The 288,358-nt window shown below is 39.9% G+C and overlaps 10 protein-coding genes across 21 annotated transcripts in view; 6 read left to right on the top strand and 4 right to left on the bottom strand.

Moving 5' to 3' along the window:
- hspa9 (heat shock protein 9) overlaps nt 1–5,775 on the bottom strand; it is a 23,873-nt gene extending 18,098 nt beyond the window's left edge. The window contains exons 1-3 of the mRNA XM_079838773.1: nt 5,491–5,775; nt 2,658–2,716; nt 2,491–2,578 (exon numbers count right to left, since the gene is read on the bottom strand). Coding sequence (XP_079694899.1) covers nt 2,491–2,578; nt 2,658–2,716; nt 5,491–5,574 — 231 coding nt within the window. The 5' untranslated portion in view covers nt 5,575–5,775. The remainder of the gene's footprint in view (nt 1–2,490; nt 2,579–2,657; nt 2,717–5,490) is intronic.
- Nucleotides 5,776–12,700: 6,925 nt separating this feature from the next.
- myot (myotilin) lies at nt 12,701–72,885 on the top strand. 7 transcript variants are annotated; one of them, XM_079838996.1, is made up of 17 exons: nt 12,714–12,858; nt 17,061–17,113; nt 23,297–23,444; nt 23,590–23,646; nt 23,718–23,859; nt 27,871–27,894; nt 27,999–28,118; nt 29,870–30,029; nt 38,460–39,206; nt 39,423–39,567; nt 41,424–41,528; nt 50,252–50,289; nt 50,905–51,037; nt 63,253–63,460; nt 64,671–64,836; nt 69,546–69,679; nt 69,831–72,885. In XM_079838996.1, exons 2-17 carry the CDS (start codon nt 17,106–17,108, stop codon nt 69,959–69,961), a joined length of 2,466 nt encoding a protein of 821 aa, XP_079695122.1. In that variant the 5' UTR covers nt 12,714–12,858; nt 17,061–17,105; the 3' UTR covers nt 69,962–72,885. The 7 variants fall into 7 exon arrangements, with proteins under 7 accessions (XP_079695127.1, XP_079695128.1, XP_079695122.1 ...); XM_079839000.1 differs by having other exon boundaries at nt 12,716–12,858; nt 41,427–41,528; XM_079838997.1 differs by having other exon boundaries at nt 12,716–12,958.
- Nucleotides 70,918–99,763, bottom strand: hdac3 (histone deacetylase 3). The gene is made up of 15 exons (XM_079839008.1): nt 99,567–99,763; nt 94,397–94,479; nt 92,685–92,827; nt 91,205–91,286; nt 87,345–87,401; nt 87,169–87,224; nt 86,692–86,825; nt 86,113–86,193; nt 85,778–85,851; nt 81,347–81,411; nt 81,163–81,252; nt 79,008–79,066; nt 77,880–77,959; nt 75,943–76,100; nt 70,918–71,346 (listed from the first exon to the last, which is right to left on the bottom strand). The coding sequence occupies exons 1-15, from the start codon at nt 99,619–99,621 to the stop codon at nt 71,277–71,279; spliced, it is 1,287 nt and encodes a 428-aa protein (XP_079695134.1). The 5' UTR covers nt 99,622–99,763; the 3' UTR covers nt 70,918–71,276.
- A 10,432-nt stretch (nt 99,764–110,195) lies between these two features.
- On the top strand, nt 110,196–117,928 carry LOC307139753 (tudor and KH domain-containing protein-like). Its single transcript, XM_079838847.1, has 5 exons — nt 110,196–110,567; nt 113,999–114,126; nt 114,506–114,651; nt 116,752–116,834; nt 116,919–117,928. The coding sequence occupies exons 1-5, from the start codon at nt 110,465–110,467 to the stop codon at nt 116,987–116,989; spliced, it is 531 nt and encodes a 176-aa protein (XP_079694973.1). The 5' UTR covers nt 110,196–110,464; the 3' UTR covers nt 116,990–117,928.
- Nucleotides 117,929–127,105: 9,177 nt separating this feature from the next.
- gjb1b (gap junction protein beta 1b) lies at nt 127,106–130,467 on the top strand. The gene has a single exon (XM_079838545.1). The coding sequence runs from the start codon at nt 127,256–127,258 to the stop codon at nt 128,069–128,071; it is 816 nt and encodes a 271-aa protein (XP_079694671.1). The 5' UTR covers nt 127,106–127,255; the 3' UTR covers nt 128,072–130,467.
- An 8,992-nt stretch (nt 130,468–139,459) lies between these two features.
- Nucleotides 139,460–158,920, bottom strand: rraga (Ras-related GTP binding A). The gene is made up of 11 exons (XM_079838164.1): nt 158,849–158,920; nt 156,900–156,991; nt 154,760–154,859; nt 152,074–152,140; nt 151,753–151,975; nt 147,524–147,619; nt 147,288–147,410; nt 145,684–145,775; nt 145,488–145,603; nt 141,458–141,579; nt 139,460–140,404 (listed from the first exon to the last, which is right to left on the bottom strand). The coding sequence occupies exons 2-10, from the start codon at nt 156,924–156,926 to the stop codon at nt 141,476–141,478; spliced, it is 948 nt and encodes a 315-aa protein (XP_079694290.1). The 5' UTR covers nt 156,927–156,991; nt 158,849–158,920; the 3' UTR covers nt 139,460–140,404; nt 141,458–141,475.
- A 5,795-nt stretch (nt 158,921–164,715) lies between these two features.
- On the top strand, nt 164,716–202,804 carry hdx (highly divergent homeobox). Of its 5 annotated transcripts, XM_079838448.1 has the most exons (12): nt 164,726–164,844; nt 168,935–169,160; nt 179,106–179,252; nt 184,340–185,287; nt 190,579–190,632; nt 190,747–190,893; nt 195,874–196,066; nt 198,887–198,966; nt 199,046–199,132; nt 199,301–199,339; nt 202,289–202,411; nt 202,495–202,803. In XM_079838448.1, the coding sequence occupies exons 2-12, from the start codon at nt 169,125–169,127 to the stop codon at nt 202,642–202,644; spliced, it is 2,004 nt and encodes a 667-aa protein (XP_079694574.1). In that variant the 5' UTR covers nt 164,726–164,844; nt 168,935–169,124; the 3' UTR covers nt 202,645–202,803. The 5 variants fall into 5 exon arrangements, with proteins under 5 accessions (XP_079694578.1, XP_079694574.1, XP_079694576.1 ...); XM_079838450.1 differs by lacking the exon at nt 199,301–199,339 and having other exon boundaries at nt 190,753–190,893; nt 202,495–202,804; XM_079838449.1 differs by lacking the exon at nt 199,301–199,339.
- Nucleotides 202,805–213,521: 10,717 nt separating this feature from the next.
- Nucleotides 213,522–261,315, top strand: rps6kal (ribosomal protein S6 kinase a, like). The gene is made up of 22 exons (XM_079839004.1): nt 213,522–213,742; nt 222,036–222,092; nt 222,199–222,315; nt 232,404–232,485; nt 232,578–232,658; nt 234,314–234,393; nt 237,570–237,676; nt 237,967–238,004; nt 240,515–240,657; nt 242,440–242,510; nt 243,281–243,369; nt 243,473–243,537; nt 247,384–247,486; nt 247,600–247,724; nt 249,000–249,122; nt 249,238–249,327; nt 249,414–249,572; nt 254,006–254,167; nt 254,252–254,328; nt 255,553–255,670; nt 259,999–260,139; nt 260,217–261,315. The coding sequence occupies exons 1-22, from the start codon at nt 213,677–213,679 to the stop codon at nt 260,343–260,345; spliced, it is 2,223 nt and encodes a 740-aa protein (XP_079695130.1). The 5' UTR covers nt 213,522–213,676; the 3' UTR covers nt 260,346–261,315.
- A 3,231-nt stretch (nt 261,316–264,546) lies between these two features.
- LOC307139863 (calnexin) lies at nt 264,547–285,266 on the top strand. Its single transcript, XM_079838993.1, has 12 exons — nt 264,547–264,866; nt 265,002–265,072; nt 269,012–269,070; nt 269,309–269,450; nt 269,535–269,616; nt 270,758–270,950; nt 271,085–271,170; nt 271,302–271,463; nt 280,424–280,543; nt 280,622–280,721; nt 280,799–280,877; nt 283,200–285,266. The coding sequence occupies exons 1-11, from the start codon at nt 264,804–264,806 to the stop codon at nt 280,873–280,875; spliced, it is 1,155 nt and encodes a 384-aa protein (XP_079695119.1). The 5' UTR covers nt 264,547–264,803; the 3' UTR covers nt 280,876–280,877; nt 283,200–285,266.
- A 2,401-nt stretch (nt 285,267–287,667) lies between these two features.
- sybl1 (synaptobrevin-like 1) overlaps nt 287,668–288,358 on the bottom strand; it is a 14,832-nt gene continuing 14,141 nt past the window's right edge. For both annotated transcript variants that reach the window (XM_079838994.1, XM_079838995.1), the window contains exon 9: nt 287,668–288,358. This exon is cut by the window's right edge and continues 866 nt beyond it. The gene's annotated coding sequence lies outside the window, so the exon portion shown is untranslated.

Raw genomic sequence — 288,358 nt, 5'->3', positions numbered from 1 at the left:
CTCAGAAACTAAGTTGACTTTTTCATAACTCATTGAGATATTTGTTCGCGTTAAAGCTCTTAATTTTGTTAAATATTTCAAGACTTTTTATTTTATTTTAATTTGCATCTCAAAGATGTTTAGATATTTGTATTGGAAGACAGGACAACAATACTGAGGAAGAGGCATTTATGTATTTCGCAATGCATGCAACATTTAATGCCTTGATTATGAATTTAAGACTTTCTGCTCTAATTTAAGTCTCTTTTATGGTCGTAATTTATGCAAGGGTAAATTTAGGACCTTTTTAAGAGAGAAACCCTAATTCATTGGGATCTTTCTTCCAAAACCCCTAATGCTAACTGTCAGAAAAGTATTCATTCATTAGGTTCATTCACCGAAACGCTTAAAATATTTATTCAAAAGCACTGTTGAATCATCTTAATGTCATGATTATGTTTTGCCCAATGGCAATTCTTGGGGCAGATGTATTTTATAAGCTTTGTGCATTGAGCATCACTGATCCTTGAGTCCTGTGACAAAACAAGTTGAAAAAATTAATGCGTTAGGGAATTAATCTGGATTCATCTTTTCAACATGTTCAGACGCCAGTGAGCAAGGTTATTTTTTGCCTATCAATATGGGCCAACACCATCAGACAGAAGAAGTGTTTCAGTTATGGGTTATGTGCAATTAATCTCAAGAGAGAAATGGTGCCATTTTTAAAAAACTACAGACATGTTAAGTTGTTTGTCCCATATTAAACATACCGTAAAACTTCAAATAACAGCCCGGGCTTCTATTTACCCACATCACCGAACTGCACCGGCTTGTATTTGAAACAGGCGTCTATAAGAGACAGGCCTTTAATTTAGTGTTGAGATGTTCAAGCATGACGGTAGGAGGTTACCACATTATATTACGTTTTATTTATAATTAATTTGAATGTGTTTAACAAATCATTTAATGTAAGAAATTAGGGTTGTGCCGATGGACGATATCATCGTGATGCCACGCCCCCGTTGCGAGTCTGTGAGTGCGACACACACTAATCCTCTTCTATAGTTATAGTTAAACTAAACTTAGCAGGGATTGCTCTGTAAATTAATTTGAGAATGTAACTAATGCATACATGCTATTTTAAATACTGTAGTCTATGCCAGATATATAGCCTACATTTTGAAATCATTTGAGGCTGAAACATCCATAAGCATGCGTGTTTATTTGAGCACTTCCGTCAGTGAAACAACACAGCCTATTCAACATTTAAACGATTTTCAGTAAATAATGGTTACCTAAAGAATATAAGAAAATTAAATATTAGTTAGAAAAATATTTGATTCATACTATTTCCCCGCAAAGACGTAGCCTACTCTGCGCTTTGAGAGGAATGTGACAAAAGCTGGATAGACACCTTTCAAATACATCTTCGTGTTTTCTCCTGATGTTGCAAGGCAACACTTGTTGTAAAATGTCTGAAGAGCGGATTTTATCTTCCACAAGGTCAAGACATTTAGGCAATGTTTGATTATTCACAGCCAGAGAAAACAAAACTAAAATCACCGCGGCCTGTGTGTGAAATGCGCTATTCAAATAAACCAAACTTGACGCGCATTACCAAGTTTAATAACAAGAACAAACTGTGTTAAATAAAGTTAAGTAAAAAGGTATTCGTCCTACAGTTTTTTATTGTACTTTACCACAGTAAAGGATGTGAATAGTTATAATAGACTTCATTATAAGCAAACGAAAGGAAGAAACGTTTATAACGTTAATCCCCTGCGAAAATGGCGACGTCCCCCCCGCTTCCATCAGAAGCTGCTGTCAGGCCACATACCTAAGAATAACATCCCGAAGCTAATGAAATATATCTCCTCCTTCTCCCTCGCACACACAAACACACGCGCACGTCTGCGCGCAAGCATTAAAGGAATTTTTCAGCCGCTCCGTATCCAGCTTTACCCACGCTTGAAATTTGACAACTGTCAGCTTAAATGTCAAATTATACTTTTCTCCATGGTGGTATTAAGAGAATTAAGAAAAACTGAAGACTGAAAGTTCGTTATCCTCTTTGTTATGTTGCCATAGTGATGAGTCGTTCATGAACGGTTCCGTCTGTCACGTGAAATATAATCAAAACATTGAACAGACGATCTGACGGGTTTGAGAAGATCAAATACAGCCCGATACTAAAAAACAGACCCGGCGTCTATTTGAGACCGGCCTTTATTTACCCAAACCTGTCGTCGCACCAGGCGTTTAAAAGAGACAGGCGTCTATTTGGGACTCGGCTATTATTTGAAGTTTTACGGTATGTATATATTTAGGATAAGGTTAACATTAAGCGTCCGGGTGCAAAAAGAGATCATTGAACCAACAAACTTTTGTTAACCAGGCCTAATCTTCAACCACTAAATTAACACATTAAGCCAGGATTAGGCCCTAGTCAAATTAGGACATTAAAGTGCATTAGAAATAAACATTACTGGAGTGCATCATGTTAGATCTCACCTTTGCTTGTTTTCCCTCCATCACAGCCACGCAGGAGTTTGTGGTGCCCAGGTCAATACCAATGACAGCTCCTCGGATCGCCTCCGAACTGAAAAACATCAGCATATCAGACACACTCGCTCATGGACCTTCATTGTCTATGACAGAACAGTGCATATGATACTCACGCATATTGACGTCTGGCTGCAGTCTGGAGAGTTTGTTGAGCCAATCCATTCCAACAGGCCTAGCAAAAATGAGACAAGTTTCACATGAATATAAAAATACAAAATAAGGGGGGAAATTACTAAATGAAATGCTGTGCAGCGTGCAGTGGGTGCTAAAAGAGAGAGATATACAGAAGTACTAAATTATTTGAAAGGTCTGACCATGTGGTCAAGCTGAAGCAAAGAGAATCACGTGGATTACAATCATTTGCCATAATGGCAATATTAGCCCACTTCAAAAACTCAGTCAGTGTACAGTGGCAAGAAAAACTATGTGAACCCCTTGCAGAATTTGTGAATAATTTAAACAAAATGGATGTTATTTTTTTTTTATTTAGTGCTTTCCTGATTAAGATATTTTACAAAAACGATATTGACAATCCACAAGACATTTATTCTAATGCTGCGTTCACACCAAACGTGAATAGAGCGTCAGGAGCGAGTGATTTCAATGTTAAGTCAATGGAAAGGTGCATTGACGCACATCTGGAGGTCCTGCGGCGCGATAGATGCATTTCGTGCGGCGCGATAGATGCATTTCGTGCGGCGCGATAGATGCATTTCGTGCGGCGCGATAGATGCATTTCGTGCGGCGCGATTCCGCCTCATTCACGTGTCCAGTCCGCGAATTGAGTGTCTTGCGCCGGAGTTGAAAAATCTGAACTTTGCCGTCAATTCACGCCGCGTTGACCAATCAGGAGCCTGCTTGCTGCTGTCGCGTGGTAAAATGACGTGAGGAGAAACCCTGCATAATTAAAAAATACTACCATTGTGTCACAAAAGGTCAGTGTGTTTTCAGGTGAGAATGTAGTTGTTTAAAGCTCAAATCTGTGGTTTATTTATAAAGAGAGCGCAGCGCCTATTTTAAAAAATTCTCTTGTGTTTTTGGAGTTGTGAGATCCAGTGGATCAGCGGTGCTCATTAACCCCGGCGCGAGCAGCCTTTCCTCGGCCAGTCCTTCTGCCGTCTGCCGCTGGCTCTGATGGCCTGTAGTGGTTAAACATGAGGTGATTCGTCTCGTGTAGATCTAACAGGCGATCTTTGGTGTCATGAATCTATCATTTGTTGTCTGCCAAATCGTTTTGCCTGAGGGCAAAGAGAAGTCTAATAACTATTTTTTAGCATATTTAAATAAACATGCAGTGAAGATAATGGAGTTGCCTGGACCACATTTGTGTGACTATTAATGTTTAATATATATTCTTTTATTGAAAATAGGGCCTTGAACACGCGTCTATTTCGCTTCAAACGCTCGATTTATACACTGTGGACGTGCAAATGGATTCAAAATGTTCAAGCGTCCAACTAGACGCGGTAGACGTGATTTTGACGTTCTATTCGCGTTTGGTGTGAACGCAGCATTATGACCCAGTTCAAGTTTATGAACCCTTGATTCTCAACACGGTCACTTCTTGATGATCCACGGCTGGCTGGCTGAGTGTGTGTGTGTGTGTGTGTGATGGTGGTTCATGAGTCTCTTGTTTGTTCTGAGCAGTTAAACTGACCAACGTTCTTCAGAAAAACCCTCAAACTCTTCAGTTTTCCAGCATCTTCTGCATATTTGAGCCCTCTCCAGCAGTGACTGTGTGTTTCTGAGATCCATCTTTTCACACTGAGGACGATTGAGGGACTCAAACACAACTATTAAAGAAGCTTCACACATTCACTGATGCTCCAGAAGGAAAACGACATATTAAGAGCCGGGGGTGAAAACTTTTGAACAGGATGAAGATGTCTAAATGTTTCTTACTTTGTTTATACATTACAAAAATGTAGTCCTGACTCCTGCCCTTTGGAAGCAACAGATGATGCTAACAAGTTCCCGGGAAGACAAATTAAGTACAAAGTTTGTTATGAGCTTCAGTGAATGTGTGAAGCTTCTTTTAATAGTTGTGTTTGAGTCCCTGAATCGTCCTCAGAGTGAAAAGATGGATCTCAGAAACACACAGTCACTGCTGGAGAGGGCTCAAATATGCAGAAGATGCTGGAAAACTGAAGAGTTTGAGGGTTTTTCTGAAGAACGTTGGTCAGTTTAACTGCTCAGAACAAACAAGAGACTCATGAACCACCATCACAAAAACCATCAGGGAACGACAAAGTATTAACAATCAATTATTCATACATTTTTGATGGGGGTCATTTCTATAAATTCAGCTTTTTTTGTCTTGTGGACTCTATGTAAACGATCTTACTCAGGACAGCACTTAATAAAGAAAATAACGTGCATTTTGTATGATTCCTCTTATTTTGTGTACAATTATTCGCATTTTCTGCAAACTTACTTTTTCTCGCCACTGTATATCATTTCTGATCAGGCAGATGAAGCTCGAGATGCTTCAGGGACACTTCATGAAGGTCATTCCCTCTTCCTCAACTCCACACACACCAAATGAATGACCTCCACTGCTGTTTAATAACTATACACTGTCTAGATTACATAAATCATGTCTCTTAAATAAAGCACTTACATAATACAGGCTAGTCACGTGCACATTTGGGTTTTGCTAAATGCTAGGGGCAAATGATTAGCTTAAAGCTCCTCTCACTCGTGTTTTGTGACTTTGACAGGTTGTATATGATGCCTATTGCTATTCCTACTCACTTCAGGCACATGTCAACGGATCCTGATAGTTACCAAACCCACTTCACTGCAAACTACAAGGCAAACTAGCCGCTAACAAACATGTCGGCTCGATATTAGGAGATGTGGCTGAATCACACACCCTCCTGGGGGAAATGAGCCTGCCTGACAGCACTCTTAAGGGCACTCGGTAGTGGTGCAGAAGTCACTCACCTTCTTGATGAGCCCGGACACACTGCTGGAGGCTTTCTGGGAGCACGACACATTTCTCGCCGCTGTTCTCGCCGCAGACAACATCTTTGACGTGTTTTTAATAGCTAATATAAATAAACGCTGAGTAACAGGTCTGTGCGAAGCCGGTGAATGTCAGATAAACGCGCTCCGGTGGGTCACTCTCAGGGCCGGTACTTCTGTCACGCTCCTGGTGAAGTCTCACTGACGTTCTTCTAGAATTATCCAACACCACATGGCGATCAGGAGGACCCCATGGCTGGCCGCGGAGCGCCTGAGCAGAATACGACACTGGGCTTTAAACTAAAATAGCTCTGTTGTTTAATGCGATTATCCGAAGTGTGTTGTATGGAACTGTCGACGGAAATTATATTAATCTCAGCCAAAAATACGATTAAATCAGTATTGAACGGCAAACTACACAAGGCACATACGTGGACATCAAAAGCTGCAATCCTGAAGGTCAAACCCTCAAACCACATCTTTCGTAGTCATTACATCATTTACTTTTATGAAATATTATTATTACTACTACATTCTGCCAGGCTTCTCAATGCATCTGTCAAACATTGTATTTGGGTGTTTTATTTATACACAAAAAAAATAATTCTTATTTAAATATTTTCCTAAAGCACATTTTGGCTCTTTACGTAATTTTTTTTTGTTTTTGTTTACTATTATAGTTTTTATGTGATATTTTGTATTGTTCTTTATGGTTGTACCACTGTATACGCTACACTCAAAAAAATTCTGGGTTAAAAGCAACCCAAGTTAGGTTGAAAATGGACAAACCCAGTGATTGGGTTATTTTAACCCAGTGGTTGGGTTAATTGTTTGCATAATGTGCTGGGCAGTTTTATTTAACACAACTATTATTTAAAAATGACTAAATGGCTGGCTTAAAATTAACCAAAAAGATTTTGGAAATTAAAAATCAGACACTAATTAGGTGGCAACAATAATCAAAAGGTAAACATTTATTAATAAGCAATTTAATAAATGTCTATTGTTTTATTATTATTCATTAACTTGAACTGTCTGGGTTCATTTTAAGAAAGCAATACAAGACAAAATTATTGAGTTAAATAAAACGAACCCAACCGCTGGGTTAAAACAACCCAGTCGCTGTGTTTGTCCATTTTCAACCCAATTTGGGTTGTTTTCAACCCAGCATTTTTAGTGTACTGTTCATGTGCTCTGCAATAATACACAATTATTTTATTGTTAATATTATTATTAGTTTATAATTTTACAAATTGCTCATTTTTGTATCTGTTTGATTATCTGTATAATTACATACTGAAATACCATTGTCATTATTATATTAGACACGTTTCACATTCATTGGAGTAGATTTATGAACCATATTTTCAGTTTTTCTTAAAAATAAAAAAAAAGGAAATTATATAGATACTGTTTTGAGGCCCTTTATGATTTTTCTAAGATTATTTAGTGTGTTTGTGGTGTCCGGTTTCCTCAGAAAAGTAGTATTGCACTTGATTATTTGCATGGATGTATGAGAATGAATGATCCACTGACACGGTGACATAATTCTGTGAGGAGACAAAGTTTAGCCCAAAGCCATCTATCCCGATTCATTTCCTCAGTTGCTCTCTCCTGCGGGCTATTTCTGCTCAGGCATCAGATCTGTGTGGCTTTATGTGACACTGCGTCCAGACAACATTCAGAGGCTTGACCTTCTACATCCAGCCATCATCACTGGAGGAAGGATATCATCTGGCACACACTTCACATAACACGTGGTTTCACACTGCACATCCAGTCTCTGACAGTAGGTGGCGCTCATGGAAAAGCAGAAATACTAGAGTGAGCCATGAACACGAGCCACTTCTGTTCTAACATCCTTTTATTGTCTTTTTTTATTCAAAGAACAATTACATATAATGTATTAAGAAATAATATAACAATACAAATAAAAACATATAACAATTTACAATAAATAAAATAGTTGCCAGGGTGAAGTCAATATAAAAATGCAGAGCAAAAACAGAAAATACATCCAAATATACATTAAAAATTTCAAATAAATGTATTATAAAGTTTGAAGCAAGCTTTCAAAGTTCTTAAAGCTTTCTTATTCAGAGTCTCTGATCCTGTCAACATATTTCAGTCAACAAAATCAAACAATTTGGTTTCTTATTGGTAAATTAAATGTACACTTATGAATGTGAAATTTGGTTAATAATAGGCTATAGTTAAATTAATTAAGTAATGTTCTTCTTGATCAGAATAGCCAGTAAAGCCACAGAGTACATTTCCCAGAGTGAAAGAGGTCTTGAACATTGAATATTATCGTTGATGTATTTTTGAATACTTTTATTGTCATTGTCATCACGACTGAAAGAAAGGAAGTAGCTTATTATTTACAACAGCCATTCAGATTTTTTTTTATGAATAAACATTCGCTATGGTGTTTATCAAACAATACCAAATACTTAACGACGCCTTTTGTTTCAAACACTTGTTTAGTAGCTAACGTTAGGCTTATAGCTATCGCATTTATAGCTATAATATCGCATTTGAAGATGTTCTCTGTCTAAAAGTTATCCTAGTTTCAGTGAAAATGACATACATTATAAAGCAAGTGTGAGAAGAGTTTTCATGTTATTACATTTTAACAAAAATGTACTTTGTACCAAAGGGGTGTTTGTTTCCCCACAGGGTGCGGTAAAATGCTCCGTCACTCTGACAAAAACAATTTGCATTTACACCAAAATCAGAGTACAAGCAGTTTTTACCTTAAAATTAAAAAGACAAGCTAAAACAGTGGATAAATATGATTATTGGTTATTAATGAACCATGCTGAAACTCAGCCTATTTGAAAAATATTGTTAGCCGATGCTAACTAGCTAGCTGATGCTAACTTGAGGTCATTTAAAAAAATAAAGTCCAAATATTTTTATTTTATTCAACCACCTAGTTAGATTGCATACATTACAACAAGGGATGTGATGTTCAGACCATGGTAACTACTGCTACAGTAAATTATGAAAGTGAGAAGCAATGCCCCCTGGGGGCGTTTTACCCCACAGACTAGGTTTTAAAAAATGTAATTCTAAAAAATATAATACAATTTTCCTTAAATACAAGCTTTAAAACAACTTTTCTTACCGTGAAATTCTCTCAGGTAGGTCGTAAGCTTCACAATTAATGGGTCATTCTTCATTTGTGGTGGCGATGTCCCTCGACTTTACAACAGTTGAAATAAACTTTGAATACCAAATCAATTATAAAATGTTTGCATGTTTGTATTCTGTAGGATTAACACAATTTGTGCATTATTAATAGTAACATTTTTGTTTTAAAATTCATATTTAATTGAGTTAATATCTGAAATGTCTTTCCTTCAGAGCCATTTCATCTTATAATGTAATGTTTTGTACTGTAAATTGGTTTTTAATCTTTTAGAATAAAGACAATAAAGATAGCACAGACCATTTTGTCCTGCCTTTCGATGTATATCCAAATAAATAAAATAAATTGAAATGATCAATGAGTCCTTAAAGTAATTTATTAGCCTATAAAGTTGCATATCTCTGCTCATTTTAGAACAAACCAAAACTTTACTTCAAATATTGGTAACAGCATAGACATAAGTGGTTGTTCCACCAGTGCAATGTCTCCTGGAGACTGAGGGACCAGCTGAAAGCTCAGATTCAGAGGCTCAGAGGTGGATGGGGCTGTGGTGCTGGAGAAAGATGTTGGGGTGCTCTTCGCTCTGCTTAATATGAGGCGCCACGTAGGATTTAAATCATACTTCGCTTATCAATACATACATAACACACGTGCATATACACCTATAAATTACTCGCATATACATGTATACTATTGGATGTTCAAAATACATATATGAAATACACGTGCACACTAATATGAAATCCACACCAATACATATTATGTTAGTAATGAATGCATGCACACTCGTGAATAACTTGCATATAAATCCTACGTGGCGCCTCATAATATTGGGTTGAATTAGGCGCATGGTGTGTAGTATAAACGTCAGAGATGTAGTATGACACTGCATACTTATGAATAATTATTCATAATTTGTTCAAGCATCCAGAATTATAGCCACGTTAATAACGTTTGTAAGAAACCAAACCATTAGTAAATCCGTCAAGATTTCAGCGAGATAAGAGTATTTGTGTTCAGATCACTCGCCTTACAACAGGCACCACAGAGCCCGCCAGAAAGCTTGCCTGTCACAAGATGGCCGCCGGTGACGTTAGAGACTCCGCAAGACATCTAGCCTTTCAAGAGAGGACCAAGCCTGGACTTTATGTAGTTGTTTTAGTCTAAGCTGCAGTCGTCCATAATGGGCTGCCGATTTACTTACATTTCAATGTTTGTTTATTTTGGAATTTAAATTTGTTGAATGTTTGCCAGTTCCCGCCTCCTTCTTTCCTGAGCCTTTAAACCTTGCTACACCAGCGTATAATTTGGTCCATAAATGTCCAATGTCATGATGAATTTGCAGCAGAATTCAATCTGAAATATGTAGATCCTTGGCCAATATTACCAGAACAATCTCTTTCACTTCTGGGTCACAAGAAGTTATTACACCTACATCAGTTGGATCCATTGGCCACAACTCCTGTGGTCGAACAAGAAATTGAGGACCAAAAATATACATCTATTGCCTATATATATATATATCCAAAAAAAAAAATTCCAAGAATGAATCCACCTTTAAACCTCTGGATTATTGGATGAATTCACATTCCTCCATTGTGTGACTTCAGAAATCTTTTGAATTTGAGCAACTCTGTTTGTTACAAAGCATTTCTAATCTTGAAGTCTCATTTCGAATGTATTTAGGCACAGAGACAACAGTCTGTCCAAAAAACAGAATCCTGAAATTGCATCTTCAGGTCCTTCTTCTACAACAATGTTATTTTTATTATTATTTTTTTATTTTATTTAACTTTTATTTATTTTTTAAATGTATTAAGTTCATTATTTATGATGATAATCATTATAAGTAAATAATACATAGACATTTAAAGGCTGTATGCTGTTTAAAAGTAAACATTGTTTATAAAAAAAGTAATAAAACATTTAAAAATAATCAGCCATAGGCATAAGTATTATTATTAATAGAGACATATTATTATTACATAGAGACGTAGCTAAATCTACTGTATGCTACAACAGTAGCCTAATATATTGCCAATTAAAAAAAATTTAAACAGAACTTTTATTCTGACGGGTTGCCGTGAACACTTTTCAGTGTTTGTGTTCATGATATGACAGTTTTCTCAAATGAAAGGTCAAATTCTCATGAAGTGGTGGTTTATGCGTTCGTGTCCTCATATAGTGACACACGGCAGAGACGACAAAGACAGCGAGGGAGTGTCAAGTGTGTGTGTGTGTTTGCACGCGCACTCCCGCGCATACACAGAAACGCAGAACATGCAGGAGTAATATTTAAATAATATTTTGCAATTTAATATTCACAGACACTAGTATATATTCGGCCCTGCGCTTAGATAAACACAGAAGCGACTGAACGCAGCTGCGAGTACCGAATATACTCGGGAGTCGGTGCTACAGAAATGCTGGTATCGTCACATTTTTATAATTTCAGTACCGACTTGGTACCGAAGTACTGGTACTTGTGACATCCCTAGTGCCAAGTGTAAAGTTTGGTGGAGGGGGGTTATGGTGTGGGGTTGTTTTTCAGGGGTTGGTGAAACTGCTGCAGTCAAACCGCTGAATCGACTCACTGATTCATAACGCTCCGAAGTTTGATGATGCCGTGTTTTGAAATCGTCATCACTATATAAGTCGTTATTTAGGTTTTTTTTGCGCACAAAAACTATTCTCGCCGCTTCATAAAGTTATTGTAGAACCACTGTAGTGAGATGGACTTTGTAACGACGTCTTTAATGCCTTTTAAGGGTCTTGAGAGTGAACCGTGCATTGTGCCAATGGAGGCCTTTCAGAGCCATCAGATTTCAACTAAAATATCTTCACTTGTGTTCTGAAGATGAACGGAGGTCTGACGGGTGTCCAACGACATGAGGGTAAGAAATTAATGACAGAATTTAAATTTTTGGGTGAACTAACCCTTTAATGCTTCAGGATACCAAGACATTTTTGACAATTTCATGCACCCAACTTTGTGGGAACAGTTTAGGGACGGCCCCTTCCTGTTCCAGCATGACTGTGCACCAGTGCACAAAGCGTCGCTCCATAAAGACATGGATGAACGAGTTTTGTGTGGAGGAACTGGACTGGCCTGCACAGAGTCCTGACCTCAACCTGATAGAACACCTGTGGGATGAATTAGAGCGGAGACTGAGAGCCAGGCCTTCTCGTCCAACATCAGTGCCTGACCTCACAAATGCGCTTCTAGAAGAATGGTCAATAAACACACCCCTAAACCTTGAGGAAATCCTTCCCAGAAGAGTTGAAGCTGTTAAAGCTGCAAAGGGCCAACTTCATTTTAAACCCTACGGATTAAGAATGGGATGTCATTACAGTTCATGAGCATGTAAAGGCAGGCGTCCTAAAATTTTGACTATATAGTGTATTATAGATTTATAAACTCCTTGATTTATCTGCACAATAAACTATAGGAAAAAATTGATATACATCTCATGACGGACATGTTTTTGCAGGTCTTAATAAAATGATATTTAATAACAGTAGTCATAATAAGCATAAATTCCTCATCGGATCCTCTGCAAACTTCAACAGTTGCTTGGACCGATTCATTCGGTTCTTCTTGAGTTGTGCGTCTTGCGTCCTGATCGTTCAAGAATCGAACATCACTAATGCACATGAGTACATTTTTCCCTCCTGTGAAAGGATATATTGATGTACAGGGGTATGAACGATTGGAACACACCAGAGAGTTCAGGTCAAATGCCAAAAAGAGGATCTCATATGATATCATATGATATTTTCTTTCATGATTGGTGATAGTGGTAAGTAATCAACCTTACCAATCCCCCTAGAGGAGGGCTGGACAATGATTAATAGAAGAGCTTCTTGCATATGTTATTTCTATCCCTGAGGCCGAGTGCATGAGTGTGGTCTATATTTGACACTGAAGTGTTTGGTTCACCCGTTTACTGTGGAGTCAGCTGTGTCAGATGGACAGACTGTAACGTGAGATGAGATCTGAACGCACTTCCTCACTTTACTCTGCACCTTATACCTACCCAGACAACCTGCAGTCAAGCGAGTGAATCTCTTTACCAAGAGCCCAGTCTAGTGCCTGTCTCCATTTCTTTTACCGGGTAGAAGACATCCTTTCGAAGAGGGGGGTGAGAAAGATTTGCTGTGCACTCTCTTTGAGAGGGGAAGAGGGCAACAAGGTGGGTTTTGTCTTCTTAACGTCCTTTAGCCTTGGTTTTGTGAGCCCACTGGAATTTTCACTAACAGGATACACCGGCACGTCTCCAGCTCGTGAAACAGGTACACTGGCGAGACACACGCAGAGAAAGGCTTTTTCTTAACTTGAGAGGTGGCTAATTAGTTGCTTTGACAGAATGGAGATTTGTTGTATTCAGACATACATGTTGATTTGCTCATGTTTGACAGACAGAAATGTTGTGCAAAAACTATATCTGGCTTTGGTGCTGATGCTGAAAAATATGTTCAACGGTGCTACATTTAAACTCCATTGCACTCTTCAAAAAGCTATCCAGATGATTTTGTGAGGAAATATTCCAGTTGGTTACTAAACAGACAAAGTGCATTAGAATGCAATCTTTGATAGGGCTGCATATGTTTGATCAACCAAAAGGGGAAAAAAAGATGTCATATTTTTTGTATTATCCCATCAGGACAGTTCAATTACCATTACATTTTCAGTGATTCTTCTTTCTGTATGGGATCTGGAGTCTCTATTTTGGTTCTTTGGTGTTTCATTTTAGGTCCTCCAATAGCATATTAGCTTGTGTGTGCTTAAAGGGATAGTTCACCCAAAAATGATTTTTTTATGTTTATCTGCTTACCCCCAGGGCATCCAAGATATAGGTGTGTTTGTTTCTTCAGTAGAACACAAATGAAGATTTTTAACTCCAACCGTTGTAGTGTGATAGTCGTATAATGCATGTCATGAGTATGAGAGCAATGAGAGTAAAAACACAGAAATATGAATCCTTATTAAACCTGCGGCTCGTGCGAGAAACCAAAAAGTATTTGTTATTTTTTTACCTCTTATCAGACAAATGTCATCTAGTATTCCCAGCTCCATAACTTCCGGAGAATAAGGTCAAAATACTGCCGCGATCAAAGATATATGTACGTAGATGCCTCATTCGACCGATCCGCGCAGGCACTAATGAGGAATCTATGTATATATCTATGATCGTGCCGGTATTTTGCATGTATTTTGACCTTATTTGCCGGAAGTGATGGCGCGGGGACGGCTGATGCAGAGCCATAGAATTAAAAAAAAAAGAAAAATTTAAATATGGATATTTTTCTTACACAAATGCATCAATTCGCTTCAGAAGGCCTTTATTAACACCCCGGAGCCGCGTGGAGCACGTTATTTGACAGACAGATGCATTTTTTATGGACTTCAACAACTATTACTGCTATTATAATGCTTGGATTAGCCAGAACATTTTTAATTAATATAACTCAGATTTTATTCGTCTGAAAGAAGAATGTCATATACACCTCGGATGACTTGAGGGTGAGTAAATCATGGGCTAATTTTTATTTTTGGGTGAACTATCCCTTTAATGGCACTGGTACGTAGATGGTTTTCAAAATAACCTCTAAAAAGTTCTTTATGGGATTTTCCCCCTATGATATCATTTTGTAATTGTAACTGGAACCTTTACTTTTAAGGTGTACTCACTATACAATCACACTCACAAGGTGATTTGTGGAAATAATGATAATTATTACAGGATAATTAGTATACTTGGAAACTGACACAGGTGGATTTCTAGTTCGCAGCATGCTTTGCTTTGAGTACATTTTGAAATGAAGTGCTATTTAATGTGTTTAAAAGAGTTTCTGTTGTTCATTGTGGTGAAGAGGAAAGCTTGTGGTTAGGCTCTGGGTGGCTACATTCAATTTAATTCACATTTATTTGTATTACGCTTTTCACAATACATATCGTTTCAAAGCATTTTTACAGAAAATGCATTACAATTTTTTGTAATCCGTTATCAGAGGAGACTTTGTCCAAGTTTCAGAAATGCATGCACATACACAAACACGCAGTTAGCTAACATCATGCATTAATTTTAGCATTGGTGCATGTTGATTCAGAGTTTGCGTCATCGCAGGAGTTGGTCTCTTCACAGGTGTTGGTCATCTGAAGTCTAGATGGCGTAATCTCTGGTTACCTCAGGATGGGCGTCCCGAGATGTGCTTTTGATCTGATATAACTGGAGTGCAAGGTTATGAGATGCATTATGAGAATGTTTGGGTAAAGAGATGGGTCTTTAATCTAGATTTAAACTGGGAGAGTGAGTCTGAGCCCCGAACATTATCAGGAAGTCTATTCCATAGTTTAGGAGCCAAATGTGAAAACGCTCTCCCTCCTTTAGTGGACTTAGATATCCTAGGTGTTACCAGAAGCCCTGAGTTTAGTGATCTTAAAGAGCGAGGATTGTAACGCTATAGAATACATAAAATATAAAGATGTTGCACTCAAAGAGCCATAACTGTACTAATGACATTTTTTTTTACTTGTTTATTACATTTACTTGGTTTTTACAACTCATCTTAAGCACAAGCTCACCTCTTCACCACCATGGTTAAAAAATGTATAAACTCTTTTAAATGTCTAAAATAACATTGTTTTTAAAGCTAAACGAACGCCCATCACCATAACTGAACTTCAGTTCCGGAGGCTTCCTAAAGCTCAGTGATTGGACACTGTAAAGACGGTAATGATGACGTTGATTTGACCATATCAATCCGAGCACGAGTCTGATGATGAAACATTGAAGAACTAGATATTCAACCTGAACCTCCATCACAAGAACGACTGGAGCAGGAGTTACTCAGTTCATTATGAGATGTTGCAGCTGTAATTCCTCACCATCAGCATTAACAAGTGTGTGTCCATCAACAAACCCATGTGTGTGTTTCTAATTTATTGCAGTGCATATGCAGGAACTGTATCAATAGCAATGCATACACTCTAAAATAACCCAAGTTGGGTTGAAAATGGACTAACCCAGCAATTGGGTTGTTTTAAGCAAACATTTAACCCAACAGCTGGGTTAAAACAACCCAAATGCTGGGTTAAAACAACCCAATTGCTGGGTTATTTTTAACCCGGCATTTTTTTGAGTGGACGTTAGCCGAGCACTAACAGTGCATACATTACATTAAATAGAAAATATACGTCAATAATTATTCATACTTACAGGTTGTGATTCTGAGGAGCAGCTGTTCCAAATAAACTGAGTACTGACCCATCTTTCAAGAGCAAGTGTTTTGCGAATCCCGCGTTTAACTCTGAGATTTGAGAAGCAGTCGTCAGTAAAATTACGTGTTTAAGGGCGGGACAAATTGTTCGCGGGCGGACAGCGTACAACATATGCGGGCATTATGCAAATGTGCTTTCTAATGACGTATAACCGTAACGCTCTGAGATTCGAATCGCAAAAGACTCGTTTAGGCGTTCAGAGACGATTCTTTCTTCTAGGAGACAATAACTTTATTTGTCATGCATCAACTTTGCAGAACGCTTACATTCACAGACAGATACACACTGCATGAAAGGGAATGTTTGAAAAACCATCATAGGGGCACTTTAAACTCTGACAACTCATTAAACTCACACAACTCACACAACTCTGCATAAGGCACCAATTTGACCAGCAACAGCAATGAACATCAAGAGTGAATTATGTTCAGAGAATACTCTCAGAATATGTCAAATTAAATTGGTGTGATCTCATTAAATTTAGATACATTTTACACATTAGTACCCTAGTTTATGTTCAAATCAATCTATTCAACAGTGTGGAAATGTTGTAGACCAACAAGCTATTTATTTATTTATTTTTTAGTCAGATGGCACTTTCAAATCCAAACCTGGGGGAAAGATTTATCCTACACCATGTGTTTCTAAATGCAACACAGAAGGCACAACAAAATTAGCCCAGGAGCTGCTCAGGTTTCGTTGAGCACCAGTGAAAGGACAGCACCGGGGTTACGCTCATAGCATTGCTATGATAAAGTCAACGATATGTTTACAAAACTCGCTCAAGTACACTTAAACCAGAAGACATCGAGGGGGCAGAAAATAGAGATTTTTTTGAGTGGTGCTCATTTGCAACTTTACTGTAACTTGACCACTTCTAGTTTTGTTTCTGATGCTTGCCAGCTCTACTGCCACAGGTTATGTATTGGATGTGTGTTAAAGCTGACGTGTGAGATTTCTCAAGAACATATTACAACTTCCAACAGTAGTGCACAATGTAATCGTGCATTAAGACAAAAATCTTCCTTCCATCAAATATATTTAAACAAATAAACATAATAATCCCTTCATGCCCTGCTTAACTCAGTCTTTCTCTTTTCTTGAATCCTCAAGTGTCTCCTACTGGGCTCATCAACGCGCGCTGGAGATACTGGAAACATGGCACAGTAAGAGACGGACAGAAAGATGGATGCTGTTTAAAGAAATGGTTTACTCAAAAAATGACAACTCTGTCTATATTTACTCACCCTCAAAACCGGAGTGACTTACTTTCTTCTGTGGACTATCATTTAAAAAGTATGAAAACTGTGCCGGTTACTTTTTTTTTATGCAGTTACATTGAACAGGAATTAAAGCTTTCATTGCACCAGAAGTAGTTCAAGCCTTAAAGGGGTCATGTTTCCTGTGATGCACTTAAAATGTCGGTATGATTTTTACATCAAAAATGGTCATAATTTAGAAATAAAAGGCATTTTTCCTTGTCGGGATATCACCAGACCAAGCTGGATTTAATATTGAACACTGGGCTGGGGAGTCTGCTCTGTACTTTCTACTGCACAAGAGGCGTGATCAACGGGCATAGTTCAAATGACTGTACGCAATTCACCTTTCGCCGCAAGTTTGATTGACAGTCGATCTGACCAATCACATCGCCGAATCTGCCGTTTTGTCCGACAAAGCAGTCAGGAGAGTTAGTAGATTAACGTCGGTGGACTTGAACTTGGAGAAACGGTGTGTACTGACGTCTTGTTGAAACAACATTTCTTTTAGAGTTTATTCATGTTTATTTCATGCTTATCAATGAACTAGAAGGAAGAGAGGATTGGTTCAGGAGCAGCTTTAACTGAGGCGCTACAGCGATTACGACACATTAAAGAGCCACAAAACGCTATTAATTGTTTACATTTATTTTTAAAAAATTACAATTTCAAAGTTGAGACTTTGTTTCATATCAAAAGTAACTCGCTCTGTCCTGTCTGTCGGCGTGTTGTCAGTGTCCTCTTTGGCTTGTAGGACATAGCAACAGTGACTAAAGGGGGCGGGTCTTTGCGAACGGTCAATTGGATAGTCGTTCAACCAATCAGACCACAAGAGGCGGGATCAACGGGAAATGACCCGTCGCTTCTCTATCCGTCATCGCGTTAAACCCGCCAATAGCGAGCCAGGTGGATAAGCCAGTCTGTGATTGGTTCCCGCAAAAGTGTGACAAAAGCAGTAGAAATGAATGTACAGGTTTCCAGCCTGAGCTGCAGGGAGAAATCAAATCGCCAATTTACCCAGTCTACATTTTTCCTGCCCTGATTTGATCTATGGCATTATAAACTCACCTAAAGGATTATTAGGAACACCTGTTAAATTTCTCATTAATACAATTATCTAATCAACCAATCACATGGCAGTTGCTTCAATGCATTTAGGGGTGTGGTCCTGGTCAAGACAATCTCCTGAACTCCAAACTGAATGTCAGAATGGGAAAGAAAGGTGATTTAAGCAATTTTGAGCGTGGCACTGTTATTGGTGCCAGACGGGCCGGTCTGAGTATTTCACAATCTGCTCAGTTACTGGGATTTTCACACACAACCATTTCTAGGGTTTACAAAGAATGGTGTGAAAAGGGAAAAACATCCAGTCTGCGGCAGTCCTGTGGGCGAAAATGCCTTGTTGATGCTAGAGGTCAGAGGAGAATGGGCCGACTGATTCAAGCTGATAGAAGAGCAACTTTGACTGAAATAACCACTCGTTGCAACCGAGGTATGCAGCAAAGCATTTGTGAAGCCACAACACGCACAACCTTGAGGCGGATGGGCTACAACAGCAGAAGACCCCACCGGGTACCACTCATCTCCACTACAAATAGGAAAAAGAGGCTACAATTTGCACAAGCTCACCAAAATTGGACAGTTTAAGACTGGAAAAATGTTGCCTGGTCTGATGAGTCTCGATTTCTGTTGAGACATTCAGATGGTAGAGTCAGAATTTGGCGTAAACAGAATGAGAACATGGATCCATCATGCCTTGTTACCACTGTGCAGGCTGGTGGTGGTGGTGTAATGGTGTGGGGGATGTTTTCTTGGCACACTTTAGGCCCCTTAGTGCCAATTGGGCATCGTTTAAATGCCACGGCCTACCTGAGCATTGTTTCTGACCATGTCCATCCCTTTATGACCACCATGTCCTCATCCTCTGATGGCTACTTCCAGCAGGATATTGCACCGTCACAAAGCTCGAATCATTTCAAATTGGTTTCTTGAACATGAGAATGAGTTCACTGGACTAAAATGGCCCCCACAGTCACCAGATCTCAACCCAATAGAGCATCTTTGGGATGTGGTGGAACGGGAGCTTCGTGCCCTGGATGTGCATCCCACAAATCTCCATCAACTGCAAGATGCTCTCCTATCAATATGGGCCAACATTTCTAAAGAATGCTTTCAGCACCTTGTTGAATCAATGCCACGTAGAATTAAGGCAGTTCTGAAGGCGAAAGGGGGTCAAACACAGTATTAGTATGTGTTCCTAATAATCCTTTAGGTGAGTGTATATAGATGGTGGCATGACAGGTTGCAGTGATGAGCACTGAAGCCGATCACAGACATGTTGAGCTCATGAATGCTTTCATCATATCTAACAGTGCAAACACAATGTGAATAACAGATTTGTTGATTATAATGAGAGTTTTGGTGCGAGTTCAGAACTCAGTCGCTGATAAACTCGTGCTGTTTGATTGACAGCTCCAGCGATTACCATGGGAGTTTTCTTTAATCGCTTTCTATATGTAATCACAGTTTAAATAGCAGATTATCTTCATCCTACAAGGAGAAACAATGTGAAGTTGAGCGTTTAGTCACTGGTTTGATTTACTGACACACAGACAGAACATCTGACTGTACATGAATCATATCAGAAATCACTGGTCTCAGATCAGGCGTTAGAATGAACACGGTTACTCACATGTTGTGGCATTACTGTCGAGTCCATATCATAAAACTGTGTTTGCAAAGCCTACGCGGAAATTGATCGACTGATTGACCAAAGAATCCACAGTGAAATGTACCGAATACAAATAAATTATGCATCCTGTATCGTTTTTCACTCCTCGTCATCTCACTAACACACCAGTGGGCGGAGCCAAAGCTGCAATGATGAAGTAGGCGTTAATCTTCTTCTGCAGAGTCGTTCTCTGGGCTTGGTAACAATAAAAGCTGTTTTTGGACTAACAAGTATTCAGTTTTGAAACTTGCAGGACATGTTTATAGTATGACGACCTCTTATATGTCAAAATTAGATTTTACAGTTCATGACCCCTTTAAATTTGAGTGTCTCTCACATTCACATATATTTTTATGGTGTTTGTTTTTATTGCTTTGAAAAAAAGTGACCAGCACAGTTTCAGTTATAGACCAGAACTTTAACAGTGCACATGAATGACATGTAAATGTGTCGGTGCTCACAGTGCATCGTCATATATTATACTTTTGATTACAATTAATTCTGAAGATTTCTTCATCGTAAAGCTTTAGTGGTTATATGTGCATTTTCTAAAATTTTTATAGACACTCTAAAAAATGCTGGGTTAAAAATGGACAAACCCAGCGATTGGGTTGTTTTAACCATGATTGGGTTGTTTAAGCAAATATTTAACCTAATCACTGGGTTAAAACAACCCATTCACTGGGTGAACACAACCCAATCACTGGGTTAAAACAACCCATTCACTGGGTGAACACAACCCAATCACTGGGTTAAAACAACCCATTCACTGGGTGAACACAACCCTATCGCTGGGTTAAAACAACCCATTCACTGGGTGAACACAACCCAATCACTGGGTTAAAACAACCCATTCACTGGGTGAACACAACCCTATCGCTGGGTTAAAACAACCCATTCACTGGGTGAACACAACCCAATCGCTGGGTTAAAACAACCCATTCACTGGGTGAACACAACCCAATCACTGGGTTAAAACAACCCATTCACTGGATGAACACAACCCAATCGCTGGGTTGAAACAACCCATTCACTGGGTGAACACAACCCAATCACTGGGTTAAAACAACCCATTCACTGGATGAACACAACCCAATCGCTGGGTTGAAACAACCCATTCACTGGGTGAACACAACCCAATCACTGGGTTAAAATAATCCATTCACTGGGTGAACACAACCCAATCGCTGAGTTAAAACAACCCATTCACTGGGTGAACACAACCCAATCGCTAAGTTAAAACAACCCATTCACTGGGTGAACACAACCCAATCGCCCCAATCGCTGGGTTAAAACAACCCATTCACTGGGTGAACACAACCCAATCGCTAAGTTAAAACAACCCATTCACTGGGTGAACACAACCCAATCGCTGAGTTAAAACAACCCATTCACTGGGTGAACACAACCCAATCGCTAAGTTAAAACAACCCATTCACTGGGTGAACACAACCCAATCGCCCCAATCGCTGGGTGAACACAACCCAATCGCTGGGTTAAAACAACCCATTCACTGGGTGAACACAACCCAATCACTGGGTTAAAACAACCCATTCACTGGATGAACACAACCCAATCGCTGGGTTGAAACAACCCATTCACTGGGTGAACACAACCCAATTGCCCCAATCACTGGGTTAAAACAACCCATTCACTGGATGAACACAACCCAATCGCTGGGTTGAAACAACCCATTCACTGGGTGAACACAACCCAATCGCCCCAATCGCTGGGTTAAAACAACCCATTCACTGGGTGAACACAACCCAATCACTGGGTTAAAATAACCCATTCACTGGGTGAACACAACCCAATCGCTGGGTTAAAACAACCCATTCACTGGGTGAACTCAACCCATTCACTGGGTTAAAATAACCCATTCACTGGGTGAACACAACCCAATCGCTGGGTTAAAACAACCCATTCACTGGGTGAACACAACCCAATCGCCGGGTTGAAACAACCCATTCACTGGGTGAACACAACCCAATCGCTGGGTTAAAACAACCCATTCACTGGGTGAACACAACCCAATCGCTGAGTTAAAACAACCCATTCACTGGGTGAACACAACCCAATCGCCCCAATCGCTGGGTTAAAACAACCCATTCACTGGGTGAACATAACCCAATCACTGGGTTAAAACAACCCATTCACTGGATGAACACAACCCAATCGCTGGGTTGAAACAACCCATTCACTGGGTGAACACAACCCAATCGCTGGGTTAAAACAACCCAATCACTGGGTTAAAACAACCCATTCACTGGGTGAACACAACCCAATCACCCCAATCGCTGGGTTAAAACAACCCATTCACTGGGTGAACACAACCCAATCGCTGGGTTAAAACAACCCATTCACAACACATTCACTGGGTGAACACAACCCAATCGCTGGGTTAAAACAACCCATTCACTGGGTGAACACAACCCAATCGCCGGGTTGAAACAACCCATTCACTGGGTGAACACAACCCAATCGCTGGGTTAAAACAACCCATTCACTGGGTGAACACAACCCAATCGCTGGGTTAAAACAACCCATTCACTGGGTGAACACAACCCAATCGCCGGGTTGAAACAACCCATTCACTGGGTGAACACAACCCAATCGCTGGGTTAAAACAACCCATTCACTGGGTGAACACAACCCAATCGCTGAGTTAAAACAACCCATTCACTGGGTGAACACAACCCAATCGCCCCAATCGCTGGGTTAAAACAACCCATTCACTGGGTGAACACAACCCAATCACTGGGTTAAAACAACCCATTCACTGGGTGAACTCAACCCATTCACTGGGTTAAAATAACCCATTCACTGGGTGAACACAACCCAATCGCTGGGTTAAAACAACCCATTCACTGGGTGAACACAACCCAATCGCCGGGTTGAAACAACCCATTCACTGGGTGAACACAACCCAATCGCTGGGTTAAAACAACCCATTCACTGGGTGAACACAACCCAATCGCTGAGTTAAAACAACCCATTCACTGGGTGAACACAACCCAATCGCCCCAATCGCTGGGTTAAAACAACCCATTCACTGGGTGAACATAACCCAATCACTGGGTTAAAACAACCCATTCACTGGGTGAACACAACCCAATCACTGGGTTAAAACAACCCATTCACTGGGTGAACTCAACCCAATCACTGGGTTAAAATAACCCATTCACTGGGTGAACACAACCCAATCGCTGGGTTAAAACAACCCAATTGCTGGGTTTGTCCATTTTCAACCCAACTTGGGTTGTTTTTAACCCAGCATGTTTTAGAGTGTACCTATGGTAATATAACATTGTTTTATACTTGTTTTGTCATAAACTTTAAGACGTTATTTCCTGTTTCAGGGTTCCGAAAAAAACATCAACCATGTCCCTGACCATATCCTCATGTTCCCGTGAAACATCCTCCTCCTCTTCATCCTCATCTTCCTCTACAGTGCTTCAGCAGAGACACTCCACTTTAGTACAGCCTCTCTGCATTAGTCCTCAACTGGTAAGAACAGAAGGATAGAGAAGGTGATTTCTGGCTTTTAGAGGTCATCAGAGTTGCTGAAGGGACTTGCACTGGGGGGGAACTCAATACATTTGATGAACTAGATTTGATCTGTTGGTTGATCTGCGTTTTTGTCACGGTTCAGGTTCAGAACTCAAATCAGGGTTCAGGAAATGCTGGAGTTGCTCCAACATATGTCAAGGTAATAAACAATAGCATGCAGCTGCAGTTGTGTGGATGAGCAGAAGCTCTGACGCGGGTGTGTGTCGACAGCGGCTGCATGACGTGAGCACGGTGAAGGGGCAGCTGGTGGTGCTGGAGTGCAGGATCAGAGGAACTCCTCCACTGCAGATCTCCTGGTTCAGAGAGAACGAGCAGATCCTGGACTCGGCAGACTTCCGTATTCTGAGAAAGAGTGAGTGGAAGATGCAGATCTCTGGTGTTTGACCCAACCCTTGTGCGTCCTCGTGGACATTTTTGGATCATTTTGCCTGTGTTAATGCTCACTGCATACATTTTGGCACACGTGTGTATTTTTATTGGAATTTTCCTATTTTACCCTTATTTCCTTTAAAGGGTTAGTTCACACAAAAATGAAAATTCTGTCATTAATTACTTACCCTCATGTAGTTGGACACCCGTAAGACCTCCGTTCATCTTCAGAACACAAATGAAGATATTTTAGTTGAAATCTGATGGCTCTGAAAGACCTCCATTGGCACAATGGCACGGTTCACTCTCAAGACCCTTAAAAGGCACTAAAGACGTCGTTACAAAGTCCATCTCACTACAGTGGTTCTACAATAACTTTATGAATCGGCGACAATAGTTTTTGTGCGCAAAAAAAACTCTAAATAACGACTTATATAGTGATGGCGATTTCAAAACACGGCCTCATGCCTCGAAGCGTTATGAATCAGTGAGTCGAATAATGATTCGGATCGCGTGTCAAACCGCCAAACTGCTGAAATTTGGCGATTCAAACCACTGAATCGACTCACTGATTCATAACGCTTCGAAGCTTCATGATGCCTTGTTTTGAAATCGGTCATCACTATATAAGTCGTTATTTAGGGTTTTTTTGTGCACAAAAACTATTGTCGCCGATTCATAAAGTTATTTTAGAACCACTGTAGTGAGATGGACTTTGTAACGACGTCTTTAGTGCCTTTTAAGGGTCTTGAGAGTGAACCGTGCCATTGTGTCAATGGAGGCCTTTCAGAGCCATCAGATTTCAACTAAAATATCTTCATTTCTGTTCCGAAGATGAACGGAGGTCTGACGGGTGTCCAACTACATGAGGGTAAGAAATTAATGACAGAATTTTTGGGTGAACTAACCCTTTAATACATATAGTCTGGGTACACAAATTAGCGATTACCCTCAGGACCTTAAGGACAAAAATGTCCCTATTGAAACCCATTAAAACTGCAATGTTTAATCCCAGGGCCATTTAACCCTAAAATGATGCATTCTTTGTTAATAGGCTTTCATTCTGTTGTCAAAATGTAAAATTTTTACTGTGTTTTACCAGATAGCGCTATTTTCTCAGGTTTGGCCTATAAAGCAAATACTTGCTTTATTCCTGTTTTTCTGCTTCTGCATATTATAGGGTCAATTGGATAAATGATGCAGCTATAACTGTGTGGGTGTGTGTTGGTGTGGATGTCAGTGTGGTTTGTATGTGTGTACAAAAAATTGTGTGTGTGTGTGTGTGTGTAATGGACATTTTTGTCCTTTTCAGTTTTGCCTGTGTTGATGTCAACTACACACACTTTGGCACAAGTGTGTATTTTTATTGGAATTTTACTATTTCACCCTCATGTCCTTTAATAAATCTATTTTACACTAGTAACACAAAATAGTTTCTCTCAGGACCTCAAGGACAAAAGTGTCCCCATTAAAGCTGCACTATGTGAGATTTTTGCAGTAAATATCCATAAACCACTAGGCCAGTGTTATATATTTTGTTCAGTTGAATACTTACAATATCCCAAATGTTTCCAACTATTTGTAAATCGTGAGAAATTGCTCTTTTGCCTGAGGAACCGGGACGTGTGAGGGAGTCGCCTGTCGATGACATCATATCTGCGTTCCCCTCGGTTTCCGGTTTTATTCTGCAGAAACGCTTTACTCTCACTGCAGTGTGAACAAGTGTCATAGCAGCCGCTGAGAGAACACACAGAGTAACGTCATCACATCATTAACACACTCAGATGTGTCTAATATGATAAACAGAGCTGCGTTACCTCATACTCATGACCGGAGAAGAGGAAGTGGTGCCGGCGACTGTGTCATAATAAAAGTCCCGCTGCTCGCGAGGCGTGTGTTGCGTTCATCTTATCAACAATCGCTCCAGCGGTTCCTCAGCTCCACAACACTCGGCCCTGCTTCTGCTTCACACCACAGTAACGTTAATAATAGGGTGACCACCCGTCCCGCTTTGCGTTGTACCGCACAGCATTTTCACCCCTTGTCCCGCACGTCACATATTGAGAAAATGTCCCGCATTTTCATCAGTCTGTTGGTTTTTAATGCTCATATTAAGAAAACATGCATGTGTTCTTTTGCCTTTTTAAGAAAGCATTTCATTTATTCTTTTTGCGGCATAATTTTTCACCTAGACATATTTAACAGCGCTTCGTCAGACGTAACATCCCGCCTTTCACAAATACAACAACAGCCGTTTTTAAAATCCTATCCAATGGTTGAAAAGAAAGGAGTAAACACGGTCACTAGTAGGTTGTGACGGCTGTCAATCAAAATGTGGAGCGGCTGCGGATTCGTTCCATGTAGAAAACGAATGAATAATTCGGTAAATTGGTTATATTCTTAATATATAATATAATATATATAAGACTGTCAATGAACTAATTTATGAACTAACAATGAACATAAGTGATGTTGAATTTAAATGACATGTAAAATGTTACATTGTGATGTAATGGTGTTTTCTGGAAGGGACTAAAGAACAAAGTATTTTTATCATCTGAAAGGCAGAATACATATGTTTTTATTAAGTTAGATAGACATTGTGTAACAGTTTCAGGTTATGTTTTAGTGTCGGTAACATGTCCCACATTGTCCCACACAAACTTAGTAATTGTCCCACATTTGGTTTGTTTGATGGTGGTCACCCTAGTTAATAATCACATCAACATGATTTCTGCCCGAGTCCTATCCCGATTCTTTCCCACCGGCTGTGAGGTGAAGACCACATGTCCCAAGATTCTGCGCTCAAACGTGGCGTCATCAAACTACGCCTTTGTTTTGAACAGGCGACCTCTAGCGTGGGGAAAAGTTACATAGTGCACCTTTAAAACTGCAATTTTTAATCCCAGGGCAATTTAACTATAAAAGGAAGCAGTCTTTGTTAATAGGCGTTCATTCAAATTAATTAACTAGTAACTACTTTTATTACCAGATGGTGCCATTTTCACAGGTTTGGTCTATAAAGAGTGTGTTGGTATGGATGTCAGAGTGTGGTGTGTATGTGTGTAATAAAACAATGTGTGTGTGTGTGTGTGTGTGTGTGTGTGTGTGTGTGTGTGTGTGTGTGTGTGTGTGTGTGTGTGTGTGTGTGTGTGTGTGTGTGTGTGTGTGTGTGTGTGTGTGTGTGTGTGTGTGTGTGTGTGTGTGTGGTATTTGAGAAATAAAAACTCTACTGCAAATCACAAATCACTGTATGCACCAGTGGAGTTTTACTGGCATCTAAGGGGGAAAGTTTGGTACTTTGCCCAAACAAACTTTTACTGAACGCTTTTTTTTTTTTTTTTTTTTGATGTTCACCTCAACTTTGAAACACAACTTGTCTAGATTTATGGCTTTGATTTTATAGCAGTTTTGAGTTCAACATGTTTTATTAAATACATATTTTATATAAAATAACTTAAACCTCTATACATTTTTGTTTCACTTTGGTAACTTTGGTAAATGTGTTACTTCTTTACAATGAGACAAATTCAAATCTGTGCTCCGAAGCTTCACATTTTTATGAATGCTTTTTTGGACATGGACATTTTTTTCCTCCTCAGAGTAACTTTTTTTCTTTTTAACTGATGCACAAGGGTTAAATGAATAGTTCACCCCAAAATGAAAATGCAATTAAAGTTATCTTTACACAGCTCTTTTGAACAATAACAGATCATAGTGACCATGTCTGTGAAGCTATAAAAAGGAAAAAAGCACCATAAAAGTAATTCATATGACTTTTGTGAGATATTCCAAATGATAGCTTTGTGAGAAGACCAAAATTTGAGTCGTTTCTTTTGCATTCACCATTCAAAAATACCAACATATACTGTAGGTTTGGATTTTCAAGAAATGTCATTTTAGTGTGAACTATTGCTTTAAATTGGCATAACTCATCTTCTGTACAAGTCAATAAACTAAAACTGTTTCTTACTTTATTTGTGCCCTTGTCAAGAGGCAAGTTCAGCTTCTGTTCCTGGTGAGTAGACATGCATCTCAAATGCATGGTGACTTTTGAGAGATGAACAAACATACAGTATTTGTCAAATATTAGGCTTTTGACTCTTGTCTGTTTTATTGCAGAGGAATTGTGCACCCTAGTGATCACAGAGGCTTATCCAGAAGATTCTGGAATATTTAAATGCACAGCGTCGAATCAGTTTGGAACAGCATCATGCAGTGCAATGCTTGACGTATATACAGGTATGCATGCTTACAAATACATCTAAAAATGTATGTATAATTATAAAACAAAGCATGTTTGAATTTAAGTGGCACTGAAATCTACTTTCTGATTCGGTCCAGTAACATACCGGTTTTATACACTCACCTAAAGGATTATTAGGAACACACACTAATACTGTGTTTGACCCCCTTTCGCCTTCAGAACTGCCTTAATTCTACGTGGCATTGATTCAACAAGGTGCTGAAAGCATTCTTTAGAAATGTTGCCCATATTGATAGGAGAGCATCTTGCAGTTGATGGAGATTTGTGGGATGCACATCCAGGGCACGAAGCTCCCGTTCCACCACATCCCAAAGATGCTCTATTGGGTTGAGATCTGGTGACTGTGGGGGCCATTTTAGTTCAGTGAACTCATTGTCATGTTCAAGAAACCAATTTGAAATGATTGGAGCTTTGTGACCTGGTGCATTATCCTGCTGGAAGTAGCCATCAGAGGATGGGGACATGGTGCTCATAAAGGGATGGACATGGTCAGAAACAATGCTCAGGTAGGCTGTGGCATTTAAACGATGCCCAATTGGCACTAAGGGGCCTAAAGTGTGCCAAGAAAACATCCCCCACACCATTACACCACCACCACCAGCCTGCACAGTGGTAACAAGGCATGATGGATCCATGTTCTCATTCTGTTTACGACAAATTCTGACTCTACCATCCGAATGTCTCAGAAAACAGAAATCGAGACTCATCAGACCAGGCAACATTTTTCCAGTCTTAAACTGTCCAATTTTGGTGAGCTTGTGCAAATTGTAGCCTCTTTTTCCTATTTGTAGTGGAGATGAGTGGTACCCGGTGGGGTCTTCTGCTGTTGTAGCCCATCCGCCTCAAGGTTGTGCGTGTTGTGGCTTCACAAATGCTTTGCTGCATACCTCGGTTGTAACGAGTGGTTATTTCAGTCAAAGTTGCTCTTCTATCAGCTTGAATCAGTCGGCCCATTCTCCTCTGACCTCTAGCATCAACAAGGCATTTTCGCCCACAGGACTGCCGCAGACTGGATGTTTTTCCCTTTTCACACCATTCTTTGTAAACCCTAGAAATGGTTGTGCGTGAAAATCCCAGTAACTGAGCAGATTGTGAAATACTCAGACCGGCCCGTCTGGCACCAACAACCATGCCACACTCAAAATTGCTTAAATCACCTTTCTTTCCCATTCTGACATTCAGTTTGGAGTTCAGGAGATTGTCTTGACCAGGACCACACCCCTAAATGCATTGAAGCAACTGCCATGTGATTGGTTGATTAGATAATTGCATTAATAAGAAATTGAACAGGTGTTCCTAATAATCCTTTAGGTGAGTGTAGGTACCACATTGGCACTGGGTTTCGGCACCCAACCCTTCATATGAGCTCCTTCAGTACTATCAGCAGCTATCGCGTTCTCCAGAGCTCATTTGCCCTCCTCCATCCCCAGCTCCTCCTCTCGTCCAGTCAGGATTTGCTATTCAGAATCATTCCCCTTGAATCAGACTAAATTCCCGAACTATTTTGATTAATGACATTAATGATATCTGCCATACATTATGTTGGTTCTGTTCTGGGGTTATTGCTGCTCTCCCTGCTCTTATCCATGCTAGGCTTCATGGATGCGAAGGGAGTTGTTCTTGCCCAGAACAGAACCATACCGCCAATCCAAACTGCATGCTAATAGTCAATCAATCATCTTTGACGATAGTGGTCCTGACAGAAATATAATTCTGTTCTTTCAAGACCTAGAAGAGGTTTTTGAAGATGAGGATGAGCCTTCCTCTCTAAGCTCAGCTGGACTAGAGCAAGATCAAAACCATCCCTTGTTACTACAAGACACACTTATTCCTCCTCCGGAATGGCCTGACAGCTCTGAGGAAGAGACCGCCACCCCTGCAGTACGGTAAGATGTGTTCCAGCATGTGAGGCATTGCTAAACTTTTAAGATGTAACCTTCATTAATACAGCGCTTTTTACAATACAGATTGTTTCAAAGCAGCTTTACAGTGATAATCATCATATGCGCAAATCATGTATGATATCCCACGAACGTGAACTGTTTTCGGTGAAAGTGCCTTCAAAGTTTTTGCACCTTTTTCCTGGTATAAATTGGAGAAATCTGAGTGTCTACTGACAATGACACAGTTTAAAACTATGATAAAGGACTATTTGAGTACTAAATGCACATGTGATGTTACTGAGCGCTGCTGGTATGTTGAGATGATGTTAAATTGCTAAATGTCTTCGGTTAATTGTGTGTATATGTATTTTTTTCTGCTGTCTTGGCCAGGACTCCCTTGAAAAAAGGATTTTGAATCTCTCAATGGGATCATTTCCTGGTAAAATAAAGGATAATGAAATTAAATGAATGAAATGATAACAGGAAATTAATGGAAGAGAGATTGTTTTAGCGGTACATCAGCTCTAGAAGAAAGTCATTGTCCAGCTTAAAGGATTAGTTCACTTCAAAATGAAAATGTCCTGATAATTTACTCGCCCCAATGCCATCCAAGATGTTCATGTCTTTCTTTCTTCAGTCGAAAAGAAATTACTTTGTTGAGGAAAACATTCCAGGATTTTTCTCCACATAATGGACTTCAATGATAACCAATGGTTGAAGGTCCAAATCAATGCAGTTTCAAAGGAAGGGCTTCAGAGTCTCTGCACGATCCCAGACGAGGAATAGGGTCTGATCTAGACAAACCATCGGCCATTTTCAAATAGGGTCCTTAAAAGCAAAAGCAGATCTACAGAGGAGAAACTGCGTTGCATTGAAGATTCAAGAAGGAGCCGTTTGGGGATAGTGACGATGATATTTGCACAGTGCACAACGAAATGGTTAGTTTCCCTGTGACCACATGTCAAGTCACTGCGTTGTCAGTTAGATTCAGGGGCAACGTGCAATGTGATGAGATACACGATCAAAGTAAAGGTGGCACCACAGCGACCGCTTCACCCCAGTAATGTCAGACTTGGACTGTAGTCAGGCGCTGGACTCCATGGGTGTTTTTGACACCGAATGTGTGGTCCAAGGAAAGAGATACCAACTGTCACTTGAGATAGTAGAGACAAGTCAAAGTTCACTCCTCTCAGGCTCTACTTGTGAACATCTTGGCCTGATGAAGTTCACAATCCTAGATGACGTGCTCAAAATGGAGCATGAACAGTCTGAGCTGAGCCTCTGTAGCGGTTGAGGTAGGCAAAGAAGCAGACAGAGAAGAAGATCCATGAGCAGATTCAGAGGTGGGACCAAGGCATTTGCTTTACTTTCAATTTGGTTACTAAACCTTGAGTAAAATTCAACAACACTGTGTGTCCCTTAATTTGTTATGACCCATGGCTCCAAAAGGCCGAAACAAAGGAAGGGACACACACTGTTGTCGAATTTAACTCAAGGTTTATCAACAAACCCATCGTCCAGATAGACTTGGTCGGTGTCGTGTCATAGCTGGGGGTGGAGTCGGCGTGGGGGAAAACAGTCCATTCCCCCACAATGTAAATGCATGGGGTTAAGCCAGTTTAGCCGGTTTCGAATCACTTTTGCCGCTCGACAAAGTAAGATATATAGAATAACTGAGCCGTATTGGGTCAGATTGTCCGTACAGAATCTGTGACTGATAAACGACCCAACACAATGGCCAGGTGTCATTTTCTCATCAAAACACTCCAGGCTGCTCCGCCGACCCCCAAACAGGTGTGACATGCCAACTTCATAAATCACCCAGTCTTTCCATGAAGACGTTCATTCAGTGTTCCTCAATTTAATGGATTAAAAGTATGTATTACATACCATTTTAAAATTATCATAAAACGTGTCTTGTGCTATGAAATTGAAATAGACCATGAAATTGAGTTGACATGTCATTGTCACAATATTATTATAATTACTGACAATAGCGACGTTTTTTTATTTACTTTTTTATAGCAACCGTCTTCATCAAAACACTGGGTGATTTATGAAGCAGCCGAGCTATATATCGTGTAATATTTGTGGGAGCAGCTGCATTTTGACGGGAAAATGTACAAGTGTCGTGCATATAATGTGAGTATCAGCTTGAAGCACAAGCATGAGCCCAGCCCTTCCCATCATGAAATAAAGAAAACTTTTGAATGTTTTGTACATTAATAACCTCACGCATTATGTGGATATGTGATCGCTCATCGTGAAAAACTGCTTTAACGATAATTTGAGTCCTGTGACAAGTATGACTTTATTGCGTTTTGTACAACAAACTTTTGCCATTGCAATTAATGAAATCTCTTTTTTTAATCCGTACAATAATACCAGCATCATATAGTGCACATGTTTAATTGTAATGGACGTATTGAACAGGCTTTCGGAATTGATAAACGGCTCTGTCTGTTTATTCGGCAGTATAAAACTTCAGATCAGTGTTTTTTAACTTACTACACTCTAAAAAGTTGAATTGAAAATGGACTAACCCAGCAATTGGGTTGTTTTAACCCAGTGGTTGGGCTAAATGTTTGCTTAAAACAACCCATTCGCTGGGTTAAAACAACACAATTGCTGGGTTGGTCCATTTTCAACCCAACTTGGGTTATTTTTAACCCAGCATTTTTTAGAGTGTAGCGGTGCAGAACGCCATGTGGCAACTTTTCGGGACTGCACCAAGCAAAAATAAATCGTAATCATTACAAAGAGTAAAGTTAAAGCGTCTAATAAGGTCTACGTGCGTTCATTGTAATGGCTTGTTTTCCACCACGGCATATGGCAGATATGACGATGTGTGGACGTTCCCAGTAATGCCGACCAAGTCTAGGAGCTTCACTCACGAAAGTGAAAATGCCCTTATCGGTCGTATCGCAGTGCCCCCAGAATGCGATTTCTACCAAGGGGGAAACGCCTGGTCCTTCCAGAGTCTCGTACATTTCCTTTGTACATAGAGTCTGGCCGCTCTCCATTGACAAGCGTTAACTTCCTTGAAGGCGGGAACTCTGCTGAAGTTTAAAACTATTGGATCTGCCCAGAGCCACTCTGGATCTGCCATAACCAATCGCTAACGTTTGGTCGTGAACTAGTGCACGACATCAACGTCATCGTTTTCAGCCACTCCCTCTGTTCGCTGATTGGACCGGTTAAAATTTGACCGGAGAAATATACCGTAATCCCAGACAGAGTACTGAAATAAAAGGAAAATTGAGCGGAAGTACGTAGGAGGGCGGAGCCAGGCTAGGGGGAACCCAACCCAAAGTCAAAATCTGCATAACATCACTCAAAAGAGTTTTTGTTCAAACTTCAGAACTAATCTAAACACTTGAGAATCCTTCCATTATAACCAACAAAGTATAAACATGATCAATAAGAGATTCTTTGCACAGCATAAACAGCTTAATGGATTATAATGGGAGTCGTCGTAGGAGTGCAGCTTTGTGTACCTCGCGTTATAATTGACAGCTTCAGTGATATATAATGACAGTGATCTTTGCTCACTTTCTGTATATTATATATCTTGTGCTGCTAACTACACATTGCAAAGTTGACAACTGTATTTAATGTCTGTTGTAATGTAACGTATGTTGGTTTCTTTTTGTTTTGGTTTGATTCCGTTCTGTTCACGATCCTCGATGGTTTTTATGGTTACTGATTATCTTACATTGTCTCTAGTTCTGTTGATTAGCCTCCTTGTGTATTTAAAGGATTAGTTCACCTGATGATTTACTCACCCCCATCTCATCCAAGATATTCATGTCTTTCTTTCTTCAGTCGAACATTTTTTTAGTTTTTGAGGAAAACATTTCAGGATTTTTCTCCACATAATGGACTTCAATGGGAACCAACGGTTGAAGGTCCAAATCAATGCAGTTTCAAATGAAGGGCTTCAGAGGCTCTGCACCATCCCAGACGAGGAATAGGGTCTGATCTAGACAAACCATCGACTATTTTCAAGAAAAAAATTCTACATTTTATATACTTTTTAACCTAAATTGCTCATCTTGCGCTGCTCTGCGCCATGGATTGCGCAATCACGTCGGAAAGGTCACGCTAGCCGTAGGCGGAAGCGCCGCCCCAAGCGAACGTGCGAAGACTAATACAAACACCCTTTACCAAAAAACACTCCATCTTCAACTTCAAAATCATTGACATCGTTGTTTAACCTTTTTATGCTAAAGGATGTTTGCATTAGTCTTCACACGAGTGCTTCATAAACACAGAGGCGTCCTTCTGCCTACGTCTAGCGTCAGTCCGTGGTGTCGCAGAGCAGCACAAGATGAGCAATTTAGGTTAAAAAGTATATAAATGTAGATTTTTTTCTTGAAAATAGTCGATGGTTTGTCTAGATAAGACCCTATTCCTCGGCTGGGATCGTGCAGAGCCTCTGATACCCCTTTTCCACCAGCACCGGGTGCTTGTTCAGAGCTAGTGCCGGTTTGGAGTTGGTTCGACTGACGAGCCTTCAATCGAGCCGCTATTAGCTCGGTTAGCTGCCATTTAAAAAATGGCGGTCACAAGTTTGTGTTGGTCTTGTTGGTCATGGTAACCCAGCCCCGGACACAAGCGGTTCTTATTTCTAGAGCAGCAATGTTTTGGTGCTACTTTAGAACCACTTTTCCTGGTTCAGAGCTGGTGCTTTGGGTGTCGAAAGACAAAGAACCGATTTTTAAACGAAAAACCAGCACTCAAACTGCCTTGGTGGAAAAGGGGTATGAAGCCCTTCCTTTGAAACTGCATTGATTTGGACCTTCAGCCGCTGGTTGCCATTAAAGTCCATTATGTGGAGAAAAATCCTGAAATGTTTTCCTCCAAAAAACGTAATTTCTTTTCGACTGAAGAAAGAAAGACATGAACATCTTGGATGAGATGAGGGTGAGTAAATCATCAGGACATTTTCATTTTGAAGTGAACTGATCCTTTAAGCCTTTAGTTTTCAGTAGTTCTTGTCTAGTGTTAACGTTGTTATAGCTTGGTTTTTCCTGGTGTTCATTAAAAGTCAGTTGGATTGTCTTCTTGCGTCTCTCTTAGATTACTGCAGCTAACCCTAACACTTCACAACAAGAATCAATCAAGTGAACAGATTTGCTCTTCAGATGTAGTATTCTGTGCCTATGTAATCTCCGTGTGTTGAATGGGTGGTTGCTCAGGAATGGAGGGGGCGTGTGTCTGCTGCTCGCATAGTTTTCTATAGATAAACAGCCTAACAGTATCTCATTGAGTGAACAGATGCCAAAGAATCACACTACACCTTTAAAACCAACTTTACTGGCTAGCAGAATCGTTTGAAAGAGCAGGTAAGCACAAGATTTCTCATCTTTGATGGTCAGAATGAACAGAAAATCAATATATCTCTTATAACAACTTGATTTTTCAATGTCAATGTAATAATTCTGTTAACACATAACCAGTCCTTATTTTGCCTTCCTTTTTCAATAGATGCAATTAAAGTCTTCTTTGCTTTATAAACTTGTCAGTTTGACCCCTAAAGGTCATACAATATGATGACTTCATCGCTGAAGCTTTTTGACCTTTAACTCGTTGCTGTGTGTTTGTCATGGGATGCACTATTTTAACATATTTTACGTAGTAAAAAGTACGTCGTTTTTTCCATGTACAAGGCTTGAATTTTGATGCAAATACCTAATTTTACAAAATGTAAAGATGTAAACATTTTAGATTCATACTTATTTCTTCACTAATAAAACAAGTAAATTATTTAATTCATTTTCGAATGTACTAACGTTTTGGACGGTATCCACAATGAAACACTTTCACATCAGAATTGCACAGCTAACGTTAAAACATTTTGTCCCGTTCCTGTTTTATTTAATAAATATTTCGCTTGAATATTATTATACCTTTAAATCATTGCTTGGAAATAAAATAATATAAACGTGCTTTAATATTGAGTGATTTCACCATCTCGAATGCATCCATTGTTCTACAGTATTGAACTGTAACTGAGACGTGAATGTCATTTGTGCACTTAGACCCTTATTCACAATGACCTCCAAACAGGGTAACAGAGTGCCAGTGTGGCTGTAAATGAACTGCACCTGCCCCGTCCATCAGCCGCTGCCTCATGACACTTTTTTTAGCCGCATGGCTTCCTCGCAGAGACACGCCAGCACCAGCAGTATACAATGTTATGCATCATTTTCCTGTTTATCACTGTAAAGCTGCTTTGAAACAATCTGCATTGTATAAAGCGCTGTATAAATAAAGGTGACTTGACTTAAAAGGGGTAAAAAAGACTATAAAATGTATATACAAATTATATATTTTTACTTTAGGTTAAAGTCGGCATGAAATTTGAAATCCCTGTTGTGACGTATCCGAGTGAAATGGCTTCTAGAACAAGAAAAAAATGTAGGGCGGGGCTTGATTGGATGGTTGTGATTTGCTATTGGTCAATCTCATGTGAGTGACAGGTTGTCCCGCCCTTTTTGATTAACGATTATGAGAGCACATTAATTATGAATTATGAAAAAAAATCATGATTTGCATGGATAAATAATTTATAATAAATACTGCTATATCCAATAAAAAAATGTTTAATAAAGAATTGTCAGTTTTGATTTCATGATTACTTTCATGGCTACAGACATTTTACGATGGCTCGCTTATGTATATGCAGCAATTATTATTATTATCCTTAACTTTTAAACATGGCAGTCAAGCCAGCATTTAAGGTTTGTCTTGACGAACATAACTTTTTCTTGTAAAATCACATTTATTTGGCCTATTTGAATTACTCTGAATGGGGTTTATGAGCCCAAACTTCTGTATCCTGTAAAACAGGTTGCATCGCTTCCGGTTCAGGTCTTTCATATGTGTTTAAAGAGCCACTTTACTCAAGATACCTTCAAAAGAGCAAACATAACCCATGTCCATTGTATATGGAGATTGATATCTAATCTTTAATTTTTAATCTTCTTTAAATCGAATAAAATGGCAACGATAAAAAGAACTAGCCAGGTTAGCTGATTACCTTAAAAGTCCATTGATATCGCCATACTGCTGTTAAAGGGACAGTTCACCCAAAAGTGACAATTTTCTTTCTTCTGTTGAACACAAAATAAGATATTTTGAAGAATGTGACAGTTGATGGACCCCATTGACTTCCATGGTAGGAAAAAATACTGTTTGGTTACCGACATTATTCAAAATATCTTCTTTTGTGTTCAGAAGAAAGAAACTCATAAAGGTTTGGAACAACTTGAGGGTGAGTAAATGATGAGACTTTTCATTTTTGGGTGAACTATCCCTTTAACGCTTTCTCCGACAAGCAGATGCAATGAGCCCTGTTTTCCTGTTCGTCATGTGACATTTCAATTCATTTTAAAGCTACTAATTCTAATTCAGTTATTGTTCCTGTCTTTCTATCGGAGACCAGAAAGTAACAATTAAGGGTGCGTTCACACTTCGTAGTTCGGTTCGCTTGGTCCGGACCAAAAATAAAAACCTTTAGCCCTGCTTGGTGTTCACATTGGCATTTTTATCACCGAACCTAAAGGCTTAGGGATATCTTCACAACCTGATGGTTGGCTTTTATGACGCATTGCCTATTTTGAGACAGAACTTACCGAACATATAAAACAATCCTGTGTGCTGGGTTAAATGCGCTCGTTGTATGTGCGTAGCCTACATGACGGTATTTTGACCGGCTAAGAACTCATGAAGAGCTTATAAAATGTGTAAAGGAGTCAAAACAGCGTCAAGAATCACTCCGTCACACACACAAACACAGATCTGCTGCGAGGAGACTCGGTTCTGACGCCTGTACCACACTCTAATGGGCAAACACGCGACTATGACGAGTAAAAAACAGCTATGCTTGAGCATTCTGCCCTTTTTAGGGTCTCAACTTCCTGTTTTTGGTTCGTTGACATGTCTTTGCGTTCATATTTCATTCGAAACACACCAGAGTTCATTCGGAAGCGGATCAATACCCATCTTTTCAGTGATTGGTGCGCATCAGGGTTCAGATGGCAGCGTTCACACTTCTTCAAATGAACGCACTAACAGAGCAATCGCACCAGGATTCGTTTTAATCCAACCAAACATGCCAAGTGTGAACACGCCCTAAACCTCACTCACTTCCTATCGACTGATGCTAGAGACCGCAATCCTTCTCTACTGTAGTTCCTTCTCTACTGAGCTACTGATATTCTGGGCTTCACTGTTTACACTCTTATTTGTAGTCACCACATGGCAACACCATTCATTTACATAGAGTTAAACCATACTAAACTTTGCTATACCGAGGTCTCAGTCGCTCATGTCACTTTTGTTTGAATTAGGTCTCTTGGCTGCATCAGTGTGTGTGTCCATTGTTGAAACCTGAGTAACCTAAGCCAAATATTTCATTCCAAACAGGGTGCTGGAGTCTGACATCAAAAAGGTGACGTCTCTTGCGGACATAGAGAGCAAACAGAGTTCTGCCAGTCAGGTGACTGAAGCTACACAGCTCTCCTCAATGATCAAACTTGATCCTCCAGCGAAGGGGGTTAAAAACAGTGTTCCACATCCATTCCTTCCCACCAGCAAGCTGAGTAAACCAGTGGAGCCCAGGGCCAGTGCCATGAATGTGGCTGACCTGCCCACCTTCTCGCCATCACTTTACCCCCCCAGTGCCTTTAATTATGAGCGTCCTCGTCATTTCATTCAGTCCATGCCCAGTTTTCACACACCTGACAGTGAGATCAGCAAGCCGAACGACTTCAGCAGCCCAGCTTCAACTGCTCCACCGCCGCCGATGAGCCCTCCTCAGCCTACAGCCACTCGCACATCAATGTGCTCCAGCATGACTTTGATTCCTAAAGCACGGGCTGCTCCAAACAGTGAGAATCTGTCGCCAGCAGCTTTCCTATCATCCGTCCTGCCTTCACTGCCGAGCTCCCAGGCAAAATGCATTTCCGTACCTCAATCGTCCTCTCCCAGGCTCTCCCCTAGATCACACAGCCCATCGCCAAAGCCCCAAGAACGACCTCTGCCTGCTTTAAGTCAGTCACTGAATCACGCTCCTTCAACTGTCCTGCCTCGGATATCTCCAGATTCCCTGAAAACACCTGCTCCACCTCAACAGCCCCCGCCTGTCTCTCAGATTACCTACACGCCCAACATGTAAGTGTGATATCAATGAAACTCTTAAATGCATTTCAAAGTGTGCTCAGATATGCCAAAATTCAGATTACAGTTCTCCTCCTGTACTTCCAATCTTATCCGAGTGGTGTTATCCACATACAATTTGTAGCTCTCTGTCAAAATTTGTTTTTATTTTACCTAAAGGGTTTTAAGAGAACTCCACAGTCATCCCAATTTCCCATGTTTTTTTTATAGCTTGCCAAAGCCGATCTTGAAGAAGACTGTTTCCCGACCAGCGTCCCGTGCCACAGATGAAGACATTCAGGGCTCAAAAGATGCTCTTATCCAAGACCTTGAAAAGAAGCTACGAAACAAAGTTCCTCAACAAAGGAACAGTCAGGTATCTAAAGATTTTCCCCGAGTTCCTGATCTGTCTATTGGTGATAAAAGTGCTCCACTGAAAATCTAAGTATTAGGCCCAATCTCAAATCTATTTTATTCCCCTTCGCCTACCCCAGGGGTGTCCAAACTCAGTCCTGGAGGGCCACTGTCCTGCAGTGTTTAGCTCTAGCTTGCCTCAACACACCTGCCTAGAAGTTTCTAGTATCCCTAATCCCTAATCCCTAAAACTCTGCAGGACCGTGGCCCTCCAGGATCAGGATTGGACACCCCTGACCTACCCCTTGCCCCTTGAAACAGAAGCCCCGTTTCCACCGAAATTACCTGGAACAATTTGTACCAGGAACTTTTTTTACAGGAACTTTTTTTTCCCCAGACCTGCTACTGTCTGCGTTTCCACTGCGGTCTAAAGTACCGTGAAGATTAGACAAATTAGTCCAGAGATGTGGGACTGCGCGCGGCTGCTCCTCCCAGTCAGAGACGGACAATAAGATGGACAATAATCATTTTTGTGCGATACTGTCTGCAACAATAACAAGTATGGAGGAGATGCAAGCAGCGCTGCTTTTGCTGGTTATGTATTGGTTTACTAAAGAGATTAACAAAACGGCTGAAAAGAGACGAGCACTGATACTAAACAGTATTCTGAAAGCTCGTAAAGCTTGATTTAAAATAAGACAACGGATGTTATTATCAGCTATTACGGACATTGACCGTGAGATTGCTGAGACAAACGCGTGCCATCGGACAGAAAGAGCAAGATTGATATTTACTGAACGCAGAACGAACCTAGCAAAAGACTTTTAAAAAGGCAGGTTGAAATAAAATGCTGCGTGAGCTCAAACGATCAGCATTTTCAGCGCCCAAGTCCCACCCTCGAAAGTTCCTGAACTACTACCTTGGGAGCAGGGACTCTCGGAGGGGGAAATATTTCCCTGGAACTTCATTTAGACCATGATCCCTGCGGTCGAAACACACAGAGTACCAGCCCAAAGTTCCTAGTTCCTGGGGAAAGTTCTTGCGGTGGAAACGCGGCTAGAGTGGCAAGGCGTAGGGGTAAAAACATTCCCCTAAGACATGGGACACCACTACTACACCATTACACGTCATCATACCCCGTTTCTTTTATTAGTGTCCTGTAACATTTAACCAGTATGAACAGCAGTGAAGTGCGTAAACTATAACAGAAATCAGGCGCGAGAACGTTTAACAAATTACTCACTCCCAACGTTGTTTTGCGCTGTATTTGGACTTAATAAAACGGCGCTCGTTTTCAGTTCAAAAACATCATCTTAGTTTCCTAAGATGATACAGAATGATACAGAACATACAACACTGGCGAAGCCGCTTTTCCATCGGGCCAAACTGTTCTCTTGTTCTCTTGTTGATCCGAGCCGGCCGGTACGGAAATGCTTTCGTTTTCTACTGTGGTGCTGCGTTAACGGAGCTCTTTGCAATGTAATACAAACGAGGCAGTTGTTGCCTTACAGACGCAAGACTTTACAGACGATACATGATATAAATATCGACTGCAATTTTTTTTAACTGTATTGTTAATTTATTAATTATTAGTTCACATCACTCAAATGGTGTGTTTAGCAAGCTACAGAGAAACCGAGTGGCAACATCACTACATGCATTCTAGCAGCACGGTAGTCGGTGTATGCAGGGAAATTCATTCATGTGGTCCCGAAAAATCTTCGTTTGAAGGGCTATCTGGCCCTTCCCCTTACCCCTACGACTTCAGCCAAAAGAGAATCGAGACACCCCTACCCCTTCACGTGAACGCGCAAAACGAAGGGGAAGGGCTAAGGGGTAGAAATGGGATTGGGCCTAAGTGAATGTTTTTCCCCACAGCAGAAGATGTCTTATGAGGAGCGGATGGCTAGAAGATTGTTGGGTGCAGATAATGCTGCCTCAGTATTTGATTTTGAAAACTCCTTCAGTTCAGAGGCTGAACAGGTATTGTCGTTTTCAGTTATTTGATGTTTAATGTAATTGCTAAATACCAAGTCTCTGTGCAAGCCGAGATGACTGCTCTATGGCTATATTCACAAAGAATCATGTTTGTATCACTAAAAACTGTGTTCACTGATTAGGAAAGAGATTGACCACCACATAATATAACCAAAGAGACGCCCTCAAATCTTCAAGTCTTTTTAGTTAATTTGATATGTTCTTTATGAATGGACTTGCAACTTTACAGCTATTTTTTCTTTCAATCTGTCATTGAGTATATTATGCACACTCATAATGATGTATCATAATGTAACTTTACCTCAACGAATGCGATTAAGCTCATAATCATAGTAACCATAAACTAAGTAAACTAAGTAGCGTACAACGATTTTAATTGATCACATTATTACCATTCTGATCAAAGTACGAATGTGCGCGGAAGTACGTGGATGCTGTGTTTTGTTCACACAACTTCACGAGTGAACTTGTGACATTATTCTGAAGTTTTCCCTCAGAATCACTGAACTCAACTCAACTCACTGCGCAGTCCCTGCTCCTCATCTTCATCCAGAGACGGTGTGAAAAACCTGACGGCAGTGTAGACAACCCCATGGCATTGTTATGTTCAACACGGCGCCGAATACTATCCAACACCTCTATAGAAATGTGTTCTGCATTTGATGAAAGTAGATTAAAAACTTTGGCCAGTAATACTGAGTTTATCATTTGGGGTATGCAAATGATGGTAGTAAGAATAACCACACTTACAATTATTCATTTAGCAGACGCTGTTATCCAAAGCAACTAATGCCGAGTTCACACTGCCAGATTTTTGCCCTGATTTTGACTCGCCGACAGGTTTTGCAAAATCGCTGATAAATGCCCAAAATCATTGGCAAATCGGTGCTTGTTCACGTGAGTGACAATCACACAGTATGAATTTTCAAAGACACAATCTGAGAGACAAGAGAGCAAGATACAGGGCAGCGGGAGGTTCAGGGAGGAGTTATAGACCAGAATATCAGTATTTGAATAGATATATTTATAATTATATCAAACAGAAACACAGCACAAACATTTGCTTGACCAGTCACAACAACAGCACATTGCAAAATCATTTATTTACCTCCAACTCTATTTGCAGAACACAATCTTTACTCCCTGCGTCTCCCCAACCATTTCCTCCTCCATAATCTTTTTAGTTGTTCTCCTTTTGGCTTTAAATCAACGCACAGACAATTTAGATTGCAAGCTTTCTGCAGTCTATAATTTTTAATAACAATTCCAGTCTCGTGTTAGACTGGGTAAACCCAGCCCGATCTGCCGGTGATTTGATTTCGCCCTGCAGCTCAGGCTGGAAACCTGTTTCTATCCTGCTTCTGTAACAAATTTGTGGCAACCAATCACCATCCATCCATCCATCCATCTTCTTCCGCTTATCCGGGGCCGGGTCGCGGGGGCAGCAGTCTAAGCAGAGATGCCCAGACTTCCCTCTCCCTAGACACTTCCTCCAGCTCTTCCGGGGGGACACCGAGGCGTTCCAAGGCCAGCCGGGAGACATAGTCCCTCCAGCGTGTCCTTGGTCTTCCCCGGGGCCTCCTCCCGGTTGGACATGCCCGAAACACCTTCCCGGGAAGGCGTTCAGGAGGCATCCGGAACAGATGCCCGAGCCACCTCAGCTGTCCCCTCTCGATGTGGAGGAGCAGCGGCTCTACTCCGAGTTCCTCCCGAGTGACTGAGCTTCTCACCCTATCTCTAAGGGAGCGCCCAGCCACCCTGCGGAGAAAGCTCATTTCGGCCGCCTGTATCCGGGATCTTGTCCTTTCGGTCATGACCCAAAGCTCATGACCATAGGTGAGAGTAGGAACGTAGATTGACCGGTAAATCGAGAGCTTCGCCTTACGGCTTAGCTCTTTCTTCACCACGACAGACCGGTACATCGACCGCATTACTGCAGAAGCTGCACCGATCCGTCTGTCAATCTCCCGTTCCATCCTCCCCTCACTCGTGAACAAGACCCCTAGATACTTGAACTCCTCCACTTGGGGCAGGAACTCTCCACCAACCTGAAGTGGGCAAGCCACCCTTTTCCGACTGAGGACCATGGCCTCGGATTTGGAGGTGCTGATCCCCATCCCAGCCGCTTCACACTCGGCTGCAAACCGTCCCAGTGCATGCTGAAGGTCCTGGTTAGAAGGGGCCAACACGACAACGTCATCCGCAAAGAGCAGAGACGAAACCGTGTGGTCCCCAAACCTGACACCCTCCGGCCCTTGGCTGCGCCTAGAAATTCTGTCCATAAAAATTATGAACAGAACCGGCGACAAAGGGCAGCCCTGCCGGAGTCCAACATGCACCGGGAACAAGTCTGACTTACTGCCGGCAATGCGGACCAAACTCCTGCTTCGGTCATACAGGGACCGGACAGCCCTCAGCAAAGGACCCCGGACCCCATATTCCCCCAGCACCCTCCACAGGACGCCGCGAGGGACACAGTCGAATGCCTTCTCCAAATCCACAAAACAAATGTGGACTGGTTGGGCAAACTCCCATGAACCCTCCAGCACCCTGTAGAGGGTATAGAGCTGGTCCAGTGTTCCACGACCAGGACGAAAACCACACTGTTCCTCCTGAATCCGAGGTTCCACTATCGGCCGAATTCTCCTCTCCAGTACCCTGGCATAGACTTTCCCGGGGAGGCTGAGAAGTGTGATCCCCCTATAGTTGGAACACACCCTCCGGTCCCCCTTTTTAAAAAGAGGAACCACCACCCCGGTCTGCCATCCCAGAGGCACTGTCCCCGACCGCCACGCGATGCTGCAGAGGCGTGTCAGCCAAGACAGCCCCACAACATCCAGAGACTTGAGGTACTCAGGGCGGATCTCATCCACCCCCGGTGCCTTGCCACCGAGGAGTTTCTTGACCACCTCGGTGACTTCAGCTTGGGTGATGGACGAGTCCTCCTCTGAGCCCCCAGCCTCTGCTTCCTCAATGGAAGACATGACGGCGGGATTGAGGAGATCCTCGAAGTATTCCTTCCACCGTCCGACAACATCCCCAGTTGAGGTCAACAGCCGCCCATCGCCACTGTAAACAGCGTTGGTAGGGCACTGCTTCCCCCTCCTGAGGCGCCGGACGGTTTGCCAGAATCTCTTCGAGGCCAGCCGATAGTCCTTTTCCATGGCCTCACCGAACTCCTCCCAGGCCCGAGTTTTTGCCTCCACAACCACCCGGGCTGCAGTCCGTTTAGCCTGCTGGTACCTGTCAGCTGCCTCAGGAGTCCCACAAGCCAGCCAGGCCCGATAGGACTCCTTCTTCAGCTTGACGGCATCCCTTACTTCCGGTGTCCACCACCGGGTTCGGGGATTGCCGCCTCGACAGGCACCGGAGACCTTGCGTCCACAGCTCCGAGCAGCCGCTTTGACAATGGAGGTGGAGAACGTGGTCCACTCGGACTCAATATCTCCAGCCTCCCTCGGGATCTGGTCGAAGCTCTGCCGGAGGCAGGAGTTGAAGATCTCTCTGACAGGAGACTCGGCCAAACGTTCCCAGCAGACCCTCACAGTACGTTTGGGTCTACCGAGTCTATCCAGCTTCCTCCCCCGCCATCGGATCCAACTCACCACCAGGTGGTGATCAGTTGACAGCTCCGCCCCTCTCTTCACCCGAGTGTCCAAGACATACGGCCGCAGGTCAGATGAAACGACCACGAAGTCGATCATTGACCTACGACCTAGGGTGTCCTGGTGCCATGTGCACTGATGGACACCCTTATGCTTGAACATGGTGTTCGTTATGGACAAACTGTAACTAGCACAGAAGTCCAATAACTGAACACCACTCGGGTTCAGATCAGGGGGGCCGTTCCTCCCAATCACGCCCCTCCAGGTTTCACTGTCATTGCCCACGTGGGCGTTGAAGTCCCCCAGTAGAACGACGGAGTCCCCAGTCGGAGCACTCTCCAGCACCCCTCCCAGGGACACCAAGAAGGTCGGGTACTCTGCACTGCTGTTTGGCCCATAGGCACACACAACAGTGAGAGACCTATCCCCGAGCCGAAGCCGCAGGGAAACGACCCTCTCGTTCACCGGGGTAAACTCCAACACATGGCGGCAGAGCTGGGGGGCTATAAGCAAACCCACACCAGCCCGCCGCCTCTCACCATGGGCAACTCCAGAGTGGTGAAGAGTCCATCCCCTCTCGAGAAGTGTGGTTCCAGAGCCCAAGCCGTGCGTGGAGGTGATTCCGACTATCTCTAGTCGGAACCTCTCAACCTCACGCACAAGCTCAGGCTCTTTCCCCGCCAGCGAGGTGACATTCCATGTCCCAAGAGCTAGTTTCCGTGTCCAGGGATCGGATCGTCTAGGCCCCCGCCTTCGACTGCTGCCCGATTCGCTTTGCACCGGCCCCTTACGGTCCCTCCCGTGAGTGGTGGGCCCACGGGAAGGTGTCCCCACGTCGCTCCTTTGGGCTGAGCCCGGCCGGACCCCGTGGGGGAAGGCCCGGCCACCAGGCGCTCGCATACGAGCCCCAACCCCAGGCCTGGCTCCAGGGTGGGGCCCCGGCTGCGCCATACCGGGCGACGTCACGGTCCTCCTTTTTTTTGGCATCATAAGGGTTTTTGAACTGCTCTTAGTCTGACTCGTCACCAACCAATCACAAAACAGCTTATCCACCTGGCGCGCTATTGTTGGGTTTAACACAATGACGGATAGAGAAGCAATATATCGTTGGTCTGAATGGTTGAAGGACTATCCAATTGCGTACATAGTCATTTGAACTATGCCCGTTGATCACGCCTCTTGTGCCGTAGAAAAAACAGAGCAGACTCCCCAGACCAATGTTCAATCTTAAAAGATTGAGCTTGGTCTGGTGATAGCCAGACAAGTCTCGCGTAAGAACTCCCGTCTGACCCACACGTTGTTTCCTTCTCACTTCTCGCGTGTGTTTGGTTGTGAAGCGTAGTTTGCGTACGGGACAGAGCTGTCTGTGATTCTTCCTCTTGTACAGTCATCCAGTGTGAAACCTCCTGTGGCCGATCCATCGGTCAGTGTGTAAACAGCAGTGACTGAATGCTACCCCAGATAGTCATGCAGTGTGAAAAGAGCAGTGATCCGACAAGTTTGAAAATCGTGCAGTCTGAACTTGGCATTTCAAATTTGGAGAGCAATAAAAGCAATCAAACCAACAATAGGGCAACAATATGCAAGTTCTGCTACTAGTCCCAGTTACTCTAGTACAGTATACAAAGCAAGGTTTTTTTTTTTTTTTTAAATAGATAGGCCTATAGAATAGTACGTGTTAGTATTAATTGGTCAAGGGTTGACGAGAAAATGCGTCTTCAGTAGCTTCTTGAAAATGGCTTAAGACTCAGCAGCTCGGGTTGAGTTGGGCAGGTCTTCCACCTGCTTGGCACAGTCATGGTAAAGGTCTGAAAGTGATTTTATGCCTCTTTGAGATGATGGCGCTGTTCACTTGCAGAATGCAAGGTTCTAGAGGGCACGTAGGTCTGAAGTAAAGAGTTTAGGCATTAGGCAAACATCCATGCCTTGGATTTGATGCGAGTGACAATTGGCAACCGGTGCAATTTTATGAGGAGAGGTGTGACGTGCACTCTCTTCAGTCTCATTAAAGACCACTCTTGACCATTCTGGATCAGTTGCAGAGGTTTGACAGTGCATGCTGGAAGGCCTGCCAAGAGTGCATTACAATAGTCAAATCTGGATAGAACAAGAGCTTGGACAAGGAGTTGTGTAGCTCCGATAGGAAGGGCCTGATCTTATAAGGCAAATCTGCAAGCCTGTGCAGTTCTAGCAATGAGATCTGTGAAGTTCAACTGATCATCAATCACAACTCAAGGTTTCTGGCTGTCCTAAACTGTTGATACTGGTCCTCTTTTGATTTGTCATTTTGGTCCATATCCTGCTTGCCATGGTCCATAATGTTTGAACGAAACTACAACAGTGTGCGGCTAGAGTCGACGTTATGCAGTTACCCACGCCATGATTTCTCCGGCAGTAAAAGCGGAAACCGAGAGTAACGCGGATATTACGACTCCCTCACACGTCCCGGTTCTTTGGTTAAAATCGCAATTTTCTCACGATTTACAAATAGTTGGACACATTTGAGATATTGTAAGTACTCAACTGAACAAAATATATAACACTGGCCTATCTTTACTCAAAGTAGTAAGAACGACAGACAATCTGCATTAATAGACTCAGTTTTAGGTGATCAGCAGAAGTATTTCAGTAAGACAGTAATAACATGAGTTAGCTGGAAACTTACACAATATAACACACAAAACTATGTAACACCAGGTAGAAAATATATACATCAATAATTATTCATATTTACCAGTTGTGATTCTGAGGAGCTGGTCCAAATAAACTGAGTACTGACCCATCTTTCAAGAGCAAGTGCTTTGCGAATCCCGCATTGAACTCTGAGATTTGAGAAGCAGTCGTCAGTAAAATGGCGTGTTTGAGGGACAAGTTGTTCGCGGGTGGACGATGTACAACATAGGCGGGCATTATGCAAATGTTGTATCGCCGTAATGCAGTGGGATTCGAATGACAGACGACTCGTTTATGCGGTTCAGAGATGATTCTTTCTTTTGGAAGACAATAATATATTGTGCATTTTCGACAACTTTGCAGAACGTTTACAATCACAAACAGCTACACACTGCATGAAAGGGAATATTTGAAAACCAAAGTAGGGGCACTTTAAAGGGTCATGAAACCCCCTGTTTCAGCAGCCGTCATTTCTCACCACAGTTTTGAAAAATGCTATAAAAGTGGGCGTGGTTAAGCTGCGAAGTGGAGACAACACAGTTTTATGAGCCGTTTGATCGGTTAATGGGCCGTAAAGAGCGGTTACACTCACAGTGTGGTTGAATCGCGTATGTTTCGAAGACTCAGGATCTACTGAAGAGAACGTATGCGACACATAAACTCAAAAAAACAAAATGACGCAAATAAACACACAGCATGTGTTGATTGACAGGCGCTTCAAAGAGTTAGATCACATTCAGTAAGTGAGCGAAGCATTAAAGGGTTAGTTCACCCAAAAATGAAAATTCTGTCATTAATTACTCACCCTCATGTCGTTGGACACCCGTAAGACCTCCGTTCATCTTCAGAACACAAATGAAGATATTTTAGTTGAAAGCTGATGCTGAGAAAGGCTTCAGATAGGCCTCCATTGGCATTCAGTACATTTACACTCCCAAGACCCATAAAAGGCACTTAAAAAGTCATTACAAAGTCCATCTCACCACAGTGACTCTACAATAATTTTACGATGCGACGACAATAGTTTTTGTGCGCAAGAAAAATCAAAATAACACCTTTATCCAACTTGTTCTCGTCTTCCGTGTGTGTCTCCACGACGAATGCCCGAGAATATGACGCAGATCCGGCGTTCGGGAATCCATGAAATGCACACTTTAGCCCCATTTTGAGAACTACGCCGAGACCTAAAGCACGATCAATGTAGAATTCAACAGCTTAGACACGCGCGTCTTTCTCGCGCATGCGTCGTGGAGACACACACGGAAGACAAGAACAAGTTGGATAAAGGTGTTATTTTGATTTTTTTTTTGGGCACAAAAACTATTGTCGTCGCATCGTAAAATTATTGTAGAGTCACTGTGGTGAGATGGACTTTGTAACGATGTTTTAAGTGCCTTTTATGGGTCTTGGGAGTGTAAATGTACTGAATGCCAATGGAGGCCTGTCTGAAGCCTTTCTCAGCATCAGCTTTCAACTAAAATATCTTCATTTGTGTTCTGAATATGAACGGAGGTCTGACGGGTGTCGAACGACATGAGGGTGAGTAATTAATGACAGAATTTTCATTTTTGGGTGAACTAACCCTTTAATGCATCGCTCACTTACTGAATGTGATCTAACTCTTTGAAGCGCCTGTCAATCAACACATGCTGTTGTGTTAAGCAAGTCGTCTTCTCATAGGATAAGAACACTCAGACTCATGAATAATTAAGTGAGGCCTCTTCTCATAGGATAAGGACACGCAGACTCATGAATAATTAAGTGGGGCCTCTTCTCATAGGATAAGAACACTCAGACTCATGAATAATTAAGTGAGGCCTCTTCTCATAGGATAAGGACACTCAGACTCATGAATAATTAAGTGGGGCCTCTTCTCATAGGATAAGGAGATGCAGACTCATGAATAATTATGAGACACCGATTCTGTGACGTTGATACAAAGATGAATTTAAACCCGGAAGTTGAATATAGCGCCATTTTTTTTTTTAATTAACTCGTTTTCTGCAACAATCAAAATGAATGGATTGTAACATTGACTTCTATGAGGCTCAACACTCAACACCTCAGTTAAAATCTCAGAAATTTTGGTTTAGGGTTTCATGACCCTTTAAGTAATGCCACAGTAAAGCTTAAACCCCTGGTACTTAAGAGTGGCGGTTCATGCAGCTATGCTTTATTGCCCATTTGTTTCCATCACTCTAGTTGTCTTTAACAGGAATTTACAAAGCCAGAGCAAATAGATAACAGCCTCTCCGTGGGCCTAAATTAGCATGTGTACAATCCATGTGCTTATCGGCTATCCTTTTCATCATGATGCTATTATTATACCACATGTGAACATACACTACAAGGCATCAATTCCCTTAGTTTATCTGTCTATCTTATTTTTAATGTTATTCAAATCTATTATTATATGCACTATTCTAACAGCCAGGCTCTCCAGAAGATCACCACCCTGGAGGAATATGGTAAATTCCATTTTGCATTAGGAGTTTGTGACCTAACAGTTCTGACACCTGAATGAACACTGGCTGATATTTGTGAATGCATTAAATATTGAATGACGGTAACACTTGATGGTTCCCCTTTGAACATTCGGTTGACTATAAGTAACGTTGCACCTACAAATCAACTAACTCTCATTAGTGTATTAGTAGAATGTCTGCATAATATCTGCTAACACTTTATTTTGATGCTCCCCAACAGACATACTATAAGTAACTTGGCAATTTATTCTACTAACCGTCTACTAATACTCAAATGAGAATGAGTTGACATGTAGGATGTAGCAGAATGTCTAAAGGGGACTATTAAAATAAAGTGTAACCTGAATGAGTTTTCTGGCACACATTGGTACTTGTTGTAAGTGATCGTCTAATGCTCTGAACCCTGCCTGTGTTACTGTGCTAATGTTGTTTTTCTGGATAAACTTAACTTTTCAATGTGTCTTTTAAAATTTAAGAAGGCTTTATACAAGCTATGGGCCTAAAAAAGTTCATAAATAAGAATGGTATTTGTATTGTCCTTGCTCAACTTATTGATTTAGTATTTCTAATCCATAATTTCCACCTTTTCTTGTGCAGGTCCAGAAGAAATCGCTCTGGAGACGGGACCGAGGCCTCGACCACACAAGAGAAGTGTTTTGCTCCTCGTTTTATTCAAGTGCCGCAAGATCTTACTGTTGAAGAGGGACGATTCTGCAGGATTGATTTTAAGGTAGGGATGAAACGGTTACCGGTTTGACGATAAACCATGATGAAAAAATCCAGACGTTTAGTTTTGCAGTAAATACTGTTCAGCATCTATCTGATGGCAAAGATAGATGCAAAGATTTTTACAAAACTACAATTGTAAAGAAATCTTTCGGTGCGTTCACGCCATGTTAGTTACCGTAATAAGATTTCAACTTGTAAAAATTGTTAACGTCCTCTTAAAGCTCGTAATTACATATTGTAAGACGGGAATGTTTTGAGGTCTCCTACTTGTACCACCTGGCCACTGAAGATTCATTAAGGTGTTGATAGTGTTGCCCTGGTGCGGACTGGGACAAGATTTTAGGCCAGGAAATCGCACACTCATCTAGGCCATTCCATACACCCACAACAAATTTTGAAACCACAGACAACCCTATTTTTTGTATGGCCATCACCATCCAATGACCCATCAAAACAAGCCCAATGACCCATCAAAAATAGCTCAATGACCCTTCAAAACTAGCCCAATGACCCTTCAAAACTAGCCCAATGACCCTTCAAAACTAGCCCAATGACCCTTCAAAACTAGCCCAATGACCCATCAAAAATAGCTCAATGACCCATCAAAAATAGCTCAAAAGTAGTCCAATGACCCTTCAAAACTAGACCAAAACTAGCCCAATGACCCTTCAAAACTAGTCCAATGACCCTTCAAATCTAGACCAAAACTAGCCCAATGTCCCTTCAAAACTAGCCCAATGACCCTTCAAAACTAGGCCAAAACTAGCCCAATGACCCGTCAAAACTAACCCAATGACCCTTCAAAACTAGCCCAATGACCCATCAAAACTAGCCCAATGACCCTTCAAAACTAGGCCAAAACTAGCCCAATGACCCTTCAAAAATAGCCCAATGACCCTTCAAAACTAGCCCAATGACCCTTCAAAACTAGCCAAATGACCCTTCAAAACTAGTCCAATGACCCTTTAAAACTAGACCAAAACTAGCCCAATGAACCATCAAAACTAGCCCAATGACCCTTCAAAACTAGGCCAAAACTAGCCCAATGACCCTTCAAAATAAGCCAAATGACCCATCAAAAATAGCCCAAAACTAGCTCAATGACACATCAAAACTAGCCTAATGGCAATGACCCTTCAAAAGTAGCCCAAAACTAGCCCAATGACCCATCAAAACTAGCCCAATGACCCTTCAAAACTAGCCCAATGACCCATCAAAACTAGCCCAATAACCCTTCAAAACTAGTCCAATGACCCTTCAAAACTAGCCCAATAACCCTTCAAAACTAGACCAATGACCCTTCAAAACTAGCCCAATGACCCTTCAAAACTAGCCCAATAACCCTTCAAAACTAGTCCAATGACCCTTCAAAACTAGACCAAAACTAGCCCAATGACCCATCAAAACTAGCCCAATGACCCTTCAAAACTAGACCAAAACTAGCCCAATGACCCATCAAAACTAGCCCAATGACCCTTCAAAACTAGCCCAATGACCCTTCAAAACTAGTCCAATGACCCTTCAAAACTAGCCCAATGACCCTTCAAAACTAGACCAAAACTAGCCCAATGACCCTTCAAAACTAGCCCAATGACCCTTCAAAACTAGACCAAAACTAGCCCAATGACCCATCAAAACTAGCCCAATGACCCTTCAAAACTAGCCCAATGACCCATCAAAACTAGTCCAATGACCCTTCAAAACTAGACCAATGACCCTTCAAAACTAGCCCAATGACCCTTCAAAACTAGCCCAATGACCCTTCAAAACTAGACCAAAACTAGCCCAATGACCCTTCAAAACTAGTCCAATGACCCTTCAAAACTAGCCCAATGACCCTTCAAAACTAGCCCAATGACCCTTCAAAACTAGACCAAAACTAGCCCAATGACCCATCAAAACTAGACCAAAACTAGCCCAATGACCCATCAAAACTAGACCAAAACTAGCCCAATGACCCTTCAAAATAAGCCCAATGACCCTTCAAAACTAGACCAAAACTAGCCCAATGACCCATCAAAACTAGCCCAATGACCCTTCAAAACTAGCCCAATGACCCTTCAAAACTAGACCAAAACTAGCCCAATGACCCATCAAAACTAGCCCAATGACCCTTCAAAACTAGCCCAATGACCCATCAAAACTAGTCCAATGACCCTTCAAAACTAGACCAATGACCCTTCAAAACTAGCCCAATGACCCTTCAAAACTAGCCCAATGACCCTTCAAAACTAGACCAAAACTAGCCCAATGACCCTTCAAAACTAGTCCAATGACCCTTCAAAACTAGCCCAATGACCCTTCAAAACTAGCCCAATGACCCTTCAAAACTAGCCCAATGACCCTTCAAAACTAGACCAAAACTAGCCCAATGACCCATCAAAACTAGACCAAAACTAGCCCAATGACCCTTCAAAATAAGCCCAATGACCCTTCAAAACTAGCCCAATGACCCTTCAAAACTAGCCCAATGACCCATCAAAACTAGACCAAAACTAGCCCAATGACCCATCAAAACTAGCCCAATGACCCTTCAAAACTAGCCCAATGACCCTTCAAAACTAGCCCAATGACCCATCAAAACTAGCCCAATGACCCTTCAAAACTAGCCCAATGACCCTTCAAAACTAGCCCAATGACCCATCAAAACTAGACCAAAACTAGCCCAATGACCCATCAAAACTAGACCAAAACTAGCCCAATGACCCATCAAAACTAGACCAAAACTAGCCCAATGACCCTTCAAAATAAGCCCAATGACCCTTCAAAACTAGACCAAAACTAGCCCAATGACCCATCAAAACTAGCCCAATGACCCTTCAAAACTAGCCCAATGACCCTTCAAAACTAGACCAAAACTAGCCCAATGACCCATCAAAACTAGCCCAATGACCCTTCAAAACTAGCCCAATGACCCATCAAAACTAGTCCAATGACCCTTCAAAACTAGACCAATGACCCTTCAAAACTAGCCCAATGACCCTTCAAAACTAGCCCAATGACCCTTCAAAACTAGCCCAATGACCCTTCAAAACTAGACCAAAACTAGCCCAATGACCCTTCAAAATAAGCCCAATGACCCTTCAAAACTAGCCCAATGACCCTTCAAAACTAGCCCAATGACCCATCAAAACTAGACCAAAACTAGCCCAATGACCCATCAAAACTAGCCCAATGACCCTTCAAAACTAGCCCAATGACCCTTCAAAACTAGCCCAATGACCCATCAAAACTAGCCCAATGACCCTTCAAAACTAGCCCAATGACCCTTCAAAACTAGCCCAATGACCCATCAAAACTAAACCAAAACTAGCCCAATGACCCATCAAAACTAGACCAAAACTAGCCCAATGACCCATCAAAACTAGACCAAAACTAGCCCAATGACCCTTCAAAACTAGCCCAATGACCCTTCAAAACTAGTCCAATGACCCTTCAAAACTAGCCCAATGACCCTTCAAAACTAGCCCAATGACCCTTCAAAACTAGCCCAATGACCCTTCAAAACTAGCCCAATGACCCTTCAAAACTAGACCAAAACTAGCCCAATGACCCATCAAAACTAGACCAAAACTAGCCCAATGACCCTTCAAAATAAGCCCAATGACCCTTCAAAACTAGCCCAATACCCCTTCAAAACTAGCCCAATGACCCATCAAAACTAGACCAAAACTAGCCCAATGACCCATCAAAACTAGCCCAATGACCCTTCAAAACTAGCCCAATGACCCTTCAAAACTAGCCCAATGACCCTTCAAAACTAGCCCAATGACCCTTCAAAACTAGCCCAATGACCCATCAAAACTAGACCAAAACTAGCCCAATGACCCATCAAAACTAGACAAAAACTAGCCCAATGACCCATCAAAACTAGACCAAAACTAGCCCAATGACCCTTCAAAATAAGCCCAATGACCCTTCAAAACTAGACCAAAACTAGCCCAATGACCCATCAAAACTAGCCCAATGACCCTTCAAAACTAGCCCAATGACCCTTCAAAACTAGACCAAAACTAGCCCAATGACCCATCAAAACTAGCCCAATGACCCTTCAAAACTAGCCCAATGACCCATCAAAACTAGTCCAATGACCCTTCAAAACTAGACCAATGACCCTTCAAAACTAGCCCAATGACCCTTCAAAACTAGCCCAATGACCCTTCAAAACTAGCCCAATGACCCTTCAAAACTAGACCAAAACTAGCCCAATGACCCTTCAAAATAAGCCCAATGACCCTTCAAAACTAGCCCAATGACCCTTCAAAACTAGCCCAATGACCCATCAAAACTAGACCAAAACTAGCCCAATGACCCATCAAAACTAGCCCAATGACCCTTCAAAACTAGCCCAATGACCCTTCAAAACTAGCCCAATGACCCATCAAAACTAGCCCAATGACCCTTCAAAACTAGCCCAATGACCCTTCAAAACTAGCCCAATGACCCATCAAAACTAAACCAAAACTAGCCCAATGACCCATCAAAACTAGACCAAAACTAGCCCAATGACCCATCAAAACTAGACCAAAACTAGCCCAATGACCCTTCAAAATAAGCCCAATGACCCTTCAAAACTAGACCAAAACTAGCCCAATGACCCATCAAAACTAGCCCAATGACCCTTCAAAACTAGCCCAATGACCCTTCAAAACTAGACCAAAACTAGCCCAATGACCCATCAAAACTAGCCCAATGACCCTTCAAAACTAGCCCAATGACCCATCAAAACTAGTCCAATGACCCTTCAAAACTAGCCCAATGACCCTTCAAAACTAGCCCAATGACCCTTCAAAACTAGCCCAATGACCCTTCAAAACTAGACCAAAACTAGCCCAATGACCCATCAAAACTAGACCAAAACTAGCCCAATGACCCTTCAAAATAAGCCCAATGACCCTTCAAAACTAGCCCAATGACCCTTCAAAACTAGCCCAATGACCCTTCAAAACTAGACCAAAACTAGCCCAATGACCCTTCAAAACTAGCCCAATGACCCTTCAAAACTAGTCCAATGACCCTTCAAAACTAGCCCAATGACCCTTCAAAACTAGCCCAATGACCCTTCAAAACTAGCCCAATGACCCTTCAAAACTAGACCAAAACTAGCCCAATAACCCATCAAAACTAGACCAAAACTAGCCCAATGACCCTTCAAAATAAGCCCAATGACCCTTCAAAACTAGCCCAATGACCCTTCAAAACTAGCCCAATGACCCTTCAAAACTAGACCAAAACTAGCCCAATGACCCATCAAAACTAGACCAAAACTAGCCCAATGACCCTTCAAAATAAGCCCAATGACCCTTCAAAACTAGCCCAATGACCCTTCAAAACTAGCCCAATGACCCATCAAAACTAGACCAAAACTAGCCCAATGACCCATCAAAACTAGCCCAATGACCCTTCAAAACTAGCCCAATGACCCTTCAAAACTAGCCCAATGACCCATCAAAACTAGCCCAATGACCCTTCAAAACTAGCCCAATGACCCTTCAAAACTAGCCCAATGACCCATCAAAACTAGACCAAAACTAGCCCAATGACCCATCAAAACTAGACCAAAACTAGCCCAATGACCCTTCAAAATAAGCCCAATGACCCTTCAAAACTAGCCCAATGACCCTTCAAAACTAGCCCAATGACCCTTCAAAACTAGACCAAAACTAGCCCAATGACCCTTCAAAACTAGCCCAATGACCCTTCAAAACTAGTCCAATGACCCTTCAAAACTAGTCCAATGACCCTTCAAAACTAGCCCAATGACCCTTCAAAACTAGCCCAATGACCCTTCAAAACTAGCCCAATGACCCTTCAAAACTAGCCCAATGACCCTTCAAAACTAGACCAAAACTAGCCCAATAACCCATCAAAACTAGACCAAAACTAGCCCAATGACCCTTCAAAATAAGCCCAATGACCCTTCAAAACTAGCCCAATGACCCTTCAAAACTAGCCCAATGACCCTTCAAAACTAGACCAAAACTAGCCCAATGACCCATCAAAACTAGACCAAAACTAGCCCAATGACCCTTCAAAATAAGCCCAATGACCCTTCAAAACTAGCCCAATGACCCTTCAAAACTAGCCCAATGACCCATCAAAACTAGACCAAAACTAGCCCAATGACCCATCAAAACTAGCCCAATGACCCTTCAAAACTAGCCCAATGACCCTTCAAAACTAGCCCAATGACCCATCAAAACTAGCCCAATGACCCTTCAAAACTAGCCCAATGACCCTTCAAAACTAGCCCAATGACCCATCAAAACTAGACCAAAACTAGCCCAATGACCCATCAAAACTAGACCAAAACTAGCCCAATGACCCATCAAAACTAGCCCAATGACCCTTCAAAACTAGCCCAATGACCCTTCAAAACTAGCCCAATGACCCTTCAAAACTAGCCCAATGACCCATCAAAACTAGACCAAAACTAGCCCAATGACCCTTCAAAATAAGCCCAATGACCCTTCAAAACTAGCCCAATGACCCTTCAAAACTAGCCCAATGACCCTTCAAAACTAGACCAAAACTAGCCCAATGACCCTTCAAAACTAGCCCAATGACCCTTCAAAACTAGTCCAATGACCCTTCAAAACTAGCCCAATGACCCTTCAAAACTAGCCCAATGACCCTTCAAAACTAGCCCAATGACCCTTCAAAACTAGACCAAAACTAGCCCAATAACCCATCAAAACTAGACCAAAACTAGCCCAATGACCCTTCAAAATAAGCCCAATGACCCTTCAAAACTAGCCCAATGACCCTTCAAAACTAGCCCAATGACCCTTCAAAACTAGACCAAAACTAGCCCAATGACCCATCAAAACTAGACCAAAACTAGCCCAATGACCCTTCAAAATAAGCCCAATGACCCTTCAAAACTAGCCCAATGACCCTTCAAAACTAGCCCAATGACCCATCAAAACTAGACCAAAACTAGCCCAATGACCCATCAAAACTAGCCCAATGACCCTTCAAAACTAGCCCAATGACCCTTCAAAACTAGCCCAATGACCCATCAAAACTAGCCCAATGACCCTTCAAAACTAGCCCAATGACCCTTCAAAACTAGCCCAATGACCCATCAAAACTAGACCAAAACTAGCCCAATGACCCATCAAAACTAGACCAAAACTAGCCCAATGACCCTTCAAAATAAGCCCAATGACCCTTCAAAACTAGCCCAATGACCCTTCAAAACTAGCCCAATGACCCTTCAAAACTAGACCAAAACTAGCCCAATGACCCTTCAAAACTAGCCCAATGACCCTTCAAAACTAGTCCAATGACCCTTCAAAACTAGTCCAATGACCCTTCAAAACTAGCCCAATGACCCTTCAAAACTAGCCCAATGACCCTTCAAAACTAGCCCAATGACCCTTCAAAACTAGCCCAATGACCCTTCAAAACTAGACCAAAACTAGCCCAATAACCCATCAAAACTAGACCAAAACTAGCCCAATGACCCTTCAAAATAAGCCCAATGACCCTTCAAAACTAGCCCAATGACCCTTCAAAACTAGCCCAATGACCCTTCAAAACTAGACCAAAACTAGCCCAATGACCCATCAAAACTAGACCAAAACTAGCCCAATGACCCTTCAAAATAAGCCCAATGACCCTTCAAAACTAGCCCAATGACCCTTCAAAACTAGCCCAATGACCCATCAAAACTAGACCAAAACTAGCCCAATGACCCATCAAAACTAGCCCAATGACCCTTCAAAACTAGCCCAATGACCCTTCAAAACTAGCCCAATGACCCATCAAAACTAGCCCAATGACCCTTCAAAACTAGCCCAATGACCCTTCAAAACTAGCCCAATGACCCATCAAAACTAGACCAAAACTAGCCCAATGACCCATCAAAACTAGACCAAAACTAGCCCAATGACCCTTCAAAATAAGCCCAATGACCCTTCAAAACTAGCCCAATGACCCTTCAAAACTAGCCCAATGACCCATCAAAACTAGACCAAAACTAGCCCAATGACCCATCAAAACTAGCCCAATGACCCTTCAAAACTAGCCCAATGACCCTTCAAAACTAGACCAAAACTAGCCCAATGACCCATCAAAACTAGCCCAATGACCCTTCAAAACTAGCCCAATGACCCATCAAAACTAGTCCAATGACCCTTCAAAACTAGACCAATGACCCTTCAAAACTAGCCCAATGACCCTTCAAAACTAGCCCAATGACCCTTCAAAACTAGACCAAAACTAGCCCAATGACCCTTCAAAATAAGCCCAATGACCCTTCAAAACTAGCCCAATGACCCTTCAAAACTAGCCCAATGACCCATCAAAACTAGACCAAAACTAGCCCAATGACCCATCAAAACTAGCCCAATGACCCTTCAAAACTAGCCCAATGACCCTTCAAAACTAGCCCAATGACCCATCAAAACTAGCCCAATGACCCTTCAAAACTAGCCCAATGACCCTTCAAAACTAGCCCAATGACCCATCAAAACTAGACCAAAACTAGCCCAATGACCCATCAAAACTAGACCAAAACTAGCCCAATGACCCTTCAAAATAAGCCCAATGACCCTTCAAAACTAGCCCAATGACCCTTCAAAACTAGCCCAATGACCCATCAAAACTAGACCAAAACTAGCCCAATGACCCTTCAAAATAAGCCCAATGACCCTTCAAAACTAGCCCAATGACCCTTCAAAACTAGCCCAATGACCCTTCAAAACTAGACCAAAACTAGCCCAATGACCCTTCAAAACTAGCCCAATGACCCTTCAAAACTAGTCCAATGACCCTTCAAAACTAGCCCAATGACCCTTCAAAACTAGCCCAATGACCCTTCAAAACTAGACCAAAACTAGCCCAATAACCCATCAAAACTAGACCAAAACTAGCCCAATGACCCTTCAAAATAAGCCCAATGACCCTTCAAAACTAGCCCAATGACCCTTCAAAACTAGCCCAATGACCCTTCAAAACTAGACCAAAACTAGCCCAATGACCCATCAAAACTAGACCAAAACTAGCCCAATGACCCTTCAAAATAAGCCCAATGACCCTTCAAAACTAGCCCAATGACCCTTCAAAACTAGCCCAATGACCCATCAAAACTAGACCAAAACTAGCCCAATGACCCATCAAAACTAGCCCAATGACCCTTCAAAACTAGCCCAATGACCCTTCAAAACTAGCCCAATGACCCATCAAAACTAGCCCAATGACCCTTCAAAACTAGCCCAATGACCCTTCAAAACTAGCCCAATGACCCATCAAAACTAGACCAAAACTAGCCCAATGACCCATCAAAACTAGACCAAAACTAGCCCAATGACCCTTCAAAATAAGCCCAATGACCCTTCAAAACTAGCCCAATGACCCTTCAAAACTAGCCCAATGACCCTTCAAAACTAGACCAAAACTAGCCCAATGACCCTTCAAAACTAGCCCAATGACCCTTCAAAACTAGTCCAATGACCCTTCAAAACTAGTCCAATGACCCTTCAAAACTAGCCCAATGACCCTTCAAAACTAGCCCAATGACCCTTCAAAACTAGCCCAATGACCCTTCAAAACTAGCCCAATGACCCTTCAAAACTAGACCAAAACTAGCCCAATAACCCATCAAAACTAGAGCAAAACTAGCCCAATGACCCTTCAAAATAAGCCCAATGACCCTTCAAAACTAGCCCAATGACCCTTCAAAACTAGCCCAATGACCCTTCAAAACTAGACCAAAACTAGCCCAATGACCCATCAAAACTAGACCAAAACTAGCCCAATGACCCTTCAAAATAAGCCCAATGACCCTTCAAAACTAGCCCAATGACCCTTCAAAACTAGCCCAATGACCCATCAAAACTAGACCAAAACTAGCCCAATGACCCATCAAAACTAGCCCAATGACCCTTCAAAACTAGCCCAATGACCCTTCAAAACTAGCCCAATGACCCATCAAAACTAGCCCAATGACCCTTCAAAACTAGCCCAATGACCCTTCAAAACTAGCCCAATGACCCATCAAAACTAGACCAAAACTAGCCCAATGACCCATCAAAACTAGACCAAAACTAGCCCAATGACCCTTCAAAATAAGCCCAATGACCCTTCAAAACTAGCCCAATGACCCTTCAAAACTAGCCCAATGACCCATCAAAACTAGACCAAAACTAGCCCAATGACCCATCAAAACTAGCCCAATGACCCTTCAAAACTAGCCCAATGACCCTTCAAAACTAGACCAAAACTAGCCCAATGACCCATCAAAACTAGCCCAATGACCCTTCAAAACTAGCCCAATGACCCATCAAAACTAGTCCAATGACCCTTCAAAACTAGACCAATGACCCTTCAAAACTAGCCCAATGACCCTTCAAAACTAGCCCAATGACCCTTCAAAACTAGACCAAAACTAGCCCAATGACCCTTCAAAATAAGCCCAATGACCCTTCAAAACTAGCCCAATGACCCTTCAAAACTAGCCCAATGACCCATCAAAACTAGACCAAAACTAGCCCAATGACCCATCAAAACTAGCCCAATGACCCTTCAAAACTAGCCCAATGACCCTTCAAAACTAGCCCAATGACCCATCAAAACTAGCCCAATGACCCTTCAAAACTAGCCCAATGACCCTTCAAAACTAGCCCAATGACCCATCAAAACTAGACCAAAACTAGCCCAATGACCCATCAAAACTAGACCAAAACTAGCCCAATGACCCTTCAAAATAAGCCCAATGACCCTTCAAAACTAGACCAAAACTAGCCCAATGACCCATCAAAACTAGCCCAATGACCCTTCAAAACTAGCCCAATGACCCTTCAAAACTAGACCAAAACTAGCCCAATGACCCATCAAAACTAGCCCAATGACCCTTCAAAACTAGCCCAATGACACATCAAAACTAGTCCAATGACCCTTCAAAACTAGCCCAATGACCCTTCAAAACTAGCCCAATGACCCTTCAAAACTAGCCCAATGACCCTTCAAAACTAGCCCAATGACCCATCAAAACTAGACCAAAACTAGCCCAATGACCCATCAAAACTAGACCAAAACTAGCCCAATGACCCATCAAAACTAGACCAAAACTAGCCCAATGACCCTTCAAAACTAGACCAAAACTAGCCCAATGACCCTTCAAAACTAGCCCAATGACCCTTCAAAATAAGCCCAATGACCCTTCAAAACTAGCCCAATGACCCTTCAAAACTAGCCCAATGACCCATCAAAACTAGACCAAAACTAGCCCAATGACCCTTCAAAATAAGCCCAATGACCCTTCAAAACTAGCCCAATGACCCTTCAAAACTAGCCCAATGACCCTTCAAAACTAGCCCAATGACCCTTCAAAACTAGACCAAAACTAGCCCAATAACCCTTCAAAACTAGCCCAATGACCCTTCAAAACTAGTCCAATGACCCTTCAAAACTAGCCCAATGACCCTTCAAAACTAGCCCAATGACCCTTCAAAACTAGCCCAATGACCCTTCAAAACTAGCCCAATGACCCTTCAAAACTAGACCAAAACTAGCCCAATGACCCATCAAAACTAGATCAAAACTAGCCCAATGACCCATCAAAACTAGATCAAAACTAGCCCAATGACCCTTCAAAACTAGCCCAATGACCCATCAAAACTAGCCCAATGACCCATCAAAACTAGTCCAATGACCCTTCAAAACTAGCCCAATGACCCTTCAAAACTAGCCCAATGACCCATCAAAACTAGCCCAATGACCCTTCAAAACTAGCCCAATGACCCATCAAAACTAGCCCAATGACCCATCAAAACTAGCCCAATGACCCTTCAAAACTAGCCCAATGACCCATCAAAACTAGCCCAATGACCCTTCAAAACTAGCCCAATGACCCATCAAAACTAGCCCAATGACCCATCAAAACTAGTCCAATGACCCTTCAAAACTAGCCCAATGACCCTTCAAAACTAGCCCAATGACCCTTCAAAACTAGCCCAATGACCCATCAAAACTAGCCCAATGACCCTTCAAAACTAGCCCAATGACCCATCAAAACTAGCCCAATGACCCTTCAAAACTAGACCAAAACTAGCCCAATGACCCTTCAAAACTAGACCAAAACTAGCCCAATGACCCATCAAAACTAGCCCAAAACCAGCTCAATGGCCCATTTATTTATTATTGAATATATTTATTGAAAGACATCTTGAAAGGCATTTGCACACTAACATGAAGCTTTCCCCCCTGCAGGTTATAGGTTTGCCCACCCCAGATATTTCTTGGTATCTGGATGGGAAACCCATCCGACCTGATGATTACCATAAGATGCTGGTGTGTGAGAAGAGTGTCCACTCCTTCATCATTGAGATCGTGACCATTCATCACGCAGGTGTATATGAGTGTGTAGCTAAGAACCGAGCTGGACAGAGCCACTTCTCCCTGCGCTTGGATGTGATTGGTGAGCAGTGCTTCATACCTGCAGAAGATCAAGAGTTTCTGTGTAGTGTGTGTTTTCTGTAGAAATACAGTGCCTTGAGAAAGTATTCTATTTTTTTAACCTTATGCTAAAATGCTTTATTTCACATAAATTTGCACTTGACTCCCAAATCTGTTTTTTTTTTTTTTTGCTTTGTCATTATGGGTTATATGAAGTGGAGATTGATGTAAGACAATAATGGTTATTATTTTACTGCTTTGTGGCTGAATTATTGATTTTATTTAAAACATTTGCAAACACTTTCTCTGTGTTAGTCACACTTGTTCATATAGTGTGTATATATACAGATCAGGCATAACATTATGACCACCTTCATAATATTGTTTGATCCGACCACACGTATCAATGCATCAATGAGCAGCCCATGACCCTGTGGCCGGTTCTCCACTGTTCCTTCCTTGGAGCACTTTTGACAGATCCTGACCACTGCAGACCGGGAAAACCCCACAAGAGCTGCAGTTTTGGAGATGCTCTGACCCAGTCGTCTAGCCATCACAATCTGGCCCTCGTCAAACTCACTCAAATCCTTACGCTTGCTCATTTTTCCTGCTTCTAACACATCAACTTTGAGGACAAAATGTCCACTTGCTGCCTAATATATCCCACTTACAGGTGCCGTGAGCAAGAGATAATCAGTGTTATTCATAATGTTATGCCTGATCTGTGTATATGTGTGTGTGTGTGTGTGTGTGTTTTTGTGAGAGGGGGTGTCTATTTTACTTTTGAAGGGTGTCACCCCATCATTGATGTGCACTTTTTTCTGCACAGTGGCTGATTTGTAGTTTGTACCACCAAAAGATTCTCTGAGTTTTCACATTTTTCCTATTTATTTCCTATATCTGTAATGTTTTACATTGAAGGAGTCCAGTGTGATTTTTTTCTCTCTACCCTTTATTATCATGCCCATGATTTTGTTGTGTTCACATAGCTAATGCGACAAAAGTCACCACGTTTCATCCGATGAAGCAAAAAAATAATAATTTCAAAACAAAATGTTTCAGACATTTTTAACCGAAGTGGCCCAGAAGGTACATGGTGATTTGTTTAATTCCAAAATGGCGGATTGTGTGAATAACTGGCCCTGTCTCTCAGATGCCTACCCTACCGCAGTCACATTAGTGACATTACGATGACTCTAAAATAAATGTAACCGCTCACTGTATCTCCTCAGCTCACGAACAGTTGTGTCCTCCCACATTTGTGGTGAAGATGAGGAACTCTCGAGCTCTGGAGGGGGACGCCGTCAGGTTAGAGTGTAAGGTGACCGCGTCTCCAACCCCTCAGCTGTACTGGAAGAAGGACAAGGAAATGCTGCGGATTGACCCTATGAGAATGAGGTCAGTGTCACTTGTTTCATTTCCCTTAGTTCCTGTTTCCCTGTAGCCTGGCGTGGCCATACTCAATTCTAGTCAGAATATGAGTCTGGTACCGCTCCATTGAGCTTTGATTATGGGGCGTGTTTCAACCGAGCCAGGAAAGACCTCAATTGGATAGACCCACAACCAATCAGAGCAACGGAGCGACGCGTAACGTTAGTTGTCAAATGTCAACAGAACTCAACTGCACTGTGTTGCCAAGTCCGTGTTTTTCTCCATGTCCGCGGGTTGAAGCGACCCCAATTATGTGATTATATAAACCCAGGAATGCGAATTTTAGCAGGCAACCTTGCCAAAATAACATATTTTGCCAACCAAACGCCATTTTTTTCTGGAGAACACCCCGGAAAGTTATTGTTTTGGGCTATAGTTTTGAGTAGCAATTGTGCGCGACATTGCAAAAACACTTGGCAACCCTGTCTGCACGCACGCTGGATTAAGTAACGTTACAAGAAAAAGATGAGTGTAAACGATCTTTGCCAGTAATAAAATAATTTAAGGATACACAGACTACTTACCAACACGATCATCGTTTCTGAGAGAACTAGTGAAGGTGAATGCATATACGAACAAGTTCTCCGTTTAGGATAAGAGCAAATTCAACCCAAGAGCCTTCGATGACGTGGATGATTACGTTACTGTTGATCATCTGTCCATCATCGTCTAAAGCCCGCCCTGACAATTTCATTGGTCCGAACAGTTTCTGTTCGGGCATAATTCCTCCTCTATGGAGCGAGTCCAGACCGAATTGCCCGAGCAAAAAAAATTGTGGGCGGGGCTAAATTCGGCTGGCATCCAGGCTAGTTTCCCTGCTCTGTTTAGTTTGCTTTCCTTTGTTTTTGATTGTCCCTGTTTGTTCCTATGGTTACATAACATCACCCCAAAAAGACAATTCTGTCATCATTTACTCTCGATGTTGTTCCAAACCTGTATAAGTTTCTTTCTTCGGTTGGACACAAAAGAAGATATTTTGAAGAACGTCAGTAACCAAACAGTTGGAAGTCAATGGTGCCACTACATGTTACAGTCTGACAGTTTTATACACTTGAATGACTATTTTGTTCCATTTTTGTGTGCTTTTGGGACAACGGCTTAAAGAAAACATGCACACGAAAAATTAAAAAGAGGATTTCATCATATACTCTCACCTGCAAGTCATTCTACACCTTTATGACTTTCTTTCATCTGTGGAACACAATTGTTATTTTAGGTATTTAACTGTTACATATGTCCTATTTCCCATACAAATACAAACCAAAAGCACCATAAATGAAGTCCATCTGACTTTGTATGAGGAACAGGACAACATTTAAATCAGTATTCACCAGCAATCTTCCGTCCTCCGCTGCTCTCAAATCTCACTCGCATTCACATCCATTCAAAAGTCACAGCACAACTTTGGCCCTGTTTACACCTGGTATTAAGATTTGGTCGATCGGATCACAAGTGGACGACGCTAAATACAGGTGACAACGGGGTTTAAAATGTTTTGCGCTTGTCCTCTTTTGACCACTAACATTTTTTAGATGCTCATGTGGTCAAATCATAGATAAATATGGACGTCGTGTCCGTGACGTTACCCACAGGATTCTGAAGAGTAAAGTAGGGTCGAGCTGGGCGTCGCCATCTTGTCAGCGCGTCACTCCCGGATAACAGAAAATGGGCAAAGAGGCGGGACGTGGGCGGAGCTGAAGTGATGACTAACAGACAGCAGATAAACGGCAATCCACCTGTCACTCAAAGTGGCCACACCCTTAATTATGCAGCACTTTAAGGCTTTATATAATGTAAACGAATGAGTTATAAAATAATTCACCCCCCTCACAGTTGTCATGAAGGGCAAAATTAGCCGTATAGACCAAAACCACAATGTGTCCCAGACTGTAAACGTGTGTTCTTCTGCTGTAAAGTTGGGCATTTTAACATGAGCTCAATGAGATTCTGCTCCTTCTGGAGTCTGTCTCTAGTGGCCAGTCCATGAATTGCAGTTTAAGTCACTTCTGTATTGGCTTCAAGAGAAACTGGGGGAGGTGCCGCTTGGGTCAAATGCACACGAACAGCCACTAAAAGACGTCTACTCTCCGCCGACTGACCTAACGTGTAAACATTATGGGATGCGCGCTATCCAGACGGGATTTAAACTTTATTGGCTGGAGAAGAAAGTTTGGTTTGTGATTGGTACGTTTTTCATCTTCAATGTTCTCTCACCGTTCCTGATTTCTAACACACACTCACAGCGTTCGGCTGGTCTTGCGTCTATCAGAGCAGAAATTAAAGCTGATGCTCTCCGTAGGTTTTCCCGTCATCTCCGATCACATTCATATGTAAATTGCGTGAACTTATTTCATCTGAAAAAGCCCATACATCAACCCTCTCCTCAAAGAAATCAGGACAGAAGTGGTTGAAAGTGGACAAAAGAGACGGATTAAAACACCAGGTGTAAACGGGAATGTGTCTCCCTCGTCTGCTTGTGATCCGATCGACCAAAACGCATCTTAATACCAGCTGTAAACAGGGCCTTAATGTCAGTAACTGACACGTCTTGTCCTGTTCACACCGGGACAATTTTCGCACGTGTTTATCACCGACGTTTAACGCCTCGGGACTAAACAATGGGCGCCAATGTGAGTGTTCACACCGACGCGCAAAACGGCAGGCGTAAAAGCGTCATTTAAAAAAAAAAAACGTAAAAAACTGGCCGACCAATGAGATCGGCGCTTTTGTTCACGTGCCTGGGGCTGCTGAAGTGACGGTAAAACACCACTTGGTGGCGCTCAAGCACAAAATCGGTCTTGCCACGCACACATTGATACGACGAAGATGTAGTAAGTAGACAAAGAAGAAGATGAGCTGCTAATGCTGCTTGCCAGTTAGTAAAAAGTGTGTGAATGGTTTTTGCAAGCACGTAAATACTGTCTCTCTTCTTCTTCTGTGTGACAAGCGAGTGTCAGAAGCGCAAAGTGCCGCAGCACCACCTTGTGTACCGGGAGCGCATCTACTGAATGTGCACGTTCACTCGGCGCATCGCCAGTGAAAATCGCTTGGGAGTGAACACTCAAGACACGCCGAAAAACGTCACGAAAAACACTGGCGATAAGCGCGCGACATTGGTCCCGTTGTGTACAGGCCTTTAGAGCTCGACAGCACTGTCTCCATTCACCTACACTGAAAGATCCTCAATACATGCAGGCAAAATTACTTATTTTATGTTCCACAAAAGAAAGTCATATTTTGGAATGACATGAGGATTCTCTTTACGAAATTGTTTGTTGCCAGACTTTAGACTACAAATATATAATGGCACCAGATCACTCCATAATCAAGAGGCCAGCTAGTAGTCGCTGTGCGAGTCAACCTCACTCCTCTGATCTCAAGAGACGCTCTAGTGACTGACGCTAGAGCTTGTAGCCTTTAGCCTCCTTGTTAGAGCGTCCGACTCTCATACCGGCGTATTCGAGTTCGAGTCCCGCTTAAAGCGGGCGGTTCGAACAGGAGGGGTTATATTGGTGCCGTGACCCGGATGGGAGTGAGGTTTAGGGGGGTGAGTGTAACAGAGGCCAGCTAGTAGTCGCTGTATGAGTAAACCTCACTCCTCTGATCTCAAAAGATGCTCTAGTGACTGACGCTAGAGTTCACAGCCTTTAGCCTCCTTGTTAGAGGGTCCGACTCTCATGCCGGCGGACCCGGGTTCGAGACCCACTTGGAGCGGGAGGTACGAACAGGAGGGGTTACATTGGTGCCGTGACCCGGATGAGAGTGAGCTCAAAGTTGCTGTGCAAGTAACAGTGGCGTAGCAAGTATGCAAAATAAATTGTACAGGCCCACCTTTGAAAATGAGCGCTCCGCCGAAGCTAGACGTGGTGTTCTCAACAATCAAAAAACTGGTTAGATCTTGAACTGTTGTCATCCCAGAGATTTGTCTTTGAAAGGCTGCACGGAATGCAATCAATTGTTGTGGAAGGGCTGGAGACAAGTCTTTGTTATATCTCTCCACTAATCTCGGTTCCCTTTAGTTTATCGCGTTCTTCTCCTCAGTTGCAAGTATAGCTTGTACCACTCTGAACAAATCGGCAACTGATCGCAAAGCTGAAAATCGCAGACTCCGCTGGAAAATTATGATGTCTAGCTGCTATAAACTTTCACAATGTGTTTTATCGTTTTTTGGCGCAGCGATGCAGCGTCATATATTAAAATGACAGAGTACCTAGTTCTACTGCAGTCGCGGGATGCAAAAAAATAATAAACGCACACAAGAAATGATGGAGAAATTAGACATTACGGAGAAACAAGAAATTACTACACATGGCATGAATACAAATATATATTTATTATTAATTCCCTCGTTTTATTTAAAAGTTCCCCATGGGCGGGCCCCCTATTGGCCCGGGCCCATATGCACGTGCATACCCTGCATGCCCAGACGCTACGCCACTGGAGAGTAAACCTCACTCCTCTGATCTCAAGAGATGCTCTAGCGACTGACACTAGAGGTTTCAGCCTTTAGCCTGCTTGTTAGAGCGTCCGACTCTCATGCCGGCGGACCCGGGTTCGAGCCCCGCTTGGAGCGGGTGGTTCAAACAGGAGGTGTTACATTTACAGTAAATGATAGTGTTTAGATGAAAGCTTCATTAGCGTCGTCTCCGTTGACATTTGCATGTTTGGTGTGTCAGTCTTTCTCAGGACAGTTCAGGAAAGCAGTGCCTGGTCATCGATCCAGTGATAAAGTCTGACGCAGGATGGTACACTGTATCCGCCATTAATGAAGCGGGCATGTCCACATGTAATGCCAGGCTGGATGTGTCAGGTAAGTGCACTTACTCCATTCACTTTTCTCCCTTTTATATGTTGAGACATAAGTTTGTGAGTGAATATTTAGCTTTTTTTCTGAGCTTTTGCTTGTATTATTATCTGTATTTGTATCTCAGCCCTAAATAGCCGTGCGTGTTTTCTTCTAGCTCGACTGAACAAGACTGCCCCTCCTGCCAGGTCAATGAAGGGCCTTCCCATCGTAAGCCAGTTCTCCACACTGAGCACCGAGCCCCGTCCTCGCCACACCGCCCCCTTATACGAGAGTGAAGAACTGTAGACACTCCTCAGACTCGTGCCGCTGGTCATCTGACATTATGCAGTATATTTCTGTGTAAACGAGTGTAGTTGCTCCTGTTATCAGTCAACTTCACTTCAGCCAGTGCCTCTTATGTTTTCCCAAGGAATGATTGGAAGAAGCGTACTATTCCAGTGGAATCAATAGCCTCAGCACACGACTTCACTAGATCTCATGGTTTGCTTGTTTGGAAATGGATGACCAGTTTCACTTATGATCCCCCTAAACAAGGAGACATGCATCTGTGTTCTTTTCTGTTTTACATGAGTTAGAAGAATGCTTGATTTCTTTATGCAACAGCTGTAATTGTGTGTTGATGATGTCTCTCGACTGTACGCTGAATATAGTATGTGTGCGGCGTTGACCTAGCCTGGACCTTCCAGACTCTCGTACATTTCATTTGTGGAGAGAGTCTGGCCGCTCTCCATTGACAAGCGTTACCTTCCTTGAAGGCGGGAACTCTGCTGAAGTTTAAAACTATTGGATCTGCCATAACCAATCGCTAACGTTTGGTTGTGACGTAGGTCATCTTAAACTAGCGCACGACATCAACGTCGTCATTCTCAGCCACTCCCTCTGTTCGCCGATTGGACCGGTTAAAATTTGACCGGAGAAATATACCGTAATCTGAAGGAAAATGAAAATTGAGCGGAAGTATGTAGGAGGGCGGAGCCAGGCTAGCGTTAACGTACACTTTGATATGTTTTGAAAAGGATATTTGTTGAAATTTTTGCTACTAGAACAAAGGATTTGGTAACAGTCCAGAACACCGATATATAATTTGTGTTATACATGATGTGACATGAACATTTGAGTGGACTTATACTATAAATTATCTCTGAGGTGTTTGTTTTTTTTAATGACTGTCACAAAAATCAAGGATCTAGCACACGTATGGACATTTCTTTGCAGATTAAGACGTTAGAACGGCTCTTTTTCCAACAGATTTATTACAGAAACGTCCTATAAACAAATTATGAAAAAGCCAAGGCGAAAATATTCTGTTAATCATAACCACTTGGATATTAGGCATACAATACAATGGCATCATTCATCACATGATTTCTGATCCTTTTCAATACGATTGTAGCACACAGGGCTCTTTTATAGCTAAACTTTGATAAAAAGGAAATACTGTTGTGACAATAAAAAGTTCTACACAGGGCAAACTACACAGTTACAGTGCTCGTAAAGAAAAAACTGTTCAAATTGGCTTTCTCACACACACATCACAATGCAGTTAAGTACTATAGATATGGCAAGGAATGGACACCTTCATAGCTAAAGACCCAGATCTTCAGATCTCCACATCACTTTCTTTATCATTATCATGGTCGCCATCATAAAATTCATTCGCAGCTTCAGGCCTGTGAGGAAACAAGACGTAGTTGGTCAGGATATTCAATATGCAGTCAAGCAGCTCATTTAAAATTAGCAGTTTATCTGTATGTGTTTGGGTAAAATGTTGGTTTTATTTGATACTACCAAATTTCTATTTGTAATTTAGAGCATTTATTTATCACACACATACAGCATCTCACACACAGAGAAACATTCAGTAGCGCAGAAATGTGCTGTCAACACTTTTCAATGATTTCTCAATAAAATAGATTAGAAACTTATTCTAGCATATATTTCTTATGAACTAAAACAGCTTCACTATTAGTAGAGAGGTGGAATTAATTCACACGCAATCGCTCTCTCACTACTGCATTCATATAAATATAATCTTTACTGTAACTTCATCTGTATCTGATTTAGAATGAGCAATCATAAAGGTTTCTTGAGCAGCAAATCAGCATTAGAATGATTTCTGAAGGGTCATGTGACACTGAAAAGTGGTTATTTTAAATTGCAACAATATTTCACAATATTACTGTATTTCTTTACTGTATTTTTGTTCAAATAAATGCAGCCGTGGCCAGCAGAAGAGACGTCTTTCAAAAACATTAAGAAACCCTGAAGACTTTAGAACAGGGGTGTCCAATCCTGCTCCTGGAGGACCACTGTCCTGCAGAGTTTATGGTGCGTTCAAGTCATGTCGTAAAGATCGTATTCACAAGTTGAATGCACTTGAACCCCACCACGAAGTCGTAAATACCAGTGGGAAGTTGGGGATTTTCTGTAAGCCCCGATCTGTACGAGTTCGGAGCGTGTCAGTGAGAAACATGGCGGAATCAATGGATGCAACGTCTGTAGTTGAATATAACGGGTTTATCAGTGACCAATGTTCCCTCGAATTTCTTTTCTCGCCAACCAAAACTTCTCTCTATTGGGCGGACATTTTGGTCACCTGAGCAAAAACATTCTTTACCTGTACAGTGCATGAAAACACACAAAGTGATTTCATCATGCAGTTATAACTTTTAACTTGAATGTGCCGTTTCTATTTTATTTAACCCTTGATGTAACTTAGTGATATATTAAATAAAAAAAGTTAATTCATAAGTCACTAAATTAAGCACATTTTACAGTGCTGTTAACTGTAGTCTTCTTTACCAAGAAATGGAGCTTGAGTGATCGAATGGAATTCAAGCGTAGTTCAGGCAGACCACTGATCGCTAAAAGATGTCAGCTGACGCTCAGCTGATTTGTTACTCCACCTACTCTAATCAACTATAGTATTTAAGCTCATTCAAACTCATGTTCCTCAGTCTGTCGCACAGACATTTACACCCACCCCTTCACCTCCTAGTATCTTTATTATCGAGTATTGGATTCTGTGTAGAACTCTATTGTTATCATTGTATCTCTTTCTGTAAATACGTGCTAAGAAACTTTTGGTTATTATGAAGGCTGGGGATTATGTTTCAGGGATGTATCTCAAGCTGTCTTGTATGGCAGCTCGAGCATCTTTGAGCCTAAGCCTTTCGCCAAATCAAAGATTGTCAATAAATTTCATTCTCAAAAGTGGTCCTGACTGAAATACTATTAAAATCTCCGCCAGGACAGTTCAATTCTTTATAATAATATAATATGAAAAAAATTAAGCAGTAACACTGAGATGGTTCTTACTGTGTTTTTGTTCAGTCATTTATTGGTGACAGGCAGCGTTAAACAATCAAAATTAAATGTGTGTTTATTGCTTATGAATTTCCAAGATTTTCTAAATCAGGGGTTTTCAAACGTTTTAATGGCAAGGATCCCTAAACAATCTCCTTGTGAGATAAATTCTTTATTAGGCTTACAATATAATATAATTTAAATAGCCTATAATATAATATAAAAACTCATTTAAGTATACAGTACACTCACCTAAAGGATTATTAGGAACACACACTAATACTGTGTTTGACCCCCTTTCGCCTTCAGAACTGCCTTAATTCTACGTGGCATTGATTCAACAAGTTGCTGAAAGCATTCTTTAGAAATGTTGGCCCATATTGATAGGATAGCATCTTGCAGTTGATGGAGATTTGTGGGATGCACATCCAGGGCACGAAGCTCCCGTTCCACCACATCCCAAAGATGCTCTATTGGGTTGAGATCTGGTGACTGTGGGGGCCATTTTAGTTCAGTGAACTCATTGTCATGTTCAAGAAACCAATTTGAAATGATTGGAGCTTTGTGACGGTGCATTATCCTGCTGGAAGTAGCCATCAGAGGATGGGGACATGGTGGTCATAAAGGGATGGACATGGTCAGAAACAATGCTCAGGTAGGCCGTGGCATTTAAACAATGCCCAATTGGCACTAAGGGGCCTAAAGTGTGGCAAGAAAACATCCCCCACACCATTACACCACCACCACCAGCCTGCACAGTGGTAACAAGGCATGATGGATCCATGTTCTCATTCTGTTTACGCCAAATTCTGACTCTACCATCTGAATGTCTCAACAGAAATCCAGACTCATCAGACCAGGCAACATTTTTCCAGTCTTCAACTGTCCAATTTTGGTGAGCTTGTGCAAATTGTAGCCTCTTTTTCCTGTTTGTAGTGGAGATGAGTGGTACCCGGTGGGGTCTTCTGCTGTTGTAGCCCATCCGCCTCAAGGTTGTGCGTGTTGTGGCTTCACAAATGCTTTGCTGCATACCTCGGTTGTAACGAGTGGTTATTTCAGTCAAAGTTGCTCTTCTATCAGCTTGAATCAGTCGGCCCATTCTCCTCTGACCTCTAGCATCAACAAGGCATTTTCTCCCACAGGACTGCCGCAGACTGGATGTTTTTCCCTTTTCACATCATTCTTTGTAAACCCTAGAAATGGTTGTGTGTGAAAATCCCAGTAACTGAGCAGATTGGGAAATACTCAGACCGGCCCGTCTGGCACCAACAACCATGCCACGCTCAAAATTGCTTAAATCACCTTTCTTTCCCATTCTGACATTCAGTTTGGAGTTCAGGAGATTGTCTTGACCAGGACCACACCCCTAAATGCATTGAAGCAACTGCCATGTGATTGGTTGATTAGATAATTGCATTAATGAGAAATTGAACAGGTGTTCCTAAATATCCTTTAGGTGAGTGTATATTATATCAGTTTAAATGATTCAATTTGTAAAAAAAAAAAAAAAAAAACTAACTGAAGTAATCAAATAGATCTAATAGCTAAATATGTTCAAGGGAACGTGAACTCTTTCATGGTTATCTAAACATCCCTGAAACCCAAACCACACACACATCTATTTAAACTGATGTGTGTTACTGAGGTGTTTAGAGTTTGCACGCTACACTTGTGGTGGGTGTAACTGTAAATGTGTGTTTTGTTACCATCATCTGTTATTTCCAGCACTTAATCAAGACTCTCTTCTTTAAAACATGATGAGGTTTTATTTCACATGTCTTTGCGTTTCTTGTTGCCTCCAATATTGAGCTATTGATTTGGACCGCAAACACGACTCACTGCTCACACGCCACATAATTCACTCTATGAAACCAGTAAACCGCATTCACCGGTTCTAACACGATAGCAATGTTAACTCTACAGCGGTTGAAGAGAGGACTGCAATTATTTCTCATTTAAACTACAATCAAATGGATTTCTCCCCACGTTTCGCGTCAGTGTCTGTTGTCTTCGCGGCATTTTATTCTTTCTGATGCCGCGCGCAGCTTAGAGGGAACATTGGCAGTGACACTGTCAGACTTTGTAATTTCCAACAAAGTAGCTAGCCTTTCAATACAACAATTAGCCATATACATAACGATACAGTTTACAGTGGCTTCATAGATGAATTAAAAACATTAGATGCGCATTCTTTGTTCTTCATTTTCTATAAGCAGAGTTAACAAACCGTGCTGTATTTTCGTGAAATTCATTAAAAGAAGGCACACCGCCATCTTGCGCCAACCAAAGAGACTTGAACGCACAAGATTGCCTTACATACAAACATCCCAGGAGTTCGGAAATAATTTTGATACCCAAATTCCTGAGACGGGCGTGCCATAAACTTTAAACATGGTGGTGGGGAGAACTACTGCTGTTGCTGGTGTGATTTAATTAGTTTTTTCCCTAAAACAGCTAGGTCGTCTTGTCTTGACATTAATGTAGAGCATATTTACATACACGAGTAATCATTTGAAGCGTATTGTATGTTTGATACACAGCGAAAATAGCCTGCATTTGACTGAAATTACAGAACCGGAAGAATGCGAACTATCTGGAATGTTTATATGGTTGTTAGTGAATCTGACACTACATATAATGTTGGTTTTTGATAAGATTTTCCCCATAAATAGGCAAGAATAAACCTGGTGTCCTCCATGATTCCTGTTCATTCCGACAACAACGCACTTGAATGCAACAAGCTCGTAATCACGACTCCTAAAGTGGAATTAGGAAATTTCTGACAGCACGTGAACGCACCATTAGCTCTAACCCCAATTAAAAACACCTGAACCAGCTTATCAAGGTCTTACTAGGGACACTACAAACCTCTAGCTAGAGCTAAACTCTGCAGGACCGAGTTTGGACACCCCTGCTTTATGAGGTTAGTGTTCAGTCACTGGTTACAGCGTTATAATCACCTAGAGAAGTTGTCTTCTGATCCTCTCTCATCAGGGTCGGCCTCATCCGGACGCTCATAGCTCAGCAAATCAGAGGGAACGTCATGGATCTGAACACTTGGTGCGTGATTCAACATCTTCAAGTTCTCAAACACAGTTTGACGAATCTGCTCCAAATACTACAAAAAGAGGAGAAGTGCTGGTTAGTGGCCGCACTGCTGAAGACGGCATCCACCAATGAAATGTTTACTTGACACTCCACCTGAGGTTTCAAACAAATGCTCTAACCTTAAAGGGGGGGTGAAATGCTGTTTCATGCATACTGATCTTTTTGCACTGTTAAAGACTTGGATTCCCATGCTAAACATGGACACAGTTTCAAAAGCTAAGGTGGACGTTTGATGGGAGTATTTCTTTGCCAAAATTAGTACTTCCTGTTAGTCATAAGTTTCGGAAAGTTTTTTTCGATCATGGGTCCGCTTGACGTCAACAGGGCGGAATTTCCTTGTTTGGGCCGTACGGACAATTCTACCGGAAGCGCGAGAGAGAGAGAGAGAGCGAGAGCGAGAGCGTGAAAGCAATAGGCTACGCCCATCAAAGCGCTGGCTCGTAGCCAAATAACCCCGCGTTAAGGCAAAAGTGGATGGAATTTGCTTTTCCGGATTTTCAAATCGCCTAATACTGAAGGATGGAGCGGTCCCAACGATAAAGGTCCCAACGTTGGAACCGCAGGCAGTGAGTAAGACTGCTTCAAATGTCTGTTTTTGCCTATGCCCATCAAGTAGCCCAAACATGACCACGTATTGATCAATGGAGCATGCGATGTATAGTGTGTACATTTGTTTAGCTGGCCACTATATGTGTATGTTTGTGTATTGTAAAAGCACTCCAAACAACAATACACAAAGAGTGGGGAAATATGTTGAACTAAATAAGCGCGGTTCTTCATTCAAATGCGCTACTATTCCATGTCTTTCTATGTAAACACTAGCCTGACGCGCAAAACCAGTCCGCTTACTACAAATCATGTCTACACAAACCACGCGTAAACACACACACACGATATAATTAAAGTATAAATGTGTAAATAACACAAGCCGCTAAGCATATTATATAGTTAGTGTAACTTATACCACATAGAGATGTCCTGCTCTAGTCGTTTTTGCTGCTGCTCCTGTTCAACTTCAGCCTCTGGGTCTGATTCCGGATCATAGATGTATGGCTGTATCCGATTAAAAGCCATTTTTTATGTTGAATAAAGTTTTTCCCCGCTTTTAGGGATGACGCAGCTTTCAGACGCACTCAACACAGTAACAGCTGCGCGCGCTCGACATTCTTTAGCTCCGCCCACACGATACGCCCCCAGCCGCACGGCTTTTTTCGGAAAGACTCGGAACAGCGCATCTTTCTTTTATAATTATAATAAAAATAAAGACTTTTCGGAGATATGCAGGATGCAATGCTACTCTGTACTCAAGATTGACATGAGACTGACTGAAACTGAGTGTTTTCCCCCCCCCTTTAATAAATACCTGTGTATTAAATCAGAAATGGTAATCATTTTAATTTACAAACTCCATTTGGGAAAATCTGTCCTGGAAAATATTCAGAAGCCAGATTTATGTAAAACACCTACAGTTCTTCAGACGTAAACTTGTGGAAATGCGTACGTTTCGCATTACTGTAATTTTTAAAAAATGCACATGAATTTGACAATGGCTTAGTATTTGATTTTTTGCTTTATTGACAGCATGATTTGAGATCTTCCAAAGAGCATCTTGTGATGTATCTGAATCCAAAACATTTTGAATTGATCTTACATTATTTATTGGTTTTATATAAAGTTTCTGTATGTGGTTTGAGACCTTTATACCCAACTGTATGTCAAGACAAATGTAAATGTAAAGAATTATTTGTGGACACAAACAAACAATATTTGTGAGGAAAATAATGCATACTTGTCTAGAGTTTTGGTTTTCTATCCTTGTGCTGACATCTGGGTGAAGTGTGAAGTCTGGAGCAAAATATTCAAAGTATTCTGTGCAGAGGACAAATACAGAGATGAGAAAACAACAACAACAACAAACAAAAGTAATATGGGGGCATTTTAAAAGCAGTGCATTGTAATCTAGATCAGGGGTTCTCAAAGTAGGGTCCGCGACCAATAGCATGGGGGTCAGTGAAATGTTTATTTTATCATCTGAAACATGCTGCGACTTATATTCCAAAGTGACTTATTTAAAGGAATAGTTCACCCAAAATTTTTTAATTCTATCACCACTCACCCTCATGTAGTTCAAAACCAAATCTGCATGACGCACGAGAACAAACCTCATTGGTTCTTGCTGAAGCTCAAATGTGATGCGTAACATGAGAACGAACCTCATTGGTTCTCACACGGCAAAGAGGCGGGACGTGGGCGGAGCTGAGGAGGCGTGATGACTAACAGACAGCAGACAAACGGCAATCCACCTGTCACTCAAAGTGGCCACGCCCTTAATTATGCAGAACTTTAAGGCTTTATATAATGTAGATGAATGAGTTATAAAATAATTCACCCCCCTCACAGTTGTCATGAAGGGCAAAATTAGCCGTATAGACCAAAACCACAATGTGTCCCAGACTGTAAACGTGTGTTCTTCTGCTGTAAAGTTGGGCATTTTAACATGAGCTCAATGAGATTCTGCTCCTTCTGGAGTCTGTCTCTAGTGGCCAGTCGATGATTTGCAGTTTAAGTCACTTCCGTATTGGCTTCAAGAGAAACTGCGGGAGGTGCAGCTTGAGCAAAATGTACACACTTAAAGGTTTTGTAATTCTCATGCCTGTGAGGCAAGCATATGCTTCATGTTTCAATGCTCATTTTTGTGACATGCTCCAGAAAAGAGTGTTAACAGAGATGGCAGAAAGTTCATCCTGTTTGTTTTCTTTATTTTATTTACTTTGGGTTTAAACACTGTTATAATTATGAGGGGTCCTGTTAAGTTTGAGAACCCCTTCCCTAGAGGACACGAACTCATGCAATCACAGGATAATACAGGATAATAAAGAAAGACGTCTCTCCTCATGTGACACAGATGTTGTCTTACCACTATATGGCAGTTCATCACTTATGGACTCGTCAACTAGCAAGGATGTTTCAAATGTCCTAAAAATGAAAGCTATGATGCATTAATGAAAATATCAGAAAGAAAACAGTCAAAGACAGCAAATATATTATACACTCAGAGATTAAAGGGGTCATACTGTTTGAGTTAAAAAGCTTTATGTACTATGAAATCTAGGGCTATCAATACACAAAACACACAAAAAAAGAATTTGCTGCCATCGATGCAACATCAAATTTTTACTATAAATATTTTCTCTACAACACCAATCGCTGCTGTGACTGACTGGAATACTTCATTGTTTTTTTTTCCACAACCATGTCTTGTCGTTAAAGTAGTGCATAATTACAAATATGAATAAACATTTGAAGCGCATTACATTTTATACACAGTGAAAATAGCCTGCATTTGACCAAAATCGAGATAGCGTTGGGAATGTTTATGGTTGTTAATGAATGGGACGCTAAATATAATTTTGGCAAAAAGATTTTTGGAATAAATAAGCGAGAATTAACCTGTTTGTCCTGCATGATATCTGTTGTTTCCGACACTTGAACGCATCAAGCTCGAATCCCAACTTCAGAAGTGGGAAGTAGGACATTTCCGATAGCATGTGAAGGCAGCATTACTGTGAACGGAGCCGCTCTGAGACGTGCATGGCATATATTGATTGAATTTAATAGCAGCCTATGAGAATTCACTGTTTTTAAATGGTTTTAATATATCGTGCAGCTTTAGAAAATTGTCTAATAACACACTTCATGGACTCTCGTCCCCGGCGGTTGTGGAGCTGCTGGTTACTTTACACAGGCAAACTGTAATAGAGGATATTTTTTAAATAGAGTGAGCTAATTTAATCAAGGAATCGTGACAGCTCGAATATATTTATATTAATATATTTGCCTCAATAACCTAATGAAAGCACACTTTAAATTAAACAACTCAACTTCCTTCTCAGTCCAAAAAAAGCATTTAAAAGGCACAATGTGTGAGATTTTTGGATTAAAATATCCAAAAACCACTAGAACAATGTTATATATTTTGTTGACTTGTGTACTTGCATTATCCCAAATGTTTAAAAGGTGGGGTAAGTGGTATTTCAAAACAGCTTTAAAAACATGTCTCGGGCCGTGGACCAAAACAAACTTATAGCCAATCAGCAGTAAGGGGCGTGTCTACTAATGAGGGGTGAAGAGAGTGCTCAGTGCACGTCATTATTCAAAAAGACACGACACAGGACGGACATTAGCCGAGCGACGACAGAAAGAGAGAGATGGCAGATAAAATACATGTGGAAGATCAGATCAGCTTTCCAGCGCTGGAGAGAACTCAAGGAGCGAAGGCCGATGTTGCTTTATTTCTTCACTATAGGCGACTAACATTGATTTTGTTTCACAGAACTAATATATGTTGGCTTTTGCTTGAATATGCTCATGTGTCATGTTCGCTTGCTTGTCCATTTGCGATCGTATTGTTGTTCACTTCAGCGATGATAAAGATCCGTTCACTTCCACATCGTATAAGCCTGGAGCGTCTAAACCTCCTCACACTGTCTGTTTCAAGCTTCAGCTCCCAAAGTGTGTCCGAAAAGTAAGATAATAACCTCCTAATTTATGTTTGTTTGCTTTGTTTCCTCTTTCCGTGATCAATATAACCCTCTAATCTGGTCATAATTGTAATATGTTCATTATTTGGACTGTCATGCTCGTGCTGTCGAGTTGTTCATGAGGACTGTGTTTGTGTTTTTGGGATGTAAGGGATGACTTTTGACTGAACATTCGACCTGGACACAGCAGATTCAAAATAGGAGCGTGTTTGTTTTGGTGATTTGAAATCAACATCGGTTACCAGAAAGCGCTTACCCCACCTTTAAATCCAGAGAAATAAGCAATTTTAACCAGGACACGGACCATGTCCTGTGCGTCGCCTATCAAATGACTACAATATGTCGCCTATAAAAATGACTACTTTTCTAATTACTGAATCTTCTAAATTACTAATTTCGCCCACTATTGCTCGCCACATTTTAAAGATGCAGCAGAATACATTGTAAGTGGACCTCAGAGAGACAGAGAGAGACAATATGACCCCTTTAAAGTTGTTAAATGTAGATGAAATAATGAAAAGATGAACACACCAACATCTAGCAACGTTTCGCACCGTGTAGCCTCCTCCACCCAGCACAAGCAGTGGGATTTTGAAGCTCTTCACAAACTCCACACACTCTCTACAAATACAAGTGTTTTACATGAAATTATCAAGTAGCTTTACGTTCAAGGATTCGAAATACTGTGTGTATTTCAAGAAAAGATGTCTCTTACCCATGGCCTCGTATGCTGAGATTGAAGCATCCTAATCGATCACATCCCAAAGAATCTGCTCCACACTGCAGACCAAACCAGAGAAATGAGCAACAAATGATGTTTCATTAACAAAGTTCGGGAGGAAATTATCTATCCAATCATCATGTCATTCCAACCAGCTGTCAGCAATCAGTAATCAACATGTCTAAGCAATCAGCACAAGTGGAGGATCGCATAAATACCCAGTCAACTCAACAATGTTCATTGACAGGTTTTCAGCATCCCTCCACTCACGTCTTCCTCACACTCACCTGGTTACTTTCCTAACCAGAGATACGGGTTTGGGCCAAATACCGAGCTCAGGGCCCTCTCCTCGGACAGCACACCAAATATGCATACCATTTATTCTATCGGACTTATTTGTATGTGTGAACTCGTGAAATAGGGGGTGTGACGAGATCTCGTGCCACAAGATTAAAATGTGACAAGTTTTCTCGCCGAGTGAAAAGCTGTCTCGCAAAATCGCCATGACGGAGTGTGAGGGTGAAATTAACAGAATATGCCACCGCTATGTTTACATTACATCCCCCACTGTCGTTTGCTTTAGAAATAAAAAACATTTAAAGTCGGCATGAAACGGAAGTTGAGATCGTATTGTGACGTATATCCGAGTGAAACGGCTTCTGAAATGAGAAAAAATGTAGGGCGAGGCTTGATTTCGTCCTTCGGGAATTGATTGGATCGTTGGAAGTTGGGCGTTGCTAACAAAATGGAGGCAGATTTGAAGTTTGCACTCAGTTGTGGAGAAAAACTCAATCTATCTCTTAAATAAATGTATTTTCTCTCTAAATGTTTTCTACATATATTACTGAGCATATTTCCTCACTTTCGCTGGTTTATGCAACAGATTTGCTACAGATAACCCCGCCCTCGCGCCATAGCACATGACCAGGAGAGAAGAGAGGTCGTTTCGATGGGGGAGGGAAAGTTAACATATTTGATTAAAGATTAATAATGAAGTGCACAGATAAATCAGTTATAGTAATCACTACCATATTAAATATACAAATACGAATTGTAAAATTTGATTTCATGCTGCCTTTAATTCAGTTTGAAAACAGTCTCTTCAATTGTAAACGTCTGAGCTGCAGGAATCACAGTTCACTGATCATGTGACGAGAGTAAGGTGAGATGATTGACAGGACCATGGTGGAAGATGTGTGTGCAACAGAGCCTGATAGAGCGTCTGATAAATGTCTCATCTTGTAGAATACTCCATACACAGAGTATGTGCGATCGCGAATCTAAAGCGAAAGTAAATGTGATCTCCCTGATTTGCGCAAATTAGGTTCCATACAATAGCCTGATTCCCAATATTAAAGCTATATTAGGCTTGGCTGTGTGTAGTTGTGACCACCTCTGAGCTCCGTTCTGGTCTCTATTTGCACTTTGAATGTTGAGAGAGTACTTTGATTATGGTTACACTTATTGTTTGCATTTAAGAAGACTAAGAAAAAACGTATTTTTGTTATTTATACAGTTTTTATTTCCATGTTCAATTTTTAGAAAGGAGTTGAAATAGGAGGTCACACACACACACACAGCCTCAAGGCCTGTACACACCGGGACGAATATCGCACGCACTTATCGCCAGCGTTTTTCGTGACGTTTTTTGGCGCGTCTTGAGTGTTCACACCCAAGCGATTTTCACTAGCGATGCGCCGTAGATGGCGCTCCCGGTACACAAGGTGGTGCTGCGGCACTTTACGCTTCTGACACTCGCTTGTCACACAGAAGAAGAAGAGAGACAGTATTTACGTGCTTGCAAAAACCATAGACATATTATGTCTATGGCCAAAATCATTCACACACTTTTTGCTAACTGGCAAGCAGCATTAGCAGCTCATCATCTTCTTTGTCTACTTACTACTTCTTCGCCGTATCAATATGTGCTCGGCAAAACCGATTTTGTGCTTGAGCGCCACCAAGTCGTGTTTTACTGTCACTTCAGCAGCTCCAGCCACGTGAACAAAAGCGCCGATCTCATTGGTCGGCCAGTTTTTAACACGCCGCGTCAAAATAAAATGAACCCGAGGCGTTTTTTTTTTTTAATGACGCTTTTACGCCTGGCTTTGTGCACACTCACATTGGCGCCCTTTGTTTAGTCACGAGGCGTTAAACGCCAGCGACAAACGCGTGCGAAAATCATCCCGGTGTGAACAGGCCCTCAGTCAGAACTTCTGGAAGCTCATAATTCATGTACCATAACTGTACATGCACACCACCGCAGACCACAGCGTCAAAATTCACTCTGGCTGCCCTGCCAACTACACTGTAGAAAGATTTGTGGACGCGCTAATGTAGATCGAATGCTTGGTCTTTTTTTTACTTTATTTAAAGGGGCTGCAAAGCAAACAATCATGTTGATCGGCATTTGTGCTGACTGACCACAAGTAGTATATGAGTTAACCTCATGAAATCATTTAAATGTGAAAGTACAAAAAAAAAGAAAGCTCGATGGAAAGAACTTTATAGAACTCAATTATAGTTACATGTTTGCTAACGAAATAAACCAATTAAAAGCCATTTGTGTGGTGTGGCTTTTGAGTTCATGGATAGGTTTATAGGAGACGTTTACTAGTCGTGGTCTTTAATTAACATTAACATTAATTTGGGTGCAGCCAACATTACAATAACTGTCCTGGTCGAAAATGTTGCCTATAAATAGTGTTGCGCGCCTTCTTATCAAACCGCCACAGCAATGATCAAACTGTCCTCCATTTTGCTTGGGAACTAATGTGGTCTGAACCAAAGGTTACAGCACTGCGTAGTATCATCTCAAGCGGAGGACTGACTGGTTGCTGTCGAACCGTGTCAAAGCTCATTACCATAAAGTTGAACTGATTTCAACTCTTTTCGATGCCCAAATCGTCCGAGATGCGCCACTCTCGCCGGAACTCGCGGCCACTTTGATGCTCTCGCCGGCGGCGGTGTAAACGCACAGTAAAGATTGAAGAGACTTGTGTGAAATCACCCAGCAGAGAAGCTAGTCAGGTGAGATTGTTTGTTACAGTGCTTGTATATTGTTGTTTTTCAATGCATTTTATAATTCATACTCAGAAAGTAGAACTGAAATGACATTCATTACAAGATGATTAGTTAAAGCATTTCAAATGCACCTGCAGACTATTTTTCCAGTCATGAAGATTTTATCATTTAGGATTTCTTAAAAATACTGTGCAAAAATCTCATCTGGTCTCATTCTCGTGAGCCAAGCGTCTCATCACACCCCTAGCTAGGGTTGGGTACTGGTACCTATATAACCGGTATGTAACCGGACCGAATCAGAACGCAGATTTCGGTGCCACTAAAATTCAAACGTGCTTTCGCGCTTTGGCTGGCGCCGAGCCAAAGAGACACACACTCAGCGTTCGTCACATATCACAACTATTCAGTGTTTTCAACCACATCATGTTTATTTTAGGTTCCAGACATTTAAATGCACATGCGTACTAGCAAAACATACACACTGATGTCTATGGAAGCGGCAATAACAATCCTTTCAGATATAATTTGACTGTTTTATTTATATCAGATACACATTATATAGTAACTGTATAGTTTAATCTACTCTTCTCCCACTTCACCGCTGACTTACTTTCATGTGTTTCGTGAGACGAGGATGAATTTACGTGATGTAAATCCCGACAGATCCGATTCTCTGAGGCGCAAACTAACATGGCGGAGCCCATCATGCATTATAGATCAACTAACATGATCATTATAAAGGATTTTAAATGACAAAACACATTCACTCGCACATATTTTAAAATCAGAATATCAGATAGTTCATGACATAGTTAACAAGTTTGTGAATATTTTGAATAAGGAAAAACTAAATAAAACCAATATAGCTCTCACAGCACTATTGCGGCTGATGTGTGTCACGTGAGAAGCATGGCGCGTCTCCATAGAAACAATAAGGCAATGGGTTATAAAATATTGAGCCAGAGAATATGGTCATATTTCAAAATATAGCAGACCAAGAATACAGACTACTGCTGTTACTACTGTAACTGTTATTAGTGTTAAATTAGGCCTGTTGTAGTTGGGTTAGGTGGCTCAGGTTTTACTGTGAATTTGTTCAGTAAATTAGTTTTGTATCTGTTTATATTTATATATTTAAATATACTGTAAACATAATAAATTGTTCAATTTAAAGAAAAAAATTGTCAATAAAAAGCCATTCTTTAATGTCATCCACTGTCGTTTTGTGGCTCTTTTTTTTTTTTTTAAGTATCGGTTCAGGCACCGTTTAGGCACCGGTCCCATTTTAAAAGTATCGGTTTGGCACCGGTATCGTAAAAAACCCAAACGATACCCAACCCTACCCCTAGCAACAACAGACACAACACAATATCATGATTGACTGAGACATCGTGCTCTCACCTGAAGAACGATACAGGTCGGCTGATAGAAGTCCACCACCTGCTTGATAACTGGCTGAAACAGCTGTCTATAGCCTGAGAACATATAAGCAAAAACCGCTCAAATCATCTTGCTCCATGATTGCATAAAATCCATATTAGGTTGAGTAACTAGTGTCACCTTTCTTTACTATCTGCCCTAAACAGTAGTTTCTTTATTCATTCTGGTTGAATATATGATATTTTTGTCCATATATCACCCAGTGAAACAGCAGTCTATGGCTTTGCTATTACAAATATATGATCTGCACTTTATTTCAGACTCAAATATTAATATTAGTCCATAAATCAACTCACTCTGGTCATCAATGCCATCTCGCAGTGGGACATTGAGGCAGTAGTAGCGGCCGCTCTCAGCCCCTACCTCATACATATCACCTAAAAACAACAACAAAAACAGTATATTATCATGCTCCTCTTTCAAACATGAATTCATGTTTCCATATGAATGTGCTATTAACAGCGAAAACCAGGGCTCTGAACCGGTTCAAGACATGAAAACAAACAACATTTTAACATGAACAAACACAAGCGGAATCAAGTTTAATCGTTCTGAACAAAAACACACTTATTTGAAATTAGCATTAACCGGTTAATAACATTATTTTATCGTTCTGTTTAATATTTTAATTTAACAGTCAACCAATCATGAAGTCAAACAGCACGGCTTATGTAAAAAATTTGTATTAACCGGTATTTTTCCCTAATCAAACCGTTTTGAGAACGGTAATGGTTACATAAGGAATGCATGAAAAGTTAAAATACGGATTGTGCTCGGAGTGAACCGATTGAGTTTTTCCCGCTTTTAAGCCCTGGGCAAAGCAACATGGACGACGCTTTATAGATGTCTTGTTTCAGAAAGTAAGAACAACATACCAGTTCCTGGGAAAAAGTAGTTCCCATATTTGTGGAAGGATACAGTCATGACCCTGTCTGTGAGATAAAATGCTTCCTGTACACCATCACCATGATGAATATCAATGTCAATGTAGAGCACACGAGGATGATACCTATCAGAGACAGAAACAGTACAGATGGGTAGAGATACGTTGTGGCCCATATGTTCATTCTATACTCTATAGCTAATTTAATCATTATGGATGCAGCTTTTACAATGTCATATTAAAAGTGTCATTTCTACACCACTAACATCACAATAATAAAATTGCTGTTGTTAAACAGGTTTCAGACACTGGTCAAACAAACAGGTACTTCCAGCCCAAACGTATGCCATTGGTTGAGCCAATGTTATCATGTCTGCCCTATTCGCTACATCAAATAAAAGAAAGTGCAAAACATCAGGAGTGTCTAGTTATTTGGGGTGATGTCACTTCCTCTCCATCTCTCACTTACTTCAGGAGTTCAAGAATACTGATGACAATGTCATTCACGTAGCAAAATCCAGACGCCTGAAAACAGAAAATAAACTCATGTGGCGAGGCCTTTATAAAAACATGATGTGCTTCCTAGTTGCAGGTAACTATGTTTTCCCTTCATCTTTGTATTAATTCGGGAAAAGAAATCCTTACCTCAAACTTTTTTGCATGATGTAAACCTCCAGCCCAGTTTATGGCAATGTCACATATCTGCGCAATGAACAAATTAATTGGTCTTCAATGAAGAAATTCAAAGAATTCAAGATCTGTACAAAATTCTCTTATTTTTTGTTACTTTTTAAAGTAATAGTACTCTTTTTAAATGTAGAATACAGGGTAGGGATGTCACAATACCAAAATTAGTCGGTAACAATACCATAAAAAAATTATGAAAAAAAAAAGATTTTGGTACCACAACACAAAATGTACAAAATTAAAGAATTAACTATTTAATACAAAAATAAATTTAAATTCTAGTTCATTATTTATGATGATAATCATTATAACTAAATAATACATATACATTTAAAGGCTGTATGCTGTTTTAAAGTAAACATTGTGTATAAAAAAGATCAAGTGAAAAATTATTAACCATCTAGGCATAATTATTATTATTAGTAGAGACGTATTATTATTACATAGAGACGTAGCTAAATCTACTGTTGGCTACAACAGTAGCCTAATATATTCTGTCAATTTATTCACGTTAAACAGAACTTTTATTTTGACGGGTTGCCGTGAACACCTTTGAGTGTCTGTGTTCATGATATGACAGTTTTCTCAAATGAAGAATTCTCATGACATGGCGGTTTATGCGTTCGTGTCCTCATATAGTGACACATGGCAGAGACAAAAAAAAGACAGCGAGCGAGTGTCACACACGTGTGTGTGGGAGAGGCAGAACATGCAGGAGTAATATTTCAACAGTATTTTGCAGTTTAATATTCACAGACACTAGTATATATTCGGCCCTGCGCTTAGATAAACACAGAAGCGACTGAACGCAGCTGCGGGTACCGAATATACTCGGGAGTCGGTGCTACAGAAATGCTGGTATCGTCAATTTTTTTTTAATATTTCAGAACCGTCTTGGTACAGAAGTACCGGTACTTGTGACATCCCTAATACAGGGTATTTGCAGGGTTATGAAATCAAATTAAAGGATTTTTAAAGGGTTAGTTCAACCAAAAAAACCTTTAAGACCTTCGTTCATCTTCAGAACATAAATGAAGATATTTTTGATCAGGGCTCTGAACTGGTTCAAGAAACGAAAAGGAAACGAACTAAATTTTAAGAGGAACAAAAACGAAATCAATTTGAATCGTTCTGAACAGAAACGTTAATTTGAAATGACCATTAACCGGTTAATAACGTTATTTTATCGTTCTCTTTAATATTTTTATTTGGCAGTGACCAATCATGAATTGAGTAGTACAGCATGTGACGTTGACGGATCAAACGTGAGTGAAAAGTACATTTCTTTCCCCACTGAGGTCTACAATGAAAGCGCAGGTATTGATGGACATTCTTTTCGTATGTTTAAATAAGTACGGACTTTAAGCTCAAATAAACTAATTGAGGCTAGTTTGTGGATTCCGTTTAAGTCTATCCAAGTAGGTTACTAGCATCTATCAAACATTTTTCCTATAGTCTTTCAGATTGCCAATACAGGACAGGTCAATGTTTTCTATATAGACGGTTGATGCTTGTATTAAATTGTATGTTATATTGCATTAAATGATCAAGCTTTATTAGCTGACTGAATTTGATTATGTGATGCAAGGACGTGTTGCGCAGTGTTTGCTTTGAAATTACCAGTTGACAGTGCATTAAAAGAGCAATGGTTATCCAGTTTATTTATTCTTTATTCATGCAATTTTTAAAACAAGTTAAAAAAAAAGTTATGTACAAAGAATGTTATCACTCTTCTGAAAAGAATTAGGCATAAGAGGCCACTTTCGATTGTCTAACGCTCCATTAAAACAGGTCAATATTTGTCGCGCTGTTTATGCTTTGTAATTAATGTATGTATTTCTGTTGTGGTTTTAAAAATGTTATGAAATAAATAGGGCTGTCAAAAGTACTCTGTTAATTATTATTTATATATAAATACACACACATTCATGTATATATTTAAGAAATATTTGCATGTATATACTGTATATACATTTATATAATCTATAATATATATAAATATAAATGTTTTATATATAAAAATAATATTTTTTTCTTAAATATATACATGCTTGTGTGTATATTTATATATAAATAATAATTAACAGAGTACACACACATATATTATGTAAACACAAACTTTTATTTTGGATGCGATTAATCGCGATTATCTTTTGACAGCCCTAGAAATAAATATCCAAGTTTAATTATCATGCGTTATATTATTATTGAGTGAAAATAAGTCTTTATTTATACATATTTTTTTTAAGTATAGGCTAAATTAAAATAACGTTATTAACCGGTATTTTTTCAAATCAAACTGTTTCCGAAACAGTAATGTTTAATGTGGAACGCAAAAACGGAAACCCAAAAATATCGATTCTGCTCGGAGTGAACCGATTTATATTTTTTTCCGTTTTCAAGCCCTGTTTTTTAAGAAATGCGAGAGCTCTCGGACCCCTCCTTAGACAGTTAAAATCGTCCAATGTTCAACCTTAAAGGGTTAGTTCACCCAAAAATGAAAATTCTGTCATTAATTACTCACCCTCATGTCGTTCGACACCCGTCAGACCTCCGTTCATATTCGGAACACAAATGAAGATATTTTAGTTGAAAGCTGATGCTGAGAAAGGCTTCAGATAGGCCTCCATTGGCATTCAGTACATTGACACTCCCAAGATCCATGAAAGGCTCTTAAAACGTCGTTACAAAGTCCATCTCACCACAGTGACTCTACAATAATTTTACGATGCGACGACAATAGTTTTTGTGCGCAAAAAAAAATCAAAATAACACCTTTATCCAACTTGTTCTTGTCTTCCGTGTGTGTCTCCACGACGCATGCGCGAGAATATGACGCAGATCCGGCGTTCGGACACATGACCCGGAAGCGATTTGTTTACGAGCAGAGGAAGACGCGCGTGTCTAAGCTGTTGAATTCTACATTGATCGTGCTTTAGGTCTCGGCGTAGTTCTCAAAATGGGGCTAAAGTGTGTATTTCATGGATTCCCGAACGCCGGCGCTACGTCATATTCTCGCGCATGCGTCGTGGAGGCACACACGGAAGACAAGAACAAGTTGGTTAAAGTCGTTATTTAGATTTTTTTTTTGCGCAGAAAAACTATTGTCGTCGCATCGTAAACTTATTGTAGAGTCACTGTGGTGAGATGGACTTTGTAACGACGTTTTAAGTGCCTTTTATGGATCTTGGAAGTGTCAATGTACTGAATGCCAATGGAGGCCTATCTGAAGCCTTTCTCAGCATCAGCTTTCAACTAAAATATCTTCATTTGTGTTCTGAAGATGAACGGAGGTCTTACGGGTGTCCAACGACATGAGGGTGAGTAATTAATGACAGAATTTTCATTTTTGGGTGAACTAACCCTTTAATGTTATGAAGACACATGAATACTTTTTGTGCGCTAAAAACGAACAAAAATGACGACTTTATTCAACTATTTCCTCTCGTCTGTGTCAGTCTCCTACGCTTTTCACATAGTAAAGCCAGTGCAGACCTTCCGGGTTTTACATCAGAGAACCGGCTCATGTTGAACCACAGGAGTCAAATGGACTATTTTATCGATGTCTTTACTGCCTTTCTGCAATGACGTTGCTGCCTATGGAGGGGTCTTGCAGATTTGGAACGACATGAGGATGAGTAAATCATTTTTGAGTGAATTAACCCTTTAAATCCCTTCCATCTTTGAAACATTGCTGATCAATCCTACCTTAGCGAAGCAACTGTTGCATCTATAGACTTTAAATTATTTCTTGTAAGGTGAAAATAAATAAATCCAATGTACAATGCATGTGTAAGGGCAACGTTTCCCCATCTGACCTTGTGGTTTAGCTGAGTTGCTCCTTGCAAAGAGGCACCTGTGTATCTCGAACAAAACTCAAACAGACCAGGAAAGACAGGACTAAGAGCAAAAAAGGACAAATTATTAGAAAAGTCTTATTTATTAAACATTTAAGAGCAAAAATATATTAAAGCAAGCAGTATATAGAAAAATTTTAATGAACACAGTGCTGTTACAGTACTCTGAAACATGCAGCGCATCAGACTATACATTTATATAATTACATCACAACCGTTGTGATTTGATAATTAAGACTAGTTACAGTTCTTATCACTCGACGTCTGTGATTTCCTCTACCGATTCGACGGGACTAACATCTCTGTGTTTATTACAGAAGTGGGAGTGTGTGTTTTCTAGACGTGGGTGTTACAGAAGGTAATGTGCTGTGCTTGCGAGCATCATGTATGACTTATTAGGGATGTTAACCGATGACCTTTTGACCGATGGTTGACCGTCTCAACGTTAACCGATCAAAGTTGTCGGTTAAAAAAAATCTCTAAATTAGGCTATTATAGACAGTGGACTAAACGCTACTACAGTTAGCCATCTCATTCCAAAATCTTTTTGTGTGAAGTGAACAAATCCCTCACACTCAATTTTTCATAACTCGCCTGTTTGTACTTAATAAACCACTTAATAAACCAATAAAAACATTTTTATCGTGTTGCAGTCTATTAGACAACATTCCGCATAAAATGGGCTTACATTTGGAAATATATTACATCTACATTTCAGTGGTAACACATAAGGTGTTGATCATCATCTTTCTTTATTATTGTTAGCACTACCTCAAACTAAAGCAGCGTCTCTTCGGAGCTGTCATTTTCTTAAATGAGTCGCGGCAATGTTTCAAATGAGCTTCTAACGCTAAACAAATGCCTTTATTTTAAACGCGATTACCTTGTACCCAAACCATTTCGAAACTAAGGAGCCATTTGTCCTCCGATTACAAACAAGCTCCTTGTTCGCCGGGACAGTGTGTGTGTGAGTGTGTGTGTGAGAGCGGGAGGCAGAGCGGCAGAGAGATGCCACAGAGTTGCGAAATTGCAGGCGCGGCTCGCGGCTGTTATTTCAAATAGCGCAGCATATTTTAAACTAATCGGTTAACCGGTTTCAACCGGCTAATGAGGCTCGGTGGTCGGTCAAGAAAATGTTTAGTTTTCGCCATCCCTATGACTTATATGTATATAACTTATATATTTATTATTTGTTAGCTCGTGCAATGCTGTCAGAACCAATCCGTGCAGGAAATAAATGTTTTTGAAAACTTAATATTTTACAGTTTATTTAGTGCACTTTCAATCATAACCAGCAATCCCTCATCCAAACCCATTTTTTTTCTCAGATTTACACAATTCACGTGGGTCATACTTTTCACGGCGGAAAATACGAAAGTCCATGTAAATACGGATACATCACATCCCTGAGATATCTCTATATATACATAAGGACACTCACCAGTCATCTCCTACGTTGAAGGCGTTGAGACTCTTGGTGAAGCCCTGCATGTTGTTCGGACTGACTTTCTGCAGGAAGTCGATGTAATCTTCCGAGTGGAACCGGCACATGTCATGCTGGGACGCCTTGTATGGTTTGAAAACCTGTACAGAGAGATTTGCTCATGAGAATCACTTCTTGTCAGAGAAATATGATTGGTCATAAGAAGCAGGGCTCCAGACTAACTTTTTTCACTAGGAGCACAGTGGACCCCAACTGAAAATTTTAGGGGCACAACCAGAAAATTTAGGGGCGCACACCGTAAATCAACATGCTAACCAAATCTACTAATATCCACTGTATTACTAATAGGGGTATCGTTAAGGTTTTGACAGTATTACTACGTTTACCGATACTGCTTATCGATCCGGTACTCTCACAGTATTCTTATCGGTTCTTTTTATTATACTTTATTTTATTTAATGAAAAAGAAAAAGCATAATTAAGAACATAATTAACATGGCTTTATAATCTGAAAAGTAAAATATCTATATCAAAAGAAACCGCAAAGTTTGAACAAAAATATAAACAAACATCTATGTGTAAATGGACCAGTGTGCAGGCATTCGGAAGATCTGCTAACATTATTATTACAGTAAAGAACAAACCTACAAAGAAATCTAATAAAGTAATGAAATGTAAAATAACACTGCATAGTTTTCACTGTATAAATTGATAGATTAATGCTTATAAAAGCTAAGGTTATTAATTCAAGAGATGTGAATATTTTCTTTGTCTTTTGTTTGATTCGTATTAATGGCTCAATCGTCAGCAGGTTTATTAGACACTGCCCCTTTAAGACCGAACGCAGAACTAATAATATCATATTCTCCTATTTCTCCAAACTATTTACGCCCATTTAAGATATAAACTGTTAAACTACTCTCCAATCCGGTCATTTTGACAGGCTAATTGTTGTTTATTTGATGGTTTAGACGCGCACACGAAGCCTAAAATATTAAGTGCAAGTTGGTCCATTTCGCAGCACACACACATAAGCCGCCTTGAAGTTGGAAACAGCGTCTCTTGCGCGGATTATTGTGCATTTAATAGCTCTTTATTATCAAACACATCCCACAGTTTAGCTACAGTAGAGACTGCAGTTTACAACAATCACTGAATCTGACGTTAAGTTTAGGTTTAGGGAGAAATGACAGCGCAGCTGTGAAGGGAAGGATGAGCTCGACAGAACACAGCTATATATTTAACCTCATATCTTCTTTTTATAATTCTTGGAAGCCGAAATCGAAAATAAAATTAGATTAACATCACAGCACATCCCTAAAGTTTAAGCAGAATAAACTTTTGTGTAGTTCTCTTGGCCATCGTCACTCATTAAGCTGACTGTGGTGTTGTGTTCGCTGGAGCTCCACACGTGAGAGAGCTCGCTCGCTTTCTCTCTCTTCTGGATTGTGAATAGCAAAAATGCATCACGGACAAATGGTTAAATATTATCTCATATAGAAACGGCTGGCAAAGATAGAATTTGCCAGATATAACGTCTATCAATTATTAGTAAGTGTATTTTCTTAATTTCTCCAGTGACGACAGGCAAATGTACTGGTTGCACATGTGCGACTGGATGTAAAATTCAGTCGCACTCTCTCAAATTTTAGTCGCAAAATGCGACCATTTGGTCGCAGACTGGAGCCCTGAGAAGGGCTGAATCATACCATCATCTTCTTGTATAGCCCATAATGCAGCACAAGACTGTGTGTGAGAGACAGTCGGTGAGGTTTCATTGGGTGTCCTGCGCCTGGAATAAAAAAAGCAGAGGGGAGAACAATAAAACAAAAGTCTTTTCTATAGTTCAACGCATGTTCTGCCCCTAAATATCCCATTCATAGCTGATGCTGTTGCTTATTACGATTTGTGTTCACACTTGTCTTTTTGGTGTCTTTTACATCAAAATAAATAACAAAGTACTTACTATGTTGATGTTGTATTGCAAAACCCTGCTATTGAGGTGGGATACGGGTAAGGTTAGGGACAGGTTCGGTGTCATGGGTAGGTTTAAGGGGTAAAGGAAGATCAACCGTGTAACTGGGCTAAAGACAATACGTCCCCATTTGAGTCTGCATCATAATACATTTGCAAACGTGATTTCTACATAGAAAACCGATTAAATGCAAGTCAAGTGTCTACTTCAATGTTTCAAATAACTTTTGTTCAAATAAATTGTCAAAATATGGGTGAAATAATGTTCCAAACTGCTAGATTGTCAGCGTAATGGTCCGCTCTTTGATTTCACCATTACATCTTTAAGTGAATACCATAGTAAAAAATATATTTATGGTCTTAGCATGCTCAGATAAGTGTTGGCTGTGATATATTAAAAGGACTATGCCTTAATGTTTTTCTTTTAAATAAATAATTAGGGGACTTTTGTCCCGAATACGCAGTTTGTTAGAGATCCTTTAGTGTAACAGGATCAAGAAGCCATTTTGAAATCATATAAAAAAATGTAGTTGCATTGTACTTACTCAAATAAGTACAGATTAATATTAATTAACTACATGTACTTACTATAGAGTTACGGTTTGGTTTAGGGTTAGTTATTATGCATCAATTACTGTTATTACTAAGTACATGTAGTAACGTCTAACTACGTCACCTTAAAATAAAGTGGGTTACAATTTATTTTAATGTGTCATTGTTACAGTGTAATTATATGTTTAAGTACTGAGTAATATTGATTAACTACATGTATTTACTATAGGGTTAGTTACTTGTAATTATGCATAATTTACTGTTATTAAGTACATGTAACATATGTAACAAGGACACTGTAAAATAAAGTGTTACCAAAACTGCTATCAGCAATTATTTTATATACAAAATAAATCTTCTAAGGAATATTATTAAAATGAATTTAATCATACAGACTAATACGAAAAACATTGTATTAATGGGAACAATGACAATACCAATTTTGACAAAACGTCTGAGTAACAAACCATGATCATTCAGTGATATATTTATGCAAAAATTAAATAATATACTTATTCTCAGCTGTACTTAATTAACATATTTAAAAGAACATGTGATCCTACTAAACTGAATTAGATTTTAAATGATTTTCACTTTGCTTACAAAAACTTCTAGATGACAAATGGATGGTTTGAAGGATATCAGCAAAGAATAAACTTTAATACAATTAATTAGTATTCAGGGACTGCACTTGTATATTTTAACGTCTTTAAATTATTGTTTTTCTAAATATGCCTAGCACGATTTTTCAAACAATAAATAGCGTTTTGGCGGTAATATGTGTTGAAAAACAGAGCTCTCTCGCTGTGTCAATACATTTGAATGGCTTGATACACAACAGCTCCACTTCAGGTGTGTGTGTCAGTGTTAATTTTGACAGCATATTTTGATTTAGTTTTAGTCATAGTCTTTTGACTAAAATGCCATTTAGTTTTAGTCATATTTTAGTCACCTGAATTGTTTTCAGTTTTAGTCTAGTTTTAGTCGACTAAATCTACAGTAGTTTTAGTCTCCTAAAATCTAATGAGTTTAGTTAAATTGTAATACATTAAGCATTTAAGCCTTACATAACCGACTGTCACTTGAACTTACATTTTGACATAATTTTGTTTTTGACATTAAAAATACACGAAAGAGCTCAATTCACTTTTTTGTTTGTTTTTAAAAACATTTATATAGTTTTCATAACTTTGTATTTCTGTTTTAGTTAGTATATCATGTTAAGCTAAAGCTTCAAATAAGTTTGTTTATTTATTTTTTTAATTTCAGTTAACATTTATTACATTTTAAGTAACGATGATTTTTTTAAGTGAACTATTATAACCCTGATACTTTATTAAATATGTGTCAAATACTGGTCTTTCCTCCTGACTATGAATTAAATGGGAATTAAATTAAATACAGTTTATTGTGTAAGCAAAAACGAATATATAACGCGTGACTTTTAATTATAAACCAGCTGGAAATACACCAGGACTTTTATTTTGAAATCTCGCCTTACAGATTGCAGTTGCAGGAGCTCATTCAAGTTCAGGAGATAAAATATGCATTATTACAACCGTTTAAAACACATTATTATATAAACATCGTAAAGTAAACACTGTCATTATTCATCAGCATTAGTTCATAAACAATAGCCTGTCATAAATGTGTGTTATTGATTGATTGAGCCGCTCTGGAGCGCTGGATTGGGGTGTGTGTTTTCCACCACGTTCAACTCAAATGTGCGCATCTGTTACACAGGACATCAGTTCTGACTGGATTTCTTCCCCAATCGTCCCTCTCTAACATTTTCGTCTCGTTTTTATTTGTTGACGAAAATGACAGTTGATTTTCCTCATAGTTTTTGTCATCTAACACTAGTTTTTATTTAGTTATCGTCTCGTTTTCGTCAGTGAAAATTATGACGAAAATTATTCGTCAACGAAATTAACACTGGTTTGCAGCAAGTTTTGGTAAACAGTACAGCATAGTGTGCATTGATTATTACGTCGACCATACAGGATCGTTTTATAATGGAGAGTGATGGAGATGCAACATTGTTAACATTAATTTTAATGTTTTTTGTTGTATTTAGCCCTCAGGTATTCCTTACTAATTGGTCACACTCATACTCATTGATGGTCAAATATGACCAAACACCTTAACTATTTTTCACTTGAATAAATGTTCGATATTTTAGTTCAATAATATTTATTGAATATTTTGAGATATTTTGGTACTAAATACTATTTGTGCAATAATTATGGTCCATTAAAGGTGGGGTAGGTAAGAATGATCTAAAACACTTTTGTCCAAATTTGTTTAAACTTTCTTTATATGTCAATACATAATTAAAATGTAAGTACTCTGAAAAAGAGAGTATAAAAATCGTGTGACTCTAGACTTTTTAATCTGCAATAAACACCGCTCATTATTTTCGTTCGGGCCGAATCAAGTGATTGGCTTGGGCGACTGTCACTCTCTCTCGTTACCATGGCTACCGCCGCTTTTGCTCCAGGATCCGCCCACATGCGCGCACCAGTGTTGCCGAGTCGGGCTACTTCAAACACTGTTGCCGCGGCTGTTTTTCATGTCCGCGGGTTGAAGCGACTCCAATAATGTGATATTTTGCCCCGGGATTTGCGAATTTTAGCAGGCAGCCCTACCAAAAAGACACATATTTTACCCCCCTAACGCGATTTTTACCGGAGAAACACGATTGGGCTTGTTTTGGGCTAGTTTTGAGTAGCAATTGGGCAGATTTTGTTGTGAAAACCTGGCAACCCTGGCGCACCCGTTTGATTTGAGGAGTTCACGAGGCTGTATTTCTGCAGGACAGGTAATCTTTCATTTTGATTATACATTTTGTTGGTTTATGTTTTCATGAAGCATGTCTCACTAGCACACGTAGCTGCCTAATATAGCTAACATAACATTACTTAGCATAAAGTTACAATGTTATACACCTAGCGAGCCATTAGTAGAGATGATAAATACTCAATATGCTTAGCTCAAGTTGATCGCTGTCGTGTTGAATTTCGCAAAATGTAACTTTAGATAACAAAATGCATGTGTAAAAGCTAGTACACCGCATCCAGGAAATTTTTTTAGAACTAAGTTAGCGTTAGCTACTACCCTCTGTCTAAACTCTTCTACCATGTTCACCGGGAACTTTACTTGCACGTTTATTTCCGCCTTTGGTTTGTTTTTATATTCTCTACCAATGTTTACTGATGTTTTTATCTTGTATCTGTGTGTGTTGTAGACACTGTGTTGTGTGTGTATTTTGAACTTTACCAGTATCGGTATTCTAGCTTGAGAGTGAGTACTAAAAGACATCTTATTTGTTTATATTCATAATGATAAAGTTAGATTTTTTATTACATGTGATTCTGACATGATGTACATGCACTTCTTCTCCGCTCGTCTCGGGTAAATAATGCGTCTTTCAGCTGAGCGTTCATGTGTTTTGGGGGCGTGGCTTTGGAAAGAGCCCAGAAGGGAGAAGGTGGAGTGAATGGAAATAATGAGCTGTCTTTAAAACAGTCGTGAGAGGTCTACAGACACTCAATTTTTAAACTTTCTTTTTCAGAGTACTTACATTTTAATTATGTATTGATATATAAAGAAAGTTTAAACAAATTTGGAAAACATTTTTTTAACCAAATCTTACCTACCCTACCTTTAATGACCACTTATAATATTTTTCTTCTAATATTTGTATTATTTATATTACAATTAGTTTAGTAATTAAGGTTAAACTAGAGAATTCTTATTCAAATAGGCAAATTAGAGTCATTTTGTGGCTCGAAAAATAATAATTTCCATTTGTAATGCCATTACCCACTGGTGCCTTTATGGCTCTTTAATCAATATACATGCATCTCATCTAGTTGCTCAAAAAAGTATTGCAGTTTTGCATTTGAATAAATATTTAGATATGGTCAACACTAGATTTCTTTAAATGTGAAATTTTAAAATGTTAACAACGTACATATCCTTATTTCCTTATATGTACAGCAGGCTATGAATTGATACTGAAATCGAAATCGATATACCGTCGTATACCGTCAGCCCCACCCACAAGAAAAGAAAATCTCACTCGAACCTGATCTTAAAAGTTGGCCACCCTGTATCAGTGAATGAACTACAGACGCTCAATGTGTTTTAATTCAAACTCAAGATGACAATAAAGGCTTTTTTTGGGTTCCTAGTGTGTAAATATATAGCCTGATGTTCGGACATACCATTCTAAGATAAATCTCTCAAACGCCTGTCAGTTACAGAAGTAAACAGTAAACATTTGCAGTGTGCTGATCATTGATTAGCCACATCTGCTAACTCACACACTCTCACACAGATTAATCTTACCATAGTGAAAATTCCCCACGTCTGGGTCGTAGAAATACGCCGTTCGGATCGACATTTCGTCCTAGAGTCAGAATAAAAGGGTAGTTTCTGGCACAATGAAAGAATAAGGTTTATTGTATTTACTTTCTGCACATCACAGCCGCCATTTTCATTTACACAACCGGAAGCACTCACTTCGTCTTCATCGCGGCTTCTGCTGCTATGAGGAGATTATGACGCACAGCGCCACCTGACAACTAGTGAAGCAAATACACATTTCAATTCGATTAATAATAATAAAATGAAGGGTCAACAGGCTAGAATGGTCCAGTTAATCCAAACCCAGTTCAAAAACGTATGTCTCACCCTTTGATATAACATATTTAGGCTACTTGAAGTTCTCCTGAGACTTAAAGTCAACATTTCTATATTTCTAACAACATATGTTCATGGTTCTCCGGTGTAATGCTTACATGCCATGCAGGTAAATAAAATATTTCATATAAATATTTAAAATATATCAATTTTTACAATATCGTTTTCCACTATATTCTGATTTTATTCTATTTTTCATTTTATTGATTTATAGATCTGCAAGATTTAGTCCCAAAAATATATTGTGACTATTTATTTTGTATATATATTATATATTTAATATATAATATATTTTGTAATATATTGCGGTTGCTGTTTGATAAACATTTAAAGGCACAATAAGTAAGATTTTTTGGATTCAAATATCCAAAAGCCACTAGAACAGTGTTATATATTTCATTGACTTGTGTACTTATATTATCCCTTATGTTTTCCAAGAATGTTTAAATCCAGAGAAATAAGCAATTTTAGCCAGGACACAGGTCGCCTATCAATGACATCATACCCGCGTTACCCTCGATTTCTAGTTTTATTTTGTAGAAACCATGGAAATATGAAAGACACTTTAATATATGATGTGTCTTATTAGAAGAGAGCGCACGAAGAGTGTGAAGTGAATACATCCATGGACAGAAAACAAATCATTGTTATAGAGCTCAACACAGTCAGCCTTATTGTTTAAATCTGGTGTTTAGTTTTACCGCCTAATATCGATCTCTCGCTGCAGTGTGAACAAGTGTCTCATAGTCGCCGCCGAGCGAACACACAGAGTAGCATTATAACACAACTCTCAACACACTCAAATATATGTAATATGATAAACAGCGCTGCGTTCCCCCACACACACATGAGCGGGAGAAGAGGAAGCAGCAGAATAAAAGCTCCGCCAAATCAAGACGTCATCAAGCTACGCCTTTGTTTTGAATGAGCGACCTCTAGCGGCGAAAATGTACATATTGTGGCTTTAATCAAATGGAGGCCACACTCTGATGCCAATGCAAATACTTACTTTTTAAGTATTTCCGCACTTGTTTTCTGTAATCTGGTGACTGTCAAGAATTGGTCGGCAGCTGCCAATGCAGTGTGAATTGGCCTTTAATTCACCCTTCGCCACAAGTTGATTGACAGGCGATCTGACCAATCACATCGCCGAATTTGTCGTTTTGTCCAACAAAGCAGTCAGGAGAGTTAGTAGAATAACATCGGTGGACTTGAACTTGGAGAAACGGTGTGTACTGACGTCTTGTTGAAACAACATTTCTTTTAGAGTTTATTCATGTTTATTTCATGCTTATCAATGAACTAGAAGGAAGAGAGGATTGGTTCACGAGCAGCTTTAACTGAGGCGCTACAGCGTTTACGACAAATTAAAGAGCCACAAAACGCTATTAATTGTTTAAATTTATTTAGTTGAGACTGTGTTTCATATCAAAAGTAACTCGCTCTGTCCTGTCTGTCGGCGTGTTGTCAGTGTCCTCTTTGCTCCGCGATGTATGTGTATGTGTGTGTGGTGTGAGAGAGCCATGGCTTGTCGGACATAGCAAAAGTAACTAAAGGGGGCGGGTCTTTGCGAACGGTCAATTAAAACATATACCTGGGATATATGAATGCTAAGGAAACATTCAATTTGAACTTTCTAAACTAGTAGCCTAGATGAATGTCCAACTAAAACAAAAAGTAGTTCCATAAACAATGCATAAATAATGTTTTTGTGCTAACTTAGGGCGCTTTCAAACCTACCCTGTTTGATCTGGATTTTCAGACTTTTCAGTTTGGTCCGAATCAAAATTACAGGTGTGAAACCTCCCCCAGACCACGGGCCGGACCAAACAGACGAAATTTGGTCAGACGAAAAGAGGTATTCTCGGTCCGTATCAAACTGAACAAAGATTCGGTTCGTTTCTAGTGTGAAAGCATTTTCTGTATGGTTTGTACTTTCAGACCATTTACAGGAAGTTCCTGTTTATGTTTAAATATTATAACGTTATTTTTAAACTTCATCTAGGCTACACTGATTATGAAAAGTGAAAAGATGCGCAATATGTCAGAAGACAGAAATGATTTTGAAAGAAATTTTGTATGATTTTGCTTAGAAAACCTTTCTTTAATGTGAATTTCGTTTTATATAAATTGTATCTTAATTTTATTCAACGTTTATTCAGATAATTGCCTGGATTTAATAAATAAGAAGCAAATAGTCTACAGCAAACAATAATCGCGGGAGCGATCACATGCTTTACACATGAACTGGAGCGTCTCAAATAAACCAAAACTCAGCAGCTACTGTCTCCCAAACATGAGAAATATGTGTATATAAAGCTTGAAATGTCCACTTTTAAACGTAATGAAAAGAAAATAGTCAAGCAATGCGACTGTTCAATAGTGCCAACGATATGCGTCCGTTCATTCATTCTTGTCAAAGACGCTGACGTCAGACGCATGTCCGTTTACAAACCAATCAATGTCCAGATGCCGCCCACATAGATGAAGACGAGTGGACGCAAGTGTGTCAAGTAAAGTTCTTTAGTGCGCTCGCATAATTGCAATGTGAAACCAAACCAAAACTAACCGAATATATAAAATGTATCAAAACATGAACTTCGGTTCGGACCTTGGTGTGGACTTTCAGGAGTGAAAACGCCCTTAGTTAATTTTGTTTGTTCACAGCTTTGAGAGAACCTTGCCAGAAAGTGCTGAAAATGTTCACTGTCAGCTGGGATGCTTCACCATCAGGATGGTATTGTGCTGGTGATGAGCAGTGCCTGGTTTCCTCCAGACATGACGCTTAGAACTGAGGTTCACCAGACCAGAGAATCTTGTTTTTCACAGTCTGAGGGTCATTTAGGCGCTTTTTCTTCAGATTTCCAGCAGGTTTACACATGTCTTCACTGAGGAGAGGTTTTGAGTCTGGTCACACTTGCATAAAGCTCAGATTTGTGGAGTGTTGCAGTGTTGATTGTCCTTCTGTAAGATTCTCCCATTTCCACACATGATCTCTGGATCTCAAACACAGTGACCATCAGGGGCTCTTGGTCACCTCTCTTATCAAGGTTCCCTGATTGATCAGTTTGGCCGGGCAACCAGCTTTATGAAGGGTCCTGGTTGTTCCAAACTTCTTCCATTTAGGAATTAGAAAAAGGGCCACTGTGCTTTCGGGAACCTTACTTTTTTTTGTAGCCTTCCTGAGATCTGTGCCACACCTGCATGGCATCCTGTTGCGGAGCTATGCTGGTTCCTTTGACTTCATTGTTTGGTTTTTGCTCAGATATTAATTTTCAGCTGACACTGTGCGTCTTTTGTCACTTTGTTAGATTTAAAGTGTCATAAAAAATTGCAAAGTTTTATTCTCAATAAACATTAGCATCTTGCACCCAATGACCAGGGATTTTTGGCCTGCCGAATACCTTGGTCCAAAGCGGGCAAACTGGGGCTTGAGGAGTGGTCATGAACAAAGGCAGAGTTTATCTGAGTTAGGAGATTGTTGGCAGCTCTGCTCCTTTCCCATGTTTTCATATCAAGCCTCCAGCTAACATCAACCTTTTAAAAATTATAATCGCACTTTTAGACATAAGTGAGTGTCTGAAATAACTTACGATTTGTCTACTTTGTCAGCTACGGTCATGGCCAGCCTCCCACTCCTTCCTGCCAGTTCCTCATAATTTTTTCCGCTGTCTTCCTTCAGCTTCTCCTTCGCTGACTCCGCTCAGCTGCATGGAATGACCTTGGGCTTCCAGGTCTCCAGCTCCGCCCTGGTGTGCTGATCCCTTAGCTCCACCTTGGGCCTCCAAGCCTTGGACTCCAACTCTTGACTCGTTGGTTCCACGCTCCCTTGGCTCAACTGTAGTCGATCATCCCTCAGGCACCCTCGTCCCTCCGACTTCACCTTGGTCAGTCATCACCCTGGTTGCATCACAGACTTCCGGGCCTCCAGCTATGCCTCGTCCCTCCACCCCTTTGGCTCCACTGGGCTCTTCCTTCCTTCCGGCTCCACCAGTGTCCTTACTCCCAATGGTTGCACCCGAGTCAAGCCCCCATCTCAACCTCAGTCCTGTGAGCCTGTGGTTCAGCCTCAGCCCTACAGTCCATCTGTGTCACCCTGGGTCTTCATTTCCATGGCTCTGCCTGGGTCTCTTCCTCTCCTGGCTTCACCTCAGTCAGCTCCTGGATTCTCCCTCCATCGGTTCCACTGTGGGACTTCGTCCGGGCACTCCCAGGCTCCTCCCTCCGTCATCTTCTCTCTGGGTCCTCCCTCCATTGTCTCCTCCCTGGCTGTTGCAAGACTAGCATGTAACATCATTGTGGCAAGCAGGACGAGGCAGAGGGACCGTGAGAACGGGGTCTCACGGAGGAGCTCGGAAGCATAAAAGGAGTGACGACCAGGCCTGGACTTTATGTTGTGTTTTGTGTAGACAAAATATAGATAGATTCTAAAAAGAAATAATTATCTGTGTAATGACCCATGTCTCGTTGTTGTAGTCGTTACAGGTTTCTGGCATATTGCAGCTTTGTTCGCTGGTGCTGGGGTTTTCATGGACTATAGCGAATATTCCTAGTGATTCCAGCCTCTGTGGTGCTGAGGATTCGCCGGGAGATTCCAGATAAAACCAGCTATGTTGGTTTTAGACCAGCTCTTGATTAAATCTGGACACCATGCCGGAGATGACATCCTCCTTGTCTGGCTGCTTGTACTCCGCACACAGGTCCGCTGGGATGGGGATTTTCAAGACCTCATCCGTGTATGGTCCACAAAAACTCTCTCAAATATTAGGTCCAGCAGGTCATCCATATACCCTGTGCAATATAAATGTAATTATTTGTAAAAGGTTATTATTAATTGTTCTAAACTAACTTCTAAATTTGTACATTTCTATTATATTTTATAAATAAACAGAGTTTACATACTGAAAGCTGGGTCTGTCTTCACTGGTTTGACATTGCATTGTCCTTTCCTGGGCTTTAGAAAGTTTACTTTGAATTGTGGATCTTTTCCGATGTTGTGGATGTTAGGTGTCAAAGGCAGTAGCCTTTACGCGAGTTGGGCTGCTCAAGTAATGTTTGCTAATTAAGTTCTACCTCACTGATTGCTTCACAACTGAGTCCACCTACTTAAATATCAGCTCAATGCATACAAATTGTAAATGGAAACTTTAACTGGATAGCTCTGAGGGTATGTTTACACAACACCGTTTTAGCAGATCATTTACACGACAACAGCGTTTTGGGGGCCTGAAAACGCAAGGTTTCAAAAACGGGTTTCAAAGGGCAAGGTTTCAAAAACGGGAATCAAAGGGCAAGGTTTTGAAAACGATGCCTTTACCGTCTTCATGTAAACGACAAAAACGTGTGAAAATGGTGACGTCATGCACATGTGTATTACGTGTTCACACAGGCGTATGGGGTATGCACGTGACGTCACTGTCGGCCGTTGTGACTGCGGTTACGCCCATTGAGTGGCAAAAAGACTGAGTGGCAGCATTGGTTTACAGCGTGAATGCCGCGAAAAACACACAAACCACATCTAAAACGGGAAAGAGCTTTGAGATTGACTGTACCAATAGATTTGACAAGAAATCTGAGGTGTATTTTTGCCGAAAGCTACAGAAAAGAGAAGCAAATGGATCACTGCAGTTCACAGAAACTGGATCTTTGGTAAGTTGTAAGGAACACCATATCGAGTCCAGCCTTTAGTTTAAACTGATAATCGTTTGTTTTCCTCACGTTTTCATGGTTTCCCCAGTTAAATCCAGTCATGCTCGGTCCAGTTGAGGGGGCTTGTTATGGCGGGAAAGTGGCGTCAATGCATAGTACCTCCTATTACGTATCCCCGGGGTGTTTCTTGACAAAGTGTCATCGCCATCTACTGACCTGGCATGCATAATACAGCCTTTTTTAGTCATTTTTGCAGATCTGTGTGAACTGGGATCGTTTTGACAACTTGTCGTCTGTTTTTAGTACATCGTTGTCGTGTAAATATCCCCTGAAGCTGGCAGAAATCAACAGATCTTACCTTAGCAGTTCTAGAAGTGCAGTTCAGACTCCTTACTAGCAACAGCTGCTAATCCAAATCAACAAACACGGCAAGCACACTACAACTGCTGTTCAAAATCCTCTCCTGTTGCTTCTCCTATTGCAATATGATATAGTCACACCATAGCAACACTTATTTTGCTATTCTCATTGGGCTTATTTCCGTTGTTGGTATAAGTAGTGGTGCGTGCTAACTGGCAAGAAACTTTGGTTTTGTTTCTAAAAAGTCAGCAACATCACTTGCGTCTATCCCGTATAAATATTCAAAATATGCTAAAGGCGAGCAGAAGTGAGATATACATTCTCTCTGATAAGTAGCGTTTTCCAACAAGAGAATGACCTAGCATAAAGCCAAACTACCCAGGATTCGAGTGGCCACGTCAAGAGTCCAGATCTCAATCCAACTGAGAATTGTTTGTGTGGACGTGAACGCTATGATCTCCATGTAGCCTGAAACTTGCTCAAGTTTAAAAGATGAATGTTGAAAAACTGTAGTGTCCAGATATGAACACTGTTGCCAACTAATTTTCAGTTGCTAAAGGCTGATCGATTTGTTGCTAAAAGTTGCTAAATGGCGTCATTACTTAATCGCAAGGCAAAACTGCGCCATTATGTATTGCGTACATATTATTTGAAATGCTGACTTAGATTTAGCAATGTGTTAGTTAATATGTACCGAGGCCCGGACATGACATGCAAGGAAAAAAAAGTAAATTGTGCACAAAATGTACTAATTTGTTCCCTCTATTTATAAATCGTGCGCACGATTTAGCCTACTAGTTTTTTCCTGCATGTCATGTGTAGGGCTCCGTAAATATGCTACCTAAATTATCTTCCGGTTTAAGGAAGATCTTAAGGAAGTATGCTAGCTTGTACATGTGTTGTTTGGATTAGAGTCACTTTCCAGAAGTTGGTAAAAGTTGCCAAATAAATGTTAAAAAAATTGCTAAATTTGTTGCTAGTTAGCCTACTTCTCAGGGAAAAAAGTTGCTAGGGTAGTCTGAAAAGTTGCTAAATCTAGCAACAAAATTGCTAAGTTGGCAACACTGGATATGAAAAGCTTATTTGGGGTTGGAATGGCCGGTGCATCTACTAAATACTGACTTGAAGAGGGTTTTTACTTCTGCTAAACGTGTCAAACTAACTCTTCTCTATTATTGTTCAGAGTTAATTGTGAAGCATGACTCTTCCAATTAAATTATTAGTTTACTTTTGCACCATTGTAAGTAAACTCAAATAATGCAAGTAAAAACAAAATATTTACCTACTTATTGCAAATTTGAATTAGCAAATATTTATGTTAAAGAAATAAAGGGTTCAATGACATTCCCAGTAGCATTTAATTCAACCCTTTTTTAAAGCTTAATTCATTTTGGATACAGCTGAGCTATGCATTTGATTACAATTATTCAATTATATATTTGTTTAAACGTCACAGCAAATTGTTCAGGGCGTGATTTTTACCAGCTAATGTCGCCATTTTGTTTTGTTTTTATGTAAATTTCAATATATGATAATTTCTTATTATCATTCTGAAAACTTGTAAAAAAAAATCGAGTTTTTCTTTCCTCAGCGGAGCACGTGGAGATTCACTCGGTCACTCCTCCAGTTCGTCTGCTTAAAACAAATCTGCAGCAGTTCTTTAGCTTTTTCTTGCTTTAATGTATTGCTTCGTAATTCTAATTTCCTCAACCTCACCGATTTTCGTCAGATATATCGACTAATTAAAAAAAGATGCTCACCCGAGAAATTGCATTTCTTCTTTACAACAACACTAAACGCCAACGGTGAACGTCCACAAATCAATTAAACCCAGAGAAACGAAGAAACTACCGAGAAGGTGAGTAAAAAGGGAGATACGGATACGTTTACCATGTTGTAAGCATTTTTAGTTGAACTAACTAACGCTATTTGTGGAGTGACAAACATAGCCTAACTGTACTAGTACATTTTTCAATCTGTATTTTATCAGGGTATTTTTAAATTTGCTAAACTTTTACTTTTACTTCTCTACATTGGGATACAAACATATCGTTCCTTGTAATTTCGAATTGAGGAGATCGCCACTTTGACCGATTCGCGAGCGAGTTGATTCTTTCGACTCGAACCTTTTCACGAATCGGTTGCTGTTCTCGAGTCAACAACACACTGATTCAAAGATCCGGTCAGAACGAGCCAGGAAAACGGATCTCGCCAGAGCTTGAGCCTGCGTGCAGCTGATGGCGCGAAAAGTAAGTGCATTTTAGTATTGGTTATTATGCATTAAATCATATTTGGGTCCGAGTGAGTACAGTTCATATATTTAACTAAATCTGCTGTAAAAGAGGAAACTGTTTAAGCTCATTGAAATGCGTTATGTGGACATGGCTGTTTCAAATTATATTAAACTAGTATGTTTGCATGCGTTCCTTTTAAAATGTTAACGCATTTTACCCCCATGTTTTATTTTTATACTAGGCCTATTTGTCTCCACATATTTGCAACAACAAAAACAATAACCTTGAAACGGTACGCATATTATTTCACCAGTTTGCACATTTGAATGATCAGCAACCTAAATTGTATTGTTTTATGGGTCCATGACAAATTAAAATGCATTTTTATGTCCAAAAAAATGTATGTTGCTGATTCATATTGGTTTTACAGCTTTTAAGACAGCATTAATTCATTTTTAAACAAGATTTCTGATTTTACCACCCAGAAAATGTCAGGTGGTGCGACCATATATTCATTTAAAATAATATACATATACAATATACATATGAATCATTGTAAAATGCATATCACATGGTACATTTCCTTTCCCTTTTCGATGTATTGCCCTTTTAGTCCAATTCATATAAACAGACACTTTTCTATGTGTTCAGAACACAATTTATTTATTTATTTATTATTTGTATACATTATATAATGGTTTACATGAATATTTCTTACTCCATTTTGCAATTGCAGTGGGAATTGATACTTTTAAATGTAAATTTGCTGGTCGCACCACCTGACATTTTTAGGTCTTTGAAACTCCACAACTCAAAAAGTCAATTGAATTAAAAAAAAACTAAGAGTATCTTTATAAAGGATATATAGTAGATCAATGTGATATGTGACATGTATTTAAAAAATATACATTTTTAGGAAAATAATGAATTCGGACACAAAAAATACATGTCATGTCGTTGACCCTTATGTCAAATATGACACAAGTCAGACTTTGACAAGCACAAATTCAACATCATTAACAACATTAAATCAAAGGCAACTGAAAATTACTGCTTCACAACATCATCCTTGGATATTAAAAACTTTGAAATAAAGACATTATCTTATCTGTAACTCACACAACATTAGATAAAACAGATTTTCGTATTAGCTCCACAATCAGCTTTTAGATTTTAAGATTTAAATGTCTTTTTTTAAAACTCTACATTTAAATATCTTGGGCATTTCATTCACTTTTGGTGTTTTTATTTTTTTTTACCCTGGTCCATGTTCTAAAACATTTTTAAACTAATGATTAAACAATTACACCAATTATACAAGCAGCATTGAAAATAAAATATATATTCTGCGTGAGTAAAAATACCTGCAATTGTTATGAAATCTGTTGGATGTGTTCAAGAACAGCCTGAAGGTTTTGCAGTTCAGAAGATCATCATGCATCAGAGAATACCTGTGAAAGGCCGTCAAAATCAGATCTTCAACCCAAATCAGATGCATCCTAATCCAAAAACCACACTTCAGCAAAATCCTGGAAGGGACGAAGTTCGCCGTCATAAGTTGTCATCCTCTCAGCTCATTCACTTTCTGAGAACGAGTCGAAGCCCAACACAAGTGTCTGAACTGGCTTCGTCAGCTGATGAATATAGGACAAACATAACCGAGGCATCGTTGAGACTGATGCAACAAAACATTACCGCAATAGAGATTGGGAACCAGAGAGTCGTGGCTTTGACCAGTGCCAAGAAGAAGGTGGAGAGTGAAGCGTTTCCTGCGGGGAATGTTTCTGAACCCATATTTGCAGAGAAAACCATCGGCGTTGATTGTGTGGCCTACAACTGGATGATTACCACAAATAGTGAATTGTGGGACACTGGGAATATTTTCTCGGATGCGAATCACTCTACGACAGAGCCATTCCCAAATGAAATGGACGAATTTCGTTTCCAAGATGACTGGAAAGTTGCTAACCTCGAACCCTTGAAAGAGGAGTCGTGTAAAGGCTCCAGCACACTGACCGATGAACCTGAAGATGGGGACGGCGCACATGTCCGAATCCCAGAGTTTCAGAGTCGCAAATTTGAGGAGACCCCAGTTGTTATCACCCACGTTGTCCACCCAAACAATTTCTTCATCCAACACAAGGACACAGATCTGTGTGAACTGTCTGAAAACATGCTGTGAGTGGTTGAGTAGTGCGGCATTTCTTTAGTTTTTGTTGCTGTGTCTGTACAGTTCAGGTACTAGTGTCTCTCTTTCTGTTTTCTTTAAGCAGTAGGAGTAGCAGTAGATCTTTTGCAGAGATGAATAGCATCCCAGATATTGGGGCTTATGTCATGGCGTGGTTTCCCAAGCAAGAGCTATGGTGCCGTGGCCAGGTCATCAAAATATGTCAGTTGAGTAGAGGTAAGACGACGCTGGTTAATGCACACTTCACCCAAAAATTAAAGGGTTAGTTCACCCAAAAATGAAAATTCTGTCATTAATTTCTTACCCTCATGTCATTCGACACCCGTCAGACCTCCGTTCATATTCAGAACACAAATGAAGATATTTTAGTTGAAATCTGATGGCTCTGAAAGGCCTCCATTGGCACAATGGCACGGTTCACTCTCAAGACCCTTAAAAGGTACTAAAGACGTCGTTACAAAGTCCATCTCACTACAGTGGTTCTACAATAACTTTATGGAGTGACGAGAATAGTTTTTGTGCGCAAAAAAACCCTAAATAACGACTTGTATAGTGATGACGATTTCAAAACACGGCCTCATGAAGCTTCGAAGCGTTATGAATCAATGAGTTGAATCATGATTTGGATCGCGTGTCAAACCGCCAAACTGCTGTAATTCGGCGATTGAGTGACAGGTGGATTGCCGTTTGTCTGCTGTCTGTTAGTCGTCACCTCAGCTCTACCAACGTCCCGCCTCTTTTCCCAATTTCTGTTATCCGGGAGTGACGCGCTTTGACGCACTGCCAAGATGGCAACGGCCAACTTTAGGGTGACGTCACGGACACTACGTCCATATTTTTTTACAGTCTGTTTACAAATTCAGTGGAGAATTCGGCCGCCCAATGAAGAAAATCGCATTGGGCTATTTTTGGACTGGCCATTGGACCACTGTTGTTTGCTTGTCTCTCAGACAGCGCTGAGAAACAGTCTGTATGCGCATAAAGGTTTAAAATCACCTGTTTTTAGACCTTTGTGCTTTAAAAACGCATGCAAACGATAAGCTTTCGTGACGGCTAGCACAGCAACGTCGCATGAGCGTAACTGCGATAAAGACTATAGTCCAAAATCTCTACCGCTTGACTCATTTCTACTGGTTAATTGTCTACCAGTATAACCCCCACCCCAACGCACAGCACAAATAATGAACCCGCATACAATATTTGTTTCCTCGAATACAAAGTTTTTCGGGCCGTTTACACTACAGTTTTCAAGTTTTGCCCATTCATTTACATGACAGCAGTGTTTTGGGGGCCTGAAAACGACAACTTTTTGAACAACAAAAATACACATCTATGAAAAAAAACTGTCACACGCGTTCGTATTATGTATTAAGTCTACAGGCGCATAGTCTTTCTTTACAAAGTGGCGTCGCCAATAACTACATTTCTATTGACATCTTGGATTTTTTTTGGTGATGGGGATAAAATGTATTTTCGGATGTTTTCGACTTTCAAAATACTGCATTATATTAAAGCTGCACTATGTAACTTTTCCCCACGCTAGAGGTCGCCTGTTCAAAACAAAGGTGTAGTTTGATGACGCCACGTTTGAGCGCAGAATCTTGGGACATGTGGTCTTCACCTCACAGCCGGTGGGAAAGAATCGGGATAGGACTCGGGCAGAAATCATGTTGATGTGATTATTAACGGTACTGTAGTGAAGCAGAGCAGGACTGAGTGTTGTGGAGCTGAGCAAGGCCGCTGGAGCGATTGAAGAGCGGGACTGTTATTATGGCACAGTCGCCGGCGCCACTTCCTATTTTCCAGTCATGAGTGTGCGGTAACGCAACTCTGTTTATCGTATATAGTGGGTTGAAAAGGAAATCATGACGTTCGCTCGGCGGCTGCTATGACACTTGTTCACACTGCAGTAAGAGTAATGCTGCGTTCACACCAAACGCGAATTGAGCGTCAAAATCGCGTCTACCGCGTCTAGTTTCACGCGCGTACATTTTGAATGCATTCGCGCGTCAGCAGAGAATTGGACGCGCTTAGAAATCGAGGGCTGGAAGCGAAATTGACACGCGTTCAAGGCACTCCAGGAGAAATATGTCATAAAACACCACTCTGCCTCTTTTCATTTTCATTAAACATATATATTAAGCATTAATAGCCACACAAATGTGGTCCAGGCAACTCCTACATTATCTTCACTGCATGTATGTTTAAATATCCTTAAAATATAAAGTTATGAAACTTCTCTTTGCCCTCAGTCAAAACGATTTGGCAGACAACAAATTATATATTCATGAGAGCAAAGATCGCCCGTTAGATCCACACAAGACGAACCACTACAGGACATCAGAGCCAGCAGCAGACGCCAGAAGGACTGGCCGAGGAAAGGCTGCCTTCGCTGGGGTTATGAGCAGTGATTGCCCGGTGATAGCCTGGATCTCACAACTCCAAAAACACAAGATTATTTTTTTTAAATAGGCGCTCTCTTTATAAATAAACCACAGATTTGAGCTTTAAACAACTACATTCCCACCTGAAAACGTCTTAAAACTACATTTTGTGACACAATAGTACTGGTTTTAATTTATGCAAGGTTTCTCATACACGTCACTTTACCACGTGACAGCAGCGAGCAGGCTCCTGATTGGTTAACGCGGCGCGAATTGACGCCAAAGTTCAAATTTTTCAACTCGGGCGTCAGACGCGAATTCGCTTCAAACGCGTGAATGCACAAAAGCACCATTCGCGTGTAACGCGCGTATCGCGCAAGACGCTCAATTCGCGGCATTCGCGCGAACTGGACGCGCGAATGAGGCGGATTCGCGTCCTTCGCGCCGCGGGACCTCCAGACGCGCGTCAACGCGCCTTTCCATTGACTTAACATTGAAATCACTCGCGCCACACGCTCAATTCGCGTTTGGTATGAACGCAGCATAAAGCATTTCTGCAGAATAAAACCGGAAACCGAGGGTGACGCAGATATGACGCAATCGATAGGCGACTCCCTCAAATGCATAGCTCACACGTCCCAGTTCCTTGGTTAAAATGGCAATTTCTCACGATTTACAAATAGTTGGAAACATTTGGGATATTCTAAGTACTCAACTGAACAAAATATATAACACTGGCCTAGTGGTTTTTGGATATTTTACTGCAAAAATCTTACATAGTTCACCTTTCATGTTGCACAATGTGGTCAACGGGAACTCGTTTCTTCAGCAGCCCAAAAATGTGATGTTGTCTTTACCGCTTGACCACATCATCCGCGTTCGTCTCAAGCACGTGTGCACTTCAGGGCTCCAGACTAACGTTTGAGAGCAGTCCTACAGATGGTGGCACTGGAGGAAAATGTTTCATGTTTGGCACCGTTGTGGTTGCACCAGTGCGACCACAAACAAAATGTAGTCGCACCAGCAGGAAAAAAGGTTGCAAAATGCAGTCTGGACTCTGGAGCCCTGCACTGTGGAATAATGCCATTAACGTGTTTACATGATTAAAATATGCCACATTTGACTAGGTTATGGCTTAAGCGCAACAATTTGAATGAAGCATTGTTTACGTGAGGTAAAGTTTAATCACAGTATTGGCTGAATCTCATAATCATCCCATTTTGAGTGTGCTGGTAAACGTAGTCTTTGATGTTTTTTGCTCAGACATTAAGGTGGATGTCAGGAGGATTGACTACGGAGATGACGCTTGCGTGTCTCTTCGGGACATCAAGGAAATGAGTGGAGAAATCGCATCCAGACCTGTGCAAGCACTGCAGGTCTCTCTGGCAAACGTGGGTGACTGTTTTCATTTTGGGTTTGATACATGATGGTGGGTTCACGAGATGATGTTTCAACACTATATTTAAGAAATCTTCAACGACAAAATATGACTGGAAAATCACAAAGTGACAATGCAAAACGGTGCAGATGCATTTTGAAATGTATGATTATTTTGGTAATCGAGTAATCAGTTGATTTATTTTTATTAAATTAAGTGATTAGATAGATCTAAGTGAACAATAGCCTTTAAAATGACTTCAAATACATATATGATAAAAAATAAGGCAATAATAACTGATACAAATAAATAATCAAAAGCAAGTAATCATGGTTTTATTGAACAACACTTAAAACATTCCTTCCAACTTTTTCAACTTTTGCATGTTATAGGTGAGGCCAGTAAATGGAGAAACCTGGTCTTTTGAAGCGATCAGCTGGTTCAGAAGTAAAGTGCAGAACAAGACACTTTATGCCAGGATTTACCCAGAAGGAGAAGTTGAGCTCTTCATGGAAAAGGGAAAGATTGGTGCCATGAGGTAAGGACGTTGCCATTCACGTTCAAAAGATTTTGAGAAGCTTTACTGTTGACCCTTGCTAATTATATGACCAGTGCCAAGAAGGTTACAAACTTACTGATTATTATGGAGTTTCCCCTCACATTTCCAAGTCTTTGAATGAATCTTAAAGTGCATGCTGTGGACTGTGCCAGCCGTCATTTTGGAATAGGCAAACACTTCTGTGTTGATTTATTGTTTGTAACATCCAGTGTTCATTAACTAGACTGTGGCCCGTCATAGTCAAATCTGTCCCGCCACAGTTTCATAATGAACCGAAAGTACATTTAAACTTATCACATAAAACCTCTTTAACATCTCAATATGGCTTTATCCTCAACTGCAACAACGAACATTTGAAGACATTTAAGATGATTTTAGGCAAAATGGCTGAAAAATCATAAATGCATTTAGTATTTGTTTACAGGAAACTAACTTAGTCAATAATGTCCAGTTGTCCCAAGTACCGAAATGCTATCAGGTGATATTGCAATTTTCACTGAGCAGTACATTTATTTACAGTCTATTCATTTGATTTTAATGGTTTCAACCAATAGGTGGCGCTGTGACCAAATTGATGTTGTGTGGTCAGAATGAAGTGACAATGACACATGTAAAGTTTGGTGTCATTGTGCCAAAGCATTGCAGAGATGCAGTCATTTAGGTATCATGCCTCAACTACGAAAACGGTTTTGTCTATCGACACAAAATCCATTACTTTTTGTCTGAAAACAACAAGTTTGGCTGACTTAGATACCAATTATGGATACCAAGTTCTCGGCATGACCCAATTAACCTATTAAGACCAGTTTCATTACAATAGAATAATTGAATCAAAAGTTCTAAGCATTTTTTTAAATATATTTCATTATATATACCTACAAGGTGGCGCTGCCCCAAACTGAGTAGTGTCAAGGCATGGTGCCGAAGACACATGGCGAGTTTCGTTATGATATGCCAATGCATTCATAATGTATAGCATTTTAAGACAAAATTCAAAATGTCAGACGCGCAAAATGATCAATAAGGGAAAATTGGGCTCAGAAATAAATTATTATAAGCAAATAAATACATTTTTCATATCTCCTGACCACTAGGTGGCACTGTGCCGAAACTGCAGTTAACCTCAGGTCATGGTTATCATAACGCACACCAAGGTTGTCAGTATACACTAAAGTGTTGCAGAGATATAGCCTCACGTTCATTTTGGTGGAATTCGTCCACGTGTTATTCGAGAACAGTTTTACGAATCAACTGGAATTCCATAACTTTTTGTCGGCATGGTCTGAAGATGATCTGGTTGAGTTTTCGTGGAAAACCGAAGAAATTGCCTAGGAGGAGTTCAAAGAAGTTCAAAATGGTGGAATAATTTTCATGATGGAAAATGACGATTGAAGTGTCTTGAAAAAAAAAAACAGTTTCCAGCCCTTAAGGTTCAAAAGTTATTTGCAAAAATGTGAGTGCAAATTTGGACAGTTGGTGGCGCTAGAGGGATTGAGTTAGAGACTCCAAATTTGCTATGGTGGCTGTTCAGACTGTCCTGTATCTGTGTGCGAAATTTAATAACTTTCCCACAAGCTGTTCTATGAGCTGTCATAGACTCAAGAGCGGAAAAAGAAGAATAAGAACGCCAAGAATTACAATAGGTGTCTTCTGGGCCCCTAATAAAATTATTATATTTTAATTGTTTGGCTTCCTGATACACCAGTGTGAATGTAATGTCAATTCACCAACTTTTTTTCTTTGTTGAATTTGCACACTGAATATGGGTTGGCGCTCTTAAAATTGAACTTTCAAAGTGCACCAGATTGATGAGTTTAACTTTTAAATTGACACATTTTTCTAAGGGAGGGATCGAGGTCCACCCACCACAGTCTCACAAAATCAGACATCAATTCATTTACTCACAGGTCATAGCAGAGGTGATCGTAACTTCAGAAGCATGTAATGAAGGAGCGGCTGTGAGTCCTTTCCCTTTAGACTTGACTGAAATGCATTTTCCTGGCTTCTAATTCCCAGTCTCAGACGTTTCTTATCAATAATAATTTCTAACGTTTGTCCTTTTGTGTTTGATTCCTTTAGGAGAGGTGACTCTCTTTCTGAGAGACTTGCTCAGAATAGATTTGCCATACACCGATGTAACAAGCGCAAGGGGTTGAAGAGAAGTGAGTGGCACCTTTAAGTGTCTATAACTGGAAGATGACACAATGCATGTTCTTTATAGTAACATTTCTGATGCCATTTCCCAGGTGATGTCCAAGAACAAACACGACAACGCTCCTTAGAGTGGGAGAAGTATCTGATTTCCTGTTACCGTTAGGAAATGACGTCTACAGACAAAAAATGTCTGTTCACTTGATCCTTTTCTCTGTGACCTCATACATAATTTACCATATGTACCTACAACTATGCAAATTTAGTAGTTGCATGTATTTTTACTTTCACTCAGTTTTTGTTCAATGTACATTGCTACAAGATAGATTGTATTTTTGGTTTAGATGTTTCATAATTATGTTAGTTCATATTAAAAGAGACTAGGAGTTCTAAGATACAATGTCTAGTTATTTCTAAGAATTTGAGAGGTTGTTGTTGACTTGGGTCATACCTGAATCATTATTTGTTTAATTGAATATGCAGATTTGTCCCAGCGTCAGTGCAGTCAACATGGGACACTTCACGTCTTCTGCTATTGGATGTTAGCCTGATTTCATAGCATGTTATTATGCCTTAAATAATGTTAATTTGAAGAAGATAAATCAGTAATTATAACATACAATGTTTTCATGAGCAGACAAGAATAACAAAAAAAAAACGTCCATATCTTTTGGTGTGTTTTGGACTTTTCTGTGCAGATAATGGATGTGCAGTTTTTCTCAGGCCTTTCTCTCCCTCATATCTTAGCGCTTTGGGTTTAAGAAAAGCGCATTATGAATAAAATGTGTATGCATGTGTAGTTGAGGAAATGATGCCCTAGATTGTATTGCTTGAAAACTAGTCAAATTGGAAGCAGGAGTTACGATTACGAGATTTGAAACGTCACGACAAGTGATTTGTGCGCTGGATTCAAGCACAGAACGCCTGAAGAGCCATATATTTAACTTCATGGCCAAAGTTTGAAACACTCGTAACGTTCTCAAACTGCAGCATATCCAAGAGGTGCCTGTTCAACATATGTTTTTCATGCTTTTCATTGTGTTTGTTTAAAAAAAAAAAAAAGGATTTGTTCTAAAGTTTCAACCAATAAAAAGATGTTCTTTTCATACCTCGGATGCTAGTCTGATGAATGAACTTTGACACTCTTGCCAAACATGATGGCAATTATACAATGAACCGTCATGACCGTCACTCATGTCAGGATGACCTGAAAAACCCCAGTATAAAAAGTCTTCCATAACTTCATATCAAGACATGACCAAGTCGTCTTGACTCGTGCCGACTGGCTCACTCGAGACTTACACATGAGGTTTATTGATAGGTGAAGTTCTTCATGTCTCTCGTGTCAAGTTCCTTTGACTGTTAAACTGTAATTATACTACTAGAAAACGCTTTTTTTTCCAGAAATGTTTACATGGAATATTTCAGAATGTATCACCCAAATGTATTTAAGATTTTCTATCTTATGTCAAATTAAAATGTTTTCTATGATAATTTAAATTTTATGTATTGTGATTTTGACCTGACGCTAACACGGCGTTAAAGTCGCCATGGTCAATTTTTGATTTCATTCTTATTTTTAATGTAATATTGTAATGTTTATTATAAATGATTTATCTGTGCACTTCATTATTTAATTAATGTGTCCTCATCTTTAATCAAAAACATTAACCTCCCCCCCACCCCTCGAAACAACGTCACTTCTCTTTCTGTCATGTGCTATGGCGCTAGGGTTCGTTACCTCCATTTTGTAAGCAACTTCCAACCATCCAATCAATTCCCTAAGGACGAGATCAAGCCCGCCCTATATTTTTTCTAATTTCAGAAGCCATTTCACTCGGATATACATCACAATAGGAGGGGGGGGGGAGCAATTGCAACTACCGTTTCATGCCGACTTTAAAAAATGTAGGGTCCAATTCTCACTACTAACTAACTATTAACTATGACTTGTGCCTCAGTAAACTCCTAATTACTGCTTATTAATAGTAAGGTAGTTATTAAGTTTAGGTATTGAGTACACTGAATAAAAAGTTTTTGCACGCATATTGTTTAAGTAAATTTCACATATGGAATAAATTTTGTCACTTTTCAGCGACAATCGCCGTTTTCTTGGTCAATTGGTCATTTACGTGAATCGCGTAGAACCGGAGAGTTTTTTTGGGGGGGGGGCACTTGCGTCAACTGAGCTCGCCATTGAATGGGACGCCTGGCTACCACGCGAGTCTGATGGAAGGAAGCTTATTGTTAAATTCAAGGTAAGTCAAGCTTTTTGGAGCAAAAAAAACAGCTATTTCCTCGATTCAATTAACGTTAGCTACCGCTTTTTTATGTGATATAATTTACAATAATATCGTATTGTCGTCATACCTATGACGTTAGCTAGGCTTATCGTTAGCCGGGTGCTCTGCCCTGAGTTCTGAGATACGGCTACTACTCAAATTCTGAGCTACCCTGAATATTAGGTTGTCGTGCGTCCGCATGAGCGCGGCAAAAAAGACGTCATTGCAACAGCGCGCGTACATCCGAAGATGCGCGACTTTGAGCCGAATCTGCCCGAGCAGACGGATATAAGTACATCTTATCACACAGGCAACCATTTAAAATCACACAAAAAAATTGAGCCGGGGGCACACAACACTGTCACCTTTTTTACTCTGAGGAGTTTGCAGGTCTGGGAACAAAGTAAACTCTACTTAAAGTAACACGCCGACCTTTTGGGACTTTATCTTATTCACCGTATCCCCCAGAGTTAGATCAGTCCATACACACCATTCTCATCTCTGTGCGTGCCATAACTCTGTCTGACGCACCCACCACTAGCCTAGCTTAGCACAAAGACTGGAGGTAAATGGCTCCAGCTAGCCTACTGCTAAATACATGACAAAATAACGCCAACATTTTCCTATTTACATGTTGTGATGTGTAGTTACATCGTGTACTAAGACCGGCGGAAAATGAAAAGTTGTGATTTTCTAGACCGATATGGCTAGGAACTATTCTCTCATTCCTGCGCAGTAATCGAGGAACTTTGCTGTCGTCCCATGGGTGCAGCGGTGCAATGATATTACACAGCGCCTGAAAATAGTCCCAGCGCTCTCAGTGTAAGCAGGTTGTGACGTTGCTTATGTTGACGGAGGTTAGACTATTTTCAGGCGCTGTGTAATATTGCACCGCTGTACTCATGGGACAACAGCAAAGCTCCTTGATCATTACGCAGGAATGAGAGAATAGTTCCTAATCATAACGGTCTAGAAAGATGAGAATGGTGTGTATGGACTTATCTAACTCGGGGGGATACGGTGAATAAGCCCCAAAAAGTCGCCGTGTTCCTTTAACTAAGTTATGTAAAATGAACAAAGAAAAGTAATTGTAACTTGCCCTGTAAAAGGTTGAGTAATTTCTACTTAGTTAAAGTTTCCTTTGCAATACATTTTACTTAAAAAATATAACACTGAATTAAACCACACTTTTGCTTTACCTAGACATATCTCAGTAAATAACACTATAGATATTGTGTAGATACTATATGTACAAGATAGAAGTAACGCAGCACTTGAACACAGAGACCTCAATACTTGGTACACAATATACAGCAATGGAAGCATTTGATGGATCATTTATGAGTATGAATGTGTCATTTTGAGTAGAAAATGAACTCCAAATGTCACAAAAGGGCAAGTTACTAAACCTAATAACAAAAGCAATGATAAAACAGTGAAAAATCGAATTAACCTAATTAATAATTCAAACCCCAGTGCATGAAGGGAAGACCAGTATTTTACTTAATTTTATTAATTTTTAATTTCTACAAGCTTGAATTGAGCACTAATATAGAATTTACTTTGTTTTTTTCATTCTTGCCTGAGCTTTATCCATATAGAAATTACATTCGTTTTTTCTGTAATATTTACTTCACCACAGAAACATTTTTACCAGTGTAGGATTAAGGGATGTAGAATATGGTCATGCAGAATAAAGCATTAATATGTGCTTTATAAGTACTAATAAACAGCCAATATCCTAGTAATGCGCATGATAATAAGCAACTCGTTAATAGTGGGAATTGGACCCTAAAATAAAGTGTAACTTAACCCCTTAACTGGCGCTCTTTTTTGATCGCCTTTTTTCGTATCATATATTTGAGTAATTATCATAAATTAGGTATCATTCGAAAAGCTTACGAACTCAAAATTCATCCTGAGAAAACCGATTTGAAATCGGACGTTGCGTTACCATGGAAACGGTACTCTAAAATCTTCTGGTGGGCTCCTCCCCCTAGTGGGCAGTGTCATGTTTCATATTACAAAATTTATTTGAACTACTTTATAATTAAAATCTTTTCTAATCTTGACAAAACACATATCGTCGGAAAGGTCTGAGTCTCAAGGTTACATATTTGGTGATGGAAGTGATATTTGGACAGAAATTTAGTAATATGTTACAGGAAAATGCATTAAAATCAATGGAATGTGGATGAAACCCGGTGGCTATTTTTGGTATAGCGCCTAAACAAAATCTCATAGGAACTATAATTTTTGTGATATCAACTTCAAATTTGGAACACAACTTGGTTAGACACATGGCTTTGATTTTATAGTAATTTTAGAGTAAAATGTTTTTTGTAAAATATATATCAAAAATATTAGGTACAGTATTTTTAATTGACAGTAAATTTAAACTCCCATAACTTTTTCATACTTTCATCTTTTGAATTGATTTCACTTCAGCAATAATCTTCCGAGTGTCTTCTTTAAAACAAGACCAAATTTAGGTCTATAAGCATTCTTGAATTACAGCTATTTAAGTTTGGATAGTGTATTTTCATGTCTATTCTCAAAAAGGGGGGTGACAGTTAAGGGTTTTAATAAACAAACACAACACCTCAAAAGAACCAACACAATCTCAATCTCTAATTATTTCACGTTTGTGCAAATTGGTGGCTAATTCATATGGATTTGTACATTTTTGTCTGCTAATGCCCAAGTGACGGTACACTGTAAAAAAGATCCCCGTAAAATCTACAGTAAAAAAACGGCAGCTGTGGTTGCCAGAGCTTTACCATAAAAAATACGGCTTAATGTTTTAGGTTTTTAGGGACAGCACCATATAATTTAAAGGTTTATAATGTAATAATTACGGTTAAAAAATTTTTTATTTTACAGTTCAAAACCGTATAATTTAAAGATGATTATGTGTACACTGTAAACAATTTACCGTAAAAAAAACATATTTCATTAACTGAAATAATGTTAAATTACCAACCTATTGAAATACTAATATCTGTTATGTACCTTTGATATATACGGACAACAACCAATCACAGTGATGACGAGAGTCACATGATGAATCAAAGCTCTTCACAAGTAGCTTTTAAGAGGACAATACTAATATAGAAGGTGCTCAGTGTCATTCACACAAACACTAAAAACCATCATGGTAACACACATGAAATTTAAAAAATGCAATAAACATTAATTTAACAACATCAGATGTAACATAAAACCCTAATGTACATAACTGATTAGAAAAAAACAAAGAAGAAACATGCAATGAAAATACAATGCGAAGTGTCACGCAGGGAATTCTGGGAATGTCAAATTACGGGTTTTCACTGTAAATTACACAACGACTTGTTCTTTTTCAATTCCAAAAACGTAAAATTAAATGAAATGTAAGGTTAGATCTATTACAGTTATTCACCGTATATAGTACGGAAACTTTCTGTTAACCAATTAACCGTTTTTCACCGTAGCATCTTTACAGTAAAATACCGTTAAAATCACAATCATTTTTTACAGTGTAATGTTCAGGGTGGACCTTTATACTTTGTTCATACAATTCACATTGTATAAATTCATCTTGTTAAATAGTCATGTTTCAGATCGGATCGCCAGGGTTAGAGCTATTCGACAAAATGCAGAAATGCGCAAAGATTTATTTTACCGGCGTCCCATCTTCAGATCTTGTGGCATAACACACTTTAAAATCCTGTCTTAAATCGGTCTCATAATCTCATAGTATGAATGATTTCACCACAGATTGAACCTAGAAACGTACACAAAAGCCTGACAGTGTTATTTCTCAACAGCTCGACCTTCTTTGATAAATTGTGCTGTGTTTGATAAAGTGAGAGCGGGTCAGAAACGCCCCTCATTTCCTCTCCCTGCCAGGCACAATGAATAATGTTGCTGCTCATTGTGTCCACACAGATTCTTTCTTCTGCCCCGGGTGGGTGGAAATCAAGGCATTTGATCTGAATTCTGAAGAGTCTTGTTATCCTCCATAAAGAGCAGCATTGTGTATAAATGGGTTATATAAGTGCATATGAGCGCCATGGTGCAGGGTTGTGGCTAGCAGCGTGTAAAGTCATTGCATTTGCAAAAGGGCATGGTGATGATTAGCGAGGCCGTTAGCGGTTTCCTGGAAATGTCTCTTTATTATCTCAGCTGAAGGTAAACCGCTAAATCTTTTCATCCGCCATTATCAAATATCTTAATGTGACGGCACACTTTGGGCCACACTTTTTGGCAAGATTCTTGTAACGCAGTTTGAACAGATGAATTGCTTTGACCACAGCAGATATCCAGTATTTGTGTATGTGGAGGTTATTGTGTGGGCCGACTGTAAGCTTGCTATTGGCCAGGTTGTCTTGTGTCAGGTGACAACATTTGGTGCATCGCCCAAGCTCTTAACCAGCACATATGACCAGAATATTGGTATTTGTGTCAAGAAAGAATCCAAATGCCAAGAATACAGTCTGTTGTTCTTCATATTTGGACCTGGTACAGTACAAGCTGCTTTCTCACGGGCTGAACCTGGTAAATTATTGCTCATATTCAGAATTGTGTGCATTGATTGTTAGGAATACATAAATATTCAATGCTGTGTAATTGGCAGTTTATACATTGAAGTGATTAGCCATGTTGTGTAAGACATATCTGTGTTAAATACACTACCAGTTGGAGTAATCCTATGACTATGACTACATTTTTAGGTACACTCTTTAAAATAAAGGTACCAAAAGGAAGTTTTTTTTTTGCAGCGATGTCATAGTAGAACCATTTTTGGTTCCCCAAAGAGCATTTTTAATAATCTACAGACCCTTTTGTCCAATGGAAATGTTCCATGGATGTTAAAGAACCTTTCTTTTTAAGAGTATAAACGCATTGAAACACTGAACTAACAACAATGGAGAAATGGGAATTATGTAGTGACTAAGCGCCAGTTGTTCAAAAGTAATCCGATCGGATGTTGAAAATTGGTTGTTCAAGAGAAAAACGGATTCTGAAATCAGATCACAAAATCCAATCTTGGTTTTAATTTGGATCAAATCATCAGTTTGTGAGGTTCAAAACTTTTTTTAGTAAGATTGGGATACATTTGATCCCAAAAAAAAAAAATCAGGATTATACTGGTCCCAAAAGAAGGGAACAAAACTTCAAAATTGGTCAACAAATACAACCTTTATATCATGTAATATACACACATATGTTTTTTAAAGTAATAAATTAGAAGTAGACTTTAGGCTTCCTATTAAGCCTTTCGGTAGCCTATAGTAAAGAAATAAAAGAGATTTTGGCGCCATAAAATAAACCCCATACAGCTGTAAATATCAAATAAAACTATTATATGTGACCCTGGACCCTGGATCAGTTTTTTGAAATTTGGATTTACATGTCAAATTTTAAGATTTCTATTGATATATTGTTTGTTAGGACAATATTTGGCTGAGATACGACTATTTGAGTTCAACAACATCGAAATATTAAGAAAATGGTCTTTAAAGTTGTCCAAATGAAGTCCTTAGCAACGCATATTACTACTAATAATACATTTTTGACTGTACAAAATATCTTCATGGAACATGATCTTTACTTAATATCCTAGGGGGTGTTGTTCAAAACATTTAATCTGGATCAAAATGATCTGGATTTTGAAATCCCATGTTTTGTTATCCAGGATAAGGTAATCCATTTTACTTTTGTACCAGTTTTTCAAAGCAAAATTGGATTGGATCGCCCCGATTCAGATACACACCTTTTCAGATGACCAAATCTGTATTACTAGTGCTCTACGGAGCCCCTAAAGGGACATTGTGATGGGAAAAATATGAGTTGGGGAAAAAAAAATACAAATGCTTTCATATGCATTCTCTCAGAAAAGTTTTGCATAGGGTTCACCCAGAAACCTTTTGACTGGTTCATCTCTTATAATGGATAAGAAGTAAAAAGTCTTATAAGTGATAAAAAAAAAACATTGTAAACGTAATATAATATTTTTGTTTGATATTTACAGCTGTTTGGGTATTATTTTATATGGCTAAATCTTTTTTTACTTTGACTGTAGGCTACCGAAAGGCTAGCCTAATGTCTGCTTCTAATTTATTACTTTAACAATTAGCGTAACTAGTCAGGAGCAAAATATAATATGTGTTTGTGTATTATATGATCCAAATGTTGTATTTTTTGACCATGCAGTTTTAAAGTTTTACTACATTTTCTTTCTGGAATCCACCTTGAAATCCTACGGATTTCAGTTGGGATCAGGATGATCCTGTTTTTTTGGGTCAAAGTTATCCAAATCCTACTGACAAATTTTGAACAACACAAACTGAAGCTTTGATCCAGATTAAAAATAGGATTGGATTCCGTGATCTAATCTGATTTCAGATCCCTTCTTTTGGTTATCGAATTGGATAAAAATAAAATCTTGAAAATGGGTTGTTCAAAAGGGAAGGAAGGAATCTGAAATCATATTAGATCATGGAATCCAATCCTAGTTTTAATCCCGGATCAAACCTTCAGTTTGTGTTGTTCAAAACTTTGGATATTGGATAACTTTATCCTGATCCCAACGGGGTAGGATTTCAAGGTGGACTCCAGGAAGAAAATGTAGTAAAACTTACAAAACAAAAAAAACACATTTGTATCATATAATACACAAACACATATTATATTTTGCTCCTGACTAGTTAGGCTAATTGTTAAAGTAATAAATTAGAAGTAGACATTAGGCTAGCCTTTCGGTAGCCTACAGTCAAAGTAAAAAAAGATTTAGCCATGTAAAATAATCCCCTAAATATCAAACAAAAATATTATATTACATTTAAAGTGTTTTTTTTTATCAATTATAAGACTTTTTACTTCTTATCAATTATAAGTGATGAACCAGTCAAAAGTTCTTCGCGAGCGAACGCAAGGTTTCTCGGGTGAACGCTATACGCAAAACTTTTCTGAGAGAACGCAAAAGTGTTTTTCACAACTCTCAATTTTTTCCATCACCATGTCCCTTTAGGGGCTCCGTAGAGCACTAGTAATCCAGATTTGGTAATCTGAAAAGGAGTGTATCTGAATCAGGGCGATCCAATCCAATTTTGCTTTGATGGATTACCTGATCCAAGATTGCAAACCATGGGATTTCCAAATCCAGATCATTCTGATCCAGATTAAACCTTTTGAACTACTGGCCCTAAAAGAACAAATCAAAACTATCTTTCATTTGAGCTTCTTCAGCTCAGGAGTCTAGGCATATTCTCTCAACCAACTTCCTGGCTAGTACACTATCAAAAAAAAAAAAAGTACAAAATTGTACCTTTTAAGGTACAAGTGGCCGTCACTGGGGTGGTTCCCTTAAGAGTACATTTTTGTACCTCTAAGTCAGGGGAAGGTAAGTTCGGTCCTAGAGAGCTGATGTCCTGCAGAGTTTAGCTCCAACCCTACTAAGCCCCCACAGTATAAAACTCATGGCTCCCAGCATGCATTGCAGCATTATGTATGTCACCATTGTTGAGATTCATATGCTGATTCTTGATATCTCCGTGCGTTTAAACTTTTTTCCCCCTAGAATGAATTCAGAATGTCTGATCTGTGGCAAGAAAGTATTGTTGGTGAATATTATTTATTAATATTTTTAGTCAGTGATGCGTTTAAACATTTTTCTTCATGAGAATTTTTGATTTGAACAGATTATGTTTTGTTAACACTGTAACAAAAACCACAAACTCACTTAAAAAGCCAAGAGTCAAGCTGCCCAACCAAAGCAAACACTGATCACCATAATGGTGACCACACAATAAAACATCAACATCTAAACCTCTGTTAATTCTCAATAAGAGCTTCTATAGACGTCTTTCAGGGTTGGAGCCAAACTCTGCAGGACAGAGACTCTCCAGGACTGAACTTGCCTGCCAATGGTATAATTGTACCCTAAGGACCAATTATGCTCCTTTAAAGGGTACAGTTATACATTTTGTTCCCCAAGGAACTGTACCTTCCTCCACTGTACCTTTTTTTTTTTTCTGAGAGTGTAGTGTAGTGTAAGAAAGACTCAATTCAGAGTTGGGGAGTGTTTTGAACTCGATGAAACTGTCGAGAACCATATAAAAATCACTGTGCTCTGGATTCTCTTCTCTTTAGTCTTCAAAGCAACCATGAATTGGGCTTCGTTTTATGCCGTGATCAGTGGAGTGAACAGGCATTCGACAGGCATCGGGCGCATCTGGCTGTCCGTCATCTTCATCTTCCGCATCATGGTGCTGGTGGTGGCAGCTGAGAGCGTGTGGGGAGACGAGAAGGCCGGATTTACCTGCAACACTCAGCAGCCCGGCTGCAACAGCGTGTGCTACGACCAGTTCTTCCCCATCTCTCACATCCGTCTCTGGGCTCTGCAGCTCATCCTGGTGTCCACGCCGGCCCTGCTGGTCGCCATGCACGTCGCACATCGGCGGCACATCGAGAAAAAGATCCTCAAGCTGTCCGGCCGGGGTAGCGAAAAGGACTTCGAGGCCATAAAGAGACAGAAGTTCGAGATCTCCGGTGCTCTGTGGTGGACTTACATGATAAGCATCATTTTCCGCATCATTTTGGAGGTGGTTTTCTTGTATATTTTTTACTTCATCTACCCAGATATCAAGATGGTCCGTCTTGTGAAGTGTGACTCCTACCCCTGTCCCAATACAGTGGACTGTTTTGTGTCCCGTCCCACAGAGAAGACCATTTTTACGGTCTTCATGCTGGCGGTGTCTGGAGTGTGTGTCTTGCTAAACATTGCAGAGGTTATGTATTTAATAAGTCGGGCGTGTATCAAAGCTGTGAGTCAACCTAAAGGACCGTGGCTCACTCAAAAACTGGCAACCTACAAGCAGAATGAAATAAATCAGCTGATATCAGAGCACTCGTTCAAGCCTCGAATCAATGTTGGGCGGAAACCTCCCACAGATAAGAGCGAGCGCTGCTCTGCTTTCTAGACTAGAGGTTTCATCCAACTATCAGTAATTAATGATGTCTATAATCATATTAATATAGTCAGTGATTTACTTCTGCTCTACATGTGTTTGCAGGGCTTCTCAACTCTGGTCCTTGAGGTCCACTTTCCAAATCAAACTCACCTGAACAAGCTAAAGCTCTTCAGGATTACTAGAAAGCCACAGCCAGGTGAGTTTGATCAAGGTTGAACACTGCAGGAAAGTGGACCTCGAGGGCCAAAGTTGGCCGCATTTACACCGCAGGTCTTGATGCACAATTCCGATTGGGTGACGACCCGCTTACATCGTCTTTTAAAAGCGACCCGTATCTGATATTTGCATTTACACTATACACTGGCGAAACAGCTCAACATGGCAGACGCAAATGCACGTATCCGGATTTATTACCACATATGAGTGAGGCCTGAATCCGATCTGAGGATATCGGAATTCATGCGTTTTTTTCCTGCTTACACGTTCACGTCATATCCGATCTGTGTCAAACGAGAAATCGGAAATTGGGTCACTTGAACCATGCAGTGTAAATGGGGCCAAAGTTGAGAACCCTTGGTTTAGTGGGCCCTCTACATGTGAGAAGTGATCATGGGGAGATAAATGCTGGAGAACTGTCAAATATTACAAGTATCCGTCTTATTCCAAAAAGCAAAAGAAATGGGAGGACTAATGGGGCGGTCACACTGACTAGGCATCATGGGCCTCGTTTGTAAAATGTTGCACTGAAACCATCCAACATTTGATCTCAAATCTGCATGCGAGTGCGAACGTATGCACAAAAAACCCTGTGTACACAATCCGTGCATTGTTCCTTCAGTCATTTTTTTATTTAACATTGAAAGTAGGAAAATGAGAAAACGGCTCGTTTTTAATTTTTTTAAAGAAAAAACAAGATTTCGGCTTGATTTTTCAGTCCTGAAAATACGGCAGGATATAGCCAATTATTTTGCGGACCCCTGGCACTTTGCTGGTCTAAAATCGCTGGTCTACACCATAGACTGTAAAAAAATATGGACGTAGTGTCCGTGACGTCACCCATAGGATTCTGAAGAGCCGTTCTGAAGCGTAAAGTAGGATCGAGCTGGGGGTGCGTTTCCTGTACAACGACGTAACTCGCTGCTTAACTACCATAGGACGATGCATCGTTGAAGAAATCAACTAGCTAGTCACGACTGTTTCCCGAAACCGTATTGTCACAAATCTGACATTCAACCTCGTTGGTTAATGATGTCACGCAGGTGGTGGAGCAATAACTGCTTTTAATTCATTATTTTGAGATCGAATTCATGCTAGATTTTTTGCTATAAATTATGGACATCTTATGTTTCTCAGCTATTTTGCTTTATTTCCAGATTCAATCATTGGCTCGTCCTTCCGTACTAGAGCACGTCTGCACATGCGCACTCTTCAAAAACGTTGCTTTAAATCTCTTGACAAACTTAAAAAGACATAAATTACATTTGTATGTATTCGAAATAAAAGATATAGATCGTACTGAATGTCAGCTTGCTTATTTTGCTCAAGATAAGGATTTATTAAGTACACGTCATGCAAACAAGAAACTCTGCTTCTAACCACAGGTCGAGAGCTGTTGCTCAGTCCACAAAAGTTTGCGATGCTGTTCGCGAATGTTCGTTGGAACGATGGTTTCGGGAAACACGACTGGTTGAACTATGTTGATAACAACGGAACTTGCGCGTCGCTCCCAGATAACAGAAAATTGGCAAAGAGGCGGGACGTGGGCGGAGCTGAGGTGATGACTAACAGACAGCAGATAAACGGCAATCCACCTGTCACTCAAAGTGGCCACGCCCTTAATTATGCAAAACTTTTATGCTTTATATAATGGAAACGAATGAGTTATAAAATTATTCACCCCCCTCACAGTTGTCATGAAGGGCAAAATTAGCCGTATAGACCAAAACCACAATGTCCCAGACTGTAAACATGTGTTCTTCTGCTGTAAAGTTGGGCATTTTAACATGAGCTCAATGAGATTCTGCTCCTTCTGGAGTCTGTCTCTAGTGGCCAGTCCATGAATTGCAGTTTAAGTCACTTCCGTATTGGCTTCAAGAGAAACTGCGGGAGGTGCAGCTTGCTCTACACAGAAGAAAGTCCTGTCTAGGATCTTCCCCGGTACGGGTTGTGTCGAGGCTTCCGTTAGTCTGGTTGTTTGATGAATAAAAGATTAAATGTAGCTGCAATAAACGCGTTAAGAATCCGTACAGCTGTAGCAGCGCAGGACTTTTATTCTGCTGTTCGGAACTGAGGAAGAACCGATGACGGAATAGTTTGATCTACGGCTGACCAATCAGCAGAGAGGGGTGTATAATTCCCGCCCACGTGTAGAAATCGAATGTTCAAACTTTTTATACATTTTTCTACATCTGAACATAAAAAAATCAATCCAAGAAAAAAAAAGAAACACAAGCTGTTGTTCTCTCATTTTTCTACTTTCAATATTAAATGAAAAAAACGACAATCGCCAACGATGTTGAAATTGTGCGCAGCTTAATTCAGATCTCCGCCTTGTAAACGCAGCCGAATTAATATCACAAACATATAAAAGATCACCAGTCAACATCCAAATGCTTTACTTGAGAACAGTGAGCAGCAATAATTGCTATGATTTGCAAATACCTGCAGTTCTCCGACTCTCTGCCACAAGGAAAAGTGTGTATGTCTGCTCAGATCCTGACATGGCGCTAAGCGCTTTTCCATGTCAAAGACGTTTTTATAAATCCAAGTGTGCCACATGAGTCCTGAAAACTGAAGCCAAAGAGTCTCGATCGCCCCCAGGTGGCTGGTCCCAGTAAAGCTCATAAACCCCACCCTCTCCATGTAATGTAATGGGACGTGAGACAAACTAAACATTCAAATTACACTTCAAATACATTTTTTCAAAAGATGGTTTCTGTAATTTTAGGCAGTTTTTATCAACCTGATGTTACTTCAAGTGTTCGTTCTTTAAATAGGTTTGGTTTTAGTTAGTTATTTGATGCTATAAAAACGGGGGTGTGACGTCATGATTGACAGCTGAGATTGACGGCTTCTCTGAGCGAAGTAGTCACTAGCCGTGTTTCCATTACAGATTTACGCAAAACTTTTGTGATATTTTCTAAATGTTGATAAAAACCAAACTTACACTTTTTCCATTAGCCGATGTTATGCAACTAAAACTTTTTTTCCTCTCACCATAAGTCATTCCACAAATGATGCCACGTATGTTGGTAGTTTTATGTATATCCCAGCCACTGCTACATTATTTTTAATGGATTGAGACGTAGGCGTGTTATCCAAGCATTAATGGCAAGGAAAGCCCCTTATACTGGAGCATGAGGTGTTTGTGGGTGTTTTCCCGCATATCGGCTTCAAGGTCTTCATGATCATTTGTGGCATTTCTATGTTGTCTAGAGTCCAGTCTTCCTGTAAGTTTAATAAAGGACTCGGTCTTGTCTTCCGTCCAAACATACCGTCATCTGTAAAGAATGATCGACTTTTACGTACGCCAGATGACCTGTAAATGCAGAAAAACTGTTTACATTGTAGTTTTGCGAAAATGTCCTTTCTCAAATTGCCTGAAAAACCACCTTATGCGAGCGTAAAAAACTTTTTTGCAATATATGTGAGTTTTTGCGAAATTTACACGTTTCCATTGGGCGTATTTAAGGGTAATGGAAAAGCGGCTACTGAGGCGCCAACGGACAAATTTGGGAATTTTGGGAGGAGATTGGAGCTTTAACTTTAATTGTAAATTTCCATAACGTTGATTAGGCGGGAATGTGGGCGGGACCTTGATATCACAACTCCACTTGACTCGAGACCCAAGATGTCAGCGCCATATTTAAACACTGGCGGCTTCACTTACATCAACGGAAGAGAGTGAAGGGGGCGGCGTCCATCTTTTTTTACTGTCTATGGCGTGGACTCAAACCTGTGCATATGCACGTTTTATAAACGAGGCCCCAGATTTCATGGACTTCCATCCATATGTACACAAACACTGAAGAGCGTATCGATTTTTCTTTTGCTTCCGCACTAAAGTTTGGTGACCTGCAAAGAGATTTGACCAATAGAGGGTCTATTTATCACACATTGACATAGCTCAACATGTTGCATGAAAGTGTAGATAGTATGTGTTAACATTTTTATTTTATTGTATGTTATTTAAAATGTATTATTTATTGACAACAGTAGCCCTCGACTCTACACAGGACAAGCGGTCGGCTTAATTGAGTGGTGGGATAATAACGAAGCATGGATTGTCGGATCCGCACACTAGCACAGGTTCAAATCCCACACTTTAACGCTGCATTCACACTGGGCGTCGGCATTTGACCGTCAAAGTGACAACAGCCAATCACCAATTACTTTTCACGAACCCAATTGGCTAGCGTCTGCACTAGGGTATTTGCATAGGCGATCTGATTGGCTGATGCCAGCGTTGGCGCTTAAAAAGTTGAAGAGTCACCCATTCAAGGTAAATGAGAAGCGTTGACGCCGACGCCCTGTGTGAATGCACCATGATAGTATTTACCTAACTTAATAAAATAGGTTGTGTGCTTGAGGAATGATTACCTCAAAATGTAAAAACATATTCAATTTGGGGGTACTTTATTTAAATTAAATACATACACCTTTTTAGCCATTGTCACGTGCCAGTGATTATCCCTCGTTTGCCGACCCCTGCCCAAGAGTGACATCATATCCTGTAGCCCATATTGGTTTATACTGTATATTTTGATGGCCTATAATGTTGAAGTATACTGTGTAGTATGACCACCCCTTAAGAATGCTACATTGACAAAATAGAACATTTTGATTGTGTTTATCGTTGTATGTTTAGCCGCGTTTCCACCCAGGAACTAGGGACTTTGGGGTGGCACTCAGTGTGTTTCGACCGCAGGGATCAGGGTCTAAATGAAGTTCCGAGTAAATATTTCCCCCTCAAAATGTCCCTGCTCGCGAGGTAGTACTTTTTCAAAGTTCAGGAGCTTTTGGGGGTGGGCTTGCTGATTGGTCAAGTTCACACAGCATTTTATTTCAACCACCATTTTGTTGCGGAGTAATGCTGCGTTCACACCGAACGCGAATTGAGCGTCAAATTCGCTTCTATCGCATCTATTTGGACGCTTGAACATTTTGATTCTACTCGAGCGTCCAATAAGTTTTGCATTAGTATTGGTTTTTCTATAAGGCGAGCGTTTGAAGTGGAATACATGCGCGTTCGAGGCGAAATCCGCTTCTTGTGGGAGGGGCAAGTGCTAGCATGGTTGTCTGTTTGCAAGATGGCTAATGTTGATGGAACATTCATCGAGAGAGTCACCGCTCTGTATTTGCTCTGGAGAGCAGAAGCGTAGGGGTCATCATCGCCATACTTGGGCCCACTAGACCCTCCAGAGACGAACCCAGTTTGGAGAGTTTCAACACTTGCTCCAGGAGCTTCCGCCTTCAAGGGAACCTTTTGTCCCGCATCGGAGCAAGGATCACCCTCCAGGACTGAATGAGTGACTCCGGACGGGCCTGCCCCCGTTTATCATGTCACTTCACCATGTGAGAGCAGCAAGCAGGCTCCTGATTGGTTAACGCGGCGCGAACATACGGCAAACTTAAGATTTTTCAACTCGGGCATCAGACGCAAATTCGGTTCAAACGCGTGAATGCACAGAAAGCACCAAATAAAATCACTCGCACGTAACGCGCAAGACACTCAATTCGCCTCTTTGAGGCAAAATCGTATCCATCGCGCTGCACTAAACGCGTCTATCACGCCAGAGGACATCCAGATGTGCGTCAACGCGTCTTTACATTGACTTAACATGGAAATCACTCGCTCCAGACGCTCAATTCGCGTTCGGTGTGACCCCAGCATAAGAGTTGTTTGCTATTCAAATCACCAATGGACCGACGACGAGGTTCAGGCTTTATTAAGCTTATATGCGGAAGATTAATTTGCCTAAATTTGCCTAAAGTACTGACGGAAACGCAGACAGCAACAGGTCTGGGGGGAAAAAAACGTTCCTAGGACAAATTGTTCCGGGTAATTTAGGTGGAAACGCGGCTTTAGAAACACAAATGTGCAACGATTTATGGCTTTAAAGTTCATCAAAACGCCACTTTACATTTTTAGTAAAGTTTCTTTTATATTTTCCTGTGACATGTAAATGATTTGTGAAAATTTTGAATTTTTCCGTTTGTCGTTTTTATCTAAAGGGAATTTTCTTAATCTTGTCGGTCTGCAAAATTTGCAAGCACATATTTGTTGATAAGACCAAACGTATAAACTTGAGGCTGCATCGTATTTATTTGATTATAAATGCTTCTTTGTCTCACAAAGTAAAGTTACACAGGCTTATCTAACACGAGTCATACAATCAAATATAATTGACTGGCTGTCCTGCACTAACATGTTTGGGAAATAATATTTTCTTTGCAGGACTTTGATGAAATCCTTGATGCAGATTTTTGCTTGTAATATCAACTTTGCCATTAAAAGAAATGCGTTATATTGTACATTCAATACAATACTATTATTTTGGATCATTTTAAAGCTGCTGTCCGTAACTTTTTTTGTGTTCAAGATTTACAAAAATTATATTATGAGAATATACATCATGAATCCATTTTCCAAACTGTGTTTTTGTCTTACCCTGAATCATTATGGTACACTTATAACAAGTGTTTATATTGGGACTATTTCAGGCCGGTCTGGTAGAAAGCGCAGCGGAGGAGCACAGTCCCTGCGTGACTCGCCATAGACATAAACAGAGAGAAGTAGCTCCGGCTGCAATGTTCTTCCGCAAGACATGCAGTTCTGTTTATTAACCACTAGAGCGCAAAAGGTTACGGACTGCAGCTTTGACTTCTCAATATGTTTTCAATCATGATTTTTTTCCCCATTCCAGTAAAGGAGTAAGTTATTATTTAAAAATAAATACATTTATTTTAAAGGCTTTACCCGTTGTACTGAAATGAAATGTGTGATCACAGTTGTTTTACATTGCACAGCCCAACTATTTGGAAAGGATATATTTTACATAATTCAGGTCAGTCATAACTGTATACGTGCATTAAAGCGTTTAATGCAGATCTAGCCGTGGATTATCCAGCTTATACCACGATCATTCGACAGCTTTGAAAACTTAAAACTGTTATTGATGTTTGCAGCGCAATATTTGACCGGAAGTGTAAAATTGACGGTTATTTTTGTCAGATCAAACAGAAATTCCGCCCGCGTTGAATCACACTGAGATAAAGTAGTGCGGGAGAGTACATTTATTTGAATGAATGAATGATAGCATTTATTTTAATTAATTATAGAGAGAGATTCGTACCTGTCTGTTCGGCGTCTCCCTCCCAATGAACCTCGAGTTTGATTACTTCAAAATAGTGATGTAACCCCCTCGTTGCTGAGAAATATAAAGCAGCGATTCAGTAGCGAAGATATTTTATTACTAAAAGTCGAAGTTTTTGTGCATTCCTGTGTCTATGTGCCCGTGCGCGCGTGGTAACACTTTACAATAAGGTCTCACTAGTTAATGCATTAACATTAACAAAGAGCGAATATCTACATTTTTACAGAAGTTATTCTTCTTTGATAACGTTAGTTAAAAAAGTAACTGTTAGTTAATGTTAGCTCAGGTCCATTAAATAATACAGTTACAACTTTTGATTTTAATAATGTGTTATTAAATGATGAAATTTACATTTAACTAAGATGAATAAATGCTTTAGAAGTATTTGTCATTGTCAGTTTGTTAACTAATGAATTAACTAATGTTAAATAATAGAGCCTTATTGTAAAGTGTGTGACTGAACAACAACAGAATCAGAATATATTCAAACAATATATAGGGCATGTAGTCCAGATTAAAATATAAAAAAATGTAAGTTTGAAAATAAATAGCCTTAAGTTATAAGTATTAAATATTTGGTTGAAAACAGCGCATTAATATAGAACGGTGATTAAACTGATGAACTACCTGAGCATTAAACCATTTTATTGCACACCATCCAGCCAATCAGAATCGAGTATTCAGACAGCCCATGGTATAAAGAAACTTTGAACATGATCATTTGAAGTCATTCCTCACACAAAGACAGCCAAATCATTGTCTTTTTGGCCAAGTTCCTTTCTATTCTTTTTTTTTTGTGTGTGAATAAACCCGGCCCGGTTTCACAATTTCTGTCCCAGCACTGGAAATGTGCTCAGAATATGAATAATCCATATGTAACCCAGTTAAAATATGTTTATCAAGACTTATAAAGAAATATTGTTACTCTCTTAAGAAAATCGAAATGCACATTGTCCTGCCTGGGCTTGAGACTGCACAGATTGTGCTATAAGGAGAAAAAGACGACGTATTGGGAGGCATTTGATGGTCTTTGTGTCTATTTGTATTAAAACTTTTTTATCTTTTAATCTCACTTTAAACGTTCAGACAAAGCTTTCACAAGCCACCAAAATCAATGTTTGTCTAAACAAATGTCACATATCAGTTTGCCTTCTTTCTTCTAATAGCAAAAACGTTTGACCTTAACCCAGGGGTGTCCAATCCTGATGCTTGAGGGCCGCTGTCCTGCAGAGTTTAGCTCCAACTTGCCTCAAACACACACCTGTCTGGAAGTTTCTAGTATGCCTAATAAGACCTTGATTAGCTGGTACAGGTGTGTTTAATTGGGGTTGAAGCGAAACTCTGCAGGACAGTGGCCCTCCAGGACCGACTTTGGACACCCCTGCCTTAACCCATCCAAGAACTTCCAACAAACTTTGCGCTACAGACATTTAGCATGTTCTGATTGAAGTTACTGATTTTCTAGCTCTTCTGACTTACAATATTCCCATAACGAGCTTCTTGGGGCCTGTAAACTATAAAGTTTAAACTATACAACTATACAGCGTCAGCCAGAGTGACTGCGGTTACGCCCCACTGAGTGGCAAAAAGACTGAGCGGTAGCATTGGTTTACAGTGTGAAAGCAGCGAAAACACACAAAACCAGGCCCGGCGACAGAGGGTGGGTCGGGGGAGGCTTGGCCACGGACCCTGTGAACATCCCTGTGCCAAGATCCAGTGCGTATCTGTCTTTGTGCTCGTCAAATGATTCAATTTCCAACGTGTTTTCGCATCGGTGAGTAATGTAGCCAATCACAGACATGTCTGTTGATGTCTTGAACGCTATAGCCAATCACAGGTGTTGAAGTAGAATCCACTCACCGCTGGAGTTTTTGTCCAGTGCTGAGTTCTGCACACACAATAATCCTCTCTAAGTGTAGACATGATGTAAATAAGAGATTCATTATATCATATAATATAACGGAACTGTGTGAGATAGCGTTCACTGAAGGAATGACAGCGTTTAGTGATTATAAAGGGAGCGCACTTTGCGTGCTGTCCGAGCGATATCAAAAATAGTCATTAATAAGCCTATAATATATTCAGAATTTGAATAAAACTTCCATTCTTGACAAGCGGCCACATACACACCAGTGGGGCCTGTACCATGATGGTAGTTTAACAAACTCAGGGTTACAGGATTAGTTTAGAGTTGACAAAACCAAACCAATCTATTCAGGCTTTGTTGGTCCCATGATGCTGATCATCAGCTTTCTCTGTCAACTCAGGCTTTGATCCTGAGTTTAGCTGTGACATCAGCAGTGAACAGCCAATCACAGGCTGTGGATCAGTGAAACTGAGATTCACTTCTCGTGAGAGAAACAGTGAGATTCAGTTCTCTCTTCTGCAGAAAATTACATGATTGAACAATATTAAGAATTTAAACAAATTTACACAGCAGGAAGAAAAGAGCTGTCTATAAAAGAGTACAACTTAAAGGGTTAGTTCACCCAAAAATGAAAATTCTGTCAGTAATTACTCACCCTCATGTTGTTCCAACCATGTAAGACCTTCGTTCATCTTCGGAACATAATTTAGTATATTTTTGATGAAATCTGAGAGCTGTCTCACTCCTCCATAGGCTTTCAGAGGGAATGAAACTTGATGGCCCAGAATAGTAAGTAAAAACGTCATTTAAGGAGTCCAAATGACTACAGTGGCTCTGTATTAAGTCTATCAAGCGACGAAAATACTTTTTGAGCGGAAAAACAACAAAAATCTCGCGCATGCGTCGTGGCACTCCCGCGAACTCTCGTCAGAGGCTCAAATTGAACAACAATAATAGTGGGATAAAGTCGTTATTTTTGTTGTTTTTCCGCTCAAAAAGTATTTTCGTCGCTTGATAGACTTAATACAGAGCCACTGTAGTCATTTGGACTCCTTAAATGACGTTTTTACTTACTATTCTGGGCCATCAAGTTTCATTCCCTCTGAAAGCCTATGGAGGAGTGAGACAGCTCTCAGATTTCATCAAAAATATACTAAATTATGTTCCGAAGATGAACGAAGGTCTTACATGGTTGGAACAACATGAGGGTGAGTAATTACTGACAGAATTTTCATTTTTGGGTGAACTAACCCTTACCTGTCACCCCCCTTTTTGAGAATACACATGAAAATGCACTATCCAAACTTAAAGGGCTGTAATTCAAGAATGCTTTGGAATATAGACCTAAGTTTGGTCTTGTTTTAAAGCAGACACTCGGCAGATTATTGCTGAAGTGAACACAATTCAAAATATGAAAGTATGAAAAAGTTATGGAAATTTAAATTTACTGTAAATAAAAAATACTGTACTAAATATTTTTATTTTATATAAAATATATATTTTACAAAAATGTTTTAATCTAAAATTACTATAAAATCAAAGCCATATGTCTAACCAAGTTGTGTTCCAAATTTGAAGTTGATATCACAAAAATTGAAGTTCCCATGAGATTTTGTTTAGGCGCTGTACCACAAATAGCCACCGGGTGTCACACATTCCATTGATTGTTTTTTTGATGCATTTTTCTGTACATTTCTGTCCAAATATCCCTTCCATCACAAAATGGTCACCAAATATGGAACCCTGAGACTCAGACCTTTCCGACGATATGTGTTTTGTCAAGATTAGAAAAGATTTTTACTATAAAGTAGTTAAAATAAATGTTGTAATATAAAACATGACGATGCCCACTAGGGGAGGAGCCCGCTAGAATAATTTAAAGTACCATTTCCATGGTAACGCAATGTCCAATTTCAAAACGGTTTTCACAGGATGAATTTTGAGTTCGTAAGCTTTCGAATGATACCTAATTTATGATAATTACTCAAATATATGATACAAAAAAAAGCCGATCAAAAAAAGAGTGCCAGGTGTCCCGCCAGCGGGACGGTGACAGGGAAGAAGTTAAAGAAAATATTCACTACGTCAATGCAAGTAAAAGTTATGAAGTTAGTTTAGTTGATATATAGAGAATTGAGTAATGTGGTAATTTTTATAGCTTTATTTATTGATTTTAAAGCTTATTTGTATGACCTTTGTATAGGCTATTTTTATATTATTTTCAACTAAGTGCCTATTAATGATTGATTAACTAAAATGATATATGTGTAATTGATTACTGGTATAATAATTACATAAATGATATCTAAATCATTCAAAATTATTATTATTATAAATAAACATTGTTAAAAGACAGACACTTTAGTCTTTAATAGCCATTTGCTATGTAGTGACCTTTAATTTGGAGTAGAAACAGGGACACTATATCAAGTCGAACCTTTAGTTTAAACTGATAACTGTATGTTTTACTCTTGTTTTTCTCTATTAACTCCAGTCATGCAGCAGCTCTTCTGCGACTCAGTCCCGGTGAGGGGGCGTGATCCGGCGGGAAACTTTCAGACAAGGTTATATGATACCATCTTTGTTTCTACACGTTTTTTAGGAAAAAGAAAGAAGACAATTTTGTTTAAACGCCTCTCCCTCGCGGTTTAGATGTGCTCCCGCAAAACACAGATTAATTGATATGTATTAACTAACTATGGCTTTGTTGTACAGAAAGACATTCAATACACAACAATCTGCATTTATTGAGAATATTTATAATAGATGATTTTGTAGATCAAGTTGTTAATTCCTAAGTTTTAGTCTGCGCAACATCTGGAAACAGTACAGCTAGCCGATAATGCTTAACATAAGACGAGTATAAGACACACAGGCAAAGAATGCTGACTTTACGATCTAGCTTTCAGTAACTCGCAAACCACCTTATGGCACAAATCATATTTTGAGGGAGCATTACAACATTCATTAAGAACTGAAGTTCCTTTGTAACATTAGTGAGGAAACAAGCCTTGTGATATCAGGTGAATTAGTTTCTCGGTAGAAACCCTATGTGCGCGTGAAGTCAGCAAAACAGGAGGATGATTCCCAGCGGTTCACCTGTGCATAAGAAAAAGCATAAAGATGTCAGGAAAACAGCAGCCACCATAATAACATTCGTCTTTAACCCTGTGTGTCAATCTAGAGAAGAATGCCGTCACAGTTTAAAAAGCGCAGAATTGACCTATCTGTAAGCCCCGCCCCTCGATTGCAGATGAGCCAATGGCAGTTGAGTATCAGTGGCGCTGGAACCGGAACTCGGATATCTTTAGGTTTCAGCGCCATAGAGAAACATTGGAAAATCCAAAGCTCTCATCGGTTTGATGGTGTTTATGCTACAAAAATGGTAAACCGATGTGCCTGGGGTACTGTAACACTGATTCCAGGGATCCTGAGAGGATTTTCTGAGTGTCATACTCTCATTAAGTTACGATTAAAGTGAGTCCATGCTAACGTACAAACCGAAATAGCTAACTGTTCTCACGTCATGTAACGTTAACAAAAAACTATTTGTTTTTGTGTATATTTTTGATATTTCTGTTAGTTTAGATATGTTTAAGGTCTGCATTATCTGTTTTACTAAAGAGGGACTCCTATTTTGATGGGTATTATAGTCTAGAGGTAGTGAAAAGGAGAGCTAGCAGTTTATTGGAGTTGTTTTCAGATACAAAATGTACAGTTTATTAGCACCCCCGAAAAGGCATACGGTCTGTATATGTTTGTTTACTGTGAGTGTTTTTGTATAATTTGCTATCTATGTTAATGATAATGCAACGGAGAGAGAGAGTTTGTGAATGAGATGTTAAGGCGCACTTATGCTTTGTTTGTTCAGCTCTTACGGTGATTTTTTTGGAGTGAAAAACGATGTAATAAACTTCATAAACCATCAGTAAAGTTTGGCCATCAATCGGACGGGGTATACGCTACATTCTGTGTCAAAAAACATCTTGGGATGAGGTTTTCACACTGACAGCTGTCATTGTAAAACAGTTCGCAACTTTGTTTGTTTGTCCGAGTTAACAACAGTAACTAAGGGGGGCGGGGCTTACCAATAGGTCAATTCTATCAGTAAATTGATTTAAAATAAAGAATTAAGATAAATCAGTGACTCACGCTCTCTGTGCCGGCAGTCTAGCGCATGCGCATGTGAAGACTGTGTTTGGGCCCGTCCACACGCTCAAGCTTCTCAAAATGTCTCCTGGCATTACGGATGTTGATGAGGGTAGCGGCTGAAGCTGGAAGAGAGAGTAAGAGGCATTACTCTGGGTCACAATGTGCTTTTCTCTAACCTCAGTGCAGAAGGTTAAAGAACAATTTGGAGGTGTTTTGAAATGCAAGGAAGGATAGCTGGGAAATCTTTGTGTAAATGAGGAACTGTCAAATCCAACACAAGTTAAGTATGGCGTGCCACAAGGTTCTATCTTAGGTCCCCTCTTGTTCTGATTTTTTCATTATTGTCATTCACTTTTGTAGTTTTTTTAATACTTGAAGCAGGAGAATAAAGCTTTACTCTACTTTTGAGTCCATTCTTTGTCAAATTTTTATCAGATTTCATTCTTGTTTTCTGTTTATTCAAATAAAGCACTGTGTCAATGATCCGACATACCACTCCATCAATGACATTATTTGAATAAAAGGTAAAAAAATTGCAGAAGATACAATGGAATATGCTAATGTTCATGAATGAGGTTGAGATGTTAAGAATATAATGCACATTCTGTGACATGGCTTGAACTTTTAAATGGGAAAAACATGGAAAATTAACAACTTAATCTTCCAAATAATGGGATACAGCATGATTTGGGTTAACATCTCAGACTATGCGTTTCATGGTTTCACTGCCCTTCAAAGTCCCAGGTATTTGTATTTTGAAAAACAATTCCTAAACCTATTATTATGGGTGATAATTCAACGATACAATCGCAATACTTTAAGCCAAAATATTATCCATTATCTGCTGAAAGAGCCACAGCCACCAGGGAATACAGTTTCAATGAAAGGGTGTACATGGTCTCAACAATGCTTAGGTAGGTGCTACGTGTCAAAGTCACATCCACATGGATGGAGGACCCAAGGTTTCCCAGCAGAACATTGCCCAAAGCATCAATGCCTCCGTCACAACTTGGCCCTTGTCAAACTCGCTCAAATCCTTACGCTTGACCATTTTTTTTTGCTTCTAACACATCAACTTTGAGGACAAAATGTTCACTTGCTGCCTAATATATCCCCCCCACTAACAGGTGATGAAGAGATCATCAGTGTTATTCACTTCACATAATGTCATAATGTTGTGTTATGCCTGATCGGTGTATAAGTTAACAAAAAATGCAAATGCTAAATTTGGTGTGGACTTGAATAGGCTTGGTGACACCAAACTAAAAATATTCATGCTACTGAACCTGAAAATACAGAATTATGTTAGATTTATACTACGGGGCCGTTGAATGCTTGAATCTGATTGGCTGATGAACGTTCTGAGGTGTGCAATTATTTTCTGGGAGATGCACAGCGAACGTAGTTCCAGGCAGCTCTTGACCGCATTACAGTTCCATATCACTTCGCATAGTTAACTGTAATAACGGAAATTGCAGGACTAAAAAACAACAATATGACAGACGATTTTCCTAAAGTAAATCTTAATATTTACAGTGAATATAAAACGTTCAACAACTGGGCGGCAGCAGTATTAGACAGTCCAGATGAAAACCAACAAACGGAAGCGGACATCAAAGGCAAGCTTTTCTGTCTCATTACTGAAATCAAACATGCTCGCACACGCACTACAGTTTGCACAAAAAGGTGTTGTCAGCGCTGCCCTGACGTTTTGATCAGTTAGCCCATATAGTGGAGCAACTTAAAGGCTACACGTGACATTTTTTCACTAGCGAGGTAATAACAGCTGTTTAGAGACGCACAGAGGGAGCCTAATTCACACAAGCACTCTCTCTCGCTCTCTCTCGCTCTCTCTAATAACTTTATTAATAACTGCAGTAGAATGCTATCAACGGCTCAAGCCTTCATTAACAGCTTTAAAATGACGTTTCGGAACTAGCAAAAGAGCCATTGGATGAGACGCGGAAGAAATAGTCCTACTCACAATAGCGATTTAAGTACAAAAACCGGACGAATCCCTTTAAATATATAATCGGATCAATGTCTTGAGGTGTGGTAACCGTAGTATAAGCGGAATATATACTCCGCTTCGCGTCGTGACCGCATCACCACCTCGGGTGTGCATTATCATTCTAATAATTGAACGGCCCGGAGTCAATTATTCCTTACATATATGCTTGCTCTCTGTCAACAACATAGCCTACGTAAGGGATTTAAATGACTAGCTCTGCATTAAACGATTTCAATGCAGGACGTGGAGGCAAAGAACCACCAGATGTTTTTTATTTATTTATGCATTTGGCAGACGCTTTTATCCAAAGCGACTTCCAGTGCCCTAATTACAGGGACAATCCCCCTGGAGCAACATGGAGTAAACACACACTGGTGGTGAACGCTGGGATTGAACCAGCAACCTTCTGCGTACAGGTTCCATGGTTTAACCCACTGGACCACCATCTCACATAGATGTGAAGTGGGCATCTCATTCGACGAAACTTAAAGGAAGCATAAGTCTCGAGATCATTTTGCCATTAGATAAGCAAAGCATCTTCTCGGCTCATTCGGGGTGCCGCTTACCTGCAGTCACTCAGGAATGCAGTGGTGGACAGCCGTCTTTCCTCATTCGACTGGTGTTTACATTTCATGGGATTTCTCATTGTGGTCGTGATATTATGAAAACTCAGTTTCATTAATTAATTTTATCAAAAGTAATTACATTGTGTAAGATAATTTTCATCTAATAATTCCATACATCACGAGGCAGACGACGACATTATGTGATCAAATACAATCAACTTGTTAAAACGCTCCACAGCGCCACCCAGTGGATTTAGTTATAACTGCGAGTTTTAGTGCTTGGGATTTATCATGGATTCACTGCATTTACGGCCAGCAAAGCAACACAGTAAAATTTGAATATTATTTTTATTTTTCAAATATTAATTACAGATCAAATATTCACGCACACCCCTAATCTGTCAGATTTACACCACGTAAAATTAATTTGTATGGGAAATTAAATTGTAAAGGTGCACTATGTAACTTTTCCGTCCACTAGAGGTCGTCTATTCAAAACAAAGGCGTAGTATGATGACGCCAAGTTTGGGCACAGAATCTTTGGGACATGTGGTCTTCACCTCACAGCCGGTGGGAAAGAATCGGGATCGGACATGAGAAATCATGTTGATGGATGTGATTATTAACATTACTGTAGTATGAAGCAGACCAGGGCCGAGTGTTGTGGAGCTGAGGAACCGCTGGAGCGATTGTTGATAAGATAAACGCAACACACGCCTCGCGAGCAGCAGGACTTTTATTATGACACAGTCGCCACTTCCTATTCTCCGGTCATGAGTATGAGGTAACGCAGCTCTGATTATAATATTAGACACATCTGAGTGTGTTGATGATGATGTGATGACGTTACTCTGTGCGTTCTCTCAGCGGCTGCTATGACACTTGTTCACACTGCAGTGAGAGTAAAGCGTTTCTGCAAAATAACACCAGAAACCAGGGGGAACGCAGATATGATGTCATCGACAGGCGACTCCCTCACACGTCCCGGTTCCTCGGGCAAAAGAGCAATTTCTCACGATTTACAAATAGTTGGAAACATTTGGGATATTGTAAGTATTCAACAAAATATGTAACACTGGCCTAGTGGTTTTTGGATATTTTACTGAAAAAATGTTACATAGTGCAGCTTTAATTGTCTTTTTTTATAGTACTTCATATAAATGTCTGAAACTTTATGTGGTTGAAAACACTGAATAGTTGTGATGTATGAAAAGCACTGAACGCATTTGTCTCTGGCTCAGCGCCGGCCAAAGAACGAAGCATTTGACACTTGTCACTTGATTTTAAGTCAAAGGGTTAAAATCAACCGTGTTTCAGGTGTGGAGTGGGGACAAATTGAAAGTGAGGGGGCACAAATCAGATCTGAGGGGGTAAAGCCCCTTATTCCCCCCTCAAGGAGCCGGCCCATGTGAGATTATCAGGTGCCATTCCTGGTGGTGATGCTGATGCTTACGTATAGATGGGTCTGACATGATCACCATGACGTAGGTGTTGGACGTGAAGACGTCAATAAAGGCAGCAAAGTTAGAGTTGCGCACTTCCATGCTTTGGAAAGAGGCCGCCAGCTTGCTGTGGGACAGAGAGATGGGTCAATATCACCATGACTCTGTGCTCAGCACTTACAACTGCATGAATGGAGTCTGACTGACCTGCAGCTCAGCTTGAACTGCTTGATGATGTTACTGATCTTCTCGAAGCGATGAGCATCTCGCTGTTCCTTACACTGATAATGAGAGATCACCTGACAAGACACAAGCATACATGTCAAATAATTCACAGGCAATGTGTGGGAGGTTGTTTGCAGTTTGTACATCCGTCAAACAATACAGAAATAACTCAATCCTGTCTTTTAAATCTGCTGAGTATTCAAAAGATCTACAGTTTCAGACATTTGGCGCTTGGCGTTTAGAGAGCGGAAGAATGAATGCAGACTCCCTCGCTTTTTGCATTGCAGATAATCTGGTGTTAAATGATGTTGTGATTCTGGATAAAAAGTTTGTGTTTGACAGAGAACAAGGTTGTGTGTTCTGCACATTCACTTGAAAATCTGTCCTCAAACCATCCTTTTGTTGGCAGGCAACAAGCCCTCATTGGTAACATGGGGAAGTTGGAACAAGGCGCGTGTTAGCGACTCCAATGGCCCACTAGGCCCTATTGTCCATTCAAGTTCCCCTGAAATGTCTGGTCAATGGACCCTTCACTTCAGCAGGGATCCGGCAACACTGTTACCATACTGAAGCTGTTAAAACCAACCTCTGTATAGCCAGAAAACAATCATATTACAGTGTCCTTGAGCAATTAATTGTTTTTATGTGCATCCTAGTCAAAAATCGGCACACTACAATATGCTTCATATAAAGTAGGGGTGGAACGGTTACTCGCGCTTCGGTTTTTATCACGGTTTCGGTATGTGGTATGTTCAGGGTAATTAGGACATTTGCCAAATAAAAATAAACAAAATAAGAACAAATAATCAAACTACAAGCAACAGCACAAATACATACAATAGAGCAAAGATATAACATAAACAGAGCTTTCCAGATACAGAAACTGAATAAAGTAATCAAATATAAAATAACATTGCATTTTATAATGTATAAATTAAAGATGAATCATTATTGAAGTTGCAAAAGCTATTCAGTCAAGAGAGGTGAGTGATTTCTGTGTCATTTGTTTATTTGATTAAGCAATAAATTGTTTGCCTGACAAAGACCCTTTAAGGTTGAAACTTTGCATGTTTTAATAAATCTTTGGGAGCAGTATCAACAGTGTGCAGATTTTTGTTTACTTTGATTTATTCTTTATTGAATCTGACACCTGTAAAAGTTTCATTGGATGTGCGCACAATTCTTCCCCTTTAGATTTGTTGTTTGATTAACATTAAAAACACAGACAGCAGGAATAGGCTTCTTTCCCTTTAAGAAAGAATGCACGGAAAGAGTACATACTACACATGAACACGCGTCTTTATCGACTGTTTACATTTCACTAAAGACATAACCTACTATGTTCGTTACGATTACTCACCAAGACGTGCATGAGTGAATGTGTGTGAATTTTGTCCGTTCAACCGCAAGACTTGAAAGAGAACTTGAATATTTGCGAACTATCTGCAACGCGCCGCACACTGCACACACACACAAATATCCTCTCAGCGTGTGCAAGTGCTCTTCCGCGTCTTGCTCTTGAATGTTTAGATTGGCACAATATCGTGTGTGTGTGTGTAATGTGGGTGATTCAGTTCGGTACAAACCAGGAAAGTAGCTCTTTCAAACAGTAAGACTTCATCTGCCTCAATTATCTGAGCAAAGTTGCGCAGGTTGCACTCGAGCTGCTGTACATTAGGAATGAGCTGATAGACGATACTGGACCACGCCTGAGGACACAAACACACAACAACATATTCTATACAATACTTTTAATAAAATGTGTTATTCCTAATTCAAATTTAACATCTGAGCGGGTGCAGAGAAAGGCACACGGTCTTACTTTATACAGCGTCTCATCCCAAATGGACGTCCTGAAGCAGGTGCAGGCCAGGGGGCGGGACAATCTTTTCAGGTCTTCCTCACGCTCCTTAAATATCTAAAGAGCCACAAAGAAATTAACAGATATTAATTAACACAGTTTATGTTGATTTCATTGTATTTTACCAGTCTGAAGACTTGGGACTCAATACAGTAATTTATTTGTGCATTTTGGTAATGAGAATTTGAGGGTCAGAAGAAAATGCCTTAATGGCCCTAAAACAGGCTTAATTTAATGCAGGGGTGGGGAACATTGATCCTGGAGGGCTACTCTCTTGCAGAGTTTAGCTCCAACCCTGAAAAAAACACTCACCTGCCTGTAACTTTGGCCATGTCCACACTAATAAGTTTTCGCTTGAAAACGCATCTTTTTTCTCTCCGTTTTGGGCTTCCGTGTACACTGAGACAAAACATAGCTTTTTGAAAACGCTCTAAATTGGATAAATTTGAAAAGGCCGTCTCCGCGTCATAGTGTGGACTGGGAAGACTGAGGTATTTGAAAACAATGACGCATGTTTAGTCATGTGACGCATATTGTACCAATAGATATGCATGTTTATACAGCTATTCTGTGAATAGTCATGTGCTATTCGCTTTCACACAGTTGCTAAAATATGTTACTTTGCACACTTCATATCACGGTCCTGCAAGGATGACAGAAAATGTACTCGCATGTACTGTCCTGTGGCAAAACACGAGTGTAGTTGCGTTTTAGACCAAACATAACGCATCTGGGCGCGTCAGTGAATGGTGAGATATTTTGCTAAATAAAATGATCCTGCCAGAAGAATTGTGTGATAACTTTGATGTCTGTGTCATCTCAGTGAGCTTTTATGAGGTTTTAAGTTGAATTTGCACGGTAAGTTGAATTTGGCGTGTACTGATGTTTCAGTGTGGATGAGAAACTTTTGGAAAAAGTTAGTGTGGACGGAGAGCGTTTTGAAACAAACTCAATTTTCAAATCTATCCAGATTAATGTAGACGTAGCTTTTAGGCCCTGTCCCAAATGGCATATGCACTTTTGGTCTTGTGGACTTACAATAGCCGCTGCGTGCGTGTGTCCATTAAGTCCACGAGACCGCAGGGTGTCCCATTTGTCATTTTAGGTCTCAGAAGGGTGCTCGCGAGCCCTTTGAGGTCGATATGCGCCCCTTGATGCACACTTCTGCCGAGCCCGCACTGGTGCTGGTTACTCAGCGGACTTGTTCCCAACACTCAAAGCGGTGTTACGTCATGAAAGTGCGCACTTGTAGGAAGACCGCAAGGGTTTAGGGTGCCATTTGGGACAGGGCCTTTGTAATCCTGAAGACCTTGATTAGTTTCAGGTGTGTTTGATTAGGGTTGGAGCTAAACTCTGCCAGAGAGTGGCCCTCCAGGATCAATGTTCCCCACCCCTGATTTAATGCAAGCAATATATTTTATATATATATATATATATATAGATTATTGGGGACACTTTATTAGGTTATTTTAACTACTATGCACTTAATAAAAATGGTTAGGTACAATGTAGGGCTGTAACGATTTGACCAAAAATAAAAACCTCGATTAATTGAACATCTGACCTCGATTACGATTAATGAACGATTATTTTGCTTTTTTTTTTTTGCCCTCATAAGGTTTTTGAGTAAGTTCCTGATAAGGTTTGTACTGTAAATATTTTCTACTATTAAAAGGTGGACTTTTTTTTTCCTAATTAAAAAGTGCATTTCTTTGTGTTTAAAATACTTGAAGGAAACGGTTCACTTTCAGCAGTTATTGTCTATAGGGCAGATTTCTGTTTGTTGTACATCAGATACAGATAAATGAACACAGTAGGCCTACATTACATTTATCTGAATGCATCAATGAGAGAGTGATGGTGTGTGTGAATTACTCATACCGTCTCTATTCATTATTAAGCTGTGGTGTGTACTTACTGCAAAGGTATTAAAATGTATGCCTATAACGGTTGAGTTTCTAAGCTACTTTAGTGACTTTACTTTAGTCACAGGACAGTGTTTACACTGCGTTTCTGCTGCTCCTCTGCGCGCGATCTTCACGTGACGCAGGTGAAAGATCTGCCTTCAGGGCGCGCGCGCGCGTGTTGTCAGAGACACGGCTCGGCTCTCTGTGTCACAGAAAGAAGCTGAACACTGAACGGATACGTATTGTTGTTTTTGAATAGTGCACAATCGCTTTAAATGTTGAAACTGGCAAGCCTTAAACGCATACTTGACAAACTTTATGAGCACGAAAGTGAAAGCGGCTTCGGGGCTTGCGCGCGACGTCTGTGTGTGTGTGTGTGTGTGTCGGTGGCAGCGCGTATAGGCTATAAGAACAGCAATTAACTGACCTGTATAAACTGTGTAAAACATGCGGCTACTATAGTGATTCTGGGCATCTATAAACACAGATAACTGCTCCTGCTTCTCTCTGTGCCTGCAAACTGCACTTGATGTAACTGACGAGGCGGAGTCACGTGAAAACCGAAATAACCGACATGGGAAAAATATGTCGGTTTCGGTTATTTTTCGATTAATCGTACAGCCCAAGTACAATGTCCTTATTTTATTGATGTTGTACTGCAAAGCACATGCTGCTATTGAGGTGGGATACGGGTAAGGTTAGGGACAGGTCTGCTGGTATGGGTAGGTTTAAGGTGTAATTAATTACAGTCACGGCTTGACTTTAACACCATCTGCGGGTGGATTTCAGCTGTGGCGTGTAACACAGTCACTCCCACTAGCCCCTTTGGCGGGTCTTCTCAAAAGCCATCTGTTATAATCGCGATGTGCATTATAACCAATCACACACAAATCTGTTATATATGCATCTTATAAATGCAATGTCATAATCAGAGACGATCAGATTAGTCATCGCTGAAACGCCGGGGTTTTGTTCAGAGGGCATGCGATGTACGTAGCAGATTCATTCATCCTACTCTGATTGACTGTTTTTGTTCTATTTCAGCAGCGAAAATAGTTTCAAACAATTACCACAGCATAACCATAGCGCACCTGATGTGACTAGCATAAAGCTGGCGTGACGTTCGATATTCACGAATTCAGGGGCCGTCTCTAAAGTTACACACTTCAATAGCATTTGAAGAGAATGGCTTACAGTCATAAAAACAACTGTAAAGTGTTCATCTAGGTGTCAGGTATGATGCACATCTTTTAGATTTATTACTAAAATCCCATGAAAATATGGATATTTATTTCACTAGGCTACTTTATGGGCTCATACACAAAATATGCTTTAAATATGTCATAGCTGATAGAAATAAAAATCTTATTTTTTTTCTTCAGACAAACAGCTGTTGATGACCTGGCAAGTTATACATTTCATGTAGACTTGATTTAGATGTCTACAGTGGTCATTTACATATAGCCAACAACAAATTTCCTAACAACAAGCCAGTGAAAATGCTGAGTGGCTAGTAACTTTGGAAAACCACTAGCCACAGTGGCTGGTGAGCAAAAAAGTTAATGTCAAGCCCTGATTACAGCTGTTATCTTTTACACTCGTCTCTCATTAGCAATCGCTCCAGCGCCTCGTTCAGCTCCACCCTGCTTCATACTACAGTAACGTTAATAGATCTATAATACATTAGCTCATCCATGAACATGAGTCCCGTCGGATTCTTTTCCACCGGCTGTTGAGGTGAAGACCACAATTCTGTGAAATCAAGCCGTCGTCAAATTACGCCTTTGTTTTGAATAGGCGACCTCTAGCGGTGAAAATTACATATTGTGCCTTTAAAGCTGCACTATGTAACTTTTCCGTCTGCTAGAGGTCGCCTATTCAAAACAAAGGCGTAGTTTGATGATGGCAAGTTTGAGCGCAGAATCTTGGGACATGTGGTCTTCACCTCACAGCCGGTGGGAAAGAATCGGGACAGGACTCGGGCAGAAATCATGTTGATGTGATTATTAACGTTACTGTAGTGAAGCAGAGCAGGACCGAGTGTTGTGGAGCTGAGGAACCGCTGGAGCGATTGTTAATAAGATGAACGCAACACACGCCTCACGAGCAGCAAGTATGCAATTCCAGAATCGGAATTGCTTTACGATTCTCAACCCTAGTTAGAAACACTTTTTTGGGATTCAGTGTGACCCAGACATGTTCTTGCAGGTTTCTTGAGATTAGCAGTCAAGGGATTATACAAAAAAATGGCTTTAAAAAAGGAAATTCACACTCATATCATACCAGGTCTCTCTGATCCTCCTGGACCAGGTCCATCTTGTGTACCAGGCAGAAGATCTTTGCGTCAGGCGAGTTCTGCAGGATGGCTTCCAGACACGACTGGTAGTAATGCATATCTTTCTCCAGCTCTCGGCTCTCCACATCAAACACGTAGATCAAGACCTCTACATTGCGAAAAATGTTGTCTCTCTGACTCGTGAAGTAGTTTTCCATGAAAGTGTCCTGCCTGTGCAATTCACATTTAAAGACGAAGCGAGAATGAAAGCATCTTCACAAAAGCCATCCAACAAAACTCTTTGGTAGAGGGGTGCTCATGACACTCACCCACCGCAGTCCCACAGGTTCAGCACAAGATTGCCCAGAAAACGCACATGAGAGTGCTCCACATCAACTGAAAGGAGAAAACACAGCTGACGTTAACCTTTCACTGATCAAACATCAATGATATTGATTTGTTTAAACATAGTTTTGCTCAAAAGTTTACACACCCCTTGTAGAATCAGTGAAATAGTGAATAATTTGAACAAAATAAGAGGGATCATATAAAATGCGTGTTATTTGTTATTTAGTGCTTTCCTGAATAAGATATTTTACCTAAAAGATGTTTTCATATAGTTCACAAGACAAAAAAAAGCTGAATTTATAAAAAATGACCCATTCAAAAGTTTATGAACCCTTGATTCTTAACACGGTGTCGTTCCCTGATGATGCACGGCTGTGTGTGTGTGTGTGTGTGTGTGTGTGTGTGTGTGTGTGGTTCCCTGATGATCCACGGCTGTGTGTGTGTGTGTGTGTGGTTCCCTGATGATGCACGGCTGTGTGTATGTGTGTGTGTGTGGTTCCCTGATGATCCACGGCTGTGTGTGTGTGTGTGGTTCCCTGATGATGCACGGCTGTGTGTGTGTGTGTGGTTCCCTGATGATGCACGGCTGTGTGTATGTGTGTGTGTGTGGTTCCCTGATGATCCACGGCTGTGTGTGTGTGTGTGTGTGGTTCCCTGATGATGCACGGCTGTATGTGTGTGTGTGTGTGTGTGGTTCCCTGATGATGCACGGCTGTGTGTGTGTGTGTGTGTGTGTGTGGTTCCCTGATGATGCACGGCTGTGTGTGTGTGTGTGTGTGGTTTCCTGATGATCCACGGCTGTGTGTGTGTGTGTGTGTGGTTTCCTGATGATCCACGGCTGTGTGTGTGTGTGTGTGTGTGTGTGTGGGGTTCCCTGATAATCCACGGCTGTGTGTGTGTGTGTGTGTGGTTCCCTGATGATGCACGGCTGTGTGTGTGTGTGTGTGTGGTTCCCTGATGATGCACGGCTGTGTGTGTGTGTGTGTGTGTGTGGTTCCCTGATGATGCACGGCTGTGTGTGTGTGTGTGTGTGGTTCCCTGATGATCCACGGCTGTGTGTGTGTGTGTGTGTGGTTCCCTGATGATGCACGGCTGTGTGTGTGTGGTTTCCTGATGATCCACGGCTGTGTGTGTGTGTGTGTGTGGTTTCCTGATGATCCACGGCTGTGTGTGTGTGTGTGTGTGGTTTCCTGATGATCCACGGCTGTGTGTGTGTGTGTGTGTGGTTTCCTGATGATCCACGGCTGTGTGTGTGTGTGTGTGTGTGGTTTCCTGATGATCCACGGCTGTGTGTGTGTGTGTGTGTGTGTGGTTCCCTGATAATCCACGGCTGTGTGTGTGTGTGTGGTTCCCTGATAATCCACGGCTGTGTGTGTGTGTGTGTGTGTGTGTGTGTGTGATGGTGGTTCTTGAGTCTCTTGTTTGTTCTGAGCAGTTAAACTGACCAACGTTCTTCAGAAAAATCCTCAGTTTTCCAGCATCTTCTGCATATTTGAGCCCTCTCCAGCAGTGACTGTGTGATTTTGAGATCCATCTTTTCACACTGAGGACGATTGAGGGACTTTTGTTAAAATTATTCACTGATTCTGCACGGGGTGTGTAAACTTTTGAGCAAGACTGTATGTTGTGCCTGGATCATAGTTCACACATATCATAATGCATGTTGACATATTAACATCTGCCCCTCTGCATCACACATTAATGAACGTAAAACTGGGAAAATTATTTAATTTCTTGTAACTGTTTCCAGTATAATTTAAAACGAGTACAACAAATGATGATTTAAGCTACTGAGAACAATAGCCAATGCAGAAAACGATCCCTTTTTTGAGCAAAATTATGAGAATATGACCAGTAAATGTTTTGAGGGGAAAATTTCTCCTCTTCAGCACTCAAATCTAAAGCCAGATTGGGACGGGATTCGTTTTACAGGGGTAGATGGAGTAATGTAATTTCACCACATGACGTCTGTAATATTATAATAATAATTCGTAACATTTATATATACCGCTTTTCTGGGTACTCAAAGTGCATTACCTATAGAAGGGGGGAATCACCTCAACCACACCAATATCTTAACGGGATAAGAAATCTCAGTAAAACTAGCAGAAGTGGGAGGGGTAACTCCATTTACACACCGCCATCACCTTCCTGTCGTCATGTGTGTATTACGTTGTTTCCTGATATCATGTGTGCAAACACATAATCTATATATAACAGTTAGATCCGGTCAAACAATTTATTAATCAATTTCTGTTCAGGACTTACCTAAAGCTAAAAGTGCCTATGACAAGTGCTTTTGACCCTTTTTTTATCTGAATGGTAAGCAGAAAACCCTTGAGGTTTGACTTGTCCCACAAACGTACATATTTACAGTGGGTCTATTCGCACGGAATCAGTATTACCGGAGCTAATTTTTCCGGACCTAGAAGGTAAAAGTCGCCGTGATCTTTACTGACATTATCCGTAGTGATGACTGAGATGGCACATTCAGACAGGACTAAAATCCCTGAGACGCTCTGGTAATACTGACTTTACCCCACCTTTCCATGTTAAACGAATCCCGTCTGAATAGGGCTTTATTTGCACTTTCAAACCTGAAGCTCTGATCACAAAACACACGATCCAAACAAAGTGGAATAAATATTTTTCTTGTAAATGTCATACTTGTGGCTCCAAGGCGGCGAGTGTCTCTGGCGATGTAATTGGCAAATATAATTGACCTCATACTGGTCTTCCCTGATCCACTTTTACCCATCAGCAGCACCTGCAAAAACAGCAGAAGGTCATTTCTGCAACATGTTCAGTAGCAGGCGTAGTATTTGAGATTATTGCCATATCAGCATCACCGGATGTTACATTGCAGATAAATATTGAGTATTTAACAACATAATATCATTGATACAGCATAATGCAAACAAACATTTAATAAAAAGTACATGTACAAAATGTTCTTTAAATGTACTTAAGTCTTAAAAGGTTTGTCTGTATAAAAAGTGCCATCTCATAACATTAAAAATTGGGGCAGTCCAAGAGTACATGTGTCATAGACAAGTATTGACATTTGGTGCTTCTTCACGCGTCAATAAACGCCCATGAGTCAGTCTAGAATTACCTATTCGACCCCTTGTATGTACAAGCTGCTCGTGTCTTGATTCAAAAGAGTAGACATATTTTCCCAACCACAGAATTTATTTAAAATAATTTGTTATTTTGTCATCCATATTTTGGTTGAGTAAAGGATTCATGTCCGAGGGTTGGATTTGGCATTCACTGATTCTTTCTGCAAGAACTAGTTTTGCAACCATGTCTGCTCGCTCATTTCCAATAACGCCACTTCATCCTGGAATCCAGTAGAAAACAATGTTCAGTCTCCGTAACTGATTGGCTGTGATTAATATATAGGGGATAGGATTAATCTAAACGCTCTTGGCTATTTTAAAAAAAGGGGAGGTGTGTGTGTGTGTGAGCCATATTGTAACTCAAAAACACCACTTGACAGTTTCATGCGCTTTTAATATAGACTAGTTAGTTCTCAATGGTCCCGTCGCCTGCTGTGTTCAGACTTAAGCTGAGTTTGATGTTTGCTACATTCAGGAAGTGTACTTTCTTAGAGCAGATCAAATAAAAAGGGAGTTCGTAAATGACGAAAATGTAGCCATGCAGTAATATTGAAAAAGTGAGGATGCAACGCAGTGACGATTCACACCCTTATCGATCCTGTCTTCCGGTTTCAGTGGAAATTACGTCAACACATTGAACAGGGTTCCCACTCTTTTTCAGCAACCATTTTCCAGTACTTTTCCAGGACATTTTCAATTTTACTACGGCGGGAATAAAAGACAAGGATCATGCCAAATATTGCTTTCGAAGTCTTTAAAAGCCGTCCAGTTTATCGCCATTACTTAACAATCCAGCATTTTTCAATATGAGCTCTTCATCATACATTATGAATATGGAAGCTTGTTTACACCACAGAATAGAAAGAAAAGGTAATTGTGACTTTTTATCTCGCTATTCTGACTTTCTCGCAATTGCGAGTTTACATATTTGTGATATAAACGCGAAAATTGTCGCAATTCTTTTTTCCTCAGAATTGGACTTTATAACTTGCAATTGCAGTTTAGATCTCACAATTCTGAGAAAAGAAGTCAGACTTGCAAGATATAAACTCGCAACTGCGCAAAAAAGTCAATTGTGAAGAAAAGACTTGCAAGTTTATATCACGCAATTCTGACTTAATAACACACAAATGTGACTTTATATTAAAATTATGTGATTAGGTAGCAGCTTACGAGTTAACATTCACTGCATACATTTGAGCAGTTATAGCATTAGCTATTAAACATCATTATTCAAAATACTACTCACACGTATCAAACTCTTTTTCCTGAACATGTGCTTTCTGCAACTAGCGCTAATTGTTTGGGCCAGCGATAAACTCTTTATACTCGGCTAAAGAAATAACTTTTTTTTAAAGAATTTTCCCAGACAACAACAAGATTTTCCAGGACATTTTACATTTTGTCTAATTTTCCATGTGTTTTCCAGGACTGGAAAATTTGTCATCAATTTTCCAGGTTTTCCAGGACGAGTGGGAACCCTGATTGAATAATGCTAGTGTTACAAGACACTACAGTGGACCTTTAAGTTGAGCCTCCAAGGTTAGCAAATAAAGCATAATGCTGTGCAGACTGGCGAGGAGGAAAGAGGTTTTTTCAATGTGCGCGCACACACATGTTAAATGGTGTATAACTTAAAATGAAGTGAAACATCAACAGTCAGTGTTAAATAACAAGAAACTCACCTTCTTCTTCATGGCTGTGCTGGACATTTCCCTGATCGACTTCTCCCACTGTACACCACTGTGAATCCCTGAACTCTGCAGATAATCAAAACCTGCAACAAGACCAGAACACACACGGCATCACTCCTCTGTCTGGACCAGGTCAATCAGGACTTCTTTTAAAACTCTATAGTTTGTGATCTGTTTATCTTCGTTAAAGCTACAAACGTCATTTTCTCTTTCTCTTTAGTTGTTTAAACACCATTGGTGACAGCTGTGGGTATATTAAGGTACTGTCCCTTTAAGACGAATGCACGGACCTAATATTAATGACATGCATCCGTTTTCTTTCTCAGTTGATTACAACACATAACCGAATGTGTTTACAAGGAAACTCGCGGAGACGGGCATTGAGTTATTTTACATGCACGCGTCCATTTAACAACAAAAGAGAGAGAACTGAATTCTGCGTACACGTGCCGTCTGTGTGTGTGTGTGCGCACAGAAAACAGTGTGTGAGTCCTCTTGCGCTTGATGCCTGACTCGACTTAAAAACAATGCAAGTGATAAACTTTCAATCTATGATGGTTAAACTTTGCAATTAACTCGCAAATCACATGCGTTCTGAACCCGTCTGCTTGGTTACAAACATTCTTCCAAATATCTCCCTTTGTGTTCAGCACAACAAAGACATTTACACAGGTTTGGAACAACTTGAGGGTGAATAAATGATGACAGAATTTTCCTTTTTGGGTGAACTATCCCTTTAAATTGAACTGCATCACTGTAACCTCATGTGTAGGTTGATTCAATGTTTAATATAAACTTATTGTGCTCTAATTTTTGTCTCCTATCATGATAATGTCAGTGAAATTAATGATAAATGTGATGAAAGTTGCTAGATTTCAGCCCTAAAATGATACTTGAATTGAACACCAGACACAGTTAGAAACGTACTGACACTTGTGGACACTTTAGTACTGCATAAAAATAAATGGATTTCTTTGTATCAGATGCAAATTTAAACAAATGAATAATATATATAGCTTTATATCCTCCTGAGAACTGGGGGAAAACATTTGTGAATTTAGTATTTTTCGTGTCATTACATCGTTTACAGCATATGAAAAAAATGGAAAATAACATTTTAGAAAGGTGATATTTTATTCATATGTCCTCTGTAGTGGACACCAGGACTCAATATTTATTAAAAAAAAAATTATATAAATGTAATTTGCATTTTAATGGGGCAACATGTAATGGAAAAAGAAGTGTAATAATGAGAGTAAGTAATTGGCAAGATTTTGATAATAATATCTAATGTTTTAAAGGAATATTGATATCAAATTTCTTTCCCTATTCACCTATTCCCTATTGTTGTGTCTCCAAAAAGCCTGATAAACATGAAGAAATCAAGGTCCTTTTTCATAACAGAAAGACATTTGAATTGATCCCACTTTTTTTTCTTCTTCCTAGAATTAACTTTGAGACATACTGCATTGACTATTCAGCACAGTGGCGATTTCTAGTGGATGTATGGTCAGTTAATCAGACACAACAGGTCAAGCACATAATCATACTCATAACTACACGTTTAATAACACATATTTTGCCTTCATTTTGTTTTCTAATGTGTAACCCAACCAACTTCCTTTGTGAAATACATGCTATCGCTTATGCTACATGCTACTTGCTTTAAACTTTAGTACAATACAAAGACAATCGTGTATTTTGAGTGTCTTAAGTGTCCAGTTTAACTCTTGAGGGCACGGTGGCTTTGCTAGTTGTGATTATTGTTGGGCACTTCCAGCTAAGGACTTGCTCACATCTCAAATATCCCATTAGGAAATGAAGACTGCTCTTTACTTTCCTCTGCTGAAGTCGCCAGCGCTCTGCTAAACACGACAGAAGACTCGAGACAGAAGAGAGATTGCTGTGAATGTGGCTAATGTTGACAAATAATCACATACCTGGATAAACTCCCCATCGATGTTTGTCTCTGTTGGCGAATGGTGACGGTGGGCACGTGACTAACCGCGGCTGTCTCGCGATGACCGCTCGGATGACGTCGGCGCACAAGTGACATTCACGTGACTCGAGGCGCTGTTTATCTTCTGAACACCAGTGTGTGCGTGTCTTTCACATTCTTATCCTTTATCGTTTTCAGTGTCTTTCAGCGGACAGTTCTATTACCCTTTAGACTGGGTGTTGTAAATGGGCTTTGCGATGGAAGACACTTTATGTTTTGTATTATATATGAGGCAAAAGTCGTAGTTAATAGTGAGAATGGGACCCTATATATATATGGTGTATAAAGTGTGACCATATATATATGTCCTGGTCCTGGTGTCCACTACAGAGGACATAGCATAACATATGAATAAAATATCACCTTTCTAAAATGTTATTTTCCATTTTTTTCATATGCTGTAAACGATGTAATGACACGAAAAATACTAAATTCACAAATGTTTTCCCCCAGTTCTCAGGAGGATATAAAGCTATATATATTATTCATTTGTTTAAATTTGCATCTGATACAAAGAAATCCATTTATTTGTATGCAGTACTAAAGTTTCCACAAGTGTCAGTACGTTTCTAACTGTGTCTGGTGTTCAATTCAAGTATCATTTTAGGGCTGAAATCTAGCAACTTTCATCACATTTATCATTAATTTCACTGACATTATCATGATAGGAGACAAAAATTAGAGCACAATAAGTTTATATTAAACATTGAATCAACCTACACATGAGGTTACAGTGATGCAGTTCAATTTAAAGGGATAGTTCACCCAAAAAGGAAAATTCTGTCATCATTTATTCACCCTCAAGTTGTTCCAAACCTGTGTAAATGTCTTTGTTGAGCTGAACACAAAGGGAGATATTTGGAAGAATGTTTGTAACCAAGCAGACTTTATGTTTTGTATTATATATGAGGCAAAAGTCGTAGTTAATAGTGAGAATGGGACCCTAAACTAAAGTGTGACCATATATATATATATATATATATATATACAAAACACACACACACATATATATATATAGGCTATATATACTGTATATAGTCATGACAAATATGGTAAATATGAACAAAGATGGCTGTAAACATAAATCTGCATCGTTTATCCTTTTGATCTATCATTCAAAAAAATTTGCAAAAACCTAACCTTTCATTGAATTAAAAGAATAAAAAGTGTGGGGAAACTCACATTACGAAATAAATGTTCTTCTCCAAAACACGTTGGCCACAATTATTGGTATTTGTTTAGGAGTAAAAAAATCTCTGAAGTATATTCCCATTAATATTTACATTTTTTAGCACACCACGGTGACTAGGAACATGAAATTGTCTAGCTATGACTTCTTGTTCCACAGGAGTATAAATATGAGGAAAAAAAAGGCCAAATTCACTTAATCATTCATCACAATGAGTAAAACCACAGAATATAGTTCTGATGTGCAGCAAAAGATTGTTGAGCTTCACTAAATAGAAAGTGGCTAGAAAACAGCTAAAGCATTGACAATCCCCATTTCCAGCATCAGGTTCAACCAACTAAAGATGTTATGAATCTGACCGGAAGAGGACGTGTGTCTATATCGTCCCAATGCACGGTGAGGAGGAGAGTTTGAGCGGACAAAGACTCTCTAAGGGTCACAGATGGAGAATCGCAGAGATTAGTTCAGTCTTGAGGTCAGAAAGCCTAAAAAATCTAAATAAAAAAATCAAACAACTCCTACATCACCACATGTTGTTTGGGAGAGATTCAAGAAAAAACCTCCTCGCTCATTCAAAATCAAATTTCAGCATTTTCAGTTGTCAGACATGACTGGGAATTAAAATGGGACCTGGTTCTGTGGTCAGATCAAACTATAAAAAGAGCTTTTTAACAGCAAACACACTACAAAAAACTACCCCATGCCCACGGTTAAAAATACAGCTGGATCTTTAATGTTGTGGGCCTATTTTTTTGGTGGAGGTCCTGGACATCTTGTTCAGATTCATGGTATCATGGATTCTAGCAAATACCAACAGATAAAAAAATCAAAACCTGATGCCTCTGCTAGAAATCTTATAATGGGCTGTGGTTGAATCTTCCCTCAGGACAACGATCCAAAACAAACATCAAAATCAACACACAAAATGAAGCTTCAGCCATGGCCGTCCCACTCCTGACCTGAACCCTACAGAAGATGAGTGATGAGCTGAAGAGAAGAGCTGGGAATCTGAAGGATCTGGAGAGATTCAGTATGGAGGAATGATCTCGGATCTCTTGTCAGGTGTTCTCCAAACTCCTCAGGCATTATAGAAGAAGACTCAGAGCTGTTATCCTGGGAAAAGGAGGATGAAAAAAGTAGTTAATAAATGGGTGCCAATAATTATGGCCGATGTGTTTTGGAGAAAAGCATTTATTTTATAATGTGATTTACAATTCACATTATAAAAGACTTCCAAGTCTTTTACTTCAATGAAAGGTTTGATTTTTGCTAATTTTTTGAATGATAGATCAAAAGGCTGTATTTTTACAGCCATCTTTGATCATATTTACAGGGGTGCCAACACTATTTGTGCCATGACTGTATATAAGGCAAAAGTCGTAGTTAATAGTGAGAATTGGACCCTAAGCTAAAGTGTGACCATATATATTTAGCCTCAATAAACTCCTAATTACTGATTAGCAATAGTTAGTAAGGTAGTAGTTAAGATTGGGTATTGGGTAAGGGATGTAGAATATGGTCATGCAGAATCTGTGCTTTATAAATACTAATAAACAGCCAATATCCTAGGCTAATGTGCATGCTAATAAGCAGCTAGTTAATAGTGAGAATTGAACCCTATAAAGTGTAACTTTATTTATTTATTGGCTGTATGCTGGGGTCTTCACAAGCACCTGTGAAAGCCGAGCTGTGCTGTGTTTTTGTAATTCCGCTAGGTGGCAGTAATGTCGCAGAAACTACATCCTTCACCTTTAATCGGTGTGAGAATCCATAGATATCTATAATAAAGGCTTTATCTATGTGAGAATCGGCTGAGGACATGCATCAAAATCGCGACAAATAAGAAACACCATGGCAGGTGTCAATTTAAAGGTATGCCAGAAGTGTTTTTTATTATTAAGAATTAAAAATAAGTATAATATAATAAATATTAGTAACCTATTATATATTAAATATTAAGTAAAATATATTTAGAATATATGCAAATATAATAAAAATATCAGTATTCTTTAAAAATACAATGTGAATTTCCTTGATCGAGATCTGGCAGTAACAGCACGTTTTTTTCCTCTTGGATGAGCGATCCGCTCACAGCTTTATTTTCTTACAGAATGTGTTATAATAGTTTGCTACCAGGCTCTGGATGCATGATGGTCAATGGAAAAGTTGAGGGTAAAAGGGATTAGTTTGAGGGGAACTGACCCATAGGCATTCGTAAGCTCCAGCCATGGACTTCTGACTTATACACTTGGCTGTCTGGATTTGGTCCGAATGCTCCACACAGTCAGGAAATAAGCAAACATTTAACCCAACCGCTGGGTTAAAATGACCCAATCGCTGGGTTAAAACAACCCAATTGCTGGGTTAGTCCATTTTCAACCCAACTTGGGTTGTTTTTAACCCAGCATTTTTAGAGTGTATGGATGAGCTTGTGTATGATGTAATTCTGTAGACCGTTGATGCATGAACCTGTTGTAGGAGACGCCAAAACTAAATGAGGAACCTTTAAAATAGCATAATAGGGACACAAACAAACACACTTTTAACTGCAAATCATTGTCCAGTTGTCTGGAAAAAAGCTTGCCAATTTGTCAGTTAAGGTTGAAAAGGATTTGTGAAGATGATGATTTTAAGTAAGAAAAATAACTATGTTGTCTAAATAAAAAAATTAAAAAACTCAAATATGGAAGACTTCTTGCATAATGCAGTTTTAAAAAACATATTATAAAAGCTCGGAAATGTTTATGAATCTTCTTAAATGCCACAAAACATTTGAAATTAATGATGGAAATATCCATTAAAGCTGCACTATGTAAGATTTTTTCAGTGAAATATCCATAAACCACTAGGCCAGTGTTATATATTTTGTTCAGTTGAATACTTACAATATCCCAAATGTTTCCAACTATTTGTAAATCGTGAGAAATTGCTCTTTTACCCGAGGAACCGGGACGTGTGAGGGAGTCGCCTGTCGATGACATCATATCTGCGTTCCCCTCGGTTTCTGGTTTTATTCTGCAGAAACGCTTTACTCTCACTGCAGTGTGAACAAGTGTCATAGCAGCCGCCGAGAGAACACACAGAGTAACGTCATCACATCATTAACACACTCAGATGTGTCTAATATGATAAACAGAGCTGCGTTACCTCACACTCATGACCGGAGAAGAGGAAGTGGCGGCGGCGACTGTGCCATAATAAAAGTCCCGCCGCTCGCGAGGCTTGTGTTGCACTCTTCTTATCATCAATTGCTCCTGCTCTGCTTCACTACAGTAACATTAATAATCACATCCATGAACATGATTTCTGCCCGAGTCCAATCCCGATTCTTTCCCACCGGCTGTGAGGTGAAGACCACATGTCCCAAGATTCTGCGCTCAAACGTGGCGTCATTAAACTACGCCTTTGTTTTGAACAGGCGACCTCTAGTGGACGGAAAAGTTACATAGTGCAGCTTTAACGTTTTTTTATTTTATTTTATGTAACAATAACAACCATCATCACTAGCACATCATAATTAAAAATCTTAATTAAAATGAGAAAAAAAAGGCACTGGTTGAAAGAATTTATTCCTAATTAATTCCAATTATTGCCTAGAGTTTCTAAAATCATAAAAAATGAGAGGAAAAAAAATCTTAAATCTTAAAATTCAAATGAGTTTATTTATTTAGATTTGTGAAGTTAACTGTTACGGCACACGATGAACTAAAATGGGTGGGAAAACACACAAGTCTTCATTTGCATCCTAAGAAAAAAAGAGAGAATATCTTAAACTAAGAGCTCTAGGAAAGCTGTTGTTATAGTGTAAAATCACAAACAGACTCTTCCATTCTTTATCATCACTTTAATCATTTCTATTCTCTGCTTTTATTATGTTCATTTCATATGCATGATATTCTTTATTTATTATGCATCTGTTGTGATTATTTTATGATTATTTTAATTATTTTTAATGTATGAAATGTGATTGCCTAGCCTAAATTGCTCTCTCTTAAAATGTCGTATGTATTCTTTTAGTAGCCTACCTTGTACCACTTACATTTTATGATTATGTTAAAATATCAAAAATGATGTTATAGTATTTTTTCTTATAGAATATGTAGCCTGGCATAATAAAATGTGACCCTGGAGCACAAAACCAGTCCTGCGTCTCACGGGTATATGTGTGGCAATAGCCAACAATACATTGCATGGGTCAAAAGTATCCATTTTTCTTTTATGCCAAAAATCATTAGGATATTAAGATCATGTTCCATGAAGATATTTTATAAAAGTCCTACCGTAAATATATCAAAAATGCATTATTAGTAGTGATATGCATTGCTAAGGACTTCATTTGGACAACTTTAAAGGTGATTTTCTCAATATTTAGATTTTTTTGCACCCTCAGATTCCAGATTTTCTGTTGTCTCAGCCAAATATTGTCCTATCATAACAAACAATATTAAGCTTATTTATTCAGCATTAATGTGATGTGTTGAGGTCCAGGGTCACGTGTATTTTCACCTCTGACCTGTCCTTGTAATCATCAGTAGCATCAGTGGTCTTCCTTTTGAAACCCCCCCACCCTCACCTAACAGCGGTGGGCGGGGCTGATCGTGTCATTCTGCATCTCCATTGGCTCGTGTCATCTCTGACGTCACGATCATGATTAGAATTGATGATCGGACGTTTTGATTTCATTGTCTAGCCAAGGGGATTCGTGAAGAAATCTGCTGAATCCGAGGGGGTTGATTTCTCTACACAAGGTATATCTCTTTTAACACGCCTAGCAATCTCGCACGGTCGTGGTGACCGCTCGGTTCTCATTAAAAATAGCCCGTGTCATGCATATCCACCAGCATCGCTTTTTGAGCCATGCAAAATAATAATAATAATAATAAAAGTTTCGCGTGGAGGATTTGGCTCGCGCGTGGCCTCCTGGGCCTCTCTCGCGCACGTCAGGAATTTGTCTCTTTACCACTTTACTTCAGTTTGGTTATGCATTTCATTTCATTTGCTGACCCAACGCACAGCGTTTTATCCACGGGGTCGTATGCCCATTTTTTTTTAGCTCTGTCTGAGATGTCGTTATTATTATGATTTCACGCACGAGCGCAAATACGCGATATTGTTAAAAACGCACGCGTGAAATATACATTTTGTAAACACTCCAGACATTCCCATGATAACCCGGACGAGCTGTGTGTTTAGCATGAGCTGTGTGTTGATGTGTGTGTTTGTAATGGCGCGGGATGGAGAGACTTTAGCACTGCAGCTAAACCGCATCAGCACCGCCACACACACACACACACACACACACACACACACACACATCACAACAAACAACAGCGTGTTTATCAGCATACCTGCTTCATTTTATTACAGGAAACAGTCGTCTATTATCTTAGACGAAATTTAGACTTCACTACATTCAGGGTGTGATGAAAGTCACGTCTCTTTCACACAGTCTGTCAATGTATTTGAATGGTAACAGGTATATTTATCTAACTTATGCAGGAACTATGATAACCATTTTTTTTAATAAGCAGATGAACAACGTTCTCTGGTAATGTGACTGGAAATAGTAAACAATGTTTTTGTTCCCACTTTATATTAGGTTAGAAATATATATCTTTGGTACAATGTACGTGTGTGTTGATGTTGTATTGTAAAACACGTGTGTTATGGGTAGGTTTAAAGGGATAGTTCACCCCAAACTTCAATTATGTCATCGTTTACTCACCCTAAAGTTGTTCCAAACCTGTTGGACTTTCTTCTGCTGAACACAAAAGAAGATATTTTGAAGATTATGGTTAATCAAACAGTTGTTGGAAATAGTAGTGGGGGAAATACTATGGAAGTCAATGGGGACTGTTTGGTTACTGACGTTCTTTAAAATATCTTCTTCTGTGTTCAACAGGAGAAAGAAACTCGTACAGGTTTGGAACAACTCGAGGGCAGAGGTGTCAAGTAACAAAGTACAAATACTTTGTTACCTCACTTAAGTAGAAATTTTGGGTATCTATGCTTTACTGGAGTAATTATTTTTCAGCCGATTTATTTACTTCTTTCTTACTCCTGTACTTTCTACTCCTTACATTTTAAAAATAGATTAGTTACTCCTATTTCATTTCGGCTTGTCATTGTTAAAAAAAAAACCTATCCAGATAGAGTGAATTTGATTGTGGTTGGTTGAGTAGTATAAACATATACATTCCGACACCCTATTGGTTTGCGATCCACCTGCACATGACACAAATCACGTAATGCTCAGTAGTACACATATATGGTTCTTTAATGCATTTGCATTGTACTAAAATGCGTCCATTTTCAATGGGCATATGCGGCTGAAGCCTAATGCATGTTCAACATTAACATTTTAATATAACATTATAGTCATTATGGCCTTTAGACATTTTTTTTTTTGAGGAGGTGGGGTAGTGCACTATAGTGGCGCGGCATAAGCTTTTGTCCTTAATGGTATTTTTTCCCTTACATTACTTTTACTTTTATACTTTCAGTAGTTTTGAAACTAGTACTTTAAGCTATAAGCTTGAGATGATACTTCAACTTCTACAGGAGCCTTTTTAAACCCTAGTATCTATACTTCTTCCTGAGTAAAGAATGTGAATACTTTTGACACCTCTGCTCGAGGGTGAGTAAATAATGAACACATTTTCATTTTTTGGTGAACTATCCCTTTAAGGGTGGGTAGTTAAGCATGTCATTACAGAAATTAAATACAGAAGTAATTACATGCAGGTTTTTTTTTTTTTTAAAGGAACACGCCAACTTTGTTGGGACTTTCTTATTGGGACTTTTATCTTGGTGTTATTTTGTCACTTATTGAGCAGTGGCTAGCTAGAGCCATTTACCTCCAGTCTTTGTGCTAAGCTAGGCTAACAGTGAGTGTGTCAGACAGAGTTATGGCACACACAGATGAGAATGGTGTGTATGGACTGATCTAACTCTGGGGGATACAGTGAATAAGCCAAAGTCCCAAAAACTTGGTGTGTTCCTTTAAGGTAACACTTTATTTTACAGTGTCCTTGTTACATGTACTTACCATAGTAATAACAGTAAATTCTGCATAATTACATGCAACTAACCCTCAACCAAACCCTAATATAGTAAGTACATGTAGTTAATCAATATTACCCAGTACTTAAATATATACTTACACTGTAACAAAGACACCTTAAAATAAAGTGTCATCTTTTTTTAAATATAAGTAAAATGTATACAGTAAGTGCATTGTATCTAATGAAGGTAACACTTTATTTTACCGTGTCTTTGTTACCCGTTACATGTAGTTACTATAGTAATTACTAGGGATGCAACAATTCTCAATATAATATTGAACCGTTCGGTACGGCATTCACGGTTCAATACGCGCCTGTGAATTGCAGTTTTTCGGTTTTGCATTTAATGAAGTATTTTTCTACAAATTCTATCATTTGCCTCCATCCCAATACTGAACAATGCGACATACATTCACATCACACGTTAGTGGTGGAGTTATACTCACGGAACACTATAGTTATTCACAATCAAGAAAGTTCATTATTTGCATGCGTTTTAAAGCCTTGCTGGCGTGTGCGCGGTTTAAACATACGCTTCTCCGAGCGCGCGCACTAAACCCCTGACAAACACGTGATTACTGGACTAAGTATTCGTCTTACTGCGCTAATACTGTCAAATACACACAAGGTTTACATAAACACAGTCGGTTATGTCTAAAGTGAAAGTAAAATCGGCATGTGTGTCTGTATATTAGATGCACGCAGGTCTTAAATTGACAGCAGTGCAGAGGTGAACACGCGGTCCTTAAAGGGACAGTTCACCTATAAAATTATGTCATTATTTACTCACTCTAATGTTGTTCCAAACCTGTATTCATTTCTCATTTTTGAGTGAACTATCCCTTTAATGTTAATACAACAACAAAAGACAAAGAGAAAATCCCTCACTGCTCTTGACTGAAAAACTTTAATACAGTAGCTTTAATAAGAATCAATGTATATTTTATAGTGAAGTCTATGTAGCTTTTTATTTTTACATTTATTCATTCAATTTCATACTTAAATGCTGCTGTACAGCTCTGAGCTGCCAGTGTAAATCTATATATATATATTTATTTTATATTATACAATATGTGTACAAGGGTTTTTTTAAGTAAAGTTTTAAGTTTAAGTAAGGTTTTTCAATTCTTTTAAGTAAAATAAAGAAAGAGTATTGCAATAAAAATAGTCTTTTTTTCTCCTTAACCTCTTGCTGTTCCTGTCGCCTAAGAATAGAAAAACAAAAAATGTATGTGACAAGCCATCAGAAACAAACCGAAAACCGTGGTTAAAAACCGAGGTATGTATTGAACCGTGGACTAACTGTATTTACTATAAATTGTGCTTAATTGCATGCGACGTAATTCAACCGCACTTTAATCCTAACCCTATAGTAGTACTTGTAGTTATTTATTATTACTCCGTACTTAAATGTATAATTACACTGTAACACGGACACCTTGAAATAAATTGTAACCCTAATGATTAATTTAAATGTTAGTTCCTAGTGTAATTACAGTGTAATTATATTTTTAAGTATTGAGTAATAATAAATAACTACATGTACTTACTATAGGGTTAGGCTTTGGTTGAGGGTTAGTTGCAGCATGTAATGCATAATTTACTGTTATTACTATGGTAAGCACATGTAACAAGGACCCTGTAAAATAAAGTGTTACCTAGACAAGTGTTTTAAATCAGAGCTCATGTCTGTTAATGGGCTCGAACCTAAAAGATTGTATATATTAGCAATAATATCTGAATGAAGAGCAACCTTTGCTTACGTGTTTTTCAGATCTGAGGGGTTCGGACCTGGAGCGTGCAGGAGTGTGTGTTTATAACATCCTCCCTTTGCTGAGACAGTGTTGCGATGGCTGAATGCTGGTGTGAATAGATGTGCACACGACAGTGTGTCTCTGCTGTATGTTGAGATTAATTGTAGCTCAACCTGATTCCCGGGGTCTCACTGCACATCCATCAGAGGGATGGAAAAATGGCTGGAAAAGAGGAGCATTCACACTGTGAGTATCACATTCATTGACCATACCATACAATAGACCTAACCAAAGCAATGGGCTTATTACTCATAGATTAAGATTTTTTTTATTAGTAAAAGAGGGACATAAAGTTTAACCACAACTGTTCAGGGCATGGGCGTCCCCCCTAAAAATCTGTCCAGCCGCCCTAAAAATGTGTGATTAACCCTAACATATGAAAGTGGCGGGAGGCTTGGGCTTCGTCCCGCTTTTTTAATCAGCGTGTTCTTCATCCGCTGTGGCGGCGAATAGAGCGCACGTCAGAAGCAGATGTGTGTGTGTTGATCTGAGCCTCATTGGTCTCTCACCGCTTGTCAATGTCAAAATATTTGAGAAAACCAATCAAATCAGAGTAACATTTGGCAGGCCATTTTTTTATATTGAAAAAGGCCTATGTCATTTAACAAACAAGAAATATTAACAAAGCCGTTTTCTTCAGATTAGGCATAAGATTAATATTAATTAATTTGTGCATATTGTAAATTAATATAATTCCATTTGTGGCATTCAGTAAATAAAAAGTTCAGCTTTTTTTCAGCCTGTACTGGGCATAAGATTAGTAATGAATGTGTGCATATTGTGAATTAATTTAATACATTTAGTTACCTAGCTTTCCTGTTAGCCTTCGAAAATGATTCATAAAACCTATAAATATCAGTAAACATATGTTTACTTTCTTCACTGACAAAAATGGAAAAACTTAATCAGTCATATCTGCCCACTGACATGGTTTTCAAGCTATTGTTATCAAATTTTTTGGCATTCAGAATAAGGAATTCGAGGGGCCATGCCCCCGAAACGAAATAATAAACAGCCAATATACTAATATGCATACTAATAAGCTACTAGTTAATAGTGAGAATTGGACCCTAAACTAAAGTCTTACCAATTTTTCATACCCTCACCTAAAATGAAAATCCTAGAATCTTGAATGTTTCAGGGTTACATTAAAGTGCCCCTATTATGCTATTTTAAAGGCTCATAATGTTGTTTTGGAGTCTCCTACAACAGGTTTACATGCATCAAAGGTCAGTTTCATTTTCATTTTACAATGATTCTCAATCTACGACTCGTGAATCAGTCTCTCTAAAGGTGATTTCCATTCGACAGGGTCCCTAAGCAGTGTACCCTGAGCACGGTCTATCAGTTGAAGTGGACTTCGCTGACAATAATTGGTCATTTTGAACGCCCTGCAACGTCATCAAAGAAAGGCAATGACGGGCTCGCGCAGATTATGATATAACATAAACTAATATTGCGATGTACTTTACTTTCAAATTTAAAAGCATATACATTTACAAAACACACAGTATGTATCTAAAACATATAATCAAAACATTGTCTATTAGTTTTATTAGTTTACATATACCTGTATATTTAATTGACTGTGAACAGATTTGAAACAGCACCTGTCATTCAATATGAAAATACATTTTGATTTGGTTAACATCTCATGTGCTTTCTTTCTTGCATAGTAAACAGGGACGTCGTTAGGCCTATTTTAGGGGGGCTGAAGCTACCCCAAAATGTTCCTAAGCCCCCCTAAATGATAATAAGACCAACAATAACAATTTGATTTATCAATAACCGTATCCTCATTCATATTTAGACGCAACAAATGCAGGGCTCGACATTAAGCCTGTTCACACGCTTGTCCTTCGGACAAGTAAATCTGTCATTCACTTGTCCGAGTAAAACATTTGCTTATCCGGATTTTTTTTGTAAATATAATCTATACTGAAGCAATATTCTCACCAGTGTTTAATCAGCTTTGACATATTTAAATATGCATATTTGTACCTTTTTATAAAGGGCATTTTTCCATAATCTTATTAAATATAGGATATGCTTTGGCTTTCCTTTTAAATTCTTAAATTTGATCAATAAATTAAATTAGAATAAGACACTATAGGCTGTTACCAATCAAATTAAATCATTTACACTGAAAAATTACAACTGCATTAAATAATGTTATGAGATTATTTTAAATATTTTTTGAATATACAAATAAGAAATGTTGGAAAGATGAAACTAAACCACCAGTAGGTGGCAGCATGTGACCGTCTGAATGAGCGAGTCATTGAGTCGATTCAGTGAAACGGCTGATTCATTCAAGAATTTGGCGGTCGTTTACGAATAGGTCATTGAATCTTTGATTCAACCGATTCATTAAAACGCTGAATCATTCACTAACACGCTGTTGCTGTGAGATGCGTTACGGTTCTGCGGTGATATTTGTTTGGAACTATTTTCGCTGCTGAAATAGCACAAAAACAGTCCATATTACATCTAAAATGTAAGTGACTCAATGTTAAATTGTTTATGGAACTGGCGTATGAAATCAGTGTCATTTTCAGTCGTGATGGTATTCAGGAAAACAACACTCTTGTTAGTGTAATGTTGCTTAACTGTATCATATGTTATAAATATAAAAACTGCACAATTTTAACTGTGTATGTTAACTGAGTTTCTCTGTATGAGCGGCGCTCATTTGTTTTCGATTTTCTCCTCGAGGCTGCGCGAGCCTCAACAGCTCAACCTTGTTAACGTCAGTTCGTTTTAAATTATCCTCTATCAATCGCCACTTACACTGAATGCAGAATCATTATTGCACTTTGGTGATTCCCTAGTTATTTTTTGTTTTGACGTTTTAACCAGGATACTTGTCCGTCGGGCAAGTAAAATTGTTTTTCACTTGCCCCTTCAAAAAATCCACTTGTCCCGGACAAGGGGACAAACGTTAATGTCGAGCCCTGAAATGTTATATAACCAGTTACAAAAAATAGCCGAAAAGTCGGAAGTCGGACAGAAGTACAAAGAGTCGTTGTGCAATCAAGATTCGCTCCGCGTCTCGTTGCATTGGTGTGAACTGTGGCCGCTTTCAGAGCGTTGAAGACCCGGAGCGAGACTGCAATTAACTAGAGGATTCATCTCGTCTCGTCGTTACCAAGGTTATAACCGTTAACGAAAAAACGAAAACTAGGGGGGTTGTCGTTAACTGAAATAAAAATAAAAACGATCGAGGCATTACAAAAAAACGATAACTAAACAAATCTGTAATGTGTGTTTGGCAAAACTAACTAAAATAAAATTATAGATTAAATGTCCTTAGTTTTCGTCTTTATTAATGTCTTTCATAGAGCAAATAACGTTCAGATGCATTTCCGTTCCCTCACTCACGCTCTCTCTATCACGTACACGCGCGCCACACACACACACACACACACACACACACACACACACACACACCGTCGTCTTCATATTCGACGTTGAAAGCAAGTTTGCGAAAGGTTGGTATCTCGTGAACACCTTTACACAATCACACATTAAAAAGTGGTATAAAAATATTTTTAATTCAGAATATAATTTTGTCAGTGTGTTAATGTCGACCCGAGAAGCGATTGCTACTTCAGAAAGTTAACTAGTCGCAAGTTTGAGGTAAAATGCACTTGGGTTGTCGATGTCAAAACACTATAGAAGCTGTGATTCAAATATTAAATAATGTTATGTCATTATTGTATAGGGTAAATTTAGTATAGGGTGTGAAAATTGTACAGCTGTGGTATTTGTATAGGTTTAGCTCAATTTAGGTTTAGCTGTAGCCTATATTTGTATTTTAGCTCAAAAATGGGTTGAATACATGCGGTTCTGTGTAATTAAATAGCATTATGTGGACAACTTATCTTATATAGAGAGGAATTAGATATAATATGCTATTACTTTATCGTACATTTACATGAGCAGACAGATAGCATTTAAGTCATTGCTTATAGTAGCTCATCAGGAGCAAATGTAAAAGTAAATTCCCCGTGCAGCTTTGATGTGTCTAAAAGCTAACATTACAGTAACTTTTCTTTAACAGAGTAGAAATGGAAGAAGAGGATATGTCTGTCACGTTTTACTTGTTAACATCTTGTTTTCTTGACTGGTTGTTGCCATAAGTAGCTCTAGATGTGAATGCAAAGATGTTGCAAACGCAAGTTACAAATACCCTGGTGGCCTGATAGTAAACATTCCTGAGGTAAATAAAGTAAAATATCAAACATGACAGCCCTCCGCTGCTTCTCAACACTTTTAATTTCTATACATATTCATCAAATATAATACGCGAATGTAAAAATTATTGCCATAGCCATATATAAATACTCTAGTTTGTATAATAACTATTAGGGGTGTAACGGTACAGAAAACTGACGGTTCGGTTCGTACCTCGGTTTTGAAGTCACGGTTCGGTACAGCAGTTTTAAAAGTTGGCTTTTTATTAATTTTTTTATTAAACAGTGGTTTACTGAAAAAAATTGTGTCTGACCTTAAATGAATTCAATTATAACTAAAAGTTTCTTAAGGATAATGCTGTAAACTATATAGGGAGCCCTTAATTGCACATTATTACTATAATATTAAAGGTTAACAACAGAGCCCAAACTATTAGCCTAAATTCAGTTGATATTCATGTTTAGATATAATAATCAACACTCAAATAACACATTGTGTGCAAACATGTAAACTTCACATAAGGCAGTTTTTGCATTAACTCCTAAATCTAATTATAAAATTATGTTTTTTTCTCCAATTCGTTGTTGAAATATAATCATTTATACACAGTGGCTGTCATTTTCATGACAGATTTATCTAAACATGCATTAAATAATCAAGACATCACTAAGAGGTTAAGTAGAATTAATACATATAGGCTAATATAGTGCATATATTTAGAGAAAGAGTTGATTTCTCTAGTGAATTACCAGCTGTAGACACTGAATGACTTCTGACTCTGAGGTAAATGATGCTGCGTGACATTGTTTACAAGCTGTTTGACGTCTTTCCGCGAATGAAACACTGATTGAGCGATTACTCGACATATGATACATTTCAGTAATGTTATCCTCAACATACCTTCAGATATTAATTCATGTTTATTCTTCTGGAAGAGATGATCGCGTTCACTCGCACGCGCCGCGGCCGCTTGAACTGTGATCAGTTGTCATATTATAGAGCGTCAAAACGGCATTTATCGTTTGAATTTCGTGATGAAATGAACTGAATACGCAATATGTCCGTGTGGGAACTAGGATTGAAGTGTGTTCCGCGCTTAAAACAAGCCGACTGTTAACTGTTAAAGATGGCATTCGGAAACGGTTCGGTACGAATACGTGTACCGTTACACCCATAATAACTATGAATATTCAAATGGATACGTAAACTCCTCCATCGCAGAGCTGTTTAAAAAGTCTTCCAACGGCTCTGCTCCATCATTAGTTGAGACAGGTGATGCGACGCTCAATGACAGGTGATTTTCACTCTCCACTTCCTGTGAAGTGATGTATCGATGTTCCCTTCTTCCCTACACCGTTCGCAGTACCCTTTGGACTGAACATGTTCGCTCCCTTCAGATTGCAATCTCACTTAAGATGGTGGAATACCCTGTAAAGTCCACTTTGCAGTCCACTTACGGTCGTATGGAACGCACCTTATATCTCACCTTTCCACGAGCTACTCTGATTGGTCAGATGGCCCAGTGTGTTGTGATTGGTCTACCGTGTACAGCACGTGTTTCTGAAGCTAAACACCCATCACCATAACTGAACCTCAGCTCCGGAGGCTTCCTAGAGCTCAGTGATTGTACACTATAAAGACGGTAATGATGGCGTTGATTTTAGGGATGCACCGATATGAACATTTTGGCCGATACCGATAACCGATAATTCTTAATATTTGAAAGCCGATAACCGATATATTGGCCGATAAATCTAAATACAAATTTTAATAAACTCTGAGAGCCTGATTACAAAAACAAAAGGCTCACCATTAAAAGCCATGTCCCAAACACTTCAACATAAATCAAACCTATACACTACAGTAGCCTATTTGAACCAGTGTGAGATTCCTTACCTTTTCAAATTAATTTTACACTCATATGGCCAAAATTTTTTTTTAACACTTTACAATAAGGTTTTAATTTTTGTTAGTATTAGTTAACCAACAATGAATGAACAATACTTCAACAGGATTTATTAATTTTAGTTCATGTTAATCTCAACATATTCAGACCCAAAGTTGTGTCTTTTAACATTAGGTATGAACTGTGAATGGACTGTTACAAAACACAAACATTTTATTACTAAAAGAAACAAAGGTTATTGCTCTCTGTTTGTTCATGATAGTTAATGCATTAATAAAATGAGACCTTATTTTTAAAATGTTACCAAAAATTATATTGTCTAAAAAATAAAAATAATATACCTAAATAATGCAAACAAGTAATTGAACAGCATTACTTAGGCTGCATAATAAAGAATCAGAATGCAAGTGCATGAAATAACCTCCGCACAGACGATAAAGAAATGGTTTTAATCAAACCATATTGTTGATGGAAATGATACGAGAACAATAAAAGTGCTAATTATTAAAAATAATGCTTCTGTGTTTTTGAAAAAAAAAATATGTTTAATATTACAGTAATAGTAAACATCTGTAATATTAGTCTAGTCTATTAGGAATAATGTTGCTGTTTGAGAGCGCGCTGAAGCTGGAGAGAATGAACGAACAACCATAAACTGAAGCGCTTAGAAGTTTAATTAACAACTAAACGCATCATATATGAGAACAATCAGATATTTATACAAAATAAATATAATATTACAACTTATATTAGCACAAAATCACGCATAGGTGAAGTGTTATAACTCCTGTGGATGCTCTTCCCCTGTTTGAGAGCGTGCTGAAACTGAAGATGATCACCGGTACAGTGAAGCACTGCGGGTTATTGACTCAACGAAACACATCCTATATGACTTTAATCAGATGTTTATACTACAAAAACGTAATATTACGACTTACATATGCTTTAAATGACGCGAATGCACAAGCAAACTTGACTGTGCTGGTCAGAATGCGTTGTTGACGCTTCCCACAACAGCGCGCTGAAAAACAACTAAACCCAGAGAATTCACTACGTTTTATAACAGAAATATTCTCATTGCAGTGTTATATATAGGACAGTCCCAGTAGTTATTAATGCTGTGCATTTCTATTTGAAATGCGCGCGCCGGTACAATGAAGTGCTTTACTGCATCGTTAATTAACTCAACCAAACGCATCCTATATGGGATTATATACACAAAATAATAAATATAATATTACAACTTACAATGGCACAAAAGGCTGTGAATGCACAAGCAAACTTGACTGTGCTCGTCATGAAGGTGTAACTCCGTGGGCGCGCGCTGAAGCTAAAGACCGTTACAATGAAGTGCTTTACTGCATCGTTTATTAACTCAACCAAACGCATCCTATATGATATTACATACACAGAATAATAATAAATATAATATTACAACTTACAATGGCACAAAAGGCTGTGAATGCACAAGCGAACTTGACTGTGCTCGTCATGAAGGTGTAACTCCGTGGGCGCGCTCTTCCCTCAACAAACGCGCTGAAACACAACGCTCTTTTACAGCCTATTCTATTCTCATTATCATTTTATGTAGATTATAGAAGACTTGCGCTGCACATGTTGCACATAACTGTATTTTCCTTTTCGAAGTGATTCCAAACATATTTAGAGCAATTCAAACCCATCATGGTGGACAGCGCGTCCGTCTCAGCTGAAGGAAATAATACATTATCTATCGGCTTGACTATATCGGTCAAATTTTCTTATTGGACCGATAACGATAACATCAAAAATAATCATTTATCGGCCGATAACGATATGTTGCCGATATATCGTGCATCCCTAGTTGATTTGACCATATCAATCCGAGCGCGAGTCTGATGATGAAACACTGGAAGAACTAGTTATTCAACCTGAACCTCCATCACAAGAACGACTGGAGCAGGAGTTTCTCAGTTCATTATGAGATGTTGCAGCTGTAATTCCTCACCATCAGCATTAACAAGTGTGTGTCCATCATCAAACTGATGCGCATATTTCTAATTGATTGCGGGAACTGTATCAATAACAGTGCATATGTTAGCCCAGCATTAACATGAATGACTGATGTAACATTAAAGTGTGTAAAACAAATCTTGCGCCATCCTTTATCTTTACTCAAAGTAGTAAGAGCGACAGACAATCTGCATTAATAGACTCAGTTTTAGGTGATAGTGGCCCACAGCTAATGAGCAGAAGTATTTCAGTAAGACAGTAATAACGCGAGTTAGCCGGAAACTTACACAATATAAAACACAAAACGATGTATTTTGAACGCCCGGTAGAAAATATATACCTCAATAATTATTCATACTTACAGGTTGTGATTCTGAGGAGCTGGTCCAGAAAAACTGACTGACCCATCTTTCAAGAGCAAGTGTTTTGCGAATCCTGCGTTGAACTCTGATATTTGAGGAGCAGTCGTCAGTAAAATGACGTTCGAGGGTCAAGTTGTTCACGGGCGGACAATATAGTGCGAGCATTATGCAAATGGGTTTTCTAGTGATGGAGAGCCGAAACGCAGTGAGATGACTCGTTTAGGCGGTTCAGAACTTCAGAGACGATTCTTTCTTTAGGGAGACAATAACTTTATTTATCGTGCACTTTCAACATTACAACTTTGCAGAACGTTTACATTCACAGACAGATACACACTGCATGAAAGGGAATACTTGAAAAACCATCATAGGGGCACTTTAAAGGTCCCCTTCTTCGCGATTCCATTGTTCAAACTTTAGTTAGTGTGTAATGTTGCTGTTAGAGCATAAATAATACCTGTAAAATTATAAAGCTCAAAGTTCAATGCCAAGCGAGATATTTTATTTAACAGAAGTTCCCTTTCAAAGCCTACAGCGAACGGCTGGCTTGGACTACATCCTGGTACTTCCTTCTTTAATGACGTCAGTAGAGCAGTAGAACAGACTAACCTCCGCCCACAAAGAAACGCGAAAAAGGGGGCGCGGTCTTGTTGCTGTCCCACGTGGAGAAGCGGACGGTCGCGTGGAGAAAAGGAACTGTTGCGTTGAGTGTGTTTATCGCCATGTCATCGAGACGCTGTTATTTTCATCCAGGAGTCAAATCACCTTTGTTTGGCTTTCCCAGGGACGCTGTAGAGATTATTGAACGCATACATCTCTCCGTTAAGAGGCGTGACCTTTCCAACGTGCGCTAAGCTGCTGTCAAATTACAACACAGGAACCGCTTTCACGTGCGCTAAGCTGTGGTCGAATCACAGCACAGGAACCGCTTGCACAATCAGAACTCGTTACGTGTTTCTGAAGGAGGGACTTTATAGAACAAGGAAATCACCAGCCGTTTTTAGGACGGTGAGAACAGCGGTACACAGATAAGTAATATTATATATATATATATATATAAGTAAATAGTGTGAAAAATACTGTGTTTTTTTACACGCGAAACATGAACACATGTTATATTGCACACTGTAAACACAATCAAAGCTTCAAAAAAACACGAAGAACGGGACCTTTAAACACTATCAACGGCATCTGACGTGTTACCAGTGAATATCATTTTGACTGTTTCACATTTGTTAAATGAATATTTGAATAAAAAGAATGCAAAACCTCACACGTCAAGTAATGTAATGCATGTCTCAATTGTGTGTCATGGGGCGGCTGAATGACCTCCTTGCTTTGGCTATTTGCCCTACTGAAGCAGTTATAAATGGTGTCAGAAGATTTTGGAGAATGAGTGAAATAGCTCACATAATGACGACTGAAATGCCGGATTTTTCCATACACAGCCGTGGGTGAAACATTCAAAAAACAGTTTGTGGAAACCCCAGACACCCTTCCAAAAGTATAACCACAAAACAAAACAAAATGTGATTTTAATGCTGTCATTTACATCCAACCCAGAACATTATTTCATATAATGAGATTGTGACACTCAGTAGTATATTTAATGTGGCTATCGTATTGTTCTTGATACTGTTGTCTTATTGTTTTGTAATTTTTTTCGTCTTACAGATGAACTTGCGGTCCGTATTTACTGCCGAGCAACAGCGGATCCTGGAACGCTACTATGAGAACGGCATGACCAATCAGAGCAAGAGCTGCTTCCAGCTCATCCTACAGTGCGCTCAAGAGACCAAACTTGACTTCAGCGTTGTTAGAGTAAGCCTGGAAACATTATTTTCATAATGTGATTTAGAGCTGCAACTAACGATTATTTTTTCTGTCGACTAATCTAACGATTATTTTTTCGATTAGTCGACTAATCTAACGATTATTTTTCCAGATTAATCTTATGATTCTTTTTTAATGATTATTGTACTTCAAAGAGGGTAGTGAATTTGTATATTATTTTAACATGAAATCAATGAATGATGACAATATTAATTGTATTTCAGGAAGGGTAGTGTACATAGTATGCCATTTTATAATGAAATATATGAACACAAGAAGCTTTTTAAACATAATATATAATGATACTATTCATCATAAAATGTATACAGAGTAGGCCTAATTAGGAAAAGTTGTTTACTATAGTAGTTGAGTATGATTTACTTATTGATTTGTGTCAATAGTAAACGAAAATGCACTTGTATTTATCTGCAAAAGGTTCACATTCAGGAGCTTTCAGCATAGTGTTAATGTATAACTAGTCGTCTATTTTGAAGATACATGTGCATAAACAACGACTAAAGCTGCCAGAAGTTTTTGCCCAAACTTCAAAGACACATTTAAATGATTAAAGCTAGAGGCATATCTTTACTTTAATGTTACTTTAATCATGTAAACTACCTATGTACAACAAGTTATTATGCATATGTGTTTGGGACAGAGCGGAACCAGGTCGCATTTACAGCAGATATATGCAGCCCATAATAAATAAAAGCACGAGACGTACTGGCATAAGAGGAGAACCCAGGAAAATGTGACCGTCTGTTGCAATACACGCGCCACGGTTCAGCTGCGCGAGAGAACCATGGAGAGAACACTGGCAGCAGGGTTGCCAGGTTTACACAACAAAACCCACCCATTCGTTACTCAAAACTAGCCTAATCGCGTTTCGGGGAGGTTCTCTGGTAAACATCGCGTTCGGGGGGTTAAATATGTGTGTTTTTTTGCTTCAACCCACGGACATGAGACACAGCCCGCGGCAACAGTGTAGAAGTAGCCCAATTCCACGGAAAAAAGCGGACTTGGCAACACTGACTGCAGTGTGAAACCGGCGTTACAGAGCGAACAAAGCACAGTTTTATTCGGCTTCTGTTTAAAGTACTCCCACACTTTTGAATGTCGCGGTCTGTCTTTATATGATAAATGATCATTTTCACTATGCCCGGGAGCAGAAGCTGCCATTATTCTAGATCTTCTGTTCCATTCTAGAACGTAAATAATGTGCCGCCGACGCGTCGACGCATTTCACGCACGTCGACGTATTTCCGTAGTCGACGTCGTCGACGACGTCGACGCGTCGTTGCAGCCCTATGTGATTTCCCCCTCACTTTCAATTCTTTTACTTCAAGGAAAGGTTAGATTTTTGAAGGAAAGATCAAAATGATAAACAATGCAGATTTATTTCGACAGCCATCTTTGATCATATTTACCAGGAGTGCCAATAATTCTGACCACAACTGTATAGGGTTATATTTTATGATTTTTTATTTATATATATTTTTTTTCATGTATATAAATATATACATGAATGTGTGTGTATTTATATATAAATAATAATTAACAGAGTACACACACATATATTATGTAAACACAAACTTTTATTTTGGATGCGATTAATCGCGATTAATCTTTTGACAGCCCTAATTATAATATTATTCTAGGCGTTTTTGAGTGAAAACAGGTGTATTTTATTTACTGACAATGTAGATGTGTCCCAAAAATTTCAGGGAGTAAAGTAAATAGAAAGATTGTTATATAATAACAGAACACTGAAACGGTGTAAAACACAAACTGCATACAAATAGAGAAATATACTGACTTTTGTGTGCTGTGCTCTGTGAGAGAGTGCTCTGCATGCGTTTATTTCGGCTTATTTTCATGCACGCAAATACACACCCACTCTCACGTTGTGTCAGAGAAACATGTGATTGGGTGTTCAAAAGACCAAACACTATGTTTATTGGTTGAGTTAATGACAGTCTCAACGAATCTGGTTTCATAGAGAGAATTATGTGGCGTGTGAGCAGTGAGTCGTGTTTGCAGTCCAAATATCTCAATATGAGAGGCAACGAGAAACGTAAAGACATGAAATAAAACCTCATCATGTTTTAAAGAAGAGTGTCTTGATTAAGTGGTGGAAATAACAGATGATGGTAACAAAACACACATTTACAGTTACACCCACCACAAGTGTAGCGTGCAAACTCTAAACACCTCAGTAACACACATCAGTTTATATAGATGTGTGTGTGGGGTTTGGGTTTCAGGGATGTTTAGATAACCATGAAAGAGTTCACGTTCCCTTGAACATATTTAGCTATTAGATCTATTTAATTACTTCAGTATGTTTTTTTTTTTATTACAAATTGAAGCATTTAAATAATAAAATTAAATAATTCAGTTTAAATACTTCAATGAGTTTTTATATTATATTATAGGCTGTTATAATTATATTATATTGTAAGCCTAATAAAGAATTGAACTCACAAGGGGATTGTTTAGGAATCCTTGCCATTAAAAAGTAAAAAAAACTATAAAAAAAACAGACCCAAATCAAAAATCAAAAACCAAATCTTGGAAATTCATAAGCAATAAACAAACATTTAAGTTTCATGGTTTAATGCTGCCTGTCGCCAATAAAAACAATCTCAGTGTAACTGCTTAATTGTTTCAATATTATTACAAAGAATTAAACTGTTTTGGGGGAAGTGGGGAAAAATAGTATTTCTTGGTAAAGAAGATGTAATTTTAAAAAAAGTGCTTAATTTAGTGACTTCTGAATTTACAGCTTAAAAAAAAAGATTTACCCCCGGTTTCACAGACAATGCTTAAGCTAATCCTAGACTAAAATACATGTTTGAGCTATTTTAACTGAAAGAATCTTGCACTGACAAATCTTAAAATATGTCAGTGGCATTGTTTTGTCTCAAGATGCACACCAGTAATGTTTTTTACTTGGGCATGTTTATAAAAGTTACTTAAATGTCCTAATTGAACTAAGGCCTAATCCTGGCTTAGTCTAAGCCCTGTCTGTGAAACCGGGCCTTAATATATCACTAAGTTACATCAAGGGTTAAATAAAATAGAAATGGCATTTTTTGTGTGTTTTCACCACTTTTTGTGTGTGCGTTTACATGCGCTGTACAGGTCTGGTATAAAGAATGCTTTTGCTCAGGTGAGCAAAATGTCCGCCCAATAGAGAGAAGTTTTGCTCAGCGAGAAGAGAAATTAGAGGGAACATTGCCGACCGCGATACCAAGTCTGTGCTGAAATGTTAAAAATGTGACGCTTTGAGCGCTGTTGAGCTGGAATCATAAACACCTCTGACTGGCCATTGTGCTCATGCGTTCATCAGATGTGTCTGTGATTGGCTACAATGATCAACACACGAGTGTTTTGAAAGCGGGAACGTCTGAAAGCACAAGCAGGCGTCGACCAGCGGACCGGTAGGCTGATAGACGCCTGCATCCAAACACTCCTGTGTGTATCTGTGTAAGCGCTCTGTGAAAAGCTTCATTGATGTATATTTATAACATGTTTGTGAAGCGTTGATCATTGTAGCCAATCACAGACACATCCGATGAGCGCGTGAGCACAGTGGCCAGTCAGAGCTGTTTCCGATTCCACCTCAAAGAGTCACATTTTTAACATTTCAGTACCGACTTGGTATCGCGGTCGGTACTTTTGCATTGCAAAAAATGCTTTTCTTTCTTAGTATTTTTGTCTTGTTTTCAGTCCAAATATCTAAAAAAATCTTACATTAAGAAGCATTTACAAGACAAGCAAAAGTTTTTGTCTTGTTTTGGGGAAAAATAACACAAAATTAAGGGAGTTTTTGCTTAAAATAAGCAAAATAATCTGCCAATGGGGTAAACTATATAATCTTGTTTTCTGTTTGAATTAAGATTATTTTGTTTACCCCATTGGCAGATTATTTTGCGTATTTTAAGCAAAAACTCCCTTAATTTTGAGTTATTTTTCCCCAAAACAAGACAAAAACTTTTATTTGTCTTGTAAATGCTTCTTAAAGGATTAGTTCACTTTTAAATAAGCTTTTGCTGATGATTTACTCACCCCCATGTCATCCAGGATGTCCATGTCTTTCTTTCTAAAGTCGAAAAGAAATTAAGCTTTTTGATGAAAACATTCCAGGATATTTCTCCATATAATGGACTTCAATGGGCTCCAAAACGGTTCACGGTCCAAATGACAGTTTCAGTGCAGCTTCAAAGGGCTTTAAACGATACCAGACGATGAATAATGGTCTTATCTAGCCAAACCATCAGTTTCTGTGAGAAAACGAGCAGTATTTATGCTATTATTTTACCTCTTATCAGACGAACATGATCATCTCTGAGCTCCGCCATAACTTCCGGAGAGTGAGGTCAAAATATAGATGTATACGTAGATGCCTCATTAGTGCCTGCACGGATCAGTAGAATGAGGCATCTACTATCGATATATCTATGACCAGGCTCATATTTGACCTCACTTAGCGGAAGTTATGGCGGAGCTCAGAGATGATCATGTTCGTCTGATAAGAGGTAAAATAATAGCATAAATACTGCTGGGTTTCTCGCAGAAACTGATCTTTTTGCTAGATAAGACCCTTATTCATCATCTGGTGTCGTTTAAAACCCTTTGAAGCTGCACTGAAACTGTCATTTGGACCGTGAACCGTTTGGGGCCCATTGAAGTCCATTATATGGAGAAAAACCCTGGAATGCTTTCATCAAAAAGCTTAATTTCTTTTCGACTTTAGAAAGAAAGACATGGACATCCTGGATGACATGGGGGTGAGTAAATCATCAGCAAAAGTTTATCTAAAAGTGAACTAATCCTTTTAAGGTAAGATTTTTTAGATATTTGGACTGAAAACAATACAAAAATACTAAGAAAGAAAAGCATTTTTTGCGGTGTGACAACACTACTGTCCATCACGGTTATTTATGTGTCATTTTGGAGCTCGGCAGCACTTTAATTTGATTGGAAAAGTGCAGCAGGAGCGTTCCTCAAATTCTCTGGTGGAATAATTTGCCTTTCCCAAACCTGCATGTCTCTACTTTTGTCTTTTTTAGACGTGGGTGGGAAACAAGCGACGGAAGCTGGCATCCAGGGTGGACCAGAATGGCGCAGCTGTTCAAGTTCTGTCCCATCAGCACGTTCCCTGCGGAGCTCCCGGGGCGTTCGTGGCCGGATCGGTGCTGACGGCGGAGATGGCGGCCATGCGGAGCATTCAGCGCGGCCCCTCGGTGACCCACCTCCTCCCTCCGCAGGCCTCATCCTCCTCATCCTCCTCTTCTCCATCATCTTCCTCCCCGCTCAGTGGCCACAGTGATGTGATTTTGACGGGCATTTACGCCAGCTGCTTTGATGCTCACAATAGGACAGGGATGTCGCACACAGAGATGGACGATCGCACAGCCGGCATTCAGCGGAAAGTCCCCGTCATCCCCAGCTCCAGCGCACTTAAACCCTTAAGCTCCAGAGACTCTGCTGTAATCGCTCCCAGTTGGGTCAAGCAGTGCGTAACGTCCCAGCATCCGCCATGGCCTCATACCTCACCCCAGAAAACGCCGGTGGCTCACAGCGGCCCAGCGGGCGGTGGCGCTCAGATTCAGCACGTCTTCACCCTGGCCGGATTAGGGGAGCTGTCCCAGCGGCCTCTCCCAGGAGGCGCTCCAGACCCAGCGGTGAGAAAAGCGAGGCCGGTGGACGCGTCAGAGATCTTCTCCATTGCGATGGAAACGGCTGATGCTGATGATGAGTACGCCAGAGAGGAAGAGCTGGCAAACATGGCGGTGCAGATGCACTGCAGCAAAGCCTCGGTGGACGGTGGGCGGAGCTCCAGCGCTGGGTCCTCCTCTTTGATTGACAGCCCGGGACTAACAGAGAGAAGCTGTGCGCTTAACCTCTCAAACGCCGCTCTCTTTGGAGAGAAGGGATGTCAAACCGGCAGCTCCTTACTGATCAGAGCGTCCTCCCCCAGCACCTTCCCGCTATCTTCCAGAATCCCCTGTTTCAAGGTATGCCACTTTTCACCAAAGCCAATATATCGGCCGATATTTGCCATTTTTTTCATATCGAATGCGCATTTATATCATTTAAACAAATCTTTAGCCTTATTCGCACGGGATTAGTATTATCTGGGGACCTCGTGTGATTTATAAATAGCTCCCCCACATCTGAATTTTGCATGGCGCATTGGCACGGGATAAGCAAGCCTCTGATTTTACTCAAATTTAGGCTTCTGACTATCTCCCGGATATGTTGTCAAGACTTGTAAATGTTTTTTCGTTATAGATATAGCTGAATGAAATTATATCGATATAATTGTGATTAGTGTTAGACCGATATATCGGGCCGATATTTGCGTTTGATATTTTTATGTGTATCGGCATTATTTACAGACAGGCGTCCACAGGGCAGCTCTCACCGTCTTCAAACTGTCTCGCTCTCCCTCGCGCATATTAATCAAAATTAATTGAGAATTGACACGATGGTAAAAGGTCGAAAGACTGAAGTTTCACGTGGAGCATTGGGAGATTTTTTCCTGAATTACCGCTGGTGTTGCTCTACAAGAGATTTAGTTCAGTGCACCTACACTCTAAAAAATGCTGGGTTAAAAATAACCCAAGTTTGGTTGAAAATGGACTAACCCATCAATTGGGTTGTTTAAGCAAACATTTAACCCAACCGCTGGGTCAAAACAACCCAATTGTTGGGTTAGTCCATATTCAACCCAACTTGGGTTATTTTTAACCCAGCATTTTTTAGAGTGTAACCATTAAATGACTAGGTTGTAAATAGTTAAAATGAAGTATAGTACAGTCAGTGTGCACTTTATTATGCTGCTTGCTTGTTGATACTGTGTGCAATAGTGTAATTATTTTATTTATGCTTAAATATTTATTTTCAGAATTTATTTTCACCACTGAACTCTTTTTTTTTTCTTGTTCTACCTCACCTGTTAAATATTGTTTTTTTTTAGTTCAATAAATGTTCCTTTTTTAAATTGTAAATTTTAAATTGTGATCATCCTGATCATTGTGTTTTTTATGATGTAAATTGAGGGAGCAAAAGCAGTATCGGCTCCAAATATCGGCTCAAGAATATCGGCAGCCCGTATCGCTCATCGGCTAAGGCTGATGGAAAAAAATCGGCATCGGCACTAAAAAATACATATCGGTCGATCCCTAATTTTGATTGTTTTATAGTAGTGCTGTCAGTTAAACGCGTTATTAACGGCGTTAACGCAAACCTATTTTAACGGCGTCAATTTTTTTATCGCGAGATTAACGTTCTTTTTGGTCTAACAAACTTTGTAGTTTTTTCACATGCTGTTGCAACAACTAGTAACGTTAGAAAAACTACAACACCACTCCGGATGTAGCTAGACCGGAAACAAAACATCAGGCACGCTGCGGCTGCCCACACTTGTTTCGGCCATTAAAACAGTAGACGTGGATGGCAAGCGTGAGACGCCGAAATGAGAAACGTATTAAGCCATGGTTTAACTCAGGGGTCTTCAACTAAAAGTGCTTGTCTTGAGCGCTGCTTTCTGCTCTGATGGTGCGTAGCCTACACACCAGACGCGAATGAAGCGTTTTGCGCGAGTGATTTAAGTCAATGCAAAGACGCAAATAGACATTCTGCGGCGGTGTGCATGTCGCGTCATTCGCGTCCGGTGTGAGCGCACCATCAGTCTCTTCTTCACTGCATGCTTGACCGGATGACCGCGCGTCTGGGTCTGTAACAGTGAGCATTGCAACGTTAACTGTTTCATTATGTCAAAAGGCTTCGCGGTCCGGATGGACGCATCTCGCGGTCCGGATTCGGACCGGAGTTCACTAGTTGGCGACCCCTGGTTTAACTGCACTATAGGCGGAGTCCTAGTTTACCTTGCATGTGCACTTTGTAATTTTATTTTGTATCACCCTGTTTTGATCCCTTAGAAAGGGCTGTTGAAGGGGCTGTTTGTGCAACAAAGTATTTGTTTCACCCTTTTATTGATGGGCAGTGTTACATTGTGTGAGATTATTTGCTCCAAGTGAGAATGTTGGTGTGAAATCGAACACTAAAGTATGCCAATGTTGTTTTCAATAAAACAAACATTTGAACAAAGCAAGCCGATCCACTTTTCTATGTTGATACGAGCATTAAAATAAGAAAAAATAATGGGACAAAAAGAAATCAAGGGACATTTAGAATAAATAAAAATGTGCGATTAATTGTGATTAATTGTGAGTTAACTATGACATTAATGCGATTAATCGCGATTAAATATTTTAATCGTTTGACAGCACTATTTTATAGTAATAAAAATCATTTAGTTCAGTTAGAGAACAGACGCTACAATTTAAAAACTGAACTGAGCAATATAATAACAATATACGGCGGAAGATTCAGTTTCAAAGCTAAATGTAAAAGTGCCCATTTAAGCGAGTTTGTCATTGTACTGTTCTGTTTTTGTGTTTTTCAGTAAGAATAAGATTAAACACACCATTCAAGCAATTTACTCCCAAATTGCTCATTGTAAAGTGAAAGTAGTAGCCTATAATCCGCGCGGCCGCATGGATTTCATAACGGTGCACATTATATGCAGCCTTGCTCCATTCTTCTTGAAAGATAAAGATAGAAATGCGCACAGGAAACAAAAACCTTGCAAAAAATGATATACGATCCGCCTAATCCCGGCCAAATCACAGATGCCGATTCGCACGGGACTAATATCATCACAGGACCTCGGTGTTTGGCGAAATATGGTTGGTAATTTGCAGGGGAATATTTACTTTACATATTACAGACATGGCCGATTGGCACGGGATTAAGATCACAGACACAATTATTACAAATCACCAGAGGTCCCCAGATAATACTAATCCCGTGCGAATCAGGCCTTTGACTATCAAATAAACATTTAATTTCACAAACCTTGCAGATTTAGTTTAATCCAGCGGTCAGATATTCTGAAGAGCACATCTGTAGCCTGCATGAACTCTGCATACCCCATAATAGTCACCGTTAGTCGGCTAGAAGAGTCTTGGTCGGCCATAAATGTGCGCTATTATTAGGCACATATCTGTGTTTGTGTGGAGAGCCAAGATTATAGCCGTAATTAAACTAAACTACACCTGTTCTCTCTTCATGCGGCAGATATTCTACAGTTCCTACATGAGCGATTTATAGATTATCATGACAGAATATGCTAATCAATGACAACTAACTCCACATAACCACACAAACGTCCTGTTGCCCATGTTGTCACTTCCGACTCTGGGACAAGGTTCTTGAAGCTCCGCCCTCTTCTTGAAAGGGGGCCGGGAGCAGCAGCTCATTTGCATTTAAAGGGACACACACAAAAGCTGCACGTTTTTGCTCACCCTCAAAAACTGACCATTTTAATATGCTTTAAAAATGATCTGCAGGGTATTTTGAGCTGAAACTTCACATATACATTCATCAGAGACTTATTTTGAATCTTGAAAAGGGGGCATTAGGTGTCACGATTCACCATTGAGAGTGTATGTAAAAAATATATATTGCACAAAATGAAAACAATAATTTAAAAATTATTATGAGTGTGAATTAAAAAATTGAGAGCGCATCAAAAAAAAAACATGATTTCATCTCTTAAATGTCTTAGTCTGTGTTTTGGTCATATTTTTGACTTTTTATCTAATAATGAGGACTTATAAAATCATATTTTCAACATTTTATCTTATAATTATGGCTTAGCGTGTCATATTTTTGACTTTTTATCTACTAACGAGGACTTTTAAAATCATATTTTCAACAATTTATTTTATAATTATGACTCAGCATGTCATATTTTGACTTTTTATCTAATAATGAGGACTTTTAAAATCATATTTTCAACATTTTATCTTATAATTACGACTTAGCATGTCATATTTTGACTTTTTATCTAATAATGAGGACTTTTAAAATCATATTTTCAACAATTTATTTTATAATTACGACTCAGCATGTCATATTTTGACTTTTTATCTAATAATGAGGACTTTTAAAATCATATTTTCAACATTTTATCTTATAATTACGACTTAGCATGTCATTTTTTGACTTTTTATCTAATAATGAGGACTTTTAAAATCATATTTTCAACATTTTATCTTATAATTACGACTTAGCATGTCATTTTTTGACTTTTTATCTAATAATAAGGACTTTTAAAATCATATGTTCAACATTTTATCTTATAATTATGGCTTAGCGTGTCATATTTTTGACTTTTTATTTACTAAAGAGGATATTTAAAATCATATGTTCAACATTTTATCTTATAATTATGACTCAGCATGTCATATTTTGACTTTTTATCTAATAATGAGGACTTTTAAAATCATATTTTCAACAATTTATTTTATAATTATGACTCAGCATGTCATATTTTGACTTTTTATCTAATAATGAGGACTTTTAAAATCATATTTTCAACATTTTATCTTATAATTACGACTTAGCATGTCATTTTTTGACTTTTTATCTAATAATGAGGACTTTTAAAATCATATTTTCAACATTTTATCTTATAATTACGACTTAGCATGTCATTTTTTGACTTTTTATCTTATAATAAGGACTTTTAAAATCATATTTTCAACATTTTATCTTATAATTACGACTTAGCATGTCATTTTTTGACTTTTTATCTAATAATAAGGACTTTTAAAATCATATGTTCAACATCTTATTTTATAATTATGGCTTAGCGTGTCATATTTTTGACTTTTTATTTACTAAAGAGGATATTTAAAATCATATGTTCAACATCTTATTTTATAATTACCACTTAGCATGTCATTTTGACTTTTTATTTACTAAAGAGGACATTTAAAATCATATGTTCAACATTTTATCTTATAATTATGACTTGGCACGTCATATTTATGACTTGGCATGTCATATTTTTGACTTTTTATCTAATAATGAGGACTTTTAAAATCATATTTTCAACATTTTATCTTTTAATTACGACTTAGCATGTCATATCTTTGACTTTTTATCTAATAATGAGGACTTTTAAAATAATTTTTTCAACAAATTGCACTGGTTTCTGTATTTAATTGAATCTCAAAATAAATGTGAAAGCACTTAATTTTTTCTCTCCACTTTAATGTTTATTTTGTGCAATCATTTGTTACCATAAATTAGTTAAAAAATGACATTTGTATCAATATTTATGTCGTTACAGCATCGGTATCACAGATTATTTCTGCACAATGTCTAAATGAAAGAGACAATGTTAATTCCTGAAGGGCCACAAGAACATGTTTTCTTTGTATGTCTTCAGGTATCGAGTAACATGTCTGCTCCCTGGCTTCACAGTAACTCCCGGAAAAGAACGGTGAGTCTCTCAAATATGCTCATGCTCTTCTCTAGCACATATATATTGAGCAGAGATCATTTTACTGTCAGTTTCTGATGATGGCTTTTAATAAAAGGTGTAGTGTTTATTAAGCTGCAGGACAGGACGCAGTTTAGCGACAGAGACTTGTACACACTGAAGCGCTACTGGGATAGCGGCATGACCAGCCTGGGCTCTCTGTGCAAAGAGAAGATCTCCGCTGCAGCCAATGAACTCAGCGTGGACACCGAGATTATCAAGGTCAGGAGTCTGTGCGGAAAATTCAACATTTTCTTTCAGTAATCTAATTGGCTGATAGGCTCCCTAAGTAGTTTGTTTGTTTCTCTGGGCGAGATGCAGCAGTCGTGGACTATCGAGTAGATGCAGTATCATAAAAAGGCCAAAGGTTTTGCTCATAATTTTGCTCAAAACCTCATAATTTTATGAGAGTAATGTCACATTTTCAGAGAATAATATATATACAGGTGCTGGTCATACAATTAAAATATCATCTAAAAGTTTTATTTCACTAATTCCGTTCAAAAAGTGAAACTTGTATATTATATTCATTCATTACACACAGACTGATATATTTCAAATGTTTATTTCTTTTAATTTTGATGATTATAACTGACAACTATGGAAAATCCCAAATTCAGTATCTCAGAAAATTTGAGTATTACTTAAGACCAATACAGAGAAAGGATTTTTAGAAATCTTGGCCAGCTGAAAAGTATGAACATGAAAAGTATGAGCACGTCCAGCACTCAATACTTAGTTTGGGGCTCCTTTTGCCTGAATTACTGCAGCGATGCGGCGTCTGCATCTCCATAAAGTTGGTCAGCAGCAGGAAGCATGAAGTGCTCTAAAACTTCCTGGTATATGGCTGCGTTGACCTTGGACCGCAGAAAACACAGGCTTCTGACGCTGTCTGTTGTTCAAGAGTGGCTTGACCCAAGGAGTGCGACAGCTGAAACCCATGTCGTGCATGCGTCTGTGTGTAGAGGTTCTTGAAGCACTGACTCCAGCTGCAGTCCACTCTTCGTGAATCCCCCCCACATTTTTGAATGGGTTTTGTTTCACAATCCTCTCCAGGGTGCGGTTATCCCTAATGCTTGTACACTTTTTTTCTACCACATCTTTTCCTTCCCTTCGCCTCTCTATTAATGTGCTTGGACACAGAGCTCAGTGAACAGCCAGCCTTTTTTGCAATGACCTTTTGTGTCTTGCCCTCCTTGTGCAAGGGGTCAATGGTCGTCTTTTGGACAAGGTGTCAGGTCAGCAGTCTTCCCCATGATTGTGTAGCCAACAGAACTAGACTGAGAGACCATTAAAGGCCTTTGCAGGTGTTTTGAGTTAATTAGCTGATTAGAGTGTGGCTGAATATCTTCAGATACTGAATTTGGGATTTTCCTTTGTTGTCAGTTATAATCATCAAAATTAAAAGAAATAAACATTTGAAATATACCAGTCTGTGTGTAATGAATGAATATAATATACAAATTTCACTTTTTGAATGGAATTAGTGAAATAAATCAACTTTTGGATGATATTCTAATTATGTGACCAGCACCTGTATGTTAATGTTAGAAAATGATCATCAAGAAGTGACATGCAGAGATGATATTCTGTCAGATTTGTTTTGTGTCCAAGTTACTGCTTACTGTTTTAGTTTTTAGTTTTCCTTCACAAAAGTCATATGTTTCTGTGTTAGCATAAAGCATATTCAGGGTTCCCACTCGTCCTGGAAAACCTGGAAAATTGATGACAAATTTTCCAGTCCTGGAAAACACATGGAAAATTAGACAAAATGTAAAATGTCCTGGAAAATCTTGTTGTTGTCTGGGAAAATTCTTTAAAAAAAAGTTATTTCTTTAGCCGAGTATAAAGAGTTTATCGCTGGCCCAAACAATTAGCGCTAGTTGCAGAAAGCACATGTTCAGGAAAAAGAGTTTGATACGTGTGAGTAGTATTTTGAATAATGATGTTTAATAACTAATGCTATAACTGCTCAAATGTATGCAGTGAATGTTAACTCGTAAGCTGCTAACTAATCACATAATTTTGATATAAAGTCACATTTGTGTGTTATAAAGTCAGAATTGCAATATATAGTCAGAATCGCAATTCTGACCTTTTCTTCACAATTGACTTTTTTGCGCAGTTGCGAGTTTATATCTTGCAAGTCTGACTTCTTTTCTCAGAATTGTGAGATCTAAACTGCAATTGCAAGTTATAAAGTCCAATTCCGAGGAAAAAAGAATTGCGACAATTTTCGCGTTTATATCACAAATTTGTAAACTCGCAATTGCGAGAAAGTCAGAATAGCGAGATAAAAAGTCACAATTACCTTTTCTTTCTATTCTGTGGTGTAAACAAGCTTCCATATTCATAATGTATGATGAAGAGCTCATATTGAAAAATGCTGGATTGTTAAGTAATGGCGATAAACTGGACGGCTTTTAAAGACTTCGAAAGCAATATTTGGCATGATCCTTGTCTTTTATTCCCGCCGTAGTAAAATTGAAAATGTCCTGGAAAAGTACTGGAAAATGGTTGCTGAAAAAGAGTGGGAACCCGGATATTATAATCTCACACAATTTGTGCACACTGTTTAAAATGCCCCTATTATGCTATTTTAAAGGCTTCTAATGTTGTTTTGGAGTCTCCTACAACAGGTTTACATGCATCAAAGGTCAAAAAAACACTTAAGCTGCTTTTCCACCGTCGGGCCGAACGGTTCTCGTTGTGTAACCGCTCTATTCCCTGCCGACACAGGTCAGCTGATGCGCTTCTGGCTTCATTTTCCACTGTGGGGCTGATAATGGCCGCTCTTTGGAACGTCATACAAAAGCGTCAGTCGTTGCCTTGGCAGCACAACGGTTTACTGATGATATAGAGGATGAGCAGATATTTCTTTTGATCTTATTATTCATTTGAGTTTGCGTCGCTCAAATATCACGCATAGCCAGCTAGAGAGAAACTGGTAATCGTGCCGTATCAGGCTCAAGTGGAAACACAACTGCAACCGTTCCTTACCATTCTAAGAACCGTTCAGCCCGACGGTGGAGAAGCGCTATTCATTTTCTCATCATATACATTGCACATCACCACATTTTTCAATGATTCTCAAACGACTCGATGGATGAATCGGTCTCTCTAAATCCCTCCTTTCTGTGAGCTACTCTGCTCTGATTGGTCAGATGGCCCAGTGTGTTGTGATTGGTCGTCCGAAGCTAAACGTCCATCACCATAACTCCAGCTCCGGAGGCTTCCTAGAGCTCAGTGATTGGACACTGTAAAGACGGTAACGATGCCGTTGATTTGACCATATCGATCCGAGCGCGAGTCTGATGATGAAACACTGGAAGAACTAGTTATTCAACCTGAACCTCCATCACAAGAACGACTGGAGCAGGAGTTACTCAGTTCATTATGAGATGTTGCAGCTGTAATTCCTCACCATCAGCATTAACAAGTGTGTGTCCATCAACAAACCCATGTGTATATTTCTAATGTATTACGGTGCACATGTGGGAACTGTATCAATAACAGCGCATACATTAGCTCAGCATTAACGTGAATGACTGATGAAACATTAATGTTTGTAAAACAAATCTTTAGTGATTAAAGCCTTAAAGGGATAGTTCACCCAAAAATGAAAATTATCCCATGATTTACTCACCCTCGAGTCATGTGTGTATGACATTCTTCTTTCAGACGGATAAAATCAGAGTTATATTAATGGCAAGCTTTATAATGGCAATGACTTGTTGCCTCGTTTAAGAAGTCCATAAAAGTGCATCTATCCATCATATAACTGCTCCACACAGCTCCGGGGGGTTAATACAGGCCTTCTGAAGCGAAGTGGCGCTATGTGTGAGAGAAATATCCATATTTAAAACTTTATAGACTAAAATAACTAGCTTCCGCCAGATCAGAAAAAACGTAACTGGTGTGCTATGTCGTCGGACGTAGCGTAAGCATTTTGAACTGCGAGAGGCACTACACTTTTGCCTCTTTTCCATAAGTTGAATACGGAAGGCGATCTGCCGGAAGCTAGTTATTTTAGTCTATAAAGTCTTAAAAATTTATATTTTTCTTACACAACCGCATCACTTCGCTTCAGAAGGCCTTTATTAACCCCCGGAGCCGAGTGGAGCAGTTATATGATGGATAGATGCACTTTTATGGACTTTAAAAAAGACACAACAAGTCACTGCTATTATAAAGCTTGGAAGAGGCAGGACTTTAATATAACTCAGATTGTATTCGTCTGAAAGAAGAATGTCATACACACCTAGGATGACTTGAGGGGGAGTAAATCATGGGCTAGTTTTCATTTTTGGGTGAACTATCCCTTTAAATTATAATTAAGGGAGATCCTGTCATTAGTGAGCGCACTGAGAAAATCACATGGATATCTGGAAACAAATGCAACTTAAAAATCTTTCAGAGCAAACCTGCACATATGGCAGAACAGATAAAAGAACTACATCGTCTGTAACATAGTTGACAAATTCACCAGGGAAAACATCCTTTCCCTTGTAATATCAAAATGTTGTTTAATGATTGAGCTTGGCAACTAGCAGATGTGTTACAATGATGACATGTATCTATCAACTGAGACCAATACTCATTTTATTGAGAAGGCATATTGTTTTTTGTACTTCAATGTGAAATATACCCTAAATGATAGAATGAGCCGAAAGTAATAGTAGCACACGGCATGTGTTATTTATAATTTCGGGGGAGAGGACGTTCTCATTCTAGAAAGCATTTGATTGGACAAAATTTCTCCAGTGCATTGTGAGTTTCTGGGTCCCTGCTCCCAGAGGAGAGAGAGTTGTATCAGTAAATCTTCTGAAAGTCAGTGTTTAGAAGTACACTATACAGTGAACTTGAGTTTCACTTTAATTAGTGATAATGTCCAAAGTAACTATTCTATTACAAGGTCATTTATGAGCCAGTGGCTTTATGGGTAAACAAAGTTGCACACATAGTTTAAAGATTGTAAAAGTGTTTGTTAAAGTACAATTTGACCAAATCTTCCAGCCCCTCCTGATTCTCATTTATAGTTTACCTACAGTTCAAACCCTCTTCTCATATTACAACTTTGTTTCTCTGTGACTTTTATCTCACTTTATTCTCGAAATCCATAATTATATTGCATTAAAATCCTTTGTTTTATATATATATTGTTCATATGTTGTTTCCTTTTTTTAAATCTGTATTTGACAGACGTGGATTGGGAACCGCAGAAGGAAGTACCGTTTGATGGGCATTGAAATTCCACCGCCTAAAGGAGGGCCGGTCATGTTCCCAGATCCAGCTGCTCCTCATTCACCTCACATCCTCGAAGACCACTGTCAGACTCCGGAGCCGGGGGACGCCGGCGAACACATTGACGCTGAGTCGCTCTGTTTTTCTGATGGTGGGCAAGATTTTCATGCTATTGACATTACATTGTGAATTAGATTGATGTAGAGCTGCACAATTTGCGCAAAACATTGCGATCGCTATTCAAACACACACGCGATCTTATTCATAAATGACAGCGATTCGCTCGTGTCTATTAATTACAAATGTATCGATTACATCGTTACACCAGTAGGTGGCAGCATGTGACGGTTAAAAATGTATTTGTCATTGAATCATTCATTCGAGATTCGTTCAGAAACGCTGATTCATCTAGTAGTGAAACAAGTGAAGTCTTTATGAGTGAGTCGTTGAATCATTCACTCAAGAGATTCATTCAAAAACACTGATTCATCCAGTAAGGAAACAAGTGAAGTCTTTATGAGTGAGTCATTGAATCATTCACTCAAGAGATTCATTCAAAAAACGCTGATTCATCCAGTAATTAAACAAGTGAAGTCTTTATGAGTGAGTCATTGAATCATTCACTCAAGAGATACATTCAAAAACACTGATTCATCCAGTAATGAAACAAGTGAAGTCTTTATGAGTGAGTCATTGAATCAATCACTCAAGAGATTCGTTCAAAAATGCTGATTCATCCAGTAATGAAACAAGTGAAGTCTTTATAAGTCCTTGAATCAATCATTCAAGAGATTCATTCAAAAATGCTGATTCATCCAGTAATGAAACAAGTGAAGTCTTTATGAGTGAGTCGTTGAATCATTCACTCAAGAGATTCATTCAAAAACACTGATTCATCCAGTAAGGAAACAAGTGAAGTCTTTGAGTGAGTCATTGAATCATTCACTCAAGAGATTCATTCAAAAAACGCTGATTCATCCAGTAATGAAACAAGTGAAGTCTTTATGAGTGAGTCATTGAATCAATTATTCAAGAGATTCATTCAAAAATGCTGATTCATCCAGTAATGAAACAAGTGAAGTCTTTATGAGTAAGTCCTTGAATCAATCATTCAAGAGATTCATTCAAAAATGCTGATTCATCCAGTAATGAAACAAGTGAAGTCTTTATGAGTGAGTCGTTGAATCATTCACTCAAGAGATACATTCAAAAACACTGATTCATCCAGTAATGAAACAAGTGAAGTCTTTATGAGTGAGTCATTGAATCATTCACTCAAGAGATTCATTCAAAAACACTGATTCATCCAGTATTGAAACAAGTAAAGTCTTTATGAGTAAGTCACTGAGTTATTCACTCAAGATATTAATTAAAAAACACTGATTCATCCAGTAAGGAAACAAGTGAAGTCTTTGAGTGAGTCATTGAATCATTCACTCAAGAGATACATTCAAAAACACTGATTCATCCAGTAAGGAAACAAGTGAAGTCTTTATGAGTGAGTCATTGAATCAATCACTCAAGAGATTCATTCAAAAATGCTGATTCATCCAGTAATGAAACAAGTGAAGTCTTTATGAGTAAGTCCTTGAATCAATCATTCAAGAGATTCATTCAAAAATGCTGATTCATCCAGTAATGAAACAAGTGAAGTCTTTATGAGTGAGTCATTGAATCATTCACTCAAGAGATTCATTCAAAAAACGCTGATTCATCCAGTAATGAAACAAGTGAAGTCTTTATGAGTGAGTCGTTGAATCATTCACTCAAGAGATTCATTCAAAAACACTGATTCATCCAGTAAGGAAACAAGTGAAGTCTTTGAGTGAGTCATTGAATCATTCACTCAAGAGATACATTCAAAAACACTGATTCATCCAGTAAGGAAACAAGTGAAGTCTTTATGAGTGAGTCATTGAATCAATCACTCAAGAGATTCATTCAAAAATGCTGATTCATCCAGTAATGAAACAAGTGAAGTCTTTATGAGTAAGTCCTTGAATCAATCATTCAAGAGATTCATTCAAAAATGCTGATTCATCCAGTAATGAAACAAGTGAAGTCTTTATGAGTGAGTCATTGAATCATTCACTCAAGAGATTCATTCAAAAAACGCTGATTCATCCAGTAATGAAACAAGTGAAGTCTTTATGAGTGAGTCGTTGAATCATTCACTCAAGAGATTCATTCAAAAACACTGATTCATCCAGTAAGGAAACAAGTGAAGTCTTTGAGTGAGTCATTGAATCATTCACTCAAGAGATACATTCAAAAACACTGATTCATCCAGTAAGGAAACAAGTGAAGTCTTTATGAGTGAGTCATTGAATCAATCACTCAAGAGATTCATTCAAAAATGCTGATTCATCCAGTAATGAAACAAGTGAAGTCTTTATGAGTGAGTCATTGAATCAATCATTCAAGAGATTCGTTCAGAAATGCTGATTCATCCAGTAATGAAACAAGTGAAGTCTTTGAGTGAGTCACTGAATCATTCACTCAAGAGATTCATTCAAAAACACTGATTTATCCAGTAATGAAACAAGTGAAGTCTCTATGAGTGAGTCATTGAATCATTCACTCAAGAGATTCATTCAAAAACACTGATTCATCCAGTAATGAAACAAGTGAAGTCTCTATGAGTGAGTCATTGAATCATTCACTCAAGAGATTCATTCAAAAACACTGATTCATCCAGTAAAGTCTCATTGAATCACTCACACATATTAATTAAACATTTTTAAATAGACTGCAGCAATTCATATTTTGTCAGAACCTCTAGTAAATGACATGTTATTTTATTTAGGACTAGTTCAGAAGAATCGTGATCTACATTGAAATAATAATAAAAAATAATGATTCTCAATGTATCCAGAATCGCGCAGCTCTACATTGATGATACAGGAAACTGCTTTGTTTCAAGCCATTTTAATGTGTAGTACTTGTACTTTTGCCTTTTTTCTTTTTGAAGATGGAGCCAGTGATTATTATCTGAAGGAAAATGATGATATGAATGATGAATCCGATAGTTACACCCCTGCTAAACATGTGGTATGAGCACATATTCATTAACGTCTTAACCCAACTCTATATATTTGCTAGTAACTCAAACATAAAACTTTCTTTTTAGAAAATTGAAATCATCGAAGAAGAGGATGATGACGACGACATGTTGACCTCAGGGATGGAGCAGATGCAAAACCTCTTAGAGTTCAAGGTACACAGAGAACCATGAGATCATGAAGAACCCTACACAGACCAAGACAGATTCATTTGGCCCTGTATGCTTTTATTTAAAAAAGGAGAAAGAAAAAAAACACTTTTGTTTTGTGATTTTGTCATGTAAAGAAACGCAGGCCTCTGCTCTGTGTTCTTTTTCCAACAGCTAAAAGGGATATTTCACCCAAAGTTTTGTTCCAAACATGTAAGCATGTCTTTCTTCTGCAGAACACAAAATAATAATACCACATAGGTTTAGTATGACATCAGGGTGAGTAAATGATGACAGAATTTAAAGTTTTGGGTGGACTCAAGGGTGTTTCTGACTGCATGCATGGCGAGAACTTTAAAATGCTTTCATTCCCACCCATCCCCACAGTTCCCCCACCGGGTGTTCTGCTGTTATATTGGTCCCGTCCACTCTTTGAAGAGTATTAGGGCACAAGAGGTTGTTAAACTAGAGGCTGCTCCACTGAGGATGACCGGGTGCCTACTATACAATCAGTCCCTTGGTTCCAGTGTTCCTGGGCGGCTCCTCTAACACATTTAAAGGGTTAGTTCGCCCAAAAATGAAAATTCTGTCATTAATTCCTCACCCTCATGTCGTTCGACACCCGTCAGACCTCCGTTCATCTTCAGAACACAAATGAAGATATTTTAGTGTAAAGCTGATGCTGAGAAAGGCTTCAGATAGGCCTCCATTGGCATTCAGGACATTGACACTCACAAGATCCATAAAAGGCACTTAAAACGTCGTTACAAAGTCCATCTCACCACAGTGACTCTACAATAATTTTACGATGCGACGACAATAGTTTATGTGCGCAAAGAAAAATCAAAATAACACCTTTATCCAGCTTGTTCTTGTCTTCCGTGTGTGCCTCCACAGCGCATGCGCGAGAATATGACGCAGATCCGGCGTTCGGGAATCCATGAAATGCACACTTTAGCCCCATTTTGAGAACTACGCCGAGACCTAAAGCACGATCAATGTAGAATTCAACAGCTTAGACACGCGCGTCTTCCTCTGCTTGTAAACAAATCGCTTCTGGGTCATGTGTCCGAACGCCGGATCTGCGTCATATTCTCGCGCATGCGTCGTGGAGACACACACGGAAGACAAGAACAAGTTGGATAAAGGTGTTATTTAGATTTTTTTTTGCGCACAAAAACTATTGTCGTCGCATCGTAAAGTTATTGTAGAGTCACTGTGGTGAGATGGACTTTGTAATGACGTTTTAAGTGCCTTTTATGGGTCTTGTGAGTGTAAATGTACTGAATGCCAATGGAGGCCTATCTGAAGCCTTTCTCAGCATCAGCTTTCAACTAAAATATCTTCATTTGTGTTCTGAATATGAACGGAGGTCTTACGGGTGTCGAACGACATGAGGGTGAGTAATTAAAGACAGAATTTTCATTTTTGGGTGAACTAACCCTTTAAGGGCCACCATTCGCCCTGAGCATGTGCTTATTGATGGAGCATCATTGATGAGACATTCGTTAGTCTCCCATTTTATGCGTAGGTCCAGGCGGCTGAGGCCTTTCTGTCCAGAGAGAGTTCCTTCCTGGAAGGGTTATCAGGCTCCCCAATCAAGCCTTTGGTTGAATTTCTGTGACCCTTAAGTTGGTTCTTTTGCTAGTCTTGACATCACTTAAAACAAGGGAGACCCAGAGCCCTATTCGGACGGGATTAGTTTTACATGGGGTGGTGGGTTAAAGTAATAAGTTGGACGCTTGAACATTTTGAGTTTACTCGCTTAATTCGCGTGACATTCACTTCACAACAGACGTGAATTCGCCTCAGCGGCTCGTCTCGTTGAGAAATGGCTGACATGGGCTGTGTTTACACGTCTTTTTTGTTAAAATCTACTGTTAATGTGACAAAACGAGTTTTAAGACTTTTTCAGGCGATAATGTAGTTGTTTAAAGCTCAAATCTGTGGTTTATTTATAAAGAGAGCGCCTATTTGAACATGTGATCTGGTGTGTGTGGAGTTGTGAGCTCCAGTGGATCAGCGGCGCTCATTAACCCCGGCGAGAGCAGCCTTTCCTCGGCCAGTCCTTCTGCCGTCTGCCGCTGGCTCTGATGTCCTGTGGCGTCTCCAGCTATAATTCGTCTTGTGTTTATGTAACGGTCGATCTTTGTCTCATGGATCTATAATTTGTTCAAATCGTTTAGGCTGAGGGCAAAGTGAAGTTTCATTAGTTTTTTATTTTCAGGCTATAACTTTACGTTACAGTTGTAGCCGACTATAGCACTGACTTTGAATGTGTGACTGAATTGTTTGCTTTATTTCATGTTTAGCTTATTACACCTTCTACTTATACTTTTGTATTATTGATCAAACATAAACTTGCATTTAACAAAAAGAGACTGGGTTGTGTTTCATGTCATTTAATGTTATCGCAGTGATAATCATATTGTCTGAACCAGATATTAACATACAGATTTTCTCCTCATTGTTGTCGCTACTAGAGCAAGCTCCTGATTGGTTAACGCGGCGCGAATATCCGCCAATGTTCACGCGTCAAACGCTCAATTCGCGCGAATCACACCACAGAATGTCTTCTTGTGTCTTTGCATTGACTTAACATGTAAATCACTCGCGCGAATCGCATCATTCGGTCCGGTGTGAACGCACCATTACACAGAGAGTATGCTGGGGACTATTTTCAGGCGCTGTGTAATATTATTGCCCCGCTGTACTCATGGTTTGGCTCAAAGTTCCTCGATTATTACGCAGGAATGAGAGAATAGTTCCTATCCATATCGGCCTAGAAAATCACAACTTTTCATTTTCCGTCGGTCTTAGTACACGATGTAACTACAGAAGAGTCGAGTTTTAAATAGGAAAAACTCATTGGTTATTTTTTTGAGCGAGATGTTAATGGTCTAATCAGATTCAATGATCTATGCTAAGCTATGCTAAAAGTGCTACCGCCAGTCCCAGAGATCAGCTGAATGTATTCGAAAATGGTAAAACTCAACTGTTTAACTCTAGAGGAGTTGGAAGATGAGCCTATTTTCAAAAAAAAGTGGCGTTTTCCTTTAAAGCATGAAGAATTTTTTTCACAGGAAAAAATGTTGATGAGGTTTAAGCGATAAACGGATTGACTACAGGGGGACTTTAACTATTGGTGATTTGTTCCCTCAGAATGAAGAAGTGCAGTTCCTTGAGAACGAGCTGCAGAACCAGAAACAGAAGTTCTCAAAGCTGAAGAGCTTCACCAAAAGCCTGCTGATCGCTGTGAGAAACAAAGACAAAACGAAACAGCAGGTGAGGAAACATAGCTGGGTTAAACTGTTAGACAGCAGTGAAGGAAATCACATCTTGATCTGTGTGTTTGTGTGTGTCGTCAGGAGCTGTTAGCCAGTCTACCTCAGAAAGTCAATGAGGACTGGGACCTGGGCCTGGAAAACCACAGCACGTCTGGCGTAGAGACGCCCACCATCCAGAAAGAGTCCTCTGTATCAGAGGAGGAGGGCGACACCGATCAAATGAGATTATAAATACAGGGCAGCTTCCACCTCTTCTGTTACTCACATGTGCCACATAGTGCCTGTGGAAACGAACCAATAACTGTTGGACCCCACAAGTCATTTTCTATAGCATATCAGACTGCCTTGGCCAGGTCCAGTACTATCAAATAAATGCCACTAAGTCAACACAAGACCGGTGTCTTATTGTTTTTATGACGACTGGAAGCATGAAATGTTCTAATTAAGATTATAATTCAGCAAGTAAGAGTGTGTTTCCCAAATTATGGTCACAAGCTCCGTTAAAAGATGAAACTAATATACTATATAAACCCAAAGTGAGATATTTCAAGCCTTTATTTGTTATCATTTTGATGATTATGGCTTACAGCTGATGAAACCCCCAAAGAAAATTTGAATATTACACGAAATCGATAAAAAAAAGGATTTTAAAAACAGAAATGTCTGAAAAGTATAATCATGCATATGTGCTCAGTACTTGGTTTGGGCCCGTTTTGCATGAAGACCAGGACGCTTCAATAGCGGCCTTCAGCTCTTCTGCATTGCTCGGTCTCATGTCTCTCGTCTTTCTCTTGGCAATGCCCCATAGATTCTCTATGGGGTTCAGGTCAGACTAGTTTGCTGGCCAATCAAGCACATGCTCATTGAACAAGTTAAAAGCGCTATATAAATAAAGTTGACTTGACTTGACTATACGGCAAGAAAAGAGAAACATTTTGAAATTAAACAGTTAGAATGTTTGGTAGACTTTTTGTCCATTTTGTTTTTTTATTCTCTGAAAATGTCTGGGGACCCCTTAGAACCTTCTAGAACAGTTTGAAAACCCCTGATGTACACGAATGAGTTATAAAATAATTCACCCCCCTCACAGTCGTCATGACGGGCAAAATTAGCCGTATAGACCAAAACCCCAATGTGTCCCAGACTGTAAACATGTGTTCTTCTGCTGTAAAGTTGGGCATTTTAACATGAGCTCAATGAGATTCTGCTCCTTCTGGAGTCTGTTTCTAGTGGCCAGTCCATGAACTGCAGTTTAAGTCACTTCCGTATCGGCTTAAAGAGAAACTGCGGGAGGTGCAGCTTGGTTTCAATATGGCATCAGGCTGGTACCATTCAACTGGTAGCAGGACCTGTTCAGAGCAGTATTCTAATGTTAATGCTTCCCTTCAACCCCCAGAATTAGGATTACCTGTGGGGTTATTGGTTTCTGGTGCGAGTGGTTAAGGGCACTGTCTATGTCCCAGTGGTCAATGTAGGGAATGCTTTCCCCTCGCAGAGTAATGTGGCCGGTGTATGTGTGGTCAGGTTGCCCGCCTGGGGGGAGCGAAGTTGGGCTGCGACAGACTGGAAGAGTGATTGTGGATCGACATGTAAATCCCCATCTTCCTGGGCCCTTGCTGGAGTTAGCGCCTCCAGCGTCCCGTTCTGTGACTGTGGTGTTCAGACCTTGTATCTGAATACTGTGGTTATTGGTTAGTTCATCTTCGGGGCGACGATGCAAAGGGGATTGTAGTGTTGTTGTAAGTGTTACTTAAGGGTTTCTTTAAGTGAAACGTCACAAACACTTAGAATTCCCCTTAAATGCTGTTTTTTCACTTAAGTAAGCCCTTAAAAAGTGTTAAGTGTTGCATAAAACCCCTTAACGGTCATTTCCCTAAGTATAACTTAAGGTTTGGAAATCGTAACCTTATAGGGTTAGTTCACCCAAAAATGAAAATTCTGTCATTAATTACTCACCCTCATGTCGTTCGACACCCGTAAGACCTCCGTTCATCTTCGGAACACAAATGAAGATATTTTAGTGTAAAGCTGATGCTGAGAAAGGCTTCAGATAGGCCTCCATTGGCATTCAGTACATTTACACTCCCAAGACCCATAAAAGGCTCTTAAAACGTCGTTACAAAGTCCATCTCACCACAGTGACTCTACAATAATTTTACGATGCGACGACAATAGTTTTTGTGCGCAAAAAAAAATCAAAATAACACCTTTATCCAACTTGTTCTTGTCTTCCGTGTGTGCCTCCACGACGCATGCGCGAGAATATGACGCAGATCCGGCGTTCGGACACATGACCCAGAAGCGATTTTGTTTACGAGCAGAGGAAGACGCGCGTGTCTAAGCTGTTGAATTCTACATTGATCGTGCTTTAGGTCTCGGCGTAGTTCTCAAAATGGGGTTAAAGTGTGTATTTCATGGATTCCCGAACGCCGGCGCTGCGTCATATTCTCGCGCATGCGTCGTGGAGACACAATAAAAACTCACATAATTAAAGATGTCGTTTGACGTTATAACAAGTCATTAATGTCTTTTAACTTACATGTTTCATATAATAGAACCGAAGCTATAGATTGTGAATTTAAACATTTCTCGTTTACCAGCGGCAAAAGTCAGGAGGACTAGCCGAGGTAAGGCAGTTCCAGGCGGGTTACATGAGCGCGAGCTCCCGGTGATCGCCGGGATCTCACAACATTTTTAAAAAGGGGTTATCTTTACAAATAAAACACAGACTTGAGATTTAAACAACTACATTCTCGACAGAACAACTCTTAAAACTACATTTCGTGACACAATAACAGAAGTATTTTTCAATTTCGCGGCCGCGCTCAACCACTATGAAAAGCACAAAAGGACGCGCGTCAATTTCGATTCAAACACTTGCTTTTTACGCGTGTCCATCTCGCTTTGGACGCATTCAAAGTTCAAGCGTCAAACTAGACGCGAATTTGACGCTCTATTCACGTTTGGTGTGAACGCAGCATTTAATGATTATTGACTAATAGATAATTGATATTATTATTTATTATGAATAATTTAGTGTTAGTGTTTTGCGTTTCTATGGCAACAAGACTTTTATAACGTGAATCCTGGACACTTAAATGTTTCCCTTACCTAAGAGAACCGTTTAAGAGATTGTATGCAACACCCTTAAGCTATTCTTAGGTAAGGGGAAATAACCCTCCTTAAGTATCATACTTGAGGGAAAAACTTAAGGTGCTTTATGCAACTGGGCACAGTCAGAGCCGGATTCACATTTTACATAGCCTAGTCTTTGGTTACAAATTGGTTGTGTTGTATATTAAACAGTCTATCAGACTATTTTTTGATATTCATTATTTATACGTCATTACATGGCTCTATTAAATGCTATTAAATTATCCTCATCCATTGGGAGTGTCATTGTTAAGGCAGTAGTACCAGTAAATAACCAATAGGTTTCAGTAAACTATGTAAACAGAGCAAATAAGTTTATCTTATTTGCTCTGTTTACATTTAATCAACACATTTAATTAAGATTTTCTGCAAAATGCAATAGCTTACAACATTTATAAATGTTGTAATTAAGAACAAGACCATCACATTCATCAAGACCATTTAGAAACTGTCTAACAATAAATAATAATAAATATAAGGATGGAGGATTTAAACTATGGAAAACTAAAGGTATTCAGACTATTAAAGACTTGTATATGGATGGTATACTTCTTACATTTCAAGAATTGTGTGATAAACACCAGATTCCCTCAAAACATTTTATTTTTATTTTTAATATTCACAGCTTAAAAGTTTTATGTCTTCCAGGTCTACAGATATTATGTACATTCCCAAACTGTCATTAATTGAGGAAATAATTGGTGAAAAGGGCCAATTGTCAAAATATTATAATTTAATAATGTCTAACTCTAAGGAGTCTGCTGTAGACAAATTAAACGCATGGAGGAAAGCCATTCAAGAATAAATAGAGGAATTTGAATGGACTGAAGCATGTTTAAAGGCGCAAAAAACAAATCATAAACACGCGGCTTAAATTATTACAGTATAAATGGTTGACAAGGGTTTATATAACACCTGAAAAACTCAATCATATGTCTAGCAATATTCCTGATATATGTACAAAATGCCAAAATTATAAAGGAACTCTAATTCACTGTCTATGGGAATGTTCTGATATACAGAAGTTCTGGAAGGATGTCATAAAATGTTTGTCAGAACGGTTTAATCTTAAAATACCACATTGTGCCAAACTTTGTGTACTGGGAATATATCCTACAGGTTTCTCACAAACAAAGAAACACACTAGACTATTGGACTTTGGATTGTTACATGCCAGAAGAGCCATTGCTGAACTGGAAGAGCGTGGAAGCACCTTCTATAAAACAATGGATAAAAGAACTTTCAGAGTGCATTGGACTGGAAAGGCTGACTTATATCTCCAAGAGTAAAATAAAGGACTTTGTACAATTATGGGAGCCATACATGATTATTATATCATATATAAAGTAGGGCCATGCCATTATTCTTCTATTGATTTATTTCTTTTTTTACATTTGTTTTTATCTTTTATTATCATTTTGAATTAGATTTTCTTGTAACTTAAAACTTGACACGGAAATGTTGTTTTACTTATTTTCCACCGCGTCTTCCGCCGCATTTCCCGCCGCATCTTCCGCCGCATTTCCCGCCGCATCTTCCACCGCATCTTCCACCGCGTCTTCCGCCGCGTCTTCCGCCGCATTTCCCGCCACATCTTCCACCGCGTCTTCCGCCGCATTTCCCGCCACATCTTCCACCGCGTCTTCCGCCGCATTTCCCGCCACATCTTCCACCGCGTCTTCCGCCGCATTTCCCGCCACATCTTCCACCGCGTCTTCCGCCGCATTTCCCGCCGCATCTTCCGCCGCATTTCCCGCCGCATCTTCCACCGCATCTTCCACCGCGTCTTCCGCCGCGTCTTCCGCCGCATTTCCCGCCACATCTTCCACCGCGTCTTCCGCCGCATTTCCCGCCACATCTTCCACCGCGTCTTCCGCCGCATTTCCCGCCACATCTTCCACCGCGTCTTCCGCCGCATTTCCCGCCACATCTTTCGCCGCATTTCCCGCCGCATCTTCCACCGCGTCTTCCGCCGCATTTCCCGCCGCATCTTCCACCGCGTCTTCGGGCCGTGTCTCCGGGCATGGCTCGGCCTTTGGCTCTGCTGACTCGAGCAGGTTCACAGCTGGCGGACGGCTGCCCGACAGAAACTTCTATAAAGCCCCCCGCTGTCTCTTCTTTTGTTCCTATTCATTTTTTTTCTTTTTACGTTTTGCCGCACCCGAAAGCATCTTGAATGTTAGCCTACTCAAAACACCTGCCTGCTAGCTTTGTTGTCCCGCTCTGACCTGATTATAATAAATACAGTCATGGGCTGGCGTTAATGTGACGTAATGTAACGTCTATGGTTAAGATAAACATCGTCACTATTTTTAGTTAATTAATAAATATTGAAATAAATTGTAGATAGGAATTTTTTTTTTTTTTTTTGTCCCTCTGTCTAGGCCCCATCCCGCCAATCGGGCCCTAGGCACGTGCCTAGTTTGCCTTTGCGTTAATCCGGCTCTGGGCACAGTTCTTTATTTCTTTAGCCCAGGTAAGATGCTTCTGACCACATGTGAAGCCCATGCCCAGGATCCGTCTGTGTGTGGTGGCTCTTGATGCAGTGACTCCAGCCTTCTTCCACTCCGCCTCACATTTGAATGGCCTTTTCCTGACAATCTTCTCCAGGCTGCGGTCATCCCTGCAGCTTGTGCACCTTTTTCTTCCACACTTTTCCCTTCCACTTAACGTTCTATGAATGTGCTTTGATACAGCACTTTGAGAACTGTATCTTTTGCAATTCCCTTTTGAGGCTTTCCCTCCTTGTGGAGGGTGTCGATGATGGTTTTCTGCACAACTGTCAGGTCAGCGGTCTCTTCCCCATGATTGTGAACGGTACTGAACCAGACTGAGAGACTCAGGAACCCTTTGCAGGTGTTTTTGGATTAATTAGCATATTCGAGTGTGACACTTTTTGAGCCTACAATACTGAACCTTTTCACAATATTCTAATTTGAGGTTTTCATAAGCTGTGAGCCATAATCATCAGAATTATAACGAATAAAGGCTTGAAATATCTCACTTTGCATGTAATAGTTTCACCTTTTAAGTTGAATTACTAAAATAAAGGAACTTTCCCTCGACATTCTAATTTATTGAGACCTGTATAAGCAAGGCACTTGTGTTTCCCAGTTGGTTTGGATTTTAGTTCATTCTCAATGAAAACAGCTCTCTGCATGTCTGCAAAACACACACAGACTGAAAGACTGTCTGGAAACGTGTACACTCAAAGTCTTCTGTAGTCACATTGTTAAAACCCCCTGGCTCTAGCACGCAACATAAGGGGAGGCCACACATGGACGTCAATTTATCCATATAATTGAATAAAATCACGATTTCATGGGCAGGATCTGGCTACTTGACAAATGAAAATCACAAACATGACACTTATAATTTTTATAAATAATATGATTTTATCTCAAACAAATTCGGAAAATAAAGTGGGTAGAATCCAAAAAGCTTTATAATTGTTAAGATGGCAGCTATATTTAAAAAGTTAAATATATATAGGCTACACAAATAAAACGTTAGGTCAAAGCTGCATCCGTCTCTGAGAGAGAGAAAAATTAGCAGCGATTTGATGTTTTGATTGAACTCTGAAACCAGAACAAATAGCTCTTTTTGGTTTGAAGGATCTATATCTTATGCGTTCTTGGCCATGTCAAACCTGTCTTGACTGCAAGTTCAAGGCGTAAAGATTTCTTTACTATTAGGGTTAGGGAAACCAAGCGTTGCTATATGACTGAACTTATTTATGGATCCTACAATTTTGCATACAGGACAAATGAGCTGCCCTGTGCCCAAACCCATGGGCTTCCTGCTTCATCACATAAAAGGAGTTACATGCAGTCCTGCTTCGCCGTGATCTTATGATTTTCCTAATTTAGTAATAGGCCTATTATTCGTGAAAATAGAAAGCAGTAAACAAAATCATGTCTGACGCTAGAATATACCGTAGCACAGTGCTTTAGTGTCTAAAACACAGGGAATTAATGCATCTCTAAAGGCAGAATTAATTTCTTTAAAAGTATTTCAGTATGTAATTAAAAGCCGTGTTTCTGTAACATATACTTTATAGAGGTTCTGACAAAATATTGATTGCTGCAGTCTTTTTAAAAAAAAAATATATAATAATTTGAATTAATTATTAGTTTGGGGATGGGTGAAAGAAGCGAGGACTCAAGTGCAGGAGAATATGGGCTTTATTAATAATAAAATATAAACAAAAACAAACAACCCACGAGGGAGGAAACGTGACAATACCAGACACAAGGAACCAGAAAACATGAATACGCTCCAACACAGGACTGCAAACACCAGGAGAATAAATAGGGAGCAAACAAGGCAGTAATAAGACAGAAGAGCACATGGCACAAGGAATGTGTGACAAGCGACAAGTCATGTGCTCACACCAAACATGACAAACACAAGCACATGGCCAGCACAGACAAATACAATCCATGTCCTCACACAAAGACAAGACAATACTCATAAAGACTTCACTTGTTTCATTATTAGATGGGTCAGTGTTTTTGAACGAATCTCTTGAACGATTCAATGGCAAATACATTTTTAACAGCCACTTGTCGCCACCTACTGGTGTAATGCTGTAATTAATACAATCTTTATTTGATGCATCAAGTTACTTTTAAAATATGATGGCGAAACTAAACAAAAACAGCAGCTAAACCACACTATAGCCTAAACACAAATAACAAGACTAATTACATATAGCATTCATGCACAAACTGCATTTATTGAGCACGTCTCTAGCATACGGTTTAATTTTAAAAGTGTTTGTTTTCCAGTGGATGGAAGCAATCGTCCACTAATCTATGGCACATTTTTCATGTTTTCACCTTGAATGAAACTGAGAAATGTAGATCTTTTTTAAAGTTAATTGTACATAAAATGTTGCTATTTTAAATCAAACCTATTTTGTAATAGGCTATTTTTGAATTAATATTTGAATAAAATCAGAAAAAAAAATTCAGATAAAATAGTATTAGTAAAAAAATCTTCATTTAGTGGTCACACGTGGCTTCTTCACGGTCAAAAGTGGAAGCCTTAAAACAAATGTAACACATTTTTGTTCAATAATATTTTCAGATTTTTATTTAGAATTTGGAGGGTATTTTATAAAAAAAAATATTAGCTATTTTTCCCCATTGAAAAAAAAAAATATATACATTTTAAAATATTTTTTCAATTAAAGCAGTCTATGTTAAAATAGAGATGAAACATTCAAAAGCCAGTTTTTGAAGGTATATAGTGCCGTCTGGTGGGAGTAAAAAAAGAAAAGCTGATGTTATGCCATGGTGTAGATTCCTATATAACTCTATATAAAGTTTTTTTTTTTTTAGACATAAATACTTATTTTCTATTAAGTTGTGGATTTTGATTTATATGTAGACATTCTCCAAGACTAATTTTGTCACGGTTTAGATTTCTTTTTGTTGAAATGTTGATTTGAAGTGTCAGTTTTTGCATTTATTTTTACTACAGTCAAACCTGAACAGAGGAACAGAGCATTTTGTTACACATAACATCAACATTCAATAATGAACAGGTATGCTTGATCACAGCTTAATAAATCTTATTTGAGTCTTTGGCTCAATTTTACCATATTGTTACAGTCAGAGGTGGACAGTAACTAAGTACATTTACTTGAGACTTTTTGAGTATCTGTACTTTCCTTGAGTAGTATTTTTTCTGGAAACTTATGACTTTTACTTCACTACATTTGTAAGACAAATATCGTACTTTTACTCCACTACATTTCTATCAAGGCCCTCGAAGTAGAAAGTCATAGCCACTTTGAAAGTCAGTGGATGATTTGTTTTCTTCTTAAAAATGTTTTTTTTTTTTTTTTTTTTTTGCAGACAGCCTATCAGTAATCACTCTTGTAGGTTCACATGAAGTTCAATGATTTCCAAGTATTTTTTGAACACTAATCAATTGATGGCAAAATAGAAGGTGGCAGTTCCCAGACGCAGTGCGCGCATCCAATGTCAAACTTAAAAGATAAAATTCAGAAGAGCAGACGTGGATAAGTCTGAAAGTGCACACAGAAAGCTGCCTCTCAGACGCTATTACGTCTATTGAATCAACTAAAATCTTATTATAGTCAATTAAAACTAAACAATTCAGATGCCTAAAATGTTATAGTCAAAAGACTGACTAAAACTAAATCCAAATTTGCTGTCAAAATTAACACTGGTATGAAATATGGTTGCTCAAATGATTTTTATAGATTTACCCGCCAAGTTGCCATAGCCTTGTGGATAGAGCGCTAACGCATAGCTAACGTTCCACAATGATGTTAGTTAGCATGCAAAAGCGTAGTTGGGCTAATAATGTAAACTGAAGTCCTTTCTGAAATATATTTTTACATAATCCTGTCAAATAAACACAATGTAGAAACCTTTCTTTTCTAGTATGATTTTGACTTTGATAAGAGCTTTGTAACTTTTAAGCAAGTATTTAAATGAGTTCAAGATATGCTAGCATGTCAGATGGAGCATGACTGGCTTAAACCCCCATGATGGAACAGCGTGCATTCATACAACAATAATAAAATAATGTGTTTACTTTTGATACTTAAGTACTTTTAAAAGCAAGAACTTCTGTACTTTTACTTAAGTAAAAATCTATCTTTACAACTTTTACTTGTAATGGAGTAATATTTAACCAATAGTACTTTTACTCAAGTAATGTAGTTGTGTACTTTGTCCACCTCTGGTTACAGCCACACCAGTTCATTTGTGTGTGTATAATAGTGTGTTGTGTGTGTGAATGCAAGTGTGTGTCTGTTTTGCACTTTTGTTGTTTTAGAGTGTAACCTTTTTCTAGTACACTAGCTTTTGTTTTTTACTGCATTGTGGCTGAATTATTGATTTTATTTCACAAAAATGTTCAAAAAGATGTTAGAAAGTTAGAGAGGCCAGGTTGAGAATGTTTGGACATGTTCAGAGGAGGGAGAGTGAATATATCGGTAAAATGATGCTGAGGCTAGAGCTGCCAGGCAGGAGGTCGAGAGGAAGACCAAAGAGGAGGTTTATGGAGGACATGAAGGTAGTCGGTCTGAGAGAAGAGGATACAGGGGATAGGGCTAGATGGAGGCGGATGATTCGCTGTGGCGACCCCTGAAGGGAACAGCTGAAAGCAAAAGAAGAGCACCAAAAGATTCCCTGAGTTTTTGTATTTTTGCGTATTTCCCATTAATTTCCTATGTCGGTCATTTTTGATCGCAAGTGTGACTATTTTTTCCCCCGACCATTTAACATATCCAAATCATCTCCATGATTTTGTGTGTGTGTGTGTGTGTGTTCAAATGGCGACAAAAGTCACCAAGTGTCAACCTACTCCGATTAAGCAAAACAAAACAAAATTCAAAACGGTCATTTTTGACCGAAGAGGACCAGCGCGTTAAACTCATTTGGGTGCCCCTAGCATTCGCCCATTCCGCCCGCGGGATATTTGACAAAGGATAATGAGAACGTGAGAAATAAAAGGGAATTAATAGAAGCAGGCGATATTATATTAAGTCCTTGATGGAAAAACTTGACGCTAGAAAAAAAAAAAAAAACCTTGAATATTCTGGATTTTCATAAAGTCGCGCGACTCGTGCTTAATTGAAGCCTGTATAATATTATTGAAATGAAAATGGCGAGTCACACTTGATTTTTTTTTGCATGTTCATGGAGACTTTCACCCATTCCCCAAACCGCCTGTCGGGCCGCTGGAATAATTTAGAGCAGGCCATTTTATAAGGTAAAGCCTACATTGTTGTGCTCTTTATTTAATTATGAGTTCAGTGCGTTTTCAGCGAACTCTGTCCTCCTTCCTCTGCACGTTCATCTCCCAAGTGTGGCATAGTTTGGGATGTTAAAGGGTCCGAGCTCCCATCGATGGGGAAATCCTCCGCCGGGTTGCGTCACAGTGACGTCAGCGCTGCCGTCTTCAGCTCGCGCGCACAGCAACGGCCATATTTGTGGGAATAAACGAGCGGAGCGGCCCGCGCGGTTTGTATGGTCCTGCAAATCGCCCGCGTCTCAGTTTTCATGCGCATTTAACGGTCACACACGACGCAGAAATGCCTCACGGAATAAGCCTCTAGTTCAACCACATGATATCGTTCGGCCCCGCGCAGGAGTCCTCGCTCAAAATGGAGGTGCAGAGCGTCAGCAGTGAGGTATGTCACATAAATGACAGCGTTCATTGACCAGTATTGATAATCGGCGATGTTAACGACAGCTTTGTGTGTTTTTGGTGATGTGAGCGAGCGTGTCCCTGTCGCGCGGACGTGCGCGCGCGCGCAGTGTGGAGACTCGCGTGACGACAGCGTTAGCTCGAGCGGTTAGCATGTGTTAAAGATGCTACTCGTGATTCCTGCACAACATTGACGCAAACGACGCTCCTGTCAGTGACAGAATGTTTCCGCAGTGTGTGAAACACGAGTGTGTGAATGTAACGAGCCGATGATGATAAGGACGATTAGTCTGCGCTTGTTGATCGGATTCACCTTATGAGTCATGACTAAAGCGCGCGCACGCGCACACACACACACTCATCTGCCTTCATCTGTTAGTTACACACGGATTGCGCTGTCAACATGAATATCAGACACTAATATGTGCAATGTTATAGTTTCATCTGCCGTTTATGCATCCGTCCATCTTTCTGGTGTTATGTCTGTTATCAGTTCTAAACTAAATATCGGTCTATTTCTCTTTATTTATATTTTTCTTCAGCTTGGAGATATTTTCTGTACGTAAATATTAATTTTCATAATGGCTTTGTTTTGTTTGTGTACTGATATGTGTAGGCCTGCAACTATTTTGCTAATCGATTAATCTGTAAAAAAATTCTTCGATTAATTTGATGGGAAATATTAACATTATTATACAGTACAAATATATATATTTTTAATAATTAAACAATTTTATTCCACATCCTGCCCAATGCTGTCCTCCAAACAATATGTAATGTAGTAAATGTCCTATGCTGTACATTTATAAGCAATAAAAAAGGGTTAAAATACAAACATTACATCGATTAAGTTACCTATAGTCATCTGATTGCTTACTGTTTTAAAGCAGAAATTAAAACGACCAAATTAAAAACAATAATAAAACAAAAGCACAAAATGTTAACTTTATTCACTCGTCTGAACGTTGTAATTATTACATCAGTGGGCTATTCCTGCAATAGTGCATTTTACTGTCACTGCTCCCATAACATTTTAAACCTACATTTCTAACAAAAAAAATATGGAAAAAAATGCACTATTTACATGTTGTGATGTGTGTAGTTACATCGTGTGCGGAAAATGAAAAGTTGTGATTTTCTAGGCCGATATGGATAGGAGCTATTCTCTCATTCCTGCGTAATAATCGAGGAACTTTGAGCCAAACCATGAGTACAGCGGCGCAATAATATTACACAGCGCCTGGCTAACTTCAAGACATGTGCGCCGCAATACATTAGACGCACACACACACACACACACACACACACACACACACACACACACACACACACACGGATTTGTTGATGGACTAGGGCTGTCAAAATTGCTCAAATGACGTTTGAATATTCCCTCTAAAAAACACGAATATTCGAACTATTCGAACATCTGGTTGCGCATTTTGTTATTGCGCATTACGTCAATAACAGGACAAATGAATACAAAGAGACATAACCACTTGTATAGGTAGTCTATTTAAGTTTAAACATATTTGACAACGTATAACCTACACAAAAACAACAACTCGCATAACGGTTTAAATGAACAAACACATTTTGAGGCTGATCAAGAGTTTTGTGCAAGCAATTTAAGGTCGCGACTCTTGTCCCAAATATAGCAGGCTTCATTCAGTGATTGAAACAAATATTAATATAAGTTTTACAGCATATTGAACGCTCTGAGCGAGCTGTGCTGTGGTAAACATTATATTTACAAAACGAGCCTACAAAAGCATAAACAAGCCCGTTTAATAAAGAAAAGTTCACGAAACTAAGTGAAAACTCACGAAAGTGTTTAGTGAAATTAGGAAACATTTAAGAGACCATAAATTGAGTTGTATAAGTTAACGGTACATTTCTACTAGTGTTAGATCGATATATCGGGCCGATATTTGCGATTTTTACGTGTATCGGCTGATAAAACGCTGCTGCGTTCGCCGATATTTTTTCCCCTGCATTATTTACAGACAGGCGTCCACAGGGCAGCTCTCACTGTCTTCAAACTGTCTCGCTCTCCCTCGCGCATATTAATCAAAATCTATTGAGAATTGACACGATGGTAAAAGGTGGAAAGACTGAAGTTTCACGTGGAGCATTGGGAGATTTTTTCCTGAATTACCGCTGGTGTTTCTCTACAAGAGATTTAGTTCAGTGCACCTACACTCTAAAAAATGCTGGGTTAAAAATAATCCAAGTTGGGTTGAAAATGGACTAACCCATCAATTGGGTTGTTTTAAGCAAACATTTAACCCAACCGCTGGGTCAAAACAACCCAATTGCTGGGTTAGTCCATATTCAACCCAACTTTTAAAGCCTAATTTTTTAGAGTGTAACCATTAAATGACTAGGTTGTAAATAGTTTTAAAATTAAGTATAGTACAGTCAGTGTGCACTTTATTATGCTGCTTGCTTGTTGATACTGTGTGCAATAGTGTAATTATTTTATTTATGCTTAAATATTTATTTTCACCACTGAACTCTTTTTTTTTTTTTCTACCTCACCTGTTTTTACTATTTGTTAAATATTGTTTTTTTTTTATCAAATAAATGTTCCTTTTTTTAAATTGTAAATTGTTATCATCATGATCATTGTGTCATTTTTATGATGTAAATTGAGGGAGCAAAAGCAGTATCGGCTCCAAATATCGGCTCAAGAATATCGGCAGCCCGCATCGCTCATCGGCTAAGGCTGATGAAAAAAAAAAATCGGTATCGGCATCGGCACTAAAAAATACATATCGGTCGATCCCTAATTTCTACATACATTTTGTTCTCATGTCACAAGTAATATTAAGGTTTATTTTGATCTGTTTTACATGATTCTTTTGTAGTGTGGTTTTCGGTAAAGTGTACAAAAATAAATATCGTCACCTGTGTACATTAGCCCACTTCTTCTCAACGCTTTTTCCTGATGGTTTATAGAACAATTAGTTTTTTTCCACTTTTTTTTTTATTCGAATATTAATTTTCACCTTCGAAATTCGTTTTTTTTTAAAACTATTCGAATATATATTCGAATTTAGAATATTCGTTGACAGCCCTATGGTGGACACACACTTGTGGACACACACTTGTTAATGCTGATGGTGAGGAATTACAGCTGAAACGTCTCATAATGAACCTCAAATTGAGTAGCGTATCACTGAGAAACTCTTGCTCCAGGTTCGGGATGAATAACTAGTTCTTCCATTGTTTCATCATCGATTCGGACTCGTGCTTGGATTGGTGTAAAATCGACATCATTGTTACTGTCTTTACAGTGTACAATCCCTGAGCTTTAGGAAGCCTTCGGAGCTGAAGTTCTGTTATGTTTACATGATAATGAATGTCACCAACATTTTACTCGATTGTGCTGTCATCTTGTATGTTTACCGTGACGGGGGCGAAAGTGGTTCCTTCATACACAGAGCGGTTATCGACAGGTTATCGACATGTTATCGACAGGTTATCGACAGGTTATCGACAGGTTATCCGCAGGTTATCGACAGGTTATCCGCAGGTTATCCGCAGGTTATCGACAGGTTATCGACAGGTTATCGACAGGTTATCGACAGGTTATCGACAGGTTATCGACAGGTTATCGACAGGTTATCCGCAGGTTATCGACAGGTTATCGACAGGTTATCCGCAGGTTATCGACAGGTTATCGACAGGTTATCGACAGGTTATCGACAGGTTATCGACAGGTTATCGACAGGTTATCGACAGGTTATCGACAGGTTATCCGCAGGTTATCGACAGGTTATCGACAGGTTATCCGCAGGTTATCCGCAGGTTATCGACAGGTTATCGACAGGTTATCGACAGGTTATCGACAGGTTATCCACAGGTTATCGACAGGTTATCCACAGGTTATCGACAGGTTATCGACAGGTTATCGACAGGTTATCGACAGGTTATCCGCAGGTTATCCACAGGTTATCGACAGGTTATCGACAGGTTATCGACAGGTTATCGACAGGTTATCGACAGGTTATCGACAGGTTATCCACAGGTTATCGTCAGGTTATCCACAGGTTATCGACAGGTTATCCACAGGTTATCGTCAGGTTATCGTCAGGTTATCGACAGGTTATCGACAGGTTATCGACAGGTTATCGACAGGTTATCCGCAGGTTATCGACAGGTTATCGACAGGTTATCCGCAGGTTATCCGCAGGTTATCGACAGGTTATCGACAGGTTATCGACAGGTTATCGACAGGTTATCGACAGGTTATCCACAGGTTATCGACAGGTTATCCACAGGTTATCGACAGGTTATCGACAGGTTATCGACAGGTTATCGACAGGTTATCCGCAGGTTATCCACAGGTTATCGACAGGTTATCGACAGGTTATCGACAGGTTATCGACAGGTTATCGACAGGTTATCGACAGGTTATCCACAGGTTATCGTCAGGTTATCCACAGGTTATCCACAGGTTATCCACAGGTTATCGTCAGGTTATCGTCAGGTTATCGACAGGTTATCGACAGGTTATCCGCAGGTTATCCGCAGGTTATCCGCAGGTTATCGACAGGTTATCGACAGGTTATCCGCAGGTTATCCGCAGGTTATCCGCAGGTTATCGACAGGTTATCGACAGGTTATCGACAGGTTATCCGCAGGTTATCCGCAGGTTATCCGCAGGTTATCGACAGGTTATCGACAGGTTATCGACAGGTTATCGACAGGTTATCGACAGGTTATCGACAGGTTATCGGCAGGTTATCGACAGGTTATCGACAGGTTATCGACAGGTTATCCACAGGTTATCGTCAGGTTATCCACAGGTTATCCACAGGTTATCCACAGGTTATCCACAGGTTATCGTCAGGTTATCGTCAGGTTATCGACAGGTTATCGACAGGTTATCGACAGGTTATCCGCAGGTTATCCGCAGGTTATCGACAGGTTATCGACAGGTTATCCGCAGGTTATCCGCAGGTTATCCACAGGTTATCGACAGGTTATCGACAGGTTATCGACAGGTTATCCGCAGGTTATCCGCAGGTTATCCGCAGGTTATCGACAGGTTATCGACAGGTTATCGACAGGTTATCGACAGGTTATCGGCAGGTTATCGACAGGTTATCGACAGGTTATCCACAGGTTATCGTCAGGTTATCGTCAGGTTATCGACAGGTTATCGACAGGTTATCGACAGGTTATCCGCAGGTTATCCGCAGGTTATCGACAGGTTATCGACAGGTTATCCGCAGGTTATCCGCAGGTTATCCGCAGGTTATCCACAGGTTATCGACAGGTTATCGACAGGTTATCGACAGGTTATCCGCAGGTTATCCGCAGGTTATCCGCAGGTTATCGACAGGTTATCGACAGGTTATCGACAGGTTATCGACAGGTTATCGACAGGTTATCGACAGGTTATCGACAGGTTATCGACAGGTTATCGACAGGTTATCGACAGGTTATCCACAGGTTATCGACAGGTTATCGACAGGTTATCCACAGGTTATCGACAGGTTATCGACAGGTAGTCGACAGGTTATCCACAGGTTGTCGACAGGTTATCCACAGGTTATCCACAGGTTATCCACAGGTTATCGACAGGTTATCGACAGGTTATCGACAGGTTATCGACAGGTTATCGACAGGTTATCGACAGGTTATCGACAGGTTATCCACAGGTTATCCACAGGTTATCCACAGGTTATCCACAGGTTATCCACAGGTTATCGACAGGTTATCCGCAGGTTATCGGCAGGTTATCGGCAGGTTATCGACAGGTTATCGACAGGTTATCGACAGGTTATCCACAGGTTATCCACAGGTTATCCACAGGTTATCCACAGGTTATCGACAGGTTATCCACAGGTTATCCACAGGTTATCGACAGGTTATCGACAGGTTATCGACAGGTTATCGACAGGTTATCGACAGGTTATCGGCAGGTTATCGACAGGTTATCGACAGGTTATCGACAGGTTATCGACAGGTTATCGACAGGTTATCCACAGGTTATCCACAGGTTATCGACAGGTTATCGACAGGTTATCCACAGGTTATCGACAGGTTATCGACAGGTAGTCGACAGGTTATCCACAGGTTGTCGACAGGTTATCCACAGGTTATCCACAGGTTATCCACAGGTTATCCACAGGTTATCGACAGGTTATCGACAGGTTATCGACAGGTTATCGACAGGTTATCGACAGGTTATCGACAGGTTATCCACAGGTTATCCACAGGTTATCGACAGGTTATCCGCAGGTTATCGGCAGGTTATCGGCAGGTTATCGACAGGTTATCGACAGGTTATCGACAGGTTATCCACAGGTTATCCACAGGTTATCCACAGGTTATCCACAGGTTATCGACAGGTTATCCACAGGTTATCCACAGGTTATCCACAGGTTATCGACAGGTTATCGACAGGTTATCGACAGGTTTTCGACAGGTTATCGACAGGTTATCGGCAGGTTATCGGCAGGTTATCGGCAGGTTATCGGCAGGTTATCGACAGGTTATCGACAGGTTATCGACAGGTTATCGACAGGTTATCCACAGGTTATCCACAGGTTATCCACAGGTTATCCACAGGTTATCCACAGGTTATCCACAGGTTATCCACAGGTTATCCACAGGTGAAAAAAGGCGCCATTTGAGGCGTTATAGTGTTTTCCTGACAGTTTGGAAGAATAAGCCCAAATGGACTTGATTTCAAAGCCGCAATCCCCTGTTCCGCTGCACATATAAATGTCAACGCAGAATGACTAGTGTTAAAGCCGTTTTTTACAAGGGAAAATGTTTATTTACTATTTATTATTTTTTTTATTTACGATAATATATGTTTTACCCTTAATTTCCATGATCTAAAGAATTAAAAGGTTGTCATTTTGAAAGTGTGTAGGTCTACTGTTATATTAGGATTATATATTCAGTGGCATAAAATAGTCTAATGGTGCGTTCACACCGGACGCGAATGACGTGATTTGTGCGAGTGATTTACATGTTAAGTCAATGCAAAGACGCGAATAGACATTCTGCGGTGTGATTCGCGCGAATGAGACGGCGTGAATTGAGCAAATCGCCCGAGTTGAAAATTTTTAACTTTGGCGGATATTCGCGCCGCGTTAACCAATCAGGAGCTTGCTCTAGTAGAGACAACAATGAGGAGAAAATCTGTATATTAATATCTGGTTCAGACAATATGATTATCACTGCGATAACATTAAATGACATGAAACACAACGCAGTCTCTTTTTGTTAAATGCAAGTTTATGTTTGATCAATAATACAAAAGTATAAGTAAAAGGTATAAGAAGCTATACATGAAATAAAGCAAACAATTAAGTCACACATTCAAAGTCAGTGCTATAGTCGGCTACAACTGTAACGTAAAGTTAAATAGCCTAAAAATAAAAAAAACTAATGAAACTTCACTTTGCCCTCAGCCTAAACGATTTGAACAAATTATAGATCCATGAGACCAAAGATTGCTCGCAAGAGCTCACAACTCCGAAAACGGCAGATAAAATGTTCGAATAGGCGCTCTTTTTATAAATAAACCACAGATTTGAGCTTTAAACAACTACATTATCGCCTGAAAAAGTCTAAAAACTAAGTTTTGTCACACATTAACAGTAATATTTTAACAAAAAAGACGTGTAAACACAGCCCATGTCAGCCATTTCTCAGAAGCCCCACCCATGAGGCGAATTCGCATCTATTGTGAAGTGAATATCACGCGCAAATGAAGCGAGTAAACTCAAAACGTTCAAGCGTCCAACTTCGCGCAAATTATTCGCGTCTGGTGTGAACGCTACATTAAAATGACAATAATATCGTTTATCGCAATTATTTCTGAGACAATGTATCTCGAAAAAAAGTAGTTATCGTGACAGGCCTACGTCTGACCAATCAGAGCAGAGTAGCTCACGCAAAGGAGAGATCAACGCCTGGAGAAACCAGCGGATTCATTAATCACATTTTAGAATAGTTTATTAAAAAATAGATTAACATTTTAACTGCAAACATGTTTTTTTCTGCCTTGAAACAATAGAAGTTCGGTTCCCTTGTAACTTATTTGGGCTAAGGTTTTGGAAACTACAGTTACCATGGTAAATACACAATACTTACTATCATGACATGTTAATAAAACATATGAACTCTGATCCTGATGAATAGAATGAACATCATACCTGAATGCAAAATCTTCCCAGCTAACACACAATACCAGTTCATGCTGCTGTATTGTGAAAACTTTAATGCGATGTTTATGTTTTTGATTTCAGGTTAATGGGCATCAGATCATGGATGAGCCAATGGAGGAGGAGTCCTACACACACTGTGTGAGTAACTTAGTCTTACCTCTCCGAAGGTGTAATCTAGATCTGTTTTGAGTTGGTCACTTGTCAGGATGTCTAGAGTTGTGTGTGTGTGTGTGTTTGTGTGCAGGATGAGGGGGCTTATAAAGAGATTCCCATCACTCATCATGTGAAGGAGGGCTGCGAGAAGGCCGAACCCAGCCAGTTCGAGCTGCTCAAGGTTTTGGGACAAGGCTCCTTTGGGAAGGTCTCTGCTTCTTTTACTTTATGTGTTAATGGTAGGGCACACTAAATTCATGGTTTGGGACAACAAGGAGAACAAAGAACTTGTATTGAAATTTCTTGTATTGAAATGGTGATTGGTACAAATATCGATTTTGATCTTTATTCAGTATCAAGTCATAGCCTACTGTACATATAAGGAAAAATAAGTTTGCCTTTTGAGCAGTATTTCTTGGGTTCAATTATATTAGCTTGCATTCATTAATATTCACTTGTGTTTGCTTATATAAGTAACATAAAAAATATTAGGATGTAAGTTATTAACTTTTTTAAATTTCACCTAGTGTTTGATCATGTCTAAATATTTATTCAGATGCAAAACCTAAAAATAAGTAAGAAGTTATGATCTGCAATACCTTTTTGAGCAGCTAGACTAGATGGGCCTACATGTATATTTATTAAAGAGCCATACAACAGGGTTCCTACGGGGTTTGGAAAAGTATGGAAAAGTATGGAATTTGATTTGAGTAATTTCCAGGTCTGGAAAAGTATGGAAAAAATAAATCAGAGTATGGAAAAATATTTATGTTTCCAGACTATTGTCCCTATTTCATTTTCTAAATATAAAATTAATTTCTAAATGTATATAATAAATATATACACAATCGTTTTTTTTCAATGAATGAAAAACTTGTAGCCTAGCTATGGCAGTAAAGGTCAGACCTGTGTGTTCCTTCCTTTTCTCAGTTCAACAGTGGTTAACACTGCACTTTGTAGTTTGAGAAAGCAAGTTGGGTTTGAGGATAAAACAGAGTCGATAGTGGAGTTCTTAAAGGAATAGTACACCCAAAATGAAAATTTGTCATTTATTCACCCCCATGTCTTTCAAAACCATAAGACTTTATTATATTAATATTTTTTATATTTTAAATTTGAGAGATTTTAGTCCCTTTTATTAAAGGATTAGTTCACCCCAAAATGAAAATGTCCTAATCATTTACTCACCTCAATGCCATCCAATATATCCATGCATTACTTTCTTTAGTGAAAGATAAATTAAGTTTTTGAGTTGGTTGCCATTTTGGATGCATTGGGGTGAGTAAATGATTAGGACATTTTCATTTTAAGGTGAACTAATCCTTTAAATATCTTCATGTGTCCAATATTTCCAAGATTAACAAAATTCTTATTAGTTTAGAATGACATGAGGGTAAGTATATTATGATAGAAATTTCATTTTTGGGTAAATTAATAACCCTTTAAAAAAATTGTGACTGATTTAGCATTTTCATCGTTAAGGTCACAAAAGGCAATATTTTAATATAGGATTTCTAAATATTAGATAGCCTACATAGAGGTTTTGACTCCGAGTGTAACATACTTGTCGGTGCCGATGGCATTGTGGGTAAGTGCGTCGCTATGTAGTGCTGTTGTGTTTCGGGAGACCCGAGTTCGAGTCCTGCCTCATGGAATTTTCCCAATCTCTCCCACCTTACTTCCTGTCTAGCTACTTTCCTATCCTAATAAAAGGCAAAAACGCCAATACTAAATCTTTATAATGTACCACTTGTTAGCAGTTGAATTTGAAAACAATTTATCAGAACAAGTTAAATATGGTCGGAAAAATCTGTAGGGAAGTCTGGAAATTCGAGTCTGGAAAAGTCTGGAATTTTGAAATGAAAATTGTGTAGGAACCCTGCTACAAGCACCTATAGTGGGTAAACCATGGCATTACAAAAGAAAATGATTATTTTTCCAGCCACATAATGACTCTATGCATTGGAATTCTCTATTTTAACCTTAATTACTACACTAGTTGTAATATAAATAATATAAAATATTTTAAGTGGTCATTAATAGGGTTGGGCATCGAGAACCAGTTCCAACTTGGAACCGTTTTAAAAATAACGATGCCATTGGAATCGTTTAGAAATTTTGTTTTCGATTCCGATCATCGGTTCCAAACGTGCAAGTTTTCGGAAGTGCTTGCCGCACACGTTTGTTCTGTTGCAGCCATGGAGCACGGTAAGCGGCGCTCAAAAGTGTGGCTTTATTTCACTTTAAAAAAAAAACGCCTGGGTCGGCACAGTGCAACACATATGACAAACTTATTTCTTGCACGGGAGGATGCACTACAAATATGTGGTGTATAAATTAAGGAGTGTAGCGTGTTTAAAATGCTGCGCAGGTCTGTCCTCCTCAGGCAACCCTGCGCTAACCAACGTTATTAAAGGGATAGTTCACCCTGAAATGAAAATAAAGCCTTCTTTTACTTACCCTGATGTTGTCCCAGTGCCCTATGTCCTATGACATTTAAAATACTGTTCCTGCACGCGCTCCTTCCTATTATGGCAGTGAATGGCGATCAGCTAAAACATTACAAAAAATAAACAAATGTAGCCTATCACGCAACGATACAGGGAGACGCGCGCCATATGGAAAGTGTTCAGGGGGCACACTATAAGGTTTTGCGAGAAAGAAACCGTATTATTCAGTCAAAACACTGAGCTCGGCCGTTATTCTGAGCGCGCTCCTCTGTGTGCACTATGAGCCGTCAGCAGCCGCCGGCGCTCATGCCTACTATAATAACTCGCACTGTTGTCATTGCACCCAGGATAAGCACACACACACACACACACACACACACATGCACCATTTTGAGAAATCAAGCTCAATAGAAAAAAACACGATATATATTGCACGAGGCTACTGCGGCTTGGAGTGCGCACACACAGGAACACGCGCATTTGAACAACAACTGGGTGAGTAAAAGATGGCTTTATTTTCATTTCAGGGTGAACTAACATTATCCCACCTCGTCATAATCAGGTAACTGATTGTAGTGTAATAACAAAGCCCTTGACCAATTGCGAATTGTGGTGAACAACAACGTTACTGAAATTATTTTTCCGCCTCGTAGATAAATGTAGCTATACGCAAATTGCCCACGCTAGTGGCCGTCCTAATATGACTGCTGTTAATGCTATTGTTAAACCAGGACTCGGTGTGAAACTCCATTCACCTTTGCAGCAAAGCAAGTGAAAATGCCAGCGGAGAAAGTCCCAAAACTAAAACTCATTATTGAATCAAAATACAATTTTCCTCTGTGAAATGAGCCTGTGACATGTTGTGACTCCACCCCTCAAAGAATCGGAATCGAGAATCGAAAAGAACCGTAATCGAAACTAAGAATCGGAATCAGAATCGTTCAAATCAAAACGATGCCCAACCCTAGTCATTAATGGACAAATAGTTATTATTGTACAAATAGTAGACCTATTTAGTACCAAAAGAAATCCTCAAAATCCTCAATGAATATTATTAAACTAAAATATAGAACATTTATTTAATTGAAAAATAGTTAAGGTGTATGGTCACATTTGACCACCAATGAATTTTCAACGCCTCTGGCTTTAACTGTTATGCCACATTAGCGCCAAAACGCTATTTATTGTTCGAATTTCGTATTCAATTTTAAAAGCTTAGACTTTCATATCAAAAGCAGGTTTGCCGTGAGATTTAAAAAAGTTAATGAATAACGACGCGCAATATGCCGGTGCCACGAATGTGTGGGAAACACTGTATTTGACATAAGCACTAAATTAACTACAGTAAATGAAGACACTAGCAGTGTAGAGTTCAGTTGCATTATGGCTCCTGAACGAAACTCTTTCGAAAAAAAGACCCATTATTATTATTTATATGGCTTATTAATACACACGTTTGATTAGTCGACTAATCGCTTAAATGAACAACTACTAATCGACTAGACATCTTTAGTCAAGGGCAACCCTACTATAAACACTAGGGGTGTAACGGTACACAAAACTGACGGTTCGGTACGTACCTCGGTTTTGAAGTCACGGTTCGGTACGAGTTCGGTACAGCAGATTTACAAAATTGCTTTTTATTTATTTTTTATATTTAACAGTGGTTTACTGGAGAAAAAAAGTGTCCTTGAATGAATTAAATTATATCTAAAAGTTTATTTAAGATATTTCTGTAAATTATATAGGGAGCCCTTACTTGTACATTAATATTAAAGGTTAACAACAGAGCCCAAACTATTAGCCTAAATTCAGTTGCTATTTATTTTTAGGTATAATAATCAACACTCAAATAACACATTGTGTGCAAATATGTAAACTTCACATAAGGCAGTTTTTGCATTAACTTCTAAATCTAATTATAAAATAGTTTTTTTCTCCAAATCGTTGTTGAAATATAATAATTTATATACAGTGTCTGTCATTTTCATGACAGGTTTATTTAACACGCATGAAATAATCAAGACATCACTAACAGGTTAAGTAGAATATAATGAATATAACGGCTAATATAGAGCATATATTTAGCGAAAGAGTTGATTTCTCTAGTGAATAAAATTCTGTGGACACTGAATGACTGCCTGAGGTAAATGTGATGCTAACGTTACATGACATTTAGTTCACAAGCAGTTATATTGACATCTTTCCGCCGTTGAAACACTGATTTAGCGATTACACCACATATATACATGACAGTAAATTGTAATGTATCCTCAGCATACCTTCAGATCGTCATTCATGTTTATTCTTGAATCTTTAGTAACAGATGATCGATCGCCTTCACAGATGATCGCGTTCACGCGCGTCGCGCGGCCGCTTGAACTGTGATCAGTGACCAGTCACGTCACATAGAGCGTCAAAACGGCATTTATCGTTTGAATTTCGTGATAAAATGGACTGAATACTTAATATGTTCGTGTGGGAACTAGGATTGAAGTGTGTTCCGCGCTTACAACAAGCCGACAGTGAACTGTTAAAGATTACATTCATAACCGTTCGACGCGTGCACCGTTCACAAATGATCGCGGTCACGCGCGCGCCGCGCGGCCACTTGAACTGTGTTTAGTGATCACTGATCAGTCACGCACATTAAAGAGCATCAAAACGTCATTTATAGTTTGAATTTCATGATAATATGGACTGAATACTTAATATGTTCGTGTGGGAACTCGGATTGAAGTGTGTTCCGCGCTTACAACAAGCCGACTGTTAACTGTTAAACATTACATTCATAACCGTTCGGTACACGCGTGCACCGTACCGGAAGCCCTGTACCGAAACGGTTCAATACGACTACGTGTACCGTTACACCCCTAATAAACACACTATGTAGTTTCAGAACCTAAAACTTCCTTACATCTGAGTCTGCACTTCCTGGATATCATTATCACACTGTGGAATATTCCAGCACAGACGTATCTCCACATCAGTATTCGGTCCATGACCCGTCTGCTGACGGCCGGTAGTGCAGGACCGCCCCGAACCTTTAAACTACCACCAGGATGCTGTCGAGTTGGGATGAGTTGCCAAATTTAACCAGACAGATCTGTTTTGAGCTTCTTCTGGACCATCCGAGCATGGAAGGAAACGCTGTAGAGAAGGGCTGAAAATAATTACATGCGCTTTTATGTACAGGAAAGGCCATGAATAATGCCTAATAATATTTCAGATATAGATATTCTTTATAATGAATTATTTATAATGTTTAGCACATTATAAATAATAAATCAAGTTATTTATTTATTTTCCTCGTATTACTTTGGAATGTGTAAAGTAAAACCGGTCTGTACTCTTATTTCTTACTTTATTTCTACATCATGTATGAAAACAAGCAATAAATACCACAAAAAATATTAAATGAATCTATTAATTCAAAAGATTGTAGCTGATCTGCTATGCTTCACTAGTTAGTAGGGAAGGAAAAGTATTAGTGTCCTGAAAACACTTTGTTCCTGGTGTAATCCGTGGAATAATTGATTATTAAATCAGGTGGCTATCAAATGAATTCATCTGGATGAGTTGGTTTCTATTATTAATGAATATAATATATATTATGAAACCTGCCTGCAACATGTTTGTGCCATATTTCACCCTAAAATGATAAAAAAGAAAGAAATTTTGAAAGTATTTATATAGTATATGGGTCATTCCTGGGATTCGGTAATATTTCAGTCCCCTAGATCTTTGAAAGTGGTGGTTCACCAAAATTAAATGTTAAAAGCTTTTCACAATACTTTGGTATGTCCTTTATAATGAATACAAATAATTATTGCATTTAAATAATTTTTATCATTAAAAAAAATCTTATTTATGTCTTACAGCAAGCATTTTGTCATGTCCCTGAGGTTCTTCGCTGAATTTGTACTTGGAAAATAATTAATAAAATATGCACAGTGTCTATAATTTTCAGCAATAATGCAAGTATTTATTTGTGTTCTTTGCTTTTGAAAAGAAAAAAAAAAAAAAAATGCAAGATATTTGATAAAAAACAACTTATAAAGTTATGTCCCTCAGTCTGAACTCAACCCCGTCACGCCAACCATTCTCCGCCCATAATAATTTAGACTCCACCCATATGTGACATCATTCACAGAAAGTTGCATCATTCAGCTCTCTTTAACAGCATGGTGCAGAAGAAGGTGATTGATATCACACTTTTTATTCATTTTTTTAGGTGTTTTATAGTCAGGGAGGGTACTGTCAAGCTTAACAACTCAACCCCATCACATACATTTAAGATGGAAAATTATGACTTTTCAAAATTTTATTTTAATCCATAAAAATCTAAAATATACTTATTTAATTGGCTGCCATGTGGCCCACTCTTCTACACCACATTAAGAGCAGTGGCCATTTTGAGCAAAACAACTCAACCCCATCACACTCAACCCCGTCACATTTGTCATTGTTTCGGGGTTGTAAACTTTGTGACAGGGTTGAGTTATTCACTTAATTTAATCAATTATTTCAATTTAAAAATGTAATTTCAATAAATATATTATAACTCATATTTTTGTTATAGATAAAATATTTGATGTAATGTTTCCACTTAAACTTCAACGGGCATCCTAGTCAGAAATGGCACCCGCATCAACAGCAGACAGGCAAAGGCAGTTTCGTGCACGCAGAGATGCTGACCCAGAAAAAAGCTGGGGTTGGATGCCATGGTGCAGACGTGGCCGAGGCTGCGTCTGTACGCTTTCCCCCGATCGCTCTCCTGTAGAGGGTCCGTCAACAAGGGGTCAGCCTGCTCTTGGTGCCTCACCTCACCTCGTTGGCCGACTCGAGTTTGGTTTTCGGACATCATAGCTCTGCTGGCGGGTCCCCCGTGGCAGGTCCCTCTCAGGAGGGATCTTCTATCTCAGGCGGGGGGCACGATATTTCACCCCCGGCCAGATATTTGGAACCTGTGTGTCTGGCCCCTGGGGGGGCCAGATACCTAGAGGCCGGCCTGTCGGCAGATGTGATTGAGACCTTGCTCAGCTCCAGGGCTACGTCTGCAAGGAGACTTAAATGGAATGTTTTCTGCGTTTGGTGTAGAGAGCGTGAGGTGGACCCAGTTAACTGCCCGGTGGCTTCAGTGCTGGAGTTCCTCCAAAATCGCTTCTTTGCGGGTCTAACCCCGTCCACACTCAAGGTGTACGTTGCTGCCATTGGGGCTTTCCACACTCCTGTGAGTGATGGGCCTTTGGGTAGGCACCATCTGGTTGTACGGTTCCTCTGTGGGGCTCGGAGGGTGAGGCCTGCGGCTCGTTCTGGCGGTGGTACTTGAAGGTTCGGCTGAGGCCCCCTTTGAGCCACTGGAGTTGGCTGAGGCAAAGAACCAGACCCTTAAGGTGGCTTTTCTCCTGGCTATCACTTCTCTGAGGAGAGTGGGGGACCTCCAGGCCTTGGCGGTGACGCTGACTTGCCTGGAGTTTGCCCCTGGCGGAGTTAAGGCCATCTTGCATCCTAAGCCGGGCTACGTGCCCAAGGTGCCATTTAGTGTGGCCAGGTCATTGGTTCTTCAGGCTTTCCATCCTCCACCTCACGTGACAGCGGAAGAAGGGAGACTTCACCTGCTCTGCCTGGTTAGAGCTCTTAAAATATATTTGGAGATGTCTGCGCAGTGGAGGAAATCAGAACAGCTGTTAGTGTGCTTTGGTTCACCCAAGAAAGGGCTGCCTGCTTCGACTCAGACAATCAGTAACTGGATTGTCCAGGCTATAGCCACGGCTTATCAGGTGCGCAATTTGCCTTCACCGATGGCCGTGAGGGCTCATTCCACCAGGGGCATGGCCTCCTCAGTGGCCCTCCTTTCTGGAGTCCCGATGCAGGAGATCTGCGAGGCGGCTGGGTGGCCCACCCCGCACACTTTCATTAGATTTTACAGCTTGCATCTCCCTGCGACGCCCGGCGCTAGGATGCTCCAGTCCTAGTTGTGCCTGGTCTCCAGCTTCACACTAGGGCAGACGTGACCCTCGGTGTGGCCTAGTGGGTACTCGTTCCCCAAATTCGTCGTTCCGACGCAGTGCGAGTTCCCTCGAAAGGGAACGGCTCGGGTTATGTCTATAACCCTTGTTCCCTGAGTCTCGTCGCCACACCTCGTCACGCTTGGAGCGCATGCTTCATCGCGATAACTGACATTACTATGCGCCGGCCCCCCTTATGTAGCTTCCGGGTATGCCGTCACATACTACGTCATGACGATACATCAATCAGGATTGGAATAGTTTAATTCATACTTCAGACACGCTATTGCTAAGGGAGCGTCCCCAAATTCGTCGGAACGACGCAGTGCTCATTCCCTTTCTCAGGGAACAAGGGTTATAGTCATAACCCGAGCCGTTTTCTTTGTTTAAATTCTCACTGCAGTTCAGATAATAAAGTAAAAACTAAATATGACTGACTTTATTACATGGTTGCCTAAAATTAAATAGTGTTTTGTTTGAGTCTCAAAGAGGGATTTTCGTATTAAACAAACACAAATTAAAAGTAGGCCAGTGTGTCCTTTCAACCCCATCACAGCATTCTCAACCCTGTCACATTAATATTTTTGGAAAATAAAATAAGGAAGACAATTAAAAATTAAAGCATTTCTTGCTGATTACCACCCGACATGTTAAGGACTAACACAGTAAAATTGTGGTTTTAGTGAAACATTTCAATTAATTTTTTCTTACTAAAATAAAGAGACCACGGACAAACAATTTGGATATTTGTAACTTCCATCACATACAAATGTGAAAATGATAATAAATGTTACATTTGAAGTCATTGAATTGGTATGAGGGACACATGAGCAGTAGGTAGATGATGATTTTATAACAAGTTTTGTGTAAAATCCTGTTTAAACTAATTCAATTTTGTCCGTTACGGGGTTGAGAATAAAAGGTGTACACATCTGAAAAAAACTCAAAATAATAAAAAGTCTTTAATCCCTGAGATGGGAAAATATGATTTTTTAAAAGTTTGATATGTGCCTAATAATGTGGGGTATTTAGAAATGTAATTAAATGTAGTTCAAAAATTAAAAAAGTACAAGTTGAAATATTACCGAATCCAAGGAATGACCCATATATTAGGGGTGTAATGGTACACAAAACTGACGGTTCAGTACGTACGTAAAACTAAATATAAAACAGCTTTTTTTTATTAAACACTGGTTTACTGAACACATCGTGTCTGTGCTTAAATTAATTCAGTCATAACTAAAAGTTTCTTAAAGTTGATAAATGATCAGCTAATGCTGTAAAGTGTAAACTATATAGGGAGCCCTTACTTGCACATTACTATTATATAACCACAGAGCCCAAATTACCTTGCTATTTATTTTTAGATATAATAATCAACACTCAAATAACACATTGTGTGCAAACATGTTTTTACTCCAATTCGTTGTTGAAATATAATCATTCATACACAGTGTCTGTCATTTTCATGACAGATTTATTTATTTAAACATCATTTAAACCTGGTTACTCAAAAACAAATTCTCTGATATTGATAATGCATGATCACAAAAAAAAAACTCTCCGATGTTGTTTTTGGACCCCATTGACTTTTGTTCATTGTATCAATATATTCATCATATATTTCCAATATAATACACATTCTCCAGACCTGAACATTTCTTGACTGGTTTAATGAGCGTCACCCATTTCTCTCGATGACCGACATGAATGAATTCGTCCATGTTGTGATCAATCGAGTTCTGTTATCATGTATGCTGATGTTAGAGGACTTGTATATCTACTTCCTTGTGTCTGTAAACTGGAAGGTGATCTGTGAACTGTCCTGACCGCAGGTGTTTCTGGTGCGGAAGTTAATGGGTCCGGATGCCGGTCAGCTTTATGCAATGAAGGTGCTCAAAAAGGCATCTTTAAAAGGTCAGTGATCGTCTTCATTAGTGTGCGTAACACATTTCTGTGATGGCATACTCATGTTTATTCATCATTTGTTTGTGTGTGTTGTGTTGCAGTGAGGGACAGAGTTCGCACTAAGATGGAGAGAGATATTTTGGTGGAGGTCAATCATCCTTTCATTGTGAAGTTGCACTATGGTAAGACTCAGATGATTTGTCTTAGACCCTTTGAGTAATAGTTATTGGGTTGTTTGCTCGACTCCCAAAACGTTTGACAAGACGTAGCTTCGTTTCGTTTAGTGTAAGGGAGCAATTCTAATGTTGCAGACATGAAAACATGAAATGTACTTGTTGGTATTGTCTTATTTTGTGTGGTTTTAGAGCCCACATTTCTAAAGTATAAACAACAAAGGCAGTAGACCCAACTTTATTTCGAAAGACCAAAGCTTTGCTGAGGTACAGCCTCACTTTGTTTTGGTCAGTCCTGTATGGAGCTCTGTCCAATGATTATTTGAGCCAATTTTGGTGGGAGTAGTGGGGGGAAAAAACAAATACTACACATCCCAGACTGTATGCATGGCATAGTAAGTTCCACCTTGTTTGTATGAATGTTGTTTGATAAACTTAGAAACGCTATGGCTGTGACACATCACTGAAGTCTTTGTAAATCTGACCCTTATACATTCAGAAAGCATGTTATGACTGTGGATGTATATATTCCTCACACATTGTCTTGTCTATCTGTAAAATGCTAATTGATGATGGCTCGACAATAAGGACTGCCAGCGAAACGTCACGAAAGTTCATCATTTGCACATTTTTAAGCCATGCCAATTTAATTATTCAAGCGCAAGAAGACGCAAAATAACTAAATTCAATAGTGTCCGAAGTTTTGTGTGTGTGCACATCTGAAAAGCTCTCTTTTTTATGTCGTCTTGCACTTGAACGGACATATGAACACAAAATTATGTAAAAAATACCGGTCTTGGTGAATATCCTAGTAAACATAGTCTGTTATTTCTTAAGTCAACTTAAACAGTTAAAGCTGCACTATGTAACATTTTCGCAGTAAATATCCAAAAACCACTAGGCCAGTGTTATATATTTTGTTCAGTTGAGTACTTACAATATCCCAAATGTTTCCAACTATTTGTAAATCGTGAGAAATTGCTCTTTTACCCGAGGAACCGGGACGTGTGAGGGAGTCGCCTGTCGATGACATCATATCTGCGTTCCCCTCGGTTTCTGGTTTTATTTTGCAGAAACGCTTTACTCTCACTGCAGTGTGAACAAGTGTCATAGCAGCCGCTGAGAGAACACACAGAGTAACGTCATCACATCATCAACACACTCAGATGTGTCTATTATGATAAACAGAGCTGCGTTACCTCACACTCATGACCGGAGAAGAGGAAGTGGTGCCGGCGACTGTGTCATAATAAAAGTCCCGCTGCTCGCGAGGCGTGTGTTGAGTTCATCTTATCAACACTCGGTCCTGCTCTGCTTCACTACAGTAACGTTAATAATCACATCCATGAACATGATTTCTGCCCAAGTCCAATCCCGATTCTTTCCCACCGGCTGTGAGGTGAAGACCACATGTCCCAAGATTCTGCCCTCAAACTTGCCGTCATCAAACTACGCCTTTGTTTTGAATAGGTGACCTCTAGCGGACGGAAAAGTTACATAGTGCAGCTTTAAATAAGACGTCAATAACGTTAATATAGTGTTATTGGAACAAATTTAAACCGGTTTTGTTCCTTTGCTTTATTTATTTTACATCACATTTCCATTAATTCCCCAGGATTGACTTCTAGGTGTGATTGACTGATTTTTTTATTTTGTTCTTACAGCCTTTCAGACAGAAGGGAAACTCTATTTAATTTTGGATTTTCTCAGGGGTGGGGATGTATTTACTCGTTTATCCAAAGAGGTAAGCATCGTGTGATCTACTCTAACAGTTTCTTTGTCTGATTTATGATGTTGATGTTAACAGACTAACATCTCCTCTTTATAACTGTTTTGTATTGCTATTTTTCCCCCCCAACAATTGATTGTTTGTAATAATGTCCAAATGTCTTATAAAGTGTTATGTCCTCTGCCAAATTTTCACTTGTGTTCATTTGCAGGTTTTAAAAGCTTTAGAGTATAAAGCCTATTCTCACCCAAAGCAATGCAATCCAGAAAATTACATTAATCCCAAATATCGCACAAAAATTATATACAAATAACTGGAAACTGGAAATTTTCTTTCATTTACATGCTTGAATGCTGGACTCATTTGACTATATTTGACAAAATACGCCTATTTTGTTAAACTCTACCACAAATAAAACCTGGTTTGCTTTCACAGTCAGTGTGTTGGGGTGCATAGATGAGAAGTTGTCGCAGTGAAAATTTGTGTTCATTAACAGGCCTGTAGTCTGTTTGCATTTCCAGCCCTTTGTGTGTCTCAAGAACTTTATTTATTTGTCTGGTTATTTATTGTATGTTTTCTGTGCTTTCTTAACAATGTCGATTCATGTGCTCAATTGGCAGAAAAATAAGACCACATGCTGAATGTCTTGCAGAGTTTACCGTAGCATTTCATCAAACCACTCCCTTATATTAGGCAAGAGGCATGAATACGGCTTCGGTGTGGCTTTCATCTTTACACAGGGTTGCTAGGTTTACATGCAACCAAATGATACATTAGTAATCTGATTGAAAATCCTTTATGTGAACATCGCAATCGATCTCATTGAGCTCAGTCCAAATCAAATTTGATGGGATTGATTAATAATCCTGTCGATAATCTGATCAAAAGGAAATAATTAAGAAAAAACGGATTGTTTTCTTAATCGGATTCACAAATAGCTTGCTTGCGCAGTGCCCTGAAGCGCAGTTTACTTATGAAAGCTCTTCTGACATACAGTATATGTCTGCTTTCTTATTAGATGGCATCAAGGCAGAGGTGGACAGGTACTACCTTTACTTGAGTACTGTACTTAAGTATACTTTTTGAGAATCCGTACTTAACTTGAGTAGTATTGTTTTCTGGAAACGTATGACTTCGCTACATTTGAGAGACAAATATCGTACTTTTCACTCCACTACATTTCTATCAAGGTCTTTGAAGTCGAAAGTCATTTTTGCACACAGCCTATCAGTAATAACTCTTGAAGTCCAATGATCTCCCAGCACTTTTTGAACAGTGATCAGCTGATTTGCAAAATGGAAGACGGTTCCTCGGCACAGTGCGCAGACCCATGGCTACACTTAGAACGTTTCAGTTTTCTGAAAAGATGAAAAATTTGTTTTGTTTTAAATGTTTGCCTAAAATGAACCATATCACAGCTTTCAAAAACTCGCTGTCCAAACTGCGGAAGAATATTGAGGTGTGATTTCTGGTGAAAGCTTGAAATGGAAATTGTCTGTTTTTTTTGTGTTTTTTTTTTAGATCTAAAGTCTCAGTATTGCAGTGTTAATTTTGTTGAAGAAAACCTTGAAATTGTTATAATTTCTATTGAAATTTTCATCAACAAATAAAAACGAAACGAAAATGTTAGGGAGGGCAATTTGGGGAGAGATCCAGTCAGAACTGATGTGACCAATACACACACAATGATGTTAAAATGTCAATTTTGGCGAGTATTAAGAATGTTTACACAGTTGAGTTGGGAGAATATCAGATGTGTATCAGGGTATTGGATCCGTGTATTCGGCCTTAAAGTCACAGCAGCTTTGTAAAGAGCTTTGTAACTTTTAAACAAGTATTGAGTTTAAGGTAGTCGTATGCTAGCATGTCGGACGGAGCATCACTCACTGGCATAAAGGGATGGTTCACCCAAAAATGAAAGTGTTATGTTTATCTGCTTATCCCCAGGGCATCCAAGATATAGGTGACTCTGTTTCTTCAGTAGAACACAAATGAAGATGTTTAACTTTAACCCTTGCAGTCTGTCAGTAGTCTAATGCATGTGAATGGTAATATGCATATATGAGAGTTAAAAAAACAGGCACAGACAAATCCATATTAAACCCTGCGGCTCGTGACGACACATTGATGTCTTAAGACACGAAACGATCGGTTTGTGCGAAAAACCAAACAGTATTTATATAATTTTTTACCTCAAATACACTGAACACCAGCGCACAATCACTTCCGGCAAGTCAGCTATATCTTGGATGCCCTGGGGGTAAGCAGATAAACATCACATTTTCATTTTTGGGTGAACCATCCCTTTATGCCAGTGAGTGATGCTCCATCCGACATGCTAGCATACGACTACCTTAAACTCAATACTTGTTTAAAAGTTACAAAGCTCTTTACAAAGCTGCTGTGACTTTAAGGCCGAATACACGGATCCAATACCCTGATACACATCTGATATTCTCCCAACCCAACTCAATCACATTTTCATTTTTGGGTGAACTATCCCTTTAAACCACCATGGCACAGCGTGTGCATTTATACAACAATGCAACAACAATAAAATAATGCATTGACATAAAAAAGGAAATTTTACTTTTGATACTTTTAAAAAGCAAGTACTTCTGTACTTTTACTCAAGTAAAAAGCAGTTTTTACAACTTTCACTTATGTAACAAAGTAATATTTGACCAGTGGTACTTTTACTCTTCCTCAAGTAATGGAGTTGTGTATTTTTTCCACCTCTGCATCAAGGCAAAAACAACGGTAGCTCCAGTGACTGGGCTCTATGCATGCACTCCAGTTTTGTTAAGAATAAATCATGCACATGTAAACGAATATGTGAATCGTATTGCAACATTTAGGGTTCTTATAAACGTGACTTTCCGAATATGAAATCGGATTGGATTGAAGAACATTAGTGCATGTAAACCACACCTTTTCAAATGCTGTGTTTGCCAGTAAATGCGTTGTTTAAATAGAAAAGTAATGTGTTAAATCATTTCAAATAACTCTGCAAATTCCTATACCATCCATTAATTGTTAACCCGACATTAATATTCATTTCAAACAAATATGCTTGGCGTACATCCATCTTTTTCTTTGTCGTTATGATGATGTGTATTATATTGTTGTGTGTGTATGTGTGTGTGTGTGTGATCTTTGATGAGAGAGTAAATTTGTCCAGTTCTTACTAGGTTATGTTTACAGAGGAGGATGTGAAATTCTACCTTGCAGAGCTGGCCCTTGCATTGGATCATCTACACAACCTAGGCATTGTTTACAGAGACCTGAAGCCTGAAAAGTAAAGTATCCCCCTTCACCTCTCTGAATTCATTTCTCTCTCTGTCTGTCTCTCTCTCTCTGTCTTTCTCTGTGTGTGTAGTGTAGAAACCGTACTCTCTCTCTTTCTGGCATTTCACCTGCCCTCTCTTTTTGATCTTTTATTAAGTAAGGATGGATATATCTGACAGAACCAATGTGCAAGATTATAATCGAGAGGTTTTGAATTCTTCGTCTGATTTTGTTTGTTGACTCTTGTTTAGTTCATGTATTTTTGTATCTGTATTGGAGAAATGTGGTCTTAATTTTCAGCATTTTGCTTGATGAAGCTGGACATATCAAGTTAACAGGTACGTACCATTGTCCCCTTATTACATCACTTCCCTGCCTGTTGAACTTGTGCATGTAGATAGAGGCTAATGTGTAATGCGTTACATGTTCTGTTAGCGGTTCACCCTGAATTAAGAATGATTTGAGCCTTGTATGTGTTTGAGTCATGGTCAGATGGGGTTCTTTGTCAAACTCTGCCGCTGAAGACTTAAACTCGGCCATCCTGCAGACTCAACACCAGTTTTCAAGTGAACTCTGCAGGATGTAGAGCTGCACGATTAATCGTTAAAAGATCGCAATCTCGATTCAAACACCCATGCGATCTTATTCCTAAATGACCATGAATCTGCCATGTTTCACATCGCAAGTGTCAGCAAACAAACAATCTTAAAACACACATTATCGTTATTTATGTGTATAAACACGGTATTGATCAAAATGAGAGTAAATCATCTTTTTAAAAAAGTATTTTGACACTTGTATGTATTGTATTGCTTATCGTTACACCAGGAGGTGTTTAAAAAAGGCACAAATTTAAAGGCACAGTATGTAAGTTTAGCCACTAGAGGTCTCTTATTCAAAACAAAGGCGTAGCTTGATGACGCTGTGAATGAGCGTGGAATTATGGGAGTTGTAGTCTTTCACCTCCACAGCCGCTGGAAAGGAATCCAACAGACTCGGGCAGAAAACATGTTCACAAATGAGCGATTGTATTAAAGTTTTATTAACGTTACGATGGTGAAGCCGGACGCATCGAGAGCCACGGGAGCGAATGCTAATGAGAGAGACCTGCGCCAAGCTTTTATTCTGCTTATGCCGCAGCCGTTTCCGCACTTTCTGTTGTGTATGTGGGGTAACACAGCGCTGTTTTACATGCTAAAAACAATCATACTAAATACTTTGTTGACGGATATGTTATAACGTTACTCATGTGTTCGCTCTGTGGCGGCTATGATAATCTAGATCGATATTAGTATATCATATTAATAAAATCAGGATGGCTAAATGACTGTTGCTAAATAACATACAATTAATTTTAAAATATATTGTATGATGGAGAAAGCTCTCTCTGATTATGCTGTTAGCCACTTGGCGTCGTCTCTGAGGTAAAAACGTCACTCGCGGTGAATCAAGAAAACAAGCGATTCAAACTATAAGACTAACCGTGTTGAGCTGTATAACAATCAGTTTTCTGTTGATAAATGTATCCAAACAGTTGCTCATCTGTCTAATAAAACACATAAGCTGCGTCCGAAATCGGATACTTCTCTACTATATAGTATGCGAAAAACGGTACGCCAACAGAGTAGTATGTATGAATTCATAGTATTCGATAAACAGTCGGCGAAAACTACCCGGATGACCTACTACTTCCAGCGAGATTCTGAAGTGCGCACACGATGGACACTTTACTATCCCATGAGGCCACGGGAGATGACGATTTATGAATGGAGGTGAAGGCGCGCAATCAGAACTGGTGTTCTCTTGGTTTCTACAGAAATCAAGGGTAGCGTGGAAATTGATAGGCGACGCAAGGGCACGGACATGTGTCCTGGTTAAAATAGCTGATTACTCTGGATTTAAACATTGTTGGAAACGTTTGGGATAATGTAAGTACACAAGTCAATAAAATGTATAACATAGTTGTAGGGGTTTTTGGATATTTTAATCTAAAAATCTTACATATTGTGCCTTTTTTAAAAGATGTATTCACAAAAATCGGATTCATCCCATAATCAAGTTTTGATGAATGAAAAGTGGAGTCCATTCAAATAATTTTTATTTAGTTCAAATTAATATAGCTTTTAAATAGACTAAAACAACGACCATTTTGTTTTTGTTTTTTACTTGTAGTCTTTTTTTTCTCTTCAAAATCGTGGGAGAATCGCAATCTCCATTTTACACACACACACACACACACACACACACGTTTGTTTTTGTGAAATGTGAGGACATTCCATAGGCGTAATGGTTTTTATACCGTACAAACCGTATTTTCTATCCCCTTACACTGCCCCTGCCCCTAAACCTACCCATCACACACACACACACACACACACACACTGCCCCTGCCCCTAAACCTACCCATCACACACACACACACACACACACACACACACACACACACACACACACACACACACACACACACACACACACACACACACACACACACACACACACACAGCCCCTGCCCCTAAACCTACCCATCACAGGAGACTGTGCAGTTCACTTTCTGTGAAAAAACCTCATTCTGTGTGATTTATAAGCATTTTGAAAAGTGAGGACATGGGGAACGTCCTCATATTTCACCCTCTTTTTGTAATACTTATGTCATACCAATGACATTTGTGTCCTGATATTTCACAAAAACATGCCCACACACACACACAAAAAACCGTGATACTCAATTTATCCAGAATCGTGCAGCTCTAGCAGGAGAGTCTCTCAGAGAGCAGAGTTTGACGCCCCTGCTTTAGCTTTGTGACTCGATGCAAGTTTGACTAATGTGCTGATGTGCCTTTCGCAGACTTTGGGCTCAGTAAAGAATCCGTAGATCAGGACAGAAAAGCGTACTCTTTCTGTGGCACTGTGGAATATATGGCCCCTGAGGTGGTCAACAGGAGAGGTCACACACAGAGCGCCGACTGGTGGTCTCTCGGCGTCTTAATGGTAGGAGCTCTTCACAGCAACACCTTAATGTCTCTCCCGTTATTAATATGTTTGGAAAATGTGAGGTTCTATATTAGGGATAAACCATGATAAAATTCCTGTACTGTTTCAGTACGTTTATGAGCGTTTTCAGCACATTTTAACAATACCATGATCCTTTTAGTCCCTATAATCATGAAATTACGTATTCATACCGTTTCATCTCTATTATATATGCAATACTGTTCTCTGAAGCAAAGGAACAAGATGCCACACGGATAGCATCACCGCCATCGTGATAAGCTCCGGATGACCTGTCCGAGCGGGAAGGACTTGATGTAGAGTCTGTGTGTTTCTTGACTCAGTCCTCATGTCATACAGTCCTCTAACACAAGTTTTTTGTTTTCTTCCCCTTCACATTTTTACACAAATACAAAATGCACACTCTTTTATGTCTGTGGCACTAGCAGCTCCGCTATTTAACAATCTACTCCGTATTGGATTATAAACATTTATAAAGTAAATACAGCCATACAACTGTATTTGGCTATATATATGACTCAAAGAGATTTGAGCAGTAACATTGTCGGTAGCGTAGTGATGTATAAAACACAGTTCACACACAAGTCACTTCCAAACCAAGCCGTTTTCTGTTGGTCAGTGCAGCGAATTTGCAATTTGGGAACTTTTCCGCTCTCAGGCAAAATTCGCTAATCAGAGATTCAAGTCAAGGCACCTTCATTTACAGTGATAATAGGAAATTCATTTTGTTTTAGAAGAAAAGCTAAAGTAAGTTTTTGATTGATTCATTTCTGTTGTGAAAACTGATGTTATTTAATTTTGCGCCACTTAAACAACACCTACCCTTAACTAAAACAGAAAACCCCCAATGCGTTCTTCTTATGATGTTCATCAGATGTTGTGGGAAGTGTTCCCGGTTCCGGCTGACCTAGTTAATGCTGCCTGACAATCATTTAACTGATTTGAATAATAGAAATTGATAATGTTCTATGTGTATGCAACAGTAAAGAGATGTGTTTTTAGTCTAGATTTAAACTGACAGAGTGTGTCTGCTTCCCGAACAATGCTAGGAAGACTGTTCCAGAGTTTAGGTGCTAAACAGTTGATTTTGATATTCTCTGTATTATCAACTGGCCAGAGTTTTGAGACCACAATAGATGTGATGGGGTATAATGTGTTAAGAGCTCGCTCAAGTACTGGGGAGCTAAACCATTTAGTGCTTTGTAAGTAATAAGCAAGATTTTAAAATGTATGCAATATTTAATAGGCAGCCAGTGCAGTTTTGACAGAACCAAATGGTCATACTTCCTGGTTCTAGTAAGAACTCGAGCAGCTGCGTTTCGGACCAGCTGGAGTTTGTTTATTAAGCGAGCAGGGCAACCACCCAGTAGAGCATTACAATAATCTAGCCTTGAGCTCATGAACGCATGAACTAACTGTTCAGCATTTTGCATTGAAAGCATGTTGATAAAAAGTTAATTCTAGACCTGTACATTTCATAAGCTAAAACGTAAATGTATGCATTATCCTTTTGAGCCGTTTTTCTAGAGTTGAGTGTCTGAGGGCTCAAGTGTGTTAATGAGGCTGGTCTTTATGTATTGACAAAAAACAGACAATTGAGACGTCTTTAGTGTGACACATGATCTTGATATCTGTGTTATACCAAGTGAATTGACTGAAAGAGAACATTTACCTTGAAATCGCACTTTAATGCTTTGGTCATTTGTAAATGCTGCTTGTCGCCTTCTTTGATGGTTGATTTTGTTTATTTTTATTTTTCAGTTTGAAATGCTGACCGGCACATTACCGTTCCAAGGCAAAGACCGGAATGAGACTATGAACATGATTCTCAAGTGAGTGTGGCTGTTAAATCATGCCAGTCTATGTGATCTATGTGAAATCATGCCAGTCTCCTTAACTCTTGACCCATCAGGATCATAACACACACTGGACAGAATATCACTCAGCACAACCCACTGTAGATACACACACATTATATACACATTTATTATAATTTATTATTTATCATTTATCATATAGCACCTATTGTACATTGGATCTCTACTGTGAATAATAATGGATACTGTACATTGTATATTATTATTATTATAGCTTAATGTATACTGTTTAATGTATGTTTAGTGTATATTGTTTAAAGTATATGTATATTGTAAGTATGTGTATATTGGTTAAAGCTGTGAGAACTACACTCACATTGTGTAAATTATTTATTGTAGTGTTTACTGTGCTGTGAGTAATTGTGGGCGCATCAGATGTGTAATCTGATGCTGCTTTAAATGTTGTACATGTCATGACTGCTATGTTGCTCGGAACTGCACCAAGAATTTCACCTGCTGTTGCACTTGTGTACATGGCTGTGTGACAATAAAGTGATTTGATTTTTTTTTTATTTTGATTTTTTGATGCTTAATTGGTCAAATTTCTTATTGAGGCTGCCAGATAGAAAAATGTAATAGACTGGTGAACTGAAGAACCAATAAGGAACACTTCACAGTTCATTAGTTTAGTGTTCATGATGACTATGCACTCAAAATGCTGGTAATGTTGCTTTTTCTGATTTATTTATTTATTTATTTTTTCCCTGTTTGTTCCTGTACATCAGAGCAAAGCTGGGAATGCCACAGTTTTTAAGTTTGGAAGCACAAAGTCTTTTACGAATGCTCTTCAAAAGAAATCCATCAAATCGTTTAGGTAAGTCACCGGTGTTTCTTTTCACAGTTTGTGAAAACCATAGAAACAAACTTTTGGTAGTGGTGTCACCAGTCTGGTAATCATCATACCTGGTCTGTTGCAGGAGCAGGTCCTGACGGAGTGGAGGAGATCAAGCGACACACGTTTTTCTCCACCATTGACTGGAATGTAAGAATCCGTTGACCCACCGTTGCACTGCTCTTAGCCAAGTGCTCATCCTCCATTTCTTGAGTGTGTGGCCAGACCAAGCTGTGTTTGACTAATGATCTTGGGTTTGATTAGTGGTTACACATACACTATATGGACAAAAGTATTTTGGACACCTGACCATTACACTAACAGGGACTGTAATGACATTGCATTTTAAATACATAGACATTAGCCGTTTTTCCACTGTCGAGCCAGTGCGAGCCAGGGCTTTCAACGGGCCGGGCTGGGCTAATAGACCTGTAGCACTGACCCCAAAATCACACTGTGTTTCCACCGTCGAGCTCAGAATTTCAGCAGCGCTTCACTAAAGTCTGCCCTTAACACGCCTCTCTGGAGCAACGTCACACGAACCCATCATTTCACCAACAAATGGAAGTTTGATCAGAAAACTAATCAGAAAGAAATCACTGGAAACTTGCGAGATCACAAAACGAACATGACAAAAGTGTCCGTTTGTTGCCATTTATGTCATTTATTTAAAGGGTAACTTCAGTGATTTAGCATTAAGCTTTGTATCAGAAGAAACCCCGTAGTATATTTGAATTATGGTACTTTTCCCCCTCATATCCCCCTGAGATGAGAGATTTATGCATTTTATTTCTGGAAAAAATCCTCAGATGACGCAAATATTGTCATTTTGCATCATCTGAGGATTTTTTGGACAGAGGCTAAAAACTACAGCCAGTAGATAAAGCTGTTCTGCATGTTTTCAACCCGCCCACAGGGGAGGGATCTCACTCTCAGAATGTAAATGTGCTTGGCTCAGCCTCGGGCATTCATAACGGAGCGGTGCGGAGCAAAATGAGTGATTCACCTTTTCAATGAATTCCTATGAAAGTTTAGCTTCCATATGCGTTCAGAAAAAGCGCCAGACTGGACACGAGCTGAGAATGACAGCCGCGCTTACCTCAGCTCTGCTCAGCTCTTACTTCCCTCTCGTGCTCCTGCTGCGTTTGTCCTGTGACTTTCGTTCGGCTCACTCACACTTTATTGAAAAGACACGTTCAGTTTTTACTTGTAGTGTTTATTCTCTAACTGAACAAAATTATTGTATCATTATGAAGATCAAAACGACGCTGGTGTAGGGAGTGGCCTCGTAGGGCAGCGAAGCAAGTGCATTCTGGGAGTTGTTGTCTTTCACCCACATGAGACAAAAATAAATGTTCTGTCTTTTCTCAGTCTAGAAGGCACCAAATTCAAAAATAATTTCACATTTCTACTGCATAAATGTCACAGTTTAAATACACATTCATTTCCCAGCGCTGAAGTGGCCCTTTAAAGATTTAAAACCAAAGCATTGATGTTTTACCACAGTTTTACAATAATAAGTGATGCATTGATTACAATTAAATAATTTGTCAAGATTGCACATTAGTCACACAGAAATAAAGTGGTATTTTCCGTTATTTCACAAAATGAGGACACGCGTACTTATTAATTTGCGTCTGTTTGTTTATTTGTAGTCACAGGACAGTATGTTTACATCACATTTAGAAAGAACGATCATTTCTACAAATTTTCCACCAAAAATATGACCAAAGGAGCTTTAGCACACTCTCTCAGTGACCGTCCCAGTACAGTTATATGTATAAGAACAGTTCTAGTGCTGCCGTCTCCACACTGTTCATGACCTCTCATTAAGCCAGAGCTGGCCCGCTTTGGACCAAGATATTCGATGGGCCAAAAAACTCTGGCTGTTGGCCCCGAGGAAATTAAGCCCCAGTAGTGACAGTGGAAATGCGACTGGCTCTGGCACGCTCTAGCACGCTCGCTTTGGGCCTGACAGTGGAAATGCGGCCATAACAGCTTCCACTCTTCTGGGAAGGCTTTCCACAAGATTTTGGAGCGTGTTTATGGGAATTTTTGCCCATTCATTCAGTAGAGCATTTGTGAGCTCAACCACTGATGTTAGACAAGAAGGCCTGGCTCGAAATCTCCGTTCCAGTTCATCCGTTCCAGGTCAGGGCTTCCACACACAACTCATCCAACCATGTCTATATGGACCTTGCTTTGTGCACTGGGTCACAGTCATGCTGGAATAGAAAAGGACCTCCCACAAAGTTGGAAGCATTGCATTGTCCAAAATGTCTTGGTATGCTGAAGCATTAAAGGGTTAGTTCACCCAAAAATGAAAATTCTGTCATTAATTACTTACCCTCATGTCGTTGGACCTCCGTTCATCTTCAGACACAAATGAAGATATTTTAGTTGAAATCTGATGGCTCTGAAAGGCCTCCATTGGCACAATGCACGGTTCACTCTCAAGACCCATAAAAAGATATTAAAGACGTCGTTACAAAGTCCATCTCACTACAGTGGGTCTAAAATAACTTTATGAATCGGCGACAATAGTTTTTGTGCGCAAAAAAACCCTAAATAACGACTTATATAGTGATGACGATTTCAAAACACGGCCTCATGAAGCTTCGAAGTGTTATGAATCAGTGAGTCGAATCATGATTCGGATCGCGTGTCAAACCGCCAAACTGCTGAAATTTGGCGATTCAAACCACTGAATCGACTCACTGATTCATAACGCTTCATGATGCCGTGTTTTGAAATCGTCATCACTATGTAAGTCGTTATTTAGGGTTTTTTGCGCACAAAAACTATTCTCGCCGATTCATAAAGTTATTTTAGAACCACTGTAGTGAGATGGACTTTGTAACGACGTCTTTAGTGCCTTTTAAGGGTCTTGAGAGTGAACCGTGCCATTGAGCCAATGGAGGCCTTTCAGAGCCATCAGATTTCAACTAAAATATCTTCATTTGTGTTCTGAAGGTGAACGGAGGTCTGACGGGTGTCGAACGACATGAGGGTAAGTAATTAATGACAGAATTTTCATTTTTGGGTGAACTAACCCTTTAAGATTTGATTGGAAGTAAGGGGCCAAACCCTGAAGAACAGCCCCATACCGTTATCCCTCCTCCACCAAACTTCACAGTTGGCACAATGCACAAAGGCAGATAATGTTCTCTTGACATCCACCAAACACTCGCCCATCAGGCTACCAAACAGAAGTGTGATTGGTCACTCCACAGAACACGTTTCCACTGCTCCGGAGTCCAGTGGCGGCGTGCTTTACACCACGCTACCATGGGCCATGGAAACCCATCCCATGAAGCTTGATATTAATGCCAGTGAAAGTTAGGAACTCCAAACCATGCGCCTCAACACGCCCTGTGATTTTTCACATGGTCTTCTGCTTTATTGCTACTGTTCTTAAACGCTTCCACTTTCCATTACAGTTAACCGTGGAGTATCTCGCAGGGATGAAATTTCACTTATTGCAAAGGTGGCATCCTATCACAGAGCCACTCTTTAATTCACTGACGATGAAATGTTTGTAAATGGAGACTGCATGGCTAGAGTGATTTTATTCACCAATAGCCATGAGTCTGATTAAAACACCTGAATTGAATAAAGAGGTGTGTCCCAATACTTTTGTACATGTAGTGTAAGTTACGGTTGGAAGTAATTCTGACATTGTAATTTCTGATGATTAATAGTATATTAGATGCAACCGTAATGGCAAATAAGGATAGATTTGAAAAGTAGGATATGTGGAGATGCTTTGAAGGGTGAACTTGATGTTCAGTCCCCCATGACACCCCACTACAAACACACATTAAGCCCTGAGTCTGTCGTCATATGCAACAAAATCCAGTCCTGGAGGCTTCACTCAGAAATCCATCACATTGCTGAAGTATATTTTGAATGCCGACTTAAGTCTGGCTGATGAACAGGCTTTACCTTGTTGTGTGTGTCAGGTGGAACATATTTTTGTTTATTTCGTCTGTGTAGAAATTGTACAGGAGAGAACTTCAGCCTCCATTCAAACCTGCTGCAGGGAAACCAGACGACACTTTCTGCTTCGACCCAGAATTCACAGCCAAAACTCCCAAAGGTACGATGGGGAATGTGTTCTAGAGAGATGACATGGGAGCTAGTGCTGACGCAGGTATCTGCTAGCGGTGCTATGATGACTGGAGTTGTGTTCTGTGTGTTTCCTGTGGGCAGATTCTCCAGGCATTCCCCCCAGTGCAAACGCTCACCAGCTCTTTAAAGGCTTCAGTTTTGTAGCTCCAGTCTCCCTGGAGGAAAGCAAAAGTGCCCCACTAGTCAACATCCTCCCCATAGTGCAGGTAAGCCACAAAATCTCGTTAATTCAGTTAGTTATATATGTATTGTTTAGACCTTTTTTTGTGTTTCAAGTTTCTTCTGCACACCAAGCCTGCATTAATTTGATGCATAATACAGCAAAAACTGTAATATTATTGTGAAATATTTTTACAATTTGAAATAACTGTTTGTTATTTAATTTAAAATGAAATTATTCCTGTGATCAAAGCTGAATTTTCAGCATCATTACTCCAGTCTTCAGTGTCACATGATCCTTCAGAAATCATTCTAATATGATGATTTGCTGCTCAAGAAACATTTATTATTATCATCAATGTTGAAATCGGCTGTGCACATTTTTTGATGAATAGAAAGTTTAAGATAACCGCATTTATATTAAAGGGATTTCTTTGTAACATTATAAATGTCTTTTTACTGTCACTTTTGATCAATTTAATGCATCCTGAACAAAATAATTAATTTCTTACTTGATCCCAAAGTTTTGAACGTTAATGTATAATATTATATATATATATTAGGGGTGCTGCAATATACCAGTATTGACGATAATTGTGATATTTAAAAATGAAATATCATTATCGTGTTAATTAGAGGGTGTCGCAATATACAAGGTTTGGCGATAACGGTAATATTTCAAATGAATAGAACATATATGATAATATAACAGGTAAACAATCTGACATCTCAACGTACAGTAGGTGGAGGTATTGCACCTTAACCCTGGTCGCCACCTGTCATAAAACACAAGCAGACACAGCGCACAGCTGCTTCTGCCATGTAGCATGTCGTCGGATACAGACGAGGCGTTCTGCCCGCACTCCGAGAAAGTTTGCCCGCCAGTGTGGAAGAGTCCACGAAAATGACCCCAGTCTGCAGGACCTGCCAATCAACAGGGAGCATAAGAGTGGGTCAATACCACCAACCCCTTCACCCACCTCCGCCTCTGTTATCTTGCAGATTTGGCCACTGTACAGAGAACAAGTTGCAATTATTTAGTTTGGCCTGAAACGTGAAATGTTACATTAATGAAGGCCGTTCCACGAAAAATCCCTAATATGGACAAAGACATCCAGCTATCGCTGTAGCTGAATAAAATGCAGAGAAGAAGTTTTGCCATCACAGGAAAAATGTTAAAAAGTTTAGATTTTGATCAAAAAATGCAGCCTTGGTGAATATCATAATCTGCTTTCACAAACAAAAAAATCATACCGATAACACATTCATGATTGGTAGTGTATGTATGCATAAATGTGTGTGTGTGTGTGTGTGTGTGTCAGATGCATGGTGGCTCAGCTCAGTTTTCGGACATGTACGAGCTGAAGGAGGACATCGGCGTGGGTTCATACTCCATATGCAAACGCTGCATACACAGGGTCACCGCCATGGAGTTTGCTGTGAAGGTCAGACATGACACCCCAAAATAATCATTTCTGATGCCTCCGTTCTAGAAGATACTTTCACATGAACGTGTGTGTGTCCCTGCTGTGTAACGTTTTCACTGTGATTGTTAAATAGATTATTGACAAAAGTAAGCGAGACCCATCGGAGGAGATCGAGATCCTGATGCGGTATGGGCAGCATCCCAACATCATCACACTGAAGGATGTGAGTGACATGACTCTGATTTCAAACTATTCAGCTCTGTGCTTGAGTCACTAAGGTGTCATTGTGTGTGTGTGTGTGTCACTCAGGTGTATGACGAGGGTCGTTTCGTGTATCTAGTGACGGAGCTAATGAAGGGCGGTGAGCTGCTGGATAAGATCCTCAGGCAGAAGTTCTTCTCTGAGCGAGAGGCCAGCGCTGTGCTCTACACCATCACCAAAACTGTGGACTACCTGCACTGCCAGGGGGTGAGACAGACCCGCATTCCTATGTTTAACCTAAGAATGTGTTCACACTTGGCATGTTTGGTTGGATTAAAACGAACCCTGGTGCGAAGTGTGAACGTTGCCATCCGAACCCTGATGCGCAGCAATCACTGAAAAGATGGGTCTTGATCTGCTTCCGAACAAACTCTGGTGTGTTTCGAATGAAATATGAACGCAACACGGACCAAAGACATGTAAACTAACCAAAAACAGGAAGTTCAGACCCTAAAAAGGGCCGAATGCTCAAGCATAGCTGTTTTTTCTCGTCCTAGTCATAGACTGTAAAAAAATATGGATGTAGTGTCCGTGACGTTACCCACAGGATTCTGAAGAGCCGTTCTGAAGCGTAAAGTAGTCGAGCTGGGCGTCGCCATCTTGTCAGCGTCACTCCCAGATAACAGAAAATGGGCAAAGAGGCGGGACGTGGGCGGAGCTGAGGTGATGACTAACAGACAGCAGATAAATGGCAATCCACCTGTTACTCAAAGTGGCCACGCCCTTAATTATGCATGACTTTAATGCTTTATATAATGTAAACGAATGAGTTCTAAAATAATTCACCCCCCTCACAGTCGTCATGAAGGGCAAAATTAGCCGTATAGACCAAAACCACGTGAGCACGTGACCCGCGGATTTATTGCGCATTTTTTTTGCACTTGTGGATTAAGCTGAATTGTTTAGCGATTGCAGACTAAAAGACAGTTTTTCTGCCGATATTGCTTTTTAAGTGATCTCGTTCCTTTAAAGGTCCCATGGCATGAAATTTTCATTTTATGAGGTATTTCAACATTAATATGAGTTCCCCTAGCCTGAATATTGTCCCCAAGTGGATAGAAATGTTGATCGGTGTAAACCCGAGTTCTGGCTGTCTCTCTCTGCCTTTGAGAAAATGACAGGCCAGACTAGCCAATCCTGAAGCCTCCTGGTTTGACGTCCAAGCAGGAACGGTTTCCTCCCTTTCCCCCGCCCAGAGAATCTGCCACGCCCATGCAAACACTCGAGATCATTAACGTTACTTGTGAACGAGTGAACTGGCAGTTTCTCAGTGTTTGGATGTACAAATGAAAACAGAAGTCTTTCTTCAGTTCCTTCTGATCTGTGATCATTGATTTCTGATGTGTAGCTAATTATTTATTATTCGTGCACACGCTGCGGCTTCTCTCTCTCCCGACAGAACGGTGTTTTCTATCTTGTGAGTCAGTGTTTTGTACGTCCTCGTCGCGTCTATCTGTTCTAAAATGTGCATACAGTCTTTTCTGTTTAACATCAGCAGTAACATCTTTAGAGATAAACCTCACACACGCCGAAGCTCGGCCTTCAACATCCCCGACCCCCAGTACTGCATCTGGCCCACAGCGGAGGCACCAAACGCGGCGTGAGATTAAGCAGAAGGGGGGTAAGCGTGAGGGTATCTGGGCTAGGCTAGCCAGCTTTCCCCACAATAAACTGGATTACATTCGATTACTGCTGTTGTGTCTTTGTTTGCGCTGTGTAAGTTACTCAATGCGCATCACTGACGCTATTCATATGATTGGAACATATCTAGAAATAATGCTTTAATCAAACTTACTAACTCGTTCATCTCGCTGTAATGGTACATTGCATGTGTTACAAAGTTGGTAGAATAATGATGAAGAGGACTCGGTGTGACTGGGACTCGTGTTTATTCAGAACTCTCAGATACAAACACAATAAACTCGCGCTGACAGACAACGCTCTCATAACTCAGTAGTTACTATAAATAACTTTGTTAGCAATCGCTCCGTCTCCGTGATGTCCTGTTCGCGAACGAATCATTCTTTTGAATCGGTTCTTTTTAGTGAACCGAACCAGTTCACCAAATCGGACTGAATCGTTCTAAACGGTTCGCGTCTCGAGTCAGCGCTGATCCATAATTTACTAACTTTCTGACATGAGTGACAGCCCCTCTGACTAGAAATAAACTAATAACCTGAAGTATATGCTAGTAACTACAACAGTTCACCCTGAACTGAGACATGCTGAGAGAACTGATGTGAAGTGAACACAGGTCCATCTGTCTCTGGCAGACTCGTGCCTGCTCGTGCCTCGTTAAACCACGCCCCCTCCGCTCATTTAAAATGCAAAGATGTCAGCCAATCACAACAGTGGGCGTTTTTCCTGAAGTCTCACAGCAGACACGCCTCTTGAAGCAGGGCATTCAGCCACAGGGCAAACAGCAGTATAGAAAAAAATGCCTTTTATTTCTAAATTATGACATTTTATGATGTAAAAATCATACTAACAATATAAGTACACCTCAGGAAACACTATAAAATAATAGAAAAATGCCATGCCATGGGACCTTTAAACTCGATGCTGAGTTTCAGAGAGACACGTGTTCACGTGAACAGGGCATGTTAAAGCCTCCCGCATCATTCAATTTTTGCGTGTATGGGAGCATTTTGGCTTCCCCGTAAAATATAAAGATGACGGAAGAAGGGTGTGGACAAAACTAACATTATGTAGACACTGCGGCACGAGAAAGCCGTATAAAAGTGGCGCATGCATCGAGCATGGCACCTGCTGACGCCCGTTTCACACACACTCCGTTTGCAGTGCGTATGCGGTGTGTATTTTCTCCGTGCCCATGTTAACGGATACAGCTTTCACACTGCATGGGGCTTCGGTCCGTCAGTCGCTCTAGGAGCGCGTGGCCATACAGATGTGCTGATTGTTTCCGCACAGAGCATATTTTTGGATGTGCTGGCGCTGAATTAAAGTGACAGCGCATCCGCATTAAAACAAACATGTATCGATGTGAAAATCTAGTAATTCCACCACAGATGCATATAATGTAAAGTCTACTCGGTTTTAAAGTCAACACATGGCTTTTTGCCTCGAGTAAAGCAAGGAAAACGGCCTTTAAGTAAACAAGGAGAAATAATGGAGAGCACCTGTCCTTTCTTGGAGGTGGAAAAACAAAGTTCTTTATGACCTGCAGGATTTCTTGTAAAAAGATTTAAAAACGAAAGAAAAGCGTAAGTTTTAATTTAAAATGTTTGTTATTTTAACATAGTCTATTGTCTGTTTTGCAATTTGCATGAGCAACGTAATATACATCTAAAGTAGGTATTAGGCTATATAAATACAAAGTAATGAATTCATTTAAACGTTGTTTAAGTATAGTGCGTTTAAATATGATATCTATAAAATAGTGTATAGGCCTACAAAAATAATTGCAATGCTGACAAGTGTGAGAGGTCTACTCTCCCTGAGAACGTTGACATCCTAATCTTTAAAAAAAAAATAAAAAGCTCAGGCCCATTTTCACGTCTCAGGTTGTTTTTAGTGAAATTTGATTTATTCAGATGGTTATTTATTTATTTTATTGTTGTTAACACCAAAAGTTCCTTGTTAACCTATAAACCATATAGGTTATGTTAACACCAAAAGTTTTCATGTAATAAATGGAACGCAAATAAAAATCTCCTCCCCCTTTTATTCTGATCCGAAAAATGATCCGATCCGTAGTGCGATCCGAACCGTGAGTTTTGTGATCCGTTGCACCACTTCCTAATGGGCACAGCCATTTTGCATGAAAATATTGAAGAATTATTAGGTTCCCTAAAGCCCCCTAGTGGTCACTGGCCCCCTGGTTGAGAACCAGTATTTTAGACCTCTTACCTTTTCCACCAGAATGAACCGGGTGTTAGTTCAGAGCTAGCGCTAGTGCCGGTTCGGAGTTGGTTCGACTGACGTCCCTTCTAAGAACCGGTTTGCCTTTCCACAGGCTAGAGAGCCGCCACAGAGCCAGGTCTTACGTCACTGTATACGTCTCATCTTTCTCAGCAACGCTAGCGAGGCAGCGGGAAACACAAACACACCAGGCTTGTTGCGCAGACCGATCAGCCCAGGATATCAAAACACTGCATAAGCGATTCAAAAGCATAAGGAGTCGTGTGCTCTCGCTGTACTCGTTGTCATACGGCGATCGGTCTGCACAGCACCAACACATCTCGAACAAGCCTTCCATCAACAATGGAGAACGTCGTGTTACTATTGATGCTCATGGCTTTGTTTGGCATTCATTCGTTCAAATATTTTAAATAAGAGCACCAGTGCACAAGCAATCCTTTTTATCAGTCAAAATCATTTAAAAATGTGAAGTCAACAGGTATGAAATATGATAAGAGAAAAACACTGTTAAAGAGAAGACAAGCACTGGACTGCTGCATGTTATTGGGGAAATACATTTATTTATTATTCAGAATCGGAAGGAAAATATATTTATAGGATAATTTCAGCAGGTTCAAGATAATTCATGAAGTGGTTGTGCAAGTAGTCCAATGATTTTTAATCTTAAAAATGTATTTGATCCATTTCACCCAGCCCTGTTAACAAGTTTGAATCGTTAGAAGCCAGTGGAATTGAGACAGGCTGTGTTCCTGACGCAGGTGGTGCATAGGGACCTGAAGCCCAGCAACATCCTCTACATGGACGATTCAGGAAACCCTGACTCCATACGCATCTGTGACTTTGGCTTTGCCAAGCAACTGAGAGGAGACAACGGACTGCTGCTCACACCCTGTTACACCGCCAACTTCGTGGCTCCTGAAGTGAGGAATCGACTGCTCCGCATGTACTTCATGTCCAGAACGTGTCCTGAATTGATCTGACACGCTTTGTCTGTCGTGTTGTAGGTGCTGATGCGGCAGGGTTATGATGCTGCTTGTGACATCTGGAGTCTGGGAGTCCTGCTCTACACCATGTTGGCGGGGTCAGTGTGACCATCAAGTCCACTTTTGCACTTTTTGTTATTGTCAAAGTGAAAATGCACAGGAAAGTTGTGCTTTAATTTTAGGGCTGCAACAACTATTTGATAAAATCGATAATAATCGATAGTGAAAATCATCGACAAACAATTCTCATCATCGATTAGTCGGGTCCAGTGTTGGGGGTAACGCATTACAAGTAACTTGAGTTACGTAATAATATAACTTTTTCCAAGTAACTAGTAAAGTAACGCATTACTTTTCAAATTTACAACAAAATATCTGAGTTACTTTTTAAAAAAAGTAACGCAAGTTACTTTTTCACATTAATTTGACTGACAGCTCTCCTGCCCCCATGTTGAGAAAAATAAGTGCAGAGGCGTTGTTCTAAACATGAGGGTTATTGTAGTTCCTGACTAAATGTGAGCCTTTATTTATCTCACTTGCACAATAAAGATTCTGTATTCCTCAAAATGAATAAAATCAGTCAAATGCAAAATCAGAGTACTATGCAAACCTCCAATAATTAAATGTTAAATAAAACAACTATTTTTATGCATAATCTTTATATTTAATTTACCAATGTCTTGCTGCTGACCTTTGATGATTAAAATGACTAGATTTTTAGTTTTTATTGGTAAAACTTTTTCCTCCTGCGTCCTATTCTTCCATTCTCCAGAATGGCAGCAGAGCTGCGCCCTCTACTGTTCATGCGTCAATTTGCATTTTTACCTCAGCCTGGGGCTTATTATTGAAATTTCTTTATCGTTGCACAAATATATAACTTTTTTGTTATTAAAAAAAACAAGCCCAGCCCAGGTGAGAAAAAGTAACGGAGAAGTAACGTAACGCATTACTTTTCTTAAAAAGTAACTAAGTAACTCAATTAGTTACTTTTTAAGGGAGTAACGCAATATTGTAATGCATTACTTTTCAAAGTAACTTTCCCCAACACTGGACGGGTCTGCCACCAATTTCCACCAGTCTGAGTAACATTAATTAACTAGATGCACTTACTATAGAGTTACGGTTTGGTTTAGGGTTAGTCACTTGTAATTATGCATAGTTTACTGTTATTACTATAGTAAGTACATGTACATGTCACCTTAAAATAAAGTGTCACCTTCGTATGGCATCGGGCACATTACAGAAGTCGGCTGAACAGTCTTCTCTGTTTTCATGAAAACAATCTGTGTGTTTTTGCATTGATGTTTTGTGTATTTGTGTAGGTACACGCCCTTTGCCAACGGACCCAATGACACGCCAGAAGAAATTCTGTTACGCATCGGCAGTGGGAAATTCTCCCTGAGCGGAGGAAACTGGGATTCCGTGTCGGACTCCTCAAAGGTAGCAGAGAAATCCTTTAACCCTCTGGAGTCGAGCTCTTTTGGGGCCCTTTAGAAGTTTTGACATGCTCTTACATTTGTGTTTTTTTTTTCAGTTGCTTATAAACACATTAATGGCAAAAGTGTAATTACACTGTATTCAGCACAAACTGGGCTACCATAATATGTGAGCAACATGTATGTACATGCTTGTATTTTTGAGAGAAAAATGTTTATGCACGGTTTTTGAAAAAACAAAAAACGTTGTTTTAAAATTAAGCTCTCAAAACACACAATAGATATGTGTTCACAAGACTTTTGACTCCATCTTGTATTTCCATAGAATTTTTTCTTTATACTGATGTGAGAATCATTCACATAAAACAATACACTGATTTAAAATTTGTAAGACAGTTTCTCTTTACAAAGCCAATATGCGAGGAGGCGTGATATCTAATGAATAATGATGAGATGAAGTGAGTTTTTGCTTAGTTAGTTAGTTAGTTAGTTAACTTTATTGTCCCCAAGGGGAAATTCTGCTTGGGCACAGTGCAGAGTTGATTCATAAAGGTAGACCAGATAACTTAAAACATATTATCTGTATTATCTGCCACAACAATTTATGATTTATTACACCGATTTATTAAAGCACAACAATTAATGAGATTAAAACCATGTTTTTACTCTAAACTTGCTTTATATCACAAGTCAAATGTTATAAATAGCCACGCCAACATGGTATAAATAACACAGATAAGCCATATATTGTTGCGATTGTATGTTTATTATCTTCAAATGTGTCTATCTGCATGTTATAGCGATTTCTGGAAGCTGTTTATGTCAATGTCACATGATGTCTTCTTCATGCGTGCTATATATAGCGCCCTCCGGCTGCCAGTGTGAACTGAAAACACAACAGATTGAAATAACACTTCTCTGTATAGAAATTTGACACAGACATATGAGAATCTATCAATATGTCTCCTCATCTGCACACTTTTGAACTAAAAGCCCAGAGGGATGTTTTGTCGTGAGTCTTCATGAGGAGAAAAGAGGAGTTTTTATGAATGAGATCAGCTGAGGCTCATATTACAATTAAAGGTACAGACGCGGTTTTCATATTCATAACTTCTGACACATATTAACAAATTACAGTCACTATATGACTTTGAGAATGAAAACGGAGGTCAAAAATGGAAGCTTGAGTCTTAGATCTTTTAAATGATGTATAGTTTGTCAAGGTAATTACTTACATCTGACAGTAATTTTGAGCTAATTTAAACAAAGAAAGCTTCAATGCGTCCTCGCGCAGGTTTTTGCGTTTAATATTCACAGGTGCTTACAGAGTAAACTTAGCCTACTTACACACAGCGGTGGATCGTTTCTTCCAGAAATGAACAGCTTGTCATGGAGAATTATTCCAGGATTATTAAACGCGTCTCAAAACGATGTAGTTGAAGTAGGAATGCAGCACAGTTGATGTGTGTGTGGGCGTCGTAGAGCACGTGGTCGCATTAGTGTATAATGAGCTGCTCAGGAACGACTAACATCGCTCCGCTTTCAAACAGATTACATAAACACAGAATATTTGTTTTTGATTTGGTTTACAGTGTTTAAAACCTGACATTTCAGCGTTTCTTTAAACACATGTCTCATGTTTGTAAGACAATTATTCACTAAGCTAGAGGTCATTTTCTGAAGACTATCAGAATGAACATCTTTGACAGAGAGGCTGCAGATCGTGTTTGATTTCTTTATTTTGCAAAAAGCACAACAATTTGTTTTTATTGTGACTGTACACAAAAAAAAAAAAAGAAACTTAACAGATCATAATGATGTATAACACTTGCCTGAATGATAAAAAACGAGTTATTTGAGTCTCTTTGGCACTGATAAGAAAAAAAGCAAGCCAATCACGCCGGCGCGACTGCCCACTCGAGAGGGTTAAAAGCCTCACTTCCTTAGTTATGAAGAATTTATGTCAGAATCAGATTCTGAATTTTTCCTGGTCTAAAATGTATATTCTAGATATAATATTTGAACTAGAAATAATTTTGAATGAAACCTCTACAAAGTTTGTTGTTGTTTTTAAAGGGATCGTTCACCGAAAAATGAAAATTCTGTCATTAGCCGCATTTCCACTGTCGGCCCAAAAGCGAGTGTGCTAGTGTGTGCCAGTCGCGTTTCCTCTGTCACTTCCGGGGCTTGATTGGGCCTCGTTGGGTCTTCCCCGGGGCCAACGGCCAGGGTTTTTTGGCCCGCTGAATACCTTGGTCCGGACCATTGACTTAGGGCGTTTTCACACCTGCCTTGTTTGGTCCGGATTTTCGGACTTTTCAGCCCGTACCACGGGCCGGACCAAACAGACGAAATTTGGTCCGACGAAAAGAGGTATTCTCGGTCCGGATCAAACTGAACAAAGGTTCGGTTCGTTTCTAGTGTGAAAGCATTTTCTGTATGGTTCGGACTTTCAGACCATTTACAGGAAGTTCCTGTTTATGTTTAAATATTATAACGTTATTTTTAAATTCAATCTAGGCTACATTGATTATGAAAAGTGAAAATATGCGCAATATGTCAGAAGACAAAGTCAGAAATTATTTGGAACTAAATTTTGTATGATTTTGCTTAGAAAGCATTTCTTTAATGTGAATTTCGTTTCATATAAATTGTATCTTAATTTTAATCAACGTTTAATCAGATAATTGCCTGGATTTAATAAATAAGAAGCAAATAGTCTATAGCAGACAATAATTGCGGGAGCGATCACATGCTTTGCACATGAACTGGAGCGTCTCAAATAAACCAAAACTCAGCAGCTACTGTCTCCCAAACATGAGAAATATGTGTATATAAAGCTTGAAATGTCCACTTTAAACGTAACGAATAAAAAATAGTCCAGCAATGCGCACTGTTCAATAGTGGCAACGATATGCATCCGTTCATTCATTCTTGTCAAAGACACTGACGTCAGACGCATGTCCATTTACAAACCAATCAGTGTCCAGATGCCGCCCACATAGATGATGATGAGTGGACGCAAGTGTGTCATGTAAAGTTCTTTAGTGCGCTCACTAGGCTTGCTACGATAGTCGGTGTTACCGGTGTCCAGACTCAACACCGGTTACATCACTTGCCCACCGTGGCACCGCCCACCATCTTTTAGATTTTTTTTTTATAGTAATAAAATAATTTAGTTCAGTTAGAGAACAGACAATACAAATAAAAACTGAACGTATCTGCTTAATAAAGCAGGATCCGACCGTGAGTCTCGGCAGCGGCAGGAGTCATTCATCAGATTTAAGAGTGAGGAGCTGACTGAGATGATCGCGGAAGGTTTGGTTTCAAAGCGAAACGTAAAAGAGCCTATTTAAGGGAGTTTGTCATTTGTTTTGTTGTTGTGTTTTTCATTAAAAATAATAGGCTAATGAACCCGCAAGTACAAGCAACCCGCAGCCGAATTGGCGCTAATTCAAAACCGAAAGTAAAATGTGCACGGCCGCACAGAGCGCGCATTGTTTACTTTCGCCTGGCTCCGCAGTGCGAGCCTCCGCGCTACGCTGACTGAGTCTGCGCGCATTTATTTTTGTCGCGCGCCCCCTCACGCTCGTGCGGGCGCGTCGAGTATAAACAAGGCTTTACGGACGAACTGTTATTCATTCATGGCGTGCATCTCAATCATAGACTGATCAATGCTTGATCAGTGCCCTGACTACTGAACTAGGGAACTGATTGAGACGCACCCATGGCCTCACAGAGCGCGCATTTACAGACTGTCATTCACGGTGTGTGCGCACTGGCGCGTTTTCAGTTCAGAGCAGTCGTGTGCATGTTACTTTCGGTTAGATAGAATTAGTGATTTAAAAGCCTCCGCCAGTGATACCGGTATTACCGGTGTTGTCACACATCAATTAACCGGTGGAAAAATGTCCTCACCGTCACATCCCTACCGCTCACATAATTTCAATGTGAAACCAAACCAAAACTAACCGAATGTATAAAAAGTATCAAAACATGAACTTCGATTCGGACCTTGGTGCAGACTTTCAGGTGTGAAAACGCCCTTAGAAGACTCAGCCTCGAAACGAGCGACAGCCCGGCCTCGAAACGAGACTGAACTAAATGGTTTTATTACTAGCTATAAAAAAAGACGGTGGGGGCGGTGCCACGGTGATGTAACTGCTGTTGTGCCTGAACACCAGTAACACTGACTATCGCAGCAAGCCCACCAAGAACAGCTTCTACTTGGTGAAATCACATTCACCATTTGTGTGGTCATTTGAGTGCTTTCATGAGCAGTGTACAGACATCCCGATATCAGTGCAAACATGAGGCCTTGTGTGTTCGCAGGACCTGCTGTCTCATATGCTGCACGTGGACCCTCATCAGCGATACTCCGCAGAACAGGTACTGAAACACTCGTGGATCGCCTGCCGGGACCAGAACCCACACTTTCAGCTCACGCGCCACGAAGCGCCTCATTTGGTCAAGGTATGCCTCGAGTTTCTTGATTCCATGCCCGGTCTTTAGACCGAAGTTCTGCTTGAGTTTGACGGTGTCTCTCGTAGGGAGCGATGGCTGCCACATACTCAGCGTTGAACCACAAGACGTGTAAGCCGGTTCTGGAACCCGTAGCTGCCTCCAGTCTAGCTCAGCGCAGGAACATGAAGAAGCTGACGTCTACAGACATGTCGTGAAGCGCGTGATGTCTCCAACGGTTGGCATCTCCTCTCGAGTTCTCGTACGTGATGCTTCAGGGAGTGCGCGACATTGCGAAAGGAAGCGGACGAAAGCCCCTCTCGTTTCTCTCTGGTAGAGTGAAAAACACCAGCTCCATCTCTCCATCGTGTCTGAAGTGTTTCACGCATTAGCAAGGTGTTTCGAATGTTCTTGCCCCTCCGTTCCCAGTGGATCCCATGAAGAAATGTCCATCAAGCGCAAGAAGCCTGTTTTTAGGACCATTAAGAACATTTCATTCCAGTATGTGGTACCATGACTTCTGAAATGAAACTAGTTTTCCCACATTTAAATGTATGAGAAGGGGCTTGGATTAGTGTCTCCTATGAGAATTGGGGAAAGGACTGTCAAGAACGCTAATGTGCGAAACAATATCTGAATGGTCCTAAAACCTGGCTTGGTTTTCTTCACGCAAGCTATAATAATGACGACCCGCACATTATCCATTTCTAAGCCACTTTTTGTCCTGTTAGTGTTGCGAACCACATGGCATTACCTCAGAAGCACTCAGTGTTACGCGTTACTTTAGCTCGATGTATTATAGACTCGTTCATTACGTTTGTGTGGAACCTTGAGCACATTTGCACTGAGGCTTGGCAGGTCGTTGCTTCTGCGAGACGTTTCCGCTCCCTCCATCTGTTCCCGTCTCAGACCGCTCTTTGCCTTTTGTTGAATGGGAAGTACATGAGCAAAAGGTGAAGAAATAAATCTATATTTATAAAATCGAATGAGGTGAATGAATGTAGCTGAGATTGAATCCATGAAACCGCATCTCTCTGCTCCAGGTGGAGGGGAAAAAAATATTCCATAAAACTTTTTAAAGACATTGTGGAAATTGTATCATATTGTATTTATTTCACTTATTTTTAAAATTTTATTTTTTCTTTCAGGTGATGTACATATTGACATTAAAGAACATTATTGACATGATGTTTGTTCTTGTGTGCGTGTGTGTTATTTCAGCCAAACAGCAATTTGTCGAAATACCTTTTTGATTTGTTCATATGTATCATTGAGGATGGGGTCTCTGCGGAACAAAAGTGGGCGTTTCTAAATTTGTGGGTGTTTATAAATCATGCAATGAAAGTGATCTACTTTACCGCACAACACCCCTAAACCCTACCCACACTTTGACGTAGGCAAACCCACTGATCTAGTAATTCCTATCCTGCAGAAACCTATACTTGGGCTGTGATTATGGGGCGTGTTTCAACCGAACCAGGAAATAAAAGACCTCTGCACTCAATTGGGTAGACCTACAACCAATCTGAGCAATGCATAGTTGTCGAATTTATCCCAAGCGCTCTTTGGTGACGTGGATGATGATGTTACTGTTGATCATCTGTCCATCATCATATAAAGCCCGCCCTGACAATGTGATTGGTCCAAACAGCTCTGGTTCCAGCATAGTTGCTCCACAACGGATCAAGTCCAGACCGAACTTCCCGACCTCAAATGTTGTGGCTAATTTCGGCTAGGAAAGTAGAGTATGTGATTTGAAATCTGCCATCGTGAATCCTGACCCCATAATTGTAGTCATTCCATCCGTTCCACTTTCCATCAGCAAAGAGACACACACTAAACATACCAATACACTAAAACAGGGCACACACTATATGTCATGGAGTATTTGATATTTATTTATGGGCAACTCTCCAGTTTATCTCCAACTCTTTTCAAAAACACGTGAAAGATCTAAACAAAGTTTTGAGAATCACGGGCAAGTGTGATTGATCAGGCTAAACTGGGTTATTCCCATTAGGCTGTCACGATTATGAAATTTGGCTGATGATTAATTGTCTATTTTAGGCCTTTGTCATACATTTGTTGTGCTTCATTCATTCATTTAAATAATTGTGATCAGGGCTTGACATTAACACCCGCCATTTGTGGGTGGATTTCCGCTGTGGCGTCACATGTTACACCAATTACACACACACACATTTCCTAATAACAAAATTGTGGCCAGTGAAAATGCATGAGTGGCTACTTTGGAAAACCAGTAGCCACTGTGGCTGGTGAGCAAAAAAAGTTAACGTCAAGCCCTGATTGCGATGCCTTTAATGGAGTGTCTATTCGCACTAGCTCCGCCTAACAATGGCACAAAAAAAAGTGTGAATTTCAACTTCTTCAGTGGTGCAGTCAGTAAAGCGGCACAAGGATCTAAATTTTGACGTGATCGACCCGGGTTCGAATCCGCCTTTTGCAGAGCTCGCTCCTCTCCCTTTTCCCTTTTCTCATCACATATCACATCAGAAAGGCATTTACTTTCAATACAAATTGAGAAAATGTTCTAAAAGTGCCTAAAGAAATGTTTAATGATAATAAAAGCATTTATTGGGTAGGGTTAGCGGTCTGTGTAGAGAGGGCTTTTACTGTCCCATTAAGGCGGCATCCATTTAATAAGTTTAATAAATATAATAATTTACACTCTTATTATTGCATCCTGTTAATGTACAACAATACTGAGGTGCAAATAGTATGTATCTGTCAAAATGAAGTTGGCCTATAAATAGCATCTAATTACTATTTACACAAATTGCAACGTTTTATATGGAGTAAATAGAATAATTCACTATTTGCACTTAGTGTAAATATCATCTATCGCTAAGAAAATGTTATTTTCACTTAGTGCAAATTGCCGTTGCCTAAATTTAATCTTTTGTAAATTATCATTTTGCATTGCATGATTACAGTTAACCTTTAAATATTAAAGTAATTTATTCAATTCGGTAAATAACTGAAACGATCACAACAAACTGGCCAATCGCAGAAAAGGCCAATCGATGTAACGTTCATATACACAGGGTTGTGGAGTAATGTACTGTATTTCATTAGTTACATTTTTTGTAATAGTATTTTTTTATTACATTTTCTTAAACACAACAATGTACATCACATGTCTGTAACAATACATATAATGTACATAAACAAAACAAAACAAACAAACAGGGGCTCATATTACAAGAAAATTACAATAGTACAAATGGGTACTACAATATGTACTTAGAGGGCCAGAGTTAACAATACATTACAGTAATCAATACCCAGAAATATAAGCAATAAAATAGGGTTAATATATTGCACAATAAAATACATTTAATACTAATTATTGAATATAATACCTAATCAAGCATTTTGTTCCTCTATTATATGGTTAATATCCTCATGTTCAATAAATAATAAGAAGGGACTCCAGATCCTCTTAAATTTGTCCTCTTTATCTTTAAGAATATATGTTATCTTTTCATTAGTTACATTTTAAGTGGGCGGTAATCAAATTACAGTTATATCCGAAAATCATTTTAGATTACCAAAGTGATTACTCTGCAAAAGCATCCGTAGATACAGTTCTGCTCATATTCATACCCTTGCAGAATATGCAAAATTTTTTATAATCTTAATAAAATAAGAGGGATCATAAAAATTGCACGTTGTTTTTATTTAGGACTGTCCTGAATAAGCTCAAAAGACGATGTATACATTTTATTTAAAGATAACTTTTTTTTCATTTAGTACTGCCCTTCAGAAGCTAATACTTCCATGTTTCCCTGAAGACAAAATAATTACGATGTACCCTGTTCATGCAATTCATAAAGTTTACACACCCCAGCTCTTAACGCATTGTTGCATTGGTAAATGCATTTTCTCCTTCAAGAGATACTGTGGAAAACTGATGTTGTCAAAAATAATACGCAGAGAAAAAACTATGTCCTACGTTTGATGGACTCTTTGTACCATATTAGTATTTAGATTAAGTTACAAAAACTGTAATCTAACGAAATATGTTACAAATGACTTTTTAAAGCACGTATTTTGTAATCTGTAGTAAAATACATGCTTTAAAAGTAACTTTCCCTCACCCCTGCAGAAGTTACAGTTAAACTCACTTTTCTTCAGAAAAGTCCTTCTTTTCCAGCATATTTGACCTTGACATAAGACAGAAGGCCTTTATTAACCCCCAGAGCCATGTGGAGCAGTTATATGATGGATAGATGCACTTTAAAACAGAATCTGCCATTATAAAGCTTGGAAGAGGCAGGACTTTAATATAACTCTGATTGTATTCGTCTGAAAGAAGAATGTCATACACACCTAGGATGACTTGAGGGAATGTAAATCATGGGCTAATTTTAATTTTTGGGTGAACTATCCCTTTAAGCATTCAGCGGATGTGCAGCGCATAAATCAACGGTCCTCCGTCAATGATTCCTTAAAACACTTCACTCGCTTCTTATTGCTAATCCGCAAGCGTTCAAAAGGACATAGATCAAAGTCCACGTTTAATAAATACAGGAAGATGATCACGCACGTTAAAGAAGTAAAGTTAAGCACATCTTACTCATAACTGTCCCTCAACTATAGGTGTAACAATTGAAAGGATCTTCATCATCTAGCTAATCGTCCTCAGGTCAGATATGACGCGCTGTCAGCCGTTGCTCTTTGGCTGTTTGTGTTTGGCTCTCATCAGTGGATCGCAGGTAGGCTAAATATTATGCTTATATTGCATTGTGACCAATGGACGTAAAACTTATTAATATAGGCTATAATAGAAAAAGTTTTGATACAGCTACTTTTGCTTTCAAACCTGTTCAAACTAACGCTTTGGCATTCAGATGTCTGACAGACCTGTCGCGATACCGGACCAGGCTTATCTCGCCGAGCCCTTTGAGACGGCACTGGACAGGCAAGTGTCGAAACCCACTGATAACACACACACACACACACACACACACACACACACACACACACACACACACACACACACACACACACACACACACACACACACACACACACACACACACACACACACACACACACACACACACACACACACACACACACACACACACACACACACACACACACACACACACACACATATAGAGGCTATGTGTTTCTGCATCTACGGGCACTCTTCAGTCCCAGCAGCGACATTTTAGATTTATGATCAAATTTGTCTTTTGATGCTTGTTAAATTAGCCTGATGTTGTCATACTCAATTCTAGTCAGAATATGAGTCTGATACTAAAAAATAAATAAATAAGAATATGAGTCTGATACTGCTCCAATGGGCTGTGATTATGGGGCGTTTCAACCGAACCAGGAAATAAAATGTCTCTGTACTCAATTGGATTTACAACCAATCAGAGCAACGGAGTAAGTGACGTGTGTTGAACGACATAGTTGTCAACTCAACTGCACGCACGCTGGAAGAAGTAGAAGAAGAAGATGAGTGTAAACGATATTTGCCGGTGTTGTAAAATAATTTAAGGATATATGGAGTACTTACCAACACCATCATCATTTCTGAGAGATATAGTAAAGGTGTACGCATATACGAACAAGTTCTCCGTTTAGTAAACGAGTTCAACCCAAGTGGATGATGACGTTACTGTCCATCATCGTATAAAGCCCGCCCTGACAATTTGATTGGCCCGAACAGCTCCGGTTCCAGCATAGTTGCTCCTCAAGATCAAGTTCAGACCGAACTTCCCGACCTCAAATGTTGTGGGCGGGGCTAAGTTCGGCTGGCATCCAGGCTATTGCTAAATATAAACACGTGTCATTATTACACACCTTGCCATTAAAGGTGCAGTGTGTAATATTTATGAGGATCTATTGACAGAAATGCAACGTATCTGTTTTCAGGGGTGTATAAAGACCTTGCATAATGAACCGTTATGTTTTTATTACCTTAGAACGAGCCGTTTCTATCTACACACACCACGGGGCCCCTTACAGTGAAGTCGCCATTTTGTGCCGCCATGTTTCTACGGTGGTCCTAAATGGACAAACTTCTCTACAGAGCGCTAGCTACTCTCTGCTGTCTCAGACGACGACATCTTTGTCCTGTGTTGGCCACCGTAGCTTCTCTCTGTGCTTCGAAAGGGAGGGGTGGGCGGATGCAAATCGCAACCTCACTGCTAGATGCCACTAATATTTACACACTGCACCTTTAAAACATTATTACTGATTCATGTGATTTAATGAAATATAATGAAGCATTAATAGCTCCAAAGTATACCTCCACCTATTATCAAAAATGTACTTAAAGCTGCACTATGTAATTATCCAAAAACCACTAGGCCAGTGTTGTATATTTTGTTCAGTTGAGTACTTACAATATCCCAAATGTTTCCAACTATTTGTAAATCGTGAGAAATTTATGAAGGTATTTTTGGTGCAAAACAACTGAACACGCGTGCGAGTGGAATTTGTATCTGTAGAGCATATCCACATATGTGTATCAATAAATTTGAAGTCACAGAGAAAAATATTTTAGGAGTTGTAAACTTGTAGATTTTTTTTCTCACCTACAAACACAACACAACAGTTACACCTTCACACATTCTTCACTGCAGGTGCACAAATCCTATTCTACGAATCACACATGAAGAAACTCATACGCTCACATTTTTGCTACAGTTGCTGCATTGAATATGGTGCAAAACGCATTCACACACCTGTATCAAAAATGTGAAGTCACAGACAAATTTTGCACATCCGCAAATTAATATGTGAATCCATGCAATGAGAGTTGCACACTTGTAGAACATTTGGTCACAAATGCATTTCTTTTCTTGGATATTTTTCTAACACAATCACAAGTCCAATCACTACAACTGCTTGAATCTGCTGCTACGAGTCTCAAACGCAGTTTTTTCGCCTTCAAATGACAAGTTCTGCGCGCTCTCACTTTTGCACCATATACTACGCGAAATGTGGAGCAAAAGTGATTTGTGCATCTGTGAGGCAGCGGTTCAGAGAGCAGAGAATTTCGGCCAATCAGAAGAGCTCTTTTAAACCGGCGGCGCGCGAACGTGAACGGGAAAAATACATGAGCAATCTCTACCTAACAGGCGGAGGCAACTTGTTCGTCCATATAGTAAAACGTAGGCTATAATTAATGGATGTATATAGTATAATTAATGCACAATTGTACAATTAATATACAATTCAAGCAAGTAGGCTACAAACACCTACATTAACATGTTTAATGGAAACATGAATCAGGATATGAATTATATACATCGCGCGTTGTGAGCTTTTATAAGCACCAAGTTCCCGTACGAATGGAACGGACCAATTATCTGTGCAACATAACTGAAGCCTGGTTCATTTAATTGTGCATGCATGGCGCGCGAATAACCATAAACTCCATAAAAGCTCCAAAAGTGTGATAAGATGTGAGCCGATCCTATCGCAGCACTGAGTCTGAGAAAACCTCCTCCTGCACCAACATAAATAAGCGTTTTAATAAACTACTCATGACCACCTTTAGTAGATCTCACATTCTACTGTAGCCTATTTATTATGTTAAATGTTGATTAACTTTATAATAGATTTATAATATATACATTTATAATAGAATATAAGATAAGGGAATAGGTTTTTTACTAAGATGTATATTACATCTGTGGTATGTTGTGGTGGCTATAGTTTCTATGTATATAGTACGACTATGGCATAATAAAAGTCCCTCTGCTCGAGAGGCTTGTGTTGCAATCAATTTCGACAGCATTGACTTCGTCAGCATTTCAACTCGCGATTGTGTGTTTATTAGTCTTCAAATGTCTCTATTTGCATGTTTCGCGATCTCAGGAAGCTTTTATTATGGACTTCTATTATGGCACATGGTTCTTCTTCGTCTGTCTGTACCATATATGGACTACATGTGCACAGAGCGCCCTCCGGCTGCCAGGATGAACTGAAAACAACACATAAGAGACTCAACCGCTCATGATTAGGCTACATCTGCGCATTTTGAGGAAGTATTGAATAAAAAATACTCCGAAAATACTCAAATACTCAAAATACAAATAATTTGACACAGACATATGAGAATCTATCAATATGTCTCCTCATCTGCACACTTTTGAACTAAAAGCCCTGAGGGATGTTGATTTGAGTCTTCGTGAGGAGAATAGAGGAGTTTTTTTATGAATGATCAGCTGAGGCTCATATTACAATCAAACGGTACCGACGCGGTTTTCATATTCATAACTCCTGCCACATATTAACAAATTACTGTCACTATAAGACTTTGATGGGCGTTCCGTTTCCGAAAATATCTGCACAGATTATACCAATCACAACTGACTGGGTCATCGGACCAATCACCGCAGATTAGCGTCACATAAAGGCGGGGTTTTGAAAAGTGAATCACTAAAGGAATCATTTGAGAATCGCTGTCAAAACAGGTAAAAATAAATACATATTATAAGAAAACTAAAGTCTTTTTTGTCATTGCATGCATGCAAAACTGTTGTTGGGGACTTCTAAAACAATATTTGGAACATTTTAAATGCCATAATAGCTGCTCTTTAAAAATTTTAGAAAAAAAGAAACAAAAAGAAAAGTGAATAAAAAGAAGAGATTTTTGAAGAAGAGATTAAAACCATGTTCCAAAATATAATATAAAAATTCAAAGGGGTTGATTTTTTCAATTTTTATATCTGGAAGAGTCAAAAGTGACCGTAGTTGCAGAAACACCCATATAAATAGTAACATATTAGCTTACATTAGATGTGTTCTGTCCACATCTGTTATGTCCAGTTATTAAGTGCTGGTTGCTCATTAACATAAAATGCTTTTCTCTCTCTCCTTGTTTGCACTGAAGAAACTGGGTTTTGTCCAAAGCGGTGAAAGATGAGCAACTGAAACTTCTCAAATATAATGGTATGCAGTTTGTGAATATAAATTTGAATATTGAAACGTATGCCAAAACAATGTAGCAGTGTTGAAATGTGAGTTATACAGTCAGTCATTCATTATAACAACATAACATGATGTGATGTGGGTCTGAAGCAAGGGTTTATTAAGCAACAATGCCCTGCTGACTGCTGAATATGATCCTGTTTGTTACAACAGCGCTTGCCAAATACCTGGTGATATGAAGAACCTTTCTTTCACACAGGGGACTGGGTAGTAGAGGAACCAAGTGATCCAAGATTTTCGAGAAACCGAGGCCTAGTCCTGAAATCCCCTGGCCGACACCACGCCATATCTGCACACCTGCGGAAAGTGTTTGACTTTAAAGACAAGCCTCTCTGCTTACAGTAAGACATTTGGATCAATTTGCCGCTAGCCTTAAAACACAAACACACCTGCTTGACTAAATGTTCTTTTGAAAACCTCTGCAGGTATGAAGTGTTCTTCCAAAAGGTGGTGGATTGTGGTGGAGCCTACATTAAGTTGCTCTCTCATTCAGATGATCTCCGTTTGGTAATTCCTACAACATTTCACGGCACATAATACTGTGATGAACGGGAACAGGTTTAGCTCCGTGTTTTAAAGCATGAAGAACAGTTTATTAACCCTCTGGTCCTCTTCAGGGTCACACATGGCTCCTTCGCGCTCAAAAGTGACCGAAGACTTGAAATGTAACTCTTTTTTTTCAGGAAAACCAATGCATTTTTTAGTTGTTATTACTTAGAATTTTGAGGGTATTTAATTTTAGGGTAAATATTAACCTATATTACTGATCAGCTCATTTCAGTTATCATAAAGTCATAATTATAAGATAAAATGTTGAAAATATGATTTTAAATGTCCTCATTATTAGATAAAAAGTCAAATATATGACATGCTAAGTCATAATTATAAGATAAAATGTTGAAAATATGATTTTAAAAGTCCTCATTATTAGATAAAAAGTCAAAAATATGACATGCTATGTCATAATTATAAGATAAAATGTTGAAAATATGATTTTAAATGTCCTCATTATTGGATAAAAAGTCAAATATATGACATGCTAAGTCATAATTATAAGATAACATTTTGAAAATATTATTTTAAAAGTCCTCATTATTAGATAAAAAGTCAAAAATATGACATGCTGAGTCATAATTATAAGATAAAATGTTGAAAATATGATTTTAAAAGTCCTCATTAATAGATAAAAAGTCAAAAATATGACATGCTATGTCATAATTACAAGATAAAATGTTGAAAATATGATTTTAAAAGTCCTCATTATTAGATAAAAAGTCAAATATATGACATGCTGAGTCATTGTGAGATGAACAGTTGAAATTAGGAATTAAAAAATTCTTTAAAGTCAAGATTATGTTTTAAAAATCTAAATTATGATTAAATGTCCTAATTATGAGATACAACGCTGAAATTAGATTTTAAAAAGTCTAAATTATGACCAAAACACACACCAAGACATTTAAGATATGAAATCATGCTTATTGTCTTTTAAATGTGCTTTTAGTGTCAACCCATTCCGATTAAAATGTCAAAACTTAAAATGTTTCGATGAATTTTTGACCGAAGAGGCCAGATAGTTAAATGAAACGGACTTTCTCTACAGACAGAATACACTGCCATGACAATAGTGTTGTCATTGTGATTTTAGAGCCAGTTCAGTGATGCCACCCCATACACAATTATGTTCGGTCCAGACAAGTGTGGCAGCTCACACAAGGTACACTTCATCTTCAGTCATCGCAATCCCATCACAGGGACATATGAGGAAAAACACGCTCGGCAACCCGAAGTGGATCTTAGTGACTATTTCACTGACCAGCGTCCACATCTCTACACTTTAAGTGAGTAGTCAGAAAACAAACACATGTTCAGTGACTTCATCAATACTGTTATACCATTCCAATAAACTAGACTGCACATCTTATGTATGGAAAGTGTGTAATCTTGCATAATGACATGCTGTTTTCCTTTTCAGACTTGTACCCTGACAACACTTTTGAAATCCTCATCGACCTGACTCTGATTAACAAGGGCCGTCTGCTGGAAGACATGGACCCACCAGTTGAGTCTCCTCCCGAAACACAGGAGCCTCGTTCATCTAATGCGGCATTAGTGGATGGGTTTCCAACTTCTGAATGCATATCTCATGTGACGTGTGCAGTACATCATTGTCTTTCTGTGGCTGTTGTTAGGGCAGCAGAGGAGAGCAGCCGTTCTCAGTGAGCCCCGTCGCTGCTGTAGGATTTGAGCTGTGGACCCTCACTGGAGATGTGCTGTTTGACAACATCCTGCTCTGCGACAGTCTGGAAGTGGCCAGGCGCTGGACGGAAGACACTTGGAGCCAGAGAAAGGCAGTAAGCAACAGCTAAACAGCCCCATGATCCTTTAACCGGAACAGCCGGTCTGATAGTGTTGTAGTACTGCATTTCTCCTCAGTCTTGGATTTAGAGGACTTGGGATTTGATCTCAAGACCAGTCAAAACCGCAACTGCAAGGATATTACTAAGTTGCCTTGGGTTGGGTTCAAAATCAATGCAGCATTGTCTCAAAAATGCCCAAAATTAATATAAAGGCCCACAAAATTCAGAGATTTCGTTTTTTTTTATATAACATAGAATATAATTAAGCGTTATCACAAGTTGTTTTCATGAATATAAGCGTGATTGCAAATGATATTGATTTATACAAACGTTCAATAAACAAGAAGTTCATATTAAATGACATTTTAAACTGTCTTTGCTAATTCGGCAATGTTTCGTTATTAAATGAATCGGCTGCTTTGAACAAATCGCTTGAATAAATGAGTGATTCTGTGACTGGTAATGTTTTAATGTTAAATTAATCTGAACATTATTTATGCAGGTGTAATTGTACCTATTCAGATGAAACTTCTGTGCCATGAATTGTATTGTTTGTGATTTGATTGGTAACAGCGCTATTGAGTCTTAAGCCGCGTTTCCACCGCAGGAACTTTCCCCAGGAACTAGGAACTTTGGGCTGGTACTCAGTGTGTTTCGACCGCAGGGTCTAAATGAAGTTCCGGGTAAATATTTCCCCCTCCAAACGGCCCTGTTCCGAGGTGGTACTTTTTCAAAGTTCGGGAACTTTCGGGGGTGGGACTTGGGCGCTGAGCATGCTGATTGGTTGACTCAACGTAGCATTTTATTTCAACCGGCATTTTTAAAAGTCTTTTGCGAGGTTCGTTCGTTCTGCGTTCAGTAAATATCAGTCTTGCTCTTTCTGTCCGATGGCGCGCATTCGTATCAGCAATCTCACGGTCAATGTCCGTAATAGCTGATAATAACATACGTTGTCTTATTTTAAATCAAGCTTTACGAGCTTTCAGAATACACTTTAGTATCAGTGCTCGTCTTTTTTCGGCCGTTTTGTTAATGACCTCTTTAGTAAACCAATACATAACCAGCAAAAGCAGCGCTGCTTGCATCTCTATACTTGTTATTGTTGCAGACAGTATCGCACAAAAATGATTATTGTCCATCTTATTGTCCGTCTCTGACTGGGAGGAGCAGCCGCGCGCAGTCCCACATCTCTGGACTAATTTGTCTAATCTTCACGGTACTTTAGACCGCAGTGGAAACGCAGACAGTAGCAGGTCTGGCGGAAAAAAAGTTCCTGTAAAAAAAGTTCCTGGTACAAATTATTCCAGGTCATTTCGGTGGAAACGCGGCTTTACTGTTCTAATTGTGTTTATTTATTAAATATAAGACATTTCTCAGACAATAGATATGGATCTTTTAGATGATTTTGAGGAGTGCTGGTCTGGTCTTGGCCTTGACTCGGTCTCGCCCTGTCCTGGTCTTGTCTTGGTCTCGGCACACACTGGTCTTGGTCTTGTCTTGGTCTCAACCCCTCAAAGTCTTGGTCTTGTCTTGGTCTCGGCACACACTAGTCTTGGTCTTGTCTTGGTCTCGGCACACACTAGTCTTGGTCTTGTCTTGGTCTCGGCACACACTGGTCTTGGTCTTGTCTTGGTCTCAACCCCTCAAAGTCTTGGTCTTGTCTTGGTCTCGGCACACACTAGTCTTGGTCTTGTCTTGGTCTCGGCACACACTAGTCTTGGTCTTGTCTTGGTCTCAACCCCTCAAAGTCTTGGTCTTGTCTTGGTCTCGGCACACACTGGTCCTGGTCTTGTCTTGGTCTCGGCACACACTAGTCTTGGTCTTGTCTTGGTCTCAACCCCTCAAAGTCTTGGTCTTGTCTTGGTCTCGGCACACACTAGTCTTGGTCTTGTCTTGGTCTCAACCCCACAAAGTCTTGGTCTTGTCTTGGTCTCGGCACACACTGGTCTTGGTCTTGTCTTGGTCTCAACCCCTCAAAGTCTTGGTCTTGTCTTGGTCTCGGCACACACTAGTCTTGGTCTTGTCTTGGTCTCAACCCCTCAAAGTCTTGGTCTTGTCTTGGTCTCGGCACACACTGGTCCTGGTCTTGTCTTGGTCTCGGCACACACTGGTCTTGGTCTTGTCTTGGTCTCAACCCCTCAAAGTCTTGGTCTTGTCTTGGTCTCGGCACACACTAGTCTTGGTCTTGTCTTGGTCTCAACCCCTCAAAGTCTTGGTCTTGTCTTGGTCTCGGCACACACTGGTCTTGGTCTTGTCTTGGTCTCAACCCCTCAAAGTCTTGCTCTTGTCTTGGTCTCGGCACACACTGGTCTTGGTCTTGTCTTGGTCTCAACCCCTCAAAGTCTTGCTCTTGTCTTGGTCTCGGCACACACTGGTCCTGGTCTTGTCTTGGTCTCGGCACACACTGGTCTTGGTCTTGTCTTGGTCTCAACCCCTCAAAGTCTTGGTCTTGTCTTGGTCTCGGCACACACTAGTCTTGGTCTTGTCTTGGTCTCAACCCCTCAAAGTCTTGGTCTTGTCTTGGTCTCGGCACACACTGGTCTTGGTCTTGTCTTGGTCTCAACCCCTCAAAGTCTTGCTCTTGTCTTGGTCTCGGCACACACTGGTCCTGGTCTTGTCTTGGTCTCGGCACACACTGGTCTTGGTCTTGTCTTGGTCTCAACCCCTCAAAGTCTTGGTCTTGTCTTGGTCTCGGCACACACTAGTCTTGGTCTTGTCTTGGTCTCAACCCCTCAAAGTCTTGGTCTTGTCTTGGTCTCGGCACACACTGGTCTTGGTCTTGTCTTGGTCTCAACCCCTCAAAGTCTTGCTCTTGTCTTGGTCTCGGCACACACTGGTCCTGGTCTTGTCTTGGTCTCGGCACACACTGGTCTTGTTCTTGTCTTGGTCTCAACCCCTCAAAGTCTTGGTCTTGTCTTGGTCTCGGCACACACTAGTCTTGGTCTTGTCTTGGTCTCAACCCCTCAAAGTCTTGGTCTTGTCTTGGTCTCGGCACACACTGGTCTTGGTCTTGTCTTGGTCTCAACCCCTCAAAGTCTTGCTCTTGTCTTGGTCTCGGCACATGCTGGTATTGGTCTTGACTCGGTCTTGCCCTGTCTTGGTCTTGTCTTGGTCTCAACCCCTCAAAGTCTTGGTCTGTCTTGGTCTCGGCACACGCTGGTATTGGTCTTGTCTTGGTCTCAACCCCACAAAGTCTTGGTCTTGTCTTGGTCTTGGCACACACTGGTCTTGGTCTTGTCTTGGTCTCAACCCCACAAAGTCTTGGTCTTGTCTTGGTCTCAACCCCTCAAAGTCTTGGTCTTGTCTTGGTCTTGGCACACACTGGTCTTGGTCTTGTCTTGGTCTCAACCCCACAAAGTCTTGGTCTTGTCTTGGTCTCAACCCCACAAAGTCTTGGTCTTGTCTTGGTCTCAACCCCTCAAAGTCTTGGTCTTGTCTTGGTCTCAACCCCACAAAGTCTTGGTCTTGTCTTGGTCTCGGCACACGCTGGTCTTGGTCTTGACTCGGTCTCGCCCTGTCTTGGTCTTGTCTTGGTCTCAACCCCTCAAAGTCTTGGTCTGTCTTGGTCTCGGCACACGCTGGTCTTGGTCTTGTCTTGGTCTCAACCCCACAAAGTCTTGGTCTTGTCTTGGTCTCGGCACACACTGGTCTTGGTCTTGTCTTGGTCTCAACCCCACAAAGTCTTGGTCTTGTCTTGGTCTCAACCCCTCAAAGTCTTGGTCTTGTCTTGGTCTCGGCACATGCTGGTATCGGTCTTGGTCTCAACCCCTCAAAGTCTTGGTCTTGTCTTGGTCTCGGCACACGCTGGTATTGGTCTTGTCTTGGTCTCAACCCCACAAAGTCTTGGTCTTCTCTTGGTCTCGGCACACGCTGGTATTGGTCTTGTCTTGGTCTCAACCCCACAAAGTCTTGGTCTTGTCTTGGTCTCAACCCCACAAAGTCTTGGTCTTGTCTTGGTCTCAACCCCACAAAGTCTTGGTCTCAACCCCACAAAGTTTTGGTCTTGTCTTGGTCTCGGCACACGCTGGTATTGGTCTTGACTCGGTCTCGCCCTGTCTTGGTCTTGTCTTGGTCTTGTCTTGGTCTCGGCACACACTGGTCCTGGTCTTGTCTTGGTCTCAACCCCTCAAAGTCTTGGTCTTGTCTTGGTCTCGGCACACACTAGTCTTGGTCTTGTCTTGGTCTCAACCCCTCAAAGTCTTGGTCTGTCTTGGTCTCGGCACACGCTGGTCTTGGTCTTGTCTTGGTCTCAACCCCACAAAGTCTTGGTCTTGTCTTGGTCTCGGCACACACTGGTCTTGGTCTTGTCTTGGTCTCAACCCCACAAAGTCTTGGTCTTGTCTTGGTCTCAACCCCTCAAAGTCTTGGTCTTGTCTTGGTCTCGGCACATGCTGGTATCGGTCTTGGTCTCAACCCCTCAAAGTCTTGGTCTTGTCTTGGTCTCGGCACACGCTGGTATTGGTCTTGTCTTGGTCTCAACCCCACAAAGTCTTGGTCTTCTCTTGGTCTCGGCACACGCTGGTATTGGTCTTGTCTTGGTCTCAACCCCACAAAGTCTTGGTCTTGTCTTGGTCTCAACCCCACAAAGTCTTGGTCTTGTCTTGGTCTCAACCCCACAAAGTCTTGGTCTCAACCCCACAAAGTTTTGGTCTTGTCTTGGTCTCGGCACACGCTGGTATTGGTCTTGACTCGGTCTCGCCCTGTCTTGGTCTTGTCTTGGTCTCAACCCCTCAAAGTCTTGGTCTTGTCTTGGTCTCGGCACACACTGGTCTTGGTCTTGACTCGGTCTCGCCCTGTCTTGGTCTTGTCTTGGTCTCGGCACACACTGGTCCTGGTCTTGTCTTGGTCTCAACCCCTCAAAGTCTTGGTCTTGTCTTGGTCTCGGCACACACTAGTCTTGGTCTTGTCTTGGTCTCAACCCCTCAAAGTCTTGGTCTTGTCTTGGTCTCGGCACACACTGGTCTTGGTCTCAACCCCACAAAGTATTGGTCTTGTCTTGGTCTCAACCCCTCAAAGTCTTGCTCTTGTCTTGGTCTCGGCACATGCTGGTATTGGTCTTGACTCTGTCTAGCCCTGTCTTGGTCTTGTCTTGGTCTCAAACCCTCAAAGTCTTGGTCTTGTCTTGGTCTCGGCACACGCTGGTCTTGGTCTTGACTCGGTCTCGCCCTGTCTTGGTCTTGTCTTGGTCTCAACCCCTCAAAGTCTTGGTCTGTCTTGGTCTCGGCACACGCTGGTCTTGGTCTTGTCTTGGTCTCAACCCCACAAAGTCTTGGTCTTGTCTTGGTCTCGGCACACACTGGTCTTGGTCTTGTCTTGGTCTCAACCCCATAAAGTCTTGGTCTTGTCTTGGTCTCAACCCCTCAAAGTCTTGGTCTTGTCTTGGTCTCGGCACATGCTGGTATCGGTCTTGGTCTCAACCCCTCAAAGTCTTGGTCTTGTCTTGGTCTCGGCACACGCTGGTATTGGTCTTGTCTTGGTCTCAACCCCACAAAGTCTTGGTCTCGGCACACGCTGGTATTGGTCTTGTCTTGGTCTCAACCCCACAAAGTCTTGGTCTTGTCTTGGTCTCAACCCCACAAAGTTTTGGTCTTGTCTTGGTCTCGGCACACGCTGGTATTGGTCTTGACTCGGTCTCGCCCTGTCTTGGTCTTGTCTTGGTCTCGGCACACGCTGGTCTTGGTCTTGTCTTGGTCTCGGCACACGCTGGTATTGGTCTTGACTCGGTCTCGACCTGTCTTGGTCTTGTCTTGGTCTCAACCCCTCAAAGTCCTGGTCTTGTCTTGGTCTCGGCACACACTGGTCCTGGTCTTGACTCGGTCTCGCCCTGTCTTGGTCTTGTCTTGGTCTCAACCCCTCAAAGTCTTGGTCTTGTCTTGGTCTCGGCACACACTGGTCTTGGTCTTGTCTTGGTCTCGGCACACACTGGTCTTGGTCTTGTCTTGGTCTCGGCACACGCTGGTATTGGTCTTGACTCGGTCTCGCCCTGTCTTGGTCTTGTCTTGGTCTCAACCCCTCAAAGTCTTGGTCTTGTCTTGGTCTCGGCACACGCTGGTATTGGTCTTGACTCGGTCTCGCCCTGTCTTGGTCTTGTCTTGGTCTCGGCACACGCTGGTCTTGGTCTTGTCTTGGTCTCGGCACACGCTGGTATTGGTCTTGACTCGGTCTCGCCCTGTCTTGGTCTTGTCTTGGTCTCAACCCCTCAAAGTCTTGGTCTTGTCTTGGTCTCGGCACACACTGGTCTTGGTCTTGACTTGGTCTCGCCCTGTCTTGGTCTTGTCTTGGTCTTGTCTTGGTCTCGGCACACACTGGTCCTGGTCTTGTCTTGGTCTCAACCCCTCAAAGTCTTGGTCTTGTCTTGGTCTCGGCACACACTAGTCTTGGTCTTGTCTTGGTCTCAACCCCTCAAAGTCTTGGTCTGTCTTGGTCTCGGCACACGCTGGTCTTGGTCTTGTCTTGGTCTCAACCCCACAAAGTCTTGGTCTTGTCTTGGTCTCGGCACACACTGGTCTTGGTCTTGTCTTGGTCTCAACCCCACAAAGTCTTGGTCTTGTCTTGGTCTCAACCCCTCAAAGTCTTGGTCTTGTCTTGGTCTCGGCACATGCTGGTATCGGTCTTGGTCTCAACCCCTCAAAGTCTTGGTCTTGTCTTGGTCTCGGCACACGCTGGTATTGGTCTTGTCTTGGTCTCAACCCCACAAAGTCTTGGTCTTCTCTTGGTCTCGGCACACGCTGGTATTGGTCTTGTCTTGGTCTCAACCCCACAAAGTCTTGGTCTTGTCTTGGTCTCAACCCCACAAAGTCTTGGTCTTGTCTTGGTCTCAACCCCACAAAGTCTTGGTCTCAACCCCACAAAGTTTTGGTCTTGTCTTGGTCTCGGCACACGCTGGTATTGGTCTTGACTCGGTCTCGCCCTGTCTTGGTCTTGTCTTGGTCTCAACCCCTCAAAGTCTTGGTCTTGTCTTGGTCTCGGCACACACTGGTCTTGGTCTTGACTCGGTCTCGCCCTGTCTTGGTCTTGTCTTGGTCTTGGTCTTGTCTTGGTCTCGGCACACACTGGTCCTGGTCTTGTCTTGGTCTCAACCCCTCAAAGTCTTGGTCTTGTCTTGGTCTCGGCACACACTAGTCTTGGTCTTGTCTTGGTCTCAACCCCTCAAAGTCTTGGTCTTGTCTTGGTCTCGGCACACACTGGTCTTGGTCTCAACCCCACAAAGTATTGGTCTTGTCTTGGTCTCAACCCCTCAAAGTCTTGGTCTTGTCTTGGTCTCGGCACACACTGGTCTTGGTCTTGTCTTGGTCTCAAACCCTCAAAGTCTTGGTCTTGTCTTGGTCTCGGCACACGCTGGTCTTGGTCTTGACTCGGTCTCGCCCTGTCTTGGTCTTGTCTTGGTCTCAACCCCTCAAAGTCTTGGTCTGTCTTGGTCTCGGCACACGCTGGTCTTGGTCTTGTCTTGGTCTCAACCCCACAAAGTCTTGGTCTTGTCTTGGTCTCGGCACACACTGGTCTTGGTCTTGTCTTGGTCTCAACCCCATAAAGTCTTGGTCTTGTCTTGGTCTCAACCCCTCAAAGTCTTGGTCTTGTCTTGGTCTCGGCACATGCTGGTATCGGTCTTGGTCTCAACCCCTCAAAGTCTTGGTCTTGTCTTGGTCTCGGCACACGCTGGTATTGGTCTTGTCTTGGTCTCAACCCCACAAAGTCTTGGTCTTGTCTTGGTCTCAACCCCACAAAGTTTTGGTCTTGTCTTGGTCTCGGCACACGCTGGTATTGGTCTTGACTCGGTCTCGCCCTGTCTTGGTCTTGTCTTGGTCTCGGCACACGCTGGTCTTGGTCTTGTCTTGGTCTCGGCACACGCTGGTATTGGTCTTGACTCGGTCTCGACCTGTCTTGGTCTTGTCTTGGTCTCAACCCCTCAAAGTCTTGGTCTTGTCTTGGTCTCGGCACACACTGGTCCTGGTCTTGACTCGGTCTCGCCCTGTCTTGGTCTTGTCTTGGTCTCAACCCCTCAAAGTCTTGGTCTTGTCTTGGTCTCGGCACACACTGGTCTTGGTCTTGTCTTGGTCTCGGCACACGCTGGTATTGGTCTTGACTCGGTCTCGCCCTGTCTTGGTCTTGTCTTGGTCTCAACCCCTCAAAGTCTTGGTCTTGTCTTGGTCTCGGCACACGCTGGTATTGGTCTTGACTCGGTCTCGCCCTGTCTTGGTCTTGTCTTGGTCTCGGCACACGCTGGTCTTGGTCTTGTCTTGGTCTCGGCACACGCTGGTATTGGTCTTGACTCGGTCTCGCCCTGTCTTGGTCTTGTCTTGGTCTCGGCACACACTGGTCTTGGTCTTGACTCGGTCTCGCCCTGTCTTGGTCTTGTCTTGGTCTCGGCACACACTGGTCTTGGTCTTGACTCGGTCTCGCCCTGTCTTGGTCTTGTCTTGGTCTCGGCACACACTGGTCTTGGTCTTGACTCGGTCTCGCCCTGTCTTGGTCTTGTCTTGGTCTCGGCACACACTGGTCTTGGTCTTGGTCTCAACCCCACAAAGTCTTGGTCTTGTCTTGGTCTCGGCACACACTGGTCTTCGTCTCGACTTTGTCTCGGTTTAGGTGGTCTTGACTACAAAACTACAGTCTGCATCACCAAACTAACTGTGGTGACATGCTTGAAATATTATGAAAGAACATACAAAATGCTGTTTCAAATAGTTTATTTGGCATGCATATATAAGAAGCTCACATTAATGAGACCACGTGCACTCAAAATACGTCATCCACTGACACACCCAATTAAAATGATCTAGTGAAGGTAACATGTGAAGAAATGGTGAGCTGCAATGCATTGTTGGTACCGCCAATCCAAACTATGCTAATTGTCAAGCATCTTTGACGATAGTGGTCCTGACAGAAATGTGTATATTTAAAATAAATAATTAGCAGTAAACTGAACACATGTATTTCACACTGTCCTCTTGTAGCCTGGAATGATTGAAAAGCTGTTGGTGGCGACGGTCAAGCGTCCGTGGCTCTGGGGCGTCTACGTGTTCACTGTGGGCCTGCCCATCATCCTCTTTATCAGTTTCATGTGGCCTAATAAGGTAAATAAATCAATATAAATATTCACTAAACAACTTTAATTTGTGATTGTCTCAGTATTGTGTATGTGTGTATTTTAGCGGTTTGGTCCACCAGATCAACAGTATTACTATAAAAAAACAGACGAGCTTCAGAGAGATGGACCTCAGGACATGGAGGAGCACGCCACTCGTGATGACGGTGAGAGCTGCGCACAGGACCTGCAAAACTGCACTGTGCTAGTCATAAAATTCATAAAAAAAATTTGTGTTTTTAAGGTGGAAATCAAACAAGAGTTGAGGCTAAAAGCAGAGCAGTCAAGAGGGCTGTAAGAAACTCGGACGTAACAAGTTAACGGTAAGTATGATCCGGACAGGGTGAATCTCATGTGCAGGTCACGCCACCCAAAAATACAGTTTGCATTCTCATTACTGTAATGTGGACAAAAAGTATAATATTAATACATGATGGAAGTATTTGTTATTGCCTTATACTATCAGAATCATTGTATTACCGTTATTTACGTTGGTGTGGACACAAATATAGTTATCATTATAGGGCCTTAAGACATCATATGTGTTATTTTCAATGTGTTATAAATAAAATAGCAATGTAACAGCTACATCATTGCCCATATAATACTTTTTTTATTATAAAAAATAATAATATAGCATTATACATGCGTCCGGATTTTGGCTCTGTGTTTTCTACTGTGTACAGTACCTGGTACTTTTTTTAGTACCACCTAAAGGCGTTTCTACTTGACGCGCTCGCCGTTGTGCTATTCTGTGAAACGACAGAGTAATTGTTCTATAAACCATCAGGAAACAGCAGTGAGAGAAGAAGTAGAAGAATGTAGCACAGGTGACGACATTAATTTTAATACACTTCACCAAAAACCACACTACAAACGAATCGTGTAAAACTCAGTAAACCTTGATATTATTACTTGTGACATGAGAACAAAATGCATGTACACATGTATACAACTAAATGAACAATCTCTTAAAACTCTTATCTTTATTTTCAATAAAATCCAACGCTCTCCATTGACTTTGCATTGCGTGAAGCGCCTCCTTGTCATTTCGGACTTATAACAAAAAACAGAACGATGTCTAAAAGCTGATATGTGACAAGGTGTACAGCAAACAAGCTAAAAAACACAGAAATACGTTTTTATAAGCTGTCGACCCAAAAAAACGAGCGTTTAAGGAGACAAAAGTGGATACAGGCAATAAGACGTGAAGCATCAGCAGAAGAATGGGTATATTTTGGGATCCTGACACTCGGTATGCCTACGTGTGCAGTAAATATGTTGTCACTGATAAGTCAAATATCCAAATGTCAGTTTTATAGATTATATTTCCTGTCGCTGATTACGTTCCCCTCCAGTGTGTGTAGTTCTCAGTGTCGGGCTCTTTTTTGTCCTTAAACGCTCGTTTTTTTGGTCAACAGCTTATAAAATCTTCCGTTTTTTGGTTCTGGGTTTTGTTTAGCTTGTTTGCTCTACACTTTGTCACATATAACAAAAAACAGAACAATGTCTAAAAGCTGATAAGTCAGAAATGACAGGCAGCCTCACGCAATACAAAGTCAATGGAGAGCGTTTGATTCAAGAGAATTAACAAACGTTTCTGGAAACGGCTTTTAACACTCATGGTGAGAGTTTGACACAAAGTGATTGAGTAGTTTTCAAATGCTGTTCATTTTTGTGTGTTCCTTAAACACCATATTCAGGCATCCAAATGACCTATTGTCTAGTACTAATTTTTGGTATGGACTATTTAGTGACTGAATATTTTTGGTCAACTAGTTAGTGGTCATTACAGTAATGAGAATTTAGAAGAAAACCGTCCTGGTGTGATGTTAAAGGATTAGTTCACTTCAAAATGTCCTGATATTTTACTCACCCCTTTCTCATCCAAGAGGTCCGTGTCTTTCTTTCTTCAGTCGAAATTACAGTTGTTGAGGAAAACATTTCAGGATTTTTCTCCACATAATGGACTTCGATGGCAACCAACGGTTGAAGGTCCAAATTAATGCAGTTTCACATGAAGGGCTTCAGAGTCTCTGCACCATCCCAGACGAGGAATAGGGTCTGATCTACATTGAACATTTATACTTTTTAACTTCGAATGCTTGACTTTGTTGTTGTTCTTCTTCACGGCGAATGACGTCATTACGCGTGACCTTTCTAACGTGATGACGTCATGAAGAAGAACAACACCGAAGTCATGCATTTGAGGTTAAAAAGTATATAATGTAAATTTTCTTGAAAATGACTGATGGTTTGTCTAGATCAGACCCTATTCCTCGTCTGGGATCGGTCAGAGACTCTGAAGCCCTTCATTTGAAACTGCATTGATTTGGACCTTCAACCGTTGGTTATCATTGAAGTCCATTATGTGGAGAAAAATCCTGAAATATTTTCCTCAAAAAACGTAATTTCTTTTCCACTGAAGAAAGAAAAACATCTTGGATGAGATGGAGGTGAGTAAAATATCAAGACATTTTCATTTTAAAGTGAACTAATCCTTTAATGATTCTTAAAATGTTTTTTTCCTTCTGATTTTGGGATGAAATATGGCGCAGATATGTTTTCGTGGGATTTGACCAATGATGTTTCTATCATATGTTGACAGTTCAGTCTAAACGCATATTTCATTCTTTCATTTTCAGAGTCTTCAGCAGTGACATCAAGCATCACATTAGTTCAGACAGGCCATCAGTCAGGCTTGCATCCGCTGTTTCTGATGTGTACCAATCACAGCGGTTCTTTTAAATCTCCATTCATTCAGCCACTCTTCTACTGCACGGCTGCATGCTAAATTCAACCGCCCTCCTCCATCCCCAACTCCACCTAGGCTGGAGATTTAATCTGATATTTGTCTTGTTTTTATCTAATTTTGATTTGATTCTGCGTTTTCTCGGACTCACCCTGGAAGTTCCTCTGTTGCGATGTGTCTTGAGCATCCAGTGAACCTTGAATTGCTCCAGGCGCTCCTCTTGGCCGAGGCTCTGTGGACTCACATCTTCCTGGGACCGCAGTAAAGATGGGTTCCATGAGCACGGTTTTGAGGTACACCCCTTCCCAACGCTTGAGTTTACAACGGACTTACTACTTGTCGAAAGACACTTCTCATCTCTGCTGTGATGCTGGGAGATATATATAGGCCTTTTCATCAGAGTTCTGTTCATTCCTCGTCTTCTATTTCGGTTGTGAAGTTGTGGCGGAAGATTAATCTAAGATTGTCATCGCTCTCCCATTTGGATTTGAATACACCCTCTCCAGTGACTTCTTGCCTATTAAACGCAGCGGTATTCAACACACAATCTGTGAATAATAAGGCATTTCATGTGCCTGATATTATTATGGACGACAACCTGGACTTATTGTTCTTAACAGAGACTTGGCATTTAAACTAAATGATGGACTGTTTTAACACCTTTACTCCCCCGGGGGTACGGACTGTCATATCATTGTGCTATAACTTGAAACTTCATTTCATCACTGTGTCTGTACCAATGTTGACGTCCTTTTCTCTGCCTCACAATCTACTGTCATTGAGACAGTTTACAGACCTCCGAAGACTAAGGATGTTTTTATGTCTGAATTTGCTGATTTATTGTCTCTGATGTGTTATAAGTTTAACCCTCATCCTTCCCTCGGGTCAGTTTGACCCGAAACTCGTTTAAAAAAAACGAGTGTTCATCGGAGTGGTCACAGACCCTAGGACTTTAGTCGCACTTGAACCACGAATACACATGAAAAAATTGGATTGGAGAATTCTGGATTTGAGAAGTTTTGTGGTTGAAATTGAAAAAAGTAACAACTACTTCCCTCACGTGTCAATTTGACCCCCATAGGAATGCTTCAGTACACATAGAAAAACCTAAAAATGCTAAAACTACCAAACAATTATTTTATAATGTCTACATGTGTATCTGAATGCATGCTGAAGAGAAACTGACTTTAGGACCCAGCGGAACAGCTCACTTGCTCCAGATAGAGCTATAAGGCCATCTACTGGAAAGAGCACAGACTGTAAAAAAATATGGCTGTAGTGTCCGTGACGTCACCCATAGGATCCTGAAGAGCAGTTTTGAGCCGTCGCCATCTTGTCAGCGTCACTCCCGGATAACAGAAAATGGGCAAAGAGGCGGGACGTGGGCGGAGCTGAGGTGATGACTAACAGACAGCAGATAAACGGCAATCCACCTGTCACTCAAAGTGGCCACGCCCTTAATTATGCAGAACTTTAAAGCTTTATATAATGTAAACAAATGAGTTATAAAATAATTCACCCCCCTCACAGTCGTCATGAAGGGCAAAATTAGCCGTATAGACCAAAACCACAATGTGTCCCAGACTGTAAACATGTGTTCTTCTGCTGTAAAGTTGGGCATTTTAACATGAGCTCAATGAGATTCTGCTCCTTCTGGAGTCTGTCTCTAGTGGCCAGTGCATGAATTGCAGTTTAAGTCACTTCTGTATTGGCTTCAAGAGAAACTGCGGGAGGTTATAATATCATCTTATATTATATTTTTTCTACAAGAGGTCGGCAAAGACACCTAATGTGAGATGTTTTGAGCTGAATTAAAAGGGCTGTGCATGAAATTGTGAGTTTTTTTTATTTAATTTGAAGGAATGTGAAGGATGTGCTTAAATTATGTATTTATCATTTATTGATCAAATCTAGTAATGTAAAGGTAAATAAAATAAAACAAATCTCCCAATGTTTTTATAAAATATGAGAAAATATATCAAAATTAAATGAAATAAGCTTTCTGGACAAAAGAAAGTACAATTTTAGGCCTTTGGGTCATTTTGACCCGTGAGGGAAGGATTTGCTACAAAGGCCCCGTCCCAAATGGCACACTTCATGTGCACTTTCGGTCTTGTGGACTTACAATGGCCGCTGAGTGCGTGTGTCCATTAAGTCCACGAGACCGCAGGCTGTCCCATTTGTCATTTTAGGTCTCAGAAGGGTGCTCGCGAGCCCTTTGAGGTCGATATGCGCCCTCGATGCGCACTTCTGCCGAGCCTGAACTGGTGTGGGTTACTCAGCGGACTTCTTCCCAACAGTCAAAGCGGCGTTACGTCATGAAAGTGCGGACTCAGAGGAAGACCGTGAGGGTTTAAGGTGCCATTTGGGACAGGGCCAAAGTGCGAGGGAAGGACAAATACCCTGAAAGTTGACCTTGAATGAATGTTTAGAGTATCCTATAAATGTATCAGGGCATGTCACACGACCTGCTTTCTGAAATATAATTTATTCATCGAACACACAATTGCACATACTCAGACATGCGCTGCTCTCTTTATGGAGTGTTTGCCACGGTCCCCGTTGACTTTTAAGATTTAAAGGGTTAGTTCACCCAAAAATGAAAATTCTGTCATTAATTACTCACCCTCTTGTCGTTCGACACCCGTCAGACCTCCGTTCATCTTCAGAACACAAATGAAGATATTTTAGTTGAAAGCTGATGCTGAGAAAGGCTTCAGATAGGCCTCCATTGGCATTCAGTACATTTACACTCCCAAGACCCATAAAAGGCACTTAAAACGTCATACACAAAGTCCATCTCACCACAGTGACTCTACAATAATTTTACGATGCGACGACAATAGTTTATGTGCGCAAAAAAAATAAAAATAATGACTTTATTCAACCTCTTCTTGTCTTCCGTGTGTGCCTCCACGACGCATGCGTGAGAATATGACGTAGCGCCGGCGTTCGGAAATCCATGAAATACACACTTAAGCCCCATTTTGAGCACTACGCCAAGACCTAAAGCACGATCAATGTAGAATCCCAACAGCTTAGACACGCGCGTCTTCCTCTGCTCGTAAACAAATCGCTTCTGGGTCATCTGTCCGAACGCCGGATCTGCGTCATATTCTCGCGCATGCGTCGTGGAGTCACACACGGAAGACAAGAACAAGTTGGATAAAGGTGTTATTTTGATTTTTTTTTGCGCACAAAAACTATTGTCGTCGCATCGTAAAATTATTGTAGAGTCACTGTGGTGAGATAGACTTTGTAATGACGTTTTAAGTGCCTTTCATGGGTCTTGTGAGTGTAAATGTACTGAATGCCAATGGAGGCCTATCTGAAGCCTTTCTCAGCATCAGCTTTACACTAAAATATCTTCATTTGTGTTCTGAATATGAACGGAGGTCTGACGGGTGTCCAACGACATGAGGGTGAGTAATTAATGACAGAATTTTCATTTTTGGGTGACCCAACCCTTTAAAGGAATGAAAAGTGCTACACAAATAATTAACCCTTATGTATTGTTCACATTCACTAGCCTTTCGTTATGTTCGGGATGAAAAAAACAAAAACAAAAAAACTTTATCCGATACATTTTTACAGCAGTTTAATTTAGTGGAAGTTTTCATCCCGACCATAACGAAAGGCTAGTGAATTTGCCCAGAGTGTATTGTTGAGTTTAACATTTTCAAAGCATTTTCCCAAAATATGTGCTAAAATAAGATTTGTTACCAAAAACCATTCCATTTGCTGAAACAGAGAAAGTTGAGGCCAAATTAAGACTCAATAGCACCCCATAGTAGACAAAAACGTCCCCAACATCACATAAAGGTTCATAAGGGCCAGCAGCCATATCACCCTGTAACCCAAGACTGGTTTCCCACTGAAGTTAAGCAGGGCTGAGACTGGTCAGTAACTGGATGGGAGACCAACTGGGAAAACTAGGCTTCTGCTGGTAGAGGTGTTAGTGACGCCTCACCCTGTGGTATAGTGATGGGGACGCTATACTGTCAGAGAGCACCGTCCTTCAGATGAGACGTTAAACCGAGGTCCTGACTCTCTGTGGTCATTAAAAATCCCAGAGTAGTATAAAGAGTAGGGGTGTAACCCCGGCATCATGGCCAAACCTGTGCCCATTGGCCTCTGTCCATCATGGCCTCTAAATCATCCCCATACGATTGTCACCTCCACCAATCAGCTGCTGTGTGGTGGGCGTTCTGGCACAAAATGGCTGCCGTCACATCATCAAGGTGATGCTGCACATCGGTGATGGATGAGGAGATCCCCCCCCCTTCTATGTATAGCGCTTTGAGTGCCTAGAAAAGCGCTATATAAATGTAACAAATTATTGATAAATGTAGGATGTACTAACTTTGATATGGGCATTTCTGTTTATTTAAGCTGTACACATTATTACAAAATGTACATTCCAAGTATCATTTGTATGATCTAATATGTTGGGTGGGTGGGTAAGGGGAGTAAAATCCTCTTTTTATGGTGAGTACAAACATTCACAGCACTTTAATCTTCAATACAATATGTAAATTGAAATGTATTCCCACTGCCTGTACATTCAATGCTCTCGTGTATCTGTATATAGCAGGGCTGCTGTATTTTAGCTTCTACATGACTGTGGTAATTAAGAAAAGGTTATAATGCAAAATCGTCTTTATTTTCTTTATGCACAATATAGTTTCCTCTTCATTTAATCTTGGGGTGAAACATGTTATCGACAGGTTTTGTGAGATTCACCCAAAACATGTAAGTTGTGGATTCGACTGCATGAACATCACACATGGAGACGGTGTAACACAGAATACAAATACGCCACTCAGTCGATCAAACGCAAGCCATCTTAGCGACTGACGTCAGTTAAGTCTGTAGAATATAAACTTGGTAAGAGCACGGGAACGTGGCGTTCCCTTCGGTATGATCACTGTTAATGTGAAAGAGTAACATACAAATCCTGATATTGTAAGCAGCATGTATCAAAATCTAATTAAAACAAAGATGTGCTAAGTCATTATTAAAAATCATCACAATTACGCTCTTCTCCTTCAA

This window comes from Gobio gobio (assembly GCF_949357685.1).
Source record: "Gobio gobio genome assembly, chromosome: 16".
Classification (NCBI taxonomy): Eukaryota; Metazoa; Chordata; class Actinopteri; order Cypriniformes; family Gobionidae; genus Gobio; species Gobio gobio.
Note: the sequence above shows the minus strand (reverse complement) of the source record. Positions and strands in the feature narration are given on the sequence as shown.

Coding starts and splice junctions, on each gene's coding strand:
- myot (XM_079838996.1), top strand. Junction 63,461..64,670: donor CCTGCGCTTGGATGTGATTG/GTGAGCAGTGCT, acceptor GTATCTCCTCAG/CTCACGAACAGTTGTGTCCT. Junction 64,837..69,545: donor ATTGACCCTATGAGAATGAG/GTCAGTGTCACT, acceptor TTGGTGTGTCAG/TCTTTCTCAGGACAGTTCAG.
- hdac3 (XM_079839008.1), bottom strand. CDS start 99,621: ATGTCGATCCGAACGGCGTATTTCTACGACCCAGACGTGGGGAATTTT. Junction 87,402..91,204: donor CAACTCAGCTAAACCACAAG/GTCAGATGGGGA, acceptor TTCATTGCGCAG/ATATGTGACATTGCCATAAA. Junction 71,347..75,942: donor TCAGAAGACAACTTCTCTAG/GTGATTATAACG, acceptor GTTTCCTCACAG/GCCTGAAGCTGCGAATGAAT.
- LOC307139753 (XM_079838847.1), top strand. CDS start 110,465: ATGAATAGCATCCCAGATATTGGGGCTTATGTCATGGCGTGGTTTCCC. Junction 110,568..113,998: donor AATATGTCAGTTGAGTAGAG/GTAAGACGACGC, acceptor TTTTTTGCTCAG/ACATTAAGGTGGATGTCAGG. Junction 114,127..114,505: donor TGCAGGTCTCTCTGGCAAAC/GTGGGTGACTGT, acceptor TGCATGTTATAG/GTGAGGCCAGTAAATGGAGA.
- gjb1b (XM_079838545.1), top strand. CDS start 127,256: ATGAATTGGGCTTCGTTTTATGCCGTGATCAGTGGAGTGAACAGGCAT.
- rraga (XM_079838164.1), bottom strand. CDS start 156,926: ATGTCCAGCACAGCCATGAAGAAGAAG. Junction 152,141..154,759: donor TCGCCGCCTTGGAGCCACAA/GTATGACATTTA, acceptor TTCTCCTTTCAG/TTGATGTGGAGCACTCTCAT. Junction 147,411..147,523: donor GGGATGAGACGCTGTATAAA/GTAAGACCGTGT, acceptor TTGTGTCCTCAG/GCGTGGTCCAGTATCGTCTA.
- hdx (XM_079838448.1), top strand. CDS start 169,125: ATGGAAAAATGGCTGGAAAAGAGGAGCATTCACACT. Junction 169,161..179,105: donor AAAAGAGGAGCATTCACACT/GTGAGTATCACA, acceptor TTCGTCTTACAG/ATGAACTTGCGGTCCGTATT. Junction 199,133..199,300: donor AAAACCTCTTAGAGTTCAAG/GTACACAGAGAA, acceptor TTTTTCCAACAG/CTAAAAGGGATATTTCACCC.
- rps6kal (XM_079839004.1), top strand. CDS start 213,677: ATGATATCGTTCGGCCCCGCGCAGGAGTCCTCGCTCAAAATGGAGGTG. Junction 232,659..234,313: donor CATTGTGAAGTTGCACTATG/GTAAGACTCAGA, acceptor TTGTTCTTACAG/CCTTTCAGACAGAAGGGAAA. Junction 243,370..243,472: donor AAATCCATCAAATCGTTTAG/GTAAGTCACCGG, acceptor GGTCTGTTGCAG/GAGCAGGTCCTGACGGAGTG.
- LOC307139863 (XM_079838993.1), top strand. CDS start 264,804: ATGACGCGCTGTCAGCCGTTGCTCTTTGGCTGTTTGTGTTTGGCTCTC. Junction 264,867..265,001: donor CTCTCATCAGTGGATCGCAG/GTAGGCTAAATA, acceptor TTTGGCATTCAG/ATGTCTGACAGACCTGTCGC. Junction 269,617..270,757: donor ATTCAGATGATCTCCGTTTG/GTAATTCCTACA, acceptor TTGTGATTTTAG/AGCCAGTTCAGTGATGCCAC.